Here is a 288,358-nt window from a genome sequence, read left to right on the forward strand (position 1 = left end):
ACAATAACATACGTGTGCATGTGTCTTTATAGCAGCATGACTTATAATCCTTTGGGTATATACCCAGTAATGGGATTGCTGGGTCAAATGGTATTTCTAGTTCTAGAGCTCTGAGGAATCGCTACACTGTTTTCCACAATGGTTGAACTAGTTTACAGTCCCACCAACAGTGTAAAAGTGTTCCTATTTCTCCACATCCTCTTCAGCACCTGTTGTTTCCTGACTTTTTAATGATCACCATTCTAACTGGTGTGAGATGGTATCTCATTGTGGTTTTGATTTGCATTTCTCTGATGGCCAGTGATGATGAGCATTTTTTCATGTGTCTGTTGGCTGCATAAATGTCTTCTTTTGAGAAGTGTCTGTTCATATCCTTTGCCCACTTGTTGATGGGGTTGTTTTTTTCTTGTAAATTTGTTTGTGTTCTTTGTAGATTCTGGATATTAGCCCTTTGTCAGATGAGTAGATTGCAAAAATTTTCTCCCATTCTGTAGGTTGCCTGGTGGCCTGCTTCCTAAGAGGCCATGGCTGTGGGGTTGGGGACCCCTGCTCTAAATGATGTCGTAGGTGCTTATAGTTCTGCTATTATTTCAGAAAAAAAAATTACTGAGAGTAAGTTTGAGCCTTGAAATTATCATTCATTTCCCTGTCTCAATTCATCTGAGATAGTAAATTTAGCAATCAGATTATGGAAGAATCAAATACAATATTTTATAAAATTAGATATTCTTCTTTTACTATCAGTATATACAGATTTTCCCTACCAAATGTTGGATAGAGTATAAAATGAGAGAGTATTTCAAGTAGCATCCAATATCATTTCTCACGTTCTCTCTTCATCCTTGGAGTGCAAAGTTAAACACTGACTGTGATGATTCATTTAGCAAATATTGAGATAAATATTTGCAGTGAGGGAATTCCTACTTTTAAGAGAAGCACTGTTAAGTATGGGCCATCATCATCCTAATTCTATTGTCAATGCTGGTGGCTGTTTTAGGTTCTACCAAAATTAATCATATCTCTGCTTTCTAGGCAAGATTATCTTTGATCCTTACTTTGATCATTTTGTGATGCATATTATAGAAGAGAAAAATAATCAAAAGTGTTTTTATTATAATTCCTACCAAAAAGATAGAAAAAGGAGCTATTTACACTCAAAAATTGTGGATGGAAGGAAATACTAAAGAGCAGAAATAATGTAAAGGAAAATAAACAGAAAAAACATAAGCAAAGACAAAAACTGTTTCTTTGAAAAGATTAATATAATTGATAAACATTAGCTAATAGTTCAAAATAAAAAAAGAAATGATACAAATTACTATCATGTAATAAAATGATATCATGTTTAATTTTCTGGACATTAGAAGAACTCAAAGTTAATGTTTAAATATTTAGTTAAAATACAACACATTTAAAAAAAAACACTTCTTTCCATATTTCCAAAATGGAATAGAGAGAAAAGAAAGAAACTATAAAGAAGTCTATATTTATTCAAGATCTGGAAGCTGTGATTTAGAACTTTCTCACAAAGTGGATATTTGAGCATGATCTTTTCATGGGATGCATTGGAGCACAAAGCCAAGCCAAATTCAGTGAACATTTCCTCAATTCCATCAGCTTATATCTTATTATATAAACAAGTAACAACGTCAAACTCAATGTCAATGAAGGTGGTGTATGTAATATACTCCATCCACTATAAATGGGAGATACTACAAAGTCACATGGCAAAGAACATGTATAAATAATCATATCTTAAGATATAAGTGAGAATTGAGGATCATAATTCAAACTATTACATCCAGATATTTAAGGAAGAAATACAGAAATACAGCAGTTCCCCCTTGTCTGTGTGTGTGGGAGACATTCCAAGACCCGTAATGGATGTCTAAAATCACAAATAGTATCAAATTCTACATTTACTTGTTTTTTCCTATACATATGTACCTATGATAAAGTTTAATTTGAAAATTAGACACATCAAGAGATTAAGAATAAATAATAATATAATTGAACAATTATAACAGTATAATGTAATAAAAGTTATGTGAATATGATCTCTCTGTCTCAAAATACTGGAGTTTTTTTTTTGGAGTGTGGTTGACTGAAGATAATTTAAACCATAAAAAACAAAACTGCAGATAAGAGGGGACTACTGTAATACCACTCTTACACATACTTATACAGAGAATACAAAAAAAGGAGCATTTCTCATCATGTTTTATGAGGTCAGCCTAGCCTTATGGCCCCAAAATTTAAGGGAACTATGAGAAAGGAAAATTATAGGTCTATTTCTAATTAGAGATGTAGAAATTCTAAATAAAATGTTTCTAAATAAATCCACTTAGTATTATAGAGAATAATATATTATGGCCATGGAGATAACCTAGGTATCTAGGAATGAAAAACTAGTTTAAAATATATTTCACCATATTAAGGAAAAAGGAGAAAAAATTATATGATAGTTTCTATAGATAAAGAAAAATACCCTTTAAAGAAAAAAAAAACACTTTTATGATAAAAATTCCTGGTTAACTAGTGAAAAAAACTTTTAAAAACTGATAAGGAACATCTTCAAAAAAGGATACAACTATTTTAATTAATAGTGAAATGGTGAATGTTTCCTTCCTGAGGTCAGGAGGATGTCCATTGTTGTTTTCAACATTGACGTTTTCAGCCGGGCGCGGTGGCTCACGCTTGTAATCCCAGCACTTTGGGAGGCCGAGGCGGGCGGATCACGAGGTCAGGAGATCGAGACCACGGTGAAACCCCGTCTCTACTAAAAATACAAAAAATTAGCCGGGCGCGGTGGCGGGCGCCTGTAGTCCCAGCTACTCGGAGAGGCTGAGGCGGGAGAATGGCGTGAACCCGGGAGGCGGAGCTTGCAGTGAGCCGAGATTGCGCCACTGCACTCCAGCCTGGGTGACAGAGCGAGACTTCGTCTCAAAAAAAAAAAAAAAAAAAGAATCAAAATAATTATGAGTAAGAGTATGTTAATGGACACATAATGTAAATTGTAATATAAAGTGTGACATCAGTAACAAAGTATTGGGAGGGCAATAAAAGTGTAGTGTTCAAATGTGATTAATATTGTTATTATCAGTTCAAAACAAACTGTTATAAGATTTTTAAATATAAGCTGCATAGTAATAAAAATACAGAAGTTACACAAAAGTGAAAGAGAAAGGAATTATACAATAAAAAAGTAAATGAAACGTGAAGGAATACAGCAAGAGAATAAAAGAGGGATAAAATAAGCATAAGATTAAACAGAAAAAGATAATTAACAAAAGGCATTAGTAAGGCATGATGGCTGAATAGAATCCTTCAGCAATTGTACCGACTACCAAGAACATCAAGTCAAACAATTATCAATTTAAGAAAGCATCTTCATAGGAGCCCAAAACCAGATAAGCAATCACATTACATGGTGTTAGCATAATAACATGGAAGGATGCATTGAAGGAGGTCAAAAGGGCAGAGTCCCATTGCCTGCATCACCCCTCCCCCAGTGCCAGGTAGTATACCACAGAAGAGAGGCTGTGTTCTTGGGGGGAGGGAAAGCAAAGTTGGTATGGAACTTTGCACTGAAACTCAGTGCTGTCTTGTCACAGCGGAACACAGCACTAGGCAGAATTCCACCAGTGCTGACAGCGAGCATTTAGATCAATCGTCGGCCAAGGGGAATCTACTGCTTCAGCACGAGGAACCCGAGTCTCAGCCTACTTCACTGCAGGCTGATGAACATGGCCTGGGGCCCCAAATAACCTTGAGTGGCAGCTAGGCCATAGTGGCTACAGTCCTTGGGCAATGCCTGGTGCTGTGCTGGTCTCAGATGCTGTAGGCTTGATGTACAGCCTAGTAAAACACCAGCTGTGGCAGCCATGAGAGTGCCTACATCACCCCTTTCCCAATTCCATACCATGTAGTATGGAGAGAGACTTTTTCTGCTTGGGAGAAGGAGAGGAAAGAGTACAATAGACTTTATTTTGCAACCAGGTACCAGCCCAGGCACAGGAAAATAAAGCATACGGTAGAATCCCAAAGTCCTAATTTCAGGTCATTGCTCCTAAATGGTGTTTCTAGGTTTCTAACCCTTGGTTAGAAGAGATCTGGCTGCCCCTGTGGGATGGACCTTTGTCCAACCTGTGTGATGAACCACCAGTTAACTAAAGTAGCCTTGAATAAACATCAATGGCAGTCATGCAATGGTAGCTTCAGGCCTCAGATGAGCACCAGTACTATGCTGATCTGGGAGGCTGTAGGCTTCAGGTGTGACACAGCAGGGTACCAGCTGTGATGGCCACGGGAGTGCTCGTGTCTCCCCTTTCCCAATTCCAGGCAGCCCACTGCACAGACAGATTCCTTCTTCCTGGGGAAAAGAGAGAGAAGAGAGCAAGGGACTTTGCCTGTGAACATAGGAATTTCTCCCTATTTCCCTCCAAGTCCATCAGAGTTGTGTATTTAGGAGTCTGCAAGAGATACCACATATCTGGGCTTAGAGATCCCTCTAGCACTGAAACGCCTATAGAGGCAACAGACTTAAGTAACTTAATACTCAATCTTCTTTAAATTATTGGAAAGTCCTTTGAAGAAGGGCAAGTAAAAACAAGGCCAGACTCTGAAGACTAGAATAAATACCTAGAGACATCAATAGACTGCAATACAGTAGTAGTAGGGGCCTTTTAACACCACACTTTCAGCAATGGTCAGATCACCCAGACAGAAAATCATCAATGAAATATTGAAATTAAACAACACTAGATCAAATGGCCCTAACTGACATTTACGGAATATTTTATGTAACTGGTGCAGAATATATGCTAATTTCATTGGCACATAGAACATCCTCCAGGACAGATCATGTGTAAAGCCACAAAAGAAGTCTTAACACATTCAAAGATGGAATAATATCAAGTATTGTTTTGAAAAACAATGGAATGAAACTAGAAACCAATGAAAAGAGGAACTTTGGAAACTATACAAATACATGAAAATTAAACAATGTGCTCCTGAAAGACCAGTGTGTCGATAGAGAAATTAAGAAAGAAACATTTTTAAAAATTGAAGGAAACAAAAATGGAAACAGAACATACCAAAGGCAATGGAATGCAGCAATACCAGTACTAAAAAGAAAGTTTATACCTATACATACTGACATCAAAAAAGTAGAAAGACTTCAGTTATGCAACCTCATGGTGCACTGCAAGAAAAAAAGCAAGGACAAACCAAACCACACATTAGTAGAAGAAAATAAATAATAAAAACTAGAGCAGAAATAAATGAAATTGAGAATTAGAAAGGTCCATGAAACAAGAAGTTTGTTTTTGAAAAGATAAACACATCTTTTGCTACATTGACTAAGAAAAAGAAAAAAATGGATTGAATACTTAAATGTAAGATATGATTTATATGAACCCAAATCAGAGAAAAATCATTACAATTGACACTTCAGTAATTTAAAGACAGCATTCAAGTAGAGATATTATGAGCAAAAGTGTGTCAATAATTTGGAAAACCTAGAAGAAATGGACAAATTTCTAGACACATTCAGCCTATCAAGATTGAACCATGAATAACAGAAAATCTGAACAGATCAATAATGAATAATGACATAGTAGCTGCAATAAAAAGTTTTCCATCCAAGAAAAGTTCAGGACTAGATAGCTTTAATATTGTATTCTACCAAATATTTAACGAAGAACTAGTACCAATTTTACTCAAACTATTCCAAAACATTGAGAAGGAGGGAATATTCCCAATATCATTCTACAAGGCCAACATTTCCTTCAAAAACCTTACAAAGACACAGCAATAACAACAAAAAACTACAGGCCAACAGCCTGATGAACATGCAAAAATCCTCAAGAAAATACTAGCAAACTGACTTCAACAACACATTAAAAAGATTATTTATCATGATCAAGTAGGATTCATCATAGGGATGCAAGGATGGTTCAGCAATACAAATCAATAAATGTGATATATCACATAAATAGAATCAAGGACAAAATCCATGTGGTCATTTCAATAGAGGCTGAAAAAGCATTTGATAAAATTCAACATAACTTCATAATAAAAACTCTTAAAGTAGTTTAGCAGGAACATATCTCAAAACAATAAAGGCCATGTATATCAAACTCATAGACAGCAATGTTCTCAATGGAGAAAAATTGAAAGCCTTTCCTTTATGATGTAGAACAACACAAGAATGCCCTATTTCACTTCTTTTATTTATCATAGTACTGGAAGTCCTAGTCAGAGTGATTAGACAAGAGAAAGAAATCAAGGGTGTGCAAATTGGAAAGGCAGAAATCAAATTCTTATGTGCAGATGATATGATCTCATATTTAGAAAAATCTGAAGACTCCACCAAGGGGAAAAAAACTGTTAGAGGTGATAAATGTATTTGGTGACACTGGGGGATACAAAATCAAACAAAAATTAGTAGCATTTCTATATGCCAACAGTGTACAACCTACAAATAAAGAAAGCAATCCTATTTACAACAGCTATAAAAATACCTAGGAATAAATTTAATCATAAAAGTGAAAGATTGCTACAATGAAAGTTGTAAACACTTAACTAGCTGGGTGTGGTGGCTCATGCCTGTAATCCCAGCACTTTGGGAGGCCAAGGCGGGTGGATTGCCTGAGCTCAGAAGTTCAAAACCACTCTGGGCAACACGGCGAAACCTCGTCTCTACTAAAATACCAGAAAAAAAAAAAAAAATTAGCCGGGCATGATGATGCAAGCCTATAATCCCAGCTACTTGGGAGGCCAAGGCAGGAGAATAACTTGAGCATGGGAGGCAGAGGTTGCAGTGGGCCAAGATCATGCCACCAAACTCCAGCTTGGGTGACAGAGTGAGACTCCATCTCAAAAATAAATAAAAATAAAAATAAAAATAAAACACTTATAAAAGAAATTAAAGAGGACACAAAAAAGTGGAAATATATCCCACGCTCATGGATTGGAAGAATTAATACTGTATAAATGTCCGTATAACCCGAAGCAATCTACAGATTCAATGCAATCCCTATCAAAATACCAATGACATTCTTCACAGAACAATAATCCAAAAATTCGTATGGAACCACAAAAGATAGTCTCTTTAACAAATAGTGTTGGGAATACTTTATATCCTCATGCTAAAGAATGAAATTGGGCCATTATCTTATACACAAAGGCCAACACAAAATGGATTGAAGACTTAAATGTAAGATATGAATTATAAAACTCTTAGAAGAAAACATAGAGAAAAATCTTCTTGACATTGGTTTTGGCAATGATTTCATGGATATGACATGAAAAGCACAGACAACAAATAAAAAAAGACATGGGGCAACATTAAACTCAAAAGCTTCCTCATAGCAAAGGAAATGCTGAAAATCCAATGGAATGGTAGAAAATATTTGCAAACCATTTATCAGTTAAGGGGTTAATTCCCAAAATATATTAAGAACTCTTTCAACTCAATAGCAAAAAACTAATAACCTGATTAAAAGTTAGCTTAAGACTTGAATAAACATTTTGCTAAAGAAAATATATAAGACTCTTACAACTCTATAGCAAAATACCTAATAATTTAAAACGTGGGCTAAAGACTTCAATAGACATTTCTCCAAAGAAGACATACAAGTGGCCAATAGGCATATGAAAAGATGCTCAATTTCATTAACTATTAAATGTATGCTAATCAAAACCACAATGAGATTCACCTCACACCTGTTAGGATGGATCTTAAAAAAACAACAGAGAAATGTTGAGGAGGATGTGGAGAAATTAGAATCTTTGTGTATACTGTTGGTGGGAATGCAAAATGTTGAAACCATTATGGAAAATGATATGGAGGGTTATAAAAAATTAAAAATACAATTACCATATAATCCAGCAATTCTACTTCTTGAAATTTATGGAAAAAGAATTGAAATCAGGAAACCAAAGAGATATTAGCATTCTAATGTTCACTGAAGCACTATTCACAACTGCCAAGTATGGCTACAACCTAAATGTCCATCGATAAATAAGTGGATAAAAATAAATGTGGCATCTCTCTCCTCCTTTCTCTCTCTCTCACTCTCTCTCTCTCTTTCTCTCTCTCTCTCTGTGTATGTGTGTGTGTATGTGTATGTATCTAATGGAATATTATTCAGCCTTAAAAAGAATATCCTGTAATATGTAAAACACGGATGAACTTTGAGGACAAATACTGAATAATTCCACTTATCTAAAAAGTCAAACTCACAAAATTAGAGCAGAATGGTGGTTTCCAGGGACCAGGGGGTGGAGCAAATGGGTAGTTGCATGTCAGTGGGCATAAAGTCTCAAATATGCATGATGAAAATGTTCTAGAGATCTGGTGAAAAACATTGTCCCTAAAATTAACAAAACCGTATTGTACACTTAAAAATGTGGTAAGATGGTCAATCTCATGCTGTGTTCTTACCATATATAGTACAATTTTTTAAAAATAAAAACTTTTGCCATTCATAAGATACCCTTAAGAAGGGAAAAAGGAACCGCAGGGATGTGGTTACACTGGCGAGAAAACAGTTTTGGCGGTGGGGAGAGTTGGGGAGGGTGGAGGGGGTGTTGTGATGGCAGGGGTGATTTACAGAGTGAGTAGCAGATGTGGAAGGTGGGCTCTATAGAAAGACTTCGAGGAAGGTTGTTTCCCAGGAGAAGGAACACAGAGAGTAAAGGAGTCTTGTCTTGAAAGCAGGAAACACAGGACTAGGAAACTTAAACAAGTTAACCCTTTGAAGAAGAATGTCTTACTGTATTTAACATTTTGAAAGTCTATTATTGTGAATATTTATGCTACTTCCAGTTTTTAGTTATTACAAATACCCTGTAATAAGCATTCTGCTATGGATATATATCTGTGAGCAATTGTCCAGTTATCACCTGAGATAAATCCCTAGAATATATCAAGAATAAATATAGTGCAATATGAAGACTTTTGTTGTTTTAAAGTATCTATTACTAAATTATCAGTCCGTTTGTATCAAGTTGTAACTTTCATAATTTATTTATTTAGTAGCTAGTTTGGATATGTGAGTGGTATACTTTCTGAGCCCTAGCATTTCTTAAATTCTACTTCTTTTATTTTACTGCCTTATTGAATTTTCTTTGTAATTTTCCACTATGTCACTTTGTAATGAGCTATTTCTATAAAGAATATAGAAATAGAAGTAGAAAATACGAAATATGAACATCTGGAATTAGAGGCATTTTGAGACTCCCTTTAGTATGAAAGAAGCTTAGCATATTTTACCTTTAAAAAATCTCTCCCTTCACTAATCTTTCTGTTATGTAAATGAGATTTTAGACCTAGCCTACTGTTAATAAATTTCTGCTTTTAAATATTATTTATTTTGATTCTAAAATATTTTGTCTTTTTCAGTTTTATAAAGTTTACAGCAAACATTTTGAATTCATTTATATTTAACTGGTTTTATTTTTTAAAGTTCTAAAGAATGATTTTAACTTTTAATGGTGTTAAGATCCTTTTCTAGCCAGAGAACTTGGAATGCTTGAATCTTGACTTTACCATCACTTTCTTCTCTTATTCAATAAATAATGTGTGTATGTGAGTGTGTGAATCATTCTTCTTCTTATAGTAGTAACACATAATAAACATTGATTAAAATATATATGTGAGTAAAAGAATGAAATGGTAATCATCATTAGTCCCAGCACCAAGGGTGATCATTCTTTAAAAATTTAATTATCTAGATATACACACCAATGTGCATGCATGCATGTGTGTGTATATGTACATGTTGGTGTTATCTAATAAAAAGATACTTAGAATTACCACCTTTTAATTTTAAAATAAAATCATTGCATATGTTTAGAATGGAGTTTTCAAGGCACTTTATTTATTGACCTAAATAGTTACCAAACATGGATAAAAAAACCAGTGTACTTTAACCAGTCACTTCTATTTTCATACTAAGAGTATCTTCAGTCGTGGTAACAGGTAATATTTTTCTGGAATTTTTATTTTCTTAATTTTTTGCTTTTAATCACCCATAGTTTTAAAATTACTTGAGTTAGAAATGTGTTAGCAACAAGAAAGAAAAATGAGCAACACTGGCATTTGTTTTTTTTTCTCCTACAGCACCAGTCTCTAACAACCTTGAATGCTAATGCTTGGAGAGAGGAGAGTAACGAATACATTATCAGAAACCGGCCCAAACCAAGGAGGAACAAAGCACAATTTCTCTCTCACTGCTCTTGTCACTGCTGAGGGTTTTAAACTATGAAATAAATCATCTGGCCTGAATCTCATGACTTACGTCCATTGAATTCTCTGTATTTGCAGTCCAAATTCTACCCTATCAAATTTGTATCCTTAAGATGCTCTGAATCAGGTGAAAGGAGCCTAAGACCCTCATCTCATAAAGCCAAGAGGGACTGCCAGTCAGCCTCACAGCAGAGAGTATCTGTTTTCCCTTCTGCTTCTTAGGTTGACCAGAATCTCTCTCAAGTCTGACCTATCCCTTTTCCTTCAGAGTTCCTAGCGTCTAGCTATTCTGTGACTGGTTACAGTGACATTTATACAGATGATATCTGAGTCCAATCCCTGTCTTCTTACTCCTGCTCATTTATGAAAGCTGTAAAACCACTTTAGTGTGTTAAAATACCTGTTTGCCAAAAGTAGATTTGCCATAAAGCTAAGGAAGCAAAAACTTAAGAGCAACTTAGTTGCACAGATTCTATTCAAAGTCATGAACCTAACTTTGTATTCTTATAGTTTATCAAATTTTATATGGTTCAGGCCCCATTGAGCCTGAATCATCTCGCTGTTCACAAGTTCCCTTGGCAGTGGCGTGCTAGAGCCATTTCATACTATCTCACCAGAGCTCACCAGTTAAAATTTCAGAATATTTGCAAGTCAGTTGTTAAACAGCCATTATTAAAAACATTACTTAAATCTAAATAAATTAAAAATCAATACTCGAAAGACACCATTTATTCATTATTTTGTTGTATTTTTATCTTTGCTTTTTAGATTATAATTATTGCATCTTTATGGTGGAATTACTATATTATGGTAATGTATGACTTACATGTATTACCAACTCTTCTAGAAATATCAAATGGTAGCTTGAAATTAGCCTTTGCTGAGACTGATAAACCTATCAGTGTGGACTTCCTCTCCCTCACTTCACAGAAATAGCTGTATAATAATTGCTAGCAAACCACCGTTCTTGGGGGTAGTTCACCTTTTTTCTGTTTTTGTTTTCAATAGCTTGTTGAAGGTACTTTTCTATCATGGCTCAAATCTATCTCCAACTCTTCCTGAATATGAATACCCAATTGGTATCAAAAAATTGGGTATAGAAAGAATATAACTAAACACAATAAAGGCCATGTGTTAAAAATTAAACCCCACAGCTAACATCATACTGAATGAGGAAAAGCTGAAAGCTTTTCTTGTAAGATCTGGAACAAGGCAAGCTTCCCACTTCTACCACTTTTATTCAACATACTATTGGAAGTATAGCCAGAGCAATTAGGCAAGAGAAAGAAAATAGAAGGCATATAAATAGGAAAGGAAGAAGTCAAAGTATCCCTGTTTGCCGATGACATATTCATATATATAGAAAATCCTGAAGACTTCACCAAAAATTTGTTAGAAAAAATAAATCAAGATAGTAAAGTTGCAGAATGCAAAATTAACATACAAAAATCAGTAGCATTTCTATATACCAATAGTGAACTAGATGAAAAAGAAATCAAGAAGCAAGTTAATTTACAATAGCTATAAAATTTTAAATATCTAGGAATAAACCAAGAAGGTGAAAGAGCTCTACAATGAAAAATATAAAAGATTGTAAAAGAAGTTGAAGAGGACACAAGTAAAAAATTCCATGTTTATGGATCAGAAGAATTAATATTGTCAAAATGTCCATATTTATCCAAAGCAATCTTCAGATTCAATGAAATCTCTATCAAAATACCAGTGAAATTCTTCCCAGAAATAGAAAAAACAATCTAAAATCCATATGGAAATGGAAAAGACTCTAGTAGCCAAAGCAATCTTGAGCAAAAAGAATGAAGCTGGAGGCATCACAGTACCCACTTCAAAATATGCTACAAAAGTATAGTAATGAAAACAGCATGGCACTGGCATAAAAACAGTCACACAGAACAATGGAATCAAATAGAGAAATAAATCCATGTATTTAGGGCCAGCTAAACTTCATCAAAGGTAGCAAAACACACATTGGGAGAAGAACTGTCTTTGTCTCCTCAGTAAGTGGTGCTGGCAAAACTGTCTATCCACATGCAGAACAGTAAAACCAGGCCACTATCTCTCACCATATACCCAATTAATATACCATTTAACTCAAAATAAATTAAAGACTTAAATTTAAGACCCCAAACTATGAAACTACTAGAAGACTATAGGGGAAATACTTTATAAAATTGGACTAGGCAAGGATTTTTTTCAATAAGACCTCAGAAGAACAGGCAATAAAAGCAAAAATAGAGAAATGGGATTACATCAAACTAAAATGCTTCTGCACAACAAAGGAAATCAGTAGTGTGAAAAGACAATCTATAGGTTAAGAAAAAGTATTTGCAAAATATACTTCTGACAAGGGATTAATACCCAGAATATATAAGGAACTCAAACAACTCAGTAGCAAAACAAACCAAATAATCCAATTTAAAAATGGGCAAACGACCTGAATAGATGTTTCTCAAAAGAAGAAGTAATGGCCAAGAGACATACAGGCACATGAAAATGTGCTCAACATAATTGATTGTCAGAAAAATGCAAATAGAAACTACTATGAGATATCATCTCACCCCAGTTAAAATAGCTTATATAAAAAAGATAAGGAATAACACATGCTGGTGAGAAACTGGAGAAAAAGGAACCCTTGTACACTATTAGTGGGAACATAAATTAGTACAACCAGTATGGATAACAGTTTGGAGGTTCCTCAAAATCTAAAACTTGGGGTACCATATGATCCAGCAGTCCCACTGCTGGGCATATACCCAAAAGAAACAAAATCAGGCCAGGTGCAGTGGCTCATGCCTCTAATCCCAGCAGTTTGGGAGGCTGAGGCAGTTGGATCACCTGAGGTCAGGAGTTCGAGACCAGCTGGCCAACATGGTGAAACCCCGTCTCTACTAAAAATACAAATATTAGCCTGGCATGGTAGCGGGCACCTGTAATCCCAGCTATTTGGGAAGCTGGGGCAGGAGAATCGCTTGAACCTGGGAGGCAGAGGTTGCACTAAGCCAAGATTGCACCATTGCACTTCAGCCTGGGCAACAAGAGTGAAACTCTGTCTCAAAAAAAAAGAAAAGAAAAGAAAAAGAAAAAGATCAGTATATTGAAGAGATATATGCACTCCCAGGTTTGTTGCAGCACTGTTCACAAAAGCCAAAAATTAGAAACAACCTAAGCGTCCATCAACAAAAGAATGGGTACAGAAAATGTGGTACACTGCCAATCATTCTGTTAAGTGAAATAAACTAGGCACAGAAAGACAGACATCAAATATTGTCACTTGTTTGTGGTATCTAAAAATCAAAACAATTGAACTCATGGAGAGAGAGAGTAGAAGGATGGTTACCTGAGGCTCGGAATGGTAGTGGCAATGAGGGTGAGGGTTCTGGAGGGGAGATATTCTTGTTCATTCATAGAATTTTACTCATTCATTGGAAGAATGAGTAAGACCTACTATTTGCTAGCACAACAAGGTGACTATAATAATATACTTGTACCTTTTAAAATAACTAAAAATACAATTGGATTCTTTGTGACATGAAGGAAAAATTGAGGGAATAGATACCATTCTGCATGATGTGATTATTACTCATTGCATACCTGTATCAAAATATCTCATGTACTCATAAATATCTACACCTAATATGTATCCAAAAAAAATTAAAAATAAAATGGCCAAGATATACATGAAAAAATGGTCAACATCACTAATCATCAGTAAAATTCAAAGTAATAATGAGATACTATTTCACCTCAGTTAGAATGGCTCTTATCAAAACACTGGGGTTTGGTCTTGGTTCTGCTGCTCACTGCACAGAAAGCCAGTGTGTTGCCAGGGAAGATGGCTTTAATTGGGTGCTGCAGCCAAGTCCAAATTCATCTCCCTGACTAAATTAGAGATTTATATAGCAGGAAAGAAATATGTAACTATATGTGGGAAAACAGGAACTCAGGAGGGGTAAAGAAGCAATCATGGGCTGGGTGTTGTGGCTCACGCTTGTAATCCCAGCACTTTGGGAGGCCGAGGTGGGTGAATCACCTGAAGGTCAGGAGTTGAAGACCAGCCTGGCCATCATGGATAAACCCTGTCTCTATTAAAAATACAAAAATTAGCCAGGCTTGGTGGTGGGTGCCTGTAGCCCCAGCTACTCAAGAGATTGGGGCAGGAGAATCACTTGAACCCAGGAAGGGGAGGTTGCAGTGAGCTGAGATCGCACCACTGCACTCCAGCATGGGTGATAGAGATTCTGTCTGAAAAACAAAACAAAACAAAGCAAACAAACAAAGAAAAAACAAAGAAGCAATCGTGATGAATGAGAGAATGACTTATTGTCTGGATGTGATGATCTAGTGAGTTTCAGTTTTTTGATACCTACTGAGAGGCCTGGGAATCCTTTCCTGAGGAAGGAACTCAGGTAAAATGAATCTAAGTGTCAAGCTTTAACACCAGGAGGGTCAATTTCTATGTTTATCAAAAACAAACAAATGAAAACAAAACTGTCCATGGGCCTCCTGGATTGGCTTCATGGCTGTGATAAAAAAATACAAAAAAATAATGAATGCTGATGAGAATGTAGAGAAAGGGGAACTCTTTTGCACTGTCAATGGGAATGTAAATTAGTACAGCTATTATGGAAAACAGTAAGGGGATGTCTCAAAAAACTAAAAATAGAACTACCACATGAGCCTGCAATCCCATTACTGGGTATATATCCAAAGGAAATGAAACCATATGTTGAAGAGATATATACCATCGCTTGTTTATTGTAGCATTATTAACAATAGCCAAGATATGAAATCAACATTAAAGCGTATCTACTGATTAATGGATTTAAAAATGTGATATATATATATATATATATACAAAACAAAATATTCTTCAACCATATAAAACCGTGAAATTCTGTCATTTGCAGCGACGTGGATGAAGCTGGAGGGCATTGTTAAGTGAAATAAGCTAGGTAGTGAGACACAAATCATCTCAACTCACATGGGATCAACCAAGTTGATTTCGTAGAAGTAGAATAGTGATTACTAGAGTTTTGAGGTGAGGGTACTGTATTAGTCCATTTTCATGTTGCTGTTGAAGACATACCCAAGACTGGGAAGAAAAAGAGTTTTAATTGGACTTACAGTTCCACATGGCTGGGGAGGCCTCAGAATCATGGCAGGAGGCAAAAGGCACTTCTTACATGGCAGCAGCGAGAGAAAATGAGGAAGAAACAAAAGTGGGAACCGCTGGTAAACCCATCAGATCTCGGGAGACTTACTCACTATCACGAGAATAGCATGGGAAAGACCAGCCTCCATGATTCAATTACCTTTCCCTGGGTCCCTCCCACAATATGTGGGAATTCTGGGAGATACAATTCAAGTTGAGATTTGAGTGGGGACAAAGCCAAACCATATCATTCCACCCCAGTCCCTCCCAAATCTCATGTCCTCACATTTAAAAACCAATCATGCCTTCCCAACAATCCCCCAAAGTCTTAACTCGTTTCAGCATTAACTCAGAAGTCCACAGTCCAAAGTCTCATTTGGGACAAGGCAGGTCGCTTCTGCCTATGAGCCTGTAAAATCAAATGCAAGCTAGTTACTTCCCAGATACAATGGGCGTACAGGCATTGGGTAAATACAGCCATTCCAAATGGGAGAAATTGGCTAAAACAAAGGGGTTACAGGGCCCATGTAAGTTTGAAATCCAGCAGGGCAGTCACATTTTAAAGCTCCAAAATGATCTCTTTGACCCCAGGTCTTACATCCAGGTCACACTGTTGCAAGAGGTGGGCTCCCATGGTCTTGGGCAGCTCCACCCTTATGGCTTTGCAGGGTATAGCCTCCCTCCTGGCTACTTTCATGGGCTGGCATTGAGTGCCTGTGGCTTTTCCAGGTGCACAGTACAAGCTGTTGGTGGATCTACCATTCTGGGGTCTGAAGGACGGTGGACCTCTTCTCATAGCTCCACTAGGCAGTGCCTCAGTAGGGACTCTGTGTACGGGCTCTGACCCCACATTTCCCTTCCACACTGTCCTAGCAGAGGTTCTCTAACCCTGCAGCAAATCTTTTCCTGGGCATCCAGTGTTTCCATACATCTTCTGAAATCTAAGTGGAGGTTCCCTAACGTCAGTTATTGACTTCTGTGCACTTGCATGCTCAGCACCACATGGAAGCTGCCAAGACTTGGTGCTTCCACCCTCTGAAGCCACAGCCTGAGCTCTATGTTGGCCCCTTTCAGCCATGGCTAGAGCAGCTGGGGCACAGGGCACCATGTCCCTAGGCTGCACACAGCACAGTGACCCTGGGCACAGCCCATGAAACCACTTTTTCTTCCTGGGGCTCCAGGCCTGTGATGGGAGGGGCTGCCATGAAGGTCTCTGACATGGCCTGGAGACATTCTGTCACGGCTTGGGGATTAACATTAGCTAAAAGGCCCCAGGACTGAACTCAGTAGGCCAAGACCCCAGACTTCCTTTGGTGTCTTTTCTCCTCTCAGTTTAAAATGGCTCTTATCTCTTCCTTTATAATGTCAAAGGCTTTGCTACAGGCTGCGGCAATAATATTAAATAGAATGAGCATTTGGCTCAGCCATCAAAGATGCAAATCAGAACAAATACTTTCCATTTGTTCTTAAATGTGCCATCCCCAGCCTGACAGCCACAGGCACGTGTGGCCCACAGCACATCCTCTCCTTACCCGCTCCTGTCCTGGCTCAGGCACCTAGAGGTGTTCACAGCATGCAACAGGGACAGGAAAAGACTGTGGCTGCCACAGGGACCCAGCACAGCCAGCTACCTGCTCATTGTGCCAACAGAACCTTTCCTCCAGCCAAGGAATTTAGCCAGGTCTGAACCAGAGGAAGAATACAAGGATTAAAGGGACCCATTTGCACTGAGCAAGGGGTTTTTCCCCCAGGACCTTCCCCTTTTGCCTCGTAAGCTGTTTTTTCTTTTTTACATTTTCTAAGAGAGGGTTCCTACCCCCAGCACTCTGCTTATAATAGAGAAAATAATGGAAGAGTGACCCCTACTGGCTGATAACTGAAAATTCAGCAGGGCTCATTTGAGACGATCTAAACAGATACAGCCCCTGAAATACTTCGTCTCAAACTCGATTCCAAGCATCAGGCTGAAGTACTAGCAAGGAAAATCAGATTTGAGGGATCCAAAGCCAGGCAACAAGCACAATGTAAATGGGCAGGACCAATTCCTGCCAACTAAACACCCCCACCTCATGAAAGGAGGCCATGTTCCATGGCATAATGAGGCCCGGGGAACTCAAAGTTTGCCAACAGTTCGGAAGATGGAGGTATAGGTGAGAGTGGATAATTCCTATTCTCTAGGCCTTCCCTGCTTCATGGGTGCATGCTGCATTAGCCCCCATGGTGGCACCTGCTAAGGTTGCCAGAACTTGAGGACAAAAAGATGGAAGAGAAAGGGAGGATGTTGGCTTTCCCTCTCACACCCGGAGTTTTCACTGAAAGAAAGAAGAGAGTTGAGAGATGCCTCTGTTCCCGGTCTTTCAGAATGGGCAACCAGTGCTCTTTACCACCCCCAGCTTATACTCCTCTGGAGTGTATTCTGAACCACTGGAACTGCTTTGACACTCAGGATGTGGAGGAAAAATGCCTCATAGCCGCCTGCATAAATTTTTGGTCAAATTATGGACTGGAAGACCATTCATTTCAATACCATCAGGCAGTTGGACCTTTTCTGTAGACATGAGGACAGATGGTGTGAGGCCCCATATGGGCAGGCTTTCTATACCTTGAAAGGCAATCCAGACCTTTGCTAACAGTGTAGGATTGATCCAGCCCTCCTGTTTGTTGTCTCAGGAAAGGCTGCACGGGGCGAGCCAAGGGAACTAAAGATACAAATCCTAGAGGCACCGCCAGCAGAACAGCCAGCTCCCTCCAGCCCTGCTCCTCCAGGTCCACCTCAACCTCCCTATCCAACTTCATCCTCTCACTTACCCTCTCCTAGAAATCCTCACCTGAGACAAGCCCCAGTCTCACCCTTGCCCTTCCAACAGATGCCTCAGATGCCTGGTGAATTTGACCCCAGTAAAGTCCAGATCCCTTTCTCTCTACAGGAGTTAAAGCAAATTAAAGAGGATCTTGGCAAGTTTTCAGATGACCCTGTCCAATATATAGAGGCTTTCCAGAATTTCATCCAAGTATTTGAACTCTCCTGGAGAGACATTGTTACTTTTGAATCAGACCCTGACAGACACTGAGAAGCAGGCTGCTCTGCAAGCAGCAGAGATTTGGGGATGAGCTTTGTATCACATATAGCATCAGGGAAGAGGGCGAAAATTATCCAACTGGAAGAGAGACAGTACTAATGAATGACCCTGGATGGGATCCCAGTGGTTAGATGAGAGACTGGAAGAGGAGACAGTTTCAGGTGTGCGTAATGGAGGGCGTGTTTAGGACCAGGACCAAGCCTCTCAATTTTACTAAGTTATCCATGATTGACCAGGGAGTTGATGAAAATCCCACTGCCTTCTTGGAAAGGCTTAGAGAGGCCTTGGTAAAGCACCTCTTTACCTCCTGATTCAGTTGAGGAACAACTAACCCTGAAGGATAAGTTTATTATTCAGGCAGCCCCTGATATCAGGAGGAAGCTGCAAAAAACAGGCCCGGGGACCAGATAGTACTTTACGTAACCTCCAGAAAGTAGCCACCTCGGTCTTTTATAATAGAGACAGGGAGGCCCAGGAAAGAGAGAGGAAATACAGGAAAGAGACAAGGACTTTAATGTCCACCAGGCAAGCCCACAAACCCCAGAATTCCCAGGGTGTACCTGTTAACTGCTACAGATGTGGCCAGACAAGCAGACCAGCAGATGAGGGGTGTGAGCGGTGGGCGACCGAACAGGTGAGCCACTCCCGTGCCGCATGTCCTGTGAGGGAGATCAGTGAACCCTCTTGTTTCAGAAGGCTATAAAGCTTATGATGTAACAACTTCCAAAGTTACAAAGAGACAAAGCCGCTCATCTCCTACTAAAGGATCATGGAGGGTAGAAGAATCAATAGACACAAGCTCGTATGCTTTTAGTCATATGATTTATTTTGTTTTGTGAAGTTGAAAGTTTTAAGTTAATGGTGAGATTCTTGGTAATATCCTTTCTTCATCCGATAGCTTTGATTTTATCACTTGGTTACTGTTGCAGAGGAAATACAGAAAAATAGAAATGTTAAATCTTCATTGTTAATAAAAGCTGTTATTTACTATTCAACTATTGGTAGAACGCTTAATTAGTATAATGAGACACTGGTTATACTGGTGCAGTCTGTGTCTGTGATTCAGGAAATTTATAAATCTAAATTTATTTTTCATAAATGGATTGTAATTGCTACATTAAAAGGGAATATTACAAATTGATATTTATATTTTTAATTTACACAGTCTCTAAACTTTACATGGATAAATGAAAATCATCAACAAAGAAACAGAAGAAAAATATAAAGTAAAACCACAAAAAGGAAACAGAAAAAAACAGCAATATAAATATGTGAATAAATAAGAAAGAATTACTATAAATTTTTCTCTATGTATCTGAGGAGGAAAAGAACTTCCAAAAACCCTCTGTGCATTTCCAGTGGGTTCTTAAATACACTTGTTCAAAGACAAACTAACTCTTCACTCCCCTCCACTTCCTCACCCCAAACTAAACCAGTTATTTCTCTACTATACGATGTGTCACTGGTAAAAGGTGTCACTATCCATTCTGTGAGAAGAGTGGAGGTTTTTTCAGTTCTCTCTTTTATTCTAACCCATAAACATCCATCCAGTCACCACTCTAACAGATTGGGCCTCTGTCATACCTCTGAACATGTTTTTATGCTTTTCCTCCTCTCCAATCCTGTCCTCATCATACCTTTCTTGTGCATTCAGCAGTCTCTTAACTGCTTCACTACTTTCCATTTGTGACTGAATCTACTTTCCCTATTTTATCCCAGTGAAATTTGTAAACCGCAAGACATATAGTACCAAATCCATTTCTTACCATCTTAAAAAGTACTTTACCTATGTTCTAAGTCATATAGAAGAATATTTAAACTCCTCATTGTGGCATACAAGATACTTGTTTTGGCTCATGGTTACTTACATGGATTTTACATCTCAGCATTCATAAACTTGCAAATTCCCACACTTTGGGAGGCCGAGGTGGGCGGATCATGAGGTCAGGATATCGAGACCATCCTGGCCAACATGGTGAAACCCTGTCTCTACTAAAAATGCAAAAATTAGCTGAGCGTGGTGGCGTGTGCCTGTAGTCTCAGCTACTTGGGAGGCTGAGGCAGGAGAACCGCTTGAACCCAGGTGGCAGAAGTTGCAGTGAGCCGAGATCGCACCATTGCACTCCAGCCTGGGCAACAGAGTAAGACTCCAACTCAAGGAAAAAAAAAAGAGCCAAAATTTTGTAAATAAGGGGGGTGGTTTTACTTTCTAGCCTTGCTATTTTCCTGCTGTATATCAGTAGCCATATTATTTAAGCATTTTTTCTTATATTCTGCATCTAAACTGTCAGTACATTCTGTTGTGTTACCTTCAAAATGTATCCATAAGACCATCCTTACCACCCCTGGTCTGAATTGCCATCTTTTCTCTCCTGGATTACTGCAGTAATTTCTCCACATCTACTCTTGCCATCATATAGACTGTTTTCAACAAAGCAGCTTTTTAAAGGGTAAGTCACATGCTTGGAATCTGCACCATCCAGTGATTCCTCCCTTTCACTCAGAGTAAAAGACAGATGGCCTCCAAGAGCACCAAGACCCTCCATGGGTGTTACTTCTCCGGCCTCATCACAGCTACAACCCTCTTGGTAACTCTGCTCCAGATAGAATGACATCCCTGATATTTCTCCAACATTCCTGACATTTTAGCATCATATCATGTATATATTTTGAAAGCTGCTGTGAAGATATTTGCATGGATAATGCCAGTATATGCCTGCGTGGGATAGATTTGATGTGCAGCTGGAATGGAAAAGCTCTATCTTTATCCCTGGGAAAGCCTGGATGTCTGGTTTTGACTTTTTCCTAGGATAAAGGGAGTAGTATTTATGATGAGCCATTTACAATTTAAAACAAGAAAGCTTGGGCCATAGCATCTCTCTAATTCCCAATGCTTAGTGGCAGATAAGGAAACAGAGACCCATTGACTTAACTATCAACAAAATCAGATATGAGGGAATGGCAGCTAAGTAATTAGATGAACTCTTGATCTCACTCTTGGTTGAAGTTTTGAATTTTCCATTTACTCCCAGTGATAGGCCTAACACATCAAATATAATTATTTCTTTACACATATGAATTAGAACTTTGAACAATATATATGAATGCCTATTTTATCCCATCTTAAAGATTAAAAAAAAAGTATCGTTCTGCCTTTGAAGAAAGGTGCATTTAACATTTTGCCTGGCATCTCATGTGTCTCAATCAATGTAAATCCCATTCCCAATCCCCAGTCACATATCAGGCTATATTGGTTCAAGATTGTGGCAATCTTAAGGGTTTAAATTCTGAAGTCGATTTTCTTAAGTTAAACTCCACTACAATACTCACTAAAATTCTATTTTCCTGGGGAATCAATTTATTTCCTTTTATCCATTTCCTCATCTCTAAAATATGGGTAACAATACCTATGGCATTTTAGTAAGGATCCATCATCGTAAATATGGAGAGACAATCTGTGTAAATCGCCCAATGAGAAGCTTAAATAAGGCCAGAGGAGGTATGATTGTTTATGAATATTTTACAAAACTATTTATAATCTCTTTAACATCATTCCTTATTACAAAAATGTTGTTCAATAAATCTCTGGCTAATATTAGTTAACATTAAATATTTCTAAATAAGTATAAAACATAATTAACATCAAATATATTTCTTATTTTTGTTTTACTATATAGTATTAATAAATAGGAGTCAAGATGATGAAATATGGGAATAATAGTTTTCTCATACTGAGGTATTGTTAAAAGTAAAAAAAATACTCCATGAGTATTATTTCTTAACAATTTGATTATTTCATGTCACCTTTAACTCTGTGACTGGCTGTTGTTACTACTGCTGTCTTCTGAGATAGAGCTGTATAAAAGAGATAACATTAGGAAACACTGTAATCTTGAGCAAAATCAAGAAAAGTTTAAAAAGCTACATTTGCACTAATTAATCAATTAATATGTATCCAGTGGCCAAGTGCAAGCAGAGCAGTCAATTTGGAAGCAACGGACATAGACAAGAAGGGGTGATGTCAATTATAAAGCCTTCCGGTGATAAAGCCTAGTTCCTGATCATCTGGTTCATTGCTATCTTTTTTTGCTTCAGCCCTACTTCATTTCTTACCCTGGCAGCCCTGAAACCACTTATTGTTGTAAAACTTAGGCTGTCGTGACCAGATTTTGTCAGTTTTAATCAATGATCCTACTTATTCTTCCTTTTGAATTCTCAAATCCCTACATATTCATAAAGCAAATTATGGTTTGATGTGGTGTTAGAGTAAAAAAAAAAAGCTGTGCAAGTACCTTACTTATAATTTCAGAAAAACATGAGCCATATTAATTATGCACAAAATACAAAGTATCCTATCAGTATCCTATCTGAGTTCTCTCTCTCATTCTGTACCATCTCCTATTTTTCTTACCTTCTACATATTCTATTCACAAAATTTTCTTCCCTGGCTATTTCTGTGGACCTTTTTGGCACAACTGGTTGTCAGTGCAAGAGAAATGGGGTTCCTCGGGAAGTCAACAGAACTTCCTTAACAATTGTAAAGAACTTGGCTTTCTATGTGAAAGGCAATGAGGCTTTACTGAATAGCTTTAATTGTTCTTGGCCCTGTAAGAACAGGCAGGATACTTAGATGATTGAAATAAAATAAAAAAATAAAAAATAAAAAAATAAAAACTTTGGTATATGCTGAGAACTTACTCAATATTTCTTGTCTCACTGGGTTGCCCAGGCTGGAGTGCAGTGGCATGATCTCGGCTCACTGCAACCTCTGGCTTCTGGGTTCAAGCAATTCTCCTGCCTCAGCCTCCTGAGTAGCTGGGACAGCTGGGACTACAGGCGCACGCCACCACGCCCCCCGGCTAATTTTTTGTATTTTACTAGAGATGGGGTTTCACCATGTTGCCCAGGCTGGTCTCAAACTCCTGAGCTCAGGCAATCTGCCCGCCTCGGCCTCCCAAAGTGCCAGGATTACAGGCGTGAGCTTACTCAATATTTCTAAACATTAATCCAAACCATCCTAGGGTCTCTTCTTGGATTCCGAATGGCACTGAATTCTTCCCACAATGAATTTTAATATTAAATTAAAAATAATACATTTACTTACCTGCTGCTTACTGTTCCCACTTTGCTCCGAAATCTCTTCATTTTTTTCCATGTAAGACTAACAATAGCAATTAAAATGAGCAAAGGTGAAAAAATGTAGAAACTGATCAAAAGACCATTGTTTTTAGGTGCAGCACGTCGTTTTGGAAACAAGGGTACACTTTTTTCTGAAAACATGAGAGTACCTTTTTAACTATTTGAAAAATGATGAAATCATACCAGAATTTGAATTATAGAAATTTAGAACTCAACACAGTTAAAGAATGAATATATTTGAATTTAAAAGTGTTTTTAGCTTTCTCTGACTGGGCCCCAAAGTGCATTATACACTGTGTAGGTCAACCCGATACACTTACACATATAATTGACAATACACAGTCTTTAACAATATGTAATATTGTCATAAATGTACTTATTTTATTGACAGTAAAATTTTTATTGACATAAAATACATATTTATTGACATAAATTTACTTATAATCCCTTCATGTATACTTATATTTACTTATATGATATAATCTATTTTAGTGTATCATATTTCTTTTTGTGAACTGCATTAAGTACATTCACACTGATGTGCAACCATCACCACCACCCTGCTTCAGAACTTTCTCCTTCTGCAAAACTGAAATTTTTTACCCATTCAATATTAACCCACCATTTTTCCCTCTCCGCAGAGGAGCCACTATTATTCTACTTTGACTCCATGAATCTGACTAACCTAGGTACTAATGGAAGCAGAACTCAGCCTCGGCAACCACCATTCTACTTTGACTCTGAGTTTGACTCATAGAAGCAGAATCATATAATATTTGTCATGTTCTGACTGGCTTATTTCACTTATCATAAGGTCTTCAGTTTATATCTACATTGTAGGGTGTGACAGGATTGTTCATTTCAAGGGTGAACAGTCTTCTATTGTATCTCTACACCTTATTATGGTTACCCATTTATTTGTCAATAAACATTTGGGTTTTCCGTGTTTTGGCTATTGTGAACAATGCTGCTATAAGCATGGGTATACAAATATCTGCTCGAGTCTCTACTTTTAATTTTTTTGGGCATATACGTAGATGTGGAATTCCTGGATAATATGCTAATTCTGTGTTTAATATTTTTAGCAACCAGCATGATGTTTTCCACAGACTGCATTATTTTACATTTTCACCAGCAATGCAAAGAGTTCCAATTTTTTCATATCCTGGTCAACACTCGATATGCTTTGAATTTTCCTTTGTAATAGCCATCCTAATAGGTACAAATTGGTATTTCATTATGGTTTTTACTTGTATTTCCCCAAGGATTAGTAATGTTAATATGTGAAAAACACAACTTTTTCTGTGCTTACTAGCCCACTCCACAGCTTTACATTTCCTCAAAGATGTATTAAAAGTATTCAACTACTTTGCCCATTTTTAATGAAATTATTTGTTTTGTTGTTGTTATTGACTTGTAAGAGTTCTTTATATATTCCTAATATTAATCCCTCATTAGATAGATTATTTTAAATATTTTTGCCTATTCTATGGATTATCTTTTCACTCGATAGTATCCTTCGATGCACAACAGTTTGTAATCATGATGGATCCTAATTTATCTGTTTTTTTCATTTACTGATGGTGCTTTTGGAGTCATATCAAAGAAATCATTGCCAAATTCCATGTTATTACAATTTCCTATCATGTCTTCTGTTTTAAGGGTTTATAATATTAGTTCTTACATTTAGATTGTTGATCCATTTTGAGTTAATTTTGGTATATGGTATCAACAAGGGCCCTACCTCATTCTCTTGCATGCAAATACCCAGATATCTCAACATGATACATTGAAAAGACTGAACTTCCTCCAGTAAATGGTCTAGGCATTCTTGAAAATCATTAGACCATACACGTGAAGATTTATTTCTGGGATCCATTTTCTATTCCTCTGGAAAACTTCAGCTTTCTTATATTTTTGTCCAATGTGATATATCAACTATCAAGAAAGTACAACAAAGTTCTGGAGACTTCTGTCTTTCTGTCATAGCTTTTGTTGAACACATTTGAGAATTCAGCCTTTTTTTTAACTGCTTGAAATAATATGAGGAAGACTATTGATTAAGGAAAATATTATACAATTATTAATCTGACAAATGCAAAGAAACATAAAGCAACAGTTTAGCCTGTAATGATTATCTTGGTCTGTTCAGGCTGTTGTAACAAAAATATCATAAACTGGGTGGCTTACAAACAACAGAAATGTATGTTTCATCGTTCTGGAAGCAGGGAATTCCAAAGTAGAGGCACTGGCAGATTTATTCTCCGGACCTATTTCCTGGTTCATAACCATCTTCTCGTTCTAACCTTACATAGTGGAAGGGATGAAGGATCTCTCTTGGTTTTCTTTTATTAGAACACTAATCCCATTCAAGAGGGCTCTGCCTTCATAACCTAATTAGATGCCAAAAACTCCACCTCCAAGTGCCATCACATTATGAATTAGGTTACATGATAAAAATGTTGAGGAATGCAAACATTTAGTCTACAAAAATGTTGCAATTGACCATATAAATGAAATGTCAGACTACAAATCTTTAGATGATGATATCCTAATTTTTTTCAAGTGAAGAATCAGTGAGTCAATGAAGCATTTCAAAAGACAAAATGGACACATAGAATTCTTATCCAGTAATCATATAATAGGAAGGACTTCAGCAAGCAATATTTTTCATAAATACCTGGGATTTCTTGCACTGTAAATAAGATCTAGAATCAATAGTATTCCAGCTTCTATGGAAGATGTTCATGAACATTTATTGGATATTGTCCACAAGTGGACACAGTGAAGTTAAATATTTATGCAGAGTTGATTGAATGGAGTCAGTGTAGGAGTTTAAAAACTGAGTAATTATTTTGGATGTTTATTAAAATGAACTGAAAATATTTTAATTATAGTACAAAGAGGATAACATCAGGAAAACTGTGACCATCAAAGTTGTCTTTTGAAGATGTAAATGCACACACAAAAAAAGAATCACAAAGTATAGTCACCTCTAACCCACTAGAGATGTACTTCAAATGTTCCTTGCAGTCATAGAAAGGATATGTTCTAGATCCATGATTGACAGCAGGAACTGTATTCAAAACACATAGAGCACTTTAGTTATATACCCTTCAAAGACTAGAGTAAAATATTGAGCTTTCTATATTTAAAATTTTTATTGAAATTTTTCATAAAGCTGATTTCACTACTTTTATTTCTACTTTTATATATTTCCTGTAATATATTTTTTAAATAAAAAAATAGTTTTGGGCCTACAAGTTATAGGTAACTAATAAGGGTTAATTTCAGGTGAAATAGAATTCAAGAGAAAGATAAACATTACAGAAATAATAAAAGCAACAATGCACCAGAAAGAAATCTAAACTACACATACAATAATGAAGAAAAAATCAAAATAAAATTAAATACAAACTAACTGATAAAATAAAAAAAATACATAATTATGATTAGAATTTTTAAAAACTCCTCTCTTAGTAACTGATAGAAGTAAAAAGAAATCAGTTGGTCAGTTCCATGAAAAAGTATAAGCTGCTTTAACTCATCTAATATGAAATAGATAATATTATTGTTTACATATTTATTAAGAAAATAATTATTTAAGAAAAATCTTTATTTTAAAAGCTCCCCACAGAATAAATCTCCAGACCCATATGAATTCACTGGACATTATTACTAAATTTTTTTTAATGCTAATTTTAAGCAATCCCTTCAAGAATACAGAAGAGGAGTAAACACTTCCCAATTAATTTTATGATGTCAGTTTTAGTTGGCAACAAAACAAGATAAAAACAAGTACAAAGAAGAGAGAGAGAAAGAAAGAGAGAGAGAGACAGAGAGAGAGAGAGAGAGGCAGGCAATATCTCTCACCAACCTAGACACAAAAATCCTTGACAGAATATTAACAAATCAAATTTAGTAAAGTACAAAAATTAATAAATAATGATGAAGAATTTATTCTATATTTTCAAAATTGGTTCAAAATTAAAAATCAATGTAATTGATCGTATCAGTGTACTACAAGGTTCATACATTCCTATCAACCGATACTAAAAAGCATTTGAAAAATTAATACTGTTAATAACAAAACATCTCAATGAATACATATTAAAGGAAGTTCCTCAAACTAATAAATAGTATCTACAAAAGTCCTACAGCTACCATCATACTTAATGGTGAAATACTAAATTCTTTTCTGCTAAAATAATTATTAAGGTGAGTTGTTTACAACTCTTATTCAGCATAGGCCTGGAAAGTCTAGGAAGTGCAATAAAATAATAAAAGTTATACATATTGGAAAGGAAGAAAGAAAGCTGTTATCGTCAAAGCTATTTGAAGATGGCATAATCACTTATGTAGAAATCCCAAAGAACTTGCAAAAACAAAACAAAAAAATCTCAGAAAACCGAATTCAATTATATAGGGAAATACAGGGTTGATGTGCAAAAATCAATGGTATATTTGCATATTAACAAGGAACAAGGGGAAATAAAAACATAAAAAACACCCAACATCACCTAAAATTGCTCTCAAGATAATGAAATAAAAATGAAATAATAAATGCATAGGATATGGTAAAAATTACAATAGCCTGATGAAAGAAATCAAAGCAGATTTCTTTGATTTCTTTCATCAGACTATTGAAGAATCAAAGCAGATTTCTTTGATTTCTTTCAAATAGAGAGATATACTGTGTTCATAGACTGAAAGACCCAATAATAATGAAGATGTAAATTCTTCCTAAATTGATTTGTAAAAATCACAGCAAGATTTTTAAATAAAGATATATGAACTCATGCTAATATGTATGCATATAGAGAAAGAAGAGCTCTGAGAATAGTTGTAGCAATTTTGAAAAAAAAAAGAATAAAGTGACAGGAATTCCTTTTTTTCCCCCAATGTTAAAGAATGTGGTACTGGTGTATGGAATAAGACAAATCAATGCAACTGAACAGAGACCTAGTAAAATATCAACAAAAATATGTTTAATTAATTTTTGACAAAGGTGCAAAAACAATTCAATAGATGAGAGATAGCTTTTCTAAAAAATTATGCTAGAATTTTTGTAGTTTCAGGTCTTGGATTTAAGGCCTTTATCCATCTTGAGTTGATTTTTGTATAAGGTGAGAGATGAGGACTCAGTTTTATTCTCCTCCATGTGGCTTGCCAATTATCCCAGCACCATTTGTTGAGCAGGGTGTCCTTTCCCCGCTTTATGTTTTTGTTTGCTTTGTCGAAGACCAGTTGGCTGTAGGTATTTGGGTTTATTTCTGGGTTTTCTATTCTGTTTCACTGGTCTATGTGTCTATTTTTATACCAGTACCATGCTGTTTCAGTGACTATGGCCTTATAGTATAGTTTAAATCAGGTAATGTGATGCCTCCAGATTTGTTCTTTTTGCTTAGTCTTGCTTTGGCTATGTGGGCTCTCTTTTGGTTCCACATGAACTTTAGGATTATTTTCGGTGAAGAATGATGGTGGTATTTTGAGGAAAATTGCATTGAATTTGTAGATTGCTTTTGGCAGTATGGTCATTTTGACAATATTGATTCTACCCATCCATGAGCATGGGATGTGTTTCCATTCATTTGTGTCCTCTGTGATTTCTTTCAGCAGTGTTTTGTAGTTTTCCTTGTACAAGTCTTTCAACTCTTTGGTTAGGTATATTCCTAAGTATTTTATTTTATTTTTTGCAGCTATTGTAAAGGAGTTGAGTTCTTGATTTTATTCTCATCTTGGTCGCTGTTGGTGTAAAGGAGAGCTACTGATTTGTGTACATTAAAAAGAACTCAGTATATGAAAAACATACTTGCACACACGTTTATAACAGCATAATTTGGAATTGCAAAAATGTGGAACCAATCCAAATGCCCATCATCAAAGAGTGGATAAAGAAACTGTGAGCTAAAGAAACTGTGTGATGATATATATATATTTATGATGAAACACTGCTCAGCCATTAAAAGGAATGAATTAATGGCATTTGCAGCAACCTGGATGGGATTGGAGACTATTATTCTAAGTGAAGTAACTCAAGGATGGAAAACCAAACATCATATGTTCTCACTCATAAATGGGAACTAAACTACGAGGATGCAAAGGCATAAGAAAAATGCAATGGACTTTGGAGACTCAGGGGAAAAGGATGGGAAGGGGGTGAGGAATAAAAGACTACAACTTGGGTTCAGTGTATACTGCTCAGGTGATGGGTGCACCAAAATCTCACAAATCACCACTAAAGAACTTATTCATGTAACCAAATACCACCTGTTCCCCCCAAAAGCTATGGAAATAAAATATTAAAAAAATATATGCTAGAGTAATTGAACACCCATTTATCAAAATTTAACCTTGACATATTATCTCTCATCCTATATAAAATTACTTTAAAGTGTATTATGGGCTTAAATGGAAACCATAAGGCTATACTTTTTAAATCTTCAGGTCCTAATACTCATAAAGAGGTCATATGCTTGACACCAGAAGCACAATCCAGTAACTAAAACAGTGGACCTTATCAAGTAAAAGTCATATAAAGAGAAATTTTGTTCTGAGAAAAAACAAATTATAGACTTGGAGAAAATATGTACAAATCACACATCCAACAAAATACATGTATCTGTAAAACATAAAATCTTTCATAAACATGGCATTTTTTTCTATTTTCCTCTTCAATTTTCTTTCATCAATGTTTAATAATTTTTATTGTAGAGATCTTTCACTTCTTTTAGTTTATTCCTAGGTAGTTCATCTTATTTGTAGCTATTGTAAATGGAATTGCTTTCTTCATTTGTTTTTCAGATTGTTCGCTGTTGGCATTTTGTATTCTGCGCCTTTACTGAATTTATCAGTTCTGTAATGTTAAAATGCCTGTACCACACAAAGCAATCTACAGATTCAATGCAATTGTTCACAGAAATAGAAAAAATAATCCTAAAATGCATATGGAATGACGAAAGACCCAGAATAGTCAAAGTAATCCTGAACAAAAAGAACAAAACTGGAGGAATCATGTTACCTGAACTTATACTACACAAAGCTATAGTAATCAAAATAGCATGATGCTGGAATAAAACTGATACACAGAAAAATAGAACAGAATAAAGAACCCACAAATTAATCCACATAATTAAGGTCAATTTATTTTCAATAAAGGTGTCAAGAACATACATTGGGGAAAGAACAGTCTCTTCAATAAATAGTTCTGGGAAAACTAGATAGCCATATGCAGAAGAATGACGCTAGATCCCTATCTCTTGCCATATACAAAAATCAAATAAAAATGGATTAGAGACTTAAATCTAAGACCCTAAACTATAAAACAACTAGAACAAACCACTGGGTAACCTCTCCAGGACATTGATTTGGGCACAGATTTCTTGAGTAAGACCTCAGAAGCTCAGGCAATCACAGTAAAAATTGACAAATAGGATCATATCAAGCTAAGAAGCTTCTACATAGAAAAGGAAACAACCAACCAAGTGAAGGGATAACCTACAGAACAGAAGAAAATATTTGCAAACTACCCATATGACAAGGGATTAATAGCCAGAATATGTAAGGAGCTCGAACAACTCAACAAAAAAATTAATTTTAAAATGGGCAAAAGATCTGAATAGACATTTCTCAAAAGAAGGCCTGCGAATGGCAAACAGCTATATGAAAAGGGGCTCAACATCACTGATCATCAGAGAAATGCACCTAAAAACTACAATGAAATGTTATCTTATCCCTGTTAAAATGGCTTTTATCCAAAAGATACGCAATAATGTGAGAATGTGGAGAAAGGGGAGCACTTGGTACACACTGTTGGTGGAATGTAAATTAGTACAGCCACTATAGAGAACAGTATGGAGATTCCTCAAAAAAACTAAAATAGAATTACCACAAGATCCAGGAATCCCACTGCTAAGTATACATCTTAAAAAAGGAAATCAGTGTATTGAAGAGATATCTGCTCTCCTATGTTTATTTAAAGCAGCACTATTCACAGTAGCCAAGATTTGTAATCAACCTAAGTGTCCATCAGTGGATGAATGGATAAAAAAATGTGGTACATATACACAACTGAGTGCTATTCAGCCATAAAAAGGATAAAATCCTGTCATTTGCAACAACATGAATGGAATGGAGGCTGTTATGTGAAGTGAAATAAGCCAGGCACAGAAAGACAGAGGGTGCCTGTCTGTTTTCATTCATATGTGGGAGCAAAAAACAACAAAAAAATTGAACTCTTAGAGAGTGGAATCATGGTTGCCAGAGCCTGGGAAGGGTAGTGGGGATGGGGGGATAAAAAGGGAATGGTTAACGGTTACAAAAATACAGTCAGAAGTCATAAGGTCTGGTGTTCAGTAGCACAATAGAGAGACTATAGTTAACATTGATTTATTGTATATTTTAAAATAACTGAAAGAGTGTGATTAGAATGTTCATAAAACAAATAAATAATAAAGGCTTGAGATGATGGATACCCCAATTACCATGATTTGATCATTACACATTGTATGTCTAACAAAACAGCACATGTACCCCATGAACATATACAACTATTATGTACCCATAATAATGAAAAATAAAAATTAAAAAACATAATATTTCTCAAAACTGAACATTTAAAAAACACAAACAATCCAATGAGTAAATGGTAAAATGTATGAACAGACTTTTCACTAAATAGAATATACAACCAAATAAGCATATTAAAGGTGTTCAAAATCATTATCCATGGGGAGGTGCAAATGAGATATTAATAAACAGCTAATAGAATGATTAAAATGCAAGAAAAAACAGTGGTACAATCAAATGTTGGTGAGGGTGCAAAAACGTGGGTAATTCATATATTGTTGGTGGGATTGTCAAACAGTACAGCCATCCTGAAAAAATATTTAGCAGTTACTTTTAAAACTATAAGTAGTTTACAATATGTCTCAGCTATTTCAGTCTTGTGCATGTATCCCAGAGAATTAAAATATTATTTTCACATAGAATCTTCCACATGAATGTTCATCTCAGTTATTCATAATAACTAAAACTGGGAAACACCCAAATGTCCTTCAGTGGATCAAAGGCTAAAAAATTATGGCACATCCCTACAAATGAAAACTAGTCACCATTAAAAAGGAATTAAGTATTGGTACATGCAAGAACTTGGATCCAGTTTGGGGAAATTATGCTAAAGAAAAAAATCCAGTTGCACAAATATAAAAACCGTATGATTTTGTTTATATAACATTCATAAAACCACATAATTAGAGAGACGGAGAACCATTTAATGGTTGGAAGGAGAGGTAGAGATGAGGGAAAAGAAAAAAATCTATCTACAAAGGGGTAATGTTAGACAACCATGTAGTGATGATACAGCTATGCATTGTCATTGTGATAGTAGTACATAAATCTAAACTGTGATAAAATTGCATAGAACAAACACACACACACACACACAAACACACAGAAACACAAATGAGTGTAAATATACTGGAGAAATCTGATTAAGGTCTCTGTATTTTACCGATGTCCATTTCCCAGTTTTGACATTGTAGGACAGATTTGCAACATTTTAACATTGGTGAAGGATGAGTGTAGGTTAATTTATTCTTCTTTTAATTTACTTATGTATATATTTAATTCAACTACTTTTTTCCTCCTAAATTAACTGAAACTACTTTCTTCAGTATCATCTACTAATAAAGGACCCCAAATTCTAAGTTGTGGGAACAAGGAAACTCATTCTAACAACCTCTTGGCATATATTTTTTCTTGATCTTCAGTGTCTTTAACTCCTTTGCTCTAAGTTGCCATATTAAGATATTCATACATCTAGTTATATGCCACTTCAGCATATTTGACATATGAATCCATTCCTCAAGCATTTATTCAGGTATACAATTCTAATAGTAAAAGAAAGGTTTAGTAAAAACAAATATATTTATTCAGGACTTTTCATCAAATCAATTTAAAAATGTTCAGTGCCACAGACTATTCATATGCTGTAGGCATGAAAAATTTAGTGATTTTTCTTTTTCAATATTACAGTTACCTTTAAAGATTGAATTTGATTGTGAATTGGGATATCACAATAGGTGACATCCTTGGAATACACAGACTATATAATAAAACTACAACGTTTTCTATAATTTAAGTATACTTACATAGAAAACTCTGCTGTATAAATAGAAATGTTCTGGGAATCCTGCTTAAAGTGAAGGGGAGGCCTTTTAAAATGTTCGTTTCTAGGTGAGAATTAAAACCATACAAAAATTTTGGTTGGCAGAAAGATTTAGAGCTGTCTGGCTCTAGATCCAATTTAGTAGCCACTAGTCACAGTGGTCATTTAAATTTAAATTAAATAAGGTAAAATACAGTTGAAATTTCAGTTCCTTAGTTTCACTATCCACATGTTGGGTGTTTGGTAGTTATACAGGACGGCAAAGACGTAGACCATTTCTATGAGAACAGAAAGCTGCATTGAAACACAGATTTAGAGACTAACCTACTGTAAGCCAAAATCCATCATCGATACTTCCTCCTGGTGATGACATTGCTGGCTCACAATCTGGAGGAGCATAGCCAGGATCACATTGACAATGGAAATGTTCATTGCAAATCTAAAACCAAAACAAACAAAAAAAGCATTTATGTACAACCAAAAATTAACTGCCTTATGTGTGATTGTTAGTCAATGTAAATTTTAAAAATATTACCATTTAATATAAATTTTAAATTTAATACGAAAAATAATTTTAAAAATAAAAGGCAGTATAATAAATGTCCATGCAATATATTTTCAAACATCATAGAGGTATCTTCTTGTTTGTCTCTTACATTGCTAAATAAAGTGAATACCATTCTTGATACAATTTAAATGCTTTTTATTAGAAGGGCGTACAGATTATGATGCTGGAAACTATAGAATGGTGGGAGTAAAAATTTATTATGAATTGTGTTGGATTTAAAAAAATAGTTGTGATGAGAGCCAAATTTTATTTAAAAAAATAGGGGGGGAAAGCCAAAATTTTAAGATGCTTGCTCAATCAGATACAGACACAAAACATTTATATAGAAAGCTAGAAAAAATGTATAAATGTGATCTGGCAGATGAATGGAAAAAGGGCCAGTAGAGAATTCAGAAATAAATGCATACAAAATTGATTACAAAAGTAGATTAAAATTAAGAAAGAAAAGAAACTGTAAATAATAGATGCGTAAGTAATTTTGAGGAAAAATTGATGTAAGCCACACAGGCAGGCCACTTTTTTCCTGAATTACTATAAAAAAATATGAATCATCAATATGGCAGAAGACACTGACAACAAGGAGACAAATGCGTGCTTAGAATGACTTATAAAGTTTACAACATTTCTATAACCCAGCAGATAAGTTTACAATAGATGAGCAAACAGAAATGCAAGTGGCAGATATGACCATATATACTTAGAAGCTGTATTATTAATTATCAAATAAATGCAAATTAACAATGGACTTAGCATGTTAAAAGAGACTAAAAAGATTAATACAACTAATCTGGCCAGAATATGAGGAAATGCACATTTTCATACATGATAGGTGGGAAAAAAAACTGGTATAATATTTCTTGACGACAGTATATTACTTAGGAAAATTCAAATTATGCATGTATTCAGCCCAAATTTTATTTGCTAATAATTTAAGAAAGCATATCAATGTGCAAAGGTACATTTCCAATCATATCTGTTGTACCACTATTTGTAATAATTAAGCTAAAATTTAACATTAATTGAAAGGCCATCAGTGAATGGCATTTTGAATATAGTATGGATGATCCATACAGTGAAATAAGTTGAAGCTGTTGAGGAACGAAACAGATCTTAATGGATTGAAAACTCTGATCTCATAAATCAATGTGCATAACAGTGTGTGAATGTTCATATTGTATAAGTACGCATACGCTCAATTATAAACAATATGTATGTATATGCATACAAGTATAAGTATAGCCCTTAATAAATCCGTTTCTAAAATTTAATAATCTTAATCTAATGTCATAATAATGGATTCTGTTTCATGGTGCATTCTTTGCAAAGTGTAAACTTATTTGCTCATGAGGCCTATAACAATCTGATTATATGCATAAATAATATGTATGTATAAATAGTGGATCTACTTTCCTTATTTAATGACAATTTTCAAAAAGAAATTTTCACATCTAATACTTGTGAACTTTATTATTTTCATAGAACATATTATTGACATAGACTAAAATAATTATACTGAGAAAAATAGTAACTGTTACATACCCCATTCTGTCCACAATTTGTAGTACATTTTGTTATATTTAGTTCACTCAAATATCTGCATCCTTGGGAGTGACATACCTAAAATGTTACGAAGCCAACAGCAACAAAAGTACTAAATGTAAAGTCAAGAGACAAGGAATCATATTCGTACAAATATTATATGCACAGGAGATATACAGAACAGATGACTCTGCATTTCATAACATTTTAATAAAAACCCATAGGAACGATTCTAAATGGTATGTTATTAATAAGAAATATTGCAAATGAGATATTTTCAGAAAGCAGAAATATACATTTTTATTACAAACTGGTACAAGAAAAAGGAGCCAGCTTGTACTGGCAATTTTTAATTTACAGGACCTCTTTTAACACTTTTTATGCACCTTTCTTTTATTTACTCATATAGACCCTTAGAAGGAGATATTTTTATGCTCATTTTGTATTTGAGTAGTAGGGTGGCTGTATCAAATGGTGGGTCTATATTTAGTACTTTCAGAAATCTCCATACTGTTTCTCAAAGAGGTTGTACTTATTTACATTCCCAACATCAGTGTATAAACTTTCCTTTTTCTCCACATTCTTGACATCTATTGTTTTTTGACTTTTTAATAATAGACATTCTGACTTGTGTAAGATGGTATCTCATTAAGGTTTTACTCTGATAGTTGGTGATGTTGGGCATTTTTCCTATGTTTTTTGGCCGCTTGTATGTCTTATTCTGAGAAGTGTCTGTTCATGTCCTTTGCTCACTTGTTAATGGGGTTACTTGGTTATTTTGTCGCCGTTGTGTTGTTTGAGTTCCTTGCAGATTCTGGATATTAGTCCTTTGTTGGATTTATAATTTGCAAATATTTTTCCCATTCTGTAGATTATCTGTTTACTCTGTTGTTTCCTTTGCTGTGCAGAAGCTTTTTAGTTTAATTAAGTCCCATTTATCTACTTTTGCTTTCATTGTGTTTGCTTTTGAGGACTTGGTCATGTATTCTTTGCCTGGGCCAATGTCCAAAAGAGTTTTTTGTAGGTTTTCTTCTAGGGTGTTTATAGTTTCAGATCTTACATTTAGGTCTTTAATCCACCTTGAGTTAGTTTTTGTATATGCTGAGAGGTATGGGTCCAGTGTCATTCTTCTGCATATGCTATCCAGTTTTCCCAGCACTTTTTGAAGATGGTCCTTTCCCCAATGTACGTTCTTGCTGGCTTTATTGAAGATCAGTTTGATGTAAATATGTGGATTTCTGGGATCTCTTTTCTGTTCCATTGATCTATGTGTCTATTTTTATAATTATATCTTGCTGTTTTGGTTACCATTGGATTGTAGTGTAACTTAAAGCTAAGTAATGTGATGCTTCCAGCATTGCTCCTTTTGGTTAGGATTACTTTGACTAATCAAGCTGTTTTCCTGTCATATAAATTTCACATTTTTTTATTTCTGTGAAAAATGACATTGGTATTTTGATAAGGATTGCATTGAATCTGTAGATTGTTTTGAGAAGTATGGTCATTTTGATGATATTGATTCTCCCAATCCATGAGCACAGGATGTTTTCCCGTTTGTTTGCATCATCTATAATTTATTTTATTTATTTAATTCAGTGTTTTGTAGTTCTTGTAGAGATCCTTCTCCTGCTTGGTTAAATATATTCCTAGGTATTTAATTTTATTTTTTGGTAGCTATTGTAAATGAGACTGTCTTCTTGATTTTGCCCTTGATTAGATCACTATTGGTATATAGAAGCACTACTAGTATCTGTCTATTAATTTTGTATCATGAAACTTTATTAAAATTATTTATCAAATCTAAGAGTTTTTTTTGGTGGAGTAATTAGGGTTTTCTAGACAAAAACTCAATCATCAGGAATAATTTGACTTCCTCTTTTCCAGTCTGGATGACTTTATTATTTTCTCTTGCCTTATTGTTTTGATGAGGACTTCCAGTACTATGCTAAGTAAGAGTGGTAAAAGTGGGCATCCTCGCCTTGCTTTAGTTCTTACAGGAAATGCTTTCAATTTTTCCTCGTTAAGTATAATGTTGGCTGTATGTTGGCTGTATGGTTGTTGTAGATTGCCTTTATGATGTCGAAGAATGTTCCTTGTATGCTGAGTTTATTGCGAATTTTTATCCGAAGAGATGCTGAAATGTATCCAATGATTTCTCTGCATCAATTGAGATTATCGTATGGTTTTTATCTTTCATTCTGTTGATGTGATGGATCAAATTTTTGATTTGCATGTGTTGAACCATCTTTGGATCCCTGGGATGAATCCCACATAATCACGATGTATTATGTTTTTGATGTGCTGTTGGATTTGATTTGCTAGGATTTTTTTAAGGACTTTTGTGTCTATGTCTTCCAGAGATATTGGTCATTACTTTTTTTTATGCCATTGTTTGGCTTTGGTATCAGATGATACTGGCCTCGTAGTATAAGTTAGAGAGGATTTCCTCCTCCTTGATTTTTAAAAATTGTTTCAAAAAGATTGGTATTATTCTAATTATTAGTTATTCTATTTATTAGTTAGTCTAATTATTAGTTATTCTATTCCGGAGGTCGAATTGGGCAGTGAATCCGTAGGGTCCTAGCCTTTTTTGTTGTTGTTGGGATAATTTTTATTACTGATTCAATTTCACTAGTCATTACTGGTCTCCTTGGGAGTTGTATTTCTTCCTGGTTCAATCTTGGTAGGTTTTATGTTTTCAGGAATGTATCTATTTCCTCTAGGTTTTCTAGCTTGTGAGCATAAAGTTGTTCATAATAGTTTCTAATAATCTTTTGTATTTCTGTGGTGAGTTATAATGCCTGCTTTTTAATTTCTCATTTTGTTTGTTTAGATCTTCTATCTTTTCTTCTTGTTTAGTCTAGCTGGTAGTGATAGGGACGGGGGGCAGAGAAATCCTAGGCAGAAGAGGGTGGGTCCCTGGCAAAGCCCCACCCTCAAGCCGAAAAGCCTGAGACCGCAGCCCAAAGTGAGAACTCATAACCCTGTTTTCCCGCTCGAATGCTGCCTTTTCCTAAATATTCATGGCCCACCCCACCCCCTCACCCTGTGCCTATAAAGACCCCCAGACTCAGCTGGCAGAGAGGAGAAGCAGCTGGACACTGGGGACTACAGCCGGACATGGGAGAGAAGTGGCTTGACTTCAGAGGGACAGCTTGACGGTGTAACTTTGGAGAAGAGTCCAGCTGGAGATGGCCGGACTCGAGGGGAAGATTACCTGCTCGTCCCCTTTCCAGCTCCCCTTTCCACTGGGAGCCATTTTCACTGGCGATAAAATCTCTCGCATTTACCATCCTTCAATTCGTTTGAGTGACCTCATTTTTTTTCTGGATGCCAGACAAGAGCTCAGGAGCCACGAGTGTGGATACAAAAGGCTGCCACACTGGCCCCTTGCCCTCGCTGGCAGAGGACAGCTGCGGGCCCACTGAGCTGTTAACACTTAAGCCATCTGCAGATTGCAGAGCTAAAAGGGCACTAAAACATGTCCTCTGGAGTTTCAGGGGTCGCAGGCACCCCCCTTAGATGTTGCTGTGGGGCCCGCAGGGAGTTTGTTTCTGCCTGCACCCAAAGCACTTGCTCCTGCTTCTTTACCCTCTCACCTGCACGCTCCCTCCTGCGAGGGTGGAATGCAGCAGGTCCCAGCGAGCGGAGTTCACCCCTGCCAGCACCGCAGTGGCTGGCTGGTTTCTGTGCTCTTATACTCCAGTTCCCACCTCGTTTGCTCCTGAGCTCCCTCCAGCGAGGAGTTGAGAGCAACAGGCTAAGTAAACAGGGCACCCGTGTCGTGAGTCCCACGAAAGGGTTGGGGAAATACCCTGCTTCAGTAGTGTATCAATTTTATCTTTTTGACGAACAAACTTTTTGTCCTGTTGATCCATTGGGTTTGTTTTGTTTGTTTAATCTCTGTTTAGTAATGACGGACCTCTCTTCTGTTAGTTCTCATGAGAGCTGGTTTTTTTGTTTGTTTGTTTTTTTAAAGGAGTCTAGAATTTCCCTCCTCTCTCTCTTGCTTCTTCTCTCACCGTGTGATCTCTGCACATACCAGTTCCCCTTCTCTTTCCACCAAGAGGAAGCAGCATGAAGCCCTCACCAGAAGCAGATGCTGCCACTATGCTTCTTGTTCAGTCTGCAGAACTGTGAGCCAAATAAACCTATTTCCTTTATAAGTCACCTAGCGTTAGTATTCCTTCATAGCAACACAACAACTGACTAAGACACATTAAATCTCACCAGCTAAGGGGCTTCGTCCCGCAAGACTGGCCCCATATCAGGTGCAAGTATCAGGTAAACCATACTTCTGACAGACCAGATGTAAATTAGGGGTTCTCATGACACCCGCCACAGGGTAACAATGTTAGAATGGCTCACAGAACTCAGGAAAATACTTTACTTGTATTTAATGGTTTATTATACAAGATACAACTCAAGAACAGCTACATGGATGATACATTTAGGGCAAGGTATTGGAGGAGAGGAGAAGAATTTCCATGCTTTCTTCAGCTGCACCACCCTCCCAGCAAATTGATATGTTTATTAGCCCAGAAGATCACTGAATCTCTTTGTCTGAGGGTTTTAGTGGAGATCAATTTCCAGCCCTGCCTCTCTTCTTCCAAAAGTCCAGTGAGTCAGGCTGAAAGTTCCAACCCTCTAATCACTTGGTCATCCTGATAACCAGCCCTGTTCTAAGGCCAGCAAGGGGTCCCACCCTAAATCACCTGATGGAAATAAGCACAATTTCAGGTGTGACTGAAAGGTGTTTATTCATTCTCAAGAACAAAAAACACTCCCATCACTTAGGAAATTCCAAGGGTTTCATTAGAAGCTGCGTGCCAAGAATCCGAGACAAAGACCAAATATGTTCTGTGTTATGCTATATCTATTATATATATAAAAAAGATAAAATTAGTATATCTTTTATATATAAAAGATAAAATTAGTTAATATATTTAAGTACTTATACTTCTGTATTTATAGTAAATATTTTTTCAGTTTGTTGTAAAGGGTCTTTGGAGGAATGACATATTACCTTACAATGTAATCAGCATCTGTTTGTTCCTTTGATTAATTCCTTACTTTTATGTGTGAATATCTTTTCCCATTCTGAGATAAGTATAGTTTTCACTTAAATTTATCTCTTTTTATTTTAAAAATGTATTTCTATATGTAAATTATTTTTATAAAAATGTGTGGTAATTGTATACTTTTTAATTAGTCAACTTATTTTTCAGTGTTACTAGTTTGAAAAGCCGTTATTAGGTATCTCAAAATTCTTAAGAAGAATAAAAATTAAAAAAACTTAAATGCTATGTTTTATTGTCATGTTTTATTTGAAGGCCACATTTTAGACAAAATATGCTTATGGAAGAAGTAGTAGGAGGGCAGGTTAATGAGAAAATAATTGCTTTACTTCAATTGTAACCAAACTAATATTTTGTCAATCACTACAAGACTAAATACTTGTCTTTTTTGGGTTTTGTTTTCTTTAAAGTTCTTGTTATTCAGGTTGTTCTGACATTTTTTTTTTTTGCATTATTTTATTCTGTTTTGTTCTTGGTTTACACAAGTCATCACAGATCAGATCCTGGCCTAACAGGGAGTCTTAGATTCTCAAGCAAGAGGAAACAAGTTTAAATATCGGTAGTAAAAATTTAATAAAAATAACAGATAGTAAAGCAAGAATTTCTTTAACCAACCAAAATTCTGATCAGTGTATCTTAAGATCATGATATTGTAACTGAAATTTGTAGCATTAATTATAAATGAAAATTTAAGCATCTTCTCAATCTCTTTCTCTGTCCCTCTCATACACACACTTCAGACACTCACAGACAAATCCATCATATATAGTATCAATAAAAATTTTATTTACCTTGTGTTGACCACACGCAGTTATATCTTCTGTATAGGTCCCCGATTGTTTTGAACCATTTCTTGCATGTGCGGACAAACATACATGACCTCCAAGGTAAGTATATTGTATATCTAAGTCTGTCATTGGTACTAGTTCTGAATGTATCCAGTGACAGACAATCTTTCCACAAAGGATATCACTGTCAACATAAGACAGAAAAAAGTTACCCATTTGTCACTTAGGTACACAATTATTAGGTTAATAACAATTCAAAAGTGAGGATAATTCAAAATATTACTCAGATCATAACAGCAAAGCTTTTCACAGCACACAATGCCATATTAAATGCAACAAATAAGTCTATCTGTATATACTAGATACTGTCTGTCATTTATTTTAAGTCACTCTTTGCAGTACATACACAAAACACAATGCATGAAGATGTATACTTTTCTAAATACGTACAAAAAATTACAACGGGAACCGCAGTTTCCAAATTTGTCATTTTGAAAATTCACTTCTTCTGTACACAGAAGATTAGCAGACTTAGAAACTGAAAACATAAGAAGTTATAGTTACTTATATTAAAGTACTAAATGGTAAAGTGTGGTAAGTCAATAGAGAGATATCTAGACAACAACAAGGGCCAGTCAGTGTAATCTGCTATAAATTTTTGATGTCATCTACTGGCTTTACAAGGGGAAGCACTTACTGAAAACTACACACATGAGAAGAGAAAAATTCATGTTATAGTGTAGAAATAATTAAGAAATCAGTCACCTGCTCTCTTATCTACTATTCTAATAGTCTACTCCCTTTGCAACAACCACCTTAAGTTGGACGAATGTCCTACTATTGCGTCCTGTAGTTATGAGGTCTATTATAACTCTTGACATCATTCAAAGTTGCTTTGATTTGCAATTTTATTTCCAAATTTGAATGTAAAACAACACTTTCAGGGATGGCTCTTGGGTGGGTTACTGACTTTAGAATAGCTACAGTTTAAATATAAACCTCAAAAAAAAGGTAAAACAATTACATTTTCCAAATAACTGTGAACACTGCCTATCCCTTTCTCTGCATACTCCTTTAAAGCAATAGCTAGTCTTATTACTGCAGTATTCTAAATCAGCAGCTTTCACATCAGGTACACAAAACTCAGACGTTCCATTGCAATATTCTGGAAAATCACACATATCTACACTTTTTCTGCAGACATGGCCTCTTGCGTGGATCTGTGAGAGAAAGAAAAAAAATACATTTATTTTTCAGGCTCAATCCAGTTTGCCTCCACTACCAAGAATTGAAATGGACTAAATTAAACAAGGAGCTCCAATGACCTATCTATACTACATAAGAGAATGCTTGTTTGAGAATTGTCAGCTTGAAAGCAAGAATATCCAAGAGATGCATAGAATAAAAATCCTGTTTGAAACAAACACTCAGTAGAGCATGAAGCCAGACCTATCTTCTATTTTAACCTAAGTTTGTGTTTATTTTTCTTTGCTTGGACATTCATCATCCAGTTACAACTGACCAATACATAATCAGTATTAATGTTTTTATTTAAAAATTACCTGTAGGAATATCTAAGCACTCATTAGAAATAGGTAATAAAGGCCAGGTATGGTGGCTCACGCCTGTAATGCCAGCACTTTGGGAGGCTGAGGCAGGCAGATCACCTGAGGTCAGGAGTTCAAGATCAGCCTGGCCAACATGGTGAAACCCCATCTATACTAAAAATACAAAAATTTGCTGGGTGTGGTGGCATGCTCCTGTAATCCCAGCTACTTGGGAGGCTGAGGCAAGAGAATCATTTAACCTGGGAGGTGGAGGTTGCAGTGAGCTGAGACTGCACCACTGCACTCCAGCCTGGGCAACAAGAGCAAAACTCCTTCTCAGGAAGAAAAAAAAAAAAGAAAGAAAGAAAGAGAGAAAAAGAAATAGGTAATAAAACTTACCTTACAAGTTTTATTGTTACAGCATGGTCCAGTGCCACATTCTGCAAATCCAACTAGAGTACAATCTGCAGGATTACAGCATTTTTTATGAGTGCATGCCTAAAAGCAAATACAATAGATTTAAATGTTTTACATCAAATTTTAGTCAAATAAATAGTTTTACTTATTTTCAAAATAAAGTATCTCTCCAGCTTGATTCTAATCACACCATGACTTTTGGATTCTGTATTTTTATACCACTTCATTTAAACTTAATGTACTTTCCCTAAAAGAAAAAAAAAAGATGACGATGAAAATACTCACAGTTTCATTCTAAAGAAATTGATCTATTAAAAATTTAGCACAATTTAAAAAAAAATTATTTTTGTTTATAAAAACATGCACGCAGGTTTTTATATTTTTTTACTTACTATTACCATAAGTACTTTTCCGTATCATCAAGTCCTCTCAAGGGGAGTGGCTGGAAGAGTTTGGAGGAGCAAGATAGAAAAAGCCTACATTTGGCCAGGTGCAGTGGCTCACCTGTGATCCCAGCGCTTTGAGAAGCCAAGGTGGGCGGATTGCTTAAGCTCAGGAGTTTGAAACCAGCCTGGGCAACATGACGAGACCCCTTCTATACCCAAAATACCAAAAATTAGCCGAGCATGGTGGTGTGTGCCTTTGGTCCCAGCTATTTGGGAGGCTGAGATGGGAGGATCGCTTGAGTCAGTTGGGGTGGAGGTTGCAATGAACTGAGATCAGGCCGCTACACTCCAGCTTGGGTGACAGGGCAAGATTGTATATCAATAAATAAATATGAATAAAAAGCACAGATTCTTATTAGGGATTAAAAGACAAGAAGATGAGGGAAAGTTTTAAACTTCTTAGAGATTAGATAAATGCTTATGACCAGAATGTTGATAGAAATATAGATAGAAAAGGTCATTCTCATGAGGTTAAGATGAAACTGAAGAACAAGGTTTTGGAAGCAAGGGCCATCCTTGCTATAAACTGGCCAAGAACTTGGCTGAACTATGACCATGCCTCAGGGGTTTGTAGAAGGCCAAACTTAAGAGTGATGAACTAGGATATCTGGCAGAAGAAATTTTACGTAGCAAAGTTCTCAGAATGTTGTGTGGTTGCTTCTAATTTCTTATTGTAAACTGCTACAGAAAAGGGGAATAGAGCAGAAAAACTTGAAAAACTCATAGTTTGGCAATATAGTAAGGAAGGAAAGCGCATTTACAGGAGAGAAAACCAAGGATGTAGCACAGGGACACCTTTGCTTAAGAGATTAACAAAGATACAAGAAAGCTGATACCGTTAGGATCGGTGTTCCTGCCCAATTCTCCCTACAATGTCAGTTGTAATCCCCAGTGTTGGAGGTGGGGTCTAGTGGGAGGTGGCTGAATCACAGGGGTAGCTTCTCATGGTTTAACACCATCCCACTGTGGAGCTGTTTTCATGATAGAGTTCTCACAAGATTTGGTTGTTTAAAAGTGTGTAGCACCTTTTCCTTCTCTCTCTCTTCCTCCTGCTCCGGCCATGTGAAATACGCCTACTTCCCCTTCACCTTCTGACATGATTGTAAGTTTTCTGAGGCCTCCCCCAGCCATGCTTCCTGTAGAGCCAGCAGAACGATAAACCAGTTAAACCTTTTTTCTTTTTTTATAAGTTACCCAGTACCAAGTATTTCTTTATAGCATTGAGAGAATGGACTAATACAAAAGCCAAGTGCTATTCCTCAAGCAATGAAAGAAAGGCCCCAAAGGCATTTCAGATACCTTCGAGGCCCAGATGCCTAGGAGGGCTGAATGGCTTCGGAGGACAAGCCCAGGGCACTCTCCATGAGCTCACTGACCGATTCCACCTCAGGATGCTGCTCCTGGCCCTGCTGCACAATGCCCTGCAGCTACCATGGCCTCAGCTGCAATGGCCATAGGTACAGCTTCTATCGCAGCTCCAGATGGTATAAGTCATTAACCTTGGTGGAATCCACATGGTGCTAATTTTGCAGGCTTGCAGAAAGTAAGAACTGTGGAAGCATGGCAGCTCCCACTCAGATTTCAAAGGATGTCCTTGAAAGCCTGGAGGCCTGGCAGAGACTTGTTGCAAGGGCAAAGCCACCACAGAGTCCCCCCAGAGCAGTGCCTAGTGGAATTGTGACAGTGGAACTATCACAGAGACCCCAGAACTATACAGCAACCAGCATGCAATGCCAGCCTGGTGGTGTTGGGTTGATTGAGCCCAGCCAAACCATAGGGATGGGGCGACCCAATGTCCTGCAGCCCACTGTACCTGTTTATAGAAGATGCAGGACATGTCATCAAAGGAAATTATTCAGGAATCTGAATGCCCATCATTGGCTCTCTTGGGTTTCAGACTTGCTTGAGGCCTGTTACCCATTTCTTCTTTTCTATTTCTCCTTTTCAAAATGGGGTTGTGTATGCTGTGCTTGTAGGTAAATAACTTGTGTTGATTTTATAGGTTCTTAAAGTATCCCCTAACAGACATATTGGCAGTCCTCCCCAATCGACTCCTTGTGGCTAAAATGAGACACAACAGAAACCAGAATATCATGGCTAGCAAAATGAAAGGGTAGTCATGTATTCTGGTATAGTTAATTCTATGCCAGCTGATAAACCTCTCTCGCACCTTGTGGTCCTGCCACAACTCCAACTGGACAGAAGATTGGTCTTATAAACATTCTTTATTGATAAACACTCACGAACTTCAAGCCAGTTTCAGGCAACTTATAGAGATTGCGCACAAACTGTCTTTGTGCCCTACGGTCCCCTTTTGACATAAAGAGCCAAATTCCACCTCATTTTGGTGCTAATTAAAAGTGAAGTGAATGTAGAACATATGTTACATGAATGTTTACTCACTCTACACGCACCTGACTTCCCTCATGAATATTCATAGATTTCTTGCTCAGTATGTGCGTAAAGCTGACCCTGTAAGACATATATACCACCTCCCTCTTCCTTTCTGCAGAGAATGAACTTTTGGCTTTCACTGGAAGCTATGTTCCCCAATCTGCAGATTGCTTCTCCCTCTGAAAATAATCTTTTCCTTTTCTTCCTTCATGGATATCAAAGTCTTTTGTTAACAATTCTGGCAACATGGGATGGGATCCAAAGTGGCCCCTGATTTCTTTCTTGGCACTTCCTTGAAAAATTCCTAAGTTCAGTTGCATCCTGGTCACACTGGGCAAGAACTGGGTAAGCGCTATTGAATCTAAGAGTTCAGGCTTTTAGATTGAAACCTAGGGAAATGTTTTCTTTAAGAAAGGTCTGCCCATTCAGCTGTGGCCTAGAACTACCTGCAGTCCAGCAGGGATGCCTGCACTGACATTGCACTGGGAAGGCCACCTTCTTTAGATGAGTACTGTGTATAACTTACCCAGTATGGAAATGGTTTTGGACCAACTGCTGTCAGAGACTCTGGAGGTTTACATGTTTAAAAACTATAGGAAAAATTCTTGTTAATATTTGGTGTCCTGGATAAAAATAAGTCGGTATGACTTAAAAAGCTTTCTTGGTCACAATGGGGAACTTTTAACATGTCTCAATCAGTTTATCTACGTGTGCAATAAAGAACAGAAGATTCCAAACCTCTCAAAAGCAGTGGGAGGTCTTTTTCAGTTGCTAAAATGAAAGCTCAAAGTGAAATCAAGGATCCCTAGTTGCCCCTTTAAAAGAGACTAAATCAAAACTTAATCAAGATCTTAAAAAATTTGAAAATTCTTCTAAATCGGACCCTAAATCCAAAACTAAAAAGGACACTGTGCCTTCTTGCCTTTCTCCTTGAACTCTACCAATGCTACCCCCATATGCATTAGCCCCTTGTTGCCAATCACTTCTCTCTGAGCTGCCTTTCTTTCCTTCACCTTCTATTCATGAGCAACCCCCTCCAGATGCTAATTCTGCAACCCCTCTGATCACACCTTTTAAAGGGATTGCTAACTAGGCTTGCAAATTACATCTTACTGTCCTGGGACAAAGTCTCAGCTTTCTAGCGTTAGTCAAAGATTTTTCTAATCCTAAAATAGACTCGCTTGAGTTTGAATGTTGCTTTACTTTGATTATAAATGTTTACCAGCCAGGACCTCCTGATGTTCACTAGTTGATTCAAATCTTAGTGGAAAATGTCTTAACCCAAGGATGGATGTGTTCAGCTGACTGGACTAAGCCCCAAGATGATTTTCAGCACACTAAGAAAATAGCCTTTGAAGCGGTGAGAAAAACAATTGTTGAATTGATTAAAGCCATCTCAGTGCTCTTTCCTTGACAAACTAATTGGAATGCCATTGACTCAGAAAAAAGACAAATATGTCATTGATTCCTTTGACTGATTCAAAAGGCTTTCTTTTTTCTTTTTCTTCTTTTTTTTTTTTTTTTTTGAGACAGAGTCTTGCTCTGTTGCCCAGGCTGGAGTGGAGTGGTACAATCTTGGCTCACTGCAACCTCTGCTTCCTGGGTTCAAGTGGTTCTCCAGCCTCAGTCTCCTGGGTAGCTGGGATTACAGGTTCATACCACCACAGCCAGCTAATTTTTTTTTTGTATTTTTTAGTAGAGAAGAGGTTTCACCATGTTGGCCAGGCTGCTCTCAAACTCCTGACCTCAGGTGATCCACCCACCTTGGCCTCCCAAAGTGCTGGGATTATAGGCGTGAGCTACCGCTCCCGGCCGATTCAAAAGGCTTTCTACAAAATTCTGGTATCAGTGATCTAACTGATGATATTATAAATCTTTTTTAACTCACTTTCCCTCAAGTAAGTTAAAGCCCTTAGCACCCTGGTTAAGCAATATGATCCCAATTGGCCTTCTAAGAGACCCTATGATATAGCTTCTTTGGCCAATCGCCTCTCTAAAATCCTAGAAAAGAAAAAAAAAGGCTAAAGCCACCAAGGCACTAGAATGGCAAGAAAGACAGATAAACTCATGGCCTTGCATATTCAACAACTCATAAAGTCTCTCCCAGATCAGCAAATTCCATTTAATAGTTAGAAATTAGTTTCATCTGTTGCAAGAGGTATAATTTGCTTTTTCTGGCATTTGAAATGAGACTGTAAAAAATATAAATGAGGGCTCCAGAAGGACACCAATAAGGTAAAGAAACCCCCTTCTGCAGAAACAATAAGAGAAATAATTATTGATCAGAACTAGGGGTACTTCAGGGAAACCTGGGGGATTTTTCCTCTCCTTTCAGTCAATTGGTTGGGAGAGGTTTATCTTAAAAATTAGCAACAGAATAGTCTAAGCCCTAATAGACACTGCATCTATGCTTAACCCTTGACTCCTTTTAAAATACAACCACCCAGAGTGACCAAGCTATTCAAATGGCTGAGTCACTAACCAATCTAAGACTATCTTCAAGTCTGAACTAGTTTCTTATCAACTAGGGCCTCTTACTGGCATTGCAGCTTTTCACTTCTTCGTTTTGCCCCAATACACCTAATAGGAAGGGACTTTCTTGAAAAACACCAAGCTTGTTTTTCTTTTACCTATAAGAGAGACATTGTTTTAAAGGTCTTCTTGCCTGAGGCTTCAGCCTCTGACCTCAGCCATATATTCCCCTTATTAGTCTCCAGTCATCCATTTGATTCTGGGCATCCAGCTCTAAAGTAACTGTTTGAAACCCTTTGGGAATAAATCAATACCAATGTCAGCCCGATCCAGTCAGCACCACCCATTTCTACACAAATAGATCCTAACAAACCTCTACTGAACATAAAATAATATCCCCTCCACCATGAGGCTTTAGCTGGTATAGAACCTATTGTCAGTAATTTCATTTTCAAGGGACTTAATAGTCCCTTTGTACCAGTCCCTGTAACATACCCCTTCTACCTGTTTCTAAGCTAATAGAAAGGGATGGAGACTTGCCCAGGATCTTAGAGCTATTCATAACATTTTATTCCCTTGCATCCTGTTGTGCCTGTTCCACATACCCTCTTATCCAATATACATTCTAACACTCAATATTTTTCCACCATTGATCTCTGTAGTACTTTTTTTCACCATCCCAGTCGACCCCAAGAATCCATTTCTTTTTGCCTTCACATGGAAGGGCCATCAGTTCACCTGAACAGTGCACCCTCAAGGATGCACTGAAAGCCCAGCTACTTTTCCCAGATCTTATAGCAGCCTGTAAGACATAACCTTCTTAAAAGACACAACCTTCTCGATATGAACAGACACTTCTCAAAAGAAGACATTTATGCGGCCACCAAACATATGAAAAAAAGCTTATCATCACTGGTCATTAGAGAAATGCAAATCAAAACCACATTAAGATACCATCTCACACCAGTTAGAATGGTGATCATTAGAAAGTCAGGAAACAACAGATGCTGGAGAGGATGTGGAGAAATAGGAATGCTTTTACACTGTGGGTGGGAGTGTAAATTAGTTCAACCATTGTGGAAGACAGTGAGGCGATTCCTCAAGGATCTAGAACTAGAAAAATACCATTTGACCCAGAGATCCCATTACTAGGTATATACCCAAAGGATTATAAATTATTCTACTATAAAGCCACATGCATATGTATGTTTATTGCAGCATTGTTCACAATAGCAAAGACTTGGAACCAAGCCAAATAATGCCCACCAGTAGATAGATTGGATAGACTAGATAAAGAAAATGTGGCACATATACCCCATGGAATACTAAACAGCCATAAAAAAGGGAGGAGTTCATGTCCTTTGCAGGGAAATGGATGAAGCTGGAAACCATCATTGTCAGCAAACTAACACAGGAACAGAAAACCAAACACTGCATATTCTCACTCATAAGCGGGAGGTGAACAATGAGAACACATGGACACAGGGAGGGGAATATTACACACTAGGTTCTGTTGGGGAGATGGGGGACTAGGGGAGGTTTAGCATTAGGAGAAATACCTAATGTAGATGACGGGTTGATGGGTGCAGCAAACCACCATGGCATATGTATACCTATGTAACAAATCTGCATGTTCTGCAAATGTATCTCAGAACTTAAAGTATAATTAAAAAAAAAAGACATAACCTTCTCACATAGCTCAACTCTATTGCAATACATTGGTGATTTGCTTTTACATTCTCCCTTATGAAATACCTGTCTCACGGACACTCTGCATTTACTTCACCAGCTATGTCTTAAGGGCCATAAAGATTCTAAAGATAAACTACAGTGTTGCTGACAATTAAATCTCTTGGACATTTGCTGACCCCTTGGGACTCAACATTAACCCTTTCTGCCTTCAAGGCATATTTTTCTTCACCATTCCCACTATGAGAAGACAAAACTTAGGGGCTTTCTGGGACCCAGGGACTATTGCAGAGCTTAGAACACTAATTTTTCTTTACTGGCACAACATTTATATACCCTGATTAAGGCCTCTTCTCCTGACCTCCTTACCTGGGCTACCAATGGTGAACAAGTCTCTGAAAGATAAGCTGTCCTCTGCCCAACACACCCCCCCAATTTGGGACACTATTTATGACCTCCCTTTTTCCCCTTTTTGTTCATGAGCAAGAGGGAGTTTGAACTCAACCACATGGGGGTAATAATTTACCCAACTGGTTACTAGAATGCCAAACTGGATTGTCTCTATCTGGGGCTACCACCATGTTTAAAGGCAGTTGCCACAACCACCGTCCTTATAAAAGCCACCGAGAAAATAGTAATGGGATTTCCTCTCACTGTTTATGCTCCTCACTCAGTTAAAGCCCTTCTTACTTCTCGCCAAATCCAGTATCTTTCAGCCAGTCGATTGACTGCCTATGAAATACTTCTCTTTCCCAACCTATTTTCCATTGTAATCACCTTAACTCTGCCCCTCTTTTATCTTCACCAGAAGATTCTCTATGTCTGCATTACCTTTACACTCTTCTTTCACCTCATATGAATTTAAAGGAAACGCCCTTACCCAATCCTGATTTTGTCTGGTAGATTGATGGGCCTTCTTTCAGAGACCCTACTGGCTTCTATTAAGCTAGGTTTGCAGTTGTTTCCCTGACAGAAACTATTGAATCAGGCCTTCTGCCCAACAGGCAGAATTCCATGCTCTTAGCCGAGTTTGCCTGTTGGGCAAAGATAAAACTGCAAACATTTACACAGATAGCAGATATGCTTTTTGGGTTGCTCATGACTTTGGAATTCTCTGGAAACAGAGGATTTCTAACCTCTTCTGGACTGCTCCTCAGAAAGAGACCACATTTTGTCATTTCTTGACGCCATTCAAGTTCCTAGGACTCTGACCATGATTAAAATTTAAGGCAATTCCTTTAGACATACCGAAAACAGCAAAGACAAACATCTAGCTGAGAGTGCAGCTAAGTCTGCAGCCTTAAACAATACCCCCTCTTCTGTTATGCCTGTCTTAATCCAGGCTCCATCCTTACATCCTGTTTCTTCTAAAAATCTCTTGAAACAACATCTCAAAAAAGGTGCTCAGAACTTGGAAAGGAAAATTAGACAAAACAAGGCTGTACCTATAATCCCAGATCCCAACTATGGGCTAAACCTAACAGACATTCAGTCCTTCTAGAAAATTTACCAAGGGTCACTTTTACTTTTATATATAACCCCACCATTAGAGTTCTGACCAAAGGATCCAACGGTGTCAACAGTGCTGTTGGGGATTGCTTCTCAAGTTAACATATTAGGCAAAATTCACCCTTATACAATGCAGGGAAGTCCTTAAGGGCTACCCTAGGCAAATTCCCAATGCGAAAAGGGCCTTTCTAAAACTGACTATTGACTTTATCCAATTTTCCCTTTCTCAGTGATACAAATACGTTCTTGTCATGATAGATATGTAGTTTTACTGGGGGAAAGCTTTCCCCTGCAGACAAGCCACAGTGATGCCAGTAGCCAAAGAAGTACTTCATGAGAAAATTATCTCTACCTATGGAGTCTCCACCAAGTTCCATAGTGATCAGGGAACTCATTTTACTGGCCAAGTATTAAAATGAGTTGCTAATGTTTGGCCTATTCTACGACATTTCGGTGGCGCTTACCACACCCAATCTTTTGGGCTTGTGGAATGAGCCAAGAGAATATTTAACTCAATTGGCTAAAATTACAAGCAGCTTCAATCTGCCCTGGCCCACAGCTCTTCCTCTGGTTTTGGTAATTGTGAAGTCCATCCCCACCAGAGTTGCTTTTCCCCTTTTGAGGCGGTCACAGGTCAATCCATATATTTAACCAAAGAAATGTTTACCCCTACTCAGATACAAGGAGATCTCCTGACCTACTGCCAAGTCCTAGAGGACTTGTTAAGGCTGTAAAGACTAACAGCTGGTTGTGAATCCCTTTACAGTCATCAACCAGGAGATGAACCCCAATATCATAATGTCCAGCCTAAGGACTTTATATATTAGAAGAGATATTGCTGAATGATTCCCTCCAATCCCACTAGAAAGGTCCATTTCAAGTACACTTAATTAACCCATTATGCTGCTAAGGTACAGGTCATTAACTCCTGAGTATACACATCTCATCTAAAAACAACACCAGACTCTGCTGAGAACTGGACTTCAGCAGCAATATCTGACACCAAGCTCAGGTTGACTAAAGCCTCAATGCCAAGACAAGAAAAGGATGACAACGGAGGTAGACTGCCCCTTACAAAACTCCAAGCCTATGTGGTCTGGATGAATCAATGTTTATATTTACCTTACAATAGTCATTCTTCTTATCACTTTAGGAGTTTTCACGATTGTTACTATCCAATGTAAAATAGAACACTTATCTTTGCCTCACTTATTCTAAGCTAACATGCCCAGCCTTTATGATTACTTTATAACTGTTTCCATTATTATAACATTAGCAATCTTGTCTATCCTGGATATCTTATGCCATGCTGGGATAGTTCCGTGTATTCCAATACTTAGACACCCATAAGCCTTTGCAAAACTATAAGACGTTTTGTCTGGCTAAACTCTTTGTTCCAGAGCTTTGTGAATGGTTGTGTTGATTAGTCCAGTTCAAAATAAATTTTACTCTCTTCTTTATAACTGTCCCTTTGTCTCACTGTATAGACTGACATGATAACACTTTGGCTAAGCTGTCCTAAAGTGTTGTTACAAAAAGAAACATATCAGATGGTTAGATTCACGAATAACTTCCCACAATCAATCATGGTAAACATGTGCCATTGACAATACTTGTCACTGACTTCTCATGTATCCTTAACATCACCACTTATCTGGATCAACTGCTTTCCCTGTTGACTCTGAGTCCAATTGCCTCAAGACTCAAATATTACCACCTCTTGGTTTAATTTGTCCCATGTTATTGATGTTAGAAACCCATTCTATACCAGTAGGCCTCCTCAATCTTTAAACTACTGGATAGATAAATATAGTCTAAATTGAATAAAGAAAGGTATGTCCTTACTATTCAAATGATTCATGATTCAATTCAACACTGTCAACATTTATCATGAATAAATGCATTAGTGAACACACCCTTGAGGGCATCTCTTGTGCCTTCACCAGGCTTTGTGTTTATATGCGACATAGGGCCTGATCTGCCTGGATAGGGATGGTCACACCATTGCCTTAGCAGCTTACATATAAAAGGTTCAGGCTTGCTTATGAAAAGACCCCCATTCTCTCTTTATTGTAAAACTAAAAGGTCTATGCTAACAGGATGTAAAGATAATATAGGTAAAAACATCCTAGAACTATTACTTCTAAGTGCTTGGGTTTATGTTACTAGAGATATAATTCAAAAACCTATCCACTACCATTGGTTAGATAGCGAATGACACTGCAGAAAGCCTTAGAGTGCAACAAAAAGTTTCTGGACTCCCTTGCTCAAGTAATACTAAATAATAGAATTGCCTTAAATTTTCTTCTAGCCAAACAGAGACGAGTCTGAGCAGTGGCCCATGTAACTGGTTACACTTACATATAGAGGTTCCTATAAAAAGAATTTCCAAGCAAGCTAAATCGTTATGAGATATGCAAACTACTGATCCTCTCCATCTATTTAGTAGGCTTCCTGTCAGCCTGGAAAATTCTTTTTGAGCTGACATTCAAGTGCTTGTTATAATCACAGTCTTCATCATACTTTTCTTCCTAATAGTTAAATTACTTGATATATATATATATATATGTGTGTGTGTGTGTGTGTATATATATATGCAACTGCTGTAAGTCTACTGTTAAAACCAGAATTATGGCAGCATAAGGTGTTCAACTGATGGATAAAATAAACCTATAAACCTAGCTACAGTCTCATCCCTACAGTGCCATTCTGGTGCAGGAATGTGTATATGTACGAAGACAGCTGTGCTAGTTAAAAACAAGTGTTACAATCTCCCATAAATAGAGAGTTTTAACTGTAACCCTAATGCCTATGACTTCCCTGTGTAACTGGAGTCTGTTAAGTATTTCACTGAAAGGTACCAGCCACAAGCTTGTTTACTTAGTCTCTGTAAAATATTTTAATAATCTTCCTGCCAGACTGCAGTTTTCTCCCACCTCCAACAAGATATTTTTGACCTGTCTACCCTTTTCCCCTGCCTGGCCTAAGTTATACAATTAGCTGTAAGTCTCTCTGCCACATGGGTCCCTTCAAGGGACTTGATACACTCAGGACAGGTAGCCATGCCACCCTGGCACCAATATGGGACATGGTGTAAATTGGTCATCAAGGCTGCCTACAGCAGGTTTCAACTAACAGGGAAAACAATGAATATATATTCCAACAGACAGACAAAATGGACTCCCTGTGGCTAAAATGAGATTTAGCAAAAAACAGAATCTCATCGCTAGCAGGATGGAGTATCAGTCACATACCCCAGTGTTATTAATTGCTATTAATTGCCGTAAGATTTCTCTCTGGTAATTAAGCAGAAATAAACCCCTGAAAAGCATTTCTGAAACAACCACAGCTGCAAAATTTCCCAACTGACCCTGACAGGCTGCTAATGCTAGTCAACACCCCCAACACCCCCGACGCCTGCACCTTGCAGTCCTGCCATAACTCCAACTGGACAGAGGACTGGTCCTTTATTGATAAACAGCCACAAATCTCAAGCCAGTTTTAAGCAGTTTACAGAGACTATGCACAGACTATCTTTGTGTCCGATTGGTTCTTTTTGATATAAAAAGCCAAATTCTGCCTCATTTTAATGCTAAAACCCTACCCTAAAGTGAACATTGAATGCATGTTACATATATTTTCACCCACTGTGCAGGCACTTGACTTCCCTCACGAATATTTATAGCTTTCCCCCAACCCTGCTTAATATGCAGGTAAGGCTGACTCTGTAAGATATGTATCAGTTCCCCCTTCCTTCTGCAGAACATGCACTTTTGATTTTCCCTGAAAGGGCATTTCCCAAGCTGTGGATTGCTTCTCCCTCTAAAGTAAAGTATCCTTTCTTTCCTCTGTGGACCTCACAGTCTTTTGTTCATAGATCATAGATGAGACTTTGGCCCACACATCAGTGGATAGGAGATGTTTTAAGATGGCATAAGGTATACAAGAAACAAACTGCCAAACTACCTAGGGATGGACCCAGCTATTTGTTTTGGTTTTGTGTGATGAGCAAGGAGAAAGGGTAAAGTGGTTGCTACAGACACTGGTTATCTGATCATGTGGCTATGAAACAAGAGCAGCTATGGCAGGTGGATAATGAACACCTTAGACCCTGGGGAGTTAAGAGTAGAAGGAGAAAAAATTAAACTCTCAGCTCTCATTCGTGGGACATTTGGGCTGGCCCTGTCAACTCACAATGCTTTGGTGATCATCTTGTTCCAGGCTATCACCACTGCTCTTAACCTAAGTACTGGGTACCCCTCTTAAGGAAACTTTTCCTAAGAAAACCTTAACCTGAGACCTTTCTCTCTTTTCTTTTATAAAGGATCTTACTTTTTATTTCTATAGATTTAGGGGGTACAAGTGCAGTTTTGGTCACATCTGGGCTTTTGGTGTACCCATCACCCAAATAGAGTACCTTGTACCCAAAAGGTGTTTTCTTGTCCCTTATGCTCCTCCCACCCTCCCACCTTACCAAGTCTCCGGTGCCTACTCTTCCACTCTCCATGTCCCTCTGTACATGATTTGTTGATGTTATAGGTAGGCAGCCACTACCCAAGATAAAGTTCTGCACACTAATATAGTTTCCTTTAGCCACATCTTGTTATATATGGATGTCTCCATTACTGTCAAGGAAAAGAAAGACTCTCTTATGTATTTTGCTCAAGCCCATAGCCACCCCTCTGAATTATATGGCTTGCTGGACCTGTCAACTCAGTAATCCTCCTGGCAAAAACCGTTAGCTATTACTATGAACACTTCAGAAATAGATTTCCTCCCACAGGAAATAATAACTTCCTCCCACTACAAAATGATGCGAGGAAAAAAAATCAGACATAAATAAATGGAGGTGTACACCTCAAATATATCTAAAGATTTGATGCAATATCTTTCAGGAGGTGAGTCTACTTTATTTTTGGTACCAATTGAGAAAAAGTCAGAAATTTACAATAAAATTCAAAGGGCCCAAAATACCCAAGACAACTATGAACCAGAAAAACAGTGTGAGGAATATACAATACAATATCTCATAAGTTAATAAGAAATGTGTATTTATCCTATGTCCAAGTGTTCTCACTGTTCATTTCCCACCTATGAGTGAGAACATGCGGTGTTTGGTTGTCTGTCCTTGAGATAGTTTGCTCAGAATAATGGTGAACATCACACACCAGGGCCTGTTGTGGGGTTGGGGGAGAGGGGAGGGATAGCATTAGGAGATATACTTAATGTAAATGACGAGTTAATGGATGCAGCACACTAACGTGGCACATGTATACATATGTAACAAACCTGCACGTTGTGCACATGTACCCTAGAACTTAAAGTATAATAAAAAAAAGAAATGTGTATTTATTAAGATAGTGTACTATTGGTACAAGAGGAGCAAAAGCAGAAACATGCACAAATGTTCACTTGATTGATGATCAAGGTTATGATTCAGTGTAATAAAGAAAGGACAGTCTTCAAATAAATTGTGAATGTTTAATTTTATATCTTTATGTGTATATGTGTGTGTATACACACACACACACACAAACTACAAACTGATTGCAGATCTAAATGAAAATGATAAAAAGTATGCCAAATATCTTGAGAAAAACAGAACAAGACACATTAAGTCCTATGTGTTATCTGTAAGTATTTGCTGCGTGGCAAATACTTAGAGGCTTAAAACAATGGGTCATTTATTATTTTATGTTTTCTTTGGGTCAGGAATGCAGGTGTGGCTTAGATGGCCAATTATGGCTTAAGATCTCCCACACAGTATTGTTAAGATGAAGCTCTCCTGGTTCTGAGTGCTGTTTAATTCATGAATCATGCTGCGCTTCAATAAACTGCTATATTTCTCTAAAGTTTTTCTTTTTACGAGTGGAAGATATCTTTAAAAAAAGAACCAAATGGAAATTTTAAAGATGTCAAATATTGCAATGAAAAATTCACTGGATCTCTTAATAAAAGGAAATATTAGTGGTCTTGAAATATAATAGTCAAATATATCCATATCAAAGCATGGAGTGAAAACTGAAGAAAAAAAGAGCTTCCGTGAAAGAAAGAGCAAAACTTTTACTAGTCAAACAAAAACATATTATGAAGCTGAAATAATGCAGTTTTCAATGGAAACACATTAATGTTTTAAGTAGTTAAATTGTTTACATAAAAATTATATTGAAGAAAATGTAAGAATATGAAAGACATTTAACATATATTAATCAGCATAAGAATATATAAATAAATAGAAAGGAAAAGGGTGAGGCATGGTGGCTCACATTTGTAATCCCAGCACTTTGAGGGGCCGAGGCAGGTGGATAACCTGAGGTCAGAAGTTTGAGACTAGCCTGGCCAACATGGTGAAATCCTGTCTCTACTAAAAATACAAAAATTAGCTGGGTGTTGTGGCAGGTACCTGTAATCTCAGCTACTCCAGAGGCTGAGGCAGGAGAATCGCTTGAACCCGGGAGACAGAGGTTGTAGTGAGCTGAGATCACACCACTGCACTCAAGCCTGGGTGACAAGAGCGAAACTCCAACTCCAAAAAAAAAAAAAAAAAAAGGAAAAAATACTTAATAGATGAAAATACAAATCAAATAAACCTTTCACAGGAAAGAACAGCCATTTCACAGCAAAGAAAACTTATAGGGTTAGTCAAACTATGAAGATATAATCAATTTTACTAGCAATTAAGGAAAGTCTAATTGAAAACACAAAGAGATAATATTATGTACAAATACACTGGCAAAAATGACAAAGTCTGGCAATACTATGTGCTAAATCAGGTATAAAATAAACAACCTGTTATACAGTAAACAGCCATGGGATGTGTTAATTAGCACATTTATTTTTGAAATAAATTTCCCATTGCTAAGGCATGATCTACCCACTTGATAACCCAGAAATTCTACACCTAGGTATGTAGCCAGAAGACTCTTATGTACATCAAGAGTTAAGTACAAGACATAATAAAACTCTTCAGAATGGGAGGGGGAAAAAAACCTATGAACACTCCAACTGCTCATAAATAGAAAAAATCAGTAATTGTATATGTCCATACATAATGGATTATTACACAAAAAGTGAATAAATGGGCTACGTCACACAAAATTACATGGATATTGTTAGTAATATAGGGGATGAAGAAAACAGTCCCAGAAGATTATGCTACATTTTTTAAACGGTCTAAAATTCAAAGCTGATAAAAACTACGGTCAAATTATAAAATGATATTGTTAAATTAAAAATATGGATAGAATTTACTTTCTGGATAGAGAAAAGGGTGAAAAATTAGGAATAGTTGGGCCATGGATGTATCATTATTGCATCATGTATATTATCATAAATGACAATGAACCAAAGACTATAATTAGTCTAATTCTTTGGAAGCAAGTTAACATAAATGAAGTTGCTACAGATGCAAGGACTAAAATTAGGAGGTAAGAAAATAAATGAAAACACACATTTAATAACTTAGCCAACCAATGTAGTCACTTTGGTGGAATTTAAGGGATGATTAGATGATAATGATATTATTGATGCTACTGATGTGTATGGTACTGAAACGCGATATTGCTACTAATGTTTCTAAAATGATAGATTTTTTTTAAATTGATGTCACACTTACCCAGGGTTTTTTAAATTGATGTCACACTTACCCAGGGTTTAGACTCGAAACATTTCAAATTTAGGATGAGTCAGTTATTGCATGCCCCATATCTCCTTATCTTATATTTTACAAAATAGTAAATATTTTTTTGAATTTCCTCCTTATGTATATCATATCTATATCTATAGACGCCATAAAAAATAAACACAAAACATAATGAAAGAACAAATCTTTGGATAACCTGTAAGCTTTGCCACTAACCTCTTTATAGCCACAATCACACTGCTCTGTAGGTTCCAAAATTCCATTGCCACAAGTTGAAGATTTTCGGTAAGTCATTTTTGAAACGGTTTTATCCTGAAAACATTTAAGTTCAGGCTGCAGAACTATCTGTTTAAATCCATCCATGCTGCAACTACTAAAAAACTTCATACCATGGGATCGTCTAAAATTAAATTGTAATTCTTAGATAAATGGACTAAAAGAATCAAAGTAATACTCCTCAACAAAGTGCTACGAATTCTGAACTACTTCGCTTAGAGAAGAGCCAAAAGGAGAAGAGAATGCTTTTATTTTTAATACAGGTGATAAGCAAAAAATAAATTATTTTCTATTGTAATTTGATATGATAGACATTGAGAGAGTAAAGTTAAAATGATAACGCACTCAATAATATTTGGTACACAATAAGCTCCATTTGAGTATATCCTATTATTGTCAACATTAAGAAATAAAATTTGGTTGATTGTGTGAATGAAAAATCATAATTACTTGTTCTTTGTTAAAATTAATCAAAAAAGTTATCCCGATACTAAGATATATAAAGTGTACAAATTCTAGATTCCTTTTATTTTGTTTTACTTTTTGTATTTCTATATATTTAAGTATACTGCTTAATGTGTAATTTTGTAATAATCTCAAACTTAAAGAAATAATGCAAATACAGCCCAAAAATAAATTTTGTTTTCTGAAACAGTTAAGAAGCCAATAATGTGTTCTGTGAACACTACATACATCTACATAGTTCTTACATAGAAAGGGGTTATTCTACATCAGCACTCTAGACCCTTCAAAATCATAAAATAATGATGTGTTATTAATATCTAATCCTCGGACTCCATTCAGATTTTCCCAAACATCACAATCCTAGCATTTTATAGGAAAATAATCCAGTTCAGAATCAAGCATTGCAAAATTCTCATGTCTCCTTAGTTCTCACGTCTCCTTAGTTCTCACGTCTCCTTAGTTTAGTTGCTTTTCAGACTTCTTACTACCTAAGTACTATTTCACTTGATGACACTGAACAGTTTTTCAACCAATGCAACTAGACTGCTGTAAGGTAATCATTAGCATCCACTTTTCCTCTAAATAACATCATTGAATGTAGAACTATTAAGCACATTTTCTACAACATTCTGTACTTTCTTTAATGTCTTAAATAAGCACATTCGTATCTAAAAAAATTCCTTAAGTTATATTGCAAGAGGTTCTACATCAAGGAATACTAGAAATATTTCTTAAGAGAAAACATAGAGTTGAGAAAAACAACTCCTTACATCGCATCAGGATTCATTATGCATGTAGTTCCCGGACAGTAACAATTGTAGATGTCATCATATGTCAATCCCAGATTAATTCCAAGCAACTGTGCCATAACAACTGAAAAGGCTTCTACAGTGATTTTCTTTGGATACTAAATAGAAACAAACAAACAAAAACCCAGATTTATTGCCTAAGATTTTTTTTCACTCCTTTGATCTTGTCAAACGTTTCTAGCCACACTATGTAAATGCAAATGCAAATTTTAAAAAATGCTATTTATTTACTTAGAAATAAAAATAGGTACAATTTTTTATTCCTTTTGAGTGATAATATTTTTAATCAAAATGGCATTGACCTAAAATAAGAATAATTCAATCATTTATTTTTATGACATACTATTGAACTCAATTCCAGCAAATTTCAGAAAACATTCTGAGAAGTAGGAGGATTATTTTAGTAACTACAATATCTCTCAAGGGAACACTTGGAAAAGATATACAGATTTTGGAGAGTTGAACTGGCAATCAGTTTTGACCTCAGAAATATCTGAGAAGAGTCAATTAATTTTTTAAAGTAGAATAATATAATATCTTACAAGTAGCGTTTCTACAAACTTCCAGAAACTTTGTCATTATCTCTATAGTTTTTCCTATTTCTGAACATCATATAGTGAAAATAATACCACATGTAGTCTTCTAATAAGGGTTTCTCTCACCATAAATTTAAGAGTTTTCCACATCTTATTGTGGCTTAATAGCTTGTTATTTAAATCACTGGGTAGTATTCCATTGTATGGATGTTCTAAAGTTTGCTTGTCCATTCACCTGTTAAAGGATATCTAAGTTACTTCCAATCTGTGGCAATTATGAATAAAGCTAAAAACGCTTATGTGAAATTTTTTGGTGGATAAAAATTTTTAACTCATTTAGGTAAATACCAAGGAGGATGATTGCTGGATCGTATGGCAAGGGTAAGTTGAGTATTGTTAAGAAACTGTAAAGCTGTTATCCACAGTGGCTATATCATCGGCATTTCTGTCAACAATAAATGAGAGTTCCTGTTGGTCTCACAGAATTTGGTGCTTTCCATGTATAATGTTGACCGTGACTGGTAAGCTACTTTCTTGTCTTTTTCCTGATCTAAGTAGCAATGTGTTATTTACTCAAAATATGTTGTTCCCTGTTTTTTTTTTTTTTTTTTTTTTTTTGTAGATGCTGTCTTTAAGTTAAATAAGTTCCCCTGTATTTTTAGTTTGCTGAGAGTGTTTATTATAAATAGTCTCGGATTTGGTTTTTCTGAATCTACTACTAGAATCATAAAATTTTTCTTTTTTAGCCTATTGATATAATGGAGGACATTATTTTATATTCATATGATAAACCAGACATGCATATCTGGGATAAATTACATATATATGTACATTATTATATATATATGTATGTTACATATATATACACAGACACAAGGAGATAGAAACTAAAAATAAAATAATTTTAAAAAAAATCTGTAACTGGGGTGGGGGATGGAGCAAGATGGGCAGAAGAGAAAGCGCCACTGATCATCTCTCCTCCTGCCCCCGACCCCCACCAACGACACCAATTTGAGAACTATTGATACAAAAAAGTGCCTTTATAAGAACAAAAAAATCAGGTGAGCACATTACAGTACCTGGTTTGTTTATTTATTTATGTTTTTGAGACAGAGTCTCACTTTTGTTGCCCAGGGCTGGAGTGCAATGGTGCTATCTCGGCTCACCGCAACCTCTGCCTTCTGGATTTAAGTGATTCTCCTGTCTCAGCCTCCTGAGTAGCTGGGATTACAGGCATGCACCACTACGCCCGGCTAACTTTTTTGTAATTTTAGTAGAGATGAGGTTTCACCATGTTGGCCAGGCTGGTCTTGAACTCCTGACCTCAGGTGATCCACTCACCTTGGCCTCCCAAAGTGCTGGGATTACAGACGTGAGCCACTGCGCCCGGCTCTGGTTTTAATTTCACATAGCAGAAAGAGGTATTGAAGTAGAAAAACCACTGACACCGCCCCTCCTCAATCCTGTGGCAGCAGTGGCATGGTGCAGAGAGCATTTCTTTGTGCTGGGGAGAGGAGAGCGCAGCAATTGTGAGGCATTGAACTCAGTGCTGCACTGTTATGGCAGAAAACAAAACTGGGCCAAACTCAGCTGATGCCCACCTATGGAGGGAGTATTCAAACCAGCCCTAGCCAGAGAGGAATCGCTGATCTCAGTGGTTGGAACTTGAGTTCCTACAAGCCTCACCACCATGGGCTAAAGTGCTCTAGGGCCCTAAATAAACTTGAAAGGCAGTCTAGGCCACAAGAACTGCAATTCTAGGTGAATCCTGGTGCTGAACTGGGCCCAGAGCCAGTAGACCGGGGGCACATGGCCTATTGAGATACCAGCTGGTGTGACTAAGGGAGTGTTGGCATCACCTCATCCCTAACCCCAGGCTGCAGAGCTCACAGCTCCGAAACAGACCCCTTTCCTCTGCTTGAGGAGGGGAAAGGAAAGACTGGGGAAGGCTTTGTTTTGCATCTTAGATGCCAGCTCAGCCACAGCAGGATAGGGCACCAGTCAGAGTCCTGAGGCCCCCTTTTTAGGCCTTAGCTCCTGGATATCATTTCCAGAAGGAACCCACTGCCTTGAAGGGATGGAGCCAGTCCTGAAAAACGTCATCACCTGCTAACTGAAGAGGCCTTGAGACCTGAATAACCAGCAGTGATACCCAGGGAGTGTGCCATGGGCCTTGAGTGAGCCTGTGAGACTTGCTGGCTTTGGGTGAGACTCCGTACGTTCTCAGCTGTGGTTGCAACAGGGCAAGACTCCTTCGCTTGAGAAAAGTGGAGGGAAAATAAAGGGTACTTTGTCTTGCACGTTAGGTAGCACCTCAGCCACAGGGCAGCAGAGCACCAAGCAGGCTCTCTGGGTCCCTGATTCCAGGACTTGGCCCTTGGGAAGCATTTCTGGACCTGCCCTAGGCCAGAGGAGAGCCCAATGCCCTGAAGGGTGAGTCCCAGGTCAGGCAGCATTCACCACCAGCTGACCGAAGAGCCCTTGGGCATTAAGGGAACATTAGCAGTAGTCTGGCAGTGCTCTCCATGGGCCTGTGTTGGTGACGGCAATGGGGTGCAGCTCCTCACCCAGTTTGTCCATACATGACAAACAATATTCTCCTGAATAACCAGTGGGTCAATGAAGAAATTAAAGTGGATATTGAAAAATTTCTTTAAACAAATAATAATGGAAAAATGACCTACCAAAACCTGTGGGATACAGCAAAAGCGGTATGAAGAGGGAAATTTATAACTATAAGTATGCACACCAAAAAAGAAGTAAAACGTCAAGTAAACAACCTAATATGTGTCTTAACGAACCAGGAAAGCAAGAGCAAACTAAACCCATAATTAGTAGAAGAAAAGAAATACTAAAGATTAGAGCAGAAACAAATGAAATTGAAATGAAGAAAATAATACAAAAGATCAAAGAAACAAAAAGTTGGTCTTTTGAAAAGTTAAACTAAATTGACAGACCTTTAGCCAGACTAAGAAAAAATAAAAGAGAGAAGATCCAAATAAATAAAATCAGAGATGAAAAAGGAGACATTACCACTGATACCACAGAAATTCAAATGATCATTGGTGGCTACTATGAGCAACTATATGCCAATAAAATGAAAATCTAGAAGAAAGGGACAAATTCTTAGGAACATACAACCTACTAAGATTGAACCATGAAGAAATCCAAATCCTGAACAGACCAATAACAAGTAACAGATCGAAGCTATAATAAAATGTCTTCCTGGAGAGAAAAGGCCAGGACTTGATCACTGCACTGCTGAATTCTCCCAAACATCTTTTTTTTTTTTTTTTTTTGAGACGGAGTCTCGCTCTTTCACCCAGGCTGGAGTGCAGTGGCACGATCTCGGCTCACTGCAGGCTCTGCCCCCCGGGATTCACGCCATTCTCCTGCCTCAGCCTCCCTTGTAGCTGGGACTACAGGCGCCTGCCACCTCGCCCGGCTAATTTTTTGTATTTTTAGTAGAGACAGAGTTTCACCGTGTTAGCCAGGATGGTCTCGATCTCCTGACCTCGTGATCCGCCCACCTCGGCCGCCCAAAGTGCTGGGATTACAGGCGTGAGCCACTGTGCCCGGCCTCTACCAAACATTTAAGAAGAACTAATACCAATCTTACTCAAACAATTCTGAAAAACAGAGCAGAAAGGAATATTACCAGACTCATTCTATGAGGCTAGTACTACCTTGATACCAAAACCAAAGACACATCGAAAAAAGAAAACTAGAGGCCAATATCTCTGATGAATATTGACACAAAATTTCTCAACAAAATACTAGCAAACCAGATTCAACAGTACATTAAAAAGATCGTTCTTCATGGCCAAGTGTGGTTTATTCCTGGGATGCAAGGATGGTTCAACACATGCAAATCAATCAATGTGATACATCCTATCAATGGAAATCTAGGACAAAAACCATGTGATTATTTCAATTGATGTTGAACAAGCCTTGGATCAACTTCAACATCTCTTTGTGATAAAAATACTCAAAAGTTGTTATAGAAGAAGCAGGCCTCAAAATGATAAAAGCCATACATGACAGACCCACAGTTAGTATCATACTCACTGAGGAAAAACTGAAAGCCTTTCCTCTATGATCTAGAATATGAAGAGGACACCCACTTTCTCCACAGTTATTCAACATAGTACTGGAAGTCCTAGCTAGAGCAATCAGACAAGAAATAAAGGGCATCCAAATTGAAAAATGAAAAGTCAAATTATCCATGTTTGAAGATGATATAGTCTTATATTTGAGAAAACCTAAAGATTCCATGAAAAAACTATTAGAATTGATAAACAAATTCAGTAAATTTGTAGGATACAAAATCTACAAACAAAAATCAGTAGCATTTCTATGTACCAACAGAAAATAATCTGGAAAAGAAAATTTTAAATGTAATAGCATTTCCAATAGCCACCAATAAAATTAAATACCTAGAAATTAACCAAAGAAGTGAAAGATCTCAGTAATGGAAACTATAAAGTATAAAACATTGATATAAGAAATTGAAGAGAAACAAAAAAATGAAAAGGTATTCCATGTTTATGGATTGGAAGAATCAATATTGCTAAAATGCCCATACTACCAAAAACAATCTACAAATTCAATGCAAACCCTATCAAAATCCAATGACATGGTTCATAGAAATAGAAAAAAATCTGACAATACATATGGAAGCACAAAAGTCCCAGAAGAGCCAAAGCCAAAATAACAAAATTGAGGGAATTACATTACCTGACTACAAATTATGCTACATAGCTACAGTAACCAAAATAGCATGGTACCAGCATAAAAGCAGATATTTAGACCAATGGAACAGAATAGGGAACCCAGAAACAAATCCACACAGCTACAGTGAACTCATTTTTGACAAAGGTGCCAAGAACAAACACTGGAGAGAAGACAGCCTCTTCAATAAATGGTGCTGGGAAAACTGGATATCCATAGGCAGAAAAATCAAACTGGACTCCTATCTCTCACCATATACAAAATTCAAATAAAAATGAATTAAAGTCTTAAATCTAAAACCTCAAACTATTTAACTACTAAAAAAGTTAGAGAAATTAGAGAAATTCATAAAAGGATGAATCCGTCCATGGATAAAAGTATTAATGGGCTATCATAAGAATGAGACTGGTGGCTTTATAAGACGAGGAAGAGAGACCTGAGCTGGCATGCTCAGCTCCCTTGCCATGTGATGCCCTGTGTCACCTTGCAGCGTCCTTATCAGCCACAAGCACTCACCAGATGTGGCCCCTTTACCTTAGACTTTGCAACCTCCACAACTATAAGGAATAAATTTCTCTAAAATTACACAGTTTAAGATATTCTGTAATAAGCAACAGAAAATCGATTAAGACAGTATTTATCCAAAAGTAATAAAATCAGAATATCAAGGAGATATATGCACTTCCATGTTTATTGCAGCATTATATACAGTAGCCAAGATATGGAAATAACCTAGACATCCTTTGTCAGATGACAGGATAAAGAAAATGTGGTATATACTTACAATTAAATACATTTCAGCCATCAAAACAATGGAAATTCTGTCACCTGCTACAACATAGATTAACACTGAAGAGATTATGTTAAGTGAAATTAACCAGTCACAGAAAGAAAATACTACATGATTGCACTTATATGAGGAATCTGAAGTTGTTGAATTGATGGAAACAGAAAGTTAAATGGTGGTTTCCAGGTGGTTAGTGGGTATAGAGTTTCAGTTTTTTAAGAAAAACTGTTCCAGAGATTTGTTTCACAACAATGGGAATATACTTAACACTACTAAACTGTACACTTGAAAATGGCTAGAGTTATACATTTTATGTTACCTGTTTTCACTCCCAGTAAGAAACCTCTTGAAAAATTACATTTGATTTCCCAAATCTAAAAATACAATTTTCAAAGATTTATCAAAACAGTGTGAGAGATTACCAGAGCGATTCCTGTTGCAAACTTTGGATCACATGCCATTCCATGATATGTGGCTCCCACATAAGTAGAATCCATCCTGTAACTGAATAATGAAATTTTTCTTGTGGATACGTGTATTTCAAAATAGCAATAACTTACTCATATTTTATGAGTTGGATTTCTATATAAAGGTATGCTTTCTCCAAAATACAGAAATTACATATAATGTCTTATGCTTTCAGTCATTAAGATTTGGGTATCCCCTATAGTTCATATAAAATTAAGTCCTAAAAGTTGTTTAACATTATCTAATACACAGCCCAAAACCTAGCAGCGCATGATTCTTTCAAAAAATTAATCATCACTAGAAGGATATAATTAATTCCATGATATAAAAGTCAAAAGTGTTTATTGCTGTAATTTCTATGTAGTAAGCCAACCCCAAAAGTGTGAAGAAAGGTAGGACTGAAAGAGATAGAGAAAGAGATAAAATATGCATCAGATTTATGAAGAGAAAGAGAGGTAGGGTATAGAAACTATCCTTACATATTTATATCTTAATATTGCTCTGTAATCCTAGAGACTCTTTATTCCAGTACATTGATAAATATATTCCACATATCGCTTAAGGTCTTTAAAATTGTGTTTTTGATTTTTGCACATGAAATAATCAAGTTAGTAAAATAAAAATATATAAAGACTTTTGAAAGATACAAACCAAGTAGGTAAATAGCTACATCTTAGGTCAGTATAGAAATACCAGAAGGAAACCACAGGGAAAATAAAGTGGTCTATTTTAGTTATTTATTAGTATTTCATATTGTAACAAGCATTTTATGCAATTATTGCATTCAATGAATTAACTTATATTTATGTAATGTTAAAGTGATGGTTTCAATTATGTACCAGTGAGAAGGTCTTTACAAACAGAGAGGTATCATGTTTCTATCACAGGACTTTCCATTTTTCAGCTCATTACATTTCTATAAGTAAACAGTCTACTATGGGCTACTATGAGTTAATTAGTGTCTTACATGGTTATTAGAATCTTAATATTTTGCAGTTTGCCAACACAGTCTTCAGATAGCTTTTTAATAATTATTGTTATATAAAATTTATATATAATTATGATAGCTAAGATAATTTGATAAAACCTTTCTAAATATGAATAAAGTACTTACATTAATAAGTATGTCATATCATGAGACCTTTGAAGCAAAAATTTTTGTTTCCAAGGCAAAAATCGCTGCAGTATTTCATCAGCATGACCACTTGTTGAAATCTTATTTTGATCTGACCAGATCTCCAAGGAAGACAGCATAACTGTTATATTAAGCTGGGAAAACATCTGAGAACAGAAATTACGTGTTTTACAATTTTGAGTAACCATAAATATGACATTACTTCCCAATATCTAATTCTAATATATTTAATTTACTATTTTTTGAAGATAAAATCATTGGTGGATAAAACTAGTGGTTGGGCTATATTTACATTTTTACTTTTTGTTAAAATGTAAATGCTATTTATATGTACACAAACACAAATAATTTTACTTCATTAATTGCTATATTGCTTACTAAAATATAAAATATAAACACTTACCGCGTTGATAAGACCAAAGATTTGGAAAACTTTCTCAACTGCAACTGCCACCGCGGAGCCCATATAATCATACTGAAAGACAAATTTTGTTTCTTAATCACTAGTAAAAACAACTAACTACCACATTTTAAGTGGATTTAAACATAAATGTAAAAACAATTCAGTGGTCAATTGAAGAGTCACTAAATAGAATTAAGATATATCACAGCTTACCAAGTTTTACACATTGGCCTAGTATTTTATAAATTAATCAATATATTAAAATGAGGTAATTGTGATTATCTTCCTCTTTACAGATAAAGAAATTCAAAGTCGAAGTATTAAGGTATGAAGAGTGAATAACCTACTGGTTAGCCTGGTGTGGTGGCAGGTGCCTGTAATCCAAGTAGCTAGCTTTAAAAAAATTTGATTAATTAATTAATTAATTTAAAATCTTAACTTGCATATAGTTGTTTTTTATTGTCTTTGTCATTTAGTTACTGTTTGGTCTGTTGATATTTTGTGATTATATATCAATAGTTTATCAAAATATCAATTTTGTGACTATATATCAATTACATATCAGTACATCAGTTTTGTGTTTATATATCAATAATCACAAGATGTCAACAGACCAAACACTAGATTACAAAGGCAATGAAAAAAACAACTATATGCAAATTAAAAATGTAAAGGACCCATAAAATATAAGTACATAGAAATATTAATAATCAAAGGATGAAAACACATCATCTAGCATCAGGAAAATACTAGAAAAGAAAAAATATGTTATGTGACAATTATATTAACATAATACATTGATAAGAATAAAACTTAAAGGCAAAAAATGGACATGTTTATCACAACATATTAATAAAATAATTCATCAGAGAGATGGAGACTTTTAAATTCGCTTATAACTAAAAACATGGCTGCAAAATACATAAAACAAGATTTAACACAATTAAAAATAGAAATTGACTATCATACTGAGATATTTTACGTAGGTCTCTTAATAACAAATTAAGAAGACAAATTAATAGGAAAGATACTCAAGACTTTAAAAACCCAAAGCAATGTTGGATAAAATATACACACATAGAAGCTTATATACAACAATGAGAATATGTATTTTTTTCAAATACAAATGAAAGTTTTATGCACATTGATTCATATTAACCAATATTAGGTCAGCCATAGAACACATCTTTGAATAAGAAACAGAGTGTCATTTAAATCACATTATCTGAACACAATGCAACTAAGTTATAGTGGACTTGATAAAAATATTTTAACAATGCTATTTTTAGTGAAATGGATACCTCTGTTGTGGTTATATGAGATAATAGTCTTATTCTAGGTAAATACACACTAAAGAATGTAAGAGTAAAGCTTTGTGATGAGCTTTACAACTTACTTTCAAATTTAAATGAAGAGCGCACAAGTGATAATGGGATACAATATTAATAAATGGGAGAAAAGAGCCCTCTTTGTATTATTTTATTCTTGTAACTTTTCTGAAAGTTTCAAATTATTTCCAAAAGAAATGTTTAAAAAGTGAAGATGAAATAAAGACAATTTCAGATGAAAAGAAACTGAGGAGAATCCAGCAGGCTAAAGAGAAATATTATACATTAAGACCTACTACAAGGCATGAAAAGCTCTGCAAGTGAAAAATGTATGTGTGTGTGTGTGTGTATATATATATATTCATATATATGAAATATATGAATACACATATATGAATATTTATGTATATTCGTATATAAGAATACTTACATATGAATATATATTCATATATATGAATATGTTATGTGATAATTATATTAACATAATACATTGATAAGAATAAAACTTAAAGGCAAAAAATGGACACGCTTATCACAACATATCAATAAACTAATTCATCAGAGAGATGGAGACTTTTAAATTTGCTTATAACTAAAAACATGGCTGCATATATATGAATATGTATTCATATATATGAAATACTTTTCATTTCCTTAATTTCTTTTTAAAATAATTGAATATTGAATTTTTAAAAATCTATTTTTCAGTTTATAACACATGGAGAGGTAAAATGTTTAAAAACAGAATCATAATGACTTAGCAGGGTTAAATGAAATTTTACTGCTCTGAGGCTATTACATTATTAATGAAATGGTATAACATTAATTCTAGATCATGATAAGTAAAGAATACTAATCAGAATCCCTAGGGAAACCACTAAGGTTGGAGACTGGAAAGAGAGGCACAGCAAAAAATAAAAATAAAAAAAAATAAAGGTAAAAATAAAGGTTAAATATAACCCATTGATCCAAGGGTAAGAAAGAAGAAACAAATAAGCAAATAATTGATGGGATGTAAGAACACTAATAGTAAAGTATTATTTAACCTACGTCCATAGTTATCAATTCTTTTGAGAAAAAATCAACTAAACATTCTATGATTCTTCCCATTTCTAAGATACAGAACTTCTACCAGAGATGGTAAGCAACTATAAAACATAAAGTAATCTTCTGAGGGATAATATTTAATAACAAAGATTTCCAACTGAGTAATAAAATAACTCACTTAGAAATGGATTGAAGAGTTTCAATCAACAATTGGAGTAGATCTAAAAGTATCTGCAGCTAGATATGCTACAATAGATTAGAGTGTAGTGGAACCCTTCCATATGAAGTTACACATTATTGAGAAAATTGATATCGATTTAGAAATCAATATATAAATATTGATCCCCCATGTCACTGTAAAGGCAAGTGAAAACATTTATTTATCTCCTGCTAGACTGAGACACACAAACAGATTAAAATATATCTGCACTGAAAACGTTGAGAGTTTTTTATTCATATTCTCTCTGAATTTCAACAAAAGCAAAGATATAATAAACATACTGATATTGCATACCATGGCTTTATCCATAATGATTTGTATTTTCAGAGTTCTTTTCGATAGCATGGCATCTGAATTTATCTGTGAAATAGAGGACATGAGTTAAATAACACATTTTCAAAATTTTTACATTGCAGTTGTCATGTGCAATACATATGCATACACACTCACAGGTGAGATATGGAATATCCATCCATTTAGCTACCTATCTATCTATATGCAGATGGGTGATAGATATTCAGACACAGATACACGAATATAGATATAAGTAATAACATAAGAGGATGATGGGTACACACTTAGTAGGTGGGATTCCAAATACAAATTTTACAGGAAAATCAGAAGCATTTTATATTATGTTACTGATCATTAGAGTTGGCAAAAAGTCACTGAAATGAGGAAAAATCCCATATTTCCTTCCCCTTTTAACATTCCTATGTACTCTGTAGCACACCACTCCCTCACCAATTTTTTGTTTTGTTTTGTTTTGTTTTTGAGAGAGAGTCTCATTTTCTCGCCTAGTCTGGAGTGCAGTGGCGCGATCTCGGCTCACTGCAAGCTCTGCCTCCCAGGCTCACGCCATCCTCCTGCCTCAGCCTCCTGAGTAGCTGGGACTACAGGTGCCCGCCACCACACCCGGTTAATTTTTTTTGTATTTTTAGTAGAGTCGGGATTTCACCGTGTTAGCCAGGATGGTCTGGATCCCTCACCAGTCTTCAAGGTAAACTAACATCCGTAAACATTTCCCCAAATGTTGCCTTCATTTTCTTATTATTTTTGTACTTTTACTTCTTTATGTTAACTTTATTGGGGTTTACATTCAATAAAATGTGTCCATTTTAAGTATAAACTTATATTATTAGTGAGTAATGTATACACCATCACAATTTATAAATTGGTATTTAGAACAATTGGAAGAATTACATCAAAATATTAAGAGCACTATCTTTAAACAATGAGGTTTCACACAATTTGTACAATTTCTAGTGTATTATCTTGCCCCCTTTTCACTTTTACATTTTCTATCAAAATAACACTTTTAAATAAAAAAATGCATGTGCAAAAAAACTTATAAAGCAATTTGATCAAATTGGTAATAATTTTATTAGTAAGATGCAAAATCAATATAAAAATAATTATGTCTATAAAAATCCCCGCAATTAAGGAAATATGTTATGATGCTTTAGAATTATGTGTGTTTATAACGATTACATTTTCTAAATATCTGAATAAACAAATACATGTTTTAAACATATCCTACAACTGAGCTTTTTAATATAATAAATATCAGTTTAAATTTGTTCTCCAAACGTGTCAAATTTCAGAATTTCACTGTGAATAACTTTATCAACAGTAAGACCAATGAAGAACTCATAAATGAGAATACTCACGTCTGATTTGACAAGAATCCTGTAGGACTGATCTATATATTGAGCCACAGGATAATTTTCTTGAAAGGAGGAATGACCAATAGCATCGTTTTTAATTTGATAAACTACATGCTCATATGTAGGTGAAGATTCCAATGGTTCAATACCATAACTGATATTATCTAACTGCAGTAATCCTCTGGATATTCAAATACAAAAAAGGAATAAAAATGTTACTGATAAATTTGAATACACTTTATGCTAGTGAGAGTTTTTTTCTGAATACATTTTATGCTTGCCCGCCTAGGATAGAGAAAAAGAGAATAGAAAAAAAGATCAAAAGAACAGGTAAAAAAGAAAAGTATTTAAGAAAATAAAGTTTATATTTCTCTATATTTATTCTACCCTTCAAGAAGTTTCTGGAAATTAAAGGCTCACATAAAATCTCAATGTACGTATCTGGAATACACCATTACCTGAGTCCAGAACAGGTGCGTAGTGTCACAACTGATTTTGGAATGTCTGCAGCATATCCTTGGTAAAAGCAATGACCCTAAAAAGGAATATAGAAAGATATATTCATAAATGATTTGGAGACAAAGTCCTGGATTTTATCTTTACTTCCTATATATTGTCAAGCATTCATATTTAACCATTATCATAATATTATTTATCATGTATTGAATCTCCATATCAATCTACAATCTCTTTCTCTAGGTTCTTTTCTGCTGTTATTAGCTCCTAAACATTTTCATCAGTAACATACACTTTTTCTCAAAACGAGGCATAATCTCTATTCCCACTTGCTGACACTGGCAGGCCAAATCTACCCCTAGTAGCAGTTATCAGAGCCCAGGTGGACCAATCAATCCTACCCAAACACACATTTACAGCAATGTGCCTGTTACACTCACACCATGAAGACTAACAAACTCAGGCAGGGAAATCCATAACCTGCTCCACGTCAAGCAACAGCAGCAGTCACCTGCACTTGCAGTGGTGCCAGCAGGACCCGAATCTATAAGCCCCTCACAAAGAGGTAGAAGGCAAACCAGGTCCCAACCTCTCTCCAGCAGTAGAGAGTAATCCAGATTCAATAGCTTCTGGCTGTGCACCCAGCAGGAGAAAATGATCCTCACCAGTTACTTCCCATTTCTCCCTACTATAAGTAGAAAAAGATCATTCAGATAGGAGCTATCTTCAACCAGGGTCACTGGCAGAGATAGAATTAAGCACACTGAAATCTAGTAGCAGAGAAAAGGCAGGAGAAATATTCTCCATCCTATGGATCTTTCCTTACCCACCTCAACTAGAAACACTACCTGGCCCAGGCAAGTACGATTTACACCTCTAGCTTAAACGCTTAAGAGGCAGCAGAAGGTCCAATGCAGCCAGAACAATGAAACACAACACAATAATACTGTAAAGAAAAAAAAGTTATTGGAACAGTGGACTCCAATAAAACAAAGCTCAAACTGAATGACTGTCTTCTAAAATAGAATATTAAAATAAGGTCAAGAGTCTTGACTAAATGTCAATGATACAATCTAAATAATTCATTATAACAAGGACCAAGAATACCCCAACAAGAATGAGAAAAGAAAATCAACTGATGACATCATTGAGATGAGTCATAGGACATCAAAAAATATTTGAAAGAAGTAATAAAAACTGCATTAATGAATAATGACAAATTCTCTTGAAATAAATGAAATAACAAAAAATCTCAGGAAATAAATAGAAGCCAAAAAGGGAACAAATGAAAATATTAGAACTGAAATATATAATAAACAAGCGAAACACTGAATAAGCTCTATAGTCTGGAGTACAGATGACAGTGGATAGGATTACCAGGTTTAAGGAGAATGCAATCGCATATACCCAACCTGCAAAATAGAGGACAAGTGGCTGAAAAATGTATGATGTCTCGACAACTTGTAAAACAATAGCAGAAGATCTATAATTTATACTTTATTTATTTATTTATTATTTATTTTTATTTTTATTTTTTTTGAGACAGAGTCTCGCTCTGTCACCCAGGCTGGAGTGCAGTGGCGCAATCTCGGCTCACTGCAAGCTCCGCCTCCCGGGTTCATGCCATTCTCCTGCCTCAGCCTCTCTGAGTAGCTGGGACTACAGGTGCCCGCCACCACGCCTGGCTAATTTTTTTTTTTTTGTATTTTTAGTAGAGACGGGGTTTCACCGTGGTCTCGATCTCCTGACCTCGTGATCTGCCCGCCTCGGCCTCCCAAAGTGCTGGGATTACAAGCATGAGCCACCGCGCCCGGCCTATAATTTATACTTTAAAAAGAAAAAAAATGGGGTTTAAATAATATTTAAAATATTAGTACTGAAATTTTGGTCAGCCAGATTGTGAAATAGGAATCCCAGGACACTTCTCCTCCCCATAAGCATACCAATTCAGCAACATTATATGGAAAAATTACCTTTGTGAGTAATCAGAAACTAATATAGGGACATATACGCTGGGAGGATGCAAAACTAGACTCACTAAAGCTGGTAGAGAGACTTGGGTCACTCTCTTGCCAGGAAACCCAAAGATATCCACACCTAGACCTATTTTAATCAAACATTAAAAGATCAAAAACAAAGAGAATTTTGTAAACTACAAAAGAATAGCAACTTGTCACACACAAAGGAAACTCCATAGGACTATGAGCAGACTTTTTTTTTTTAAAGGAGAAACCTTGCTGACCACAAGAGAGTGGGATGAAATATTTTTTTAAAGTGCTGAAAGAAAAAAAAAAGCCAAAAAGAATGCTATACAAATCATTATAGATTTTTTATAAAATCTATAAGAAACTCACTTGAGACTTAAGTACACATTTAGGATGAAGGTAAAGAGATGGAAAAATAAATTCCATTCAAATGGTAAGCAAAAGGTGGCAGAGATTTGTATACTTATGTCAAAGAAAATAGATTTTAACACATAAATCATCATAAGAGAAAAAAATGACATTTTATAATAATAAAAGGGTCAATATCTGAAGAAGATAGATTACTTATAAATATGTACACACTCAATATTAGAACATATAAATAAATAAATTTGAAGGAAGTAATAGACACCAATACTATAAAGAGACTTTAATACCTTATTTTAAATAATGAATAGAACATCCAAAGAGAAGATTAGCAAGAAAACAGAAGATTTGAATATTACTATAAACCAAACAGTTCTAACAAACATATAAAGGATTTCATTGAACAGCGGAAGAATATACTTTCTTCTAAAGTACACTTGGATATTTTTTTTTTAGACAGATCACATATTAGGTTATAAAACAAATCTAAAAATTTTACAAAGATTGAAATCATAACAAGTGTTTATATATATATAAGAATGTTATATATAACATTCTTTTCTGAATGCGATAGAATGAAGCTAAAAATAAATAGTATAAGGCAAACTAAAATATTAACATATATATTGAAATTAACACGCTATTGAATAACTATTGGCTGAAAGAAAAACATCAAAACAGAAATTAGAAAATACCTTGAAATAAGTGAAAGCGTAAAAATAAAAGTAAACAAAAAATATTAAAACAAATGGATGCAGGAAAAGCAATACTATGAGAAAAGTTCTTAGCACTATATGCCTACATTAAAAAAAGACGTATCTCAAATATGTTTACCTGAAGAAGCTAGAAAAACACGATAAAATTAAGTCCCAAATTAGCAGAGAAAATTTAAAAAACAAAGATTAGAACAGAAATAAACAAAATAAAAATAGAAAAACCAATATAGAAACAAAGAAGTTCATTTTTTGAAAAGTAACAAAATTGACAAACTTAGCTATGCTAAGAAAATAGAAAGGATGCAAATAAATAAAATCAGAAATAAAAGAGACATTACAACTAATGCCAGAGAAACAGAAAAAGACCATGTAAGAGACTAGTATGAACAATTTTCTGTCAGCAAACTGGATAATCCAGAAGAAATTGATAAATTTCTAGAAACATACAAACTGCCAAGATTGAATCATAACGAAGTACAAAATTTAAAAGGACTCACAACTAGAATGAAGATTAGATCAGTAATCAAAACCTACCAACAAAGAAAAGAGCAGGATCAGAGAACTTTACTGTTGAACTCTATCAAACATTTAAAGAGTAATTAATGTCACAACAACCATTCTTAAACTCTTGCAAAAAACTGAAAGAGGAAACACTTCCAAACTTACTCTATGAGGCCAGACACCAAAGCCACATAAATCATTATAGGAAAAGAAAACTGCAAGCCAATATCCCTGATGCACATAGATGGAAAAAAAATCTCAAAAACATCTGAATTCAACAGCATATTAAAAGTGACCTACACTATGACAAGGTGGGATTTATCTCTGGAATGTAACTGGTTCAACATAAGAAAATCAAGTAATGTGATACACTATATTATATAATAAATAATACAATTTACAGGATGAAATTAATAGATGCAGAAAAAGCAAATCTCAGCTTCCTTTATAGGACCTTATACATACATTACTATAACCCTAATACAAAAATCAAACAAAGCCAGTACAAAACAAAACTTGCAGATCAGTATCTCTCATGAATACTGAGGAGAGAAACCTCAAGATAATAAGTCATGTGTAAAAATAATTATACATGTCAGGACTTGGTTGTAATTTTTTAGGTATGCAAAACTATTTCAAGATTTAAAAATAGATCAATTCGATCCAACATGCCAAAAGGCCAAAACAGAAAAGAAAAACTTGTAATCCTATCAACTGATGTAGGAAAAGTATTTTCTGTAACTAAATAGCCATTAATGAACAAAAAGAACAAAATAAACTTTTAGCAGGCTAGAAATAGAGGATAATTTTCTCAACTTGATACAGAGACTATAAAAAAACCTAAAGCCAAAATTATTTTTTCACAATGAAAGACTGAATATGTTTTCCATGAAATTGGGAATAATCGAAGAATGCCCTCACTACAGTTATTCAACATGATCCTGGACATTTTAGCAAATTACAGTGAGGCAAAGCAAAGAAATGAAAAGCAGACTGACATATTGGTTGAAAATGAAGAAAGAAAATTGTCTATATTTGTTAAAGACGTGTATGTCAGAAATCTCAAGGCATCTATTAAAAAGCCCTTCTATAACTAATATGTGAATTTAGCAAGATTGTGGAATAGTAGATGAAACCCAAAAAATGAATTGCATCACTAGAAAAGAACAATATACATGTGGAAACTAATATTAAAACACTATCATTTACAATTATTCCAATAAAATGAAATACTTAGGTATAAACCTAAAAAATGTATAGGATCTGAAAGCTGAAATGAAAAAACACTAGTTAAAGACATAAGTAAAAGACCAAATAAATAGAGAGACTTACTGTGTTTTTGGATTGGAAAACTTAACATAGTAAAGATGTCAGTTCTCCCCAAATTGATCTACAGATTTAACACAATTTCTATCACAATCCTAGCAAGTTTTTTTTTTATTTGCACATGGAGTAGCTTTATCTAAATCTTACATGAAAAAGCAAAATATCTAGCATAGAATAGCTTAAAAAGTTTAAAAAAGAATAATAAAGTGGGAAAAACCACTGTAGTTAACAACTCAGAAATACATCCACAGTAGATCTATGGATTTTTTTTGACAAAGTAGTTAAAAGAGCAATTCAAAGCAGAAATATAGCCTTTTAAAAATATAGTGTTGTAACTAATATACATTTAGTCAAAAGACTGAACTTTGATCCAAATTCCACATCTTATACAGAATTACCTCAAAATAGATAAAGAATTAAATGTTAAGTATAAACTTAAAAAAAACCCAGAAAGTCTTCAGAAACTACTGCTACGTAGAGTCCATAGGTTTGAGATGAAAATAACCAGTCATAACAAGAAATCATTGATAAATTAGCCCTCATCAAAAATAAAACTTTTTGATCAGTGGCAGACCATTTGAAAAGTAAGACAAATCGGTCGGGCACAGTGGCTCACGCCTGTAATCTCAGCACTTTGGGAGGCCGAGGTGGGTGGAACACGAGGTCAGGAGATCGAGACCATCCTGGCTAACACAGTGAAACCCCGTCTCTACTAAAAATACAAAAAATTAGCTGGGTGTGGTGGCGGGCGCCTGTAGTCCCAGCTACTCAGGAGGCTGAGGCAGGAGAATGGCGTGAAGCTGGGAGTCGGAGCTTGCAGTGAGCAGAGATCGTGCCACTGCCCTCCAGCCTGGGTGACAGAGCAAGACTCCGTATTAGAAAAAAAAAAGAAAGAAAAGTAAGACAAATCACAGACAGGGCCAAAATATTTGCAATGCCCATGTTTGACAAAGGACATATTCAAAATATAGAAAACTTAAAAATCAACAGTAATCAGCAACCTTAAACTCCAAACTCTCAGATTTCTGCTTGGTTCCACGTCTGGATGCTATCGTCCAGACTATCTACAGTAGGGGGCAAACTTAAACATGAAATTCACCTCCTGTGCTTACATTCTCTCAGGTACAAAATTCCTAATGGGCTTATTGTCACATATCTCAAAACAGGTGCCTCATGTATTTTTTTTTCTGACTTCTAATTGTCATTTGGTACAGAGGGAAAATCCTTTACCAGTTACTAAACTGTAGATTTCATCGTCTCTCAGTTCCAATATAGCAATAGAGTGTGACCAGTCATTGCCTTTCATTTCCTCCCAGTCATGTGAATAAATGTCTTACAGAGTAATAAATACCTTACAGGGTGTAATAAATATCTTACAGGGTAAAGTGAACTTTCTCACATAATTTCAAAACTTTCTTGACTCTTTAATGTTTTTCAGCCTGTAATCCCAGCACTTTAGGAGGCCAAGGCAGGCAGATTACTTGAACCCAGGAGCTCGAGACCAGCCTGGGGAGCATGGTGAAACCCCAACTCTACTAAAAATACAAAAATTTTCTGGGTATGGTGTTGGCACCTATAGTCCCAGCTACTTGGGAGGCTGAGGTGGGAGGATCACCTGAGTCTGGGAGGCAGAGGCTGCAGTGAGCCAAGATTGCACTGTGGTGACAGAATGAGCCCTCATCTCAAAAAAAAAAAAAAAAAAAAAAAAAAAGGAAAAGAAAAGAAAAAGAAAAAAAAAAGAAACAAGCTTTTCTGATATAACTGAAATTACTCAAATTCCGTGGTTTCACATGTGGACCTATTAAGGTTCAGTACACTGTCTACTTTTTCCCATTCTCACTCTCACCGGTTCCCTGGGGTCTTTCTGTAAGATAATGTCTATGATTTTCTCCACTGCCCAGGCCCTCTCATAGATCAATTGAAACTTCTCGGTGTGTCTTAGCTCCTTCAGACACTTTTTTTTCCCCCTAAAACTCCTACTAATTCTTTCAGACACACATACTTTAAGTGTCCTTTCTGGAGAAATGATTCCTAAGTTCCAGATTTTTAAAAAAGTAGTTGTTCTATTTAATATGCTTTCATAGTAATTGCCACATTATATTTAATTTTGTAATCTGTTTTCTCAACAATTATGTGGGCCATAAAGCATTCATTTCCTCCCCAACAATGGCACTTTAACCACATAAAAAATGTAAATTTACTTGGCAGAAACCAAAACTTACCTTAGAAAATGAAGAATCTGCATACAATGTTCCTGATTCATTGTATAAATACACCAGGAAATGTGGGTGTAAAAATGACCTAATTCAACCAAAATAATGACACTTCATTGTAATTATATCATTAATTAAAAAATAACTTCCAGAATAATAAAATTAAACAAAATTTACTTTCAATACAAACATCTAAAAATGAAATGGACTTGTCTCTATACTAACTTGCTGCTTTTTGATAGCATATTGTGAACATAAGAAAGAATAGTAACCAGTATAATCAGAAAAATGTGTGGATGCTTTAATGAATTTAAAATAATCATCTAGGTCCAGGTGCAGTGGCTCACACCTGTTATCCCAGCACTTTGGAAGGCCAAACCTGGAGGATTGCTTGAGCTCAGTAGTTCAAGACCAGCCGGGGCAACATATGGAGACCCCTCATCTCTACTAAAAATAAAAATAAATTGGTGAGTCATGGTGGCATGTGCCTGTAGTCTTAGCTACTTGGGAGGCCAAGGTGAGAGGATGGCTTGAGCTCAAGAAATCTATGCTGCAGTGAGTTATGATTGCACCACTGCATTCCAGCCTGGGTGAATGAATGAGACCCTGTCTCAAAAATAAAATAAAATAGGCTGGGTGCAGTGGCTCATGCCTGTAATCCTAGCACTTTGGGAGACTGAGGTGGGCAGATCACAAGGTCTAGAGATTGAGGCCATCCTGGCCAACATGGTGAAACCCCAACTCTACTAAAAATACAAAAATTATTTGGGTGTGGTGGCGCATGCCTGTAATCCCAGCTACTTGGGAGGCTGAGGCAAGAGAATTGCTTAAACCCAGGAGGTGGAGGTTGCAGTGAGCTGAGATCATGCCACTGCACTCCAGCCTGGTGACAGAGAGAGACTCTGTCTCAAAATAAATAAATAAATAAACAAACAAACTAAACTGACAAACACAGATGTATGTATAAGTAGGTCTGCCAGATTTCAAAAGGGGTTTTCTTTTAGATTCAACTGTAATTTTATGGCTCATATACCTTTGTTAGTATTTGTTAACAAGTAACAATAGATTTTATATATTTACATTAGTTTTCATGGTGTTATACTTTGGTAAAAACAACCCCAAAATTCTTAGTGTCATAAAACAGCAATGAGTGTCCTTCGCAAGTTTACTAAAGATTCGGCTCCATCCTGCCTTCCTTCTGGAACCTAGGAAAAGGCATAGCCCCTCCCTGAAACAGTCTCAAAATGACAACCTGAAGTTGATGACTAAAATGAATCACAGAGAAGATATACAATATTAAATAAACCTAATATTCAGTCTCTTATTTAAGCTCAATTTAGGGTAGTGATTGTAAAAATTTAAGACACTAAAAATAATGAATGAAAAAATGGTAACTTACTGTTTTTCAAGCAGGAAAGTGTATGGTTTCCCCTCAATTTTGATGGAATAAGTGGCCTGTAGCAAAATATTCAGACAGAAAGTAATTGGTAGAGATTCTAACTTCTTAAAAGTTAAACGTTGCAGTTCCTTGAAACATATATTCATTCATATGAATGTAGGTTATATCCTGCATATATCAAAATTGGAATGTATACAGAATTAATTGTAATTTAAATAAACACAAGGAGTCTAAATTTCAAAACTCAGATCATTATTAGCATGTATTATTATGAGATTTGACTTTAAAATGGGGATTATGTTTAGAAATGCTGAGAAACAGTTGAAGAAACTTGAATTTTGTTATCTTTGTTCTATTTTGCAGCTCTCAGCACAAATAAATTGAAAATAAAATAATGCAGCACAGGTTCCCAGTTAAGAATAAAATAATTATTGCCCAGCTGCCAGAGGTACTACCCACAGGCAATCCTCATCTCCCTACCCACTTTGGCTATTGCCTTAACTCAAAAGAGTCATCTTATACAAAGTCACAACTTCCTGGGACAGCCCACATTTAATTAGAAGCCCCTCCATTTAATGGAGGTTTCTTGTTTCAGACAGATTTAGTAAGGTGTTCCAAAAAGATTAAATGTGGTGATATCTTCATGATAAATTGATATTTGTGTCCATAATAAAAGTCCCTTTCATTTCCAGAACGGTTTAAGGCAATTTTATTTTTTTCAACTTTATTGAGCTACAACTGAAAAACAAGTTTTATATTTATTTAAAGTGTATATAAGATGTATATGATGTTTTAACATATATATACATTGTGAAATGATTAAAACAATCAAATTACTATATCCATCAGCTCACATAGTTACCATTTTATCATTTGTGGTGAGATATTTGAGGTCTATTCTTAGCAAATTTTAAGTAAACAAAACATTATTATTAACTATAGTGACCATGATATGCATTAGATCTTCTGAATTTATTAATCTTATAACCCAAAGTTATAAGATTATATAAGAAATTAATAAATTTTTAACATATTTGACCAATATCTTCTCTTTTCATCCACACTTCCAACCCCTGGTGACTACCATCTAATTTCTGTTACTATCTGTTTGACTTTATTTTTAAGATACTACATGTAAGTGAGATAATGCAGTATTTATCTTTGTGTGTCTGGCTTATTTCACTTAGCATAATGTCCTCCAGGTACAACCAGGTTGTTACAAATGATGGATGGCAGGATTTCCTTCTTTTTAAAAACTGAATACTTCCCATTGTTTGTCTGTTTATCCATCAATTGATCAATCATCTATCAATCTACATTTTCTTTATCCATATACCCAGAGATTAATGCCATACTATTGTGATTACGATAGATATAGAATATAATTTACTTTCAGTATATTATATATATTTAAAGTATACAACATAAGTTTTTGATAGTCTTATCTTGATATAGAAATAGAAAAGTGATTTTTGCAGTCAAGCAAATTAAAATATACATCATTCTAATATAGTTAATTTCTTTTATATTTTCCTTGTTGTTGTTTTGGTGGTAAGAGTACCTAAAATCTACTTTATTGGCAAATTACCAGTATAAAACATCATATTGTTAACTACAGTTCTTTTGTACATTAGATTTCTTAGATGTTTTCATCCTATATAACTACAACTCTGTACCTTTTTACCTATATTTTCACATTTGCCCCTGCACTCTCCTCCTCACACTGAGTCCCTGGTAACCATTGTTTACTCCAAGCTTCTATGTATGAAAAGTTTTGAAATTCCACATATAGGTAAGATCAGGCAGAATTTTTCATTCTGTGTCTAGCTTATGTCACATAGCATAATGTCCTTTACCTTATTTCATGTCATCACAATGGTAGAATCTACTTTTTTAAGACAGAATAATATTCTATTTCATATATAAACATATACATACCACAATTTATCCATTCATCTGTATAGGGACATTTTGGTTGTTTTCATATCTTGACTCTTGGGAATAATGCTGCAATGAACATGAGAGTGCAAATACCTTTATGAGGTAGTGATTTCATTGTAATATAATTGGAAATGAAGTATGATGGTGCATCAGGGTTTTTTGCTCAGAATTGCTTTAACTATTTTGAGTCTTTTGTGGTTCCATGAGAATTTTAGATTTGTTTTTTTCTGTTTCTGTGAAAAATGCCATCGGAATGTCAATGGGCGTTGCATCATTGCATTGAATCTGGAGGCTGCTTTGGGTAATATGCACATTTTAACAATATTAATTCTTCCAATCCATGAGAAAGGGATGTCTTTCCATTTGTTTCTCTCTTCTTCAATTTTTCTTATCAATTTATAGTTTGTAGTTTTCAGTGTACAGATCTCTCACCACCATAGTTAAATTTGTTGCTAAATATTTTATTCTTTTTGATGGTATTATAAATTTTTTTAAAAATTTATTCCTCAGCTAGTTTACTCTTAGTATGTGGAAATACAGCTGATCTGTTTTATGTTGGTTTTTGCATCTGCAACTTTACTGAATTCATGTCTTCGTTCTAACCTTTTCTTCATATAGAATGTTTAGGATTTTCTATGTATAAGATCATGTCATCTGATAATAGACAATTTCACTTGGAGGCATTTTATTTTATCTTCTTGAATAATCCTTCTCGTGCAACTTCCACCTATGGTGAAGTCCAAAGATAATGTTAGTCTTATCTTGCAAAGAGGCAAGTTTCTCTCATCTAATTGTAGAGGAAGGGCTATCCAAGAAAAGAAGGTCAGAAGGACTTCCTAACCGAGGGGCTTTACGTCAGGGCCTGCACGGGCACTTCCTCTATCTTGGCAAAGACTGTGGTCTCTCACAGGACACCTGAGGTGACTTAGGTCTTCCCTGCTTAAGACCAGTGGCTGCCATCCAAGTCCCATCGGTGTTTGGAGAAGGCAATACTCCATCTGGCTGTAGTTGGCAGCTCAGGCCTGGCTTGGGATTTTCCAAGTGTCCCCATCTCTTGGCCTCTTCACTGGAAGTACCACATCTCCTGTCACTTGCACACTCCGCCATTGATGGCATGCAACGATTTAGTTTTCCTGTGCTTTTTTCCTGAGAGCAAGGCATCGGCAGTTCTCAGATTTCTTTGAATAAATATGGGGTGTTATGTAAGAAATGTAGCCACATATACACTGACTTTATTTTATTTATTTATTTTTTTGAGACAAAGCCTCACTCTGTTGCCCAGGCTGGAGTGCAAAGGTGCTACCTCGCCTCACTGCAACTTCCGCCTCCAGGGTTCAAGCGATTTTCCTGCCTCAGTCTCCCGAGTAGCTGAGACTACAGGTGCATGCCACCACGCCCAGCCAATTTTTTTTTTTTTTTTTTTAAGTAGAGACGGGGTTTCATCATGCTGGCCAGGCTGTTCTCAAACTCCTGAACTCAAGTGATCCGCCCACCTTGGTCTCCCAAATTGCTGGGATTACAGGCATGGCCACTGTGCCTGGCCTGATCTGTTTATCATTTTCTGGCTGTTCTCCCTCCACCTTCCCTTTCTTCCTTCAGAACATGCTCACAAAGGCCCCCTAAGCAGTGAGTACTGGAGATAGCAGAGTGAACAAGGCACAGCCCTGCTGGGTGCAGTGTGGGTGGCAGACAAGGATATTGGAGATTACAATAACCCAGTCTCCTGGTGGAAATGCACAGGGGATGGACCGTGGGAATGCACAAAATGGTGGCCTAGCCCAGCCTTGAGAGGGTTTTGCAAGGCAGGCTTCGTGGGCCCCTGGGTGAGGATGTGAATTCCGGCTTCCACCGGGCCTACACTGAGTGCCCCTGGCCAGGAGGGGTCAAAAGACCTACAGGAAGAAGCTGAGGCACAAAATACAATTTTAAAGACTTAACTTGAGTTGAAGTGAGGACTGCTGTCGGGGACGCACTTTCAAGTTGCCTTTGGGAGTGGTCTATTTGGCGTTTGTTACAAGCAGGTAATTTTTTTTTTTTTAAATGGAGTTCAATGTTTAACAGTAGTGGTGAGACTGGACACCAGTGTAGTTTTCATGATATTAGAGGAAAAGCTGAAAGATTTCAGCTTTTCCATATTGCGTATGATGTTAGATGTAGGCCTGTCATTTATGGCCTTTATTATTTTGAAGTAAATTCCTTTTATACCCAATTAGTTGATAATTTTTATCATAAAAGAATGCTGGATTTTGTCCAAAGCCTTTGCTTTATCTATTGAGATGATTATATGATTTTTATCCTTTATTCTCTTAATGTGGCATACACATGTACTCATTTGCATATGTTTAACAATCCCTGAATCCCAGGAATAAATCCCAGTTGATCATGACATACAGTCCTTTTATTGTGCTGTTGAATTTGATAGTATTTTATTGAGGATATTTGCATCTTTGTCCAGGGATATCAGCTCATGTTTTTATCTTGGAGTATCTCAGTCCAACTTTGGTATTAGAGTAATATTGTAATACTGGCTTCATGAAACGAGTTTGGAAGTGCTCCTTCCTCTTCCATTTTTTGGAAAACTCTGAGAGTAATTGTTATTTACTCTTTTTTTAAAAAAATATCTTTGGTAGAAATCACCAGTTAAGCCATCTGGTCCTGGACTTTTCTTTGTAGGAGATTTTTGATTATTGATTCGGTCTTACTTGTTATTGATCTCCTCAGATTTTTTGTTTTTCATTATTCAGTCTTCGTAGATTGTTTCTAGGATGCTGTCCATTTCTTCCAGGTTATGCAGTTTGTGGGCACAAAATTGTTCATAGCATGATGCTTTTACTTGGTGATGTCAATTGTAATGTCTCCTCCTTTATTTCTGGTATTGCATATTTGAGCCCTCTGCTTTTCCTAATATTGTTAAAGGTTTATTAATTTTATTTATATTTTTAAAAATATGACTCTTAGTTTTGTTGCTCTATTCTGTGGTTATTCTACTCTCCTTTTTTACCCTTTGTTTTCTTCTTTGACCAATTGGTTGTTTAAGAAGGTGTTTAATTTCCACTTATTTAGGAGTTTTCTATTTTTCCCTGTTTCTATTTGATGGAATGTTTTATAGAGGTCTTTTAGGTCCATTTAGTCTAAAGTGCAGTTTAAGTCTAAATGTTCTTTATTCATTTTCTGCTGTATACATCTATCCATGGTTGAAACTGGGGTATTGAAGTCCTCTGTTAATATTATTTCTCATTTCAATTCTGTTTAAATTTGCTTTACACATTTAGGGGGCTCTGTGCTGGGTGCATGTATACTTTAAATTGTTGTATCTTCTTGATTAACTGGCCCCTTTATGATTACATTATGACTTTTTTGCCTTTTGCTATGGTTTTTGACTTAAAGTCTATTTTTGTCTCATAAAAGCATAGAAACTCCCTTCCTCTTTGGATTTTGATTTCCATGCAATATCCTTTTCTATCCCTTCACTTTCAGCCCCTGCGTGTTCTTAAAGCTGAAGTGTGTCTCTCTCAGGCAGCGTATCTTTGGATACTTTTAACCCATTCAGCTACTCTATGTCTTTTGAATGGAGAGTTTATAGTCCATTTACATTTAGAGTAATTATTGACATGAAGACTTACTATTGCCATTTTGATCATTGTTTTCTGGCTGTTTTATATGTTGTTTTGTGCATTTTTCCTCTCTTGCTGTGTTCCTCTGTGATTTGATGTTATCTTGCAGTGGTATCTCTTGATTATTTTCTCCTTAATTTTTGTTTATTTACTATAGATTTTTGCTTCATGGTTTACCATGAGACTTACATAAACATATAGTTATATCAGGTTATTTTAAGATACTAGAAATTTAACTTCAATCACATACAAAAACTATGCGATATTACTTCTACACATATACATAATTTTATGTTATCCATGTCAAATTTTTCATCTTTTTATATTTTGTATTCATTAACAAACTATGTTAGTGATAGTTATTTTAACACTTTTTACTTTTAACCTTTATGTTAGAGTTATAAGTGATTCATACACCACTATTACAGTATCATAGTATTTTGAAATTGACTTATATTTACCTTTGCCAGTGGGTATTACACTTTCATATGTGCTACTTTTATAATTTATCCTCCTTTCATTTTAGCTTAAATAACTCCTTTTAGCATTTCTTATTAGGCAAGCCTAGTGGTAATAAACTTCCTCAGCCTTTGTTTGTACAGGATGTTTTTTATCTCTCATTTCTGAATGACAGGTTTGTCAAGTAAAATATTGGTTATTTATATATTTTTAGTTATATTCCTATGCACTTTTCAAGTGCATGTCAAATTTCTGTATGTAATTTATTTATTCTTGTCCATCATGTATTGTGCAATATCCATTATCACTTATTTCTTCTTCACCCTGTGAAATATATAGAAGTACATCTACAAATTTCTAAATGCATTTTTGAGTTCCTTGTTAAGTTTTATCCTAATTGATTGTTACCATATAACTAGTTTTATACTACCAGTATTTGATTTTTAATTTTCTTTCTTTACTATCATCAACTTTGTTGACTGTTCTATATATTCTTCAGAAGAATATACATTACTTACAGTGGCATAGAGCTAAATTACACTGGATTGGAAAAGCTCTATCTTTAGATCTGGGGATCCCTACACATCTGGATATTTCAGATTCTTGTCCAAAACAAAGGCAGTGATATTTATAATGGGCTTTCAGAGCTCAAAATGTCCCTGGCCAAGGAAGCCTCCTCAGTGTTTGCCTAATTATTTTGACAAACCCTTCTTGACTATTTAAAGAGTCACTGAAAGATTTCAGCTGAGTTCTCCAAAAGCCAAAATTTCTCCTGTAGTTCTTGTTGGTAGACTCAGTATGCTTTAGGACACAGAGAATGCATTTCTAAACAGGGAGCTCATAGTGAATGCTTCTTGGATTCATGTGTGATAAACTGTAGAGTCTAGTGAGTCCTAAAACATATCAGAACTGGAGAAAACAATACATTCACTTCACTGGGTTCATGTTCTATATATGTCCACTGGATAAAAATATTTTTGGTGTTCAAATTTTCTTTATCTTTATGAATTTTTTATGATTTGTCAACCAACATTTGAGGAAAACATTTTAAGATCTCACTATGGAAATGGATTTGACAATTTCTTCCTCTAGAGCTATGAATTTTCACTTTCTAGGTGCTGAATGCATTTTATTAAATTTATACAACTTCAGAATTGTTAAATGTTCCTAGTGAGCTGAATATTTCATCATTAAAAAAATAATGCTTATCTCTCATAGTGGTGTGTGCGTGTGTGTGTTTGTGTGTGTTAGTGGAAATGAGAAAATTGAACAAAGCCTGGTGAGAGTTCGAAAAGATATATATCATTATTGTTTGTTAATGAAAGTCAAATGTAATGCAACTTTTCTGGAAGATATTCTGCAATGTTTACAAAAAATTGTAATGGCTTGCCCATTGATCTACATCAACAATTATCAAAGAAATTTTATGAAACTATCTATGAGTTGAAAATCTGATAATATAGATGTTACATCCATATGACATACCATGAAGTCATAAAAATGACAGAGCAATGTTAATTACCATAAAAGTAAATCCAATATTTATAAATAAATGAAAAACTCAATTGTAGTCAAATATAATCATTAAAAATATATGTATGCATGTGCATGTGTGTTTAAATATTCATTTAGTACAAATTTATTATTTTTAGAGACTGGTGTGGACATTCACTTTATTCAGCATTGTCTGTATTACCTCAATTTAATTTTACAACATACCTACTTTCCTACTCTAATCAGATGAAAGATGACATTACTTTCATTTTACAAAGGATTTATGTATACATGTATAGGCATGAAGATAGTCTTTATATATTATCATGTTAAAAACATGTTGCTTGGTAAATATTAGTATGACCTCAACTATATAATAACACAGATTTAAATGTACATATTGTCTAAAAGAACCCAGTGGACTGATTATTGTTCCTTTGTGTTATAGGAATTTGGGGATTCTTTTCCTGAATCTCTGTTTTAAAACAGTTATCTAACATTCATATATTGAGAAATGAAAAAATATCAAACTCTTGCTGTCATTCAGACCAAATGACTCCTTAGCACGGTAAATTAGAACACAAACCAAATTTCACAAAGGGATATGTATGAATTGATTGGGGCCATGTAGTCCAGAAAAAACAAAACACCATAATTTTAAAAGGTGATCTCTTAATTACATGCGTTTCTGAAACATCGCCATCATTGGTGTTTGTCTGGATCTTCTGTGGTACTGTAATTTGCAGAACTGGTGTTTCAGAATCTGCATGAGGAAAAGCATATGTGAGCATTCCCAGTGTATTCATGTCACAGCGTCCTTTCTTATCACTCTTTAAACTTCCATCACACACACACACACACACACACACACACACACACACACACACACACAGAGTCCAGTTCCAGGAAGAGGCTCCTCCAGGCGTGGGAGGTTTACCCTAGCTCTGCCCAAGGACACTTGAGGGCTTAGTGACTTCAGCCCTGCGTGGGAGAAGTGTGGGCTGCAGGTCCCAGACCCCATCCGGCATCCCCACTTCCCACTGCAGCCTGGGGTCCGACACTTGTAAGCGGTTCTGGGACCCCCTTCCCAGCCTGGCCTGCGCTTCTAGGCCCTGCGAAAGGCAAAAGGGGAAAGGCGGCCTCCTCTGTTGCGGGGCTCTTTACTTACGTGGGCCCGCGGAGGTCAGCCGGCCCAGGCCTGAGAGGATCAGCAGGAGAGACAGCATTGCTTAGCCGGCGGCCCAGCCACAGGGATGGCCGTTGCCCTTGGAACGGCTGCAGCTCGAGGCCAGGGTGGTGGAGGCCGAGCGGAGCGGAAGGGCCGTGGGGTCTGCGGGGCGCGGCCGGGACCCAGCTCCGTGGATCCCGAGGCGGGTGGATCCTACAGCCCCGCGCGCCCACCCACAGTGGGCTGCACCGGAGGACGCACGTGGGAGCCTGCATTTCTGGGCACGTGGGCTCTTTTTTTCTAAAGAGTTGACATTTACAACGCATTCAGGAGTAACACAGGGTTATAAAGCACATTTCTACTCTAGAGCTTTTGCTGATGAAGTCTTGGCAATATGACTGTTCCACATCATAGCCTTCTGGGAAGACGGTTGAATTACTGTAGTGAAGGAAAACAGGAAAAAAAAAAAGGAATCACAGTATGTTTAGCAGCAGCCAATTGCCAATTTTGGTAATATCTGCTTCTAGTTTTCAGATACTAAAAACTAAAAAATCAATTTCTTAGAAAACTGTCTAAGGAGTTTAAATATAAAATGCGAAATAGGAATATATGGGTGTATTTTATTATTTTAGTACGATTTATAAGTATCAGGCAAAAAAATCACACCTATAAAATTACTTCATAAAAACAATCAAAATCCATTTATTTATTGACTTTTCCATGCTTTTGTTTCTTAGAAAAGCTTTATGGCTTAGGGAGACTTAATGAAAAGCCAGACATATTTTCCCCCATCAATATGGAGTTCACACAAGGAATGATAATATAGTTAGGTGGAAATAATTTTATTTTATCTCTTACTGTATAGGTAGGTGGTTTGCCTAATTTCAGTTTTTTTTTACAATTTATTATTTATTGTAACATTTGTATTGTAGTAAAATATACAATACAAAAATTATGATCTTAATGCTTTTCAAGCCTACTTTTCAGTGGAATTAAATACATCCATATGGCTGGGCAACCATTACTATCATTCATCTCCAAAACTTTGGATTTCACCAATTTTTACATAAACTGACTTGTGTTTGTGATTGCATGTATTGATTTGTGTACCCAGTACAAAAATTGACATACATATTTACATACAGAACCATTTCATGACCATAAGGAACCATATACTATGGCTATAGAGTATACTGACCTACCTTACTCCTAACTCCTAATCCCTGGCAAACACTAATCCAGTCTCCACAATCCATCTCCCTAATATTATTTTTGATACTATATATAAGAAGCATTATATAGTATCTCTTGAAATTTGTTTTTTCACTCATATCATTCCCTTGAGATACATCAATTTTTTTCTTGTATTAATAATTCATTCTTTGTTGTTTCTGAGTAGTATACATAATACAAATGTTCCACAGGTTATTTAACCATTCATCCATCAAACAATATTTGGGTAGTTTCCAGTTTTTAAATTTGCAAAAAACATTGCTATGAATGTTCATGTACATGTTTTTATATATAAATCAAATTACCCATTAGTTAGACTAAGTAAGAAAACAGTAGACTGAAATAAATGAAAATTCGAAATAAATGAAGAGACATCCCAACTGATACCACAAAAATAGAAATGATCATGAGGGAATACTGTGAACACTTATATGCCAAGAGGTTGGATAAACAAGGAGAAATAGATACTTTTTTACATGCATACAATCTATTAAGATTGAATGATGAAAAATAGAAAATCTGAGCAGGCCAATAATGAATAAGAAGATTGAATTAATAATAAAAAGGTTCCCATCAAATAAAAGTGCAAGTCTTTATAGCTGAATCTACCAAACATCTGGAGAATTGATACCAATCCTTCAAAACTCTTCTGAGAAATTGAAGAAGAGGCAATTCTTCCAAACTCATTTTAATAGACAAACATTATCCTGAAACCAAACCCAGACAAGGGCATCACAAAGAATGAAATCTACAGGTAGACCGTGGTGGCACACACCTGGAATCCAAGCAATTAGGGAGGCTGAGAGGGGTGGATCACCTCAGGTCAGGAGTTCGAGACCAGCCTGGCCAACATGTTGAAACACTGTCTCTATGAAAAATACAAAAATTAGCATGGTGGTGGGCACCTGTAGTCCCAGCTACTTGGGAGGCTGAGGCAGGAGAACCACTCGAACCCAGGAGGTGGAGGTTGCAGTGAGCCGAGGTTGTGCCACTGAACTCCAGCCTAGATGACAGACCAAGACTCTGTCTTAAAACAGAAAAAAAAAAAAAAAAAAAAAAACAACTACAGTCCACTAGTCCTATAAACATGGATGCAGAAATCCTCAACAAAATACTAGCAAATCAAATTTAACAGTACATTAAAGGGTTCGTCCACTGTGATCAAGTGGGATTTATTCCTAGGATACAAGGATGGTTCACAATACACAAATGACTTTATATAATATACCACACTAACAGAATGAAGTACAGAAACCCTATGATTATCTCAAAAGTTGCATACAAAGCATTTGAGGAAATTTCTTCATCCTTTTGTAAAATACTCTGATCAAATTAAGTATAGAAGGAATGTTTCTTTATTCAATAAAGGCTATGTATGACAAACACAGGGCTAACATCATAATCAATAGTGAAAGGTTGAAAGATTTTTTTTCTCTGAGATTAGAAACAAGACAAGGATATCCACACTCTTCACTTTGTTCCAACATAATATCATTTCTGGTCACAACTAGGCAAGAAAAATTTAAAAATGCATTCTAATAGGAAAGGAAGAAGTGAAATGGACTCTAAATGACATAATATCATATCTAAAATTATATATGTTTTATGGATATAATATAATTTTTATATATTAAAACATATAAGTATGTATATATTTTAATATATAAGTATATATAAAATTATATATAATTTATAATTTTAAATTAATTTAAAATTAAGGACTCCACCAAAAAACTGATAGAACTAATAAACCAACTCAGTAAAGATGCAGAATATAAAATTGGAGTATAAATATCAGTAGTGTTTGTATGCACTAACAAAAAACTGTGCAAAAAACAGATTTAAAAATTAGCCTCTTTATTAAAATATTTGGGAATAAATTTAACCAAGGATGTGAGAGATCTGTGTGCTGGAAATAATAAAACATTAATGAAAGAAATTGAAGAAGATACAAATAATTGGAAAGCTATTCCTTGTTTATGGATTGGAAGAATTAATATGTTAAAATCTCAGTGATACTCTAAGCAGTCTACAGATCAGTGCAACCCCTATCAAATTTACAAGGACATTTTCCACAGAATGGAAAAAACAATGCTAAAATTTTCATATACAACAAAAGACCTCAAATCATCAAAGAAATCTTGAGCCAAAAGGACAAAGCTGAAGACATCACGTTTTCCACCTGCTATAAACTGCATGTTTATGTACCCCACAAATCCACATGTGGAAACTCCCCCAAAAAGATGGGATTAGGAGTTCAGACTTTGGAAGGTAATTAGATTAGTTGATAAGAACCCAGCCCTCCTGATGGAACTAATTTTCTTACAAAAAGAGAGCAGCATTCAGAGGTTCTTTATTTCTGCTCTCTGCCATGTGAAGACACAAAGGGAAGACAGCAGTCTGCAAGCCAGGAAGAGAATTCTTACCAGATATCAGATCTATGAGTGCCTTCATCTTGAACATTTTTGTCTCAAGAAATGTGAAAAAGCATGTTTGCTGTTTAAGCCACCCAGTCCATGTATATTTGTTGCAGCAATTTAAACTAAGATGGGATTGGGATTACTACTTCCATTCAATATTTTACTAAAGTTTCCAGTGTAACAGGAAAAGTAACAATAATAAAGGGCATAGAGTTTAAAAAGGAAATGGTAATCCTACTTATCTGGATCCTTACTCTCCACATAAAAAATCCTAAAAAGTCACCACTAAAAGTACCAGGACTAAGAAGTCACATGAAATAGAGGAATTAGCATTGTTAAATTGTTCATTGTTCCCAAATTGATCTGTAGATTCAGTGCAATACTAATGGGAATTCTAGGAAGCATTTTTGTTGTAAAAATTGGTTATCAAATTCATAAAGAAATTCAGATATCCTAGAGTAGTCAAACAGTTTTATAAGGTAGAATAAGAAGGACAACTTGTATTTTTCTTAAAAGGAAAGGAGAACTTACTTCTTAAAAAGGCCAGATTGTAAATACCTTAAGCTTGTGAGAAATGTGATCTGTTGAATCCACTTCATTCTGCCTTTGTAACATGAAAGCTGCGTAGATGATATGTAAATAAGTGATTATGGATGTGTTCCAATGAAATATTATTTTGAAAACAGGGCCATAGTTTGCTGACCCCTGCATATTGTGTTATTGGCATAAGAATAGACATATAGAACAGTAAAACAGAATGGAGAAATCAGAAGTAGACCTATATATTATTGGTTGACTTTTCACAAAGGTGCAAGGACTTTCAAAGGGTAAAAAATTATCTTTTCAACAAAGGATGCTAGAAGAATTGTACACCATATAGACTAAAATATACTTTGACTCATGTAGAAAATGAATTAGGCATAGACTTATATGTCAAGGCTAAACAAAATTTCTAGTGGAAACTTTAGGAAAAAACAAATTAGTGGGCCACAAACATGTGAAAGATATTCAACATCACTACTCATCAAGAATGGCAAAGAAAACCTCAGTGAGCTATCAATACAGACCAACAAGAATAAATATAACAAAAAAGACCAGCAATACAAAGTATAGGTAAGGATGTGGAGCAATGGGAATTGATTTATTCTTGTTGAGAATGGAAATGATCAAACACTTAGGAAAGCAATTTGGCTTATTTGTACTATTTACACACTCACAATTACCATATGACTCAGGTATTCTATTTATAAATATTTACCAAGAAAAATAAGAACACATAACTGCACAAAGACCTGGATATTCAGAGAGGCTTTAGTTATAGTTGCTAAAATGTGTTAGTAATCCAAGTGACCATCACCAGGTGAATGTATAAACAAATTGTGTTGTATCTATAAGTGGTACACTACTTAGCAATAAAAACTAATGGACAACTAGTAATTGCAACATTGATGAATACCGATGAAGGAAGCCAGGTATTTTAAAGGTGCATGCCATATGATTCCAGTTACATGAAATTTCAGAACAGATCATTGATAGTAAGAGGAAGCAGATCATCTGTTGTCTTGAATCATGAGGTCTATTGACACAGTAGAGGATGTTGGAAACACTCTTTAACTTAATTGTGAAAAATGGGTATGTAGGAGTGTACTGCAACTCTTATAACTTCATACTTAGACCTGATGTGTTTTATTGGAACATATAGCTCAACAAAGTTAGTATAAAAGTTATAAGTACAAAAATGATGAGAAAAGAGAGACATAATTTGGGGTAAAGTTGTTTAGCTTGAAGGTAAGGGTGATACCCTACAGAGCACCCACGAATTTTTGAGAGGGTGGAAACATTAAATTCTCTTATTTTTTGAAGATATTAATTAGCAAGAATATAAAATTAAAGCTTCCTATTGTTTACTAAAATTTTTATTTGGACTCTGACCTGCTTCTTTACTAAGCAGATATGCATCCTCTTATTTTCCCATGATCTACATCTGTATCTATCGTCAGAGCTATAGCTATATCTATGTGTCTGTATCTGTGTTTGTATAGAACTATATCTACTTTACCTCTGTGCAGGTGTGTATACATATATAGTATATATAAATATATAGCATATAATAATTTCAATGTAAAATTTTTGAAATTGGTTTAATTCGTGTACTCTGTTTCACAGAAAGAGTCACATGTTGCACTATTGAAAAGAACACTGAAAATACAAATCATTATGGATAAAGCTTTGGTATGCATTACTGATATATTTCATCATATCTTTGTTTTTTGTTTAAAATCAGGAGGAATAGGCAAAAGAAATTTCTATTGTTTGCCATGCAGGCATATTTTACTCTGTTCAAAATATGTGTCTTGGTAAAACAGGACATTAAGAAATGTCATCAATGGTCTTTACATTGACATAGGGAGATCAATATTTAGGTATTGATTACCAATTTCATATGAAAGTCTAGCAATAATGTACACATTTTTACCGAAGAGCTCTACCACATTATAATCTACTGGATTATAACTAGTAGCAGATATTCTGGATCCACTTCAGCTCTTAGATGAAGCCTTTTACCTAAATTGATTATCATTTTAAAATAAGCTATTTCACTTATTATTCAATTGGAGATCTTTCTCATTAAATATTAGATGTATCAAAATTATGATATGCTTTATAATTGCTCGAGTTCTCTTGTAGAGGCTCTGTATTTTAAAAATGAGAAGAATTATTTATAAGAACATTCAGGTTGCTACAGAAATTATTGTTTACATCAATCAGTTTCAGCAAGAACTTATTGTCAGTAAGTTAAAATAACTGATTTGTTCATTATCATTGATATTTTTGCATAAAGTCTCTTAATAGAGTGTCAGAATGTTCTAAATTTTGTTCCTAAAACAAAATATTTGCATAACTTAGTAAGTTTTTATAAAAATAATAATAGAAAAATGTAGATGAATAAAATAATAATTTATGACAAGGTGATAAATTATATGCATATATTTATGCTTTTCATATAATGTATATATACATAAACCTTTATTTTATATATGCTATTTTATGAACTGTTTTGTGATGTTTTCCCTCATATTCATTAAATACATCATGTCAATTTAATTTCAATATTTATATATTGTCTATTTAATATGTTTGATGGAATTTAATCTATTTTACTAGCAAATGCCTTTCAGGACATTTAGATTTTACTATTATTGTTATTACATGAGGAATAATACTCTTTGGCAGAAAAACAAGATCACGAGCATTGGAACTGTGCTTTGCCACAGCTAAAATTAAATCCATCAGCCTACTTTCCTGTCCCCACTTAGCCATATACCTTCTTACCATCCCAGTAACAATGGAAACCATTTTTAACGAAAAAGCCATCTTCAAAAACAACTAGAGAGTTTTTTTGAAATAATATCCTATGATTAGTATTTCCCCTCTTTTTATTTTAAACTTATCTATCTTTAGTTTTAAAGTATAACACTGGGAAACAGCATATTGATTGACAGTTTTTGTTTCTCCCTGTCTAGTGAGATAACCCCTGCCTTTTCATTAGAACCTTTAGTTGGTTTATGTTTATCAAAAGTACTGATAACCATACATGTAAGTTAAGTACTGCTTTGCTATTAGTGTGCTTTTTTTCACATCACTTATTTGCTACTTTGTTCCTTGTTTCCTACCCATGCGTTATTGGGTTATTTTTAGTACTTATTTTTATCTTTTATATTGATTTTTTTTTTGCTATCTTCTGTTTCCAGACCTTCATCCCAGCGGTTTTTCTAGTTGTTACAATTAGCACTCTTATCATTATCTAGAATTACCACCTCATATATGATGTAAGAGCCATAAAACAGTAAAGCTTCATTTAACCCAAATCGGTCATTGTTATTATTGTTGTTTTGTTGCTATATATATATATATATATATATATATACATAATTCTTTTTTTTTTTTTTGAGATGGAGTTTGGCTCTTGTTGCCCAGGCTGGAGTACAATGGCACAATCTCGGCACACTGCAACCTCCAACTCCGGGGTTCAAGCAATTCTCCTGCCTCAGCCTCTTGAGTAGCTAGGACTACAGGCATGCACCACCATGTCCGATTAATTTTGTATTTTTAGTAGAGATGGGGTTTCTCCAAGTTGGTCAGGCTGGTCTCATACTCCTGACCTCAGGTTATCCACCTGCCTCTGCCTCCCAAAGTGCTGGGTTACAGGCGTGAGTCACTGTGCCCGGCCCATTGTAACATATTTTCATTCTTATGTGTCATAAATTGCACAAGACCCTGATTCCCTAGCTGTGCAGCTGCAAGGTCACTAGACAGATAAACTCAAGTAGCAAAACATGTTTTTCCTTGAAAAGTAAGAAATGGGGCTGGGCGCGGTGGCTCACGCTTGTAATCCCAGCACTTTGGGAGGCCGAGGCGGGCGGATCACAAGGTCAGGAGATCGAGACCACAGTGAAACCCCGTCTCTACTAAAAATACAAAAAATTAGCCAGGCGTGGTGGCGGGCGCCTGTAGTCCCAGCTACTCGGAGAGGCTGAGGCAGGAGAATGGCATGAACCCGGGAGGCGGAGCTTGTAGTGAGCCGAGATCGCGCCACTGCACTCTAGCCTGGGTGACAGAGCGAGACTCCGTCTCAAAAAAAAAAAAAAAAAAAAGAAAAGTAAGAAATGATGTAATGCATGTCACAATTAATCAAATAACTGTATTTGCTTCTCGCTTCTGTAATATGCTTCCCCCTGCAAAGATCTCACCACACCCCCACGAAATGCTTAAAAGGTAACTTAACTCTATTCAGGGCTCAGTCATTTGGATGTTAATCTGACTGGGCCGATGCACCTAAATAATTAATAAATATCCTCCTGAACCCCATCAGTCTCTCTGATTCCTTAAAAATATCCTGCAACATTGGAAACCTCACTTTTTGACCTTTCATATATACATATATGTAAGGAAGATAATCACAACTGTCTCATTTTAATATCATTAATTAATGTACAAAAAGTCTCTAGGGTTATGCCTCAAACTTAGCATTTAATTTTGTTTTTGTCTCTTTAGCAGTGCATTATTCTAACATTTTATATTTAAATACATTTACAATGTGATAGTTCAGTCATTTTCACTAGGAATTAAGAAAGAAAATTTGTCTTTCAGTATGCTTATATGGGCTCTGATGTGACAGCTGAAGCTGAGAAAGTTGTCCATATCTTTGGTCTTATCAACACTGTAAGTATTTAGTATTTCATAAGAAACATTTATTTTAATGCAGTAAACTTTATATAAAGAGCATTTTCATTTTTATAAAAACTACAATTGTGCTAACTAGTTTCATCCACCAATGGATTCTTCTCCAAAAAATAGTAAATTGAATATATTAGCATTATGTATAGAGATGTAATGTTATATTTATGGTCACCCAAAACTGTATATCATATATCTTCTGTTTTCAGATGTTTTCTCATCTTAAAACAACTATTATGCTATCTTCTTTGGAGCTCTGGTCAGATGAAAATAAGATTTCAACTAATGGGGATGCTGATGATGTACTACAAAGGTTTTTGTCATGGAAACAAAAATTTGTGTCTCAAAAGTCCAGTATCATGGCATATTTATTAATGTAAGCAATTTATTCACACTGATAGGGGAGTTTTCAAATATTTAATATGTTCATGATCAAAATTATACACAAAACTTATTATATGTATAATGCTAAGACACCTTAAAAAGATTTATTAATACTGTGTTGTCAAAATGCAGAATATAAAAATCTGATGACCATATAAGGCACTAATTAAATCATAGTAGGACATTGTTCTTAAAGTGGACCATTTACTTATGGAAATGTAATGAGCTGAAAAATGTAAAGCTTTTGGATAAACATGGCGCCTTAATAATTGTAAAGCTCTTCTCAGTGATAAATAGTTAAAATCATCATTTTATCATTATTTAAAATGTAAACCAATGGGATGCAAAATATGCAAAAATAATGGAATGCAAAAATTTCATATGATGCTGGCTATAACACAAAACATTAAACATTAAAATAGTAAATAACTGAAATGGATTACTCTATGATCCCTGTGGTTCTTCTGGCATTTCCATGATAATCTAATGTATAGCTATTAAAATACTTACTGTGTATCTTTGAAGAGTCTTTACATGGATTTTTTTTTTTATTTTAGTAATTTGATTATTTAGGGCCAAAAATACAGTACAAACTTATCACACATTTTACATAATTTTTATATAGATCCAATATTTTAAGAAAAGAAAAACAAGAGGAAAATGGAAATTAATAGTAAACTTATCTCAGAATGGGAAAAGTTGTTACCACATAAAAATAATGAAGTAATGACAAAGAAACATTCTTGTGCTGGCTACATTATAAAGCAATATGTCATCCTTTCAAAGGATGACAAAATTGATAAAACAAACTGACAAAAATGTTTACTATAAGTATGACAGGGTAAATATATAATTTACAGCTAATTTGATCATCAATTAATTAAAGAAAAAGCACAAAAATGATGTGTATATGTGCTATACTTCAGAAGACATTTGGTCTTTGTCCCTGGTTCCTGGTGAAGAGCACCTAAAACTATTAGAATTTCCTGAGTGACAGGACTGTCCTTTGTTATTCATAATGAGCCCTTTTCAATCAACATCTGAGTTTATGTTAATACAGTAACTTAGGGTAGGGCCCCTAGATAGCCTCAGGATGGGGCTGGTCACCAGAAAGACCAAGTGATTAGAAGACTGACACTCTCAGTCCTACCCAATGACCTTTGGAAAGGGACAAGGTGAAGCTGGTGATTGAGCTCCATAAAGACTCTGTATGTGGCTCATGCCTGTAGTCCTGGCTACTTGAGAGGCTGAGGCAGGAGGACTGCTTGAGCCCTGAGGTTCGACGGAAGCTCCAGTGCGCTTGAATTGTGCCTGTGAATACTCAGCTGCACTCCAGCCTGGGCAGCATAGGAAGGCCCTATGTCTAAAAACAAGCAAACAAATAAACTTCTGAGCAAAGAGATTCAGAGACAGCTTCTGGGTTGGTGAACACAACGACTTGCTGGGAGGGTGACGTGCCGGGATAGGGCATGGAAGCTCAGCCTGTACCACCTCATCCCCATCAAATACCTTGCCCAATGCATCTCTTCCAGTGGGCTGCTCCTGAGTTATACCTTTATACTCCTATACTTTTTTATACAGTTCTATTTTATTTTTAATTGACAAATGACAATTGTGTATTTGCGTGGTATACAATATGATATTTTGAAACATGTATATACTATGAAATGAATAAATCAGTCGAATAATTATCATATTCATTACTTCAAATACTTATAATTTCCTTGCAGTGAGAACATTTATAATCCCCTTTCAGGTATTTTGAAATATAAAATATATTATAATTAAATATACTCACCTTGTTGTGCAACAGAAGATCCAAACTCATAATTAGCTTTGCACTCACTGACATGTTTTTCTCTTCTTTGTTCACTCCTCTCCTAACTCCTTGTAACCACCATTCTAGTCTCTACTTCCATGAGTTCAACATGTTTAGATTGCACATGTGAGTGAGATTGTATTTGTCTCTCTGTGCCTGGCTTATTTTACTGAACGTCATATAGGCTCACCAGTGTTGTTGAAAATGAATTTCCTGTTATTTTTAAGTCTGAATAGTATTTCATTGTGTGTGTGTGTGTGTGTGTATATATATATACACACACACATATACACATCACATTAAAAAATATATATGCGTCTGTTGATGGACACTTAGGTTGTTTGCATACCTTGTCTATTGTGAATAATACTACAATAAACATGGGAGTCAGATATCTCTTTGGCATACTAATTTTATTTCCATTAGATAAATACACAGCAGTGGGATTGCTGGATCATATGATAGTTCTCTTTTTAGTTTTTTGAGGAATCGCTATACTGGTTTTCCAAAATCGCTGTATCAATTTACAGTGCCACCAACAATGTATAAGCATTCCCTTTTCTCCATATCCTAACCAACACTTGTTATTTTTAATACTTTTGATAATAGCTAATCCAACAGGTTTGATGTGATGTCTCATGTGGTTGTAACTTGCATTTCTCTGATGATTAGAGATATTGAAAATCTAATTGGGTGCTTTCTCTATGTGACTAGGGTTTATCAAATGACAGCCTTCGTCTTGGAAGCTGACTTCGGGCCATGATCACTAAACATGATACTATACTAACCACTGGTTTAATTGGGTAGTGCTTATTCTAGAGGACAGAACACGCTAGAAGCCTGAATTCCGTAATCTTATAAATCTAGTTGCTTTAGGAAACAAAATACCCATCTAAATCTTTGGGATAAAAGTGCTGTGTGAACTGCATTCAGTCATTGAGAGGGAGAGGGAGAAGTGTGAATTGGATGTTGAGAGCGAAGGAAGTTTTGTGGACAGACTTCCATGAATAAGTCCACATCTTAGCCATCCCTCCCCTTCCTGTCCTTTCAGCTCTTCTCCCTCAGTTTCTCCTTATAATTTTGAGGCTTCAGCTCTTCAAAGCATTGCCAGGCTAATCAACCAGGCTCCTCTTTGCCACTGTCTTTGATATGGTTGCTTTCCCACTTCATTTTATCTATTGTTGATCTTCCTTTTTATTCCGGTATTCCAGGAAGTTCTTACATCTCTCTTCTTCCAATTGCCTCTTTTTGATTCTCCTTTATTCTCTTTTATTGGAAAAAGAGGGCTTTCGTGTTCACCAGCTCTGTCAATTCAAATTGGAATTATTCTCTGGCTATTTCAAAAATTCATCAAATGTGTGCTTTGCTTTCATTTGTTGTTCAACATTGTTCAACTGATTTCAGAGAGATAAGAAAGTAGAGACTTCTTTACCTCACCTTCATGAAATGTGGGTCCTTTGTAATAATTAAATTTAACATATTTATATTTACCTCTATCCATACATACCTATATAAAAAGATAGATGCACTTTGTTTAACATATATCCACATCTACATCTATCTATACCTATATGACTTTAGACAGATGTACTTTATTTCTTGTCAGTATCTATATATATATATTTCTTATTAATTTGAATAAAGATTATAAATAAAACACTCATAGATTTAACATAGTAATATACTAAGTCAACAGTATACTACATGGAAATAGGCATTTCCAGCAAGGCAAATTTGCTTGATATTGGTTGTGATACAAAGTGCCTTTGAATTTGTTACTTATAAAACTTAAACAGGAGAAGAGTTTATCAAACTGATCCTAGTCCATGTATATGAGCTAGGAGAGATAAGAACATCTAAGTATAATCATTTGATAACTGAAAAGGAATATGCTTGGGGCATATTGATGAGATAATCAACAGAGAGTTTTTCAAACTAATAAGCTAGTCAATGAATTTAAAAAATGACATTAACTGCCTTTCTTTTACCCATTCTTACACACAGGACTATAAGTAAATATGATATTCAATATTTTTAAAGTATAAGTAAATATGATATTCAATATTTTATAAATATATTTAATATTTTATAAAGAAATTTAATTTTAATTTACTTCATTACTTAATTTTTCTATAAAGTTATAAAGTAATAACATATCATTTTGATGCTGACTTCAGGTTCTATTACTACAATGAAAAAAAGTCATCAAATCCAAATTTATGTGTTGTGTTTATATCTTATGAATGTAATTCTTGTACAAAATACAGTTGCTCAACTCTTCACTTTGCATTTAAAATTTTTTGTTGTGGTTGGTTACTTTAACGTTTTAGTTATGTGATAATGGAGTTTGCCAACTTGTGAGCACATATGCAGATGGAAGACAATGTAACTCAGAGGAAAAATGCGGCGGACATGGGGTATGTAACAGTTATCCTATTTTTAAATATAGTTATTTTAATCCTTATCAATAACATTTTCAAGGAAAATAATAAGGTAGAGAATTTCTGATGTAAAAATTTCTTTTAGAAAATTGCAGTTAAATAAAGATAACATATTCTACTATTTTAATGTATATATGTGATTTATATTTACAATCAAACTGTTACAGGCCTGAGAAGCAAAAAAGGTTTGAACCTTGTACAAAAATACAAAATGAAACATAATTCTTTATTATAATGTTAGAGTCAGATTATTATAATGTTAGGTTTAGAATTTTGAAAATTGATTTAATAAGGATTACACACATATATTTATATATACACATACACATTACTTATAATTGAGTGTATGTGTATACAAATATATTTATAAACACTAATACACTTAATGTATTTATCTTATACACATTGCTTATAATCTAACTTTTTTGTGTGGGAGTAGAGTTTCCTGTTCATCTGTTAAACCCTTCAAAGACTTTATTTCCCTGTATGGATCTTGAAAAGTCAATGAATTTGAAAAATCATTTACTGTTGGTCTTTTGGATAATGTTAAATTTTAATGTAACTATTGCAAATAGTAGTACAAGACACATTGTTGTACAATGACCTTTGCACATTTATCTGATAGTTTAAGTTATTAGCAATGAAATGTAATGATCCAATATATGCACCACTTAAATATTCGTAAGTATTATTATCTTCAAGAAATATCATGACTGTTTTTTTTTTTTTGCCACCTATCATATACAGAAATATACACTTCAATATATTCTGGCCAGACTAATTTATCAGTCTGTTAAATATGCTCTAAACCTGCTAAATCAATTGTTAATTTGAATGTATTTGATAACTAATAATTGAGTTCTTCAGAATGCATTTGGCTTGCACTTTGGGGCCAATGTCTTCTGCCATACTTGTATTTCATATTTATATAGCAATTCAGAAAAAAGTGACATATCTGCATGTCTTAGATCAGAATTTTCTCCTAAAATTACTTGTATATCCTATTAGAATTTCTTTTCTTATTCTTTATTATTTAATTTTAATTTACTTTGTTACTTAATTTTTTCATAAGCCTATTTCTGGAGTCCCAATTCTGCCACTGATTGTTTTCTTTTTCTGTTTTTTTTTTTCACCTTTTAAGTTCAGGGTTGCATGGGCAGGTTTGTTAACATAGGTAAACTTGTGTCTTCGGGGTTTGTTACATAGATTATTTCATCCCCTGGGTATTAAGCCTAGTACACATTAGTTATTTTTCCTGATCCTCTCCCTCCTCCAACCCTCCATCCTCCGATAGGCCCCACTATGTATTTTTCCCCTTTATGTGTCCATGTATTCTCATCATTTGCTCCCACTTGTGAGAACATGTGGTATTTGTCCCCACAAAGGAGATGGCATAGCTCTTTTTTATGGCTTCATAGTATTCCATGGTGTATAGTTGTAGGTGCACAGTCTTATTCCTGAGTTCTCCATGCCATCCCTTGGTCTATGTGTCCATTTTTATACCAGTACCATGCTGTTTTGGTTACTTTAGCTCTGTAGTGTAGTTTGAATTCAGGTAGTGTGATGCTTCCAGCTTTGTTCTTTTTGCTTAGGATTGCCTTGGATATTTAGGCTCTTTCTTGGTTTCATATGAATTTTAAAATAGTTTATTTCTAGTTTTGTGAAGAATCTCAATGGTAGTTTAATAGGAATAACATTTAATTTGGAAATTGCTTTGGGCAGTATGGCCATTTTCGCAATATTGATTCTTCCTATTCATGAGCATGGAATATTTTTCCATTTGTGTCACATCTGATTTATTTGAGCAGTGGTTTGTAATTCTCCTTGTAGAGATCTTTCATCTCCCTAGTTAGCTATATTCCTAGGTATTTTATTCCTTGACAGTTGTGATTCCTTGATGTTCGTCAATGAAAAAATCCTCAAGAAAATACTGGCAAACTGAATCCAGCAGCACATCAAAAATCTTATCCACCATGATCATCTAGGCTTTATGTCTGGATGCAAGGTTGGTTCAACATACACAAATAAATAAATGTGATTCATCATATAAACAGAGCTAAAGACAAAAAACACATGATTATCTTGATAGATGCAGAAAAGGCTTCTGATAAAATTCAACATCCATTCATGTTAAAAATGCTCAATAAACTAGGTATTGAAGGAACATACCTCATAATAATAAGAGCCATCTATAACAAACACACAGCCAGCATCATACTAAATGGGCAAAAGCTGGAAGCATTCCCCTTGAAAACTGTCACAAGACAAGGATGCCGTCTCTCACCACTCACATTCAATGTAATATTCAAAAGTTCTGGCCAGTGCATTCATGCAAGAGAATGAAGTAAAGAGCATTCAGATAGGAAGACATGGAGTCAAATTGTCCCTTTTTGCAGAGGACATGATCCTATATCTAGAAAACCCAATAGTCTCAGCCCAAAAGCTTCTTAAAATAATAAACAACTTCAGCAAAGTCTCAGGATACAAAATCAGTAGGAAAAAATTACTAACATTCCTATACAACAACAACAGTCAAGCTGAGGGTCAAATCAGAAGTGAACTCCCATTCACAGTTGCCACAACAGGAATAAAATACCTAGGGATACAGCTAACTAGGGAGGTGGTCATTTTCTTATTCATCCACTATATCACGTTTAAAATATTTTCTAGTCTTACATATAAATGTTGGTATCTGTATCTGAAAGCACATTTGCCCTTTGTTTTTGTTTGCTTGTTTGTTTTCATAAAAGTTGGCTCTGATTGCAGCTATTTTACTTAAATCTATCACAATTCAGTATACATTTTTACTTCAATCACAGCATAGTTTCTAGCTTCATAATTTCTATGCCTTTCATTTCAATTCTATCAAGAATGTTATCTAGTTTTATTTAAAAATGCAAGAGACAAGCCCTTGCATTTTGTGGTGGCTCACTTCTCTAATCCCGGCACTTTGGGAGGCCAAGGCAGGTGAATCACCTGAGGTCAAGTGTTCGAGACCAGCCCGGCCAACATGATGAAACCCTGTCTCTACTAAAAATACAAAAATTAACCAGGCATGGTGGTGCCACCTGTAATCCCAGCTACTTGGGAGGCTGAGGCATGAGAATCGCTTGAACCCAGGAGATGGAGGTTGTAGTGAGCCGAGATTGTGCCACTGCACTCCAGCCTGGGCAAGAGAGCAAGGGGAAAAAAATACAAGAGACAAGAGGAAACCTTTATGATACGTAGAAAGGTATTGCATGAATATTTATCATATTAATATTTTTTCACATGAAAATAAAAACTACTTAAAATAAATTATACTATATTATTATAATAAATTAAATTAAATTATATTATAAATATAAATTATAAAATACTTATAAATGATAATTTATATTGTATACAATTAATTATATATGATATTTTATATATTATAAAATTATATTATAATTTACATTAACTGTCACAAATAATTCATTTAATTTTTATGTTGTATATACATAATGCTCTTATTTTATTTGCTTTTGGTTTTAGGTTTGCAATACTTTGAATAATTGTCAAAGTGGTGTTGCATATTCTCCTCAAACTTGTAGGCAAGATAGTTCATCACCAGGAGGAAGTATTGATGATGGGTTTTGGATTTTAGGTTAGTCTCTAGATCTACGTTCCAATACAGCTTTCCGCTCTCAAAGAAATGGTCTACATCTCTGCTGTCCTATGTGGCTACTGAGCACCTGACGTGCATGGATACAACCAAGGAACTGAAATTTCAGCTGTATTTTACTTTAATTTAAATTTATATAACCTTTTGTGGCTAGTGGCTGGTATATTGGATAGTACAGCTCTAGATCATAGTGTCAACCAAACTTTTCTGTACTCTTAATTTTCATCCAGAAGTCAACATTTGAAGAATCCTTTCCTCACCTTAATTATTAACTGAGGTCCCAAGAGCATTTCTATTTATTTAAACTTCAAAGGACCTGCCAAACCATTTTCCAGAATGGCTGTGTAATTTGACATTCCCACCAATAATATATGAATGACCCAATTTTTTTGGCATTCTCACTAACATTAGATAGTATCATTATTTTTTAAGCCATTCTAATAGGAGTATATTAATATCTGTTGTGGTTTTAATTGTGCTTCCTTCAATATGTAATGATGTTAAACATGTTTACTGTGTTTATTTGGTATCTGTATATTCTCTTCAGTGAAAAATCTATTCATATATTTTGCCCATTTGTAAAATTGGATTGTTTGTGTTTTTTTAATGTTGCATTTTGAGAAATTTTACATTTTCTAGATACAAGTATTTTTTTGAGAATATGTTGCTTCACACGTATTTTCTTCGTCTGTAATTTATTTTTTCAGATTAATTATTATTATTATTTTTTTTGAGACGGAGTCTCGCTCTGTCGCCCAGGCTGGAGTGCAGTGGCACGATCTCGGCTCACTGCAAGCTCCGCCTCCCAGGTTCACGCCATTCTCCTGCCTCAGCCTCCCCAAGTAGCTGGGACTACAGGTGCCCGCCACCACTCCCGGCTAATTTTTTTGTATTTTTAGTAGACACGGGGTTTCACCGTGGTCTCGATCTCCTGACCTCGTGATCCGCCCGCCTCGGCCTCCCAAAGTGCTGGGATTCCAAGCGTGAGCCAGCGCGCCCGGCCCGGATTAATGATTTTTTAAGTTTTATTTTGATAGGGCATTTTTTTTCCGGTTTAGGATCATGCTATATTGAACTCTCTGCCTGTCCTAAGTCCTAAAGATTTTTTGCAATGGTATTTCTAAAAGATATAGTTCTTTATTTTTCATTTAGGTTCATTACATATTTTGAGTTATTTTTATAAAAGATGGGAGATACTGAGACAACACTAATTTTTTTATTTATGGATGTCCAAGTTTTCCAGCAGCATTTTTTGAAAAAGCTATTATCCATCCATTGAATTTCTTCCCTCACCTGTGTCCCAAACATTGCACAGATTTCTGTTGGTGTATTTCTTAATCCTCTCTTCTTATCTTTTGATCTTTGCATCATTTTCTCCACCAGTACCACACTGCTTATTATAGCTATGTCATAATTTTTAACATTGTAAAATAATTCTTTTTCTTCAAAGTCATTGTGCCTATTTTAGAGTTTCTCCTTTTCATATGTATTTTGGAATTAGCACAATAAGCTTATCTGTGTTTATAAAATATCTTGCTGTGATTTCAATACAAATTGTATTAAACCTATAGACCATTTTTGGAAGAATTTGACTCTCTTCTATTATTGAATCTTCCAGTCTATGGACACATGTATCTCCCTGCATTAGTCTGTTATCACACTGCTACAAAGATACTACCGGAGACTGGGTAATTTACCAACAAAAGAGAATTAGTCGACTCACTCACAAAACTTACAATCATGGTGGATATGATGGGGGAAGCAGGCACTTTCTTCTCAAGATGGCAGGAGAGAGAGAAAGAGAGAGAGAGAGAGAGACAGAGATTGAGATGAGGGGAAACAGCCACACACTCATCAAGGAACCGGATCTCATGAGAACTCCACCATGAGAACAGCATGAGGGAAACCACCCCCATGATCCAATCACCTCCTACGAAGTCCCTCCCTCCACACGTGGGAATTACAATTAGAGATAAGACTGGGTTGGGGACACAGAGCCAAACCATATCACTCCATTTATATAGGTCTTCTTAGATTTCTTTTATCAGAATATTGTAATTTTCACTAGATACTATACATGTTTTGTTGTTTCATTATTGAGTACTTCATTTTCTTTAGAGCAATTATAAATTTTTTTTGTTTTTAAATTTTCACTTGTTCACTGTAAGTATACAGATATGCAATTCATTTTTGGGTGTTGATCTTGGATTCTGCAACATAATAGAATTCATTTTTAGTTCCGAGGTTTTTTTCTAAGTACCTTCAGATTTCTATGTAGACTATCATGTTATTTTTAAAAACAGTTTTTTCAATATAAATCCCTTTTATTTCTTATTATATTGGCTAGAATTGAAGTGAGAGTAAAGATTCTAGCTTTAATACTGATTTTAGGAGGAGAATAATTCAGTCTTTCACTATCAAGTCTGATGTTAGCTGTAGGGATTTTGCTTTGTTTTGTTTGGAGATAATCCTTATGAGTTTGAGGAAATTTCTCTCAATACCTAGTTTCTGAGATAGTTTTTTTATATATAGCATTGAGTTTTATGAATGTATTCAGTTTCAATGGCTAGGATCATATGATTTTTGCCTTTTTGTCTGTTGACATAGTGGATTACATGAATTTTGGATAGTGAACTAATCTTGAGTATCTAAAATAAATTCTTCTTGTCTATAATCTACTATTTTATTGTCAGCAATATTTTTATAAAGATAATATTCTTATTATTGCTTTTATTATTATTTATTTGGATTATCTATTATTTATTGCACATTACTAAATTTGACTCGTTAATACTTTGTTGAGGATATTTGTATATATTTTTTAAGATAATGGTTTATATCTGTCATTCTTTCTTCATTGTACTGTCTTTATTTTGTTTAGGTTATCAGTAATACTAGCCTAACAAAATGAGTAGTTACTTCTATATTCAATATTACTTAAAATTGACATTATTGCTTCTTAAAGCACATTTTCCAGTTAATTCTTATGGGCCAGTAGATTTCTTTTCAGGGAGTTTTTGAATTTTTAAAAAATTATTTTTAAATTTAAAAACAAAATTGCATATATTTATCATGTACAACATCTCACATATTTATCATTTTGGTCATGAGAACATTTTAAATCCACTCTCTTTGCATTTTTAAGAACACATCTTTATTTTCTTAATACGTATATAGCCATTCATAGCATCCATTTCATATTAGCTGAGTTGAGTACTTTGTACTTTCTGAATAATTGATCTAACTAATTCTTTTCTACTTCTATCAAATACTGAGAAGGAAGTTTTTAAAAGCTCCAATCATGATTATGGATTTATTTCCGTATTTTTTATTTCACTGTATTTTTCATTTCATCTTGAATCTTCATTAATTGCTGCATTCATTGGATTTTAATGTCTTTGTGTGGAATAGCTTCTTTTATTACCTCTGTAATTTATTTCTTCACATTTGTCTTGAAGTCTACTTTATCTGAAAATAACCCTCAGAAGTTATCTTTAACCTGGGACCCATTAAATCTTTATTTTGTGTACTTTAAAAGTCATATCACAGATTATTTAGAGAAGTAGGAATAGAAGAGCAAAAACCAGCTTTATAAAATCTTAAATTGAAATTTAAACATAGAAAGTCAACTTTTTAGTCTACATTTTTATTGTGTTTCAATATGAATGAGATGAGACTAGTGCACTTGTAAGAGATCCCAGTGAAATTCTTCACCCTTTCCACAAGTGAGGTTATAGCAAGAAGATGGCTATCTATGAGTGAGGAAGCAGACCCTGACCACACAATGTCCCTAGCACCTTGATCTTGGACTTCCTAGCTCCAGAACTGTGAGAAGCACAATTCTGTTGCTTATAAGCCACCAAGTCCATGATATTTTTGTAATAGCAGCCTAAACAGACTAAGATAATTATCATTACAGATTACAGTCCTGCTTTATGTTTCTTTGGATTTGTCTGATTCATATTGCGTAATGTCTTCTTGTACTGATTTTTAAAAATCATTATGGGCAGTACAAAAAAATCTGAATTCTCGCTTGCGCTCAATAATAGCTAAAATAAAAAGAAAATTTGTCTTCAAGACTCTTCTGTACCTTCTTGAAAACTGACACATTACTTTGGAAAACAAATTAAGGAAATGAAAGATTTACAAAGAAATAAAAAAGGATCCCAGGAATAAATCCTTTCATATATGGTATAATAATTTTCAACAACACTGACAAGACCATTCAATAGAGAAAGGACAATCTTTTTAAAAAATTGTGTTGAGAAAACTGAATAATCACATGCAAAAGGATGACGTTGTACCCGTGCTTGTACTATACACAAAAAATAACTCACAATGGATTCAAGATCTAAATGTGAGTTTTAAAACTATAAAAATATCAGAAGAAAATACAGGGGGAAATATTCATGACATTGGATTTGAAAATAATTTCTTGTATATGACATCAAAACCATAGAAAACAAAATAAAAAATAGATAAATTGGAGTTTAATAGTTAAGAATTGTGCATTAAAGAACACATTCAACAGAGTAAAAAAGAAATATATGAAATGGGAGAAAATATTTGAAAATTATATCTCTGATAAATATCCAGAATATATGTAAAAAATTCCTACAGCTCAAAACAATAAAACCCTGTTAAAAATGGGCCAAGGACTTGAATACAGACATTTCTTCAAAGAGGATATATGGATGACTAATGAGTACATGAAAGAAGATATATAGATGACTAATGAGTACATGAAAGAAGATATATAGATGGCTAATGAGTACATGAAAGAAGATATATAGATGGCTAATGAGTACATGAAAATATATTTACCATCACTAACCTTTAGAAAAACGCAGGTCAAAACTATAATGAGATAACAATTTTAACCTACTAAAATGGCTAGTAGAAAAAAAATTTAAAAAATTGTGTTGACAGGAGTGTGGAAAAATGGAAAGCCTTGCACATAACTGATGGTATGTAAAGTGATCCAGGCTTTGTGGAAAATATTCTAGTGGTTCCTCAAAAAAAGAAACACAGAATTACCATATTAGCCAGCAATTCGCATATACATATAAACCCAAAAGTATTGAAAGCAGAGACACAGACAGATATTTTTGCATCCATTTTCATAGCAGCATTATTTCCAATAGCCAAAATAGCATGGAAATAACCTTTTCTCATACATGAGGCAGTGAAGAATCTTAAAAGCATTGAGCTCTACCATAGTTTAAGGTTGCTGCATATTTGCTTAATTTCAACAGTTTTGCATTGCAATTCATTTCTTATATAAAACATTCCGAATCACTTTTCTTTAGACAAATCACTTTGAATCAAGATATCATTGGATTGTCTGCCTGTGTGTGTATGTGCATTCATGCAAATGTGTTTTAAAGTTACTGTTTCCTTGTCTTTTTTGATGGTTTCTAAATTTATTTACATTTAATGTCATAATATTTTGGTGGCAATACTGATTGCTTAATTCATTACATTGATATTTTAGTTGTCTGGTTTATTTTTTTCATTTAATTATTTAGGTATTTTTGCATAGATTTTATTTTCCTCTCTAATTCTCTTGATACTTATTCGTTTTTATGTTAATTAGAGGAATATCTATTTTTCTAATTAATACAGTCAAAAGTAGAATAATGTCACATTATACAAATAATGTGGAAATTTTCCGTAGAAATTTTGCCATTAACTCACTTTAAAATTAGTTCCCAAGTGTATCAATAATTTTTCATAAAATTATTTTTGAAACAGCTTATATAGTTCTACTTTAAAATTTACTTTTAAATATTTGCAATTTTAACTGACAACCTATAATTGTACATACTTATGAGGTAAGAAGTGATGTTATGACATGTCATGACATGTTATGATACGTTATATGTATATATACAATGTGGAATGATTGAATCAAGTTAATTAGCATATCAGTCCTATCAAATACTTATCATTTAATCCTCCTATCTAACTAAAACTTTGCATCCTTTGACCAACATCTCATTTTTTCTACGCCCCTAGACTCTGGTAACCACCATTATACTTTTTCTATATATGTTTATATTGTGGTTCCATATGAATTTTATAAATTTTTATTTAAATGAAATATAGCATTGATATTTTTATAAAAATTTCATTGAATCTGTAGATCACATTGGGTAGTATGGACATTTAAGCAATATTAATTCTAATTCATGAAGACATGAACACATGTATTTCTATTTATTCATTATTTCAATTTAAGTACTGTCATTTATTAATTTTTAGGATTCACCCTCAGATATGTCAATAATTTTTTATAAAATCATTTTGAAACAGTTTTTTTGCTCCATTTTTAATCTGAAGAACACCTTATTAGATAATATTAAGTTAATGTGTTACATGTAGCCATTCACAGAAGGGAATATGTTAGAATATGATAGATTAGAATATATCATGTAAATAAAGATTAAATATAGCTAAAAGTTTAAAACTAAATTTGTCAATAATATTGTATATTGCCAATGGCTGTATATTGTCAAAGATATGTGTAAGTGTACTGAGTTGAGATAAATATATAATGCACTTTGGGACACAGTTATAGAAGATTAGAAAACACTTTTAAATTCAAATTTATGTATTTATTCTATAACTGTATTTGAATTTCAAATTTAAAAATTCAAATCAGCAGTATGCTTTAAATATCATATGCGTAAAAGTCACTCTCATGTTTTCAGGAAAAAGTACACCCTTGTTTGTGAAATGACATGCTGTTCCTCAGAAAAATGGCCTTTTAATCAGTTGCTACATTTTTCTACCATTCCTCATTTTAACTGCCATCATTGGTCTTAAATGGAACAAAATGAAGGGATTTTGGCACTGAGCAAAAGGTGTAAGTGGAAGGTAAGTAAACTTGTTATTTTTTATATTTAATTTTACAAAAGGACTATGGGAAGAATTTGAGTATAAATTTAAATATTACAAATAGGAATTTTGAGAAGGATTGGGTTAATGTTTAGAAAAACTGAATGAGATATTGAATAGAAGGTCTTACTATATACCAAAGTTTCTTTTCAGATTTTGGGCAGTTAGGTATTCTACATATTCTTACAGGGCAAGGAACAACTGAAGCTGCTCAGTAAATCCTCATTGCCTTTCAAATAGAAAGCCCATATTGGGGCTGGGCTCACGCCTGTAATCCCGGCACTTTGGGAGGCCGAGGCGGGTGGATCACGAGGTCAGGAGTTCGAGACCAGCCTGGCCAGCATGATGAAACCCTGTCTCTTAAAAATACAAAAAATGAGAAGGGCATGGTGGCACATGCCTGTAGTCCTGGCTGCTTGGGAGGCTGAGGCAGGAGAATTGCTTGAACCACAGGCAGAGGTTGCAGTGAGCCAAGATCATGCCATTGCACTCCAGAGTGAGACTCTGTCTCCAAAAAAAAAAAAAAAAAAAAGCCATATTGGCTGAAATTGTTTGAGAATGTTCTTTGGATTTCCCAGACAACCCCACTTTTCATGCATTGACAGTCATTTGTATCAAGGATATCAATAGAGACAGTTGGGGAAGCAACTTTTGTGAATAGAATATGTAGAAGGTAAGAAAATAAAACAGGAAATGAGGGAGAGAAAGCAGATAGGAAACTGCACTTTGTGCACAATTAATATTCTTTAATGGTTTCTAAAATTATAATAAAGGTTTTTGCACAGTTATTTTCTTTGTTGTAACATCATTGCATACTCAGTAGATATTTAGGGACACAAGTGGATTTCTGTTTCTCACAGGTGAGGATGAAGATTAAATAATGATATAAAATTTCTACTAACACGTCTGTTTGCAAGCCAAATAATTTTATGTATCAACAAGTTAGCAGTAGCTAGCAGTTTAAAGCAATTGCAAAAACCGTAATTACTTTTGCACCAACCTAATAAATTCAGAGTAATATTCTGGATTTTTTGGAAGACACATAATTATCAAATTGTTATAAATTAACTTAATTGAATGATAGCTAGCATAAGTCTTCTTGTGCTCTTAAGACATCTTGGAAATATGCGAATAGTTACTATAAGTAAATATGAGTAATGGAAAAAATATTATAATAAGAGATTAATGGTTACAAATGACAAAATCTGTTCAAGCAGCCTCTTTTACAACCATAAGTGGTTTCAAGGCTACAAGGGTAAGAAACTAACTAGAGTTGAAGCACAAAAGACAGTAATGAACTGGATGGTCAGGAACTAGGTCATTTCATCCATTACTGATTGACATTACCCCTTCTTGTCCCTCCCTGTCTATTCTCTTTATATTGACTGCTCTGGCTTTGACTTGGCCAAATACCTCTATCTCAACCCTTTCTATATTCACTTCCAAACAAAATAACAATAATCTTAGTCAATGTCTTTTAGTTAATATTCTCTGGAGACAGAAGAAAATAGCAGTGCAAGGGCACCAAAATTCATCCTGTATTGTATCTGGATTTATAATCCTGAATTAGTTGTTCAAAACTTATCTTAAGAAAAAAACAGAGGCTTTATAAATACCATAAAATGAAACTAAGTGTATCTGAAAGACACGGAGGCCTCATGAAGGGCCTCACTAATGAAAGAGAAATTATAGTCCAAATAGTTATTTACATAGTTATTAGTAGAAATACTATAATTGTGTAAATCGTAATTTAAGAATTTGAAGATGTGCACTTATATATCTTTTTAACTGTGTAGAAGCATTATCATAGATATATTAGTATCTCATTCCATCTTCCAGGTAGATAGGATAGAAAAAAACAATAGATTTTTAGTTTGAAATTTTTTTAAAAAGTCTTAAAACCTTTAAAAGTTAGACCACCATTAGATAAAGGCCAAACACAAAAATATATGCTCTCTGAGAGGTATACAGAAAGCAAAGTGGATATTGGTACCTATTAATTAACTATCACAAATGTAGCTTTTTTACTCTTCTTGATTTTGCTGAAGGTTACAATGACTATTAACCCTAAAACCAATGTTAATCTCTTTTACACAGTTCTACATCAGAAGACAGCAGTAGTAGCAGCAACAGTAACAGCAGTAGTGAAAGCAACCAGTCATAGAGGTAAGTGATATAATTCATAATATATACATATTTAAAAATTTTTAACAATACCTTAGTATGAGAAAGCTATTATTCCCATATTTTATCATCCCAACTTCTACATTTTAATATCATATGCTAAGCAAAGACTAAAGCATTTTATGTTATTATTGTTTTATGCTAATTTGGAAATATTTTAATGTAACTGATATTAGCCAGATATTTATTAAAAATATTTTTGTAATAAGAAGTGACTTCCAAATTATTTTACATACATTCTTAGAGTATTTATGAATAATCATATTTCCTGCTCTTTCATTTAAGATTCTAATTTGTTTAGAAATTGATAAATCTAATTGATTTACACAGACTGTTTCCCTATATTTACATTTGTTCCTTAATAACACTTCATTGGTATTATTATCCTTATTTTAGAAATAAGAATATGGATGTAAAGAATTTAAATAATTCTTCATATGTATAGAGTTTTAGTGAGTTTTGCGTTAGGGTTTAACTTAAAACAATCAAACTCTAGAGTAGAAGCTTACAATCTTAAAACATATAGCCTGATATGTGGCTAGGGATAAAGAATAGAATACACATGGATTGAGGACCTAGTTGATGCTAAGCAAAATGCTAAATACACTCTCCCTCTGAGGAAGAAAGACAATTAATTATTTACCATGAAATGGCTTGAAATAGGCATACGTATATACTGTTCAAATTCATATGTGTAGAAAAATAATAAAGTTTGATGTTAGGCCTATTACTGGCAGTAAATTGAAAAGTTCAAAAATTCAATCTAGAGCAAGATCAAGATTTCATTCAATTGTTTATCTCCCATTCCTTCATATCAGACTTTGAGTAATAATTATGTCCATGGGTCTCTATTTCCTTATTTGCCACCAAATAAAATCTTATAACCTCAATGTAAAAATTTTATTCATGCATAGACCAATCTCTACATCCTTCTTAAAAACTTTATTAGAAGCCTGTGCCTTACCTGAGGATTCCGGCACTTAGCTACTGCCTTCTCATGTCCTTCAATCAGAATCTCACCATCCTTCTGCGTGCCTTCACCTGAACTCCCCATCACCACCATCGGCCAACCACAGTCATTTTCTCCTAGAGCTTACCATTTCCCTGATTTCTTCCAACTCATAAGTCATAAATGCAATATCTTGCTTTCCTTTTCCCCTGTTTTCACAGCTTCCTTCTGCCAACAGTACCTTCTGGTTGCATTGAAGTCTTGCCTCAATAATTTGAGATAGAGGGTTAGGCTATCAGTCCATAAATAATAGACATATAAGTTGATGATATAGTAAATTGAAACATGATTAATCATATACAAAAGATTATAGCAGTAAGGATGAGTGGGGGAGTTGCTGTTGAGGAAGGTATTGGATAACAATTTTATGTATGTTTTTTTTCTGAATGAGTCCTATAACACAAGTGATTTGTAAGCAAATAATCTGAAGGAGGTGAAATAGTTACTCAGTTTTGATCATTGAAAGGAGTTACCCAAGTTCAAAGGATGCACTCACAAAAAGCTTTTATTTAAATGCAAAGTGTACAGTGTAGCAAGAGAGAGTGTGGGCAAGCATTGGGGGTCAGAAAGACAAGGGGCTCCAAGGTTCCTTATTGTAGATTTTAAATAGCCCATTAACAATCCCAATGCCTTTTTCTCAACAAAAAGTCAAAACCAGATACCCAGGCTTTCCTAGAGATAAAGATTGAGCTTTTCCATTCTAGCTGTAAATCAACTCTATCCTACAGAGGCATGGAACTGGCAGAATTACTCATGCATATATCTAGGCAGTATATTTCCAAGCACATGAATGATATGATACAAAATAAGCTGGGAATGTTTGAAGAATACCAAAGATGTCAGTCCACCTGGAGCAGAGTTAGTAAGAGGACTATAGCTGTGGTTAGATCAGAGAAGTAACACCATGGAGGGTCTTGGAGCTTTTGGAGTCCATCTCTGTTTTACTTTGAGTGAAAAGAAGGAATTACTGAACATTTCAGATTCCAGGCACATGGCCTTACTCTTTAAAAGGCTGACTTGTTGAAAACTGTCTGTATGATCGCAAGAGTAGAAGTAGAGAAAATACTGCAATGATACATGAGAGAAAAGATAGTACTTCAAACCAGGAGTGGTAAGGATAATCTTATGGATAAAGTTTGAAGGTGACTCAGTAGAATGCATTGACAGTTTGGATGCAGAATGTAAGAAAAAGTGCTTAAATAATATGGCTATTGATGCAAAGCAGGAAAACAGCAAGGCTAAAATGCAAAACTAGGCCTGTTTCTAGAATGTGGGCTCTTTGTACTTTTTAAAAGTCATGTGCAAGTCTATGAATACTGAGATATAAAAAAAAATAGGTAACCGTGAGCCAAGACAAGTGACTGGTATGCCACAACAAGGATTTTCAATATTTTTCTATATGAGCAAGAACATAAAATATTTTTGAGGTTGTAAGAGAGAGATGTGGCATGACATGTTTTGCATTTTACCTATTTCATTGGGATACAGTAGGGAGAATGGATTCTGTCAGAACTGTGGACTGGTGAAGCAGCTAAGAGACTACTGAATGCACAGGAAAGGTGTGATGAGGGCAGGATTAGAGAGGAGGAAAAGCACAAAAATATTTTCAGTAATATGACAGAGGCAGAATCTGTTGGATTGGTTACTGAATGGATGTATTAGGATTAGAATAAAAGAGAGAACTACAAAGACCTCTACTTTTCTGGCAGAATGGATAGTGATACCTTTTACCAATTGTTGCAGGAAGTCAGGGACCCTGAACAGAGGGACTGGCTGGAGCCATGGCAGAGGAACACAAATTGTGAAGATTTCATGGACATTTATCAGTTTCCAAATAATACTTTCATAATTTCTTATGCTTGTCTTTACTTTAATCTCTTAATCCTGTTATCTTTGTAAACTAAGAATGTATGTCACCTCAGGACCACTGTGATAATTGTGTTAACTGTAAAAATTGATTGTAAAACGTGTGTTTGAACAGTATGAAATCAGTGCACCTTGAAAAAGAACAGAATAACAGCAATTTTTAGGGAACAAGGGAAGACAACTGTAAGGTCTCACTGCCTGCAGGGTCTGGCAAAAAGAGCCATATTTTTTATCTTGCAGAGAGCCTATAAATGGACATGCAAGTAGGAGAGATATCACTAAATTCTTTTCCTAGCAAGGAATATTAATATTAATACCCTGGGAAAGAAATGCATTCCTTGGGGGGGGTCTATAAACGGCCGCTCTGGGAGTGTCTGTCTTATGTGGTTGAGATAATGACTGAGATACACCCTGTTCTCCTGCAGTACCCTCAGGCTTATTAGGGTGGGGAAAAACTCCGCCCTGGTAAATTTGTGGTCAGACCAGTTCTCTGCTCTCCAACCCTGTTTTCTGTTGTTTAAGATGTTTATCAAGACAATACGTGCACAGCTGAACATAGACCCCTATCAGTAGTTCTGTTTTGCCTTTTGTCCTGTTCCCTCAGAAGTATGTGATCTTTGTTCTGCTTTTTGCCCTTTGAAGCATGTGATCTTTGTACCTACTCCCTGTTTTACACCCCCTCCTCTTTTGAAACCCTTAATAAAAACTTGCTGGTCTGAAACTCAGGCAGGCATCATGGTCCTACCGATATGTGAGGTCACCCCCCGGAAGGTCCCAGCTGTAAAATTCCCCTCTTTGTACTCTTTCTCTTTATTTCTCAGCTGGCCGATACTTATGGGAAATAGAAAGAACCTATGTTGAAATATTTGGGGTGGGTTCCCCTAATAACCAATGACATATTGCATAGTAGGGAAAGAACTGTCTTACTTAGGTTGGGGTGAGGAAGTGGAGGGGAGTGAATGATGAATATGGTTTTGAACGTGTATATGTGGAAACCTGTTGGAAATGCACTGAGGGTTTTTGAAAATTCTCTCCCTCTGCAGATACATATATAATAGAGAAATTAATAGGAACTCTTTTCTATTTCTTCACAGGTTTACATTGTTTACATTTCCCCCTCTGTTTTCTTGTTGGTGATTTCCATTTATTGATGTAAATTTAGAGACTGTGTTAATGAAACCTGTGTGACTACCAATTTATAACATTTACTTTTAATGTGGCTATCACAAATTATTCATGAATAAGGAACTTTGCTTTATGAATGTCCTGAATATCATGCACAAATTATTAATACAACAGTATAGCAAGCAGTGTCTTATTTGACTAATTAATTGCTATACCTGTAGTTGCATTATAAAAGTAGACAACTTTTATTAACAATGAAAATTTAACATTTCTATTTTTCTGTATTTCTTTTACAACAGTAACTACATGATAACATCAAAAGCCATAAGATAGAGAAAGGATATTACCAAGAAATTTGCCATTAACTGGCTTGATTCAACAATGAAAACAAAAATCACCTTTATTCTCCTTTCATTATGGCTTAAAGCTTTCAATTGCACAAACAAAATAAATTCTATGACAGGAAGTATGCAAGCGTGTGTCTATTTATTATTCTACCTGCCATGAATCTTTAAGTAGGAAAAAACCACTTTTGCCCTTTTTCATCCAGAAACCTGTTGTCACGAGCATCCGTGTGAAGAGACCACCAAATGGGCTTTGTGTGAGCAATAAAGCTTTTTAATCACCTGGGTGCAGGCAGGCTGAGTCCGAAAAAGGAGTCAGCAAAGGGAGATAGGAGTGGGGCAGTTTTACAGGATTTGGATACGTAGTGGAAAATTACAGTCAAAGGGGGTTTTTCTCTTGCAGGCAGGGGCAGAGGTTACAAGGTGCCTGGTGGGGAGCTTCTGATATTCATTGTCCAAGAAAGAATTTTACAAGGTCAATTGATCAGTTAGGGTGGGGCAGGAACAAATCACAATGGTGGAATGTCATCAGTTAAGGCAGGAACCGGCCATTTTCACTTATTTTGTGGTTCTTCAGTTGCCTCAGGCCATCTGGATGTATACGTCCCAGGCTTGGGCTCAGAGGTCTGACACCTGTTACATACTAAACTGAAAACTTTCAGATTCTGCAGATGCCCACAGTCATGCTTACTGCTCTCATCTCAAGAGAGGACACCAATAGCCACACCTCTCCAATAGTTCATGATTCCCCTGCCCTGTCTGTTCCAGGCATTAGGATACTGAGTGGAAGAATTGCTAGATATTCACTCTCATAGCCCCCAGATAGTCACTAGTATCGCTTCTACTTTAAAGAAATTGCTCAAGCCGAGTTTGAGGTCATAGTACCATCAGGTACATATGCTTCCTTGGCCCTGTATAAACTGATCTAGAAGATTTCTCGGTCCTTTGAGAAAACCCAAACTTGCTGCTCTATCTTCCCTGAAGTTGGGGCATTTCTGGGTAAGATTTTCTTGCCTCGGTCTCCTCTCCCCTCTGCCTCTTGCTAAGATGGGGGCACTTCTACACATTGCGGAACATTACACATGGGTTAGGGATTCATCAGCCCACCTGGAGTCCAGTTAGGACCTACAGAGTCTTCATCACAAACCAAGATGCTCCTCAGAGAGGGGTGGAGGAACCTCACCACAGAGGTCCAGAGTTTCCTATTCCAAATATCCATCAACTGAAAAATGGGTAAACAAAATGTGGCATATCCAGACAATGGAATATTATTCAGCTCTAAAAAGGAATGAAGAACTGACACTGGTACAGCATGATTGGTCCTTGAAACCATTATGCTAAGTGAATAAAGCCAGTCACAAACATCAGATATTTACATGTGTATTTGAAGCAGCCTCATTGTCTGGAGTAAGTACCGAGGTTCTTGGTCTCATGGCCAAGGAGATGGAGGTCGTGGACACACACACACACACACACACACACGGAGTTTGGAGCAGGAGTTTAATAGACAAAAGGAAAGAACTGCTCTCTGTCACAGAGAGGGGTCCCAAGCGGGTTGCCAAGTTGTCAGCGTTTTTATAAATGGGCTAGTGAGGAGGGGGTTCGTGAGGAGGGGATGTCTTATCCTCCTAGGGCCAGATAGTTTGATTGAGACCAGGTGTCCTATCTGTATGGAGCAGAGTTTTTTGTCAGTTCTCATCCCATTCCCTGCCCACACAGGCAGAATCTCAGTCTGTGTAACTTTGTTCTGCTTATCTGGGAGGGAGAGTTTCTGTGTCTGTTCCCAGACATCTTCTTGCATCTGCAGGCATCCCCCTGCCCCTACAAGTCTGCTTTTGGCTTCCCTATCTCAGTATGCCTAAAGAGAAAGGAATGTGCTTATTAAAGCCCTCTGTTTTACTGGTGCCCATTGTGTAAGTGTGAAGTTTGGTGATTACCCAGGAGACTTTCTCCTTCTTTCTGTGCCCAAGCTGTTGATCTGTGATTTACAGCCTGAACTTTCAGCCCGCTTGTTGTTAGAAGAGAAGTGATTCTTTGAACTGCCTGAGGTTAGAAAGGGAGTTATTTTTGAGCTGCTTTTTGTTAAAAGGAAAGATTTCTGCCAGGGACTCACTTTACCCTTTCTGCCTCCTGTAACATATTCATTTGTATGAAATGTCCAGAATAGAGACATCTCTTAAGATAGAAATTAGTTTAGTGGTTGTTTAGGGAGTAGAGGGGTGGGATAAAGAACTTGTTTTGGAGGTGGGAGGGTACTTTATGGCTAATGGGCACAGAGTTTCTTCATGATGCGATGAAACTAATTTCAAATTGACTATAGTGATGGTCACACATATCTGGGAACATATTAAAAATCACTTAATTGTATGCTTTAAATGGGTAAATTGCATGGCATATGAATTATATCTCAATAAAGCTGTTTAAAAATACAACCTGGGATAATTTTACTAGAAAATATAACCTGGGATAATTCTACCAGATTTCTCTCATCTTCATTGCCACTAACTTATTTTGGGTCATTGTGTTCACTGGCCTGCTTCTTGTCAATAATAATTTTTGAACTGTCTGTTCAGGTGTACCAGTACTTAGCAGATCCAAGTTTTGGTCCCGATCAGTTTTATTTATTTTATTTGTTTTTTATTTTTTGAGATGGAGTTTTGCTCTTGTTGCCCACGCTGGAGTGCAATGGCACAATCTTGGCTCACTGCAACCTCTGCCTCTGGGGTTCAAGCAATTCTCCCACCTCAGCCTTCCAAGTAGCTGGGATTACAGGCGTCCACCACCACGCCAGGGTAATTTTGTGTTTTTAGTAGAAATGGAGTTTCACCATGTTGGTCAGGCCGGTCTCGAACTCCTGACCTCAGGTGATCCACCCATCTTGGTCTCCCAAAGTGCTGGGATTACAGGCATGAGCCACCATGCCCGGCCCTGATCAGTTTTATTTTTGCACACAATTTTGCACACAATTTTTGCACACATATTTTGACACAATTCATCCCTGAAATAGGGGGTACTGGAGTAAAAGGCTTGAGTGTGATAGATGGGTTGGGTTTTGGACATGTACCATTTAAGATATTTGTCAAAAAGTTAAGGGAGGCAGTTGCGTAATCTTCTACAGGTCTCAGTTTTTCTCTCTCCCCTTGCCTTGCTGCCCTTCCTGTCTCCAGAGTTTCTTACTTAGAGCTTAGAGTCACTGTTAACAAAACAGATTGCATTGTAAAGGTTTTCTTTTCCCTTAGAATACTATATTATAATCTTGTGTAGAAAGCAAGGTACACAGTTGAAGAAAAGTGCTTTCTGATTGTCTTTTCAAGATAAAGTTCCATTTTCTTGAATTCTCTTTATTTGCAAAAATAACACTAAATATTAAAGCTTTCCCTTCTCTTTCCTCCACTGATTATAATATAGTTTTATGAGAAAAATACACAGTTTGATAGTTCATTTCTATCACTGAATAATAATCTTTTGTCTGGCTGTACCACAGTTTATTTATCCATTTACCTACTGAAGGATGTGTTGGCTGCTTCTAAGAAGAAATTAATACCTGCTATTTCTATGCAAAGGTATAGTATGCATCAATTAGAATAAACATTTTACAACTATAAGCAACAACATCTGTGAATTTCAAAAGTCAGTAATAATGAACAAAGTCAGAAAACAATGTGTATGCAGTATAATTCCATTTATATAACATTTAAAATCTGTCAAAAATGATCCACACTCACCCTACTCAATAAATGGTGCTGAGAAAGTTGGAAGCCACATGCAGAAGAAAAAATCTATGTATTTCAACATATACAAAAATTAACTCAAGACGGATTAACAACTTGAATGTAAGACTGGAAAGCATAAAAGTTTTTACAGAAAACCTCTAAAAACCTTTTCTGGAAATTGGTATAGGCAAAGAATTTATGACTCAAAGACCTCAAAAACAAATGCAACAAAAGTAAAAATTGACAAATGGGACTTTTAAATTAAGCTAAAAAGCGTCTGCAAAGAAAAACTAATAATCAACAAAGTAAGCGGACAACCTACGGAATGAGGGAAAATATTTGCAAACTATATGTCAACAAAGTACTGTTATCCAGAATTTATAAGGAACTAAAAAAACTCAAAAAGAAAAAATATAAACAACCCCATCAAACAAATGGCAAAAGACATGAGCAGACACTTTACAAAAGAAAACATCCAAGAAGCCAAAAAAATATGAAGAAATGATCAGCATCACTAAACATCAGAGAAATGCAAATTAAAACTACAAAGAGTTATCATGTTATCAGAATGGTTAGTATTCAAAAGTCGTAAAACAACAGATGTAGGTGAGGATGTGGAGAAAAGGGAACACTTTTATACTGTTGGTGGAAAGGTACATTAGCACTATCACTATGGAAAACAGTATGAAGATTTCTTAAAGAACTAAAAATGGAACTACCACTCAATCCAGGAGCCCTACTACTTGCTAGCTACCCAAAAGAAGAGAAATCATTATACATTAGATGTTCATTGCAGAGCTAGTCACAATAACAAAGTTATGGAATCAACCTAAGTGTCTGTCAATGGAGGACTGGATAAAGAACAATATATATATTGTATATATATATATACACACACACACACATATGTTTATCATGTGATATATATTGATATCTCATATATATCAATGGAGGACTGGATAAAGAACACATGGTGCATATATATTTATATATATAAAATATTTTCTCTCATTCTATAAGGTTGTCTGCCTACTTTGTTGGTTATACCGTGTGTATGTGTATATATATATACCATGGGTTTTTTATCCAGTCCTCCATTGATGAATACATATTTACATTTATATTTCTTTATATATACATCATGGAATACTACTGAGCCATAAAAAATAAAACCATGTTTTTTGCAGCAACATGGATGGAACTGGAGGCATTAACCTAAGTGAAATAACTCAGAATCAGAAAGCCAAATACTGCATTGGCTCACTTATAAGTGGGAGCTAAACAGTGGGTACACATGGACATTCTCAATGGAATAATAGACACTGGGGACTCCAAAACATTGGAAGGTGAAAGAGATATGAAGGGTGAAAAATTACCTGTTGAATACAATGTACACTATTCTGATGATAGGTACACTAAAAGCCTAGACTTCACCACTACACAATATATCCATGCAGCAAAACTGCACTTGCACCTCCTTAATCTATTTTTCGAAGTGTATACAATATCAAAAGATACAAGTATAGTTAATGTGTCTAAATTAATAGCAAGCCAAAAAAATAGTGTCTGGTCAACTAAGTTGGGGAGTTAGGAGTTATGTTTCCTAGATTTGTTGCTGGTTACATGGTCTTGTTCAATGTAAATGTCTTTTGAGTGGTACAACTTTATGGCACACATTTTTGTTACTATGTTATATACATCAATAAATTTCACTAAATAAATAACAATTAAACAAACCATGATCTTTGTAAACTTTGGAGAGGAGAAAGGATTAGGAAATGTCCTGCAGTGCTTTGGAATTATAACAAGATCCTTTTTGAGACCTGGAGAGTGGGTATGTGCATATTCACTTAGTTAACTCATTGCTCATTTTGCTAATATATTTACATATTGTATACTTCTCAGAATTGTGTGATATCTCAACTTTTTAAGTATAAAAAAGGGAATAATATGCTTATAGAATGTCAATGAGTGGAAAGATATATACATACACACATGCACACAGATGCACATGTTGTGTATAGATATATAGATATAGATGCAGATACAAGTATAGGTATAAGTATGAATTTTGTTTACATACATAGAATACAAACACTAGATGGAGAGAAATGAGTCATTTATAAATGGTTTTCTCTAAGGAAAAAAAACTGATTGAGCAAGGGAGTGGGATGGTGGTTTCTCAAAGTACACATTTTTTAAAATTGTAACTTAATCCCTATTACTGTATTAACTTTTAAAGTATTGATGTTACAAATAAGCTGAATGCAGCAAACAGCACTCTAAACATGTATACAGCAGATTAATAATAAATAAATATGTGTAAATAAATAGAAAATCTATGAAAAATATAGCACTGTAGTTTGCATTTATGTTCTATTTTTCCTAGTAGTTTGCAATGCATTAAAACTTCATTATATATACACGTATATGATTAAGGTGAAAAAATATAAATTTATTTAAATATCCACTGAGTCCCCGCTAATTTATGATATGATTCATTTCTAGGTGACTTTTATACTGAAAAAGGCTACAATACACACTGGAAAAACTGGTTTATTCTGAGTTTCTACATTTTTCTGCCGTTTTTCATAATTTTCACCATTGTGATCTTTAAGAGAAATGAAATAAGGAAATCATGCAACAGAGATAATGCAGAGTATAATAGGTAAATATGATATAGAATTAATGTATTAGGTTAAATTATCCTAGTCATTAACCAGTGTCATGCATTTTATATAACGTTTGTTATATTAATTCTTAAATATACTATTTTAAATCTAATGTAAGTGGTATCTTTATAATTTTGTGTTTCAATAGTTTGTTATTATATTGGGGCAAGCCGAAATTCTCAATGTTCTAGAACTTTTCCTGATGAGTATGCTATGCTGTACCAAAGACTTACTAGGTCAGAAAAGAATATAATTGGTACATTATTTTAAGTGCTCTTCTAGTTACATCTCATTACACATTGGTGTTGGTTTTACTTACCATTTTAATATCTTTATTCTTGTAATCTGTTCAGATTTTCTATTCTTTATTGAGTCATGTTTGGAAGCTTGTGACTTCAAAAATATGACCCTTTCTTCAAAATTGTATAATTTGTTGCACAAAGTTATTTGTAGTATTTTCTTGTAATCATTTTAATGTCTGTAGGGTCGGTATTGAATTATTGTACTTTATTCCTAATTTTGTTTATTTGCATTTTCTTTTTTTCTTCTTCAGACCCGTTAAAGTTTGTTAATTTTGCTGATATTTTAAAAGATCCAACTTTTTGTTATAATTATTTTTTGCTAGTGTTATTCAGTTTTGTATTTCATTAATTACAGGTTAATATTTCTTATCTACTTCTTTTTTCCTTGCTTGGGGATTGGCTAATTCTTTTTCTGGTAATTGTAAGGCCAATGCTTACGTGATTGTTTTGAGATCTTTGATCTTCGGATATAGGCATTTAAATCCACAAATTTTCCCTTAGGCTTAGCTGCATTCTATACATTTTGATAGCAATGTATTTGATAGCAATATATTTTCATTTCCATTCAGTTCAAAATATTCTGTTTTTTCTTGTGAATTCTTCCCTTGGACTCATACATTAGTTAGAAGTATATTGTTTAATTCCCAAATATTTATAGTTTTCCCATATTTTTTATCTTGTTAATTTTCAACTTAGTTGAGCTCTGGTCACAAAATATACTTCATTTGATTTCAATCCTTGTAAATTTAAAATCTTTTTAAATTTTTTGAGACTTTCTAAGGGTATTCACTGCGTGGGTGGGGAGTTCTATAGAATACAGGTAGGTCAAGGTGGTTGACGGTGTCGTTTAAGTCTTCTATATCCTTGCTGATTTTTTGTCTAGTTATTCTATCAGTTTTATACCACTTCACGGAAGTATAATTGATATACAAATATGCATACATACTTAATATATACATCTTGATGAGTTTGGAAATAAGTATACCCCTTTAAACCATCATCACCATCAAGGCCAGAAATATATCACCTCCCAAAGTTTCCTCCGAAATTCTTTATTATTGTTGTTGTTTTACCAAGGTAAGAACACTTGACATAGATCTACCCTCTTAGCAAATATCAAGTATACAATACAGTATTGTTAGCTATAGGTACTGTGGTGTATAGTAGAGCTCCGGAATTTATCTTGCATAACTGAATCTTTGTACCCTTTAACCATCACCTTCCCATTCTCTGCTCCCATATCCCTTGGCAACCACTATTCTACTCTCTGCTTCTATGAATTTGATTATTTTTGAGCTCACATATAGTTAAGATGATGCAACTTTTGTCTGACATATTTCACACAAATTTTGTCTGGCATATTTCATTTGGCATAATGTCCTCTACATCTATTCATGAGATAACAAATAAGAGAATTTTCTTCATTGTTAAGGATGAGTAATATTCCATTACATGCATTTGGCACATTTTCTTTTTCTGTTTACCCATGATAGACATTCAGGTTGTTTCCATATCATAGCTATTGTGAACAATGCTACAATGAACATGGGAGTGCAGGTATCTCTTCAGGGTCCTGGTGTCAAGTCCTTTGAATTCATACCCAGAAGTGAGGTTGTTGCATCATATGGTAGTTCTATTTTTCATTTATGAAGAACCTTCATACTGTTTTCCATAATGGCTATACCAATTTACATTTCCACCAACAGTGTACAAGAGTTCCTTTTTCTTCATGTCTTTACCAACCTTGCTCTCTTTTCCCTTTTTTCAATAACAACCATGTTAACCTAAGATGTAAAGTAATCCATTCTAAGTGGAAAGTAGTGGTCTTCATTTATGTTTTCCTGATTATTGGTGATGTTAAGTACCTTTTGATATACCTGTTATTCAATTGTATGTATTCTTGAAGAAATGTCTATTAAGCTTCTTTGACAATTTTTAAATCAGGTTATTTGCTTTCTTGCTATTCACTTGTATGAGATCTACACACACACAAAAATATGTGTGTGTGTGTGTGTGTGTATACATAATTTGTAGAAACAGTGTCTCCGTATGTTGCCTAGGCTCGTCTAAACTCTTGAGCTCAAGTGGTCCTCCCGCCTCAGCCTCTCAAAGTGCTGGAATTACCAGGACGAGCCATGGTGCCTGGCCACCCATATATATTTTTGATATTATGAAACCCTTTATCAGATATATAGTTTGCAAATACTTTGTCTCATTCTATAGGCTGCCTTTTTATTTCATTGATTGTTTCTTTTGCTATGCAAAAGCTTTTTAGTTTAATGCAGTCACTTTATTTCTGCTTCTATCACATGTGCTTTTGGTGACATACCCAATAAAATCATTGCCCAGACCAATGGCAAGGAGCTTTCTCTCTATTTTCTGCTAGAAGTTTTATAGTTTCAGGTCTTACGTTTAAGTATTTTGTCCATATTTATTTGATTTATGTGTGTGATGTATGATAAAGGTTCAATTTCATGTTTTTACATGTGAATATTCAGTTTAATCAACACCATTTATTAAAGAGACTGTCCTTTCTCCATTGTATACTCTTGTTCTCCTTGTCAAAAATTAGTGGACCATATATGCAAGATATGGTTCAGTGCTCTACTTTGTCCCATTGATAGACATATCTTTTTTATGCCAGTGCTTTACTATTTTGATTGCTATAGCTTTGTAATATAATTTGAAATCAGGAAGTGTAATACCTCCAGCTTTGTTCTTTTTGCTTAAGATTGCTTTGGCTATTTGAAATATTTTATGGTTTCTTCTTAATGTCATGGGTTTCCTATGCCCGTGAAAAATGCCATAGAAATTTTGATAGATATTGCAATAAAACTGTACATCCCTTTGGGTAATATGGATATCTTAACAATCTTAATTTTTTCAATCCTTGAACAGTGTATATGCCTTTTATTTATTCACGTGTATCTTAATGTCTTCATTAATTTTTATGGACTTTATGTGCCAATTTTTTTACTAGATTGGTTAAATTTACACCAAAGTATTTTACTCTTTCTGATGCTATTGTAAATGGGATTGGTTAATTTCTTTTTCAAATAGTTCGTTGTTAGTATATAGAAACACAACTCATTTTTGAATGCTGATTTAGTATCTCGCAACTCTACTAAATTGATTTATCATTTCTAACAGTTTTTTAGTCTAGCCTTTAGGGGTTTCTATACAAAAGATAATGTCATCTGCAACAGTCAATTTTAATTCTTCCTTTCTAATTTTGATTTTCCTCCCTCCCTCCCTCCCTTCCCCTTTTCCTTTCTTTCCTTTCTTCCTTCCCTTCCTTCCCTCCCTTCCCTTCCTTTCCCTTTCCTTCCCCTCTCCCTCCCTCCCTCCCTCCTTTCCTTCCTTCCTTCCTTCCTCCCTTCCTTCCTCCCTTCCTTCCTCCCTTCCTTCCTCCCTTCCTTCCTCCCTTCCTTCCTTCCTTCCTTCCTTCTTCCCCTCCTTCTTCCTTTTCTTCCTTCCTTCCTTCCTTCCTTCCTTCCTTCCTTCCTTCCTTCCTTCTTCCCCTCCTTCCTTCCTTTTCTTTCTTTCTTTCCTTCCTTCTTTCTTTTTTCTTTCCTTCTTTTTGCCTAATTGTTTTGGCCACTATTTCCCATACTATGTTTAACAGAAGTGGCCAAAGTCAGCATCCTTGTCTTGATCCTGACCTTAGTTTTCCACCATTGAGCATGATGTCAGCAGTGTGCTTTCTGTATATGGCCCTTATTATGTACAGTCATATGCATTCTCTACCTAACTTTTTCAGTGTTTTTATTATGAAAGAACATTGAATTTGGCCAAATGCTTTTTCCGCCTCTAGATAGATGATCATAAAGTGTTTGTGATTCATTTTGTTAATGTGGTTGATTACATTTACTGATTTGTGTACATATAATCATCCTTGCATCCAGGAAATAAATCCCACTTGATCATGCAGTATGATCCTGTTAATGTGTTGCTGAATTTGCTTCCCTGATATTTTGTTGAGTGTTTTTGCATCTATATTTATAAGAGTTATTGGCCTATAATTTTATTTTCATGTAGTTTATTTACCTGACTTTGGTATCAGGGTAATCCTCACCTTGTAAAATGAATTTATAGATATTCCCTTCCCTTCAATTATTAGAAAAGAAATGATATTAGTTTTTCTTTAGATGTTTGGTAGAATTCAGCTGTGAAGCAATCAAGTCCTAGGATTTCCTTTTATGGGAGACTGTTACTCCTGATTCAATCTTTTTACTTGTTATTGGTCTGTTGAGATTTTCTATTTCCTCATGATTTAGCTTGGTAAGTTGTATGTGTCCAGGAATTTATTCATTTCTTTTAGTGTATCCACTTTGTTGGCATCTAACTGTTCATAGTAGTCTCTTATGATCCTGTCTGTGGTATCAGTTGTAATGTTTCCTCTTTCATTTATAATTTTATTTATTTGAGTCTTCTCTCTTTTTATTCAGTCTAGCTTAAGGTTTGACAATTTTGCTTACTTTTTTTTTCAAAAAATTAAATTGGTTTGGCTACTCTAGGTCACTTAAATTTCCATGTAAATTTTAGGATTCACTTGCACATTTCTATTTAAAAACCACTTGGAATTTTGACAGTGACTGCATTCAATCTGTAGATTTGGTAAAAATTGTCATATTAACAACATTAAGTCATCTGATCCATAAGCATGGTGTGCCTTCTTATATATATTTAAATCTTCTTTAGTTTATTTAAAGTAATTTTTTTTAGTTTTATGAGTAAAAATCTTAAATTTTGATTACATTTAATCTTCACTATTTTATTATTTTGATGTAATTGTAATTGAATTTTTTATTTTATGTTCCAAAAGCTCACCACTAGTGTATAGCAATAAAAGTGATTTTGTGTATATTGATCTTCCTACAAAACTGATGAAGTGACATATTAGCTCTCATGGGTTTTTAGAGAATTTTGAAATGATTTTTCTATATACAAGACCATGGCATTTACAAAAAGAGTGTTTTAACTCTTCTCATTCCAATCTGGATGACTTCTTTGGATCCACTTCTTTCTATTGTTTAATTGCTCTGGCCACAATTTCCATACAATGTGGAATAGGAGTGGTGATAGCAAATGTCTTTGTCTTTCTTATTTTAGAAGATTATTCTGTCTGTTACCCTTAAGTATGTTGTTAGCTATGGGTTTTTTGTAGATGTGCTAGTCATGATAAGGATATATTCTTCTAGTCTTATTTTGTTGAATGTTTTAATCATGAAACTGTGTATCATGAAACCACTTGGTCACTTTGTACAATCTATTTTATATGTTGCTATAGTTTGATAATAATTATCTTTGTCTTACTCTGTATAGGGTAATAGTGGCTTCAAAGAATGTATTGTGTAGTATTTTGTCTTCTATTATTTGGAAGAGTTTGTGAAGAATTGTTATTAGTTTAATTTTGAGTGCTTCATAGACATCATTCCTGAAGTCAAAGCAGACCTAAGTTTTCCTTTGTGAAAAGATTCTTCTTTGTACAGTTGTTGTTAATTACATGGTCTCATATTTTTATAGATTTATTTGTGTTTCTATTTATGGGCATATCTGAAAGTTAGACATGAAGGGAGAGGCCTTAGTTTACAGAGGAGAAGAAATCCAGGGACCCACACTTTAAGTTGGTCATGTTTTTGTTGTCCTCCCACTCCAACTGGTACCATTTTATAGCTTCTTGCAACATATTTAGTTTATATTATAGTACGTAGTACATGTAAACTTTCACTGGGATTATCCTTCTGAGTTCAGAATTTATGATCATGAAAATGACATCTAAGTGAAGACTACGCATGCTAGCATTACAATAGGAAACAAACCTATGTTGTGTTTTTGGTCAAATTTGACTACTATATTTGAACATTTTTCTTAACCCAGCAGTATTTGATACTGTTGACCACCACTCATTTCCTGAAACTATTTTATTCCTTGAGAGGGAGACCTACTGGCAAAAAAATTCCTCAATTTTTGTTTGTATGATAAAGTGTTTATTTCTCTTTAATTTTCAAAGGACAATTTCACAGGGTAGAGAATTCTGGAGGGGTGTGTGTATGTGTGTTCTTGGAACACCAAATGTTTTGCCCTACTGTTTTCTTGTTTCCTTGTTGACTGAAGAGAAGTTGGAAGTAATTCTTATAGTTGAGCCTCTATAGGTAAAATGATTTTTCCTTTAGATTCTTTCAAGATGTCTTAGTTGCCTCTGATTTTCTGCAGTTTGAATACGACATATCTAGTTGTTATTTTTTGACATCTAATCTACTTAGTTCTGAGTTTGCTGAATCTGTGGGTTGGTGTCTGATCAACTTTGTGACATTATCAGGCATTATTGCTTCAAATAATTCTGCTTTGTTTTGTTTTTCTTCTCCTCTGGTATTACCATCATGCATATGTTACTCCTTTTGTAGTTGTTCCACAGTTCCACAGTTTAATATATATACATAAAATAATTAATATATATATAAAATAATAAATATATATATATTCCACAGTTCCTCAGTTTAATATGTATATATTAAAATATATATTTATATATGTTTTTCAATTTTGAGATGGAGTCTAACTCTGTTGCCAGGCTGGAGTGCAGTGGTGCCATCTCAGCTCACTGCAACTCTGCCTCCCGGGTGCAAGCGACTACCTTGCCTCAGCCTCTGGAGTATCTAGGACTACAGGCACGTGCCACCCCACCCAGCTAATTTTTTTTTTCTCGTATTGTAGTAGAGAGGGGATTTTGCCATGTTGGCCAGGATGGTCTCAATCTCCTGACCTCGTGGATCCACCCACCTCAGCCTCCCAAAGTGCTGGGATTACAGGTGTGAGCCACCACACCCGGCCAGTTCTTAGATGTTTTGTTTCATTTTTTCCAGTATTCTCTTCTTTGATTTTCAGTTTGGGAAGTTTCTATTGACATATCCTCAAACTCACTGTTTCCTTCCTCAGCTCTGTCCAGCCTACTACTGGCCCCAAGAGAGGCTTCTTTTCTGTAACAATGTTTTTGAATCCTAACATTTATTTTTTAATTATTTCTTAAATTTTCCATCTTTCTGATGACATTGTCCATTTCTTCTTGCATGCTATCTACTTTTTTCTATTAAAACCCTTTACATATTAATCAAGTTGTTATGAACTTTGAATCTCATAATTCCAACATCTCTACCATGTTTGTATCTGGTTCTGATGCTTACTTTGCCTCTTCAAACTGTGTTTTTGTCTTTTAGTATTGCTTGTAATTTTTTGTTGAAAGCTGGACATGATATTCTATGTTAAACAACCTGTGCTAAATAGATAATGTTGGAAAGGTGTTGGAGGGGGAAGCATTCTGTAGTCCTATGATTAGGTTTTAGTCTTTTAGTGAACCTGTGTCCTTCACACCTACTTCTGAGTTTTTCCTACTCCTTTAAATAAGACACAATGACTAGAGTGGGGCTGGAGTTAGAGCTTTCCCTTCTCCTGCATGAAAAGCAAGAGAGGGCTGCAGTTGAGTATTTCCCTTCCCCTGGGTAAATTGGGCTCTGCTAAACCCCAGCAGTTCAGGTCGTGATGGAAGAGTTTCTCTTGAGGGCAGCCCTTGTTAAGAAGAACACAATGCTCTGGATGTATTTCAGACTGGCTCCTTTTCCCTTCCAATTCTAGAAGCATAAGAAAAGTTTTCTCCGATTTTCACTATGAGAACCTGATAGCCTCCTGGGGGTAGACACATAATAGGGGTAGACACATAATAGTATGGAGACATCTAAAACTAGGGCCCCTGGAGTTGTTTACTCTCAGACTTGTCCACACTGAGCTTCTATCTATTCTTCAGTTATAGTTTAAATTTTTCTACCCTGGTACTGGTTCTCATGGAAGTTTCTGCTCATGAATTTCTGCTCTGGTAAGTTATAATTAGTTATACCCACTTGTCTGTCTCTAGTTTGGGAAATAGCTGTTTGTCTTGTGATCTCAATTCTCTAACAGGTCTAAGAAGAGTTGTTAATTTTCAGCTTTTTCGGATTTTTACTTGTTGTTAGAATAGAATGATGGAATGACAACTTCCAAGCTCTGTACATGCTGGACACAGAAACCAAAGTCTGTCTATACTGTCCTTTTTAAAAATATAATTATGCACATAGTTGCCTTTACCAAGGTTCTTTGCTTCTTCATGTTGGATTAGAATTACTGTCTTGGGACATTTGTTTCAGTCTGAAGAATATTTTTTTGTTGTTTCTTGTAAGGTGCATCTACTAGTAATTTTCCCAAATTCTTAAAAATGTTTCTCTTACACAGTCGTCGTTGAAATATAGTATTGCTAGCTATAAGATTTTTAGTTGGCAGTAGCCGTTTTATTTTAACATTTTGGATATGTCACCCCATTGTCTTCTAGCCTCCATGTTCCTGATGGGAGATAAGCTGGGAAAATCTTACTGAAGTTTTTTTGTATGTAATGAATTGTTTTTGTCTTACTATCTTTATTTTTCAATATTTTGACCAGATATACATATAGATTTTTTGCTCCTTTACCTCTCTATTATTTCTGGTACTCCATTAGATATATACTGGTACACTTAATGGTATTCTACCTTTATGTAAAGCTCTACTCATATTTTTAAGTAATTTTTCTTTTTGTTTTTCCACTTACATAATATCTATTAATCTATTAATTTAACTGAACTTCTTCCAGCTCAAATATGTTGCTGAGTCATTCTATTACCTTTTTAATAATTTCAGTTTACTGTTGTTCTATATTTGATGAAGCATTGTCATCATTTTTCCCTTTTTTAATCCATGGTTTCCTTCAGTTCTTTGTATTTATAATAGCTGCTTTGAAATCTTTGTCTGCCAAGTCTAACTTAGTCCAGATATTTCTGCAGTTTTTGTTGCCTAATATTTTTGGTGGGTATATGGATTGTACTTTTTGTTGTTTTCCTCTGGATTCTAATCCTCCCCAGTGGATTTGTTTGGTAATTTGGCTGGACTATTTTATTGCAGTCTGTTTTCCTTGTAATGTGAAACTTTTGATGTTGCTCCTAAAAGGGTACAGGCTTAGGATGTACATTGTAACCTTGTGATGACAATGACTGTAGTCAATGCCCTTTTTAACACCCTTTTTGTTGTTTCTCTCTGTTAAACCATCTGTTTCTGCTGTTGTAACACCCAGCTATTAGCCTACACCAATTGCAGGCTGATTGCTAAATTGTTTTCAACATGCCTTGGAGCATAAATTGCTCCATATTCTGATCAATTAAATCCAGTGCTTTTGCAAAAACAGTCTTTGAACCTAGCCCTTGAAGCTTATTTCTTCCCTCTAACCCCCAAAGAAACATCCTTAATGACCTCTTTCTTTGTCTTTGTTAAACATCTAGCTGGTGTATAATTTATTTATTTTTTTAATATCTACCATCTTTTCTTAATTGTTTACCATCACAATCTCCATCGATTTTGACAGATCCTTAGGCTTAAACTTTCCTACCCTCTGTTGTAATTAAGTTATTTTAAAAGAGGTACAGACCAGAATTTTACTCTTGGACATTGATCTCCAAGAAATGAAAACTGTGTTCTCTCAGAATCTTGAATTCAAATGTTCATAATACTTTAATTAATAATGAAAAACTAGAAATTTATTTAATGCATTTCAATGGGTGAATTGTTACCAAAAGCAGAGTAAATCCATACTATGACATATACTAGCTAAAACAAAGCAAGCTTCCAAAGCTGACATACTGTGTGATAGGACTTATACAAAGTTATTGAAATATAAAAAAAGTCAGTATGGGAAAAAGATTAATGATTGTCACGGACTAGGAATTATGGGAGGGTTTGATGTGTATGTCTATAAAGGGGGAAGGCATCAAAAAGTCTTGTGTTTATAATATAGTTCTGTATCTTAATGTGGTTATAGTTATGTGTTACTACACATGTGATCATGTTGCACAGAACTACACACATGCCAGCATAAGATCATGTATACCTGGTGAAATATGACAAACCGCTGTGAATAGCATCAGTATTAATTTTCCAATTTTCATATTATATTATAGTTAGGCAAATGTTAACATAAAGGAGGTTCGCTAAAGGGTACACAGGACCTTCCTGTGCATTTCTTTGAAATGGCCCATGAATATGAAACTATTTCAAAACAGAAAGTCAAAAAGTTATTTCATGAATATAAATGTAAAGGTGAAGTTATGGAACTTTTTGAAGAAAACAAAACTTTGGAGACCCAGAACTACACCAAGAGTTATTTTACACGAGAACAAATCATGACCCATGAGGAAAATTTGAACTTCATAAAAATTTAAAAAGCAGTTTTTATAAGGTAACTTCAGCAGAAACAAGGAAATAGTATGACATGAAAAAATGGATTGGTTAACATTAGGTTACTTCAGGTTATTTTTCCCTGCAAATGTTAAAGCAGAGGGGACTTTCTGATCACATAAGCTAAAATTGACCTGTGTCAGGATTAGGCTTTAATCTCTCTCCTGATTTCTTGGAAAGTCAGATAAACAACTTAGTTTCAGTTTGGTTACATGGCACCTTAGGATGAATGGCTCCATTTTAGTTTCTTCTGTTGGAGACTGGTGCAAGAACTCAGCTCAACAATAACCTCCCATAAATTTTATTTAACAACCATCTTACAAAATCTTTCTAAGATGCAAAATTAACAAACACTTAAAACTTTTGAATAATTTAATATTACTTTCATAAAAATTTTATTTACTTACCCAATTAGCTTAAATCTCAAATGTGACATTCTTTCATCAAAAGTAGTTACTTTTGATAGAGCAAGCTAAATTATTTTAACTGCATTCCCAGAGAAAGTTGTATACATCCTAAAAATGAATTTATAATTTATTTCTAGCTATGACATTTCTTCAATATGTCTAGTTTCCTATTAGCCTCTGACCTACTTGAACACAAGGATGGCATCCCTGTATTTTGGAAAGAGCTGCTACAAAGATCCCTGAAATGTATTCAAGGCCTTTTCCCTATTGTCTTGGCTCCTTTTTAGTTATGTTAATATCTCTAGCAAGTGGTTGCTCCACAGCCTACTTGAATTCCTCTTCTTTCAAAGCTTTTTCTTGCTACAAAGCTAGGCTGAAAATTTTTCTAACTGTTATGCTCTGCTTCCTGATTAAATATAAATTTCAACTCTAAATCGTTACTTTGCTCCCCCATCTGATTATGAATTGTTAGAAGCAGCCAGGCAATATCTTGAAAACATTACTGCTTAGAAATTTTCTCTGCCAGATATCCTATATGGTCATCTTTAGTTCAAGCTTCCACACATCCCTAGGGAATGAACACAAGGCAGCCAAGCTCTCTGCCAGGGCATAACACACATGACCTTTGTTCCAGTTCCCAGAAGTTCCTAATTTCCATCTGAGACCTTGGCAGCCTGGACTTAACTATCCATATCACTGTCAGCCTTTTGGTCACAGTCATTTTAACTAGTCTCTAGGAACTTCCAAATGTTCCCTCATCTTCCTGTCTTTATCTGAGCCCTCCGAACTCTTCCAACCCACTACCCAGTTCCAAAGCTGCTTCCAGATTTTCAGGTATCTTTATAGCAATGCACCACTGCTAGTACGAAGTTTCTATGTTAGGCCATTCTTGCATTGCTATAAAGAAATATGAGAAATTGAGGTCATTTATAAAGAAAAGGGACTTAATCAGCTCACGGTTCTGCAGGCTTTACAGGAAGCACGGTGCTGGCATCTGCTCAGCTTTTAGGGAGGCCTCAGGAAGCTTACAATCATGGCAGAAGGTGAAGGGGCAAAAGGTATGTCACAAGGGAAAAGCAGGAGCAAGCGAGAGAGGGTCAGGTGAGGGTGGTACCACACACTTTGAAATGGCCAGATCTTGCAGGAACTCACCATTACCAGGACAGCACCAAACCATGGGAGATTCACCTCCATGATACAAACACCTCCCACCAGGCACCACCTCTAGCACTGGGGATTATAATCCAGCATGAGATTTGGGCAAGGACAAATATCCAAACAATATATACACATTTTTTTTTTAAAAAACAGCCATCCTAACCAGTCAAAGAAAATTAAGAAATTTAAATAATGAACATGTATTTCCTGTTTTGATTACTTGACTGATGAACAGAGATTTTAATAAAATCATGAGTAACTGTATTATTTATCATGCCTTCAGTGATGTATAGTAGACTTCAAAAATGTGTTCAACTCATAGAGAGTCAGAAAGTCATTATTCTTTAATAGCAACACAGTAAATCCTGATATATTAGTTATTATCAACTATCATGTGAATTAACAAAATATATAAAAAATAAAGTCTTTAAGGTGTATAGGACTATTTAAATAAATATGACATACAATATATATCACAACAAAAAGCACATGGTTAAAAAGTAAATACTTCAGTGAAATAAAAATCTTGGCTATTTGGAGGTTAATTTTTTATGTTATTATTGTTTGTAAGTCAAACAAATATTTTCTGTTTAGAAGGAAGTGTGGAAAAATGAATTGTAAAAAAGCCAACCTTATTTTGTTTCCTTCTACAAACTGGAGAAGACAATCAATATTTGATTTTGTTTTTAAATATTGCATGAAAGGTATACAAACAAGAGTATTCCATAGAAGGACAACTTAAGAATGTCTGGCAAAAAAATTGAAATTAGGTAATTCTATTTTTATATTTTTGAGAACTGCCATACTGTGTTCCACAGTAGTTTTACAATTTTTCATTCCCACCAACAGCCCAAAAGGGTTCCAGTTTGCCCATATTCTTGCTAGGATTGTTATTTTCTGCTTTTGTAAAACATAGTAGCCATCCTAATGGGTGTGAGGAGATACCTCACTGTGGTTTTGATTTGTACTTCCCTAATGATTAGTGATATTGAGCATATTTTCTTGTGTTTGTGGGCCACAGAGGATAGGAAGTTGTTGTTGAATACATATTGTTCAATGGGGAGTTATTCTTTACTGAGCAAAGAATTTCACTTTTGCAAGATGAAAATGTTTCTGGAGACAGATGCTGATAGTTTCACAGCAATATGAGTGTACTTAGTACCACTGAACTGTACACTAATAATGGTTAGAATGTGTATTTTACTACGTAAAGTATTTTTATAAAGTGAATAAAGAAATTGTAAAAAAAATTAAAGTCAGTAACCTGAATATTAACTATAAAATGAAAATTATTTCCATGTTAACTCTATTGTTTTCATGTGTGAACTTCATATTAATGGGGAAAAAATAAAGACTAACCTTTTATTTTGTTTCCCTAAGCCGCAGGTTTTTCTAAGAAATAAAATGTATAAAACTGAATAAATGGATTTTGATTGTTTTTACATAGTCATTTCATAGTTTGCCTGGTAAATTATAAGTCAATGCTAAGGTACAAAAACATATACATTTATTTTATGTTTAGCTTTTTAGTTGGACTCCTTATAATATAGATAAGTTACCTATAATATAGATAAGAACCAAATTTATGTAGATAATATAACATCTATAATATAGATAACCAAATTCATCTATAATAATCTTTGATGTTTAGCAGTTATAAAGTAGAAATTCAGTAGTAAATATGGTTTAAAATAGGCAATTGGCTACTACCAAACATATTGTGAATTTCTATTTTTTCTGTTTTTCTTCACTATAGTAATTCATCCGTTGTATCAGAAAGCTTTGACGTGGGACATTAATATTGCACAGAACTTCCATAGCAAATAACCTAAAGGAACAAATGTGCTTTATTTATAACCTTATGTTATCCCCGAATGCATTGTAAATGTGAAACTTTTGGAAAATAAAGCCTGCGTGCCCTCCCACGTGCCTCCTCCAGTGCATCCGGCTGTGGGTGGGAGCCCCTGACTCCAAGTTCCACAAGTCTCTGGGAACCACAGACCTGGGTCTGGGCCGTGCCCTCCAGACCCCACCGTTCTTGGGCTCCGCTCGGCCTCCCCAGCCCTGGCCGGAAGCAGCCCCTGTTCCATGCTCAGCAGCCATCACTGTGGCGAGGCCGCTGGCCACGCAATGCTCTCTTGCTGATCCTCTCAGGGCTGGGCCGGCTGACCTCCGCGGGTCATTGCAAGTGAAGAATTTTTGCTGCGTACGAGAACTGCATTTCAGTGTCCAGAGAGGAGGCATGTGTCACCCTCCCTGTTCCAGTAGCTCAGGCCAAGCTGTGCAGAAGAAACCGAGCTTGTTGCTCCAGAGCCCCAGAGCTTCAAGGTCAGGCGGGCATCATCCTCCTTGGTCTTGAAGCTCAGGCCAGGCTGGGGAGGGTACAGTCAGAGCCTGCCCAGTTTCAGGGCCACTGTACTACTAGCATCTGGTTGAAACTGCTAGCTGGAGGGCTCAGCCCAGAAATCAGACAGCTGTTCCTCACTTACCTGACTCTGCTCAAGACGGTGCATTTCCTGGAGAGGTGAGGGAAGGAGGGAGGCTGGATGGAGTCTGACACCTACAGCCTATACTTCCTTTCCCATTCTGGGTTGAGGTCACCAAAACCCAGAGTGTGGGGGATGACTCTGGGTAATACTCCCTCTTCTCTTCTAGGGGAGCCTCTTCCTGGAATTGGACAAAGTCTGGTTTTGTGGGGTGTGTGTATGTGTGTGTATGTGTGTGTGTGTGTATGTGTGTATGTGTGTGTGTGTGTGTGTGTGTGTCTTGGGGCTTGGAAATATAGTGATGTAAGATGAGCAGACGAGTGAAGAAAGGATGCTGCGATACACTGGGAATGCTCACATGTTTTTCCTTACTGCAGATTCTGAAACACCATTTCTGCAAATTGTATGGCCACAGAATATTAAGAAAGACACCAATAATCGCAACGTATCTATACACATTCATCTGTGAAATTATGTTTGTGCTCGTATTTACTTTGTTCTTACATTTTGTCTGAGTGAAAATAAATGGTTTACTTAACTTTTTCTTTCATTATTCTTCAAGTAATATATGTATACTAGGGAAATAATTCTTAAATATTTAAAAATGCAGTCTCAAAAAGAAAAACCAAAGAAAGCATACCAAATTCCTAGCACATAAAAAAGCTAAACAGCCAACTTGAACTTGATTTTAACTAGCTTTATTGAGATGTAACTAACATATCATACAATTCACCCATTGAAAGTACGCAATGCGCCAGGCGTGGTGGCTCATGCCTGTAATCCTAGCACTTTGGGAGGCCGAGGTGGGTGGATCACGAGGTCAGGAGATCAAGACCATCCTGGCTAACATGGTGAAACCCCGTCTCTACTAAACATACAAAAAATTAGCCGGGCATGGTGGTGGGTGCCTGTAGTCCCAGCTACTTGGGAGGCTGAGGCAGGAGAATGGTGTGAACCTGGGAGGCGGAGCTTGCAGTGAGCAGAGATCATGCCTCTGCACTCCAGCCTGGACAACAGAGTGAGATTCCGGCTAAAAAAAAAAAAAGAAAAAAAGTATGCAATGCAGTAGTTTTAGTAAGATCACAGAATTATGCAACCATCACCATAATCAATTTTTGAACATTCAGCACTCCAAAAAGAAGCTCCAGAAACATTAGTAATCACTCCCCATTGTTTTCTCCTACTTTCCATCTAACTTCTCCTTTACTTCACTAGCCCCAGGCAATCACTTATCTACCTTTTAGCTCTATATATTTGTTTATTCTGAACCTCAAAGGACAAGAAAAGCAAGAATAGAAAATAAGGGATTACTTTAAACTAAAAAGCTTTGATATAGCAAAAGAAACAATCAATACAGTGAAGAGACAACCTATATAATAACAGGAAATATTTGCAAATTATACATCTGGTAAGAGGTTAATATCCAAAATTTATAGATGACTAAACTCAACAACAAGAAAACAAATAATATTATTTTGAAATGGGCAAAGGACCTGAATTGACATTTCTCAAAAGAAGACATCCAAATGGCCAAGAATTATATGAAAAAATGGTCAACATCACTATCTTCAGGGAAATGCCCATGAAAATCACATGCAATGTGATGTCACCGCACACCTGTAGAATGGATCCTTTATTGACAAAAAAGTGCACAATTAAACATTTATGCTGAGAGACTTTTTCATACAAATTCTTAGAAAGTTTAGCAAATGATACTTGAGCTCTGAAAAATTAATTAATACCATATGTACGATAATGGTTAGAAAGCTGAAAAGTGTTAAAGGAAGTGACAGATCCAAGTCTCAATCACTTACTAGCTGTATTTTCAAACAATTCTAACTGCATCTTTAATTTTCTTAACAGTAGAATAGATAAAGTTATACCTAACTTGTGAGTATGTTATGAGACTTTATGAGATATTTTATAAGGCATTTAACCATGATACATAAAACTTGTTTTTTACATTTTTTGTTATTATGAGTAAGGTACAGGTAAGTTATGTTGTTGAAATATAGATTTGTGCCTTAAGCGACTGTGTATATTGTGATGCCATTACCTGATATCCAGAATGTAGAAGGCAAAATATATGTCTTTATTCTCAAACCATAGTATAAAAAAGGAAAGCAAAATATTTCATTGGCTTGTTTCCTGTACAGTTTGTATCAAATACAATTATAAGATACATCATGAAGTTCTACATATGAAAACCAATCCATGTAATAGAATGAAAGAAAAAAACCACATGGTCATCCTAAGTGAAGCAGAATAAGCATTTGATAAAATTCAGTATACTTAATGATAAAAGGCCTCAAGAAGCTAGGAATAGAGGGAAACTATCACAAAATAGTTAAAAGTATATATGATGAACCCACAATGAATATCGTATGTAATGGTGTGAGTGAAAACATTTACTCTAAGATCAAGAACAAGGTAATGATGTCCACTTTCACTGCTTCTATTCAACACAGTACTGGAAGATCTACTTAGAGCAATTAAGCAAGAACAAAAGCATCCAAACTAGAAAGAAAAAGTAAAATCTCTGTTCCCAGTGGTAGAATCTTATCTATAGAGAACACTACACACAAATGCACACACACCCACACACACACACATACCATGCTATAACTAATAAATTCAGCACAGTAGCAGGATACCAAGTCAACACCCAAAAATTAGTTGCTTTTGCCCAGGCATGTGGTTCACATTTGTGATCCCAGCTACCTGGGAGGCTGAGGCAGGAGGATTGCTTGAGGGAAGAAGTTCAAGACCAACCTGGGTAAAATAGCAAGAAGTCATCTCTAAAATAAATTTTTTAAAAAATTAGCTGGCCCTGATGGCACACTTGTAGCTGAAAGGATCGCTTAACCCCAGGATTTCAGGCTGCAGTGTGTTATGATCATACCACTGCACTCCAGCCCAGGTGACAAAGCAAGACCTCATCTTGGAAAACAAAAAGAAAAAAACTGTTGCATTTATTTACACTAACAATAAACAATCTAAAAGGGAAAGTAAAAATTAAATATACAATAGCATTAAATAGAATGAAATAATTACAAATAAATTTAACCAGAGAGCTGCTGAAAGACATGTACAATGAAATCTACAAAATATTGTTTAAAGAAAGTAAAGACTTAAGTAAACGGAAAGTTATCCCATGTTCATGGATTAGAAGACTTTATATTTAAGATGCCAATATTATGTAAGTTGATCAGATTCAATGCAATCCCAATCAGAATCCTAGTGGCTTTCATGCAGGAATAGAAAAACCTATTCTAAAATTTATATGGAATCTCAAAGGATTCTGACTAGCCAAAATAGTTCTGAAAAAGAACAAAGTTGGAGAACTCACACTTTCTGATTTTAAAATTACCTAAAAATCTACAGAAATTAATACAACTGGATGTAAAGACAGATATATAGACCAAAGTAACAGACTAGAAAGACCAGAAACAAACGCTCATGAGTATAATTAAATGATCTTTAATAAAGTACCCAAGACAAATAGGGAAAGGGCAGTCTTTTAAACAAATCTTGTTGGGAAAACTAGATTTCCACAAGCAAAAGGATAAAGTTGGACCCCTACGTAAGGCCACATACAAAAATTAACTCAAACTATATCAAAGACTTACATGTAAAAGTTAAAACTATAGAAGCCTTAGAAAAAAATATAGGCTAAAAGCTTCATGATGTTTAATTTGGCAGTGATTTATTGGACATGATATCAAAGGTACAAATAACAAAAGAAAAAATAGACAAATCAGACTTTAAAAAATTAAAAACTTTTAAGCAAAAAAAAAAAACAGTAAAAAGGCAACCAACAGAATGAGAGAAAATATTCATAAATCACAACTTATAATGGATTAATATCCAGAATAGATATACAACTTCTAAAATTCAGCAACTTCTAAAACTCAAAAAAACAGTTCAAAAGGACTTGAATAGATGTTTATCCAAAGAAGACAAATGGCCAAATAAGCACATGAAAAGATGTTTAACTCCAGAAACATTAAACAAAAAATAGAGAATCCTGAAAATAGCAAAAGACAAATAAATTTGTCACATACAAACAATGCTGAATAAGAATAATAGCTGATTTATCATTAGAAACCATGGAGGCCACAAAAGAGTAGGATGAAATATTCAAAGTTCTGAAGGAAAGAAATGATCAATCAATAATTCTATATTGAGCAAAACCATCCTTCAAAAATGAAGAAGAAATTAAGACATTCTCAGATAGACAAAAACTGAGAGAATTTGGTACTAGCAGACCTACCCTATAAAAGAACTGAATCCATATGAACAAAAATTAGGCACCATTAAGGGTAACTATGAAGGTAAATATAAAAGACAATATAAGTTTATTTTGGTTGTAACTTTCCTATCCTATCTTATTCAAAAGACAGCTACATAAAGCAATAATTATGAATCTAAATTGTTGGGTACACAATACTAAGTATGTAATTTGTGACAATAACAAAGTATACTGGAGCACAGGACAGACCTACATATAAGCTAAGCCTGTATACTATTGAAATTAAATTGGCATTACTCCAAACTAGATTGTCATAAATTAAGATATTAATGTAAACCTCAGGCCAGTCACTAAGCAGACAATTCAAGAATATATGTTAAAGAAAATAAAATTAAAATAGTAACTCAAAAATATCCATTTAACTCAAAGAAAGCAGTAATGGAGGGAAAAAAGGAAGACAAAAGGCAGAAGACACAGAGAAAACCCAGGGTCCGTTCCAAGATGGCTGAATAGGAACAACTCTGGTCTGCAGCTCCCAGTGTGATTGACGCAGAAGACAGGTGATTTCTGCATTTCCAACTGAGGTACCTGGTTCATCTCATTTGGATTGGTTGGACAGTGGGTGCAGCCCATGGAGGGTGAGCTGAAGCAGGGCAGGGCATTGCCTCACCCGGGAAGCACAAGGGTTCAGGGGATTTTTCCTAGCCAAGGGAAGCCATGACATACTGTACCTGGAAAAACAGGACACTCTTACCCAAATACTGCGCTTTCCCATGGTCTTAGCAACTGGCAGACCAGGAGATTCTTTCCCATGCCTGGCTCTGCAGGTCCCACGCCTATGGAGCCTTGCTCACTGCTAGCGCAGCAGTCTGAGATCGACCTGCAAGGCTGCAGCCTATACCTACAAAGAAACATAGACTGCTAGACAATAATAGTGGAAAAATTCAACACTCCACTAACAGCATTAGGCTGATCATCAAAGCAGAAAATTAATAGATATTCAGGACCTGAACTCAACATTGGACCAAATGTATCTGTTAGGCATCTACAGAACTCTCCACCAGTAAACAACAGAATATACATTCTTCTCATTGCCACATGGCACATACTCTAAAATCAACCACATAATTGGACATAAAGCAATCCTTAGCAAATGCAAAAAAAAAAAAAAATTATACGGAACACACTCTCAGACCACAGTGCAATAAAAATATAAGTCATGACTAAGAAAATCACTCAAACCCATGCAATTACATGAAAATTAAACATGCTCATGAATGACATTTGGGTAAATAATGAAATTAAGGCAGAAATCAAGAAGTTCTTTGAAAGGAATGAGAACAAAGATACAGTGATACGGTTTGGCTGTGCCCCACCCAAATCTTGAATTGTAGCTCCCGTAATTCCCATGCGTCATGAGAGGGACCTAGTAAGAGGTAATTGAATCATGGGGGTGGGTCTTTCTTGTGCTGTTCTCATGATAGTGAATAAGTCTCACAAGATCTGATGGTTTTATAAAGAGCAGTTCCCCTCCACATGCTCTCTCTTGTCTGCTGCCACGTAAGATATGGCTTTGCTCCTCTTTTGCCTTCTGTCATGATTTTGAGGCTTCCCTAGCCACGTGGAACTGTGAGTACATTGAACCTCTTTTTCTTTATAAATTACTCAGTCTTCGGTATGTCTTTATTAGCAGCATGAGAACAGACTAATACAATAAGTTGGTACCAGTAGAGAGGGGTGCTGCTGTAAAGATACCCAAAAATGTGGAAGCGTCTTTGGAACTGGGTAACAGGCAGAGGTTGGAACAGTTCGGAGGGCTCAGAAGAAAAGAGGAAAATGTGGGAAGGTTTGGAACTTTCTAGAGACTTGTTGAATGACTTTGATGAAAATGCTGATAGTGATATGAACAATGAAGTTTAGGTTGATGTGGTCCCAGATGGAGATGAGGAACTTGTTGGGAACTGGAGAAAAGGTGACTCTGTGCTTTAGTAATGAGACTGGTGGCTTTTTGTCCCTGCCCTAGAGATATGTGAAATTTTGAACTTGAGAGAAATGATTTGGAGTATCTGGTGGAAGAAATTTCTAACCAGCAATGGACTCGAGAGAAAGCAGAGCATAGAAGTTTGAAAAATTTGCAACTTAATGATGTAATAGAAAAAAAAAACATTTTCTGGGGAAAAAAAATCAAGCCTGCTGCAGAAATTTGCATAAGTAATGAGAAGCTGAATGTTAATCATCAAGACAATGGGGAAAATGTCTCCAGGGTATGTCAGAGAACTTCTTGGCAGAGTTAGTCAAAGGGTTGTTGTCGTGTAGGTCAGAAAAGTAAATCTCATGTAAGGTGTCTTTGTTTTGTGTTGCTATAAAGGACTATGTGAGACTGGGTACTTTTTTATTATAAAAAGGTTTATTCTGCTCACAATTCTGTTGGATGCAAGATTGAGCTCTGGTGAAGTCCTCAGGCTGCTTCTACTCATGGTGGAAGGTAAATGGGAGCAGGGATGTGCAGAGCTCACATGGTGAGAGAGGAAGCAAGACGTAGGGGGAGGTGCCAGGCTCTTATTAACAACCAGCTCTTACAGGAACTAATAGAGAGAGAACACACCCATTACCATGAGGATGGCACCCAGTAATTCATGAGGGATCTGCCCCCATGACCCAAACACCTCCCATTAGGACCCACATCTAATACTGGAAATCAAATTTCAACATGACATTTGGGGTGGACAAACATCCAAACTATAGTATTAGGTCTTAATGTCAATCAATATAACTTACACTTTAAAAGACTAATTTTTTGCAAATAGATTATAGATAGGCAAGGGGAAAAGTGGATGAAACAAGTATGGGGGCTGTAACAATAGTCAAGGAGAGTAACGACGGTGGGTCAAACTAGGAATGGTAAGTTTAGTCAAAGTTTGAATATTTTTTAAAAGTAAACCAATGGAGATAATTGACAAATTGAATGACTACTGTGACAGCATTACTTTATAATCCAGCAATTTCACTTCTAGGTAAATATCCAGGAGAAATAGAAACATAGGTCCACAAAAAACTGGTACATTAGAGTTCATAGCAGCATTATTCATAATAGTGAAAAGGTGGAAAGAGTCCAAATGTCTGTCAACTGATATATAACAAATAAAAATATAATAATGAATGAATGAAATGTACTTTATTTACAAAATGTGGTGTAACAATGAAATGTTGCATTTTTGGCCAGGTGTGGTGGCTCACACTTGTAATCCCAGCACTTTGGGAGGCCGAGGTGGGTGGATCACCTGAGGTCAGGAGTTTGAAACCAGCCTGGTCAGCATGGTAAACCCCCTCTCTACTAAAAATACAAAAATTAGCCAGGTGTGGTGAGGGGTGCCTGTAATCCCTGCTACTTGGGAGGCTGAGGCAGGAGAATTACTTGAACCTGGGAAACAGGTTGCAGTGAGCTGAGATCATGCCATTGCACTCTAGCCTGGGCAAAAGAACAAGACTCTGTATCAAAAAAAAAAAAAAAAAAGAAAAGAAAAGAAAAGAAATGTCGCTTTGTCATTTTGACACTGTAACAGCAGATTTGAGGATTTGCAACAGAAGCCATGTGACTCATAATGCCAAAAACGTTTATTATCTGGCTCTTTACAGAAAAAAATGTATGCTAACTACTGGACTAAATACAAGTTATGAGATAACTGATTGAATTAGAAAGCAAGGCCCGTATGTATGCCTCTATAATAAACCTCTTTTAAATATAAAAATTTAGATAGGTCAAAAGTAAAAAGACAAATGTATCAGGCAAACACTAATTAAAGTAGGTCCTGGTACTTGTCCTAATTTCAGATAAAATAGATATTCCAACAGTTTTCAGAGAAAAAGGGGACATTACAAATTATAAGGGGAAAATTCTCCAAGAAGACATAACGATACTAAATGTGTATGCTTGACAGAAAACTGACAGATCTGAAAAGAGAAACAGACACATCCTCAATTACAGTTGTAGATTTCATTATTCCTCTTTCAATATCTGTTAGAAGTGCTAAGAAGAAAATCAGTAAAGATATAGATGATGTGAAGAAAGCCATCAAGCAACTTGATCTAATTGGCATTCAGACACCCAACATCCGGATACACAATCATCTCAAGAATGCATATGGACCATTCACCAAGATAGATCATATTTTGGACCACAAAATAAATAATTACTACTTTGGAAATTTTCTTGTTGCTTTAACTGCACTGTAAGAAAGTTGCAGAAGAACAATGATCACAAGTAATTTATAATTAAAAGTTCCTAACCAGTGATAAGAAGTCAGTGGCGGATTATACAGGGAGGGTAGATTTATTTTACAAATAAACTGGGAGAACTCTATTCTTATATCTGTGGATGCCTGAATGTTTGACTTTGACTCTTGACTTAAGTGAGAGAAGGAATATGTATAATTTGCTGTTTAAGGTATAATTCCCTGATAACCTCCAGGACCAATTGACTTACCTGGAAAACCTGGTTATACAACCTGGATTTTCATTCTATATATAAGTGTATAAAGACTCCACTGGGAACTTCTTTCATGAGCTTTCCTAGAGACAGAATTTATTCCACAAACCTTTGTCATTTCATGAGGAGATTAAGCCATGAGTCTCTATGTACAAATATTAATAAGAACCCTGGGGACTCTACTGGATCTCTGAGGCTCACCAGCACTCTCTCTTGCCACACCAAATCCTTTGTCTTTGAATAGAACATTTAATGTGAGTATGCTCCACTGAGGCTTTGAGTCCCATCAAATATCCAATCTTAAATATCTGTATATGGTCAGAATCTGTAAACTATGTTCTCATCTTGAAACATATGAGCCTGAGAGAGATTGTGATAAAGATTTTAATTTCAAATGTATTGTAAATTTATAGTGTTCCTTGCTGAGGCAGTTACTAATCATATTAAAATATTCCACGCTCTAGTGTTGTTTAGCATAAAGGCCTATATTATCTCTAAGTTCTTAAGACTGTGAAAGATTGCTTACTACCAAATAAATAGGTAGGGAGGTGGAGATATAGATAGATGATATATAGATAGATAGATAGATAGATAGATAGAGATAGATGATAGATAAATACATTATAACTGACACAAAAGTTTCTGAGAAAGGAAGTTTACTTCATACGCAGCTTTGCATTTAACCAAGCAGTGCATTTAAAAAGAAAATTAGAATTAAAACTCTGACCACAACCATTTCCTTAATTAAAGTAATGTTCTCTTATTGCCCCAGTAGAATTCTTTATTGCCTAATGTTTGATATTGAGGAGGGCGTGGACCATTCTAAAGGTTCTCACTTAGTATAACTGCGAAAATTAGTTAAACTTTAATCAGTGTCCTTTCCCATCCTCCCATGAAAAGGACAACACACCTCATTCACATGTAACGCCCATACCAATTATATGTTCGGGTAAAAAGAAATAACCATGGTGCAATCTTTAGAATCAAACTTTACTATCTGTAATTTCACATTTCCACTATGGTATTTCCATTTCACTCACATACATATTAGGTCCTTCTTGTCTCTCAGAGGGATTACAGTACATTGAGTTCTTGTAGCTAACAGTTCTAAGATAATTTGCATACCAACTCAGGCCACTTTACTCAAACTATTGATTCTGCCCCAAAAAAGGCTGGACCAACATATTTTGGCCTCCCTGTCCATCTTTTTCAGATTTATGGCTTTAAATTGGTTATTAAATTCAGCTCATTCTTCAACTATTTTCCGTTCTAAATTACAATCCTCATGATTAGATTTAAACTCCACTGGACTAGAATAGATAAATTTCATATACCATTGGTCTATGAGTTGGGGTTGGGGTTGGGGTTGGAGCAGGTCACTTACCTCTCAAATATTGATAAAGTGCTATCAACTTCTTAGTAGAAACTTCATTTATTTCTTTTTTGTAACCACATATTTAAAAGTAATGAAACAATTTCAATCAGTGGGCCTGTTATTATGTCTACTTTATCTTTTCCTTTTTGTATTAAGTCCACTTTTTTTCAATTGACAGATAAAATTGCACATAGTTATCATGTATAGCATAATGTTTGGAAACATATATACATTGTGGAGTGATTAAATGTAACTAACTGATAAATTCATTATCTCAAATAGTTAACATTATTGTGGTGCAAACACAATCTGCTCTCTGTGTTTTTCAATAATAACATACACTGTCATTGACTATAGTCAGCATGATAGATCTCTTGGGAATATTCCCCCTATTTAACTGTAAATATGTACCCTTGGACCAACATTTCCCCAAACCCCTTTTGTCTTCTAATCACTTCAGCTTCTGGTAACCATCATTCTACTCTCTACTTCTCAACATTTATAGATCCCACATGAGTGAGATGTGATATTTGTCTTTCTGTGGCTTCTTTTACTTAACATCATGGCCTCTAGTTCATAAATGTTGTAGCAAATGAGATAATTTCCTTTTTTATGGCTGAATTATTGTATATATGTACTATATTTTCTTTATCCATTCATTGGTTGATGAACATTTAGCTTGATTCCATATCTTGACCCTATTGTGTGTGCTGCAGTAAACCAGGCAGTGCAGACATCTATTCAACATACTAATTTTATTTACTTTGAATACATAACCAGTGGTGGGACTGCTGAGTCATACAGTACTTCTATGTTTAATTTTTTGAGGAACCTCCATACTGTTTTCTATAATGATTGTATTAATTTATATTCCCAGCAACAGTGTATAAGTGTTCTGTTTTTTCTGCATCCTCATCTGTACTTGCTATCTTTTATCTTTTCATAACAGCCAGTATAACATTATATCTTATTGTGATTTTGATTTACATTTTCTGGTGATTAGTGATATTGAGCATTTTTTAATTTACCTGTTGGCCATTTGTATGTATTCTTTTGAGAAAGTCTATTCCTTTATTGTGTCCATTGTTTAATCAGGCTATTTGTCTTCTTGCTGTTTGAGTTTGTTAATATTTTGAATATTAACTTGTTATCAGATGTATAGTTTGCCAATCTTTTCTCTTTTTCTGTAAGCTGTCACCTCACTCTGTTGAGTCTCATTTGCTGTACAGAAGCTTTTTAGTATGGTGCAATTCTATTTGTCTATTTTTGCATTTGTTGTCTGTACTTTGAGGTCATATTCCAAAAAGTCTTTACCCAGACTAAATGTCATGGAGCTTTTCCCCTATGTTTTTCTTCCCCTATACTTTTACAATTTCAGGTGTTATATTTAAGACTTTGATTCATTTTGAGATAATTTATGTATATATTAGATCCTACATATCGAAGATATGTAGGATCTAATTTCATTCTTCTGCATATAGGTAACCAGTTTTGTCAACATCATTTGTTGAAGAAACTTTTCCTCATATGTATTCTTGGTGCCTTTGTTGAAAATCAGTTGGCTGTGAATGCACAGATTTATTTCTTGGCTCTCCATTCTGTTCCATTGGTCCATATGTCTGCTTTTATGACAGTACCATGGTGTTTGCACATTTTGAAGTTAGGTAGTGTGATTTACTTACAAATTACCCAGCCTCGGCTGGGCACGGTGGCTCACGCCTGTAATCCTAGCACTTTGGGAGGCCAAAGCGGGAGGATCACCTGAGGTCAGGAGTTCAAGACCAGCCTGGCCAACACGGCGAAACCCCATCTCTATTAAACATACACAAATTGTTCGGGCGTAGTGGTGTGTGCCTGTAATCCCAGCTACTCAGGGGGCTGAGGCAGGAGAATCGCTTGAACCTGGGAAGCAGAGGCTGCAGTGAGCCAAGATCATGCCATTGCACTCCAGCCTAGGCAACAAGGGCGAAATTCTGTCTCAAAAAAAAAAAAAAATTTCAGTCTCAGGTTTTTCTTTATAGCAATGCAAGAATGGCCTAACACTATCTTTAATTTCTTTTAATAGTAATTTGTCATTTTGTATATATAGGTGTCATACTTTTCCTAGAATGGTTATTTCCAAGGATGTAATATGTTTGGTGCTAATGTAAATAATATTCTTTTAAATATTCTAGTTTTTACATTTTTTATTTTATATGTAAATGGGATACTTGTGTATTAAATTTACACCCAATGGATTTTTCAGATTCACTTGGTAATGAAAATATTTTATCTATAGATTATCTTGGATTGTCTGTGTTTCTATTATAAGAAGATTTTCTTTGGATAAAGATTTCTTTTTAAAGTTTATTTTTTATTTTTTGTAGCCATATTTACTGACTACTATTTTCACAAAGATATATAAAAATGTTAATAGTGAATTTTCTTAACTTCTTCACAATATTAGGAGGAAAGACTAGAAAATTCAATATTAATTATTTTCAGTATATATATGTGTTGTTGATCCCTTTCATCAGATTAAAAAACTTCAAATCTATTTCTAGTACCTTAAAATCTGTGTGTCTTGTGTATATGCTTATAAATCAGATAATTGAGTCAGATAGTTTGACTATTTTAGATACCTCATATAAATGGAATCATGCAATATTTGCCTTTTTGTCATTGGCTTATTACATTTAGCATAATGTCTTTAAATTTCACCCATGTTACTGCATATAACAAGATTTCCTTCTCTTTTCAGACTGAATAATCCTTGCCACGTTTTGTTACTAATTTTTGCTGACCTCATGAAAGGAATCGGCATGTGTAGGACTGAAATAGTATCATCCTTTACTTTGAATGTTTATATACTTGAAAATGTATCTTTTTTCAGCAGCATATGGTGAAAAATTTTTCCAAATTTTAGGATCATTGTCTTTGATTCCAGACCATCACACTATAACATAACAACATACCATTGCAAGTTGAAATCTAACAGTGGCTTTTAATCATAGTACCACTTCATTACATTACGATATTTCCTTATACCATGCCCCTACTGACAGAATTAGTGTCTACTAACCAACAGAAATAGTGTGAGATAACTTTAAAAAAACAGAAATTTATAATGTAAAACTCATTATCATGCATTTTTAAATAAGTAAATTATCTGTGAAATTATACATATATATCATATTTTCTGGTCAAATTAAAATCACAATATGCAGGTTTGAATCCCAGGAAATCAGGTAATGTACATCCTTTTCTTTCCATTTTTTTGTGTCCATCCATCACAGATAATTACTCTAGAAGACTGAATAAATGAAAAAAAATCACCATTATCAACAAGTAAGTTAAAATGATAGCTAGTTCAACAAATAGCATGCAAGTAATCTTATTGCAAAGTAGACCTATATCATGCAATTTATTTTTAGCCAACATTTTAAATACACAAATGCTAAAGAAGTAAAATTAACTAGAGAAAATAATTAAAAAATAACACTGTAAGAAATTACTAAGTGGAAAATTTCAATATCATTTATAACTTGATCATGTCTATTATAAATTCTGAAAAATATTACAATTCTGAAAAATAGTCTCCAATTTATTTTTATTATATATAGCTATATGACTGTCACTGCTTAATATATATTTATTTAATATATTACGTTCTCTCTCTCTCCTCCCCCCACACCCCCAATCCTTAAAATATTTGGAACTCACTCATGTCCTTTGCAGGGACATGGATGAAGCTGGAAGCCATCATTCTCAACAAACACACACAGGAACATAAAACCAAACACTGCACGTTCTCATTCATAAGTGGGAGTTGAATAATGAAAACACATGGACACAGAGAGGAGAGCATCACACACCAGAACCTGTCAGGGGTTGGGGGCAAGGGGAGGAAGAGCATTGGGACCAACACCTAATGCATGTGGGGCTTAAAACCTAGATGATGGGTTGATAGGTGCAGCAAACCACCATGGCACATGTATACCTATGTAACAAACCTGCACATTCTGCACCTGTGTCCTAGTACTTAAAGTAAAATAAATTTTAAAAAAGATGAAAGAAACTCACAGTGATATCATGCCATCTCTATTGTCCAGACTATCCTTTAGGTTCACTCTCACTTTCAGGTTGCCTGCATATTAAAAATAAAAATAATATTATACTTTCTTCAAGATGATTTTACAAACATCCCTATTATCTGTCAGTCTTGAAACAGTTCGGAATTTTTACCTAAGAACTGGGTTTACCCATTATTTGAGAATACCCTATCACTGAGAACATCTCTGCCCTGATAATCAAGACTAATAATGCACATCTTTGCATCAGTGAATATGAAAAAAAGCACAGTGATATGTTTACCTGAAAATAAACTTAGATCATTATTATATTCATAATATTATTGGTTAAGTATCTTTAGACTTTTTGCCATTCATTTTCAACCCTATTAATTTCTATTAATTTTACTAGCTATGTTTTTTTCCCTGAAGATATTTGATATCAGTTATTCCACAATAGTTATCCAATATAAGAAAACCACTTTAGTATATTTAAATACTAAGTTCTTACTAGTTTAGGTGCTGTATATTATTTCAGCAATTTCAAATCAACTTTTAAAATATATTCCATTTTCATTTACATTGTCATTTTAAGTATTTTAATAGAATTCAATTCATTTCAAGTTAAATGAAGGACATAGTTATATAACTCCTAGGCAGAAATCATTTTGTAGCATTTTCCTTGAAAATAAATAAACCAGTTTTAATATTTACTTGTATTCTTATAGCATGTATTCAGATATTTTTATTTTTAATAAAAGTTATTTGTTTTATATTTTCTGTAGACTAGATGTGGCTATCATCTAGATTTTTAAGTCTTTTATTATATATTAACTTTTAATCTTTTTCTACTTCTAACTGCTTGTGTTTCAATTTACGTTACTACCAAAAAAAAAGCTAAATTACTTTCCTGGGTTTTCCTATTACCTTTCATTAAAATAGCATAAAAATTCACTAAGATATAGACATATTACAAAGTTATTTAAGTATTATTAAGTTAAAATACATATTTAACAAGATCAAATAATAAAAGAAGATAAACCTTAAAGATAAACTTTAAACTTGAATGGATAGCTAAACTTTAACTAATCTTGCCCCTAAAAAGTCCAGATTCTTATAAGATTAAAATTGCAATTACTATATGTGTATATATGTATGTGTATGTGTGTGTGTGTGTGTGTGTGTGTGTGTATATATATATATATATATAAGTTTTTCTTTTTTGCGTCTCAGTCTCACCCATTGCCTAGGCTGGAGTGCAGTGGCATAATCTCGGCTCACTGCAGCCTCTGCCTCCCAGGATCAAGTGATCCTCCCACCTCAGCCTCCTGAGTAGCTGGCACTATAGGTGCATGCCACCATGCCTGGCTAATTTTTGTATATTTTTGTAGAGATGGGGCTTCACCATATTGCCCAGGCTGGTCTTGAACTCCTGGCTTTAAGTGATCCACTCACCTTGGCCTCAGAAAGTGGTGGGATAACAAGTGTGAGCCACCACCCCTGGCCATTAGTTATTAATATATGAGTTATTAAATTCCCATAAAAAGACAATAATTGAATTTGAATTATTACTCATTACATCTACCACATTGCTATTTATTATGTTCATAAATTATACAAATAACAAATCTTAAATATGAAATCAATATACTCATCGCTTGAATAGTCCTCAGTTCTCCGTTTTTTCCTTTGGAAATGAACTTTCACCATTATAGCAATCAGTACACAGAAAATAATAAAGAAAGGAATGAATAAGAAAAATGACCATGTCATTGATTTGGAATGGTAAACGTTCTCAATGTAGCGCCTTTCTAGGAGAAAAAAAAAATCAAAGATTTGAAAGCAAGCATCAGAAATATGGTAAAGATATTTCTGTATTTGACTAAGTCTACCAGAATAAAACCTTTGAACAATTTAATAATTTTTAAATTAACATATTTGATATGAAATAGATAACTTGAAGATATAAGTGCCCAAAGTGACTCTTGTAACTCTTTTTAAAATGGATAGCTATATATCATGGGCTAATATTTTGTTGAAGATTTTTATATCTCTATTCATGAAGAATATTGTTTGGTGATTTTCTTCTTTGTTGAGTTCCTTGTTTGAATTTGGCATCAGGATTATGTTTTCCTCATATAATGAGTTGACAGTAACTTCCCCACCACCATTTTCTGAAAATAATATTGCTTTCTTCCAAGAATTTGGTTCAGTTCACCTGTGAAACCATCTATGCCTATAGTTTTTTTTGTTGTTGTTTATTTTTGTTGGTGGTGACCTAAAAAATCACAAACCCACAGATTAAGAAGAAGTGTGGTTTCTGACTTTTTGTTTATGCCCTTTGGTTTATAATCCAAATAGTCCTTTTCACATCTGACTACCTTTATCAGCCTGTTTCTTGCCTATAGTTGACTGGGGACCAATGAACATACATGCTACCTTAATCATTTTCAGTCTGAGCTAATATAATTCCTATGAATTTCTCATGTATCAAATAAAAACACAATCCATTAAACAAAGGCCACACTCACAAGTCTCTTTGATATAAGCCTTTCTCTGTATTGGATCCTGTGCGGCTGTTATGAAATGACCAGTTTAAAATTCTTAGTAGCCTTATTTTTTGAAAGTTTTTATGATGCATTTATATAAAATAATTAGAAGGCCTTTTGTATAGATGAAAGAGTCTCTAAGAGATATCAACTTCAGTTTTTCTGAGATTTTAACAGAGGTGTTTACTGTCAAAGGCCTTGCTTAATTTTGATCTGAGATAAAATTTTATTGCTCTAACCTCAAATTTGGCCTTTCATTGTTTCTTACTTTAAGAAACTTGGCCGGGCGCGGTGGCTCACGCTTGTAATCCCAGCACTTTGGGAGGCCGAAGCGGGCAGATCACGAGGTCAGGAGATCGAGACCACGGTGAAACCCCGTCTCTACTAAAAATACAAAAAATGAGCCAGGCGTGGTGGCGGGTGCCTGTAGTCCCAGCTACTCGGAGAGGCTGAGGCAGGAGAATGGCGTGAACCCGGGAGGCGGAGCTTGCAGTGAGCCGAGATCGCGCCACTGCACTCCAGCCTGGGCAACAGAGCGAGACTCTGTCTCAAAAAAAAAAAGAAACTTGCAGAGAATGAAAATTAGTTTTACTTTCAAGCCAATAAAATCCTTGCTTGGACCAATGTCCTAGAGTGTCTTATTAACATTTTCTTCTAGTAGTTTCATAGTAGGCATGAGTTCAATTTTCCACATTTCCAAAGGCAGCAGCGATGCCAAACAATTTACCACTTCATAATAATGGTTTCACTTTCTGCAACATGGAAAACTGTGCTTGAATTGCTCACCAACTTCAACATGTACTAAGACTTCAATAGTTTCCTGCCTTTCTGTCTTCCATGCACTATCCAATTTCAAAGCCAAGGCCACATTTTAGATTTCTATTACACAACATATTGGGAGCTAAATGTTTTTTATTATTTATTGCTGTATAAGAAATTACCTCAAGGCTTAGTAACTTAAAACATTCAATTTTGCTCACAATTTTGTTGGTCATGAATTTGAGGAGGGCTTATTAGATGGTTGTATTTTTGTTTCTGAGTGCAATCAAATTTCAGATATTGCTAATAATTTTCAAGAAGTGAACGAGAGAATGAGATTTCCGGGAATGAGAGAAGTAAGGACTCCAAAATACCTAGTTAGAGTCTGTAGGAAGACCACGAGAGTCCTAGAATGTTAGTTCTTCACAGTTTATTGATCAATCATACCATTAAAACCAACCTGGAAAGGAGTGTTCTCCACTGCTCATTGGGAAATGGCATGTGTGTGCATGAATAGAAACAATTGCAGCCAACGGGGAGATAAGCTAATCGTTGCTAGTAAAATGGAAATAGCTTGAAAATACATTAATTACAAAGTTTTAAACTTACTAATCTATTACTATATAACATTAAATATAATATTTCCAGATACTGGAATTAATAACCACCTATGACTCAAAACCAGAAAAATGGCTCTAATTGTATGTACATTTAGATTTTTATACCAAAGAAAATCTCCTGGTCCTAAGTATTGTTGGATATGCCAGTTAACTTCTGGCTTTCTCTAAAATTCATCTAGGCTTTTCCTCTGCTTTGATCAATATCACAGGGAAGCACACTGCCCAATTCCTTAATCTGCTGTCTTCCAGTCAGTTTTGATCACTGGGAATCACTGAGTAAAATTTGGAGAATTCGAAGAGTAAAAATAGCTCTAATATTACTCCCCCTTCCTCTCCAGCATCTCCAACAGTGACTGTATATTCTCTATACCTCCAGCTCATGCTGGACAGTAACTCTCCCTGTGGTTCCAATCCTGCTATACATCCCTGACCATAGTTATATATCATACTAAATGTCCCGGATTCTGATTCGAGTAATACCACCTCTTTTTATTGTCCCTACAACCCTAAAAAATGGTAGTCATTTTCTGGATTGCCTCACCTTTCTCTGATTATCTTCTCATCTAGGCAATTACCAGATGCCTTACACGGAGTTCTTTCTGTTTGAAAGACTAAAGTGAGTTCTGTCTTTATGCCTGGGCTCTGACTGATATATCATGTTTACAACATATGCTACATATGTTGTATATATTATTCTCTGGAAGTGGAAATAAAACATATACATTCATATGCAGTTTAATGTCTAAACAGTCTAGATATAAAGACAAAATATTGTTATTAAATTTAATAAATTCAAATTATGTTTTAATTATTTTCCGATTTATTGTTAATACTTACCAGGGAGTGTGACTGGTACAGCTACAGGTGGAAAATTGCCACTGTCAATACTCCCACCAGGCCATAGATCTGATTGAACTGAGCAATCTGGAGGTAAATATGAAGCACTACAGTGACAGTGCTTTTTGTTATTGCATACCTAAAAGAAGGAGAAATATCACCTTATAAGATAAGCAACTAGATTTATATGTGTTCAAGTAGAATTATAAAATAATATGTAGGTCAGATAAGGCCAATTTTCCTATATGTTTTGGTGCGTGTGTGTAGCAACGCATTTAGTTTCCTAAAATTAGGCTCAATGATTTCTATTTTCACTTCATAGTACTGCTACTTACACCTCTATTACTGCATTTGTCTGTAGTACAATCATAACCCAAGTATGAAGAACTCACACATCTTTGATTCCTGCAAACCTAAAAAGGATGAGCAAAAATAAGATAATTGACATGCCATCTAGAGTTGCCATTTAATTAAAAGCATTCCATACCATACCATATTACCATGGACTAATAAAAAGGTATTGATTTAGCAACAAGAATTAGTATACTAACTATGAATAGTTAATGTATTGAGCTACTGTGTTTCCAGCACTAGATGAGACTCTGATTATCTAGGAGTAAACAAAACAATAATGGCTTCTTCCCTGCTTAGACTGGGATAGCACGTACAAATATGAAATGAGTAAAACACAAATAAGTATGTAATAAATGCTGTAATGAAAAAATTGATTTATGAAAGTGTAAAATACAGGAAATGTATCAAATATTTGAGAACCGTAAAACCTTCTCATTGAGCCCTGATGATAGATAGGACTTAATTGGTATAGAATTCTACCATGGAAGACCGTATTGAAACTTTGAGAAATCTAAAGGGCAGTGTGGCCATTCAGTCATTCATTAAATAGATGTTTGAGTCCTACAAATGTACCCGGCCCCAAGAAGGCATCAGTGAACAACACAAATCTCGTCTTGTTCATACCATACATAACAAAAGAGAGAGAAACAGACAAAAAACTCGATATTATATGAAAGAAGATATTATTGGCATGATTGTGTAGAATCTTATATTCTTCATGAGCAAGTTAGCCAAATATAGCAATTTGCTGCATTTACATATTGGAAGAAGGAAAGCTGATAAAAGTAGGTTTTGGAAAAGAGAATGGAAAGGGCAATAGCCTATAGATACAAAGGTAGAATGTCATTGCTGTGGTCCACAAAAATGATAAGCATACAGTGAAACTGAGTGGTAGTGAGGATAGAAACCAGTAGATGTATTTGAGATAGAAAGTTTAAACCAGCTGAGTTGGAGTAATATGCATAGTAAAAAGAGATGAGTGAATGACACCAAGGATTCTGACTTGTTTAATTCTCTTGCTGGTAGTTAAATCAACTGAGATAAAGAAAGTTAAGCATAAAGACAAAGGTTTAGTAATTGTTTTCAGAGATCTCTTTCAAGCTATATCAAATAATACTATGTTTCAAAAGAACAAAAAATGATTAATGCATTCATACAAATACTCAAAGTGACTAAAGATAAGCCCAAGAACATGTAATTGGAAATATTTTTTATTTTAAAAGTTTGCTAAAGAATATCGGCAATATTTTGGGAGATTTTTCCTCTTATAATATAGGATCATAACACACTAACTTTTAAAGTCAGAGAGTTAACCTGTTCACATAGTTTTTGCCCAACATTATTGCCTATGAAAAAATATATTATTAATTGTGTTGGATAATCATGGCAACGCATACCTCTGTTTAAGATTTACGGGGGAATGGACTAATGATGAATAGATGGCCAGGTTATTTTGGATGGCTGTGGTAGTAGTATAAAAAGTATTGGCTCTGGATACTGGATACAGATTAGTGCTGCTGTAGTTATAAATCTATCTATTCTGTTAGCATGCTTCCTTCACACCTAACTACAATTTAAATAGAGAAGTTAGATATATAATTTGCAGAGCTATTGTCCAGGAAAAAGTAAACCTGATTCTCAGAACAATTAAATACATTAATTGTCTAGAGAAACAAAAGTTGAGGAAGGGTTGTTGGTATTACTGGTACCCTTTTTCTGCAATGAAGTGTTTTTGTGGTTTTTTTTGTTTGTTTTCATTTTTGTCTGTTTGGTTTTTGTTTGTTTGTTTTTGTTTTAACATGCCTGTGGCAGAGTGCTTAACTTCAGTTGCATCATGCAGGAAGCTTCGCTAGGGAAAAACAGCATCCAAATTAAGAAGCTAGCTAAAAAAATTAAAAATTATTTATAACCATATAGCAATAGTAATATTACATAAAAAATACAATTCTTTTTTATTCTTCACCAAACTCTTTAAAACAGATTTATTTTTGTTTTGAGATAGGAATCATAATACAGCCTCCTTTATTGTCAGTAGGCAGAATAGGTTCCTACAGAAACCTTCTTGTTATGGAGGAACTAAAATGCTAAATGAAATAAAATCTGTACATACTCTTTTTTTTTTTTTAGGTAGGGTCTCACGCTGTTGCCCAGGCTGGAGTGCCGTGGCTTGGTCTCAGCTCACTGTAGCCTATGCTTCCTGGGTTCAAGCAATTCTTGTGCCTCAGCCTCTCAAGTAACTGGGATTACAGGCTTGTGCCACCACGCCCAGTTAATTTTTGTATTTTCAGTAGAGACGGGGCTGCATCACGTTGGCCAGACTCATATTCTTTTTTTAAAGGCATAGTTGTACCAGAGATAAAAATCATTTTTAGGTTCAGAAAGTGTGAAACAATATGATTCCACAAAAGAAACCAAAACTGAAGGCAGCACTCCTCCAGTGGCCACCAATGACCAAGCATTTTGGATTTAAATGATCATTTGCACCCTACAACAGTGGTAGAATTACAAGCAGGTTATATCAAACTTTCAATAAATAGTCTGGGGAGGTACATCAGAAAAATGGTGATATAGAAAACAAAACAAAATCTGACTGAAATAACATTATAGAAGCTCTGGAAACAGTCAAAGATCTACAGCAACCAGTAAAATACTGAAGAACACATTGTCACAGTCAAAATGGTAGAAAATTTTATGGCATTTTTGTCTGAATGAGGCAGCAGCTAAATTCTCAATCCCTTCCCTCAAACTGAAGGATGCAGCACAGATCTTATTGGCAATATTCTAACTTGTCTGGTAGCTGCCTTAAGGACTGGTTTCTGATTTGCCTAACTCAAATCTCAGATGGAAAGAAGCAGTATAGACTGCTAGGGAAAGGTGCAAGGAGAGTAACATTTGCAGACACCTGGGGCAAAAGATTATGGTGGAGACATAATTGTAGCTCCCACAGTACCCACAGTGTCATGGGAGGGACCTGGGGGGAGGTAATTGAATTATGGTGGCAGGTTTTTCCCACGCTGGTCTCCTGATACTGAATAAGTCTCATGAGATCTGATGGTTTTATACAGGGCAGTTCCCCTGCACACACTCTCTTGCCTGCCTCCACGTAAGACATGCCTTTGTTCCTCCTTTGCCTTCTGCCATGATTGTGAGGCCTCCCCAGCCACGCGTTACTGTGAGTCCATTAAATCTTGTTTTCTATATAAATTACCCAGTTTCAGGCATGTCTTGATTAACAGCATGAAAACAGACTAATACAGTAAAATTGGTACCAGGAATGGAGTGCTGCTGTGAAAATACTAAAAAATATGGAAGCGATTTTGGAACTGGGTAACAGCCAGAGATTGGAATCATTTGGAGGTCTAAGAAGAAGACGGGAAAATGTGGGAAAGTTTGGAAGTTTCTAGAGACTTGTTGAATGGCTTTGATCAAAATGCGCTTAGTGATATGAACAATGAAGTCCAGGCTTAGGTGGTCTCAGATGGAAATGAGGAACTTCTTGGGAACTGGAGAAAAGGTGACTCTTGTTATGTTTTAGCAAGGAGAGTGGCAGCATTTTGCCCCCGCCCTAGAAATCTGTGGAACTTTGAACTCTAGAGAGATGATTTAGGCTACCTGGCAGAAGAAATTTCTAAGCAGCAAAGCATTCAAGAGGAAGCAAAGCATAAAAGTTGGAAAAATTTGCAGCCTGATGATGCAATAGAAAAAAAAACCCGTGTTCTGGGGAAAAATTCAAGTCTGCTGCAGAAATTTGCATAAGTAATGAGGAGTCAAGTGTTAGTCATCAAGACAGTGGGGAAGATGTCTCCAAGGCATATCAGAGACTTTCATGGTAGCCCTTCCCATCACAGACACAGAGGCCTAGGAGGGAAAAATGGTTTCCTGGGCAGGGCCCAGGGTCCCCCTGCTCTATACCTCCTTGGGACTTGGCACCCTGCATCCCCAGCCACTCTAGCTATGGCTAAAAGGGTCCAAGGTACAGCTCAGGCCACAGCTTTAGAGGGTGCAAGTAATAGTAAATCCAACGGAATAGTAAATCCACCACCTCCTTAAAGCATAAATTTCACAGGACCTATAAAACAACAAAACACACACACACACACACACACACACACACACGAACAAGGTATTCAGGCAAGAAATAGCATGAAAATGGGGCAATTTAAAAACCTGCCATCTTACCCGGTGTTTATAGAATGGCTCTATTCTGTGAAAATTCTTTACTAATTAATTTAGTATTATCTGAATATTGGGGTCAACCTGAATATAAAGCTTATGGTCATCCCAGGTCCTTTCTGAGCATGCATCTTTCCTAGGCCTGTGTGTGGTTTTTTAGTTTCTCAAATACATGGTTGATTTAAAATGTATTATTTTTCCAACTCATCCCATCCTTGTCCTAGTGTTCTTAGATGGCTAATTGATGGGACATCACTTTTGTCATGAACACTGTGGCAGGGTACTGCCTGTCATATATCCTTCATCCCTTTCACTAACTGTGGATATAACCGGAGTTCCAATCAACCATTTTGAAGGCCATATAAAAGAGGATCACAAACAAGATCTATACCTAAAAACTGGACTGAATCTGGATCATTGATGACATATAACTGCTCTGGATGGACAACCTCCAAAATTATTTTGTATTATTGGAAAAAAAAATAACTACCAACTATTTAAGCTACTCTTGGTAGTTTCCATTTCCTGTGCAATTCCTACCTCACATGACATATTTTAGCCTGTTTAGAAACAATGGAGAATTTAAAATGTAAGATAGTCTTGGGCATTAATTTGGTAAGACATTTTCAAACTAAATTTAATGAAAGCAAATGTGTTGCACAATTTTTTAAATGACTTACATTTTGTGTGAGAATTTGAAATGACAATTTTTTTTATTTGTATACACTCTTACTTTCTAATTTTCTAAATGAATATTAGTAAAGTTAGTATAGTTTTCCTTTCCCTCTTTTCTTCAATAAGGGGCTTACTGTATTCTGTTACTTATTAAGCCAGAGAGGCTTTATAATTTAAACATGAGACTAATTTGAGCTTGCACCTCCTTGTGTATATACATGTTTGTATGTATTTCATATTTCATATAATAAAAAAATCTAGGAAGGCAAAAACTGTTGATATGTATGCATAGATACCATATTGAATGCAAAGTAAGAAAGACAGATATGTAGATAGATAAATATTCTACAACTCCGTGTGTGTGCATGTCTATGAAAAATTGATGGAAGGTTCATAAAAATAAAAAGAGTTATTACATCTTAGATATGCAACTGGATTGATATTTTCTTTATTCTGTGACTTTGTTTATTATTTTCATCAGTAAAATGGGCATATATTATTTTAATGGCTATTTTAAAATGATTACATCAAAAGATAATTTATGACAGATGTATTCTCTGTGTAATATGAGATAATTTAATAAAATACAGTAAATGAACAACACGGTTCTCAATTCCATGAATACACACAATTTCAATGAAAAAAGTACTAAATAACCAACGAAACAGTCATAGCAATATCATATATGCATGATTGCAAATATTTTATTCTTTTAAAGTTTGTTTTTTTCCTGATTTTCTGTATTGAATATGCACTTAAATTCTGAGAGAAAATACTAATTATGTATCATTTAAGAACAGAGTTTAGGCCAGGTACAGTGGCTCACGCCTGTAATTCCAGCACTTTAGGGAGGCTGAGGTGGGTGGATCACCTGAGGTCAGGAGTTTGAGATCAGCCTGGCCAACACAGCGAAACCCCATCACTACTAAAAAAATACAAAAATTAGCCAGGCGTGGTGGTACCGCCTGTAATCCCAGCTACTCAAGAGGCTGAGGCAGGAGAATCACTTGAACCTGGGAGGCGGAGGTTGTAGTGAGCAGAGATCACACCACTGCACTCTAGCCAGGGCAAGAGTGACACTTGTCTCAAAAAAGGATAAAGTCTAAAATATTAGGAAATTATTTGGGAATAAAAGACCACCTACCTTATTTGAACCACAAGAAGTTCCATCTTTTATCCACATTTTTTGGCTGTCTGTATGATCACTGGCAAATTCCACGGCAACGCAGAGATGTCCACTTATGTTGGCATAAATAATAGTGGCTCTTGGAATTTGTAATAAAAATTCACCTACATATTTACATATTAATTTTCCACACTGCAGATTGCTATAATTTATCCATAAATAAAAATTATTAATTTTAAACTAGAGAAGTACAAGATTATAATTTCTAAAATAGATAGATTTAAATAAAGTATTCAAGGTTTGCAAGAGAATATATGCAATTCATTTTAAAACACCAAAAAAAAGGGCCTTGCCTAAATTGCCAATAATAACTGAACATTTTAGTAATTATGAACTAAGGTTGGTGCAAAACTAACGGTGGTTTTTGCCACTTTTTTAATGGCAAAAGCCGCAATCACTTTTGCACCAACCTAATATTCCCTAGTTAGCCTGACAACTTTTTTTGTGATTCCTTCATTTTCCTTTGAAAATGAAACCCAAGCTCAAATGAATTTAACATCTGTTCACCTTTTGAGTGATTTTAAAAATGAAGATTTCAAGGTCACTCGTATTAATTAACAAAAATAACCATTAATTAATACTACAGGGTTATCACTATATATATCACATAAGGTAGTATGTCCTACAGATTAATATGAGCATTTGCCTACAGTACATGCTACAAACCATAAGATTTTTATTTGGCACTTGCATCCTGTTTGGAATCTTAAACGCTACCACATGACCATTGCTGCATCAGAAGATTCAGGAAGCCATGGAGGCAGAGAGACTAACCCTGGATCAACTACGTATGTTGAGATAGACAACATATGTTATCTAAATAGCCTCCTAATCAGCAAAATCTCAGCACTGATGAAAATCTAAATGTCTTCAAGCAATTTTCTTTGGCCTGAACTTTTCTCCCTTTGGCCAAAAGAAGACAACGAAAATGGGCAACCCAGCCCCTGCAGTGGCCAGGAGTCATCGAGCAAGGACTTGGAGTTGATAAAAGCTGCTCTGCACTCACAGTGCACACACCGGTTAAACATTAAGTAATTTCATAGAACTCAACCTTAGGCAAAGCCATTCCGTGATCATGAAAGATTAAGAAAATGAGCAAATTTACTTCATAGATCATGTCTGAACACAGAGGAGAAGCAAACTTTGTCCAAGCCACAGATTTACTGGACATTCCCATGATTCAACTAATATGTGTGACTATTGCTTCTTTAGCAATTACAGCTTTAGCTTCACTTTAGTCTTCTCTCTTCATATATAAGATTAATATACACAATCATACAATTATTAGTATCTTTAAAACATCTAATTTACAGCAAAAGTCTATTTCCTGAAACCTTCCTAAAAATCACCTAACCCAAGTCCAGATCTCTAGAACTGGCATGCTCCACTATTTCTCATGACGTGCGTTCTCACCAGTCAACATGTAAAAAAACCCAACTTGCTCAACTACAGCTGCCTTCTTGGTGGTCTTTGGCCGGAACGCATTGTAGTAAGGTAGAACTGTAATCTGAAACACACGTGCTTACACTTTGAAGACACCGGAATGTAAACAGAAAGGAAAGGACTACACAGCCGAGCTTTAAGAATGGGAACTGCAGCACCAGATATTCTGTAGATGTGGCTTTGTTTAATAATTTATGAAAGCACATCCAAGGTTGAAGATTCTTAGCTTGAATAATCCAAGGACATTATTAAAATACGGGCCTAATAACAGTTAGTTGACTGGAAACTTAGACTGATAACTAAAATCTGAATATAAATTTCAGGTTTATATTCAGCCTGAAACCCGGATGACTACTGAACTAATTAAGCATGTGTGGTGAAGAATCAGGGAGCACATAAAAAGCATCTCCCAGAGGCATAAAGAAATGAACAATGTTTTCAGCTCCTGCTCAGAGTCAGGTTTGGTTTATAGTTTGAGTCCAGCTATGTTAAATCCCTTCCATTACAAAATTCTAGCCTTCAGAAAAGCAAAAGTGAATGCAATTTCCATTATGTATTAGTCATATTATATGATACAAAGTTAAGAAATATGCTAAACTTAAAAAGAAAAAGTAAAATATAACATAGAGGGCAAATAAATTACTAGATACCAACATCAATACTACACAGACATTGCATTCATCAGAGAAGCGCTTTAATGCAGCTGATGTAAAAAGGATCAATGATGAAAAGGAAAATATAGTCATAATAGCTAGAATTTTCCTTTAGTAAGTATATGCTTTAGCAATTATAAAGCAAATTTCTGTGCATTGGAACTTGAGTATATGAGGAAGCAACTTGTATACTAAAATGTACTTTATGGCACTTAATTGGAATTAGAATTATCACTAAGTTCATGTCTTAAATTCAGAGATTTAAATAAATGAATATGTGATACACGTATGTGCACATATGAAATGCATGTTCTAGTTCCGTTGACTGACAGGCTTGAGAGGTAATGAGAAACAGTTGACATGTACACAGCTAGTGCTTAGGTATTTATTTTCAAATTTTCAAATTTATTTCAAATTTTCTTCTAAGAAAAGGAACCGAGCCTCATTAAATAAATAGCTGAATCCAGAGCAGAAGTAGAAGAAGTGCAATGCAACCTACAACATCTTTTCTTGTGCTAGAAAAATTTGGAAGTTATTAAAAAGTCATACAGACTTTTAAAAAGGACACATTAACCAACTCAAAGGGATTCCCAATAGTCAAAATTAAGAGAATTTGAGAAGGTATCAAAATAAATAATGATAGTAATGTATTCTATCCTATTAAATAACATAACAATTATTGTGTCTAAACTGATATATATAGATAAGCAAATAAATAAAAATATAGAAGTGACTACTTCTTCCTACAGTACATTTCTAGCTAATAAAGGCAAAGTCAATAACACAGTTAGAAAATCACTAATGGATTTTAAAACTAGTTAGTTAAAGTTTGAGGAGAAACAGAATATGCCCAAGGTCTCAATATAACTCCTCCAAAATTACATATTAAACCCAAAAGGAAAATAGTAATTTCACAGTTGAAAGATTTAGAGAATAATGACTTTATCAAAACATTTAACCTAAAATGTCCAATACTGAAAGAAAATGGCATGTACCTTTAAAAAAATCCAGGGTACAACATCACTTCAGTGATAAGCATGCCAAAATGTATAACTTACATATAACTATGAAAAATTACAAAGAAACCTAAATTGTGGGAAAATTCTACAAATTACTTAACCGATAATATTAAAAAAAAACTAATAAAAAGAAACACAAATAAAAACAAAAAAGTTCCAAATTAAAGAACTCTAAAAATATATCAGGAGTAATTGTAAGTATCTGACACTGGGTTTGTTCCTGAACAAGGAAAATAGGCTAAAATTACTCAAAACAATGAATGAAATTTCAATATGAACCATATTTGACAGCTATAAGTTATGTAAGAAAATATCTTTATTTTCAAGATAAACACACGGATATATTGAGGAATAAGCAAGCACAGTTTTCAACTTACACTCAAACAGTTCAGAAAGATAATTATGAAGAGAGGAGAGAAGAGTTAGAACAGAAGGGTAAAGCAATAGGAAAAATGTAAACAACTTGTAAACCTAGGCAAAGAGTATATGGGAATTCCTTGCACTATTCATGAAAACTAGAAAGTTTGTTACAGACGTTTTACTTTACTTTTGAAAGAATATCAGCATAAAATTTTACAACAAAGGAATGGGTATCAGGAACATTCTAGTTCTAATTTAATTATTTTTTTTTTATTTTCGAGGTGGAATCTCGCTCTGTCGCCCAGGCTGGAGTGCAGTGGCGTGATGTCGGCTCGCTGCAACCTCTGCCTCCCAGGTTCAAGTGATTCTCCTGCCTCAGCCTCCCGAGTAGCTGGGACTACAGGCACCCGCCATCATGCCCGGCTAATTTTTGTATTTTTAGTACAGATGGGGTTTCACCAGGTTGGCTAGGCTGGTCTCTAACTGCTAACCTCAGGTCATCTGCCCACCTCAGCCTCCCAAAGTGCTGGGATTACAGGTGTGAGCCACCCCGCCCGGTCTTCTAGTTCTAATTTACAAAATAATAGTAACGGATAATAGTTAGCACTCATATAGTACATACTATGTATCAGTCACCATTCCAAGTGTTTCCCATACAGCATCTATGTTTCCCACTGGCACCAAACTGGTGATGTGCTATTAATATTCATACTTTACATATAAAAAATAACTGAAATACATGCCTGAGGTCACACGAATAGGTAAAGAGTGGGGTTAGGATTTAAAACCAAAATGTCTGGCTGTAGAGCACATGTTTTTAAATACCAGGCTTTGGCTGGGCGCGGTGGCTCACGCCTGTAATCCCAGCACTTTGGGAGGCCGAGGCAGGTGGATCACGAGGTCAGTAGATCAAGACCATCCTGGCTAACACGGTGAAACCGCGGCTGTACTGAAAATACAAAAAATTAGCCAGGCATGGTGGCGGGCGCCTGTAGTCCCAGCTACTCAGGAGGCTGAAGCAGGAGAATGGCGTGAACCCCGGAGGCAGAGCTTGTAGTGATCCGAGATCACGCCACTGCACTCCAGCCTGGGAGAGAGAGTCAGACTCCTTCTAAAAAAATAAATAAAAATAAATAAATAAAAAAAACACGCTTTGCTTCTTAAATAGTAAAACTTCATGTATTTTAACTTCTTTACTATGAGGATTGTCATGCTTTGTAAAAATAAAAGTAATAGCGCCACTGCACTCCAGCCTAAGCAACAGAGTGAGATTCTGTCTCAAAAAAAAAAAAAAAAAAAATTTAAAGCAATAGCATGCACAATAAAAATGATTACTGATGGGTAATTAATGTACCTGTATGAAAATTAAACACTTTGTGGAAAAGTACAAGGGATAATTTGGGTATAGGAGAGGAGAAATGTGTCTATGATATTTATAATTTGAATAAACATGGTCTTACTTTATGTTCAGGGGATATTTTGCTTACATATAAACTTAATTGTTTGATGTTATTTTCAAATATAAGGTGATAAATAGAAGTTCTAAGATAGATTTCTGAAAACATACTCAGCTTCACACTGTGTGTATCCTGAATCACTTATACCACAGTTTCCAGATACATCAGTCTTTGAATTAAGGTGAGAATAACATTCTGTAGGACCAAATTCTACTTCTGAAAATAAAAAGGTGTGGTTAGTCATATTAAACTTATATTCATTAAAAATAAATAACAAATACACTTAAAATTCTGAAATGGTTTAAGATATTCATTGTACAAAATAAGATCATACTATAACATTCAAAATAAAAACTAGATTTAAGATCACACAAAACTACTTCAATGAAATGTTTACAAATTGAAAGGACTCTGGTCTACTATCCAAAGACATATCCTAGACATACTCCAGAGTTAACCACTATATTCAGTTTAACCTCTAATCATAGTAAGTCTATAAATGCATATCTGTTAGTACGTAGGAAACTTTTTTCACATAATTGACTTATTTGTCCATAAACAGTTATAGCATGAATGTCTTTTCAAGTCAAACCACTAACCAATTATCTTATGTTTTACATCATAATTTCCTCAGACCAGAAATATATTGGAGTCACAATTGATTCATTCGCCCTCCCATCATCCAATCCACATGCATAATCTGTATAATTTTAATTCTCATAAGATCCAACCTACATGGCCAGGCATGGTGGCTCACGCCTGTAACCCCAGCACTTTGGGAGGCCAAGGAGGGCGGATCACGAGTTAAGGAGATCGAGACCAGGCTGTCTAACACGGTGAAACCTCGTCTCTACTAAAACTACAAAAACAATTAGCCAGGCATGGTGGTGGGGACCCATAGTCCCAGCTACTTGGGAGGCTGAGGCAGGAGAATGGCGTGAACCCGGGAGGCAGAGCCTGCAGTGAGCCGAGATTGCGCCATTGCACTCCAGCCTGGGTGACAGAGCAAGACTCCGTTTCAAAAGAAAAAAAAAAAGCTTCAACCTACTTAAAAAGTAGTTTATTTCTCATAACCTCCATCTGCTCTACTTGATGGACTCAGTCAAAAATCTTTGACAGGGAGACTTAACCACTACATAATGATGCTGCAGCATGAAGGCTAACAGAGTGGGCAGACTCAGATCTCAGCTGCAACCCACAGATGCTGTAGTGAACTGAAAAGTAACAGTTCATTTTGTCCCAGAGGTCATTTGCAAAGCTGGTTATGGGAAAGAAGTCAAAATTTTAACCTTGGCTATGGTAGCAAGCCATTGCTGGTAGACAAAAAATAGGCCAAAACAAAGAAATACAGCCAAAATCTACAGATCAAAATGAATTTTAGGTATCCAAGAGAAACTACTGAAAGACGGTGTGATGATACATTTTATGTGTCAACTTGGCTAGACCATAGTCCCAAGTTATTCAATTAAACACTAATCTAGGCATTGCTCTGTAGGTATTTTGTAGGTGTAATGAAGTCTACAATAAGTTTATTTTATTTAAGAAATATTATCCTAGATAATCTGGATGGGCCTGATTCAATTATTAATAGTTGAAAGACCTTTAGAGCAGACTTCCCTGAAAAAGAAAAAAATTCTCCCTGTGGACTTCAATTTATGCTTAAAATTTCTATTCTGCCCTTTTAATTGTCTTGGCCTACAGATTTCATGCTTGCCTAGCCAGCCCCACAATCTGATCAGCCAATTATTTGCATAGCTATATATACAAAATTCTATATACAATAAAATATCTATATATCTATATCTATCTATCTACAGAGAGGTAGAGAGAGTGCAGAATTACATATCCAATGGATTCTGTTTCTCTGGTGTAGTTCTGGTTGATAGAATTAATAAACAAAGGGGTCGGTGATGTATTAACTTGGGCATATCCTTATTTGTTCTCAGTGTCTCATGATAGATGAAAGCCAGCAGGCCTACAGCTAATGAGGACGTCACATCTCCGTTGGAGCTCTGTTAAAGCACTATGCCCAGAGGCAGTCCATAATTTATCTAAATATTTTATCTAAACTTTCAATTCCCTGGAAAAATCTCTATTACCAGGTAGCTAGGGCTACTTGATTTGATTTAGAGCTCAGTGAAGTGAAAAAAAAAATGAATAAAATAAATCTTGGCTTTCAGAGTCAGGTAAATTAGATAGATTGGTCATAGCATCCCTTAAATGAGAACAAACTTGCAAAATAGATGGCGAGAATAAACCTCCCAACAGTGCAAAAACTGCATCCTGGGATACTGGTTAGAACATCCTGCAGCAAGGAGGGAAAGGAACATGAGGGAAAACACCCAAATTGGTTCAAGCGCAGAAACCCATGATTTGTGTCCTTGGAGTGACCTATGCTCATTATAATAGTAAAAAAGGCACCCTTGGGTGGAGAATTAAAATGCTAATGAGAAGTGTGATGCATGTACTAACATGTACGGCAATAGCACATCTGCATTCAGGAGACCACCCACAACATGCTAAACAACAATGCCCACTCCCACCCTTTTATGAGTAATCATGTTAGATTCCAATAAAGGGAAGTTCCTCAATGGCAACAGACGCTCTTATTCTTCTGTAGCCTGCTCTGACGCAGCTATCAGAGTGTACTTTGCTTTGTAATGAACTTCTTTACTTATTTCCCTTTGGACTTGCCCTCAAATTCTTTTGTGCAGTGAAGTAAAGAATCTTAACCGGTTCACTGACAACAAAGGCATTACTGAAATAATATAAATCTGCTACCAACATCACCAGTGCCTAAGGCTGTGATTTCAGTTGAGGCAAACGAGCTCACTGGAAATTTTAAAGGAATTCCTGGAGAGTTAGATGACTATATGAAACGGAATAACTCAAACCTATTGTTCACTCTGGTTCAAATTTGTCAGCCACAAAATGATTAGCTGTTTTTCAGTTGCCATCGACCCCCAGGTTGCCAGTCAAATAACCTGAACCTGAGCAGGCTGGAACTGAAGTCAACCACATGCAGAGTATTATCTGAAATACTCAAATCTAGGAGCATGGACCAAACTAAGAATCAAGGGGTCGGATGCAGTGGCTCACTTCTATAATTCCAGCACTTTGGGGTGCCAAGGCAGGAGGATTACTTGAGACCAGAAGTTTGAGACCAACCTGGGCAACACAGCAAGACCTCACCTCTACAAAAAAAAAAAAAAAATAGTGGGCATGGTGACATGCATCTGTAGTCCCTGCTACTTGGGAGGCTGAGGCAAAAGGATCACTTGAGCTCGGGTGTTGGAGGCTGCAGTGAGCTATGATTGCATCACTGTACTACAGCTTGGGCAAGACCCTCACTCCCCTCTTCCCCCCAAAAAAGAAGGGAGGGGAGTCCTGTTTTGTTGCAGTAAAAACTTAAAAGCTGAGGACCTGGCACAGCCTCTTTGCATGACCCAATCAGAGCCTTTCTCATTTCTCTCATAGTTACCATCTGCCTATATAACCTGCCCCCAGACGCCAGCTTTAGGAAACAGATTTGAGCATTGCCTTTTGTCTCCTTGCTGGTGGACCACACAATAAAAGCTTTCTCTTCTCTTGGAAGCTGGTGCTATTAGTATTGGCCTCTATGCACATCTGGAAGTGAACTCATTGCTTGGTAACAATGTAACTAGATCTAAAAAGCTGCACACATGCCAGGTGCGGTGGCTCAAGCATGTAATCCCAGCACTTCTGGAGGCCGAGGCAGGCGGATCACCAGAGGTCAGGAGTTCGACACCAGCCTGGCCAACATGGCGAAACCCTATCTCTACTAAAAAATACAAAAATTAGCCAGGTGTGGTGGCGTGTGCCTCTAATCCCAGCTACTCAGGAGGCTGAGGCAGGAGAATCACTGGAACCTGGGAGGTGAAGGTTGCAGTGAGCCAAGATTGCACCACTGCACTCCAGCCTGAGCGACAGAGCAAGACTCCGGCTCCAAAAAATAAATAAATAGCTACACACATACCTAGATAGTTCTGAGAAAAGAGAGTTTTCTAGTTAGTCCTTACTCTATGATGTTTAGGTCCTGAACAAGCAGGAAGTGAAAACATAGGTTGTCTTATAAACTGCTTGAAGTTTCAATCTGTCTTCTCACAGAGATACTTTTGGCATAGGGTAGAAAACATATAGCCAAGGCATTAAAGGAAATCGGAAAGACCATTGGCAGCCACTAAATAATACTGATGTAGAGTGCTCCTTAGGAAGCACTCTGGGTCCATATAATTGAGAGAGAAGACTCAAATAAATAAAATCTGAAATGAAACAGAAAACATAACCACTGATACTACAATGATACCTTATGATATAAAGAATTATAAGAGACATATATAAATAGAACAACTATATGCCAACAAATTTGATAACAGAAAAAATAGATAAATTCCTGGACACATCCAACTTACAAATATTAAATTATGAAAAAAATAGAAAATTGGAATACACCAACAATGACTGAGGAAATTAAATCAGTAATTAAAAAGTTTGTCTTTTGCTCTCTCTCCTTTCCTTCTGCCTTTCTGTCTCTATTTTCCTTCTTTAATCTGAAAATCATCCACATTGTAGTACCAAATTACCCATTTTCCCAGGACAACACTTTTTCATTTTGTAAGTTTCTTTCTTTGCATCTTTGTTTTGTTTTTCTTCAAACCAACAGTCATTCCTAATTGTATGTTCATTTTGATTACTGATAAGCGCCTTGCAATCCCTTTTTACACAGAAATTAGAGTTAGACTTGCGACTTGTTCCATTTGAGAATAAAGGTGACCACCTATCTGTTTCTATGAACATCCTAAATATTTCCTGTCAATTGCTCCTGATTTTTTCTGATATGGGGGTGAAATACTGTTGGCATTGTTGCTGTTTCCGTATTATTTAGCAAACAATTTTGTATATAGTTTGCACCACGGTTTTCTTTTTTGTTTTTAATGTCAGTGCACACCATCCCTCAATAACTTCAGAGTCTCTGGATTTTCATGAAACTTCCTTATTGTTTCCACAGCTGGTTTTGTGCACCTGAATGTGTGTGCCTGCCTTCGTGGTTTAAACTGTATTTATATGACGACTTATAATTCCTTTAATGTCTATAGTCGTATTACTTATTCTATATTTACCAAAAAAATGGTGGATATGAAGTAAAAGTATAGTTTGTGTTCAGTCTACTTTCTTCCTTCTTGAACTCAGAAGTCCCAAAGACTTTGAATCTTTCCCTCTATTATTTTGATGAAAGTAATTAACAACGTAATGATTTCACTTTTAATTAAATTAATTTTTAATTTCTAGCTACTGATATTTTTTCTGAGAGTATTCGCTCTCTTTTTTTTTTTTTTTTTTTTTTTTTTATGTGGAGTCTCACTCTTTCTCCCAGGCTGGAGTGCAGTGGCGTGATCTCAGCTCACTGCAACCTCAGCCTCCTGAGTAGCTGGGATTACAGGCGTGTGCCACCACTTGCGGCTAATTTTTGTATTTTTAGTAGAGACAGAGTTTTGTCATGTTGGCCAGGCTGGTCTCAAACACCTGATCTTGGGTGATCTGCACGCCTTGGCCTCCCAAAGTGCTGGGATTACATGTGTGAACCACCGCACCTGGCCACATTTCTCTCTTTCTATAATTCTTTAGAATATTTAAACTAAATGTGACATTTAAAAAATCACCATCATGTATCAGCATCTATTTCTGTTCAGTTTCCAGAAAAAACACATACATGAGAAATCAAATGATGATAAATACCTCCGCCAAATGTGTCCCTACATTGTTTATCCCCACTCATACAAACTCCATCTATACAGATCCATTGATTCAGTCCACACGGATGCCCAGTCTGAACATAGTGGTTTTCTGGACATGACGCAGATGATCCATTGCAATATTCAGGGAGGTCGCATTCTCCAAAGGAAGGCCTACACATTCTTTCTTTTGACATAAACTGATGGGATGAGGCAAATGATATTGAATTAAGCAGAATGAGAATACATGAGCATAATCATGATAGCTACTTGTGTAGGTAATATTGAAACTTTTCAAAAAGCTCTTACTAGGCAATTTTCGCAGCATGGTCCTTCGGCACAGTTTGAACCAGCTTTAAATCTACATGTGGCAATATCACAGCATGTTGCTCCGATAAGGGCACAGTTCTGTAAGGCAAATCAAATGCTCTGAAGTATTTTCCAACTTGTATTCATGTTGGACAGACATGTTCATAATAATAACATATTATATAACATACACATAGGTGCTTAACTTACATGTTGGCAAACAGAAAAATAAATAAAACCACTTATTCATTTACTTAACAGACATTTATTAATTACCTACTAATTGCCAGACCATGTGTTGCTCATATTGCTAGAATAGGTTTGGTTACACTGATAAAAGGATTTTCTGAAGCCCTGGGGTCCACCACAGTGAAGTCATTGAGAAGAGCTCTGGCTCTTGTAGACAGAGATAGTTAAATACAAGATGTAAAATAACAGAAGTTATAATTTAAAAATTCTATTGTAGTGACTACTTCTTATTAGAGCCTTCTGAATCTAATATTTTAACAAGTTTCTGCATTTTGTGGTATATTGTTGATTTATTTCATTTTTAACTCTCTAATTAAGGTCTGGAAAATGATATTATTTCTGAGAATGCTGAAGTTGTCACCTTTATATCATTCACTCATATCTTATTATGCCTTGTTTTATGCTTTAGTTCATCTATGCCCAGTGAATATGCTTTTAAAACTTCTATTATTAAAGTTAGTAAAAGCAATAGATAAGAAGACTAAAAGACAATGCATTCACACACACACACACACACACTCACATTTTTTAAATACACATAAATTTAAAGTAGGGTAAATTGGAAAAAGAAATTTGATAAATCACACAAAAATAAGTCATGGATTTAGTAGTCTTCATATGAGTTATAGCAAGATACTCAGAAGCACAGAGTAGTCAGTATTTTTCACAGCTATTCTGTCTAAGAATTGTCACTGTCATTGCTATCTACTGTAATTCTAGAGGGGAAAGTTATATCTCAGTGGCTTAAGCCTCAATTATATAACATTTAGAGAGCTTAGATACATGATTGTCAAATTGAAGAAGAAATTTTCAAGATGTTTCCATTCAAACCCAACCAAGCAAAAACAAGTGGGTGACGAGGAACAATTTTTTAAAAACACATCACACTTCTCAGGATCTATAAACATACTTTTCTGGTTGGAAGGCTGCATGAGTGACCACTGCAGGGCACAACGAAGTCTACTTAGTGTTTGTGATCCTTTTGGGCCTGTACCGTTCACTGTGAGTTTCAATATCTCCTCTCCCTCATTTCATTCCCTTTATCTCTGCTCTCCTCACCTCCCTTCAACCCAGGTGCTTTATCTAAGATTTCTGTGGTTTGGGAAAACTAGCTCTTCTTAATTATGTATGTTACAAATCTTTTTGACTTAAATATCGACCTGGATTAAAATATTCAAAAAACACAAATGTGCTCCCTAGGTTTTCTTGCTCCATGGTGAAAGCTTTAAAATATCTCTTTCTGAACAACAAAGGAATTTAGGTTAAATAATAGGTTTAAATTTTAGACTTAAAAACTAGGGAAGTATATACTCCAGAGGAAGAGATTGAACCTACATCAACTCAGTTATGAAATTAGTGGCCTTGAAAATTGCTTATATGAGAGATTAGAATGGTGCTTACCAGGGACTTCAGGGAGGGGAAAACAGGGAGATGATGGTCAAGGGGTATAAAGTTTCAGTTCTGCAAGATGAATACGTTCTGGAGATCAAACATGACTACAGTTAACAATATTGTATCATATACTTGAACTTTGCTAAGAAGGTAGATTCTGAGTGTTCTTGCCAGAAAGGAAAATTTTTGAAAAGCAAAAGAAAAGGAAAAAATAAAATGCTATGGTGAGATTACAGGTATGTGAGTTAGCTGGATTTTAGTAAATATTTCAAAATGTACTCATATACTCAATCATCAAGTTGTATAACTTAAATATATACAATTTAAAATTGTCAGCTATACCTCAAGAAAGCTGGAATAAATAAAGGAAAATTACCTGTATATTCATACAAATCCATGTAGATCTACAAAGCACTGAAGCACTACACCAATATATGTAAGTGCACTCATTAGTTGTTATAATACCTACACGCCCTCCTGAATCATTTGCAGAAAATTTAGCTTGATGAATTAAGGAAAATGGCAGTTTCTCACTTGAATTAATAAGTAATTTTTGCTGCGATTTCAGTGCGTAGTCTTCCAAATTAGTACCAACCTGTTCGGTCCCACAGTCACACTCCTCTCCTGCTTCCAGCTTTGCATTACCACACACAGTTTGCTGTTTGAAAAAAGGGTCTAAGCGAGGCTGATTGTGAAGGCACTGGGACTTCTGCTTTGAAATAAAATGTGCAAAGTCTTCGATGCTGCAGTTACTAAAGATCTTCACACCACTGAAATGACTAAAGACACATCAAACTTCAAATTTTAATGTAAGGGTTTCCATAAACTACCTACTCTTAGAATAAACCTATACAACAGCATTCCACAACAGACCAAATTCCCAAGTCTGTGAGTGTCAAAGCTTTCAATCTCTGTGCATGGGAAGTCAACTGTGCAAGAATGTAAATATTTTAGTGGAAGTAAATTACTAATCCATAAAGTTTTATTGGCTCTCCTATGACACTTATTCATGACACTGCTCTCTCTTGTTTAAGCTCCTATTTTCCGAAGTGCCCCATTGCTGTTTCATTTGCGCTCTTTCTTTTTATAACTTCTAAGTGCTGAGACACCCCTGTATTAATAAAGAAAACAGGCTTTTCTTTTTTTTTTTTTTTTGAGACGGAGTCTCACTCTGTCACCCAGGCTGGAGTGCAATAGCATGATCTCCGCTCACTGCAACCTCCATCTCCCCAGTTCAAGCAATTCTCCTGCCTCAGCCTCCCAAGTAACTGGGATTAGAGGTGCACGCCACCACGCCCTACTAATTTTTGTATCTTTTTTAGTAGAGATGGGGTTTCACCATGTTGGCCAGGCTGGTCTAGAACTCCTGACCTCGTGATTCGCCCACCTAGTCCTCCCAAAGTGTTGGGATTACAGGGGTGAGCCAATGCGCCCAGCCCAGGCTTTTCTTTTTTTAAGAAATCTACATTTATTCATAGGTTATTGCATCCGTGTCTATAGTTGCAAATAGCGTCTGTGCCCAACAGCTCCGATATTTGTTTCTCTGGCGTTATCACCTGAACTCGAGTCCAGAGTCTGATGCTTTATTCAGTGTTTCTTCTTAAGTGTATTTTATGGGCACCTTAAATATAAATTCCCAATACTCTTGATTCTTCTCCCCAAAAACACCCCTCACAAAGTATATCACAGTATTTCACAATGTGGACTCTGTGGCCAATCAAAACAAATGAGTTAAAATCTTGGTTTTGCCATTTACAGATTGTTTGCCCTTGTAAAAGATTTTAAAATTATATGCATTTTAGTTTCCTCCTTGCAATATGGAGATAAATGTTTTATTTATCTCATGAAGTTGTGAGAGTATTATACATGTAAAGTACTAAAAACTGTGCCTATCCATAGTTTGTACTCCTAATATTTTCAAATTCACTACAGGGAAACTCCAACTGCCTAATTGCTCAGGACAGACACCTTGAGGTTATCTTATATTTCTCACAAACCCCTTATCTGCCATGAAATTTTGTCAAATCTGTCTACTTTCTATATATTCAGTATGTGTTCTCCGTAACTACCACTTACAGACTTTATGGTCTCTCATTACAGATTAATGCTATAGCCTACTAGCTCATCATATGCTTTGATTCTTGCCCTTTGCATTTTTTTCCTCAAAACTCAATCAATTATGTTTCCTAAAAAAGTGGCAATTTTATATGACTTCCATGTTTAAATTCACCGATAGTTATTCAATCATTCAGAGCAAAATCAGTGCGATGTATTCACCAACTCCTCTGAGGTCATTCTCCTCATCAACCTCAACTCACTCTGCTCAAATAGGTGAACCTCTTACTGTCCCCTCCATCAAATATTCTACTGTTTCCTCTGCCTGGAAAACTATTCCTTAGTATGCATGCATGGTTTCCTTTCATTCATTTCACATGTCTATACAAAATTTATGCAAATGGATATTTCCAAGCACACTTTAAAAATACCACTTCCTTATTACCCTTTATTCCCCTTACTGACATTTGTTTTACTTCAGAATATTTACCAACAACTGGAATGTTACTAATTTAATCATTCATTAACTATCTTCTGCTAGTTCTTTTAAAGGAGTGCACTATTGAAACCACTTGCTATAAATAATAGATTAAGTTTAATTTTGTTATAATTTTGATTATTCTAAGTAGTATTAACAATATTTAAAAAGATTATAATCACAATGGCCTATATTTTGATGGAAGACATTGTTAATAGGAATGTGATGAGTTTTAAAGTAATAAACTTGATGGTATCAAACTCTAGTCATTTGGATTATCACAAGAAAATGTTATTCACTTGAAGACCTCGAATAAATTTAGAATTTTTGAACAAACTAACAGTGTTAGTATGACTTTTTTTGTGGTCACATCCTGGTTGAACATCCCCTTCAGTTCCATCAACCTTAAATAATGAATTTATTATAAATTGCCAAGAATTCAAATGATCGCTATATAAATACAAGAAACCATATAAAAAAAAACTGATAGAAATTTAATATTACTGAGAACCAGGCAATGCAAGATACATTTACCATGTGTGAACTGGTTTATAGAGTATACACTTTCTGGTAATGAAATTAACATTGTCATTAGAAAGTAAAATATCGGGAGGGATAGCATTAGGAGATATACCTAATGTAAATGACGAGTTAATGGGAGCAGCACACCAAAATGGCGCATGTATGCATATGTAACAAACTGCACATTGTGCACATGTACCCTAGAACTTAAAGTATAATAACAAAAAAAGAAAGAGGAGAGAGAGAACGGTAAAAAAAAAAAAAAAAAAAAAAAAAGGAAAGAAAGTAAAATATCAAGCATAATTGCATCCGATTAGAGTACTTTTTTGCAGCTTGAATCTTCATGGAGATTTGTTGTGTGTTTTCATTCTCTATTCTCTCATTTTTTTTGGATAATGGAGCCTCTGGTTGTTAGTTGAATGCATGACCTCATTGTACAATGTCTAAATTTCTCAGTTTTTAATAAATGAGTGAACATATATAGAAGTCAAATAATTGACCTAAGATGAGCCATAAGTTCAAGTTCTAGGAGGTAATGAGATAGACATGTTTTTGTAAGCTCCTTTATCCTATTGGTCACTTTAAATTTGGTTAATTGTTGTAATTAAAACGTCCATTAGGGATATGAGATTATTTTGGGAATGGAAGCCACTGTGTAGAAATACAGTGTGAAATTATACTGTGAAACATCACACAATTAATAGAATGGTAATTTCTCAAAATAAACTTTTCTTTGATTGTAGCCATTATTCCTTTGTGCTTTCTGTAACTTGCAGCAAAATCTAAATACAGATTTAATCCCAATATAGATCTCAATCAAAATATTTCTTTATCAACCACATTTCAACCATTCATTTTCTCACCACAAAATTACAAAGTATTTGCAAAAGAATGAAATGTTCTAGTAACAATACAATACAAAATAAAAGAATGAAGCATCTTTTTCCTTAATCCATAATCAAAACATCAAAACGTGTCTAATATTTTGTATTTTAAAAAAGGTACGATTCGCTAGGAAGAATATTAATATAACCTATATTTAAATATAATTTTGAAGGAATTACTACAGGCATCTTAATTACTAACTAAAAACAGAAAAATAACACCTTAACACATTCTCTCACATTCTGTTGTACATGATGGAAGGAATCAATTTGAAAAAATGAAAAACAAAGAAAGACAAAAATAAACACAATTATTAAATAAGTCTCATGAAATTCAAAAGATAGACATCTAGAAAGTATATTTTTGGACTACAGCAGATACTAAATCAGATAACAAAAAGATATTTAGGAAATCCACAAATATTTGAAAATCAACTAACCTACATCTAAAATAGCTAGACAAAGAAGAAATCGCAAAAAATTGAAAATATTTCAACTAACTGGAAATGAAACACAAAGTATCAAAAATGTGTGGTGTGTAATTGAAGGTCAAGTTCTAGGAACTTGTGATTAGAGAGAAATGCACAGCTTTAAAGGGTTTACACAAAAAGAAGGAAGGTTTAAAATCAGTTATTTGAGTTTGTACATTAAAAGTCTAGAAAAAAAGATGAATAAACTTACCACGAACTAAGTAGAAATAAAGGAAAATAAAGTAGATAGGCCATGGGAAAGAGTCAATGTAATTAAAATATGATCCTTAAAAAAATTAATTAATTTGATAAAATCTAAGTTACAGTGATCAGAAAAAGAAAGAAACTCAAATGATCAGTATCAGAGATAAAAGAGGGCATATCACAAATTATCCCATTGACTTTTACAGGAAAATAAATGAAAGCTATAAAAAATTTTATGAAAAATTAATCAATTTTGAGGAAACAAAACATTTATTAGAAAAAGAAAAATAACCAAAATCCAAATATCTCAAAAATGACCAATTAAACACCTTTCCAAAAAGAGTTATCCAGGTCTGGACAGCTTCACTGGTAGATGCTATCAAACAATTTAGAAATAAATAGTATCAATAGTACAAAATCTCTTTTAGAAAGTTATATGAAGCCAGTGTAACTGTGATACTAAAACCAGTCAAAGGAATTGCAAGAGAATTACTACTAAGGATCTGTATCACTCATTAATATACAGGCAAATATACTTTGCCAACATTAGGGGAAAAAATCCAGCTACAAAAAGGATTAATACATTAAAAGGATAATTCATCGTTCCTTGATGCAGTTTATCCCAGAAAAGCAAGATTATTTAAACAATTAAAAATGAGTAAAACGTATTTCAATGTATCAACAAAATAAAGTAGAAGAAACACTTGAGCATCTCAATATTTGATAAAATATATTCACAATGAAAACTCTGATAAATGAGGGTTACGAAGCTTTCTCAATCTGATTAAAAGTCTCTCTGTAAAACCTTCAGTTAATGTATTTATTGGTGAAAAGTTACAAGTCTTGCTCATAAATCAGAGTGAAGCAAAGACGGCCACTCATCAAACTTTTAAATAGTACTTGAGGCCCTAAGCACTGCGATAAGGCAAGATATAGATGTTTTAAAAATATAAAGATGAAAAAGGAAGATGTATTTATAATATGTAATTACATATGAATACAATTCTCATGAGACTAAATTAGAAGTTCCAGAATGAATATGTTAGTGTCGCAAAGCTGCAGGATACAAACTCAATAAAAATTAATCAGTACCTTTTCTATATACTTGTCACAAACAATTGCAAATTTCATAGTCTCATAAACATGGTGCAATTAGAAAAACAATAAGAAACCTATCTCCAAAGGAAAAATAAAAAACAAAACTAAGGAACGGGTTCCAACCATGATGGGAATAACTGATCAGGCATCCTAACAAAATTACCTGTTTCAAAATTGAACAGAGAATACTTCGACATTATCCAAGAGGATGTGGAGGGTCCAAAGAACTTTTTGTATTTGTGATTTTCTTATCCTTCCTATCATTTCTTTACCATTACAACTATTGTAATCATTATAATCAACATTGTAAACAACTACGTTGTGGGCGAGATAAATAAAAGTTTAATGAATAATGCTCAACATTATTAATACAAACTATATAAATGTCATCTGTCTTTGTTTAGATTGGCCAGGAGAAAACACTCTAAAGCATGAACTTGATTGTAGGAATTTTATGAGGGAGGTGATTCTAGGAAGCAGGAATAAGGGTGTAAGGATGAAGAAAGAGGGGGAGGAAAGGTCAATATCAGCATGTATTATTGAGATGGCAATAATGACTTCTTTCTGCTGGGCCCACAGAAAAATGTACAGAATATCTTACAGAATTTTCCCTAGTTGGTCAGGAATCTGGTGTTTCACTAAAGTGGCTGAAGTTTGCTCCTAGAGAAGGAGTGCGTACCTTTCATTTTAAGACTTTTTTTTAGAGTGTCCTAGCAAAAAGGCTGGTTGACATTCATAGATGTCAAAGACCCGGTCCTTGAGTGCTTCTTTTGAAGTAAACGGTTTTGTGGTGGAACTTGAAAATAAACATCTGAATGTATTGTGCCCATTCTAAATAAATCCACATACTTCTTCCCCACACTTTCCTGTCTTTAAATGTCCAGTGTTGTAGCATCAGATCGTTGACCAAGTATCCAAGTTATTTGCCACAGCATAGGAATCTGTGTAGATTCCAATCTCTGGCACTTCTCTCATACAAGGTGGAAAACCCGACATATTGTTTACAAATATGTGTATGGGGCATGGGGACATTTACCATCCCCACAGTCTTTAGGTCTAAATCTAATAGGACTCTATACGAAACTGACTTTTAAAAAATACTTCAACAAACGTATTAAAACTAGACTGAGGTTTGTTTGTTTTTTCTCCATCAACCAGTTTTAGAAAATCCCTACGAGGATATTAGTGTATAGTGACTGAGAAATACTGGTGCAATAGATGTAGGTGACATGAGGATCTGGGATCCCTGTTCCCTTATTTACTTGTACTATCTAGACCTTCTCTAGCTTGCTCCCAGATTTACCATTTTGGTCATCGGATAGATTGATACGCTCACTTGATCTTATACATATATTTTTGTGGCTCTAAAACATCTCATTTATGATGAAAACAGTAAACTTCAATAACGTAGCAACTTACTATTTCCTGGATGCATGCTCAAGGCTACAAGAGCCCAGTAGCCCATCGGAAGCTATAGCAGAACTATAGGTCTGCACTGCAAATCTCCTACTGATACTTCCCAGAGATTCCACATGTACGTAATCTACCAGGAATATCCTTAGTATCATTGTATTTAAATAATCACAAGAGCCAAAGACAAGGCATCTTGCACCACAGCCTGGACCTGCCGCAGTGCACTTTTCACATTATCTTTTGCCAAAGGTGCCCTTGTTGTTATCAGATCATGTATTGATGCAGGCCCACAATCCTTTTATAAAGGTTTGTTTTCTAAAGCCACTCTGGGGTAACTATTTTAGGACAGGTCCCCCACCCCTGCCACCCCAAAAGTCAGAGCCTGAGACAAGAACTTAAGCACAAATATTTTAGGGAGCAGGAGTGCAGGAATGAAGACAGTGAGATGTTTCCTGCTGCAGGCAATGAGGCTTGATTCTCTAACACATCTGAGAAACAAAGAATGCCTCCAAGAATATCCATCAGAAATATAAGAGGCTGGCTCCAGTTACTGCCTGGTTTCCTTCAATCCCCTGGCTATTTGATCCTATTTCTACAAAAATTCGTAATGTACTATAAGAATAATGTTGATACCAGCAAAAAAATTCACTAGATCGTTAAGGCCTGATTAGAATACTGCAAAAGACTTTCTCTCATGACAAAAAAGCTAAATGGCAGCATCTCTGAAATCAACAGATGCTGAGACTTCAGGCTGAACCAAGGCAGGTTGAAGGAGAGTCATGCAGACAAGTTCATACTAATAAATACTTTTTGTGTAGTGATCTCAAGCTTGCATTTGGCTTATCAAATTATGCATCAAATTGTAAAATTATACAAGTAAACATATTGATAAATGTAGTGTTAGATCACATGTGAGAAAGCCAGTGTGACATTTGATTACAAGTGATATTGATATAAATATGCATCATGGGCATTGGAATACACATTTTGGTCCTGGAGTTCTCGGCCACAGCTGATAGCCATTATCATTTATTTTTAACAACTTAAACTTTCTTCAACTAAATACATTAAAATTACGTTAAACTATATATGTAAAGTATAAAAGTCAGAAATCTTACATTGCTTCTGGATTCATAATGCAGACAGCTCCTGAGCACTGGCATTTGTTAATGTCATCGTACGTGATCCCCATACTAAGGCTCAATAATTGAGCTAAAATAACTGCAAGTGATTCCAGACTTATGGTTCTGGGGTGCTGAGAAAACAAAATAGATGTACACGTTTTGGGAGATTATTTTGTTTACTGAGAGAACAATGCAATTATAAAAGAGTCACATGATAAAATGGAATAGGGACATCTGTTATCCCCAAAAGTCCCATCCATGTTGGCCTAACTCATTATAAATGTAAGAAAATTATGAAAAATAAAATCTGAAGTTTTACCAATATGTAAATGGATGACTCATTTGGTGCCCTCAGACAAAGAAAAAAATTGCTCCAGGAATTTGTTAGCTACGTGTAACAACAATTACAGTCATATTTATATTCACAAAAGATAATATTTAAAGATAAACGCATAGAAAAACAGTGCCAAATTATGAAATTTGGTCATTACTAGAGGCTGGGAAGGGTAGTACAAAGTGGGGGATAAAGGGGAGATGGTTTAATGAGTAGAAAAACACAATTAAATAGAATAAGGTCTAGTATTTCTGGGACAATAGTGTTACTTCAATTAACAACACTGACTGTATATGTTGAAATATCTGAGTGGAATTGGAATGTTCCTAACACAAAGAAGTGATAAAGCCTTGAGGTGATGGATATTCCAATGATCCTAATTTAATCATTACACATTGTATGCCTGTACGAAAACATCACAGCTCTCCAATAAATATATATAACTATTGTGTACCCATAATAAAAATTAAAAATTAAAAAATTGATTCCTCAAAGATATTTTGTATAGCCATTTCATAAATGTTTTTATAAACTCATAAGTTAACTCATTGAATTAATTAATATTATGGTAATAATGACTGATATAAGAATTCTGACTTTTCAGTTGTTTCAATTTCATTGGGAAAACTAAAATACCTTTATAATTTCTCTTTTTGTGAGAGTAAGATGCATATTATAGTGCATTTTGATCACACTATAACATGAATTTTGGGAAAAATCCACATATCCTGGTGCCCCTTCAAATATATCTAATAACATTTTGATGAATATACTTCATGATAGGTTTCTAGGTATACATTTTGATTTCTTCTGTTGCCTCTCTAAGTCAATTTTCCATCATTTTCTACCTTACCCTCTACCCCAAAAAGATGACACAAATGGATTATGTCAGAGGGATGCTTTGCCCTTGAGTTTTACCTTGATTTTTTCTAATGGAGAGAAGAGAATGAGATGTGAATGAAAGTGAAGTATTTATTACATCATTGCAAGGATGCTTATGTCTCTTTGAACCCTTGTTGGGACGTCTACCTTCTGTCTGTGACTCTGATAAAATGACTCTCTTCCCTCCATCAACACTTGGTACCAATTAAAGTTCTTTATTACTTGTGTGGAGGTACTGCAAAGGCTCTACATTTTGCATGCACATGGATAAATACTCCATTTATCAAATTTCCACATTTTAATGTATCATCTGCTTTCAGAGAGACAGTGTTAGGAAGAAGAAGAAGGAGGACAAGGAGGAGGAGAAAGAAGAAAGGAATGAAAAGGAGAAGGAAAAGAAGAAGGAGAAGAAGGGGAAGGAGAAGGAGAGAGAATGATTCTACAGGGAATAAATTGAAGGATTCAGCTAAATTTCAAGAGGCTAAATACTGTAGTAGTATATTAATACTGGTACTGTTATTTTAAACCACCCTGTTTTTGAGATATTGTAGAAAAGGCTTATTGACTAATAAATGCATCTTTATACTTTTCTCTTTTTCTCCTGTTTCCTCTTATGTCTTATAATTCACTAAGATGGAAACAACAACATCCAATGATTTCATTTTAGGCATTTGTATAAAAGCAGGGTTTTTTTTTCCTTCATGTTCAGTTGCTCTTGCCTTCCCTGTATTCTTAGTAGTACATATATTTTTGATCTTTCCCTTTATTGTATTTCCTTTCAAAGACACTTTCAAATGTCTTTGATCATTATAGGGTCAAAATACCAAAGACTTGATGGTTTAATCAAGAGAAATTTATTTCCTTGCAGTTCTGTAGAATTTCGCAGTCCTAGAAGTCCAAGATCAGGGTGCTGGCAGGGTTGGCTGGCATCTGCTGAGACCTTTTTGGCTTGTAATAGGGTGCCTCCTTGCTGGCCCTTCCTCTATGTGTGCATGGAGAGGCTTATCTCTGGTGTCTCTTCCTCCTCCTCTATGGACAGCAGTCCTAGTGAATTAGAGCCCCCGCCATGACCTATTTAACCTTGATTACCTCTTTTCAGGTCCTATCTCTGCATATAGTCACATTGGAGGTTAAGGCTTCAACATATGAATTCAGGGGGACACAGTTCAGTCCAGACTAGTATAAAAAAATTTTAAAGATATGGAAAGCAGTAAGACAATTTCCTACAGGTTCTTGTTATTATTATCTCTGATTTGAAAGGCAAGTGACAATAAAGCAAAACTAAATTTAACACTGAATTTAAAAAATATATATTTAGGGACAAAAAATTTCAACAAAGCAGACAATTTTCTTTTGGTGAATATACCTGTTTAGAGCCATAGTTTTCAAATAATAACAGCAACAAGCATTTATTAGGCTTCTTATATGCCAATCATCAGACTGAGAAATTTGTAAACAAGTGGGGATTTATTGAGACTTGTTTTTTTGCATAACATGTGAGCATTCTCTATAAATGTGCCTGCCATGTAAGTTTTTTTAAAAAACCACTCGTCTCTAATTTTATGTATCAACGTTCTATCTATGCCTTTTTTTTCTTTAATGAATACATGTTATGTTTTGTTCAACTCATTATTTAGTCAAGGAACTGGTAAGATGTTCATGCTAATTCAAAGAATATATTAGTCTGCTCTCATGCTGCTGGTAAAGAATACCCAAGACTGGGTAATTTATAAAGAAAAAGAGGTTTAATGGACTCACAGTTTCACATGGCTGGGGAAGCATCACAGCCATGGTGGAAGAGGAAGGAAGAGCAAAGGCACATCTTACATGGTGGCAGGCCAGAGAACGTGTGCAGGGGATCTCCCCTTTATAAAAGCATCAGGTCTCATAAGACTTATTCGCTATCACAAGAACAGCATGGGAAAGACTCACCCCCATGATTCAATACCTCCCACCGGGTCTCTCCCATGACACATGGGAATTATGGGAGCTACAGTTCAAGATGAGATTTGGGTGGGGACACAGCCAAACCATATCAAAGAGCATTTGAGAAACTAGGAGTATATTAATAAACATGTTAGGATAGAATTGTAGGTTTTAGATACAAAACTGATTAGTGTTTTAGAGAATAATAAATAATAATATGTGGGTTATCTCGTCCACCAGAGAGAAATTATTTGCATTTCTACCAGACAAAAATCTGCACATTAACCTCTGCCACCCAATAATTGCAAACAGCCCAGTCAATAGAAAGTCAAGTCCAGAATAGCATTGAAAGAACACTTAATAATCTATTTTGCCTATATTCAAAGCTGTTTCACTGTTTGCATTCTATTTCAGTAGATTTTTAGAATATATCTACATATATGTTCAGGATCATTATATAATGCTACTAAGATTTTGTTTCATCTTAAGTAATAGAAACAAAATACATATAGATTTTTATTTAAAGCATATTTTGCTGCTTTGTATTAGTATTGATATGTAAATTATCCTATGGTTGTTATTTTTTGGTCTTTCTCTTACCCTTTATGGGTTAAAATTCCTGTGATATTACAAATGGGTTTGAAACTTACAGAGAAAATGCGATCAAATAATCTTTGTCTTTCACAGTTGAAATTAAAATATTTTTATCTCTTTTAATTATTGCCCCTTGGAATTATTATAAAGCTTGTTTTGTGTGGTGCTCTCATACCTTTTTTTTTTTTTTGGAGATGGAGTCTCACACTCTCGCCCAGGCTGGAGTGCAGTGGTGCCATCTTGGCTCACTGCAAGTTCCTTTCATACCTTTTAAATAGTTTCGGATTTGATACAGTTTCATATACATATCAATGTGTGTGTATATATATTTATGTGTATTTATGTACACATATATACACATTCATGTATGTATAATTTACGTATGCTTATGTGAAAACACATATATACACATGTATTGAGGAAGTGCATACGTGTGTACTTGTGTGTGTGTGTGCATGTGTGTGTCACATGAACCTGTATAACTACTACTTTGTACTAGATAAAAAATATTTTCATCACTCAGGAAGTTCTTTTCAGCAAGTTTCCAGGCACTACCTCCACATAAAATAGAATATTTATTTCGATCTCAGTACAATGGCTAATCTTTACTTCCACTTTAGCTTCATAAAAATGGCACCATTAAGTATTTATTATTTTATTTCTGGCTAGTTTTTCTAAAAGTATAGTTTTGGAAATTCATTAATTTTGAGTGTAACTGTACTTCTTTTAATTTCTGTGTAGTGCACTACAGGATATGGATATTCCACAATATGTTTATGCATTTGATGTATAAAATGCCTCAATATTGTTGATACTAATCTCCCTTGATCTAAAGTTTCCATAAAAAGCAATAAAAATCAAACAGTTTTGTTGAAATTGCAAGCTGATTTTAAAATGGAAATGCAGAGGACTTGGAATACCTAAAACGGTCTTGAAGAATAACATACTGGTAGGGTTTACACTACCATTTTTGATGTTTCACTATCAAGGTAGAGTCATCATGACAACGTGGTGTTGGTGGAAGGACATACAAAAACACCAATGGTCATAAAATATTCCAGAAAGAGGCCAGCGAGGGGAGGTGCCAAGATGGCCGAATAGGAACAGCTCTGGTCAATAGCTCTCAGCATGAGCGACACAGAAGACAAGTGATTTCTGCATTTCCGGGTTCATCTCATTTGAGGTACCGGGTTCATCTCACTGGGGAGTGCCAGACAGCAGGTGCAGGACAGTGGGTGCAGCACACCGTGCATGAGCGAAGCAGGGCGAGGCATCGCCTCACCCAGGAAGCACAAGAGGTCAGGGAATTCCCTTTCCTAGGCAAAGAAAGGGGTGACAGATGGCACCTGGAAAATCAGGTCACTCTCACCCTAATACTGTGCTTTTCCAACTGGCTTAAAAAATGGCACACCAGGAGATTATATCCCGCACCTGGCTCGGGGGGTCCTGTGCCCACAGAGTCTCTCTCATTGCTAGCACAGCAGTCTGAGATCAAACTGCAAGGTGGCAGCAAGGCTGGAGGAGGGGCACCCACCATTGCTGAGTTAGTTGTTTGATTAGGTAAACAGGAAGAGGCCAGCAATATGGCGACTTGATCTCTATTACAAAGGCACAACTGTATTTATTTTGAGGAAAACTAACCTCTTAAATAAGTTATTATGAAGCAATTACCTTTCCAATGTGAGCTAACTGATTTTGTCCCCTATTTTACACCAAATACATTTCTTTAATGTGGATTATACATCTACATTGAAAGGCAAATCAATCAGGCTTGTGTTAGAGGATAGAATAGCTTCAGGATCTTAGAATGGGCAAACATTTCTTGAAGGTGTCTCTTTTTACATTAAGTTTGCTGAGAGTATTCAATCTTTCTTTTTTTGTCATAAGTAGGTTCTAAATTTAACAAACGTATCTTCTGTATCTATTTTTTAATAAAGTAGATTATAATGATTGATTTTCAAATATAAAATTCATCTTGTGTTCCTAGAATAATTTCTATGTGTTCACCATGTCTTACTCTTTTGATATATTGCAGAATTATTTTTGTTAACACATAGTTAACATAAATCTCAAATCATAAAACAAGGTGAGAATTAGCCCCTCCTTTTGTATTATCTAAAGTAACTTATTACAAGCATTAAATATTTTGGAGCCATTTTTATGGAAATCATGTGGGCCTAGATTTTTTGTTTGCTTTGGAGGAAAGTGTTTTAATTATAGACTCAACTATGCCAATGGTTCAATGGTGATTCAGATTTACTTTTCTATTTACTTGAGAAAATTTATTATTCTTAAAAATATTATCCATATTTGTTGCCATTAATTGGTTGAGGATATGCCATCTTATATGTATAATACATGTACGATCTGTGGTGATCATGTCCTTTTATTCAACTAATATTTGGATAATTTGTTTTTTCAGGTTTTTTTGAAATAAGATACCCATTTTGGTAGGTTGTTATAAATTGTATATATCAAAAAAATTAGTTTGAGCTTTGATGATTTTCTTCATTATATTTTGTATTTCATTGATAGCCAATATTATCCTTAAAACTTATTTCCTACTTTCTAGCATCTCTTAGTTTCACTCACCATCTATATGCTTTTTGGAGATGGAGTTAGATAATCTACATTCAAACTAACTTTATTTTTATTTATACATTAAAGCTATAAATGCACTACCTCTCAGCTCTGCCTTTTTGGGATCCCATAAGTTTAGATATGCTGTATTTTTAATGTCACTTAGCTCAAAATGAGTTATGTCTTTTTTTTATTTGCAAATCTTTAGAGATTTTTAAGTGATATTTCTATTATTTGGTTCTCATTTAAATCCACAATGGTCAGACATTTTTCTCTGTAGATTTCAATCATTTAATATTTATTGATACTGCTTTATTTCTCACCATATTATGTGTTTTGGTAAATACGCTACATTAGTATTATGTTGCTCTTTGGTATAAGATTTCAGAAATAAATATTTTGATAAAATGAAAAATTACATTGCTGAGGTAGGTTGTTTTTCTCCATTCTTAAATATGATTATGGATCTCTTTTTCCTTTATTCTCTCACATTTGCTGTATATATTTTGAAGCAATGTAATTGCTTCCATACAACATTATGATTGCTATCTTCCCCTTCAAAAGTTCATCATAATTACATATTCCTCTTTATCTTTTCTAGAACATTCTGCCTTAAGACTACTGCTGTGGACCAAATTGTGTCCCTCTCACTCCAAATTCATATGCTGAAACCGTGACCCCTAACATGACTATATCTAAAGATGTATAATTGTCACATTGTACCCCTTGAATATATATGATGTTTGTCAATTAAATATTTTAAGGCCAGGAACAGTGGCTCATGCCTGTAATCCCAGCACTTTGGGAGGCTGAGGCAGGCAGATCAGAAGGTCAGGAAATCGAGACTATCCTGGCTAACATGGTGAAACCTCGTCTCTAGTAAAAATACAAAAAATTAGCCAGGCATGGTGCTGGGCACCTGCAGTCCCAGCTACTCAGGAGGCTGAGGCAGGAGAATCACTTGAATCCAGGAAGCAGAGGTTGCAATGAGCCAAGATCTCGCCACTGCACTCCAGCCTGGGTGACAGAGTGAGACTCTGTCTCGAAAAAAGAAATTTTTTTTAGGTGAAAAATCATATGCTGGTTATACTTTCTTGTTTGTACTCAACCAAAAACTACTTGTGTTGTGGTTTCACATATAAACTTTTAGGAAGGAGCAGCATTGGAAGGATACAGACTCTAAATAGGAATCTACAGCCCTTCAGGATTAGGTAGAAAAAGTGGAAAAGGTGGTGAGAATTTAAACATCAAAAGGCAGAACTTCAACTATTTTCTTCAACATCTCACTTCTGTGAACATTGGCTATAGCTGATTTTTCCAGTGAAAGGGCAGGCAAAATAACTGTGGAGAATAAGAAAGAATACTAGAAAAGCTTTCTTCCAATTGTCGTCACTAAAGAGACCATTTTTCTCTGCCCTTGAGGCATAAACTGTCCAGTAAACTATGGCATTTTCTTCTTCCTGGTAGCAAGCCTGCCTTTAATTTAAAAATTTTGTTGTTATTGTTGAGGCAGGGCCTTGCTCTGTTGCCCAGGCTGGAGTGCAGTGGTGAAATCCTGGCTCCCTGTAGCCTTGAACTCCTAGGCTCAAGTGATCCTCCTACCTCAGTTAGGACTATAGGGGCCTTCCACCATGCCTGGCGAATATTTATGTGTTTTAAAATTATTGTAGAAATGAGTTCTTACTATGTTGCCCATGCTGGAAGCCCGCCCTGTAGAGAAAATCAGTTCTGCTCTCCTCTTTGTTAATCAGTGAAGGCCTTGCACTCTCCATGGGAGAGTCATGATTTCTTAGTGTGGCACGTGATGAAATAAAGAAGCCAAATTCCAGCATTTGAGACCAGATAAATCACTTGACCATAAGTATAAGGCACATTCTCCAAACTTGTTTATAAATATTGAAGATTAATTTTTGTTGAGCATTTTCTTCATACGTTGTTGGCCATTTGTATGTCTTCTTTTGAGAAGTGTTTGTTCATGTCTTTTGCCCATTTTTTAATGGGGTTATTTGTTTTTTGCTTGTTCAATTGTTTCACTACCTTATAGATTCTGGATATTAGGCCTTTGTCAGACGTACAGTTTGTGCATATTTTCTCCCTTTCTGTAGGTTGTCTGTTTACTCTGTTGATATTTCTTGTACAGAAGCTCATTTGTTTAATTAAATCTCACTTGTAAATTTTTGCTTTTGTTGCAATTGTTTTTGAGGACTTAGTCATATATTATTTGGCAATGCCAAAGTCCAGATTGGTGTTTCCTAGGTCTTTTTCTAGAACGCTTATAGTTTGAGAAGTTACATTTAAATATTTAATCCATCTTGAGTTAATTTTTGTATATGGTGAAAGGAGGGCATCTAGTTTTATTCTTCTGTGTATGGCTAATCAGCTAATCATTAGAGAAATGCAAATCAAAACCACAATGAAACACCATCTCACACCAGTCAGAATGGCTCTTATTACAAAACAAAAAACAACAGATGCTGATGAGGCTATGAGGAAAACGGACTGCTTATACACTGTTAGGGGGACTGGAATTAGTTCAGAAACTGTGGAAAGCAGTTTGGAGAGTTCTCAAATAACTTAAAACAGAACTACCATTCAATCCAGCAATCCTATTACTGAGTGTATACTCAAAAGAGAATAAGTCAATCCCAGCACTTTGGAAGGCCAAGGCGGGTGGATCACCTGAGGTCAGGAGTTCGAGACCAGCCTGGCCAATGTGGCAAAACTCTGTCTCTACTAAAAATACAAAAATTAGCTGGGCTTGGTGGTGAGTGCCTGTAATCCCAGCTACTTGGGAGACTGAGGCTGTAGAATTGCTTGAACCCAGGGAGGTGGAGGTTGCAGTGAACCAAGATTGTGCTATTGCACTCCAGCCTGGGTGACAGAGAAACTCTGTCTCAAAAAAAAAAAAAAAAAAAAAAAAAGACAGAAAGAAAGAAAATAAATCATTCTACCAAAAAGACACTGGCACTTACATGTTTATCACAGCATTATTTACAATAACAAAGACATGGAATCAGCCTGTGTCCATAAATGGTGGATTGGATAAAGAAAATGTGGTACACATAAACCATGGAGTACTATGCAGCAATGAAAAGAATCATATCCTTTGCAGCAACATGGATGCAGCTAGAGCCTATTATTCTAAGTGAATTAACTCAGGAACAGAAAACCAAATACTGCGTGTTCTCACTTATAAGTGGGAGCCAAACATTGGGTCCAGTTAGACATGAAGATGTCAACACTAGAAACCAGGAACTACCAGGGGTGGAGGAAGGGTTGAAAAACTAACTAGTGGATACTATGCTCAGTACCTGGGTGATAGAATCAATCATATCTGAAACCTTAGCATCTCACACTATACCCAGGTAACAAACTTGTACAGGTATGCCCTAAATCTAAAATAAAAGTTGAAATTATTTTTGTCTCCATTTAATTGATTCATCTCCTTATTGCTTCACTTAGCTTCACTTCATTTGTTCATTGCCTCTGTGAAACTCCAGCAGATATTGTACAAACGCTCACACGACAAAAAGGCAAGTTCTATTTGTCAGAATAGTGGTAGTATTATGAAATAACAGCAAAAAAAATCAGTTTTGAATACACTAACATTCTCTACTAAGATAATTAATGTCAATTTGGACATTTGGTTCCATTATTATTTACTTATGCCCTATGAAGCATTTTAAGGCCACTGATACTTTCAAATGTTTTATTTTAATCTGGTTCATAATTATGTTCGCTACATAATTAGGAAAACATATAAAATCTAAGTTTTAGCCAAAATTAATTACTAAATATTAAGATTATGAAAAGTTGAAGAGCACTTTACAGTAAGACTAAACTAGTTCACTACCTTAACTTTCTAGAAAGGATATCTTGAACTCGTGATAGGAAATTGAAAAATTTTTATACATAGTGAATTGAACAAGCACTTCTTTTGTTTTTTTTTTTTTTTTTTTGAGACGGAGTCTTGCTCTGTTGCCCAGGCTGGAGTGCAGTGGTGCAATCTCGGCTCACTGCAAGCTCCGCCTCCCGGGTTCACGCCATTCTCCTGCCTCAGCCTCTCTGAGTAGCTGGGACTACAGGCGCCTGCCACAATGCCCGGCTAATTTTTTTTTTGTATTTTTAGTAGAGACGGGGTTTCACTGTGGTCTCGATCTCCTGACCTCGTGATCCACCTGCCTCGGCCTCCCAAAGTGCTGGGATTACAAGCATGAGCCACCACGCCCGGCGAACAAGCACTTCTTATAGTTTAAACATTTCTATCAGCAACAGTGACAAAGATGCTTAGAACAATGCAAATTTTAATATACATAAAAATTAAATATGAAAATGTGTAACTGTATACTAATTTATGTAGCATACTTTCTATACATAACCATACCATACCAGGACAACACCTCCTGCGTAGTTTGCATCACACATCTTCCCTTGAAAGGTTGCACCAACATAATTTGACTTTTCTCTGTAACTTAAGTTTAAAAAGGGATCATAATCACATAATTTTGTAAAAATTAATATGAATTTTTGTAAGACAAATTTTACATTTATGATAATCGTTAATATTTCCATCTAACATTAATGTAACGTAGCATAAGATGTGACTAAATCCTTCTGCTTCTTTTAAAAACAATAAAATAAATTTTAAAAACAAATAATGAAAAGTGTATTTTATATGGATTTCTGTAACATAACAAAGATTCATTTTATTTAGATTTTAAAAAAACTAAAACAGAAAAACTGAAGAAAAAAACAAAAAATAATAAAAATAAATAAAATTCCTTAAAAGTAAAAAGCTAAGGCAATGCAACTGGTTAATGAGCAGAATCACTCTATGGACTAAAGTCTCTCGTTATTCAGACAAAGTTAGCCTTCCAGAGACATGAAAAAGGCATGTCATATTTATGGGACAGAAGATAAAAAGTAAAATGTTTAAAACTCCATGTATAATCTTAAAAAACTCCCCCCCTCTCTCTCTCTATATATACACATATATATCTACATATATATACATATATATTCACACATATAATTATATATATATATCTTCTGAATATTGATAGAAGAAAAACAGAGTCTATTAAATAGAAAGGAAGGCTAATGTACTAAAACCTTAAGCACAATGCAGATATATTAGAGATATTAAAACATAGTGTTTCAATTTCTTTGCTTACTTTTTAATTTACAACAACAAATCATAACAAGAAGACTGAATTACTGTATTTATAGAATTCAGATGTTTGTCCAAATAGATATTGTGAAAATTTTATGCATTGTGTGAGATATTTAATAATGTGGTATATACTCTAAAGAAAGAAGTAATATGGGAACAAGATTGAGGAGTGAGTTTTAACTTCAAACCAATAATACATTGATACCAGTAATTCCAATATAAATACCACGTTGTGAAAAACATTTACATGGTGTATGTAAGAAAAAAATAGATTTTTTTAATATTCATTTATCAACAGTCAGATATTCGGTCAAATTGCATAAATTTTCTTCAGATAAACTTTATATAATGTCAAGATATCCTTACACAAGTAAAAATGCCACATCATGAGGACGTAAAACAAGATAAGATCTTTTCCATCTTAAAAATGTGTGTAATAACTCATTAGCAGCTCCAGTGGTTGCAATTTTATTTTCATCTATCCAAAGCTCCAATGAAGACAGAATAATTGTAATATTAAATGAAACAAAAATCTAAAACAGAAAACATACAAAAATATGTTCAAAATTCACAGTTTTTAAAAATTAGATATATATGTTTGGAAACAAATTTATGACAAATATTAAACAACTAAACTAAAAGTCTGCATTTCATCTTTTAAAGTAGATTAGTAAGTTTAAAATGTTACTAATAATAAAAGTAATACTTGAGATTTTATAACGCTTGCATTTAAGGAAGTGCCATACCCCATGCTTTATATAATTTAAGTCTTACAGTAACCAAATTAGGTGCATACAATTATTATTATTCCCACTTCAGATAAGTAAAATTTAAAATAAAATTTCCCCTACATCACACATGTGGATTCATGTAGTGTCATAATGAGTTGTAGAAATTGTTTTAGTAACACAAGAAGTGTGAAAGTACTAAGAAGCAAACACTTACAGCATTTGTCAATCCAATCAACTGGAAAATTTTTTGAGCGACAACAGTTGTATCAGACCCCATATGATTATACTGTAAAATATAATTTATCTTTTAGATATAAATATATATTGCTTAACATTTAATGATTGTTATGGTTTCATTTAAAATTCAATTTGGTGAAGTAAGAAATTATTTAAATTACAAACATATTAGCTTTTAGACATTATTTTCTTATACAAATTATACACGTTCAGTATAAAAACTGAAAAATATGAATTGGAATTTATATTTTTTCCATAGAAATTTAAAAATTTTAAACATTATAAAAAGGTATAATTGTACTATCAATAAAATAATTATAATAATTATTAAAAGAAAAGTTTAGCTCTAAACCAGAATGTTTAGATGTGTGTATAGGAGACATAGTACATATTTGAAGATACAATTCACCTAAAAGTAAAGGAACTTAAAAGATATACCATACAAACAGCACTAATAAGAGAGCTAGGATGTCTATCAGGAAGATATAAAAATTATAAACATGTATGCATCCAAAAACACAGCCAGAGAATTACACAAACCAAAAAATAACAATTGAAGGGAGAAATAGAAAATTTAACAATCGTATTTAAAGACTTAAGTAAACAGCTTTCAATAATAGAATACCTGGGCAAAAAATCAATGGAGATATTGAAGACTATAACAAAATTATAAGGCAATAGATATCTATAGCACATTTCACTATAAAACAGCAAATATGCATTCTTTTTAAGTGCCCATGGATCATGATCCAGAAATAAAGCACAAAAAAATGAAAATTATTCAGAATGTCCATAACAATTTTAAATAAGAACAAAGTTGAAGGACCCACATATCTCAGTTTCAAAACTAATTATAAACTACAGTAACCAAGACAATTTGTTACTGGCCTTTTATTAGATTTAGATTAGTGAAACTGAGTGCCCAGAAAGAGATTCTTCTTTTTTTTTTTTTTGAGACCTGTCTTGCTCTGTCACCCAGGCTGGAGTGCAGTGGTGCAATCTCGGCTCAGTGCCAGCTCCACCTCCCGGGTTCACGCCATTCTCCTGCCTCAGCCTCCCGAGTAGCTGGGACTACAGGAGCCTGCCACCATGCCTGGCTAATTTGTTTTTTGTATTTTTAGTAGAGACGGGGTTTCACCATGTTAGCCAGGATGATCTCGATCTCCTGACCTCATGATCCACCCACCTTGGCCTCCCAAAGTGCTGGGATTACAGGCATGAGCCACTGCGCCTGGCCCAGAAATAGATTCTAATATTTATAGTCAATTAATATTTGAAGAAGAATCAAAGAAAATCAAATGGAGAAAGATTAAGTTTTCAAAATTAAAAACTTTATGCTTCAAATAACACCGTCAAGAAAACAAAAAGACAAGCTTCAGAAGTGGCAAAAATATTTGCAAAATATATATCCCATAAAGATCCAGTATATAGAATATATAAAGAACACTTACAATTAAACAACAAAAAAGCAACCTAATTAAAACGTGCAAATAATGTGAATAGATATTTCTACAAATAAGACATGCAAATGACTAGTACACAAATGCAAATATTCTCAACTTCATTGCATATTAGGGAAATCTAAATCAAAACCACAATGAGAAACAAATTCATATCCATTAGAATCACTGTAATTCAAAAGACACACATTAACAAGTGTTGGTGAGGATGTGAAGAAATTGGAACTCTTATGCATGCTGATGGAAATATAAAATGGAGCAACCATTTCTGAAGACAGTTTGTCAAACGTGAAATGGAGTTATCTTATAATCCAACAATTCGTAGTTCTCATTCTTCACACCAACCCAATACAAGTTAAAATGCATGGCCACACAAAAACTTGTACACAAATGTTTCTAGCAACGTTATTCATAATAGCTTAAAAGTGGAAAAAGTGAAATGGCCATCAACTAATGAATAGATCATCAAATTGTGATACAATAGGATAGTATTTTACAGTAAGGAGAAATGCAGTACTAATCCATGCCATAACATGTATAAACCTGAAAATCACCATGGTAAAAGAAAAAATAAAGTCATAAATCATTACATATTGTATGATACCATTTAAATGAAATGTGCAAAACAGAAAAATCTGTATAGTCAGAAAGTAAATTAGTGATTGCTTGGTCTGTGGTACAGGAAAGTAGGGGCAGAGGGATTGGGAGTAATTGCTAATGGATGCAAAGTCTTTTTATAAGGTGATGAATATTCTAAAATTAGATTATTGTTATTATTGTTTGCACAAATCTGTAAATATACTAAAAACCATGGAATTTTACATTTCAAATAGTTTAACATCATAAAATATAAATTACATTTCAATAAAGCTTTTTAAAAACAACATCAAAAAAGAAGCAGTTAGAACTTCCAAATCTTCTCCTCTTTTCAAGGAGATCAGTGGTACATCTCTCCACTATAAGCAGGTTATAATAAAGGGCCTTTGGAAAGGGAACAACTCCTGAAAAGAGAGAGATTAAATGTAATATTTTAATGTCCCCAATTAACACTCCAACCACATATTTAATTAATAGTGCTTTTCCCCCACAACAAAAATATGAAGATACAGAGCTTACCCAAAGAAAGAGCGGAGTGCTCCCCACTTGAAAATCCCATGCTTCTAAACAGTTTTCAACTTTGATTTTAACAACTAAATATTGAAATATAATTATAACAGTTACAATTAAAAAAAAAAAAGATGTAAGGCCTCAAATGGGGTGACTTATGCTAAAGTTTCATGTCAATAAACTAAAACCTAAGTTGTTTACTTGAAAGATCTGACCTTTCAAGAATCAGGGGAGAGATAATAGCCAAGCAGGCCAGTTTTCAAAAAAACAGAACATTCTCAGTAACCAATCAAAACAGGCCCTGTTAATCTAAGTTAGCATGATAATGGGAGGTGACAGTGTGCTGAGAGTCCTCACAGCCCTCGCTTGCTCTTGGCGCCTCCTCTGCCTGGGCTCCCACTTTGGCAGCACTTGAGGAGCCCTTCAGCCCACCACTGCACTGTGGGAGCCCCTTTCTGGGCTGGCCAAGGCGGGAGCCAGCTCCCTCAGCTTGCAGGGAGGTGTGGAAGGAGAGGTGTGAGCGGGAACCAGGGCTGCGCAAGGTGCTTGCAGGCCAGCTGGAGTTCCGGGTGGGCATGGGCTTGGCGGGCCCCCCACTCGGAGCAGGCAGCCGGCCCTGCCGGCCCTGGGCAATGAGGGGCTCAGCACCCAGGCCAGCAGTTGCAGAGGGTGTACTGGGTCCCCCAGCAGTGTCGACCCACCGGCACTGTGCTTGATTTCTCAATGGACCTTAGCTGCCTTCCTTCCCACGGGGCAGGGCTCGGGACCTGCAGCCCGCCATGCCTGAGCCTCCCACCCCCTCCATGGGCTCCTGTGCCGCCTGAGCCTCCCCGACGAGCGCCACCCCCTGCTCCATGGCACCCAGTCCCATTGACCACTCAAGGGCTGAGGAGTGTGAGCGCATGGCGTGGGACTGGCAGACAGCTCCACCTGCAGCCCTGGTGCAGGATACACTGGGTAAAGCCAGCTGGGCTCCTGAGTCTGGTGGAGATGTGGAGAACCTTTATGTCTAGCTCAGGGATTGTAAATACACCAATCAGCACCCTGTGTCTAGCTCAGGATCTGTGAATGCACCAATCAACACTCTGTATCTAGCTGCTCTGGTGGGGCCTTGGAGAACCTTTATGTCTAGCTCAGGGATTGTAAATACACCAATCATCACCCTGTGTCTAGCTCGAGGTTCGTGAGTGCATCAATTGACACTCTGTGTCTAGCTGCTCTGGTGAGGCCTTGGAGAACCTTTATGTCTAGCTCAGGGATTGTAAATACACCAATCAGCACCCTGTGTCTAGCTCAGGGTCTGTGAATGCACCAGTCGACACTCTGTATCTAGCTGCTCTGGTGGGGCCTTGGAGAACCTTTATGTCTAGCTCAAGGATTGTAAATACACCAATCAGCACTCTGTATCTAGCTCAAGGTTTGCAAACACACCAATCAGCACCCTGTGTCTAGCTCAGGGTTGTGAGTGCACCAATCAACACTCTGTATCTAGCTGCTCTGGTGGGGCCTTGGAGAACCTTTGTGTCGATACTCTGTATCTAACTGATCTGATGGGGACGTGGAGAACTTTTATGTCTCGCTCAGGGATGGTAAACGCACCAATCAGCACCCTGTCAGAACAGACCACTCGGCTCTACCAATCAGCAGGACGTGGGTGGGGCCAGATAAGAGAATAAAAGCAGGCTGCCCGAGCCAGCAGCAGCAACCCACTCGGGTCACTTTCCACACCGTGGAAGCTTTGTTCTTTCGCTCTTTGCAATAAATCTTGCTACTGCTCACTCTTTGGGTCCACACTGCTCTTATGAGCTGCATCACTCACCGCGAAGGTCTGCAGCTTCACTCCTGAAGCCAGTGAGACCACGAGCCCACCGGGAGAAAAGAACAACTCCAGACACACTGCCTTGAGAGCTGTAACACTCACTGCGAAGGTCTGCAGCTTCACTCCTGAGCTAGCGAGACCACGAACCCACCAGAAGGGAGGAACTCTGAACACATCCGAACATCAGAAGGAACAAACTCTGGACATGCCGCCTTTAGAACTGTAACACTCACCACGAGTGTCCACGGCTTCATTCTTGAAGTCAGTGAGACCAAGAACCCACCAATTCTGGATACAATAAGAATGTCCTCTCCGCTTTAACCCATATAAAGAATGTAGCCTGATGCTAACAAGTCTATTTTTGCACTATTGCTGTTTCCTCATTTCTGATAAATCTGCCTGACACAGCTTATGTCTACTGGGTGCTGCCTGGTTCATGAATTGTATTGAAAATCAGTTAGATCTTTGAAACTCAGCTTGTTGGGATTCTGCTCTTTGACAGTCTTTGAAGATGGTATCTGAAGGAGGCTTGTGGCTATCCCTATAACCCATTAGGTATGCAGATGAGGAGACTGCTGGCTCCTTTAGACTTCTCTGCCTTCCTCAGTAAACCCAGAATTTGTCAGTAAGTTCCTCTTGAATTTCAGCTCTACTGTCTTCGTTGAGCTCCCTGATACTTTTGGCTTTCCAGTTCAAGGTCCTTTTATGCTGTAGCAAAGCATATGACCTTTGGGTGTTTTGTGGTGCTCCATTAGACAGACAAGGGCTGAAGCTTTAGAGGTAAAGGATAGCTATTGTCACATTCACAGGGATTTTGTTTCTCTCCTCCTTATTTCTTGTCTTATATGCAAAGGTAAGGAAAATCATTGACTAGATTCGTCAAAGGAATCTCAGAGCCGAGCCACAACTTGACTGTTGGGCACAGATCAAACACTTAAAAGCTGTTAAAGTGTCTGCCACCTAAAACTAAGATTCGTGTGTTAGGATAAGTTGGTGACAGAATGGGTTAGCTTGACACTAGTGCACTTGCCACTTGCCAGCTTCAAGAAAAATTTCCATTCAGTGAAGAATACTATAAAATATCACACAATACAACAGTGTAGCACTACCATCTTGGGCTTTTTTTTCTCAGCTCCAAGAAACCCAAGACACAATAGAAGAATGGGATCTTTACATTCTAAAGTATCCAGTACTCTATCTTCTGGTATACCTGCTTCTCTTATGCTCAAAATGTATGTTCCTGGAAGCTGTAAATATCTACAAAGAAAATGACAAAACCTTACTAAACATTATTTAGAATTGCAATGGCTTTTAGGAGGAATGTTACAATTGCACAAAATCATCCATCTAAGAGGTGCACATGAAAATAAGCACTCCCAAATTAGGCACAGAGAGTGGTACATCTATTTTCATTGATATGAAGTAGTTTCTATAAGACCTCAGGATTCTAAAATAGCTTCACTAAAATATTCTTTACAAAAGACTGTAAGACTGATGAAACACCTATTGTCCCTCTCTTTCCTCCTCTGCTTACTAACATTTTCACTTAGTTGCCTTCCCTCCTCAAAGAACAAAACAAAGGTTGATAAATGCCTTGTGAAGTTAGGCCCTCAAATCAATCAGATGTGCTTCTTTAACCACCTTTATATCTTGGTCAAGATCTTGAGCTCAGAGCAGTGGCTAAAGGCATCGCTATTCTACTAGAAAATCGCAAGAAACCATCCCCAAAGTATTTTCTCAAAAAAAAAAAATCGTGAAAGGACTGCAAATCAATTTTATAAACAGAAAAAGAATGAACCAGCCTCTGACTATAAGGTAAGATTAAAAGCACTATTTTTAAAACATTCTGGTCTATGCATGTTGAGCCCAGACATAGAAAATTCTTTTTCTGCCCTCTGTGTTAATAGGTTTAACTCTGAATTCAGTAATCTAGTTAAAAAACACAAACTGTGTTGGGAAGACAGTGATATTGCCAAAATATGCCTTTATGGCACAATGACTATAACTCTAGTCAGTTATTTTGAGACCTCTTTATCAGAAAAAGTTGCATAAAATCTCCATGTATAGGGGATCCTCCCTCCCTGCGCCAGGACTAAAATCATAGAAACTCTTACATTGGAGAAAAGGCATTGGCTTAAATCTACATAGCGAGCCTTGCATTTATGTTTAAGATGCTTTTCATGATCATGTTGTCTTAATCGACTTTTATCCCCACCCTTATTTATTTCAGCAAATGATAGTATTTAGGTCTGAAGTCTACGTTCTGTGCCTTTTAAATGTTAATTCTCTACCTTATCATACTTAAATGCCATCCCTTTAGAAATGCAAAATTAGAGTAGCCATCTGTAGATGGTTATTAACAAATGGAATGAATAAAATGGACCTTAATTGGGTTAAAACAAAAGTTTTAATGTAACATTACCAAGGGATGGATAGACCAAAGGGACACCTTAGCTACTTCCCTAACATTAAAGGGTGTTAAGCAAGTCTGCCCTATTTATCCATTGGGATAATTTTTTAAGCTAGAAGGCAGAGATTACAATGAGAAACCTGACTTGTAACCACTTGAGGCAATGGTCAGGTAGGTTAATCGAGATCAAGACTGAAAAAAGGACAAGGGTCCTTTGCCTCAACTCACTGATAGAGACTCAAAGTCTTTTGCATAAGGGTAGGTAAAATGGTCAGGGCAAAAGAAGTTTCCAGACTCCTTGATATGGGAGCCTCATGTGCTGTGGTGCCAAAATCTATTGGTAAAGCCCTCACTTGGGCTACAATTTGATTGAGAGAACATAAAAATATAAGGATTGATAGGTTTTGAACTAGAGAATTTCTATTTGAGGGACATTAACTAAAGCTGCCATGTCACATTTCCTCAGACTAAGGAAAGTCTTTACAGCCCATAATGTCCAACAATGGGCAGAAATAGCCTCGTCAGAGAAATGGTTTGACAGAGAAGTGAAATGGAAATTTGGAAGGTTTGTTGTCTAAAAAGGAAGAGGGTGAGGACAATTGGAAAAGTGACAAATAAAAAATCTTAAAAGTCTGTTTTAGCCATCTGGGTGAATAATCTTGTTCCATTAGCTAGAAATATAATTCTGTCCAGATTTGCATGTGTTTTTATGAACTGGTGAGTTTTGTGTGTTACTGTATCAGGCATATGGCTAAAATTTTAGACTAAAAACTGCAAGATCTGCTTCTGCGTATGTTGATTTATACCTTGTAGTATTCATGTATGTTTGTATGTCATATACACAGGGTATTTTTCTATCTTCAAATGGTATTGCCAACATTAATATATGTTAAGGATCTCTATTTAATTGACTTGAAGAAAATAAGTGTTTATATAAATGAAATATTCCTAAAACTGCTAGAAATATGGGAATGAATTCAAATGCTTTTCATGTACACTTGTTTGTGGATAACTTCAGTGAATGAAAAGTTAGCTGAAGGGTGCTGGTTTATTTAAAATAAGGGAGAAGACCACCCCTCATATCGTCTTATGCCCAATTTCTGCCTCCAAGGAAAGAGGAAGTAAAAACTAAAAGGCAGAAATGAAATCCATAGGCAGACAGCCCGGTGCCACGCCCTAGACCTGGTAGTTAAAGATCGACCACTGACCTAACAGTCATGTTGTCTGTAGATTCCAGACATTGTATGGAAAAGCACTGTGAAAATCCCTATCCTGTTTTGTTCCAATCTAATTACTGGTGCATGCAGCCCCCAGTCACGTACCCCCCGCCCCGCTTGCTCAATCAATAACGACCCTCTCATGCACACCCCCTTAGAGTTGTGAGCCCTTAAAAGGCACAGGAATTGCTCACTCGGGGAGCTCAGCTCTTGAAACAGGAGTCTTGCGGACGCTCCCAGCTGAATAAACTGCTTCTTTCTTTAACTCGGTGTCTGAGAGGTTTTGTCTGCAGCTTGTTGTGCTACAAAAATTGACAAGGCTTTGGAGCTGTCAGCATTTTCTACCTAGGTTTTGTAATATAATAAGTTCATGTTATCTCTATATAATGCAATTCATAAACAAGAAAAATAATTCAATGATGAATAGCTTTGTTTTGTGTTATACTTTATCTACTAAAAAAATAGCTCCTTAAATATCACTAGTAATTTACGCTTTTAAAGTTTTGCTAAGTTAAGTTGAAGAATAGATAATTATGGACTATCTAGATCATTTTCAAATAAGGCAAATGGTGAAACATTAATTTCTGAATATATGTGTAAGCTGTAAACACAAAATAAAATTCTAAGGCCACCAATCATCTGAATGGACCCCTCCTCTTGGTTATAGCATTCCAAAGTTAAACTGAAAAACAAGTTCAGGCTATGATGGCAAGGGGGGGTGGTCAGACTTGCCTCAGTACACCTCCTGCTTTTTAGAATTCAGGAAAAGACAACAACACAGACCTTAAGTCTGATAAGAAACATTTACAATCTATTCTCTCTGAAGCCTGCTACCTGGAGGCTTCATCTGCATGATAAAACCTTGGTTTCCACAACCCTTATTTGGAAACCAGACATTTCTTTCTGTTGATAATAACTCCTTCAACCATTTAACAATCAGAAAATTTTTAACTCTACCTATGACCTGGAAGACCCTGCTTGAATTTTTACTGCCCTTCCAGATTGAACCAATGTAAATCTTACATGTATGATTTGATGTATTATGTCTCCCTAAAATCTATAAAAGCAAGCTGTACCCCAACCACCATGGGCACAAGTCATCAGGACCTCCTAAGGCTGTGTTAAGGGCATGTTCTTAACCTTGGCGAAATAAACTTTCTAAATTGATTGGTACCTATCTCAGATACTTTGTGGTTCCCCCTAGGGGAAGGGGCAGCCCCAGTCTCTGTGGACCAGCAGAATTAGCCTCTCCTCCTGGTAGTTCTGAGTTATCCGAACAGCCCAGATGAATGGGTTTCCCCCCAGTAAAACACACGTTCTCCACCAAGGAACAAAGTGCTTCATTAAACAAGTCCTACTCCCCATGCCACCCAACTGGGTGAGACCTTCCAAGAGGGGTTGTCAGCCCCCCTATAGAGGAGTATTCGTACTGGCATCAGGTTGGTGACCCTCAAGGTCAGAGGTCCCAGAAGAAGGAGCAGGCACCCATCTTGGCTGCTCTCCAGCCTTCTTGAGTGACATCTCCATGCACAGGAGGAAATCAGATAAATAGGGTCTGAAGTGAACCCCCAGCAAACTGCAGCAGCCCTACAGAAGAGGGACCTCACTATTGAAAGAAAAACAAGCCGAAAGCGGCAACAACAGCATCAATAACAACAACAAAAGGCCCCCACAAAAACCTGGAACCTGGGGAGTTAGATAGGCTTAAGCATATTCCAGCTGAGAGGCTATAAGAATCTGTGTGTGCCATGGTTGAGACACTAGGCCCCAGTGGCATGGGTTCACAAGTGGGATCCATGGGTTGCACAGTTCCATGGGAAAAGCACAGCTTCCCCAGCTGGGTTGCGTGCTCACTCACTGCCTCCCTTGGCTGGGGGGAGGGGATTTCCCTTCCCTGTGTGGCTCTCAGGTGGGCTGCCAGACCACACTGCTCTTCCTTCTCTCCATGGGTCATGCCAGCCTTCTAGTCAATTTTGATGAAAGAACCTGGATACCCTGGTTGTCGCTGAAGGATTCACAAACTTCTTAAGGCTTTTTTTCAATGGGAGACTCCAAACGCTGCTGCTTCAAGTCAGCCATCTTGCCCCCCCCACCTCATTATTAGATTCTAGCTCTGTTCATTGTTTTTGAGGTTTTGTTACCCACCTATAAACTGACTGAATCCTGAATTCTTCTCATTTCCTCCAATATCTGTGTGCAACCCTTTACACTCACATCTGAAGTTTTCTGCACTTTTTTGACTTGGAATCACCAAAAACGAAAACTACCTTTATTACTGGAGCCCCTACAAACTGGAGCTGGACAACTTGATGTAAATCTTGAGAAAACCTTTGTGCCCAATGTGCGAGACACTCAGAGAGTTCACCAAATCACCTGGTGCTATAACCAGGGACAACTTAACTGCAAACCAAAAAAAAATAGGCTTTAAGCTCAGATCTGGAAATCTTTTCAACTAACTGCACTCTGAACTCAGAGAAAAAAAATCGTTTGTTCTAGCCATCAACTTTTGTTTTTCTTTTGTTATTTTAGTTGATTTGGCTCATGGTGACTTTGAGTAAAAAATTGAACCTCTATAACCGAGAATTGTGACCAATTATTGGATACAATTTTGCTAGTAGTTATTCTAGTAGTCTCCGAAGTGCACTGCCTCCTCTCATGAATCTTAATGCTTGCTTGCAGCTATCCCCCACACAACAGTTGATCTCTCTAATTCTATAATTAGAACAAGATTGAGAGCAACAGAAAAGATCAACCATGGATCCTGAAATTGTGATTTAAAAATTTCACTCTGAGACTAAATAAAAAACTGCAGCATCATGATGACTGAGAGTGGCACTAATGCCTTAAATTTTGATCAAACCCGTTGGTATCACTGAGAGTCTGACAAAAGGTGGAAACTGTTAAAGAAAACATGGCAGGCCCAAAATGAGTCACTCATACTGAAAATCCACATGACCATCTAAACTTAATTTGTTTATTTGTAAGATCTGGCCTTCTGAGAATTCAAGGAAAACATGATAGCCAAATCCCTAAATGGTCCAGTTTTCAAAACAAATAGCGGATTCTCGCAACCAATCCCAAGGTGCCCAGTCAACCTGAGCCAATATAATGACATTCCCTCTGTTTTATCCCGTACAAGCAGAGTGATCTCATGTTAAACAATCCACTTTTTTTGCGCTATGCTTCTTCCTTGTTTTTTGTAAAGCTGCCTTACAAAAGATGACTTTTCTGCCATGCCTGGAGCTCCTGTTTTGAAGACTGGATGATGCCTTGTTCATTAATTGCTGATAAAAGCCAATTCAAACTCTAAAACTCAGTTAGTTGAAATGTCCTTTAGCATAATTAATTTTGGGGATAGAAATCAGAATCAAAATGAAAATAAGACTAGACTGAAAAGATATTTGGAGTGGTACTGGGATTAGTAAATGCAGATGACCCTTTTAAGGAGCGTTATAAGTGAAAGCAAAACATTGACATGTTAGCTTGAGAGAAGGACGATTATCTTTGCTTATTTGTTTTGTTTTGTTTTTAATATGGGAGAATATTTATTTGCTGATGGCCAAGAATTGATGTGGACAAGAATTGTTAGAGCCACATCCTTAAGGAGCTGAGTGTGAATGTGCACATTTGGAATTCTAGTGTTAGACTGGAGCACCATCTCATTCGTGGTAATGGCAAGGAAAACAGAGTACATGATTAAATACCCACGCTAAGTCTTTGAGAAAGTGATGTTTGTGGATGTTCTCTTCTGATTTCTTTTATCAGCGAAATATGAGTCAGCAAGGCAAGAGAGTGGGGAGCATAATGACATTTCAGGATTTATGGAACTAAAGTGAGAACATGCCCTATCATTGTGTGCTTTATTGCAGTTGTGAACAAATTATTTGTTGACTTAGATTTAACCAGGTTAGAGATTTTTCCAGAGAGGCAACTAAAGGGAAAATGGCAAGGGAGTTGCAGGTGTTTGTAGGGAATGACAGTAATCATGAAACCATAGGATATGTGGTTTTCAATGGAAGAACTGAGTACATGGAAAGGGACAATGCAAAAATGGAAGAATTAATGGATAAATGTCTTGGTGGCATAAAATATTAAAGTCTGGAAATGGGAAAGAGAAATATAAGAGGGAGTATTCAAAGATTGAGAGGCTTGAATATAAGAGTAGGGAAGAGTAATGTGATAGTAATGTGATAGTAATCCTCAAGTATAATATATGATGATGAAAGTCAGTGGCTGAGGCAGGTTGATGAACAATACTATTGAAGTAGAGAAATCAGGGAATTAAAAAGTAAAGACACTGGAAGAAATACGTTGACATTAAAATTATAAAAAATTATGATATGAGTATTATTAAAATATGGGACAGTCGTCAAAATGCTAAACACTTCAGTAAAAAATAAGTATGGTAAAATTTAAAAAGAGCTTCACTTTTTTTGGCTTCTGAATGCATGGTATTTTGCATTCTGGTAAAGTGCATATCTTTACATGTCTTGCTTAAAATACTTGCAGTATCTTAGAGTATACTTCTTCTCTACTCCTTGAATTTGAGATGTGTGGAGCAATCATGATTGTCTTAGTCCATTCAGGCTGCTATAACAAAAATATCACAAGCTGAGTAGCTTATTAAAAAAGCATTTATTTATCACAACTCTGGAGGTTGGAACATTCAAGATCAAGACACTGGTAGATTTGATGTCTGATGAGGGTTCACTTCCTTATAGATGGTACCTTCTAGCTGTGTCCTCATAGAGTGAAAGGGGCAAACAAACCTTTTTAGACCTGTTTTACAAGGACATCAATCCCATTCATGAGGGCTTTGACCTCATGACCTAATCACCTCTCAAAGATCCCACCTCTTAATATCATCACATTGGGGTTTAGGTTTTGATAGGGACAAATGCCCAGGCAGATAGGCATTTGATAGGCCAAATGCCTAGGCAGATAGGCATGGGTCAAGAAAAGTGACTAGGGGATCTAAAGGTGACTATGACAAGGAGTAGAATGTTTTATTAAAAATAGCTAGTGTACAAAGCCAATGAAAAGCAAATTCATAGAAATAAACTTAGAAAATGTAGTGAGACTCCCAAAATGGTAAAAACGATAAGCTCTGCAAATCCTTTGCACAATATGCAAAGATAAAACAAGACAAAATTGTCAAAAATCATTTCAAGACTCTGGAAAATGACCAAAGGAATACAAAACTTTAAGAATAATTTATTAAAGAAAAACTATTAATGCTATCGTAAAAAAATAATAATAATAATGGGAATTTGTGGCATTTTAGCTGAGCTGTTCCCATCCTCATAGCTAGCTCTAGCCTGTGGCAATTCTACCATAACAGCTCAAGCCATGAATCTAATAGCTTCCCTATTAAAGTAGAACAACATGATTTGAAGCTGACAGCGGGGAGACCACATGCTCAGGTACATTGTCAAAAACAATAGTTAGCTGTGGCAAATGAACAGGGAAGGCCAACATCACATCTAAACATAGATTGTGAAACTGGTGATTTTAAGCAACAGACCAGAAGATTAGCCAGAAACCTAGCATGAAATTGTGGACAATACAGCAGCCAAAATGGTCTCGAAAGCACCCATTTAGTCATGGTAGTCAGGAATATTCCATACATATACGAGGTAGCATCCACACTCAGGGGAAATTGGAAAGGGCCAAGCTATACACAAGTTCATGGCTGACTCACTAGTAGAGGAGATGGGAGTAAGTCCTGCAGAAAGTAAAACTTGCCTGAGTGAAAACTGCCTGGATATTGAATACTTTTTCCAACACAAAGGCAAATCCATTGGCAAAGAGTGGAAGCCTTATTTTTGCAAGTTGTTGGAACATAGACTCTGACCAGTCAATAAGATATGCCAACCCAAGGACAACCACTAGGAATCCAGGCTTAAAAAATGAAAACGGGAATTGAAAAAAAAAATGCAAAGACATCAGTGATGACACACTGCTAGAGAGGCAGAGTCTTCAGAATTGCTCCAGCAAAGCACTAAACAAACAAACAACAGAAGAATAGAAACAATGATTTCAAGATAGGCTTTCAGGATTCAGAATTGCCCAACTATATTATATTAAAAATGTCCCATTTTCAACAAAGTATGACACATAATAAAAAAACACAATGTTATATATATTATAAATATATTATTTGTAATATTATTATAAATATATATTATATATAAATATCTATATATAAAATGCAGGTAATGTAAACTGTGTTCTAGTGTTTTATTGGAGGTAAAACTTGTGAGTGATAAAATAGAATATTTAATTGAGAAGATTTCCAAGCAAAATGTTAGAGCATTGAGTGGCATTGTGCCTCCTGACTGCTTAACCTGAAATGCAAAATGATAGAGATAAATTCGAGAGAAACTGTAAAGCAAAGTGGAACCAAAAGTGGAAGATTTGGAGATTTCCTGCCTATCTTTGTTGCAAAGATTGTTCTAAGGAGAACACTAAGGAAATGGCTGCACAATGATTTGACAAAAACTTTATAGGATTATATGAGTGAAAACACTGCCTGTTTTAACTGAAAGAGATAGAGACAGGACACAATGAAGGAGGGCTGTCAGACTTCTTAGATTTGACAGGATGGAACGATACAGCTGAAATGAGCTGAAAATGAGCCTATTATTCAAGAAGAGAAAAAGATACCCTGAAGTTGATTCAGAGATTATCAGAGCCACTGCCTTAATTTCCACAGTTCGGATGGCCTTTGCCTGTAGCCTTGCTGGCAGGACCACCCAGTGACCCCAGCCATGGAAGTGACACTGCCCTCCCAATAGACCTGGAAAAGGGGCATCAAGCCAAACAGCATTATTCTTGAGGCTTACAATCTAAATAAATTTGTCTTGCTAGACTTTTGGACTTGCTTGGAAACCATGGCCCTTTGCTTCCTTCCTATTTCTGCCTGTGGAACACAAAGTTCTACTTATCAGGTTTCATAGCTGGAGGGGAATTTTGCCTCAGTATGAATTGTACATCCTGTCTCACCCATGACAGATTGAGATGATATTTAGATGAGACTTTGGACTTTAAATGTTAGAGTTGGAGCTGTTAGGATGGAATGAACACATTTTGTTTGGGAGAAGGACACGAATATGGGGAAGTGAGGGCTGGAGTTCTATGGAGTGAATTATCTCTCTCTAAAATTTCATATTTTGAAGTGCTGAACCCCATTGTAACAGTATTTGGAAATGGTATCTTTGGGATATCATAAGGTTTCAATGAGGTCATGGGGTGGGCCCCTCATGATGAGATTAGTGCCCTTATGGGAAGAGATACTAGAGAGCTTGCTTTTTGGTGGCTATCTGTAGGCTAGGAAGAGAGCCCTCACCAGAATGTAACCATGCTGCTACCCTGGTCTCAGATTTCCAACATCCAGAATAAATATACTACACTATATATACAAAGGAAACCTAAGAAAACTGTTAGCAAGCTGAAGCCAGAAATATATAAAAATGATTATGCATCATGATCAAGTGGAACTTTAAATTAATGTAAGACACTTAACTAACATAATGACCAAAAATTCCCATAGTCATCTGAACAGAAACGGAATATACATTTCACAAAACTCAACACCTACTCCTGATAAAAACAATAACAATGACAACAACACTGCAGCTAATATTTAATTTATTATCATGTTAAATGGTGAATCTATGGCTTTCCCACAAACATTGAAACTACAACACAAGTCTTCCCTCAACTTACATTTAATCATTGTCCTGGAGGTTCTAGCAAAGACAATATTGCAAGAAAATAAATAAAAAGGCTTCACATCGGAAAGGCTAAAACAAAGTTATGTTTTATCACAAAATGATCCTGTATGCAGAAAGTCCTAAGGAATACACACACACACACACAATTACAAGTAATAAACATTATTTGCAAAAATCACAAGATACAAGATCAATTAACTTTTTTACACCACCAAATGAACAATCAAAATGAGAATATGAAAAGTAATCATATTAGAAACAAGATTAGGAAATAGGAATAGATTTAACAAAAAGCAAAAGACTAATGTACTGAAAAACTACCAAATATTGCTGAAAGAAACCAAAGAAGATCTAAATAATGGGGTGGATATATGATGACCATGGATTAGAGTATTCCACATTGTGAAAAAAATATCCTTCCCAAATTGATCTATAGAATTAACACAGTCTCTATCAAAATGTAATCATCCTTTTTGCAGAAATGGATAAGGTGGTCTTAAATGGAAATTCAAAGGACACAGAAAAATATTTTTTAAAAAATAAAGAAAAAATTGGCCAGGCGTGGTGGCTCACTCCTGTGGTCCCAGCACGTCGGGAGGCCAAGGCAGGTGGATCACGAGGTAAAGAGATTGAGACGATCCTGGCCAACGTGGTGAAACCCCGTCTCTACTAAAAATACAAAAATTAGCTGGGCATGGTGGTATGTGCCTGTAGTCCCAGTTACTTGGGAGGCTAAGGCAGGAGAATCACTTGAACCCGTGAAGTGGAGGTTTCAGTGAGACAAGATCATGCCATTGCACTCCAGCCTTTGTGACAAAGTGAGACTCCATCTCAAAAAATAAATAAACACATAAGTAAAAATAAACATATTGATCACTTATTTTACCCAAGTTTACAATATTTATCATTAAAATACTTAATCACCACCTTTAATCCCCAGTATAAGCCATTATTTTCCTGTCAACAAAAAAAATGTAGAGATGGAAAACTTTCATTTCTTTTCAAATAATATCCAAAAAGTCAAGCATTATTTTTAAAATTCAATATAGTTCTAGAATACATACAAGTTTCTATAATAATTCTAAAACTATTTGTAAACTATTATAGAGGTAGCAGTTATTTTCTTTACATTGCTATTTATAAAATTAAACACTATATAAAATTTGATTCTCAATTTACTACTGATACTAATAATTTAAAGTGCATTAGCACAGAGCTAAGGCAAAATTATCAATTCTTTTCTGTTAAAAATTTATTCCAAATTATTATTACAATCCCTCATTGCAAATATTAAGGGACATAAATGAATCAGAATATACTTACCAATTGTTTTTCAACTATAACATGCATTTCTATATACTTTGCAAAATCTTGCTGTGGCTGAAAAAATCCACAAATTTTACATCAAAATTACAGAATTACTTAAGTATTTTTAGTGCATATCACTACTATTAATGAACTAAATATTGAAAAACACAATTTTGCATATAGAAATAAAACCAGATAGTATAAGCAGCACTAGATATCATAAAATCTTTTTCATCTATTTGTCACTTTCTGTACCTAATCAATTATTTAATTTACTTGGGAAACAACTTTCCTCTATCTTCCATTCTCCATATTTTCATTGGTTCCAAGCTATCCATATTATTCTCTCTTTTACCAGGCCTGCCTTACAAGAGCTCCTGAAGGAAGCACTAAACATGGAAGGGAAAAACCAGTACCAGCCACTGCAAAAACATGCCAAATTGTGAAGACCATCAATGCTAGGAAGAAACTGCATCAATTAACCAGCAAAATAACCAGCTAACAACATAATGACAGGATCAAATTCACACATAACAATATTAAACTTAAATGTAAATGGGCTAAATGCTCCAATTAAAAGACACAGAGTGGCAAATTGGATAGTCAAGAGCCATCAGTGTGCTGTATTCAAGAGACCCATCTCATGTGCAGAGACAAACATAAGCTCAAAATAAAGGGATGTAGGAAGATCTATCAAGCAAATGGAAAACAAAAAAAGCAGAGGTTTCAATCCTAGTCTCTGATAAAACAGACTTTAAATCAACAAAGATCAAAAGAGACAAAGAAGGGCATTACATAATGGTAAAGTGATCAATTCAACAAGAAGAGCTAACTATCCTAAATATATATGCACCCAATACAGGAGCACGCAGATTCATAAAGCAAGTCCTTAGAGACCTACAAAGAGACTTAGACTCCCACACAATAATAATGGGAGACTTTAACACCCCACTGTCAATATTAGACAGAACAACGAGACAGAAAGTTAACAAAGATATCCAGGACTTGAACTCAGCTCTGAACCAAGCAGGCCTAACAGATATCTACAGAACTCTCCACCCCAAATCAACAGAATATACATTCTTCTCAGCACCACATTGCACTTATTCCAAAATTGACCACATAGCTGGAAGTAAAGCACTCCTCAGCAAATGTAAAAGAACAGAAATTATAACAAACTGTCTCTCAGACCACAGTGCAATCAAACTAGAACTCAGGATTAAGAAACTCACTCAAAACCACTCAACTACATGGAAACTGAACAACTTGCTCCTGAATGACTACTGGGTACATAACGAAATGAAGGCAGAAACAAAGATGTTCTTTGAAAGCAATGAGAACAAAGACACAACATACCAGAATCTCTGGCACACATTCAAAGCAGTGTGTAGAAGGAAATTTATAGCACTAAATGCCCACAAGAGAAAGCAGGAAAGATCTAAAATTGACACCCTAACATCACCATTAAAAGAACTAGAGAAGCAAGAGCAAACACATTCAAAAGCTAGCAGACGGCAAGAAATAACTAAGATCAGAGTGGAACTGAAGGAGATAGAGACCAAAAAAACCCTTCAAAAAATCAATGAATCCGGGAGCTGGTTTTACGAAAAGATCAACAAAATCGATAGACTGCTAGCAAGACTAATAAAGAAGAAAAGAGAGAAGAATAAAAAAGATGCAATAAAAAAGTGATAAAGGGGATATCACCACCAATCCCACAGAAATACAAACTACCATCAGAGAATACTATAAACACCTCTATGCAAATAAACTAGAAAATCTAGAAGAAATGGATAAATTCCTGGACACATACATCCTCCCAAGACTAAAACAGGAAGAAGCTGAATCCCTGAATAGACTAATAACAGGCTCTGAAATTGAGGCAATAATTAACCAAAATAAGTCCAGGACCAGATGGATTCACAGCCGAATTCTACCAGAGGCACAAAGAGGAGCTGGTACCATTCCTTCTGAAACTATTCCCATCAATAGAAAAAGAGGGAATCCTCCCTAACTCATTTTATGAGGCCAGCATCATGCTGATACCAAAGCCTGGGAGAGATACAACAAAAAAAGTGAATTTTAGACCAATATTCCTGAGGAACATCAATGCAAAAATCCTCAATAAAATACTGGCAAACTAAATCCCGCAGCACATCAAAAACTTATCCACCATGATCAAGTTGGCCTCATCCCTGGGATGCAAGGCTGGTTCAACATATGCAAATCAATAAACGTTATCCAGCATATAAACAGAACCAAAGACAAAAAACACATGATTATCTCAACAGATGCAGAAAAGGCCTTTGACAAAATTCAACAGCTCTTCAGGCTAAAAACTCTCAATAAACTAGGTATCGATGGGATGTATCTCAAAATAATAAGAGCTATTTATGACAAAGCCACAGCCAATGTCATACTGAATGGGCAAAAACTGAAAGCATTTCCTTTGAAAACTGACACAAGACAGGGATGCCCTCTCTCACCACTCCTATTCAACGTAGTGTTGGAAGTTCTGGCCAGGGCAATCAGGCAAGAGAAAGAAATAAAGCATATTCAATTAGGAAGAGGGGAAGTCAAATTGTCCCTGTTTGCAGATGACATGATTGTATATTTAGAAAACCCCATTATCTCAGCCCAAAATCTCCTTAAGCTGATAGGCAACTTCAGCAAAGTCTCAGGATACAAAATCAATGTGCAAAAATCACAAGCATTCCTATACAATAACAGACAAACAGAGAGCCAAATCATGAGTGAACTCCCATGCACAATTGCTTCAAAGAGAATAAAATACCTAGGAATCCAACTTACAAGAGATGTGAAGGACCTCTTCAAGGAGAACTACAAACCACTGCTCAACGAAATAAAAGAGGACACAAACAAATGGAAGAACATTCCATGCTCATGGATAGGAAGAATCAATGTCTTGAAAATGACCATACTGCCGAAGGTAATTTATGGATTCAATGCCATCCCCATCAAGCTACCAATGACTTTCTTCACAGAATTGGAAAAAACTACTTTAAAGTTCATATGGAACTAAAAAAAGATCCTGCATAGCCAAGACAATCCTAAGCCAAAAGAACAAAGCTGGAGGCATCAAGCTACCTGACTTCAAACTATACTACAAGGTTACAGTACCCAAAACAGCATGGTACTGGTACCAAAACAGAGATATAGACCAATGAAACAGAACAGAGCCCTCAGAAATAATACCACCATCTGATCTTTGACACACCTGACAAAAACAAGAAATGGGGAAAGGATTCCCTATTTAATAAATGGTGCTGGGAAAACTGGCTAGCCATATGTAGAAAGCTGAAACTGGATCCCTTCCTTATACCTTATAGAAAAATTACTTCAAGATGGATTAAAGACTTAAATGTTAGACCTAAAACCATAAAAACCCTAGAAGAAAACCTAGGCAATACCATTCAGGACATAAGCATGGGCAAGGATTTCATGACTAAAACACCAAAAGCAATGGCAACAAAAGCCAAAATTGTCAAATGGGACCTAATTAAACTAAAGAGCTTCTGCACAGCAAAAGAGACTACCATCAGAGTGAACAGACAACCTACAGAATGGGAGAAAAGTTTTACAATCTGACCATCTGACAAAGGGCTAATATCCAGAATCTGCAAAGAACTTAAACAAATTTACAAGAAAAAATCAAACAACCCCATCAAAAAGTGGGTGAAGGATATGAACAGACACTTCTCAAAAGAAGAAATTCATGCAGCCAACAGGCACATGAAAAAATGCTCATCATCACTGGCCATCAGAGAAATGAGAGTCAAAACCACAATGAGATACCATCTCATACCAGTTAGAATGGTGATCATTAAAAAGTCAGGAAACAACAGGTGCTGGAGAGGATGTGGAGAAATAGGAACATTTTTATGCTGTTGGTGGGACTATAAACTAGTTCAACACTTGTGGAAGACAATGTGGCGATTCCTTAAGGATCTAGAACTAGAACTACCACTTGACCCAGCCATCCCATTACTGCGTATATACCGAAAGGACTGTAAATCATGCTGCTATAAGGACACATGCACACGTATGTTTATTGCAGCACTACTCACAATAGCAAAGACTTGGAACAAACCCAAATGTCCATCAATGATAGACTGGATAAAGAAAATGTGGCACATATACACCACGGAATACTATGCAGCCATAAAAAATGGTAAGTTCATGTCCTTTGTAGGGACGTGGATGAAGCTGGAAACCATCATTCTGAGCAAACTATCACAAGGACAGAAAGCCAAACACCACATATTCTCACTCATAAGTGGGAATTGAACAATTAGAACACTTGGACACAGGCTGGGGACCTTCACACACCAGGGCCTGTTGTGGGGTGGGGGGTGGGGAGGGATAACATTAGGAGATACACCTAATGTAAATGATGAGTTAATGGGTGCAGCACACCAACATGGCACGTGTATATATATGTAACAAACCTGCACGTTGTACACATGTACCCTAGAACTTAAAGTATAATAAAAAATAAATAAAATAAATCTATTTAAATAAATGTGTGTGTTGAAAATGTGGGCAGAAAAAAAAGAAAATAAAAGAAAACTACACAGATGCATGAGAGAATGCCAGGAGCTGTGTGTGTTGAAAAGGTGGGCAGATGCCAATTTTAAAAATCCACAGGCCAGGCATGGTGGCTCACACCTGTAATCCCAGCACTTTGGGAGGCCGAGGTGGGTGGATCACTTGAGGCCAAGAGTTCGAGACCAGCCTGGCCAACATGGCGAAACCCTGTCTGTACTAAAAATACAAAAAATTAGCTGGGCATTGTGGCTCACACCTGTAATCACAGCTACTCAGGAGGCTGAGGCAGGAGAATCTCTTGAACCTGGGAGGCAGAGGTTGCAGTGAGCCAAGATCACACCACTGCACTCCAATCTGGGTGGCAGAGTGAGACTCTGTCTCAGAAAAAAAAAAAAAAAAAAAATCCACAAAAGCCAAGCCATTTTATTAAGACAAAGTAGCCCTAAAAGGAGACAAAAGTGCTTACATATGTGATGTTGAAAGAGGACTCCAAGTTTAGGACAAAGGTTGCCTTGGCCAAATAAAGACTAAGGAATTGGATCTAGCCAGAAATATCAGAGAACTCACAGTATTACACTGATCCACTTGCAATATGTATGAATTTAATATTCAGATTTAAAAATGTCAAAGGTCCTTGGTAAGAATATTCAAGAAGTTGGAAGGAAAATGTAGATGATTGATTTATCAATCAATAAATAGACAGGTAGATAGATATGGGGTGTGTGGGTGTGGGTGTCCATGTGTGTGTGTTTCAATCGAACAACCAACATGTCCTGTACTGAATTATCAACTCAGGAGAAAATTTGGACTGGGAGTGAATATCTGTAGGTCACAGTAGGTAAAGCCATATAAATATATATATATATGATATATATGTAATATATATGTTATATGTGCTGATAACAAGCTCAGACATGAGATATAACAGAGCAAATATCAATATTTAAAATGTGAATGTATAAGGAAAAGTCAGAAAAAGTAAGAAAGAATGAGAAGCAAGAGACAGCATTATTGCAGAAAATAAGATGACTAGAAAGTTCTGGGGAATTTTTACTTTCACTCTTTAAAAATGTATCTTAATATTTCCAAAAGCCAATTTAACAATGGATCACCACTGATTATTTGTGGAGACAGAAACTGCATTTTTGTGAAATGAATAGTAAATGAGATGTCAGGATGGATAGTTCCACTTATTCTAATATAAAGCTGGTATGTGAAGAAATGGAAAGTGCTAGGTATATAATAGATTCTATTTTATTTCGTTTAGTTTTAAATCTATTTTTAGTATTAAGGAGATATGATTATGTTCATATAATGAAGGAACCGTAGATGATAATTCAAAATATTACACATAATAAAATGATTAATGGAATAAGGTTATAGGATCTTTCTGTTTAGAATTATAAGGATGGAACTCAAGTGAGAGAAAATAGTAGATATTCAAATTTAGGAATTAAATTTTCATGTTGGAAGTAGGAGGAGGACAAAATGAGGCTAGCAAATAAAGTGAAATAGAAGGTCTAGGAGAGATAGGAATACAGATGGTTGAGAACTGTGATTTCCCCATTGCTCTACATTTTCAGGTGTTTCTTTGAATATGCTTATTTGTTCACATTTTGTAAGTGAACTTAATAATCAACTTGGTAAGCACTTCCTGGTAGAAGCTTCTTGGTATTTTGGGAAATGGGGCAGGGAATTACATGAAATTTTTAATCAAAACAAATAACTTTATGACCTTTTAAATACAGCAGAAAGGATATTTAAATGATAATAATTTTTATTTCCAAAAGTGAGGACAGCATAAAACAGCATGAGGGAATAAACTGAATGAGAAAAGATATGAATTATTTAAAACAATAATGTGAGTAATAATAGTAGTAGTCCTATGAGGTGTATAATATGTATAAAAATAAAAACATATAATGATAGCACAAAGTAGAACTTTTAAAGTTTTAAATAGTTCCACCGAAATTAGATATCACTTCACACATAACAGGATGGCTATAATCAAAATGATTGAAAAAATAAATGTTGAAAAAAAAATGTGGAGGAGGCAAGGCGCGGTGGCTCACATCTGTAATCCCAGCATTTTGGGAGGCTGAGGTGGGTGGATCACCTGAGGTCAGGAGTTCAAGACCAGCCTGGCCAACATGATGAAACCCCGTCTCAACTAAAAATGCAAAAAATTAGCTGAGTGTGGTGGTGTGCGCCTCTAATACCAGCTACTCGGGAGGCTGAGGCAGGAGAATCACTTGAACCCGGGAGGCGGAGGTTGCAGTGAGCAGAGATCACGCCATTGCACTCCAGCCTGGGTAACAAGAGTGAAACTGTGTCTCAAAAAATAAAAAACAATAAATAAATAAATGTAGAGGAATTGGAACCCACAGATGTTGCTTCAGGAGATATAAAATTGTCAGCCACATTGGACAAATAATCTGGCAGCCACTCAAAAGGTGAAACACAGAGTCTGCCTATGACCTAACAATTCAAATCTTAGTAATTACCTAGAGAAATAAAAACATATATCCACATAAAACATACATTAATGTTCCTAGCAATATTATAATATTTAAAAAGTAGAAACAACCAATTTGTTCATCAGCTTATGAGTATATGACTTATGAGTGGTATATTTATACCCAGGCATATGTTATTCAGCCATAAATATAAAAGAGGTACTGATGAATTTTGACCACCTTAAAAGTGAAAGAAGTCACAAAAGATGTTGTAAGATTCCAGTTACATAAAATATCTTGAATAGGTAAGTCTATATCTATGACAATAGATTTGTAGTTTCCTGGGAAGGGAGGAGAATGAAGAATGACTGCCATGGTTATAAAGTTTCTTTGTAGGGCATAGAGTCTCTGTCACAACTATTCAACTTTGACACCATAATATGAAAGTATACATAAACAATATATAGAATAGCGGTAATAGATGTTATTTATAGAAACAGCCTGTGGGCCAGATTTGGCCTAAGGGCCATAGTTTGTCAACCCTAATTAGACTAGCCACTAAAATTATTATGTTGTAAAAATTGTTTTGTATTCATAGACTATATAAGAACAAAATATATGAAACAATATATAATGTAAAAGCTCATTAGAGGAGAAAAATAAAAATACTTGATTAATAAAAAAGATGTAACAGCATGATTAAATCCTTGAGAAAAATAAATAGATTAGATATAAAAGAAGAAAGAATAAAGGAATAAGGAACATATAAGACAAATAAGAAATGACAAAGTGGTAGATTAAATCCAAATTATGTAAGTGTGTGCATTAAAAGTAGATGCAATAAATAACCTTGGCAACTAGAAAAGTTGAGCTCATAGAATTAGAGAGTGACATTGTTGTCATGAGAGGATAGGAAGAGTCAGGGGAGGAGCAGATGGGGAAAGGTTGGCTATTGGTTACAAAAGTACAGCTAGATAGAAGGAGTAAGTTCTAGTGTTCTATAGCACCATAGGGTGACTATAGTTAACAATAATTTATTGTATGTTTTCAAGTAGCTTAAAGAGGGAATTTTGAATGTTCCTAACATAAATAAATGAGAAATGTTTAAGGTAATAAATAAGCTAATTACCCTGATTTGATCATTACACCTTTTATTCAAATATCAAAATATCATTTGTATCCCATAAGTGTAATTATTATCTGTCAGTTAAAAATAAAATTGTTGGATGTGATTTAAAATGTTTAAAAACTTAGTAATATGTGCTTTAAAAGAGATACACTTTAATTAAAATATTATTTGCTATTCTGACCACACAAAAAAGAAAATATTTAAATTAATAAAATCAGAAATGAAAAAGAAGATTACTAAAAATCTTACCAATTTTTAAAGACCTATAAGGGAGTCCTACAAACAACAGTATGCCAAGAAATAAATAGATGAAATAGAAAAACCTCTATAGACATGCAAACTACCTAAATTGACTCCAAAAAAATTAGAAAATTATAATAGACTTATGAGAAAAAATGTAATTACTAATAAAAATTCTTTCCTAAAAATGTCCAATCCCAGATGGATTTTATAGATGTTGAAATAATTAAACCAATCCTACACAAAGTCTTCCAGAATGGAGGAGACAACACTTCCCAACTCATTTTGTGAAGTTTGTATCACCCTGATACCAAAGACAGAGAAAAATATCATATGAAAACAAATCTGCACAGCAATATTCTTTATAAATATAAATGAAAAAAATCTTCAAAATTATGCCAGCAAACTGAATCCAGCAATACATAAAAAGAATTATGCACTATAACAAAGAGAGACTGGATACAAGTTTAGTTTAATAATCAAAAGTCAATTAATGCAATACACCACATTAACAAAATAATGATAAAAATGAAATTATTATCTCAGCAGACGTTGTAGAACAAAAATATCTGACAAAATCCAACAACCCTTAATGACAAAACAAAAATCATAAACAAATGAACATTGGATGAAACCTTCTTTGACCTGATAAAGGGCACCTGTGAAAAAATTGCAAATAACATTATGCTTAAGGGTGACAGACTGAATCTTTTCTCCCTAAGATTGGGAAAAGATGAAAACATCTCTTCTCACCTATTCTATTCAACATTATAATGGAAGTAGCAATCAGGACAATTAAGTAAGAAAAAGGAAATTTGAGATATCCTAGTTGGAAAGAAACAAGATAAACTACCTTTATTCAAGATAGCATGACCATGTACATAAAAAGTCATGGAGTTCAATAGAAAACTAATAAACAAGTTTGTCAAGTTCACAGAATACAAAACCAATATGGAAAATTCACTAATTACCAAATACTAATAATGAGAAATCCAAACTGATATGAAATTTAAATAACATCTAAAATAATAACTTCTATAAATAACAAAAGAAGCTTTACTGAAGACTTAGACTTAAATATATAAAACATTGCAGAAATAAATTAAAGAATATCTAAAAAATAAAAGCTACTTACTGCTCATGGATAGAGTTAATATTGTTAATATAGCAACATTCCTCAGGTTTATCTACAGATTCAACACAATCCTGGGTGCCATTTTATGGAAATTAAAAATAAATAAATTTTAAAACATGTTTGGAAATGCATAGTAGCCAGAATAACCAAAAGAATCTTGGAAAATAAGAATATTGAAGGATGTACACTTACGAATTCCAAATCTTACTACAAAAATACAGTAGTAAAGAAAACATGGTAGTGGCATTAGAGTAGACATAAAGATTAATGGACTATAATTTTAAGTCTGGTAATAATCCCTAACATTTATTGTCAACTGATCTTTGAAAAAAAATCAAGAACGTTCAATGGGGAGAAAATAATCTCTTCAACAAATGGTGTGAGGACAGCTGGATATTGATATGAAAAAAACAATTTGAATTTCTACCTCATCCAATACAAAATATTAAAGTGTATCATATATCAAAATGAGATTAAAGAATAAAACATTTAGAAGAAACATAAGAATAAATGATGTGATATTGGTGTGATGATTAATTTTACCTGTAAAGTTGGCTGGGCCACTGTGCCCAGATATTAGGTCAAACATTACCCTGGATTCCTCTGTGAAGGTGCCTTTTAGATGAAATTAACATTTAAGTTGGTAAAGCTCTAGTAAAGCACATTACTCTTCATTATGTGGGTGAACCTCATCCAATCAGTTAAAGCCTTTTTTAGAAAACAAAGTATTTCCTAAACAAAATGGAATTCTGCCAGCAGACTATGTTGGTCTTAAACTGCAAATCTTCCTTGGATAACCGGCCTGCCCACTTACCCTGTAGATTTTGGATTTACCAAGCCTTCACAACCATCTGAGTCAATTCCATAAAATCTCTCTCTCCCTCTCTCTGAATGTACACAAACACACACATATATATCTCCTGTTGGTTTTCTATTTCTCTGGAGAACCCTGATACAGATGTTGGTACCAGGAATGAGGTACCAAGAAAACAGAATCTTAAGGGGACATCTTCTGAATTGTTGCTGGGGTTTTGGGCATTTGCCTTCTACTTAGATAAGATTTAAAGACAATTCTATAGAGAGCAGATAGTTCATGGCATGATGTAGCAATAGAGACGGCAAAATATTACCACTGAATACTTCTGATCAAACACTTATGAAGGCAAGGGTCTTGGTGACCACGTATATGATACTTTTGAACATTTTTGTCAAACTAGCAAATATAATGAGATTGGTTGCTCCTAATGTTGCTAGACAAAGTGGAGAAAGGAGAGAATAAGCTTATTTGAATTACCATCTCAAGTGATGCATAAATTACCCAAAAGCTTCTTTGTGTGTCTGGAAATAAATTTTTATATCCTATAGCCACAGAGCTGAGATTACTGAAAACCAAACCCAGAATCTTATCCTGCAGTGGATGAATTACAGTGCAAACTGAATTCCCAACCTCCCATGGTACTGCCGTCAAAGGGAGAGCATTGAGTGAGAAGCAGTGGGATCCTGAAAATTGGAATGGGAACCTAGAGAAGGACCCTAATGAAGCTGGGGCTACAAAACTCCTAAATGCTGGTGAATCTTGTTTGCTAGTAGAAGCATCCTCTGTCTCACTTTCTGAGGAAATTAAATAACCCTGAATCCTCTGAGGAAAATATAATGACCTCCTCTGAGGCAGTTCCCTTACAAGATAGGGGTGATTCTCCTCAGGACCCTAGATATGTATCTTGTTTATGTGGATGGCATTTGTGTTTGTTACACCAGAATTTTAACATAATGGCTGTGGGGAAAGGAGTGCATCTGCTGACAATAAAGGTCTAGATTACAGAAAAAGATGCCACTAACAGTTGAAAATGTCATGACTGGAGTTCTGGAAAATTACAAAACTAGTTTTCAGGCTTAATGATATAAGTTATGAAGTTTCTGGTACATGTATCCATACATGTGGCTATATGTTTTGGTGTTTATGGGTGTGTAAATATGTAATTTATCAACTATAAATTTCAGTGCTTACATCACTGTATAGTAATAACCATAGAGTTTGTTCAATTAATCACCTACCTCTACACTTTGTAATTTAAAGGACAGATCTCTTGATTCAATATCCTTCTCATTATATAAGGAAACATCTGCTTTCTTATGTTTTACTTGGTAAATTACATGTTCAAAGCCAACTGAAGACTCCAGGGGTTCTATTCCATAACTAACATTTTCAAACTGTAGTAAGCCCCTAAAAATTTCAAAAAAAAATTAATAAGTAAAATAATGCCTTGTGGAAAAGCCAAGAAAATGCCACTTAGCATTATTTTTTCATGGTATGCCGACTATTTTTAGCCTGAGTCTAAGGTGATAAAATAGGAGAAAGTTACTGGGTATCCACATACTTACTGAGTGACACCGCATAGTAATGCTATTAGTTTGCCTAGCTATTAATATTTCATGGCTTCCAAATATATTTTAAAAATCATAATCCTGCATAAGATCAGGAGCCATTATAAGTATTTCCATACCACGCTTTGTGAGTGGCAGTTTTCCCACAATAGTCATGCCTCACTTTAGAACCACTGAATATTATGTTAAAATGTTTAAAATAATTTTCAAGTAAATATTTTATTTTGTAATTCATAAAACAGTAAATTACAACCTGAGTCCAGTACATGTGCTAACCATCACCACAGATTTTGGATAACCTTCAATATACCCTTGGTAGTGGCAGAAATTCTGAAAGATAAAATACACATATCTCCATTAGAATGATTTGTGTTGTAGATACAATTTTCAAATATGTAAAACATATATGTTTTGTTTTTATGCATCAAACACTCATGTTTCAAAAGTGGATTTATAATGTTATTAGATGAGCATATGGCTTGGTTTTCCAAAGTACTCCCCACAGATTCATGAAAAATGAGTATATTTTCATATTTCTATATGTTTTAAATTAAGCATGACACTCTCAGTTGTTAGAGTGAGGTAAACATCATCAAAACTTATATTTTTCATACTTTTCTGACAATGTTGCATGGTAGATAAGCAAAGTTAATTTTTAATTTCATCAAAATGTTTTTCAATTCCATCAAAATGTTTTCATTTGCAAATTTCACCTGGAATTTGTATTGACCTTTGCTTTATAGTTCATTTTTCTACTGTGATACCTAAAATCTTAGTTTGTACCACTTTCTAAATACCATACTTCATCGACTCAATACACTGTATTTCTATTTCCATCTTATTTAAAAATGTATGTGAAAATATTTATGCTTTTATTTTTATCACCAATTGGGGTATACTTCATACTTTATATAATGAGGGTAAAAATATCTTGAACATTCCACAGCTTTTATCTCCTTCCTTCCAAATGTAGTTTATAATATCCAGATTGATAACATTTCTACTTCTGTGGAATATCAGGAAGTTACATCAACCTTAAACATAGGATGACATTAAGAAACTTAGAAATGAATGAATAAGTCATTTTTAAGTCACATAGGATAAAGTTTTCATGGAAGAATCAAAAAGCTTCACTTATTACCCAATATCCTTTCCCAGTTTATTTTTATCATTGTCAGTTTTGCATTGTTTGCCTTCAATATAATATCTTCTTGTTCAATATTACATTTGCACTTGAAAAGTATGTGTATACACTTGATATATTTGCCGAATTTCTTTCTACTTCATTTAGAAGTTTACAAAGTTTCTTTCTACTTTATTATTGGAAGAGAAATGTTTAAATCTTCAAATATAATTATTATTTGTCTATTTCTTTCATTTCCGTCAATTATGCCTTCCATAATCTGAGGATTTTAGGTCTGTTTTGTTTTTTGTTTTGCTTTGTTTTTTTGTGATGGAGTCTTGCTCTGTCGCCAGGCTGGAGTACAGTGGCGTGATCTCGGCTCACCGCAATCTCCTCCACCCGGGTTCAAGTGATTCTCCTGCCTCAGCCTCCTGAGTAGTTGGGACTACAGGCACAAGGTGCCACGCCCAGCTAATTTTTGTATTTTTAGTAGAGATGGGGTTTCACCATTATGGTCAGGATCGTCGCCATCTCTTGACCTCATGATCTGCCCACCTTGGCCTCCCAAAGTGCTGGGATTACTGGCGTGAGCCACCACACCCGGCCTGAGGTCTGTTTTTATGTGCACACACATTTTAGATTGTTTAAGCATCCTGGTAATTTTACCTTTTAATTATGATGACCATCTGTTTGTCCTGGAGAGATCACAAAATCTGGGACAATGATGAATGGCTTTCACTTGTCCTACTCTGGATGCAGGGAACAAACTCTTTCCTGGTCTAGCTGGCTGATTTTTTTTCTTTTGTAGATAAGTCTTTATTTATCAAGATAATATGACTTTAGGAATGGGAATCATGTGTGGACTTAAGAAAAATAAATAATCCAATAAATACACCTGTTTCCAACCTAATTTAATGAGCTTTTTCCTAGGATAGAGGTAGGCCTGCAACCTTGAAAAACACAATTTATTTTCAAGGCAGCATATTTTTACTACATTTGAGATCAACATGCAACTACTTACCACATTCAGATTGTTGATGCTTTGAATGCTTTGTAGCATTCTTGCTTGTTTTTTTTTTAACTGTACATTTATCTTTCATGGTTACCTCTTGGGTGGTAGGAAGCAGAGTTATGTATGGAAGAATGATACAAAATACAGGTGTGGGATATTGTGATCTCCTGTGCCTCTGTCTTGGATTCTCACTCTGTCTTCTCTCCTCTCTCTCATGCATGCAAATACAAACACACATATGCACACACACATACGTATGTGTGTGTATAACACTGTGTAACACTATATCAGTTATATATTTGTATAGACTACTCTATAACTGACTCATAGAGTTGTGTACTCTCTTGGGCAAAACTTAAAGCAACTGACCATATCTATTATTTCTTCTGTTGAAATCCTAGCCTCTCTAAAAATGTTTTACTTTCAAAACACTTGAGTCGCTATATAGAAATCAAGAACACAAATGGAAAACACAACAGCAATTAGTACAGCAGGGCTGAGGTTAAAAAACAAAAGAACAGAGGCTGGGCACAGTGGCACACACCTGTAATCCTAGCACTTTGGGAGGCCAAGGTGGGTGGATCACCCGAGGTTGGGAGTTCGAGACCAGCCTGACCAACATGGAGAAACCCTGTCTCTACTGAAAATACAAAATTAGCTGGGCATGGTGACACATGCCCGTAATCCCAGCTATTCAGGAGGCTGAGGCAGGAGAATCGCTTGAACCCGGGAGGCGGAGGTTGCGGTGAGCTGAGATCGTGCCATTGCACTCCAGCCTGGGCAACAAGAGTGAAACTCCATCTCAAAAAAAAAAAAAAGGAAAAGAACATTTCAGTCATGACCAATCTCGGCAATTTTATTCACTCTTCTTTATTATTTTTATAACAAATTATAGACAACATTAAATTAAGCTCTACATGTTCCAAATAGATGAAAATTTAATATACTCCTAAACGTGTGTGAAATTTTATATGTACTTATTTGGTCCTTGAACGTACTTCAGAGAAGATTAGATTCTTATTTTCTCCTCAGATTTAGCTTTCCTGATACAAGTCATGGTTTTTCATTTTACGTATTTTACAACATATTTAGTCCCTATCACCTCAGGTACATAAGCCCTTAGCCTGTTTCTAAATAGCTTAGAAACACTACAATCATGTCTTTTTGGTTAATCATCTGTTTAATAGGGCTAACGCAGTACATTAGTATACATCATCAACAGGAAAACATTAAACTTATGCCAAAAAGCCATGACCCAACACTTTAGACTCTAATAACATGTGGACACTAAATAAGGTGATCATAGAAACTCACATGACAAAAATAAAAGAGATCATAAAAAACATACCTGAAAATCTTGGTCAAGTGGTTTCATAATTCCTGTGCCACTATAACTGTAAACTCTAAAATTATGGGGTAAAAAGTTTCTGTAACATAAAGATAAAATGGAAAAAATTGATTCTTAACCTTCTGTTTTGAAACATTTATTTTATTAATTATAGATAGGTAGGTTGACACAGAAAGAGCAAGAGAAACAGAGGGATATTTTCTAAATGTATGGATTTTGTTCTAAATTTTACTCAAACATCTTAGACTTCACTCACTCTATTGTTACTCTGTCCTTCTAGCTGTTTTCCAAACACAACAGGCAAGCTTGGACCTCAGGATATTTGTACCATTTTGTTGGCCATTCCTGGAAAGTTCTTCAACATAGTTCATTGTTCTCCATCTACTTCAAGTCTTTGCTTATACATCAACTTCCCACTGAGGTTTATCTTGAAAATTTTATTTAAAATGTCAACTTGTTCAATCACCAAAGCATAGGATTTTTAAACTATACTCTAAATTTGTTCTATAGTTTTTTGCCCAAGCGTATATTACCTTCTCACATTCTATTTATTTATTATATGATTATCCATCTCGTTTGATGATAATATAAACTCAGAGATTTGCATCTATGTTGTTACTAGTACTAATGCACCCCAAGCATTAGTATTGTTTGCCAAAGTTACATAAAAAGTTAAGCTAATCTCTGAAGATCAGAGCATTTTTGTTTCAAAATTGATGACACAGTATCAAAAAGCTGTATGTAAATCAAGTAGGATAAAGGGAAATAAAAGTCAGATATAAATATATCATCAGAAAAAAAGACTAACAAAACCCAGATAAACTTTAAAGATCTTTAAAGTTTCAAGAAAAAAGGATGTTACTTTTGAAGAAACAAATAATTCTTAATAAACAAATTAACAAATAATACAGCTACTTCATCAATAGAAAAGGAAAAAAAAAGCCAGAAAACAATGGAATGATGATTTAAAAGGCAAACGACATCTTTTTCAAAGACATCTTAGAATTTATTCCAGCAAAAATTTATAAGAATATAGTTAAGTTGTTTCATATGCATTTTAGCATTGTTTTTTATTTCCATTTCTGTGAAAAATGTCATTAGAATTTTGAGAGGGTTTACACTGAATCTGTAGATTGCTTTGGGTATTATGGACATTTTAGCAATATTTATTTTTCCAGTTCATGAACATGGTTTATCATTCTATTTATTTGTTGTTTTCCTTCATTTCTTTTAACAATGTTTTATAGTTTTCAATGTACAGATCTTTTACCTCCTTAGTTAAATTTGTCTAAATAGCCAAAACGATCTTGACCAAAATGAACACAGCTAGAGGCATCATACTACTTGACTTCAAACTATACTGTATACCCATAGTAACGGAAAGAGTATAGTACTGGTATAAAAATAGATACATAGACCAATGGGACAATATAGATATAAGAGAAATAAAACAACACATTTACAGCCAGTTGGTGTTTGACAAAATTGTCAAGAAGACATAATGGGGAAAGGACAGTCTCTTCAACGAAATCACATACAGAAAACTGGACACCTACATGCAGAAAAACAAAATTGCATCCTATCACACACCATATTAAAAAAAAACTCAAGGCCAGGAGCGGTGGCTCACGCCTGTAATCGCAGCACTTTGGGACGCCGAGGCGGGTAGATCACGAGGTCGGGAAATTGAGACCATCCTGGCTAAAATGGTGAAACCCAGTCTCTACTAAAAATACAAAAAATTAGCCAGGCATGGTGGCAGGCGCCTGTAGTACCAGCTACTTGGGAGGCTGAGGCAGGAGAATGGCGTGAACCCAAGAAGCGGAGCTTGCAGTGAGCCGAGACTGCGCGCCCGAGACCGCGCCACTGCACTCCAGCCTGGCCTACAGAGCGAGACTATGTCTCAAAAAAAACCCAACAACAGCAACAACAAAAAACTCAAAGTGGATTAAAACTTAACCATAATAGTTGTGATGCTAAAACTACTAGAAGAAAACAGAGGAAATGCTTGACATTGCTCTGGGCAATGATTTTTTGGGTATGACTACAAAAGCACAGGTAACAAAAACAAAACTAGACAAAAACTAGACATGGGAGTACATAAAATTTAGAAGCTTCTGTACAGCAAAGGAAACAACACTACAAAGAGACAACCTAAAGAATGAGAGAAAAGATTTGCCAACTATACACCTAATAAGGGGTCAAAGTCCAAAATGTATAGGAACACAAACAACTAAAAAAAAAAAACATTGAAAATGAGCAAACTACCTAAATAGACTTTCTCAAAAGAAGACATACATATGGCCAAGAGGCATATGAAAAACTTCTCATTATCACTAATCATCAGAAAGCTGTATATCAAAACCACAATGGGGTAACACCTTACTCCTATTTAATTGGCTATTATCAAAAAGACAGGAGAGAGCAAGTGTTGGCAAGGACGTGGAGAAAGGGGAACACTTCCCCAATGTTGGTGGAAATGTAAATTAGTACAACCATTACGGAAAATAATAAAGAGGTTTCTCAAAATGTTAAAAATAGAACTACTGTATGATTCAGCAATCCCTTTAGTGGGCATATATCCAAAGCAAATAAAATTAGTATGTTGAAGAGATAACTGTAATAAATATCTCCCGGGTTTATTGCAGTAGAACTCACAACAGTCAAGATATGGAATCAAGCTTAAGTGTCCATCAATGGACAAATGGATAAATAAAATGTGGTATATACTCACAATGGAATACTAGGCAGTCATAAAAACAAAATAAATTCATTTGTTTGCTACAGGCTGGATGAATCTGTAGGGCATTACGTGAAGCAAAATAAGCCAAGTTTAGAAAGAAAAATATTACCTGATCTCATTTATATGGAGAGTCTAAAAAATTCAAACTCATAGAAGCAGAGAGTAGAATGATGGTTTTTAGGGTCTGAGAGTGGGAAAATGGGAGATGATGGTTAAAGAAAAGAAAGTTTCAGTTAGAAGGAATAAGGTCTGGAAAGCTTTTGTACAATAAGTTGACTGTAGTTAGTAATGTTTTATACTTGAAAATTGCTAAGGGATTAGATCTCAAGTATTCTCAACCTCAGAAAAGGTAAGTATTTGAAGTGATGAATATGTTAATTAGTTTAATCATTTCACAGTGTATACCTATTTAAAAATATGTTGCAAACTGTTAATATATATAATTTTTTCTGTCAATTAGGCCTTTATATAGCTGGAAGGGGAAGAATATGATTAAATAAGATTTAATGACAAATAAAAACACATATAATTTAAAACAAACAGTCTTATAATAAAAATGTATTAAGAGTTCCTGAGATATATCAAAATTAGCTCCAGATAGAAGCACAGAAATGTAGGGAGAACTAAAGAGCACCAGAATTGGTAAATTTTGGTTAAATTAAAATGAACACCGACTTTATAAAAAACAGTAATACTTCATGGGGATTTAAAAATATACAGGTTTGTGATGTGTGAAAAAAATAATGAAGGGGAAGCAGAGGGTAAAGGGAGTTAGAGATTTAAGGATCTAAAAGCATATGGTAATTGGTAGGAGGAATAATTTGTAATAGATTCAATTACTCAAGAGTTGATATGTTAACACAGAGAAACTACTAAAAGAAGAGTAAAAGAATGTATAACAAAGAATTTAATTGAGGAATAATGTATAATATAAATCAGTAGATTCAATCAGATAGAGGCAATGAAGAAAAAAGAGGAATATAAAACAAAAGATAAAACAGAAAAAATAATGTTTCCAAAATCACGTGAAAATTTAAACAATCAAGAAGAGTAAGCACACCATAAAACTGAAGGACAAGTCTGGTTATAAACACCTATTATAAAGTCACTGTAATTAAAACTACGACATTTGGACAGATAAATAGACAGGGTTTTAGAATGAGCATTTAAACCAAGAGAAGAGAAGAAAGAATCCAGAGACTTGTTTATGTACAGTCATTTAATTTATAAAAAAGATTACATTACAGTGCAGTGAAGAAATATCATTTTTTTATTGTCCTGGGTCCACTGGATGCTAATTTGAAAGAAAAATAATTGCCAAAACATGCATGATGAGGAAAAAGGTGGAAAAGCTTTATCTTTATACTATCAAGATTTATCATAAATAGACAAATAGACCAAAAAGTTTAATCAAGAGCTTGGAAACAGATAAAACCATATATAAATGTATAATATATAACCATCATCACACGGAAGACGTGTACAGGAAGATAGAAGATTCAATAAAGATCTTGAAAAATTTGAAAAATCATACAGAAAAACTAAATTGGTTGTCTACCTTATAGCATATTCAAAAGCCAATTTCTGTTTCAACAAAGACCTGAATGTGAAAGGCAAAACTAAAAATATTTTAGAGGATTATATAAGATTTAGTCATGGCCTTTGAGTAAGAAAGGATTTCTTATACAAGATACAAATATAACTTACCATAATGGAAGAATTATCTTTACCAAATACCATAAGTGTGAAAACACAAGGAGAGAAAAGGTCAGATTAGAAATATCTTTTGACAAAGAACAAATGTCTTAAACACTTCACAGGGGAGAAATTCCATATGGCTAATTGTTGTATTTTAAAAGTTAGAGAAATTATTTACAGTTAGAGAAATACATATTAAATCACAGTAGGACATAAGTATATAATTATAAGCATTTAAAACTTAAAACATCTACCACTATTAGTAGAATATATAATTCAGAGGGGTGTGTAAATTAGTATAATGCTTTGGAGGAAATGTATGGTAATTATGAAAATGCATGTAACTTAACCCATCAGTATGCTGTTAGTCATATGTCCTATAAAATCTTGTGCATATGCCCAAAAGAATATACATTTTAACATAACCAAACTAGACAGAAACAAAATGTTCAAAATAAGATGAAATAAATTGTTGTGTAATCATGAAATTGGATGCTATACAGTAATAAAAATGAATAGATTGGAATTACTTGCAACAAAGTTGATAAAACCTCACAAACATTAATTTGAGTGACTAAAACCAGAAAAATCATCATAATTCATTTATTTAGAGTTAGAAAACAGACAAAAAGAAACCACATTAGCTAGGATAATAAATTCTAAATAAAATCAGAAAAATGGATATCACAACAATCCAGAAAAGTAGTAAGAAGGACTGAGGGGCTATTATAGGAAATGATAAACAGCACAACTTCTTGAGTGCAGTCAATATATGTGTAAAGTCAGAGGGTTACGTAAATATTCACTTCACGACACTTATTTAACTGCACAAACATATTTTATATTTTAATTTATGCCAATTTTATTATGCAATGAACACTAAAAAATTTTAAAGATAATTGACAGTGATTTTTGTGACAGAAAGGAGACCTATTTCCCAGTTTCCATCACCACCCTTGATATTGAAATGACTATAATTTTCAAATACAGGACTACACTGTAAATAATTGGGTAATAAACTGGCCCATAGGTCAAATCCAACTGATAGATTGTTTTTGAAAATGAAGTGGTATTGCAAAATAACCACACCCATCATTTGCATACTGTTTATGGCTGCTTTTACAACAGCAAGTAGTTGCAAGAGAGTGTATAGAGCTCAGAGTCGAAAATATTTACTCTCTCCCCTTTGCCAAAACTGATTCGGTTGTATTATAGGGTTAATGGAAATGATCAAAGCAATAGGAACAAAGGCTGGCACCCCAGCTGAAAGAGTGAGCAGGTGAAGCTGTGCAAAGTAAGATAGATTCTGGATCAGAATCATACCTTAAGAATAGGTGGTTTAATGTCCTCTGGTCATTAGCATGAGAACACATTATTTACGACAATAGTCACAAGCATCAGAACACATTGATGTGAGCCTTTAAATGAAAGGAATAGAGCTAGACATTTCCTCTGCAAGTTGCTAATAGGAATGAAAAAAAAAATCTATACCTGCTTCTATCATCTCAGTGTTTGTTTCATCCCAGATTTATATTTTGAAACCTAATCACCAATGTGATGGTTCTAGGAGGTGGTACTTTAGGGAGATGATGGCCACAAGGCTGGAACCCTTATGAATGGGATTAGTGTCCTTATGAAAGAGAACTCAGAGAGTTGACCTGCTCCTTCCACTGTATGAGGGCTCAGCATGAAGGAGCCATTTAAGAACCGGGAAATGAGCCTTCACCAGACACTGAATCTGCCAGTGCCTTGATCTTGGACTTCCCAGCCTCTAGAACTATAAGAAATACATCTCTGTTATTTATAAGCTACCCAGTCTATGGTATTAATATTTTGTTATAGCAGCCCAAACAGACTAAGACACCTGCTGTACACAGACCCTGGACAAAAGGATGCTACCCAATACTGACTGAGGCAGAAATAGCATCACATGCAGAAATGAAAACCCTAAACTATATCTCAGGCAGATGTGAAATGGATTCCAAGCAGCCCTATTATTACGGAACCCTGAGCTGATAAAGTGTAAACTTTTGACCCAGCTAATTGTCGTGGCAGGAACGAAGCAAAAGCATCCATAAAACCACCCCCAAAGAGAGGCCTCCACAACACAAAAAAGATTAGAGGATGGTGGAAGATAAGGTTCACTCAAATGAGCTCATCAATGATAGTTCCAAACATATGGAAAAGTCCAAAGCTTGAAAATTGGGAAAAATATGTAGAAAAATAGCAATAATCAAGTAAACTATGAAACTCAAGAATAAAGAGGTTTTAATGTTGAAACGGATAAAAGACAGAGATAAAAATCCATAAAAGATTTACAAAGCACAAATGTGTCACTTTGTACAGAAATCCTAACCATGAAAAATATAGTCATTGAAAAATATTCTTGAAGAGTAGATTAGACATACATAAAGAGTAAAATGGAAATCATCCAGAATAAAGCACAAAATCGGGAATAACAGGAAATGTGAATGAGTACATAGCAATATGTGATAGATAAGTGAGTCAAAAATTGCTAACTTGATTCACTAAAATTTATATTAAGAGGCCCCAATTTTAAATATACATTTAAAAGCATCCCAGGAAAGGTTAGTAGAGTGAGAAAAAGCAACAATTAAACTTAAAAATTGATAAGAATCTCCATGATTGATGCAAGGATGTTAATTCTCAAATTGAAAATTCAGAGTCCTTAGAGATATAAACAAAAAGAAATCAATGACTACCGTGTCATAGACAAACTCCAGCATCTTAAAAGATATCGGAAGTATTCACTGGCTTGGTTTTCCTCTAAATATCCTACCAATCTGGATCTCTTCTCAGGTTTCTCAAGAACACCTTGTGCAATGTCATAAAATTGGTTCCTGGTGTCCTTATTTTGTATATTTGAAAGCCCTCGGAGATGGTCATATTGTCAGGAAAAGGCACAGTTTGGTGCTAGCTCTGCACACAGTCCAGGCCTCATTGTCTTTTGAAAGTAAATATCGTTATCACCCTGAGTGTCTATAAACTGTTGGTCATGCCTGAAACTACCTAGTTACCAAGATACCCTGGGTAGGGACTGACGGGGCTCGACATAGACCAATAACAATAGCCACTAAAGGCTTCAGTACTCCACCAGCGTGGGCTACCCAGCAACACTTTATGTTGTCCCATCCCATAATATTATACACTTTATTCTCATCTGATGCAGGTAAAATGTAAAAACAATGAAAGCTTTGAATTTTACTTTTATTATACATTTGGTTATTCATTTCTAAAATGTTTGATTTGTAATATTCTATTTCTTGCTACTTTATTGATACTTTACAATAATGTTTCAAATGTTTTTGAGCCAAGAGTTTTTTGGCAACTGCTCTTGAATTTACAAATATCTGGTGATTCTCTGATGAAGGCTTTGTAATTACATTCTAATTTTATTGTGCTAGTCACTGAGGATATGGTTACTATTCAAAAGATTTTTTTATTTTAGTATGTGATTTTTTTTCTTAAGTACTTTTCACCGCTTGTGTGCAAGAAAATAACCACATTATTTGCAAGGTATGTAGTATGTGATTCATCCATTACATCACCATAAATTGTACTGTATATTCTATACATTTTTTCTAACAGAAAAAAGAGCTTAAGAAATCTACTGTTATGGTTACATTTTAATTCAGATATTCTTATATGTCTAGTTACACTTTACATATTTTGATCTATATTAAACATTTATAAATACTGTATCTGTGATGCAGAAAGTAACTTCAGAGGATGCTTTACCACTGGTCACTGACTTGCTCTCAGTCTCATCATTTGGCATTCTAAAGTAACAACTGTTGATGAGATTCTATCTCAGTTTGCTCTATGTATTTCTTGCAGAAGGCAGCACTTTTTTTCTTCAGAAGAAAGTAATTTTGAGTCTTTTCTTAATGTTATTTCTTCAAATTAGTACCGTCCATCTTATAAATAGAAAACGTTTTCCAAAATTTATGACGTATAAAAAGATTGCAGCTATGAATTCTAGAAATGATATGGATGCATTTTTAATTTTTGTATTGATTTGGTAACTTCACTTGCAGGCTTCTGCTTTTGATAATTTGTAGAAATCTGTTCTTATCACTAGAAGAATTATTTCAATTTTCACTTTTCTTTATTTCTTAATATATTGTGCTTTTTTTCCCCAAATTCATCAACTGGCCTGAGATTGAATTTGGCTAATTACAAATTTTATTTAATTTTAACTTAAGTCCTTAATAAGTTGTGATAAAGTACGTAAACTAGTTTAAAATGTGTCATGATTCACGACATCAAGCAATCTGCTATGTTCTTTGAAATATACCTTGAATATAAAAGAACTTAAAAACAAGCCATATATATTTTTAAGAGAGATAGAAAATTATCAAAATTCATCCTTTATGAAACCTCTTGGGTCACCAAATAAAAATTTGGTGCTACTGGGAACAAGGAGGGGCACATACACTCTGAATTCAAGTTCTAGGTATGTATCATATAGGCTTAAATCATATGATAAGGGACGAATGAATGGCAAGAAGCTAGAAATATTTTCAAATACAAAATAATTACATTCTGGACAATTTCAAGCAAAAATTATAAGTAGAACAAAGAGAATTGATAAAATAATGATGATTACCTACTTTTGCATTAAATTCACAGTATATGGTTTCCCTTCAATTACAATTTTGTAGGATGCCTGGCAGGAGAGCACAGTAAAAATACAAAGAAAATGAGAAAAATGTTAGAAGGGATAACCATCGTTTTACATTAATGATGATTACATTCTAAAACACATTCATTTAATAAAAGGAGAAAAATTAGAATTTAATGCTGATTTATTTTAATGGCATATGACATTATAACTCTAGATTTCATAATCAAAATAATGAATAAAATAATATATATACTTTATTTGTTCATTTAAAATGTGTATGTTGATTTTATGCCCTGCAACTTTATTGAATTCGTCTGTTTGATCTAAGAGATTTATGGTGGAGTCTGGGGTTTTCTATATATGGGATCATGTCATGTGCTAATAAAGATATTTGACTTCCTTCTGATTTTGGATACTGTCTATATCTTTATCTCTGCCCTTGATAGTTAGTACTATCAGTACTATTTTGAGAGTGGGAATCCTTGTTTTGCACCACATCTTAAAGAAAAAACTCACGCCTATAATCCCAGCACTTTGGGAAGCCAAGGCAGGCAGATCACGAGGTCAAGAGTTTGAGACCAGCCTGACCAACATGGTGAAACCCCATCTCCACTAAAAGATACAAAAAATTAGCTGGGCATGGGGGTGGTTGCCTGTAATCCCAGATACTGGGGAGGCTGAGACAGGAGAATCGCTTGAACCTGGGAGGCGGAGGTTGCAGTGAGCCAAGATCATGCCATTGCACTCCAGCCTGGGCGACAGGGCGAGACTCCTTCAAAAACAAACAAAAAAAAAGATTTTAGTTCCTTTCCACTAATTATGATGTTAACTAAGAGTTTTTCATAACTGGCCTTAATTATATTCAGGTACCTTCCTTCTATACCTAAACTGTTAAGAGTTTTTAACCAAGAAAGGATGTTAGACTTTGTGGAATGCCTTTTCTGGGTCTCCTGGTGTCTTCATATCCACATGTGTCTATGCTCAGATTCCTTGTTCTTACAAGGACACCAGTCATATGGTATTAGAGCTGTTACTTACTATTAATTTCTATTCTAGTAAACTCATTTTAATTTAATTACCTGCCTCCAAATATGCTTACATTCTGAGGCACTGGGGATTAGGACTTCAACAAATAAACTCTGCTTTGGATTTGGGACACCTGTTCTGAAGATTTGACTTTCTAAAGCCATTTCTCATTAAAATATGTTTACTATTACCTCTTCTTCTTTTCTCCCCTATTTCAGGAATGCCAATCACTCTATGCTTAAGCTTCTGATTCTGTCCTTTTCTCTTAGCCTTTCACATGTTGCATTTCCTCTTTTCAGCTGTCTCTGTTCTACTCTAAATTCCTGACTTTTATATTTTCATACTGCATTTTGCACTTTTAGAAGTTACATTCAATTATTTTTAAAAATCTAGTAATTTTAGGCCAGGCGCGGTGGCTCACGCCTTTAATCCCAGCACTTTGGGAGGCCGAGGCTGGTGGATCACGAGGTCAGGAGATCGAGACCATCCTGACTAACACGGTGAAACCCTGTCTCTACTAAAAATACAAAAAAATTAGCCGGGCCTGGTGGCGGGCGCCTGTAGTCCCAGCTACTCGGGAGGCTGAGGCAGGAGAATGGCATGAACCCAGGAGGCGGAGCTTGCAGTGAGCAGAAGTTGTGCCACTGCACTCCAGCCTGGGCAACAGAACAAGACTCCATCTCAAAAAAAAAAGAAAAAATCTAGTAATTTTAGGTTGAATAATTTTATGGTTTCTAGCCTTTATTAACTGTAATAATTCAAAATATATATTGTTTCATATTATGTTTATAGTATTTGTTGAATTAATTAACATAATAGCCTAGTTGATTTTAAAAATACTGTTAATTCTTTACTTTGTATCTGGCAGTGACTGTTCTAGGCAAGAAGAATACAGACATTAACAAAATAGACAATTTTTTTCCTCATGAATTTGACAGTTGAAAATGGGCATTTTTTTTTTACTTAATGCAAATCACTGTCTTATAACAATCAAGTTATTCTTGTTTGAAATACTTCTCTCCAAATAGATTCTCTGCTTATTTTCTAATATTATTAACATCTCCATAATACTTTTACATTAAAAATCTTTCATAAAACATTGTTAAAAGCCTCACTGCTTTTTTTCTATTTAAATGATTTGTTTTAGTAATAGATATATAGATATGCATTCCTTTAAAAATGATTTAAATAACATCTTAAGCTATAATGTCTGTACTAGGATGACAAATGGATATGTGCTAAGGATATGTTTGCATTTAAATTACCAGAACATCTGCTACCAAACCAAAAAAAAAATTGATGTCTCAAGAAACCACATTCCACTTCAGAAATGGATTCTAGAACTTAGTGAAAATGACAAGAAGCTTTTAAATTCAAATTTTAAAAAGGGGATAATAATTCTGAACTAAAATAATCTAAAATAGCATGAAAGAAAGAGTCCTAATCATTAACATATTTGCAATCAAGGCTAAAAAAATCATTAATACAACACATCATTAATTCAAGTGATCATCATCCCATATAAGCAAGCCAAGGCTTACTTAGCAACAATGACAAAAAAATTCCTCCAAATACAGCCTGAACGGTGAGTGAGAACGGAATCTCTAGAACAATCAAGCCAATGATTATTCAAAGACATCCAAGAGGAAGACAGATTCAGAAAATGGGCTTGGGGCTTTGATATCCAGCATCACTGCACCATTATTTCTGTGAAACATTGTTGATCCTGGTTCATTTTCAAAAGGGCCTTTCCATTCAGAGAAAATTTGGTATAAATATAAAATTCAACAGGTGTGCATGAATGAAAAATGGAAGATTAACTTCTTAGAAACAAAATATTTACATCATTTTAAATTTGTAAACAATGTTAGTGATTCATTACCTGCGATTCAATTCCTTCCTTTATTATTGACCGTATTTTCTCCGGAACTGTAATTTGCACAGGTAAACTATCAAAATCTGCAAAATGTGCAAAATGTTTTATTAGAACAATGCCCATCATTTCAGAGCTTGTTTTATGAGGTTTTCATCTAAATCTCTAATCTCTATTCTATACGCTGCTTCTCATTTTTATTGTCTTCCCATTTCTTTCTAAAATTACAAGAAGGTTTTTTTTTCTGTTTTTCTGTTTTTTTGTTTTTGAGACAAAGTCTCACTCTGTCGCCCAGGCCCAGGCTGGAGTGCAGTGGCGCGATCTCCGCTCACTGCAACCTCCGCCTCCCGGATTCAAGCGATTCCCCTGCCTCAGCCTCCCCAGCAGCTGGGACTACAGGCATGCACCACCACCCCCGGCTAATTTTTTATATTTTTAGTAGAGAGGGAGTTTCACCATGTTGGCCGGGATGGTCTCGATTTCCTGACCTCGTGATACGCCTTCCTCAGCCTCCCAAAGTGCTGGGATTACAGGCATGAGCCACTGCGCCCGGCCATATTTTTTTAAAAAAGAAGTAGGTATATTGCTTTAGGAGTATTGCCCTGTAGGTAGGATCTGGTAACCTTGGGTCAATAGGTTCAAGCCCCCCAGGACAAATTAACTCACTCTGGACTCTTCAACTAGAGAGTACAGAAGTTGGGTCTCAACTTTCACTGTCGTGAAAAATGCAAAGCAGGATCTGAAACGACAATTTTGAAGCATCCTCTTAAGGCCTAGGACCTCCTATCTCTCCTAGGTTTCCAGGACGTGTGGGAAAGCCCTTATTCTACGTGGATTTTGGGTGGGGAATGTGGCAATGTCGGGGATGAGCTTGGAGTTGCCGAGTTGGAAATCCCTCAGGAAAGCATCCTCCCAGGGATGTCAGTGCAACTTGGAGGCAAAGGGAGAGTAGCGCTGAGGGTCCCAGAAGGCCAGAGGAGGGGTTTTTCTACTTACTACTGTCCATCCGCAGCCCTCCGAGCCCGCTGAGCAGAAACAAGAGGCACCACATGGCTTGAAGTCCTGGGTCCCAGCCGGAATAATGGCAGTTGGTGGTTACAGGGCAGTTGGGAGCACGAGATGACGCCCCAGCCACGCAGCCTGGAAGAGGCAGGCGGCTGGGAGAGCCCAGGTGGGCTGAGGTTGGGTGCGGTGCGCTGTGGAACGTGCGAGCTCCCGGGCCCTGTCTCTTGCAGGACAAGCACTCCACTGGACGTGATGCCTAATTAAGGCAACAACAACAACAAAATCACTTCTAACAGCTGAGGAACAGGAAGATTCATAAACACTTCTTAAGTAAAATTTTAATTGAATATATGTAAACGTATCAGGAGTTCAAGACCAGTTTCCTCAACATGGCGAAATCCCGTCTCTACTAAAAATAAAAGAAAATTAGCCAGGCGTGGTGGTGGGATCCTGAAATCCCAGCTACTCAGGAAGCTGAGGCAGGAGAATCGCTTGAACCTGGGAGGCGGAGGTTGCAGTGAGCAGAGATCTTACCACTGCACTCCAGCCTGGGTGACAGAGCGAAATTCCGTCAAAGAAAAAAAAAGAAAAAAGTATATAATAAATCATAAGTTCACAAGTCAACGAATATTCAACTGAGGGGAAAAAAAAAAAACAGTGTAACTAGTACCACGATGAAGAAATGAAAAAGAACCACCCAAATCCCCAGATTCCAACCTCACAACGATGACTTCTAAACAACCAAAGATTAGTTTTGTCTGTTTTTGAACTTTTTGGAAGTAGAAGCAATCACCATGTACTCTTTCATGTTTGGGTTCTTTTAATAGGATGATTCTAAGGTTCATACAAAGCAATAGTTCTGCTTTATCCTCATTGGTGTATATTACAAATTCAATAAATATAACACCACTTGTTTTTCCATTTTACTATTAATGAATATTCGGTTTGTTTATTGTTCCAGCTATTAAAAATAATATTTAGCTATAAACATTCTTCTACATGCCTTTTGGTGTAATAAGTAAGGAATTCTTCTGGATATATTTCTATAGCGAAGATGTCGGATCACAGGGTATGTGTTGGTAGATACTTCCGACAAGTTTTCCAAGACTGTACTAATTTATACTCCCACCAGAAGTGTATGAAAATTCCACTTCCTACACATCAATGCCTACACTTGTTTTCCTCCTCTCTCTGTCCTTCATTTTAGTTATTTCTGTTTCAATTTTCATTTTCATGGTGGTTAATGAACTTTAGCACAATTTTATCTGTTTATGCCAATTTATGTAGCTTCTTTGGTAAATGCCTTTTTGAGACTTCAGTCCGTTTTCTCATTAGGTAGCCTTGTCTCTTTTTTATTGAATGTACAACCTGTTGATGCATTCAAGATGTGATTCCCTTGTTGGGTATAATGATTGCAAATATCTTGTATACCGAGGCTTGCTTTTTCACTTTTAATAGAGTTTTGTAGATATAAATTAGTCTTATTCAGAAATTTTATTTGATTTCAAATGCGATGAGATTTTCAATGGTATGTATTTTATCACAGATGTTGAATTTTATCAAATGCTTTTTCTGCATAAATGATGTGATCATATAGTTTTCTCCGTTTTTTGTTAATATGATGAAATTATTGATTTTCCAGTGTTAAACTTGCCCTCCTGGAATATACCACATTTGGCCATGATGTATCACCCTTTTATATTTTGTGGGTTTGATTTTCTACTATTTTGTTTTGCATTTTCACATTCATATTAGTAGATATTTCTCTGTAATGTTCCTGCATTGTAATGAACTAACCAACTTTTGTATCAGAGACATGCTGTCCTCATAAAAGAAATTAAGAAATGTTATCTCTTCATTTAATCTTTGAAATAGTGTAATTCTGTGAATATTTATTCTTTTAATGTTTCTTAGCATTTAGAAATGGAGTGATTATGACCTGGAGTTTTCTTTGTGAGAAGATTTATTTACTTTTTTATCTAATTTCTTTAAAATATTCAGATTTTTTTTCTTTTTGTGTTGGTTTGAGAAAGTTATGTTTCTGAAGGAATTTGTCCATTTCTTTGGGGTTGTTAAATTATTGACAAAAGTTGTTCATAACACCTTCCTCTCCTCTAGCAACTTTTTAAGGTCTATAGTACCTGCATACATATCTCTTCTTTCATTCTCAATATTGATAATTTGTGATGTTTCTCTTTATGCGGGGTAAATAGGTCTTGGAATGTATAATTTTAATTAAGTTTTACAGGAACTCAGTTTTGGATTTCTTTATTTTTTCTATTGTATGTTTTCTGCTTTGTTGACTTTTGTTCTTGGGTTCTTTTCCTTTTTTCCACTTTGGGCATAATGTTCCTTTTCTAGCTTCTAAGACTGGAACTTTATATTATTTATTTTAAACATTTCTTCTTTTAACCTATGCCTTTAAACTACAAAGTTCCACCTATTTCCAAATTTCTATCTATTCATTGCTTTAACTTCACCATTGTATTCTTATACTTTATTTTGATATACTTTACTTTCATTAATATTCAATTCTAAATGTTTTCTGATTTTCATCATGATTTGTTTTTGCCCCATATGTTTAGTGGTGTTATTTAAATGCCACATATTTGAGCATGTATTAATTACTTTTTTATTGATGTCTAACTCAATTCCATTGTGATCATATATTGTATTCTGAATAATTTCAAGTCATTGCAATTCACTAAGAGAAAATTCATTGCCCATTATATGGTTCATTACATTGAATGTTTCATACTTTAAAAGAATGCAAACTTTAAAAGAATGCAGACTAGTTGTGGATTATGTTATTCTTTAAATGTCAACTAGATCAAGTTGGATAATACATTTTCAAATATTTTATATCCTTATTAATTCTTTTGTATGCTTGTTCTTTTATTATGTCCAACTAAGAATACTTTCCTGTTTTTCCTTAGTGTTTTATCAATTTTTAATTATCATATTTTGAAGATAAGGTTTTTTTTTAAACTCATTTATGGATGTTTTGTCTTCCTGATGAAGTAAACTTGTGTCATTATAATTCCACTCTTTGCCCATACTGGCTCTTTGCCATTAAGTTTATTTTATCTAACACTTCCATAGCCAGATTTTTAAAAAAATGATTAGAATCTGCTTGGGATATTTTACAAAAATATTTCACTTTAAAGGCATGTCCTTAAAGTTTGTGTGTGTGTTTGTGTATAAATAACATACAGATTTTAAATTCAGTCTGATGATCTTGACTGTAATTGAAGTTTTAGGTCCATTTCCTTACAGTAATTACAGACATGTTAAGTTTATGTCTCTCACCTGATAGTAGTTTTCTATTGTTTTCCTACTAGTTGTCTGGTCTTTTATTTTTACTTTCTTACCTCTTTGGGATAATGGAAGCTGCTTTAAATTTAATTTCACCTGGTCTCTAATTTTTGAATATACTATTTGTTCTTTTGGGGGTTTTTAGTGTTTAGAGATTATATTATATATCTTTAACATATTGCATTCCACATATCCATAATAAACAAAGTAAGAATATTGCAATAATTCAATTTAATTTAATTTGTATAGCCACATATTTTACATATATACATATATGTATAATTAATAGGCTTTTTTAGGGCTGTTCTAGGTTCATAAAAATACCCAGTGGAAAACACAGAGTTGTCACATATCCTTAACCCCACATGCACAGCATCTCCCACTGTCAACATCCTATATCAGTATGGTACATTTGTTAAAATCCGTGAACATCGTACACATGGATACATCCTTAACAAGCAAATCCATAGCTTACATTAGAGGTGACTGTGTTGCACATTCTATGAGTTTTGACAAAAGTGTTATGATGTGCATCTATCATTATAGTGCCAATCAAAATTGTTTTCTTGCTCTGTGCTCCAATTATGCATCCCTCTCTTCTCTCTGACCACTGATTTTTTTTACTGTTTCCATAATTTTGCCTCTTCCAGAATGTAATAATGGAATCACCAGTAGTATAGCCTTTCCATTTTGGCTCCTTTCACTTCGAAATTTAAGGTTCCTGGCCAGGTGCAGTGGCTCATACCTGTAATCCCAGCACTTTGGGAGGCTGAGGTGGGAGGATCACCTGAGGTCAGGAGTTTGAGACTAGCCTGGCCAAAATGGTGAAACTCCATCTCTACCAAAAATACAAAAATTAGCCAGGAGTGGTGGTGGGCACCTGTAATCCCAGCTACTTGGGAGGCTGATGCAGGACAATCACTTGAACCTGGGAGACAGAGGTTGCAGTGAGGTGAGATCATGCCAACACTCCAGCCTGGGCAACAGAATGAGACTCTGTCTCAAAAAAACAAAAAAGAAAAGAAATTTAAGCTTCCTTCACTTTTTTTCATGACTTGATAGCTCATTTCCTTTTAGTGTTGAATATTTCATTTTATGGGATTTATTACTGTATCTACATCTCTATCACAAAATGTTATGTTACTATTTTATTTACTTAAATAATTTCAGCATCAATTTTTACAGGTCTTATATTTACACAGAGAAATTCTCTCTGCTCTTAGCTTGTAAAAATTGTTTTTAATTTTGTCTTCATTTCTGAAGTGCATTCCTGATGGGTATAACATTCTCCATTGACAGGTATTTTTTTCCCAGTATCTTAAGCATTTCATCCCAGTGATTTTTGCCTTCGGTTGCTTCTAATGAGAACTATATTTTTCCTTCTGTTACTTCTAACATCACTGTTCATGTTACTCCCCCCAAAATTTTTTCTGGGCGTGTTTTAAACAATTTCTCTTTATCTTTGGTTATCAGCAGTTTGATTGTGATATACCTAGATGTGCAATTCCTTTATGTTGGTTATCTCAGAATGTGAAGTGTTTTCTGGGTTTGTGAATTTATATCTTTTATCCATTTTTAAAACTCTCAAATATTTTCTCTTTACATAGTTCCCTATCTTATTTTCTCTGATTCTCATATTGTGAGTCTGATTATATTAGATTAGATCATTTTATAGTTTCCTAGGATCTGAAATTCTGGTCTGCTTTTTAAATTATTTTCTTTCCATGTTTTCGTTTGAAAAATTATAGTGATAGTCTCTGCATTAGAAAAATATAATCTTCCAATTGGTCCTCAGCTTATGATTGTGAATGTGTTATCAAATCTAACATAATGATGGTTCAAGAAGGTATTATGGGTATGCTCATAAAGCACAGAAATAGAGAGGAGAAAGAGCTTATTTAGATAAATAATGACAAATACTTCCCAAATTTGGAGAAAGATGTAAATCAAAGTAGATGAAACTCGAGATTATCCAATCAAATCCAATCCAAACAATACTAAATCAAGACTTATTGTAATCGAAGTGTCAAAAATTAAAGATGAGAAGATCCAAAAAGTAGCAAGAGAAAGGAAGCACATCACACACAAAAGAAATCCACATTGCCTATCAGATTTCTCAGCAGCAGGCCAGGAAAATAATGAGATGATATGTTCAGAGCACTGCCGGAAAGAAAAAAAAAAACAAAAAACAAAACCTGTCAACCAGGAATACTTCACTAGGCAAAGCTATACTTCAGAAATAAAGAAGAGATAAAGACTTTACCATACAAACAAACCTGAATGAGTTTATCACCACTAGCCCAACCTTATAAGAAATACTAAAGGAAATTCCTCAGGATGAAAAAATAAAGAGGCTAATTAGTAACATAAAAATACAGAGAAGTATAAAACTCACTGATAAGAGTAAGTACGCAGTCAAATTAGGAATACTGGAATACAGCGATGGTGGTGTGTAAATTATATATCTCTTTATTAAGAAGGTTAAAAGAGAAAACCTACAAAAAATAATAGCTATAATAATTTGTTAAGAGAAACGCAATATAAAAGAATGTAAACTGAGGCATCAAAAACTTACTTAGGGGGAATAAAAAGGTAGGGTTTTTAATGCAATCAAAGTTAAGTTGTTACCAGCTTAAAATAGGCTGTTATAACTAGATGATGTTTTATGTAAGCCTCACGGTAACCACAAATCAAAAACCAAGAGTGGATACACAAAATGTTATAAAGTAAGACATTAAAGCATACCTGTTTTAATCTGTTTTCTGTTGCTGTAACAGAATACCAAAGACTGGGTAATGAATAAGAGAGGTTTATTGAACTCACAGTGCTGGAGGCTTGAGAAGTCCCAGAATATGATGCTGGCATCTGGTGAGGTCCTTTCTGTGCATCATGACATAGCAGGAGGCATCACATTGAGAGACAGAGCAAGCACACTAGTTCAGGTCTCTGCTTCTTCTTATAAAGCCACTAATACCATCATGGAGAATCCATCCTGATGACCTCACCTAATCCTAATTACCATCCAAAGGCATGACCTCCAAAAACCATCAACATATAAATTTTGGAATTTTGTTTCCAAAACAGGAAATTTGGGGAACACATTCAAACCACAGCAATATTATGACAGAAAGCATAATCACAAAGGGAGACAGTGAGAGAGGAAGAAAGAATCTACATTTAAAAAATACAGAAAACAATTAGCAAAGCAGAAATATATAAAGAATTGTTACAAGTCAACAAAAAAGAAAAATAACCCAATAAAAATGGGTAAAGTACTTCAACACATATTTCTCCAAAGGAGATATATTGTCAATGACTAATGACCCCATGGAAAGATGCTCAAGATCATTACTAATTAGATCATTAGTCATTAGGCATTACAGAAACAAAATCCAAAACCATAATGAGATATTGCTTCACAAGCACTATAAATAATCAATAAAATGGAAAATAAGTATTGGCAAGAATTAGAAGAATCCAAACTCTTCAAACACTGATGATGGGAATGTTAAATGGCACAATTCCTTTGGAAATTAGTCTGGAAGTTCCTCAAAAAGATGAAAAATAGTTTGTCATATTGCCCAAAAATTCCACTCATAGATATATACCCAAGAGAAATAACAACATATGTTCATTTAAGAACTTGAACACAAATGTTCACAACATGATTATTCATAATATCCAAAAGGTGGAAACAGCTCAAATGTCCATCAGCTGCTGAACAGATTAATATAATGTTGCTTGTTCATTCAGTAGGATTTCAGTCAATAAAGTGGAATGAATTACTAATAATGCTAAACCTGGATAGATCTTATAAACATGTTGTTACATAATTTCATTCATAAGGGAAAGTCCTTCCTAAAAGGCCCTGCCTCTTAATGCTATCACACTGGGGATTAAGTTTCAACATATTAATTGTGAAGAGACACAAACATTCAGCTAATTGCATTGGTGTTTGGTGTAGCTCTTTCTTCTTTTTTTCTTTGCTTTTTCTCTTTCTCTTCTTTTTTTTTTGACAATTTGCATGAAACAATCTTTTTCCATTCTTTTACTTTCAACCTATTCGTGTCTGAATTTAAATTCTATTTCTTATAGAGAGCATGTAGTTAGATTTCATTTATTTATTTTTCTAATCTCTTCCTCTTGATTGGTGAGTTCGAATTATTGATTGACATATAATACAATTGCTGATGAGGTAAGATTTAACTCTATCATTTTGCTTTTTTTGGGTATGTTTTTAAGATATTTTCCCTCTATTCATTTATAACTTGTTTTTTTTGGTCAAATAGATATTTTCTAGTATACCATAATAATTCCCTCATTACTTCTTTTAACATATATTTTTGAATATTTTTGTAATAGGTCCCCTGAGAATTAAAATTAACACATTAATTTATAACAATATAGTTCAGATTAATACCAACTTAATTTCAGTTGTATACAACAATTTTGCTCTGATATAGCCCCATTTCTCTCTCCTCCTCTCCTTTGGATTTTATTGCCAAATAAAATACATATTTATACACCACCCAAAATATATTTATAATCAATGCTTTTGAAATTGTCTTTTAAATCAGATAAAATAAAAAGCATTACAAACAAAAATGCATTTATACTATAAATTGTGTTACCTACATATTTACCGTTATCTCCTGTCTTTATTTCTTCATGTGGATTTTAGTTACTCTCTAGTATCCTTTCATTTCAACTTGAAGGATTTTCTTTAGTATATCTTGTAGGGTAAGTCTGCAAGAAACAAATTTCTTTTTTGTTGTTTATATGAAGATATCATTATTATCATTTTTGAAGGAAAGTTTTGCAAGATGTTGAATTTTTGGTTGACATAGTTTATTTTTCAGCACTTTGAGTATGTCACCCAATTATCTCTAGATTCCATGGTATACGATGAAATCATCTTTGAATTTTACTGACAATCTTCTACAAGTAATGAGTTGCTTCCTTCTTGCTACTTTCAAGATTATGTATCTCTGGCTTTTGACAGTTTCATTACTATGCGTTAGGTATGGATGACTTGAGTTTATCCTTCTTGGAGTTTGTTGAGCCTCTTAGGTGTGTAGATTATTGTTTCTCATCAAATGTGAAAGTTTTCAGACTTTATTTCTTCAAATATTCTTTATGCTTTTTTTATCTCCTCCCTCTCTTTTGGGACTCCCATTTTATGTTTGTAGTCTGATTGTGTGTCACAGGTCTGTGAAATTGTCATTTTTTCCATTCCTCACCTAAATTTCTTCAATTGATGTCTCTTTAAATTCTTTCTTTGCTTTGAAACAAAAGCAACAAATACTGCATGTTCTTTTACAGTTGGGAGCTAAATATTGGGTACACAGGGATATAAAGATAGGAACAACAGGCCCCAGGGAATACAAGAATGGGAAGGGAGGAAGGGAGGGAGACCAGGGTTGAAAAACTACATATTGGATAATATGCCCACTTCATGATTAACAGGTTCAATCATACTCCAAACCCCAACACTGTGCAATATACCTTTGGAACTAACTTACACATCTGCCCCCAAGATCTACAAAAAAAGTTCATTTAAAAAAAGAAATGGGGAAGCATATTTTTATTTAAATAAATAAATACATTCACTGCTTCTCTTCTGCCTGCTCAAAGCTGTTGTGAAGCCTTTTTAGTTAATTTTTTCTTTGAGTTATTATACTTTTTAGCCCCAGAATTTCTTTTTTGATTATTTTTTATAATGTCTATTCTTTTCTTGATATTCTCTATTTGGTAAGTCATCCTTTTTATACTTTCCTTTAATTATTTAGACATGGTTTCTTTTAGGTCTTTGAATATATTTAAAATCAATTTCATGTCTTTGTCTAGCAAGATCAACATTTAGGATTCCTAGGGGGAAGTTTCTATTGCTTGTTTCTTTCTTGTGTAAGGGCCATAATTTTTCTGTATGTCTCATAAATTTTGCTGAAAATAGAACATTCCAGATGATATCATACAGCAACTCCGGAAGTCAGATTCTTCCTTCCTCCTAAGGATTACTATGACTTCTGCTTGTTATAACAGTTGTTTGTTTAGAAGCTTTCCTCAAACCATTCTGCAAAGTCTGTATCCATTGTTGTGTGCAGTCACTGAAGTCTGTACTCAGATTCGTGGTCAGCTAATAATTAGACAGAGCTTATTTTAAATGTCTGGTGCCAACAAGCCTCCCAATGCACTCTGTGTGCCTACTCTGTCATGTCTTCAACACTGAACCAAACAGTTGAAAATCTTCTTAGCCTTCACTGCTTGCTTGCTCAGAGCTTCGAGGTCAGCCAGAGATAAGAGTTTAGGGCCTTCTCTTGGTCTAGGTATCTTCTGTGCATGTGGACAGCTCTACATATCCTTGTTGCCTTTCAGAGTTTAGGTTTTTAAAGCTTCTATGAATATCTCACTCCCCAGTGCCTTCTGTTAAATATTTTGGTCTGGCTGTTGTTTGTTCAAACTGTTATCCATTGCCTCAGGCAGCTGAAAATTTAAAACACCTGCCTGTAAATTGTTTTTTACAAAGGATCCTGGGAAGAAAACCTTTTTGTATACACATTCTAGTTCTGAGTCAATCTAATACAAGTATTCTTGCAAGTGGAGTCTTCTGGAGAATGACCAAACAGGTCAAATAATGTCAGTTCTTTTAGGGTGAGGCTTTCAAAGAGCTCCATGTTTGTTGTGCTTCCTCCAATGCTTACCAGGCTGCGCTAGAAATGCAGGCTGTTATTTTTCAAGGACATTGTAGATCTGGAGAGTGATAGATAGGCTAGGACAAATTAAAATACCACAAAGTTTACTGTTCTTACTGAGATTTAGCTGTTGGTCTTGAATAAATGTTATCTGGGTGGCTGCAAGCCTTTGGATTTCCAGAGTTATGAAAAAGTTGATTCTGAGAAATTTTGACATTTGCTTATTGCTTATGGAGAAGAGAATTTTCAAAGATTAATATACTGCCACTTCTGACGATGCCCTATAGTCATGTAGAACTATTTTTTAAACTCTACATAGATCAGGGCACATAACAAAGCTGTTCTGTTATTTTCACCGTTATTGAAAGTTATGTTTCATGCACAATTCAATGTGAATAAATATGAATCTGTATTTTTTGCCTTTCCTTTCTTAGACATATAGTCTTCTTTTTCTGGAGTATGAAATTTAAATGTACTTTTGTATTTACCTCAAAAACTCAAGCTCTAATTGAAAGGGGCCGGGCAGAGACCAAACTACACCGGTCGCGGTCAAGAGATCTTTATTGGAGGTATTGAGCAGTGGAGGTATCGAGCGGCACCATGCAAGGAGAAGGAAGAGAAGAGAGACAGGGCTGCTGGTGTGCTGGGTTTCATATCCCTTGGGCCTACGTGGATTGGGCTAGGGGCGGGCCCAAGGGAAGGCAGGAGATGCTTCTTTCTGATTGGCCTTCCTTTGGTGGGTTCAGACAGTGCCCCAGTCAAGGAGAGGAGAAGAACCAGGAACTGGCCCCATCTTAAGGTACAGCTCCATTTTAAGGTACCCCCTGTTACCTAACACTAATGAATCATATATCGCTATCATGAATAGTAATAGGTCTCTAACCAAATAGTTTAAGGGAAACATAGATTTATTAACATTTATTGAGAAGTGCAAACAACTCAAAAGTTTGGGCGGACCAATTATTACGCGATTTACCTGACTCTACTTCTTTAAGAGTTTCCCCATCAATTACTGAATACCTGTTGTCTCTTTTTCCTTCAATTACCCTGGAGGAACCATGTATGAATAAGTGTCATCCTGTTTTGAAGGGGGTCTCCCCTAGGTCTGGTCTGACCTTTGGTAGCCAATTAAATTTAGACATAAGTGCTCCTTCTTTAGATTTGGATCTCCTGTTAAGAAACCTGCTGGGTTGAGCGAATTATTAGTAGTTAAAGTTAAATCATCTTTTTCTAGCAAAATAGCTTTGTATTTCAAGATTCTGGAGTCAGCAAGCCACCTCCCAGCTTTTTGATTTAGTATTGCTCTAACTTGGTGGGGTGTGCTTACAGTTAACTTTCCCTTAAAAGTTAACTTTCTGCTTTTTTCAACTAATATTGCCGTAGCAGCAAGAGATTGAATGCATTGAGGCCACTCACAGGTAACAGGGTCTAAAACATTTGATAAGAAGGCCACAGGCTGCTGGCGGCCACCGAGTTCTTGGGTAAGCATTCCTACAACCACTCCATTATTTACATCGACAAAAAGATGAAAGGGCTTTTCTAGAGAAGGCAAAGCTAAAATTGGGGCAGTCATAAGTTGTCCTTTCAATTCCTCAATTTGGTCGACTTCCTCAGAAGTCCACAGGAGATGGTCAGATTTTTCTTGAGTAAGCTTCTGGTATAGCAGCTTACTGTGTAAGGTATATGAGTCAATCCATAAGCAGCAGTATCCAACTAATCCTAGAAACTTTCTGAGCTCATGCTTAGTTTGAGGCAAGGGTAAAGACACAGTACCTTCAACTCACTCCAGCCCTATTCTCCGCTTGCCTGCACTTATTAAATGGCCTAAATATTTGACCTCAGGTTCTACATACTGAAGCTATTTCTTTGAGACTCATAACCCCTCAGAATGTAGATGATCAAGGGCACATATGGAAAAACTGGTTACTTTTTCTACTTCTCCTGATATGAGTATATCATCAACATACTGGAGCATGCATATGTGCTTTGGAACAGAAACCTTTTCTAGCATTTATTCTAGACTCTGACTAAACAGGTTGGGTGTGTCTGTAAACCCTTGGGGCAAAACTGTTCACTGATACTGTTGTTTTCACCCTTATTGGAGGTCTTCCCACTCAAAGGCGAATATGTGTTGGCTATTTTCAGCTAGGGGGCATGCCCAAAAGCATCTTTTAAGTCTATTACAGTAAACTATTGATGATTATATGGAATTTTACTGAGAATAAGTGTAAGGGTTAGGGGTAATGGGGTGAGTGGTTTGGACTATTTGGTTGGCAGCTCTAAGATTCTGTACTAACTGGTATGATATGTCTGATTTCTTGATGGGCAGTATTGGGGTGTTATAAGGAGACATACAAGGCTCAAGAAGCCCATTTTTTATAGACTTTCAATTATGGGCTTTAACCAGATCCATCCTTCAAAGGGACAGGGTATTGCTTCCTCCTCACCACTTCCTCTGGGGTTTTTAGCTTGATGTGGATTGGGGGAATGTGAAGTTTTCCTCAGTTTCCTTCTCTGGACCAGACATTGGGGTGAATACATTTCTCATTTGCGGTGGTGAGTAAATTTAATGAGGTAAGGAATCCTTTTGGACTAACTTGTAAGCCTATACCTAACTTCAACATTAAGCCTCTTCCTAATAAGTTAGTTCCTGCCTCTGGGGTCAATAAAAATTGGGTATGAGTCAATCTTTCTTGGTATTTAACTTCTGTACTTTCTAAGACTTTTGCTTTAAATCCTTCCCTTTTACCCCAGAGACTAAAAGGTCTTCTGAAGAGCAGGCAATGTTAGATGAAGGGAAACAAAGGGAGGAGCAAGTGGCCCCTGAATTAACTAGAAAGGTGATAAGCTCATGATTGGGTCCACCTCTAAATTTATCAAGGGCTCCTGGTGGGACTTGAAGTAAAAGAGACAGAGTCCCTGACCCCCCTCAAAGGTCATGAGGGGCAGGGCTTCTCTCTCTTTCTAATTCAGGACATTCTGTTTTGAAGTGGCTTGCCCTTCCACATCTGTAACACCTATCTTGTCCTTATTCTCTCTCAGCTCTAGGATTTTGTGTCTTTGTTCCCCCATACTCTTTAGAGACTCTGGTAGATGAGGGCCTGGGGCCTCTAGATGGAGGCTTGGGTCTTTTAAACAGCAGTCTGGACCCTTTGTAGTTTTTGGCACCCTGGAAGCTTTGTTTAGAAGTATGTGGATTTGGGGCCACCTGCTAGAAAGTGGATAGCATAAGTTTTGCCTTTTTTTTCTGTTTCTTTTTATGTCTTCTAACATATACTTTTTGAGCTTCTCTGAGAAGTTCACTCAGAGGTTGGCCTTCCTAATTTTTTAATTTTTGTAATGTTTTTGAGATATTTAACCAACTCTTAATGATGAAGTAGAGTTTTAACAGTCCTTCATCATTTAACAGACCCAAGGGGGTCTTCTAAGTTTAGAGTTTTAACAGTCCTTCATCATTTAACAGACCCAAGGGGGTCTTCTAAGTTTAGGGCTGAATATTGTTTCATTTGGTCCTTCATTCTGTCTAGAAATTTCATAAACCCCTCATCGCTTTCCTGTTGTATATCAAGTGCTTTAGAAAGGTTGTGGGTTCAGGGTACTGATTCCCTAATTCCCTTTATTATCATTTCCCTTAGGTCTTGCATATTTTCCTGGTGAGCTGGGTTATTATTATCCCACTGGGGGTCTCAGCCAGGAAACTTTTGATCCGCGGTAGGAATGTCTTGACCGGGAGCGTGTTGGCGCTCCCAAATTGCCATAGCAGCCCTACGGATCACCCCTCTCTCTTCCCCAGAGAAGAGGATGCCTAGAATGGACACTAACTCAACCCAGGTGTAAAACTGTGGTCCCAGGAATTGATTAACTTGATCTGCTACCCCATAAGGATCATATAGGAATGGCTTGAGTTCCTTCCTTAAATTCCTGGACTTCTGAACTAGTTAAGAGAGCACTTACAAAGCCAATAGCCCCCACTCCTTGTGGTACTTCTTTCAAGTGGAAGAGAGTCAGAGCTGACTCCTTAGATGTGGAGGGAAATGGGAAATTTTGGATATCTCTTTTACATTGTTCTACTTCATGTTGGAGTCCCTTCAGGGAGGGGCACTTAGGCTGAGAGAGAACAGATCCATGGGTGATGATTCCCAGGAATCAGGATTGTGAGGAGGAGAAATAACATGGGCAGGGGAAGAATCTGGGGCAGGATCTGGGGTGGCAGTTGCATGAGGGGAAGTATTGGGGGCACTGAGTGGGGGAAGGTGGTATAGGGGATCCCATGCACTGGAGTCCTTTGGCATGGGAACCAGCTTTTCTGAGTCTTCATTGTGGGGTGCTAGATTGGGTGTTTCCCTAGCTTTTTAAGGGATAGAGGAGGACAGGTCTCTGCCTCCAACAAAGAGCATAGTCTAGTTCCTCTTGAGACACTGGACTTTTTTCATTTACATGTCAAATTAGGAGTTGACACATTACATCCTCATTCGACCCAGTTTTTGGCCAGAAGATTGAGGGTTTAAGGAGGGGACTCTGGGTCCAAACAAAACAGCAATATTTTGTCATTTGTTGCTTGTTCTTATGTTTAGTTCTTTCATTATTTTTCCAATATTTTAACCTGAGACCTAGGGGACAATTTGGGGGAATATCTTTATTGCTATTTTTATCCTTTTTACTTTCCATTGTGCTTGGGATATTTCCCATGTTGGGTCCTAGTTAGTCTCAATTTTCGTATTAGAAATCTCTTGCCTATCTATCCTTCCCTGGAGGCTTCTTAAGGCTCATTTCTCTTGTATGAGGAATGTCTTGCCTATCCTTCCATGGAGGCTTATTAAGGCTCAATTTCCTTATATGAGGAATCTCTTGCCTATCCTTTAGCCCCACCTGCTGGAGATTCCTGTCACCTTTCTCTTGCTTCGTCTGCTCTGGCCGCTTCCCTTGCAGGAATATTTCAGGTCCCTCTTAGCATTGATGGCAGGTCAGTATAAACCCCTGATGGGACCCCCAAAGGGCCGCCCTAAGCCGTATGAGGTGACCACAGAACTGCAGATTGGACTCACTCACTCCGCACAACAGTAGTGCTTGTTACCATTCACACACCATTTTAACCTCCAGAATCCCGACCACCAAGGAAATATTTTGTCGCCCCTGCGACTTTTCTTACCTTGGTCGGTGTACCGAGTTTACCTGGCCGCTGTGGTATGTGAGCCCCCTTTTCCCAAGCTGCCGGTTTGTTCCTTTCCTGCATTGCTGAGAGTCTGAATTTATTCATCAAACTGGGTGGATCTCGATTCCTCACCTTGAGGCTACCACAACAAGGTGAGGGGGCGTGCCTCCACACGGGAAAGTAGTGGAGATCCCTCCCCAGAGGAGAATGGGCTCCCTGTACGGGTCACCAAAATTGTTATAAATGAATTTCCGATGCCACAAAAGAAACAGCACTCAAACATAAATTTAGTTTCCTCAGCAAGGCAATTACTTTTGCAAAAGGGTGCCAATCATGTCAATTAAGATCGCAAGTGCACACCAAACAAAGGAGACCAGGGAGTTTTTATATCGTCAACGCCATCCCTATGTCTGTGTCCTTCCCCATGGGCTGGGGTCAGACCACACGATCTGGGATGACCCGATTGGCTTCTTATAAGTATTTTTTTAAATATGGAAGGGAGGGGGATGTGAGGTACAGTGGTGGAGTGTGTGAGACGTGCAGTTTCAGGGGAACAATGGGTACAGGTAAACAAGGGAACAGATGTGAGTTACTGATTAGAACTCAAGGGAAGTTGCAGGCCACATCATGCACACAGTTACTATTTACAGTAACTAGGGGCAAGGAGAAACAAGAAAGTTGAGTTTGAGAACAAAGGGTAAGGAAGTTAACAGGCTAAACCTTTTGAAGAGAAACTCAGAAAGATTCATTGTATTTTACATGTATTTGAGTACCTGCTTTCAATTCTTATGAGAATATACTTGGAGTGGAATTGCTGGGTTATATGGTATTTTTATGTCTAACTTTTTGAGGAATAGCCACACTTTCCACAGTGGCTAAACCATTTTTCACTCCTAACAGCAATATATGAGGATTCCAATCTTGGCAGTATTTATTTCTTCTTTTCTTTCTTTAATATAGCCATTCAAGTAGATGTGAAGTGATATCTAACTGTAGTTTTGATTTGCATTTCCCCAATGACTATGATATTGAGTGTCTTCTCATGTTCTTATTTGGTAGTTTGTATTATCTTTGGAAAATTGCCTGTTAAAGTCTTTTGGACACTTTTTAATTGGGTTCCCTTTTTGTTGTTCAGTGATAAGACTTATTTATATATTCTGGATTCTAGATCCCTTATGTATATATAAATAATATACATTTTATATCTAAATATGATATATTTCCCATTCAATAGGTATTATTTCACTTTCCTGATAATGTCCTTCAATATGCAAAAGTTTTCAGTTTTGATGATGTCTTATTTATGTGTCATTTTCTTTTTTTCCCTCATGCTTTTGGTGTCACATCTGAGCACTCATACTAAATACAAGGTCATGAAGTTCTGTCCATAAGTTTTCTAAGAGTGTTATAATTTTAGCTCTTATATTAAATCGCTGATCCATTTTGAGTTAATTTTGGTGTATGGTGTGAGGTATAAGCCCAACTTCATTATTTTGCACATAGATATCTGGTTATCCCAGCACCATTTTTCAAACAGACTATTCTTTATTCAATGTATGGTCTTAGCATTCTTATTGAAAATATATCGGTCATATGTGTATAGAGTTTCTTCCTGGACTCTCAGTTTGGCTCCATTGTCTGTATGTCATTCTTTATGCCAGTACCACACTGTTTTGACTACTATTGTTTTGTAGTAAATTTTGAATCCCCAACATGTGAGTTTTCCAGCTTTGTTCTTCTCTTTCTACATTGTTTTTGTTATTCTTGGCCTCTTTGAATTCCATATGAAGTTGTGGCATGACTTTGACATTTCTGCAAAATAAAAATCTGTGAAATTTTCATAGGGATTGTGTTGATTCTATAGATAGCTTTGGGTAGTATTGTCATCTTAACAATGTTAAGGTGATGATAAATAAATATCCATGAACTAAATAAATATCCGTGAACACAGGATATTTATTTAGTTTTTCTTAAATTCATTGAGCAATGTTTTATAGTTTTCAGTGTACATAAAAATCACTTACTCCTTGGTAAATTTTATTCTTATATATGTTATTTCTATAAATGCTATTGTAAATTGAATTGTGTTTCTAATTTTCTTTTCAGGTTGTGTGTTGCTGGTGTAAGAATCACAACTGAATTTCATGTGCTGATTTTTTGTGTGTTGATTTTATATGCTAAAACTTTGCTTAATTCATTTCTTAGCTTATCTCTGTGTGTGTGTGTGTGTGTTTGTGTGTGTGTGTGTTCATTCCCTGGGATTTTCTATATATTGGATCAGATAATCTGTGAATAGAGATAACTTTACTTTCTTTCTTCCAATCCTGATGCCATTTTGTTTTCATTTTGTTCTGGCTGGAACTTCCAGTACAATGTTAAATAGCAGTAGTAAAAGTGAGCATTTGTTCCTTGATCAAAGTTGTGAACATCAAGTATCTGAGACAGGTCTCAATCAATTTAGTAAGTTTATATTGTCAAGGTTGTGGACGTACCTGCGAGACAGTCTCAGGAGGTCTTGACAACATGTGACCAAGGTGGTTGGGGTGCAGCTTGCTTTTATACATTTTAAGGAGACATGAGACATCAATCAATATGTGTAAAATGTATATTGGTTCTGTCTAATAAGGCAGGACAACTTGAGGCTGGGCTTCCAGGTCATAGGTAGATAAGAGAAAAAAGGTTACATTCTTTTGAGTCTTTCATCAACCTTTCACTGAACACACAATTTACATGTGAGAGGGGGACAGAGGAAGAGTCACTTATGCTTTAGTCTGGCTCAGTGAATCTACATTTTTAATAAACAATAGGGCAGAGAAAGCAATCGGATATGCATTTTTCTCAGGTGAGCAGAGAGATGACTGAGTTTTGTCTGTCCTTTGCTCTGCACCTGTGAAGATAAGCTATCAATTTACATTACCGAGGTGAAGTTCAACAGAACTGTCTTAGGGTAAAGATCTTGAGGCCCACAAGGACTTTCCTTGTGGGTAAATTGTGAAGGAAGAATGTAGCTGTTTTTAATCTTTGTAGCTATCTTATTTAGAAATACAATGAGAGGTAGGTTTGCCTGAGGCAGGTCCCAGCCTGACTTTTCCCTTTGGCTTAGTGATTTGGGGGTCCTTTACTTCATTTTCTTTTAGCAGTCCTAACATGTTCTGTGTGCACTTGAGAAGAGTGTACGTTCTGTTGTTGATGCGGAGAGCATTCTACATATGTCTGTTAGGACTAGTTGATCTAACATGTTGTTCAAGTCCTCTGTTTCTTTATGATCTTTTTTCTGGTTATTCTGTTCATTATTGAAAGTAGACTATGAAAGTCCCTATTTTTGTAAAATTGTCTATCTCCTCTTTCAATTATGTTAGTGTTTGCTGCTTATCTTAGGGCCTGTCACTCAAGAGAGGTTGCAGCCCACGTCATGCATACAGTCTTCCAGGCTGCCAAGAATACATGTGATTTCATTTTTAGGCCTGGCTTCTGAGATATTGTTCCAAGGTCGAAGCAGCTTATTATTTTAACAGTGTTTGGTCAGAAGTTGTGTTTAAATCTCCAGTGCCAGTCTAGTGCCAGTGAGGTTTCTGCCCTCTGTTGTGGGATCTGTGTGCAGCATGAGGAATATTTCCAAAAATTTTTTATATCCTTTTGTCATTATCCTGAGTGTGCGGAGCTTAGCACTTGCATACACCTTCCCAACCTCAAAGGAACAATAATGAAGGATAAATTAAGAGATTTCTAGATAAACAAAAACTGGGAAAGTGTGTTATTACCACTGCCCTGCCAAAGATACTCAAGGAAATCTTTCCAAATAAAGGAAAGGACACTAGACAGTAATTCAAAGCTGTATGTAGAAATAAAGAACACTGGTAAAAGTAACTACATAAACAAATATAGAGGATGACATGATTTTTAATTTTTGGTTTATAACTTCTCTTTTTCTTTACTACTTGATTTAAAAGACAAATGCATAAAATAATTATAAATCTATGTTGTTAAGCACATAATGTTTAAAATGTAATTTGCAACAATAACCAAAACACAAGGATGGGAGATATGTAGAGCTATATAGGAACAAAGTTTTTAAATACTGTAGGGGCTAAGTTGGTACTAATTCGAAATAAATTATTGTATATTTTAGATTGTTAATTATAGTCCTCAGGGTAATTATTAAGAAAATAACAAACTGTGCCATATAACAGAAACATACACAAAAAGAAAAAAGAAGGCAAATACCCCAGAAAGTTAAACACAAAAGAACACAGCAATAAAGAAATACTAAAAAAACTAAATAGTGAATAATAATAAATACTAAAAAAATTATTGTAGATACATATAGAAAGGCAGGAGTCCTTTTTAAACAGTAACTATTTTAAATGAAAATGAGTTCAACTCTTCAATTTAAAGGAAGAGATTAGCAGAAGGATAAAATAACAAACAAACAAAATGACCAAATTATTTATTGTCTAAAAGAAACTCACTTTAGATCTAAAGTCACAAACAGGTAAAAAGTGAAAAGATGTAAAGATATTTCATGAAAATAGGAATCAAAAGAGAGCTCTGGTGGCTGCCAGACAAAATAGACTATAAGTAAAAATCGTTACCAGTGACAAAGAAGTGCATTATACATGGATGAAATTTTTTCATCTAGAAGGTATAATAATTCTAAACAAATACTACCTAACAACAGAACCTAAAAATATATAAAATAAAATCTAAAGGGAAAAATATACAGTTCTACAATAATAGTGGACAATTTCAATACCTGACCTTCAATAATGAATAGAACAATGAGACAAATTATCAATAAGAAAATAGAGGACTTAACAACACTATACACTAACGGAATCTAGTAACATATACAGAACACTGCACTCAACAAGAGCAGAGTGCCAATTCTTCTAAAGTACACTTGGGGCATTCTCCAGCATAGACCATATATTTGGTTGCAAAACAAGTCTCAATAAATTTAAAAATATGGAAATTACACAAAATATTTTCTTTGACCACAACAGAATAAAACTAAAAATCAAGAAGAGAAGGAAAACAACAACTCGCAATATGTGGAAAGTAAACATCACTCCCACCTAATGTGCCAAAGAAGAAATCCCTAGGGAAACTGGAAAATACTTCGAGATAAATACAAATGAAATACAGTTACCAAAACTTAGGGGATGCAGTGAAAGCAGTGCTCAGAGAGAAATTCATAGCTGTGAATGCCTAGATTAAAAAGGGTAAAGATCTCCGATAAATCACCTAAATTTACACCTTAAGGAGCTAAAAAAAAGAAGAACAAAATAAATTCAAGGCTAGCAAGAGAAAGGCACTAGAGGTTAGTATAAAGGTTAGAGCAGAGATTGTAGAGCAGAGATAAATGAGATAGAGAACAGAAAAACAGTAGAGAGTATCAAAGTTTGGTTATTGGAAAATATATTTGAAAAACATAGATTGACCAAGGGAAAAGAAAAAGAAGTCTTGAATTACTTATACCAGTGATAAGCACAAGACAGAACCTTTTTGCACTTAAGGCCTGACTGGTTGTATTTAAATGTCACCTCTACATTAGAGGACCAAAAGAACACCTTATTTAGCAATTAGAAAACAGAATAAAAATGCATACAATGGTCTGGAAACAGTGAAGAATGCCCATTTTAATAATAATAAATTTTATTAATTTTACATTTGCAAAATATATTTATGTCACTTTTCTTCCTCTTTGGTTCGTTTTATACAACTCAGACGGCTCTTTGTTCATCAGTTGTCACACTAAAGTAAATAAATATGTTAAATTATGTAGGTTTGCTGTAATAAACCCAAACCAGTAGAGCTAGATCTAGTTGCTCCAGCAATCTTATTTGCAACTCATTCCGATGGTTGAAACAATTATTTACATTTATAATTTTTAAAAACTTTAGCCAGATGAGATATTGTGTGTGTGTGTGCGTGCATGCACTTGTGTGTATACACACAGAATTTTGCTAGAGAGCAGTGTGAGAGACTGAGCACCACCGCCCAGAGAGAGGTGAGACAAACAAGCTTACATAACGGTCCAACTAACCCTTAAAAGACTTGAGCGGTCAAAGACTCAATTACCCCCAAAATAAACCAGAGGCTGAGCAATGCGGGAATTAGGGGATCTATCACCACAATGAAGGGTCAGTGACTGACACTTGTAGAAAGTAAAGACTAAAGCAGGATGTCTGGACACAGCATTCCTGTTACACTGGAGGACACAGAGCAACAGTAGCCACTTTTCAGGCAGAGATAGGGAATGTGATCCGTCTTGGGTCTGCAGCTGAGGGTCCCTGGCACTTCCCCAGAGGGCACTGGCAGCATGTCAGTGGTCCTCCACTTCACCCAGTGACAATGTCTTAAGGGTCCCAGAGTGTAAATCTGGGCATCCCTCTTATTGGTCCCAAGGGTTCTCCCAAAACAGATACTATTCCTTCCGGAGGCTTGGTCAAATCCACTACTACCCTTCCACGTGCAACTCAGCCCCAGAAAGGGAGTCTCTTTTTGTCCTGTGGGGTCTCTGAGTTTGAGGTAATGCCAACATACTGGAGGTTGCAGAAAATAACCTATGTAGTTGGGCAGTCACTTTAAAACTTAAGCAATCTACATGCAATATTAGCTAGTTTTTTAACCTCAGTAACACTTTCTACCAAAATAGTTTCTTCACACAACTTATAATGTATAGGGCAAATTTAAAAATATTGCTGGAAATGGCTGGGCATGGTGGTTCACGCTTGTAATCCTAGCACTTTGGGAAGCCGAGGCGGGTGGATCACTTGAGGTCAGGAGTTCCAAACCAGCCTGGCCACCATGGTGAAACCCCATCTCTACTAAAAATACAAAAAAATTAGCTGGGTGTGGTGGCGGATGCCTGTAATCTCAGCTACTTGGGAGGCTGAGGCAGGAGAATTGCTTGAACCAGGAAGGTGAAGGTTGCAGTAAGCTGAGATCACCTACTGTACTCCAGCCTGGGAGACAGAGCAAAACCCTGTCTCAAAAAATAAAAATAAAAACAAATAAATAAATAAATTGCTGGAATATAATATAAAGATGTTTTAAAATTCAGTGTTGAAATTCCTATGGGAACAAAAAGGAGACACACTACTTTTCCACTTTCTATTTCGTGTCTGTGGCTTCAAGTGCAAAAAAGTTCTGTCTTGGTGCTTATCACTGTTATAATGATTATTTTCGTTTTCCTGACTTTGCTCTTAGGAACGTGAACCTCTTTGTGGCTTTATGATAACAGAATATTTCTAGTTGTTTAATCTCAAGAAAATATTTTTTACAATGTGTAAGTGATTACTGTTTTCAGGTTAAACGATTAGTATTAGTGTATATAAACTAAAATTATCTCAAAATTTATTATTTTTCTTAACGTTATTTTTAAACACTGAAAAATAAATGAAAATTGATAAACCTTTAGTCATATTGAGCCAGTGAAGAGTTTTTCTTTCAGATTTTATAATCAAGAGTTGCTTATATTTATGACATCAAACTCTTCCAAGGTTAGTCATCTTTAAAAAATGGGACATGAGTCACAAACTGGTTTGGTTTTTTGAGAATTCTTGATGTGAATTCCACCTTCACTTGACCATGTGTATTCATGTGAACATACTCTCTCTCGTTCCTTGTTACCAAACTAATCTGAGAGAACGTAGACTCATCACATCATCATTCTCATGCTCAAATACTTAAAATGATTCCTTTAACCCAACAGACTCTTCATTTTGGTACAGTGGAGTCATAACTGGTGAGATGGGTAGGTTTTACAGACTGTGCCTAAGGACAAAATTAGGCATGCTCAAAATGATCCTTGAATATCTCCTAAATTACCAATAAAGTTCCCTTTACTGCGGTAAAAAAATAAAGATCAAGCTGATGGTCTTCCTGCCTGCCCTGCGTCTGTAAAATGGTGTCCCTTACTGCATTATCAAAGAGAAGGCAAGACTGGGTTGTCTAGTCCACAGGAAGACCTGCACCACTGTAGCCTTCACATGGATTAACTCAGAAGACAAAGGAGCTTTGGCTAAGCTGGTGGAAGCTGTCAGGACCAATTACAACAACAGATATGATGAGCTCTCCCGTCAGTGAGGAGGCAATATCCTGGGCCCCAAGTCTGTGGCTTGCATTGCCAAACTCAAAAAGGCAAAGGCTAAAAAACTTGCCACTAAACTGGGTTAAATGTACACTGTTGAGTTTTCTGTACATAAAAATAATTAAAATAATACAAATTTTCCTTCAAAAAAAAAAAGGAATCTAGAAAGAGAACCACAAAATAACCTCAAAAAGTACAGGAAAGTAAATAACAAACTGAAAACAGAAATGAATGAATAAAAAAATAAAATATACAAGAAAACATTTTTAAAAGCTGGGATTACAGGCATGCACCCCCATGCCCAGCTAAATTTTGTATTTTTAGTAGAGATGGGATTTCACCATGTTGGCCATGCTGGTCTTGAACTCCTGGCCTCAAGTGATCTGCCCGCCTTTGCCTCCCAAAGTGCTGGGATTACAGGCGTTGCCACAATTAAGTACTTCTAATTCTGCTGAAGCGTCAGACAAATCAGCTTTCACTGTTGTGGCTGGGGTAGTAGTCCTTCTTATAGGGGAAAATAAGGCTGTCCTGACATGCTGAAACAAGAGATAATAACACCGAAAACTAAGCAGTTATACCAACTAGACTACACTAACTACACCTGAATTAAGACTATTTGAGAAAACATGACCTGGGTTATTCCACCAGAAAACAAAAACGATCCTTCACTAGCTAAGGTTCTGGATGACATGAAAGAAACAAAACAAAATGTATAGTAGAAAGAGTATCTCTGTCAGCTCAGATTGCTCTTTAAAAAAATACCATAGACTGGGTGACTTAAAAAAGAGAATTATTTTTTCTTGCAATTCTAGAGGCTATGAAGTCCAAGATCAAGGTGGTGATTTGGTTCTTGGTGAAAGTTCTCTTCCTGGCTTGCAAGTGACCTCTTTCTTGGTGCATCTTGGCATGGTAGAAAGAGGAAGCCCTGGTGTCTCTTACTTTCCTTAAAAGGGCACTGATCCCATCACCACAGCATGACCTAGTTACTGCCTGAAGGCCCTGCTTCCAGATAACTTGCACTTTGGGAGTTAGGGTTTTCACACATGAGCTTTAGAAAGACACAAACATTCAGCCCATAACAAAAGTGGAAACTAAAAACATCAACAGTTGCCTTGTTACCCATTTCAGAAAAGACTTTTAATAGCTATGAGTAAGTCTCTTATTTCCTTTCTCATTCTACATGAAGATTGACATTTGTCAAACTTACGGTTCATTCTTTTTTTTTTTTTTTTTTTTTTTTTTGAGATGGAGTCTTGCTCTGTCGCCCAGGCTGGAGTGCAGTGGTGCAATCTTGGCTCACTGCAAGCTCCACCTCCTGGGTTCATGCCCTTCTCCTGCCTCAGCCTCCCGAGTAGCTGGGACTACAGGCGCCCACCACCACACTTGGCTAATTTTTTGTATTTTTAGTAGAGATGGGGTTTCACCATGTTAGCCAAGATGGTCTCGATCTCCTGACCTCATGATCTGCCCGCCTTGGCCTCCCAAAGTGCTGGGATTACAGGCGTGAGCCACCGCACCCAGCCAGTTCATTCTTTAATTAGAGAACATGCAGGCCAGTTAATTCCCAGAGATGAGGGCAGTGACTGAGGAAGCTTTGTGTCTCCCTTTCTGAGAAGATGAATGTGTCTTCATTTGCATGAGTAATGATGCCTTTTAGGAAGCCAGTTACGTGTAAACAGTATGTTGCATGAAAGTTTAAACACAGCATTTTGGGAGGCTGAGGTGGGCGGATCACCTGAGGTCAGAAGTTTGAGACCAACCTGGCCAACATGGCAAAACCCCGTCTCTACTAAAAATACAAAAATTAGGGCCAGGCACGGTGGGCTCACGCCTGTAATCCCAGTACTTTGGGAGGCTGAGGCAGGAGATCACCTGAGGTTGGGAGTTCACGAACAGCCTGACCAACATGGAGAAACCCCATCTCTACTAAAAGTACAAAATTAGCTGGGCATGGTGGTGCATGCTTGTAATCCCAGCTACTTGGGAGGCTGAGGCAGGAGAATCACTTGAACCCAGGAGGCGGAGGTTGCAGTGAGCCGAGATTGCACCACTGCACTCTAGCCTGGGCAATAAGAGTGAGACTCCATCTCAAAAAAACAAAATAAAATTAGCTGGATGTGGTGGCACACTCCTGTAATCCCAGCTACTTGGGAGGCTAGATAGGAGAATCACTTGAACCCGGGAGGCGGAGGTTGCAGTTAGCTGAGATCACACCACTGCACTCCAGCCTGGGTGACGGAGCAAGACTCTGTCTCAATAAGAAGAACAACAACAAAAATTTAAACACAAATAAAAGGATATGTTTATGATTGTTTGCCAAAAAAGAGAACATACCAAGTAGTGTCTGTCATATCTCAGCTTCAATTTCCTATCTAAACCCTGCTTATCCTCACAGCTATATTCCCCAAAATTCTTGGCCAGTTCACTTTATTTTTTGTGGGGGGTTATTCTGCCAATGGGAAACAATGGCAGGAAATATAATGGAAAGAGGAAAAAAATTTTTTTTCTAATATTTGACAGTGGCAGATACAGTGGTAAAAGGAGAGGCAATCAAATGGAAGGAATGGTGAGAGTGAGCAGAGAGTGTAGACTCAGGATACACAGTGTGGTTCTGACTGCAATGGCATCTTTTATGAAGCAGTTCCAAGCTCTGAATAATATTCTTACTTTTGTTCTATTTCTGGGGATGGTAGTAGCTTCCTGCAGTTGTCAGTGATTATGTAATTTTTTTCCTCCAGAACCTTTAAAATTCTATATAACCAATTGTTTATAAAATTCTGGAAGATCTATTAAGAAAATTTAAAGTGTAACCTGAAGTTTACACAACTCACTGCCTCACCCCACCCTCCGACCCCTCCCCTTCACAGTTTTTAGGCATAGATCACTTCAACTATGTATATATTAAAGCTCAAAGGAAAAATTATTTGAACCTTAAACAAATCCTTCGAGGCATTAGAAAAGCTGGAGGTACTCCATAAATACCTTTTATAAGTCAGCATAACCTTTATATTAAACCTGACAAGACACTTAGGAAAAGGAAAAAGTACAGGTTAACATTATTCACAGAGTAGGCCAGGGGCAGTGGTTCACGCCTGTAATCCCAGCACTTTGGGAGGCTGAGGTGGGTGGATCACCCATGGTCAGGAGTTCAAGACCAGCCTGGCCAACACGGCGAAACCCCGTCTCTACTAAAAACACAAAAATTAGCTGGGCTTGATGGTGGACACCTGTAATCCCAACTACTTGTGAGGCTGAGGCAGGAGAATCGTTTGAACCTGGGAGGTGGAGATCACAGTGATCTGAGATTGCGCCACTGCACTCCAGCCTGGGTGACAGAGAGAGATTCCTTCTCAAAAACAAACAAACAAACAAACAAACAAAAAACATTATTCACAGAGAAACTACAATCTTAAGAAAATCTTAGCACACAAAATTTATTGTTATTTAAATAATGTAATGTATCTTTAATAAGTTGGACTTTCTCAGTAATTCAAAATTGGCTTAACATTTAAAAATAAATAAATATGATTTCCAGCTTCTACCTTGGGATGCTGAGAAATAAAAGAAGTGTCATTCTCAGTCTTACAATACAAAAAGGACCAGATCAATTTCAAATTTATGACTTTTTGGAACTCATCAGAGGGCTGGTATCATGAAGAAATTAAAACCGTTCCAAAATCTAAGGAGAGGCAGTGTCTGCTTTAAGACACAAATAAGCTATCACCTTAGGCAGGCAGAACTAAACACTTTTAAAATTTTTTAAACTAAACACTTTTAAATATTTTTAAGCTAAAATAGCTGAACAATTGATGATGACTGAGGGCTAGAAAATAGTCTGAAACACCTGGGACATGTAGAAAGTGAAGGAATCTGTACTCCCTTTTGGTCTCTGTCTTTATGAACTTTATGTGGGCTCTAACAGCAAAATGTGCAAAGAGCTCTAAGAAGTGTTTATTGTGACACAGACCAGGAGGAGGAGCCCAGCAGCCATGAAGAAGGAGCAAGAGATCCTTCTCTTTTACATTCACTATAAAACAAGTCGGCTTGCTGGACTTAGTGCATTAATGAACACTAGTTGTAGCTGGGGGAAAAAATGGCGGCAAAAAGAAAAAAAAATCCTACTCTCGAAAAAGGATCAAGATTAAGCACTGAGCACAAGAAACACATTCAGAGAGATGCAAGAGAATGCAGAAGGCCACATCCCCAAGACTCAGGAACAAAATACATGCTCCAGACCGACAATGAAAATAAGAGAAGGTGCATCCCCATCCTACCACCACTCCAACCACCAAACTAAGTTAGCTTTAAATAATGAGTGACATCCATCTCTAAAATAGACATATTAGAAAAAAAAATTAAAATAACATGTGACAATAGAATACTTCTAGGAGAGAGGCAGGAAAGTGTTAACCTAAAGAAATAAACTGAGGCAAAAAATAATAGACAATTAATTTAGGCCATGGTTGAGGGCAGCTACCCAGAACATACTTCCTAGTTGCCTTGAGGAGTGCTCTGCTCAGCCTTTGTTACAGCAGGGTCTTAAGGCAAAAGGGAACAAGGAGTGGACTGACACAAAGCTGCTTGATAGGAATTCCCATTGGTTTACAGAAATAATACTGATTAGTAGCTGGCTATATATTGTTGATCTATAGGGTATCAGTTATGGTGTCCAGCATATGTAATTTTATGGCTACTTGACATCTGTATGTCTAGAGCCCACATAGGAAGTGGCTTCAAGAGGTAATTATTTAGTTCGAGGTGGTAGCGGAATGTAACTGCTGTCACACACTGTCACATTTCAGTGCCTCTGTGGGCCTGATAATTAAAGGAGCTCATGTTCATCAGATAATTTTTTTTCTTTCTTAAAAGGAATAGAGGATATAAAGAGACCCTCTCTTATACACAGCACAAAAAGAATAACTAAAACTCAGAATCAGACATGGATCTGCTTAACTAATGCTCTACCCAAAGTATAAGCAACCTCTATAGGAATTTGAAGCCCATGGTGCACTGAAAGTAACCATGTGACGACAACCAAGTGACTCCTAAAAAGATTAGCAGGATGGGTGCAGTGGCTCACGCCTGTAATCCTGAGGTGAGGAGTTCAAGACCAGCCTTGCCAACATGCTGAGACCCCATCTCTACTAAAAATACAAAAAAAAATTTAGCTGGGTGCGGTGGCATTCACCTATAATCCCAGCTACTCAGGAGGCTGAGGCAGGAGAATGACATGAGCCCAGGAGGCAGAGGTTTCAGTGAGCCAGGATGGTGCCACTGCACTCCATCCTGGACAATAGAACAAGACTCTGCCTCAAAAAAAAAGGAAAACACACACACAAAAAACAAAGAAACAAAAAGATTAGCACATAGCTGTGCACTAGAGGCTTAACAGATGACAAGGCATACCAATTTCCAGACAAAAAGTATTGACCTCAATCATTACTGTTCTATACAACATGCCTTTCTGCTGTTGTTGTTGTTGTTGTTTTTGAGATGGAGTCTTGCTCTGTCACCCAGGCTGAAGTGCAATGGTGCTATCTCAGCTCACTGTAACCCCCGCCTCCCAGGTTCAAGCAATTCTCCTGCCTCAGCCTCCCAAGTAGCTGGGACTTCAGGCGCATGCTGCCATACCTGGCTAATTTTTGTATTTTTGTAGAGATGGGGGCTTCACCATGTTGCCCAGGCTGGTCTCAGACTCCTGAGCTCAGGCAATCCACCCACCTCAGCCTCCCAAATTGCTATGATTACAGGCGTGAGCCACCGTGCCAGGCCTATACAAAACGTCTTTCTTGCTGAAATATGATGCAAGGCATACAAAAAAGCACAAACACACACACACACTCTCTCTCTCATTCTTTCTCACTCCCTCCCAAAAGTCCAATCATCAAATCTAGAATCAAATGTATTGGGGGAACACACCCCCAATATTTCAACATAGATTCTTTCTATTTTCCATAAGTGTCGGCCAGCTGAGAAATAAAGAGAGACAGTATAAAGAGAGGAATTTTACAGCTGGGCTGCCAGGGGTGACATCACATATCTGTAGGACCGTGATGCCTGCCTGAGTCTCAGACTAGCAAGTTGTTATTAAGGATTTCAAAAGGGTGTAAGAACAGAGAGTAGGTATAAAGATCACATGCTTCAAAGAGCAAAAAGCAGAACCACTAATAAGGGTCTAACAAAGATCACATGCTTCTGAGGGAACAGGACAAAGGGCAAAAGCAGAACCACTGATAAGGGTCCAACAAAGATCACAGGGCAAAGGGCAGAAGCAGAGCCACTGATAACGGTCTATGTTCAGCGGTGCATGTATTGTCTTGATAAACATCTTAAACAACAGAAAACAGGGTTCAAGAACAGAGAACTGGTCTGACCACAAATTTACCAGGGCAGAGTTTTCCCAACGCTAGTAAGCCTGAGGATTCTGCAGGAGACCATGGCTTATCTCAGTTGTTATCTCAACTGTGCAAGACAGACATTCCCAGAGCAGCCATTTATAGATCTCCCCCTAGGAAAGCATTCCTTTCCCTGGGTATTAATATTAATATTCCTTGCTAGGAAAAGAATTTAGTGATCTCTTTCCTACTTGCACGTGCATTTATAGGCTCTCTGACAGAAGAAAAATATGGCTGTTTCTGCGTGACACCACAGGCAGTCAGACCTTATGGTTGTCTTCCCTTGTTCCATAAAAATTACTGTTATTCTGTTCTTTTTTAAGGTGCACTAATTTCGTATTGTTCAAACACACGTTTTACAATCAATTTGTACAGTTAACACAATTATCACAGTGGTCCTGAGGTGACATACATCCTCAGCTTATGAAGATAACAGGATTAAGAGATTAAAGTACAAGACAGGCATAAGAAATGATAAAAGTATTATTTGGGAACTGATAAATGTCCATATTTGATGTACATTTAATAAACTGACATATATAAGCACATATAAATCATTTTACATAATATGCTGTGAAATACATTGAAGCCTTTTCCACCTTACCTCTGAAGTGTTTCCTTTTCCTTCCTCCCCATCACTTTCATCATCTTCTGTCTCTGCTGCTGCATTATTTTTAGGGCTACCTCCTTCAAGCAGCAAGTTAATTGTTTTGTTCCAAGCATTTGTGCTAGTCGACATTCCTCCTCCTCCTCCTCCTCTTCATCCTCCTCCTTCCTCCTCTTCTTCTTGTTCTTCTTCTTCTTCTTTTTCTTCCTCCCCCTTCCTCCTCCTCCCCCTCCTTCACCTCCCCTTCCCCCTCCTTGTTCTTCTCCTTCTCCTTTTCCTTCTCCTTCTCCTTCTCCTTCTTCTTCCTCTTCTTCTTCTTTCTTCTTCTGGGTCCAGATGTTCCATGAGAAGTTTGAATTCTAGATGCTCTTTTACTATACTCCCATGCTGGATAGTTTGTAAAGAAAGGGGTTTGTTTATCTCAGGATTCTGCAGGCCATAAAAGAAGCATGGCTCTGGCATCTGCGTATGGTGAGGGCCTCAAGCTGCTTCCACTGATGGTAGAAGGTGAAGGGGAAGTGATGGGGAGCCAGTGTGCTGGGCTTTTTAAACAATCAATTCCCATGGGAACTAATAAAGGGAGGACTCACTCATTACTATGAGGACAGCACCAAACCATTCATGAAGGATCTGCTCTTATGACTCAAACACCTCCCATTAGGATCAAAATTCAACATGAAATTTCGAGGAGACAGATATCTAAACTATGTCATTTGTGTAAAAATACAAAATAAAATAAAAAACCTGGCAAATCAAACCAGGAAAAGCCATGAAGGGAGGGTTCTCATGCATGAATCCCTGATAACACAAATGGCCAGGTGCAGTGGTTCATGCCTGTAATCCAAGCACTTTGGGAGAACGAGGCAGGCAGATCACTTGAGGTCAGGAGTTCAAGACCAGCCTGGCCAACATGGTGAAACCCCTGTCTTTACTGAAAATACAAAAAATATTAGTCAGGCATGATGGCACACACCTGTAGTCCCAGCTAATGGGGAGGCTGAGGCATAAGGATTGCTGGAGCCTGAGAGGCAGAGGTTGCAATGAGCCAAGATCATACCACTGCACTCCAGCCTGAGTGACAGAGCAACACTCCATCTCAAAAAAAAAAAAAAAAAAAAAAATCACAAAACACTCTATGTAAACCAAAACCTTGCATAAAAAAGTCATCTTATACAAAACAATACTTCTGTGAGGACATCTGCTCAGCAACTGCCTCTCCAACCTTAAACTGGTGCCACCCTTTTCTATCCTTGACCCAAGGATTATTACCTCAAAACAAAATATTCATAAGATTAATCAATAAAATAATGGAAAGGCACAAATAAGCTATGTCATAAATGAAAAGGTCATATTAGCTACAAAAGTTAAAAAGATGAAAACAGATGACAATAAACAATGTGACAATAAATTGGCAAATTCAGATGAAACAAAAAAGTTCCTAGAAAAATATAACTCATTCCATTGATTTAAACATAAAGAGATAAATGAGTATTTCCGTACTAATTAAACCATTTGAATCATTATGTCAAAATCTTCCCAAATGTAGCTTCAGTCCCATGGCTTTCCTGGTAACTCCTACCAAAAAAAAAAAAAAAAAAAAAAAAGTGAAACAAATAATTTCAATCTCCTAAAAACACTTCCAGGGAAGAGAAAATGAAAGGTGGAAAAAAATCAAAGCACCATTAAGAAAGACAAATTGGAGGGAAATTTCACTGATTAATATGGATACAATCACCCTAAACAAAGTATTAGAAAGCTCAATTAAGATTCCTAATATAAATGTACAAACAAATTTGATTCAATCCCAGAATGCAAGATCAGTTTAATATTAGAAAATGAATGAAGGTATTCTATCCTTTAATAGATTTAAGGTGGTTTAAAAAATAAACAGCAGCACCTTAAAAGTATTGAAATAGCATTTTATAAAATCAAACTTCATGGCTGGGCATGGTGGCTCATGCCTGTAATCCCAGCACTTTGGAGGCTGAAACAGACAGATCACGAGGTCAGGAGTTTGAGACCAGCCTGGCCAACAAGGTGAAACCCTATGTCTACTAAAAATTCAAAAATTAGCTGGATGTGGTGGTGCACACCTGTAATCCCAGCTACTGGGGAGGCTGAGGCAGAAGAATGGCTTGAACCCAATAGGCGGAGTTTGAAGTAAGCTGAGATTGTGCCACTGCACTCCAGCCTGGGTGAAAGAAAGACTCCATCTCAAACAAAATCAAACTTCAGATTTTTTTCAATGACCTATGAAGCATTACCCATTATGGAGATTTCTCTGTCCATAAACAAATCAGACAGATACATGGAACAAGGATGTTCAGACACTGGACAACAGGTAGCACAAGACAAGGATCTCTGAGATAGGGAAAAGAAATAAGGAGAGCTCTATGATGGTCCCAGCTTAATAATAGGAGGTAGCTCTCTCTTAATAATAGAAGGTAGCTCTCAATATATTAAGGGTAAATCAAAATAATCTGGCATTCTAACTGAGTTGAGGAGACAAGATGAAAATGCAGAAAGGGTGAGTTGGCAGCTATTTGTAAGCAAAAGTACCAAAGAGAGGCAAACTGCACAGAGGTGGAGCTTGAGAAATATGCAAAGGAGATCTCTTGAGTGTTTGCCTGAATTCTACCCAAGCATGGAGTGAAGTTCCACAGAGTTAAGGAATTAGCAGAAGACCAAGCAATTTCTATAACTCACACAAGACTGGAAATGGTCTTTGTTCCCATCTACTAAAGTAGAGAGGTATCATTGGGTCCAGAATTGGTTCCTTCTGGTGGGTTCTGGGTCTTGCTGACTTCAAGAATGAAGCTGCGGACCCTCGTGTGAGTGTTACAGTTCTTAAAGATGGTGTGTCTGAAGTTTGTTCCTTCAGATGTTCAGATGTGTCCAGAGTTTCTTCCTTTAAGTGGGTTCGTGGTCTTGCTGACTTCAGGAGTGAAGCCGCAGACCTTTGCAATGAGTGTTACTATTGGGAACAGGCCCCCAAAATCTGGCCATTAATTGGCCCCAAAACTGGTGACAAACAAAATCTCTGCAGCACTGTAACATGTTCCTGATGGCCATAACGCCCATGCTGGAAGGTTGTGGGTTTACTGGAATGAGGGCAAGGAACACCTGGCCCACCCAGGTGGAAAACTGCTTAAAGACATTGTTAAACCACAAACAATAGCATGAGTGATCTGTGCCTTAAGGACATGCTCCTTCTGCAGCTGACTAGCCAAAACCATCCCTTTAGTTTGGCCATCCTTTTGTTTCCCATAAGGAATACTTTTCATTAATCTATAATCTATAGAAACAATGCTTATCACTGGCTTGCTGTCAATAAATACGTAGGTAAATCTCTGTTCAAGGCTCTCAGCTCTGAAGGCTGTGAGACCCCTGATTTCCCTCTCCACACCTCTATATTTCTGTGTGTGTGTCTTTAATTCCTCTAGCGCCCCTGGGTTAGGGTCTCCTTGACCAAGCTGGTCTTGGCAAGTGGCGTCCATCATGGGGGCTCGAATCCAGGTTGAAGTGTCACCAGAGCAACAGTTGTGGAATGTGGATCTAAGCTGGAGGACACCCGAGTACCCTTAAAGCAATCCCCATGGTGAGTAAGAAGGGGAGCTCAGAAGCATCAGGGTAACCATGGGACAAGCATGGGCTCTGGTTCGTTCCACTTTAGAACCTTTTCACACTAATGATGAGGAGGAAGGATAGTATAATGAAGTAACAGAAGAGGTTAGAGAGCAGGTTTGTTTGCCAGCTAAAACTAAAGCAGCAAAGGAGGGAGAGGTTCATCCCTACCCTTCTGCATCCACTCATTATTATTTTGAAGAAAAAGAGTGGCCTGACCCTCCAGATCTTTCTTTTCTGGAGGACACTGGGCAAAAAGTAGTTGCCCCAGTGACTGTTTGAGCAGCGCCTCGAGCGACCGCTCTCAGTTCTATTCAGGCAGGAATTCAGCAAGCTAGATGAGAGGGTGATATAGAGGCTTGGCAGTTCCCTGTTAGAGTACATCCCCTAGATCAACAGGGAAATATTATAGCTACATTTGAGCCTTTTTCTTTTAAATTACTCACAGAATTTAAACAAGCTATTCAGCACGATGGACCAGTTTCTCCTTTTGTAATGGGACTGTTAAAGAATGTTGCTTTTTCCAGTTGGATGATTCCTATTGACTGGGATCCTCTTACTTGAGCTTGTCTAACTCCTGCTCAGTTTTTACAATTTAAAACTTGGTGGGCAGATGAAGCTTCCATTCAGGCTGCTCACAACACCCAGGCCCAACTTCAAATTAATACAACTGCAGACCAGCTTTTGGGGGTTGACAGCTGGGCAGTTTTAGATGTACAAGTGGTCATGCAGGATGATGCCGTAGAACAGCTTAGAGGAGTGTGCATTAGAGCTTGGGAAAAAAAGTCACTTCAGGTGCAGAACAATACCCTTCCTTTAGTGCTATAAAACAGGGACCAAAAGAACCATATGTGGATTTTATAGCTCGGTTACAGGAGTCTCTTAAAAACGTAACTACAGATTCGGCTGCACAGGATATAGTGTTTCAGTTATTAGCTTTCGACAATGCTAATCCTGATTGCCAGGCTGCTCTGTGACCTATTAGAGGGAAAGCACATTTAGTTCATTATATCAAGGCCTGTGATGGTATCAGAGGTAATCTGCATAAAGCTACTTTGTTGGCACAGGCAATGGCAGGACTGAGAGTGGATAAAGGAAATACTCTGTTTCCTGGAGCTTGTTTTAACTGTGGGAAGCATGGTCATACTAAAAAAGAATGTAGAAAAAATCAGTGAGTCAGGCTGCCAGATAGGGAAAAAAAGAAAACTGCTGAGTCTGAAATATGTCCAAAATGTAAAAAAGGAAAACATTGGGCTAACCAGTGTCACTCTAAGTTTGATAAAGATGGGAACCTGATTTCAGGAAATCCCATGAGGGGCCCATCCCAGGCCCCTTTCCAAACCAGGGCATTTCCAGCTCAGGCCACTCCCTCAACCCTGTACAATACCTGTCCCTCACCACAGGTGGTAATGCCACAGTAAATTTATGCTGCACAAAAGCTGTGAGCCTTCTGCCTGGGAACCCCCGCAGAAGGTCCCAACAGGAGTCTGTGGACCCTTGCCACCAGGGACGTTAGGATTACTTCTAGGCAGGTCTAGTTTAAATTTAAAAGGGGTACAAATACATACGGGAGTCATTGATTCAGATTACAATGGGGAAATTGAAATTGTTATATCTACTTCTGTTCTCTGGAAAGCAAAGCCAGGAGAGCGTATAGCACAGCTCCTGATTGTGCCGTATGTGGAAATGGGGAAAAGTGAAATTAAATGAACAGGAGGGGCCAGGCTCTGTGGCCTGTAATCCCAGCACTTTGGGAGGCCGAGGTGGGCTGATCATGGGGTCAGGAGATCGAGACGATCCTGGCTAACATGGTGAAACCCCATCTCTACTAAAAAATACAGCCTCCTTCCTTCCTTCCTTCCTTCCTTCCTTCCTTCCTTCCTTCCTTCCTTCCTTCCAGATGGTCTCCCTCTGTTGCCCAGGCTGGAGTGCAGCGGCACTCCACACGCCACAGTGCCCGGCTGGTTTTTGTATTTTTGGTGGAGACAGGGTTTCGCCGTCTTGGCCAGGCTGGTCTCCAACTCCTGACCTCGAGTGATCTGCCCACCTCGGCCTCCCGAAGTGCTGGGATTACAGACGGAGTCTTGCTCACTCAATGCTCAATGTTGCCCAGGCTGGAGTGCAGTGGCGTGGTCTTGGCGTGCTACAACCTCCACCTCCCAGCCACCTGCCCTGGCCTCCCAAAGTGCTAAGATTACAGCCTCTGCCCAGCCGCCACCCTGTCTAGGAAGTGAGGAGCATCTCTGCCTGGCCACCCATCGTCTGGGAAGTGAGAAGCGCCTCTGCCTGGCATCCCCGTCTGGGAAGTGAGGAGTGCCTCTTCCTGGCTGCCCCATCTGGGAAGTGAGGAGCGCCTCTGCCCGGCCACCCATCATCTGGGATGTGAGGAGCACCTCTGCCTGGCCACCCCATCTGGGATGTGAGGAGCGCCTCTGCCTGGCCACCCCATCTGGGAAGTGAGGAGCGCCTCTGCCCGGCCGCCACCCTGTCTAGGAAGTGAGGAGCGTCTCTGCCCGGCCGCCCATCATCTGGGAGGTAAGAAGCGCCTCTGCCTGGCCACCCCATCTGGGAAGTGAGGAGCGCCTCTGCCTGGCCGCCCCGTCTGGGAAGTGAGGAACGCCTCTGCCTGGCTGCTGTGCAACCTTCCAAGTGTGAAGTGACAGCCTTCGTTGTAGAATGAATGAAGACACTGGCACTGATTATATAATACCTTGGCAGCTATCTCAAGTCGTTGATGGTGGAGGTATTGGAATTATAGAAGAAAGCAAACACATAAATTTGACTAAATGCAAATTTATGACTTCTTTCTATTGGCCCTGGCAAACCAAGGTTATTCTGGATGGTAATAGCCTTGAAAAGGTGATATATATATGAACGTATCTGATTTTTTTTCCCCGTATAATTCTTACTTTGTGCATTTGATATTCAGTTGTGTTTGTAATCACGGAAAAATAAAAGCATATATTTTCTTTAAAAAAAAAATTCCTGTTATGATCTTGAGGTCAAAGAGATACATGGCTGACTATTACAGTGTAATGTAAGTCAATTGCTTTTATTATACCACTCCTTAACATGAGGTAATCCAATTCTGGTCCGGTTTGCTTTTTTATTTCTGTCTAAGCCCTTATAAGGGTAAACTGTCTCCTTTCTGCTTCCTCTGGTATTTGAGAGAGCAGGGTATAGGGGTTGGGTACAACTGGATACAGAGGAATTACTGCCTCATTGATTAGTCTAAGATCCTGCACTAGTCTCCACTGACCATTCAGTTTTTGTACTCCTAGAATTGGGGTGTTGCAGGGACTGCTGCATTTCCTTACTAAGCCTTGAGCTTTTAAATGTTTAACAATATCCTGTAATCCTTTATAAGCTTCAGGCCTTAAGGGATATTGCCTTTGATAAGGAGAAGTGGTGGGGTCTTTTAGTCTGATTTGGACTGGGTGGGAATTTTTGCCCTTCCAAATTGTCTTTCCAATGCCCAGACTTCAGGTTTGATTCCCTCCTCAAGTAGGGGACAACAAATGGGTAACTTGTTCCCCATATTCATGTAGATAATAGCTCCAGCTTTGGCTAATATATCCCTCCCTAATAAGGATGTGGGGCTTTCAGGCATGACAAGAAAAGCATGTGAAAAGAGCAAAGTCTCCCAATTACAACTGAGGAGGTGGGAGAAATACCTGGTTACAGGCTGTCCCAGGATTCCTCAGATGGTAACGGACCTTGAGAACAGTCATCCAGGACAGGAGATTAACACTGAGAAGGCCGCTCCAGTATCCAGGAGGAAGTCAATTTCCTGGCTCTCAATGGTTAAATGTACCCGGGGCTCAGTGAGGGTGATGACATGAGCTGGCGCTTGCCCCTGACACTCTCATTCCTGTTGTTGGATCATCTGGTTGGGGGCTTCTGGCCCAGAGAACCTTTGTCCTCTGGGGCAGTGTGCCTTCCAGTGATTGCCTTGGCATAGTGGACATGGGTGAGGGGGCAGCTTGTTTCTCATTGGACAATCTTTTTTAAGGTGTCCTTGTAAACCACACTGATAACAAGCCTTACTGGGTGATTGGCCTGCTCCATTTTCTGTCTTCTCTGAACCACAAAGGTTTGTTTGTCTGAGGGCAATGGCTAAGTCTGTGGCCTTTCTCTGATCTTGCTTTTCCTTTTGGGCCTGTTCCTCTTGGTCCCTATTATAGAACACCAAGGTTTCCAGGTTTAATAATGCCTCCAGATTTTGTTCAGGGCCCAGGGCTTGCTTTTGGAGCTTTCTTCTGATATCTGCAGCTGATTGGGTAATAAACTTATCTTTTAGAGTCAACTGACCCTTGAGTGAGTTGGGTGACAGGGGAGTATATTTTCTTAAAGCCTCCAGTAGCTGCTCAAGGAAGGCAGAAGGATTTTCTTCCTTTCCCTGAGTTATGGTAGACATCATTGAATAATTCATGGGCTTTTTCCTAATTCTTCTTAGTCCTTCTAGAACACAGGTCAACAGATGTTTGCAACTCCAGTCCCCATGATCTGAGTCGAGGTCTCAGTGAGGATCCATACTGGGGATGGCTTGCTGACCAGTAGGGAATTTGTCCCTTTCTTGGGCTGTCATTCTACCATTTACTTGACTAAGATACCGGGTATCTCCAAACTCTTGGCTGCAGCTAAAGCCTCATTATTTTCATTAAAGTCCAGGGTTTGACCTAACGATAGCATGACATCTCTCCAAATGAGATTGAAGGTTTGCCCTAGACCCTGTAGGACATCTATATACCTATCAGGATTATCTGAAAACTTCCCCAGGTCTGCCTTGATCTGCTTGAAATCAGAGAGGGAGAAGGGGACATGTACCCGGGTTAGGCGAAATTCCCCTTCCCCTACAGCTTGAAGGGGACATAACCGATAGCCTGGGGGGTTTTGTGGTCCTTTGGAGATTTCTTTGCTTACTTCCTTCTGGGCAGGGGAGATTAGAAGAGGCTTATGATTAATAAGAAGGGGAGCTATAGGGAGGCTAGGATATGGGGGTAAGCTGAGCGGTCCTCCTGTGGGATGTAAACTGCAAGCTTGACGTAGTTTTGTATTCTTCATTGAAAAGAAAGCTTGGACATAAGGTATTTCACTCTATCACCTTCCCTCTTACAGAAAAGGTCAAGCTGCAGGATAGTATTGTAATGTATACTTCCCTCAGGTGGCCATTTTTCCCCATCAGAGAGAGAATATTGGGGCCAGGCCACAGTGAAGAAAAAAATGAGCCACCTCTTTTTCAGGATTTGTGGGTCAAATTGGTCCCAATGACTTAGGATGCATTTCAAGGGTGAGCCTATTGATGCCTGAGTGTTTCCCATCTGAAAGACAAAAACGCCCATGGTTTTGGTTTGTTTCTCCCCCTGCCCAAGAACCCACAATTGTCCTTGGACCCTGCTGATTGGAATAGTTGCACTCACTGACACAGCAGCAGAAACACTAGTTTTCCTCCCAGACCACAAGGAGGACCAAGGATGGTCGGATTTAGCGGCCCTTACTGATGCATCCTTGAAAGCCTGCACCCTTTCCAGTCCTCCTAGACCACAAAAAGGACAAAGAAAAATCAGATTTACTGGCCCTTACCGATGCACTTTCGAAAACCTATTAGAGTCCTAAGTGTTCTCCTCTTAGTGTTGGGACTTTACTTGTGTCCTATAAAGATGTTATGCCCCAAAAATGAAGTGGAGGGCCATATCCTGAGGGAGGGAAGGGATCTCCAGAGTTGGAAGAGTTATGCCTTTTGTCCCTACTTATATGAATAGGAAGCATATAATTTCTGAGGTTCCCCATATCCTAGCTTCAGGAATAGCTTTTGTTAGGCCTGCTTATCTGAGGAGGGATCCTAAAATTCCAGCTAGTCCCCCCTATGATGAGGCTTTGGGCAAAAATTATGTCTTTCTGATTGGTGAGTCTAGGTGCCTAAAGAAGGTAACAGAGTCCTGAAGTTTATACTAGAAATCATTCTTACAGGAGAAACTAGAAAAGCACCAGAGACAGGGAGTGGTTTTAAGAAGCAGGACTATCCTTGGAGAAGAGAGGCAAGAAGAAGTTTGTCTGACAGGCATTAGGACCCAGGAGGCAAGGGTCAGGATAGATAGGATAGATGGGCAAGTCTCGCTTGGGTGACATGACTTTCAGAGTTCTGCTCATGGCCACAAGGTCAACCAACTTCTTGTCGGGACCCTGGAGCTGAATGGCTTTCCTCTCTGTTGACCCTCAGCTCAGCCGAGAAGTACAGGAAAAGTGGAAGTTGGTTCCAGGCAAACCAATGCTCCCAACTCCGAAGAGTCAGGGGTTGTTAGCCCTTTCCCAGAAAGCCTGACACCCATGTCTTTAGTCCAGTGGCCGTGCTAGTTGCTTTTAACTGGCCAACAGGTGTCTGGTATTTAGCCCCCGAATTTCTAAGGAAAAATAGGGCAGAATAGCAAGCGAAAGGAGTCCAATGGTATTCACTGCTTGGCAATAGGAGATAGTCCCTTTGTGGTTGCCAAACTGTGTCTGGAATTGGTTCCTTCCAATGAGTTCTTGGTCTCGCTGACTTCAAGAATGAAGCTGTGGACCTTCACGGTGAGTGTTACAGTTCTTAAAGATGGTGTGTTCGGATTTTGTTCTTTCAGATGTTCAGATGTGTCCAGAGTTTCTTCCTTTCAGTGGGTTTGTGGTCTTACTGACTTCAGGAGTGAAGCCGCAGACCTTCGTAGTGAGTGTTACAGCTCATAAAGGTAGTGTAGACCCAAAGAGTGAGCAGCAGCAAGATTTATTGCAAAGAGCAAAAGAACAAAGCTTCCACAGCATGGAAGGGGACCCGAGCAGGTTGCCGCTGTTGGCTCGGGTGGCCAGCTTTTATTCCCTTATTTGGCCTGCCCACCCCCTGCTGATTGTCTATTTTACAGAGCACTGATTGGCCCATTTTACAGAGTGCTGATTGGTCCATTTTTACAGAGTGCTGATTGGTGCATTTACAAACCTTTAGCTAGACACAGAATGCTGATTGGTGCATTTTTACAGAGTACCAATTGGTGTGTTTACAAACCCTTAGCTAGACACAGAGCGCTGACTGGTGTGTTTACAATCCTTTAGCTAGACAGAAAAGTTCTCCAAGTCCCCACCCAACTCAGAAGCCCAGCCAGCTTCACCTCTCATCATTAAATATCATTAAATAGGAGGTATTATGTAGAGTCCTTCGAAAAATCTTACCAGACCAATAATAGAATCTGGAACCACCTTAATGAGCTTAAAAGTAAATCTTGAAAAAAATAAAAGTTAGCCATTAGGAGCTTAACTTCATGCAGGAAAAACAGTCTAACACCTTTCAAAGGAATACATTA

The 288,358-nt window shown here is 36.0% G+C and overlaps 2 protein-coding genes and 1 long non-coding RNA gene across 6 annotated transcripts; 1 reads left to right on the forward strand and 2 right to left on the reverse strand.

Moving 5' to 3' along the window:
* Nucleotides 1–19,308: 19,308 nt before the first annotated feature.
* On the reverse strand, nt 19,309–91,648 carry LOC100603789 (A disintegrin and metallopeptidase domain 3-like). 2 transcript variants are annotated; one of them, XR_004031322.1, is made up of 21 exons: nt 91,412–91,648; nt 82,736–82,791; nt 81,346–81,424; nt 74,232–74,308; nt 73,777–73,954; nt 72,401–72,466; nt 69,512–69,583; nt 69,088–69,254; nt 67,928–68,009; nt 61,413–61,549; nt 60,118–60,301; nt 58,526–58,620; nt 43,732–43,830; nt 42,810–43,005; nt 42,236–42,323; nt 41,789–41,969; nt 35,920–35,997; nt 34,137–34,251; nt 23,610–23,775; nt 22,310–22,360; nt 19,309–19,425 (listed from the first exon to the last, which is right to left on the reverse strand). XR_004031322.1 is itself a non-coding variant. In XM_030817168.1 (20 exons), exons 1-20 carry the CDS (start codon nt 91,467–91,469, stop codon nt 22,312–22,314), a joined length of 2,211 nt encoding a protein of 736 aa, XP_030673028.1. The 2 variants fall into 2 exon arrangements, 1 of the variants encoding a protein (XP_030673028.1); XM_030817168.1 differs by lacking the exons at nt 19,309–19,425; nt 58,526–58,620 and adding an exon at nt 90,924–91,006 and having other exon boundaries at nt 22,312–22,360; nt 91,412–91,469.
* Nucleotides 91,649–104,907: 13,259 nt separating this feature from the next.
* On the forward strand, nt 104,908–122,145 carry LOC100579517. The gene is made up of 5 exons (XR_178619.1): nt 104,908–104,922; nt 108,463–108,574; nt 115,306–115,471; nt 117,601–117,658; nt 121,976–122,145. It is a non-coding gene; the product is annotated as an uncharacterized LOC100579517 (long non-coding RNA).
* A 33,979-nt stretch (nt 122,146–156,124) lies between these two features.
* Nucleotides 156,125–247,261, reverse strand: LOC100579854 (disintegrin and metalloproteinase domain-containing protein 2). 3 transcript variants are annotated; one of them, XM_003269611.3, is made up of 21 exons: nt 247,142–247,261; nt 246,155–246,231; nt 243,233–243,288; nt 234,158–234,236; nt 230,928–231,004; nt 230,345–230,513; nt 218,776–218,832; nt 201,681–201,752; nt 201,102–201,268; nt 199,952–200,033; nt 189,241–189,377; nt 181,594–181,777; nt 179,358–179,456; nt 179,053–179,248; nt 173,406–173,511; nt 168,322–168,505; nt 162,311–162,388; nt 161,976–162,114; nt 158,862–159,021; nt 157,224–157,287; nt 156,125–156,453 (listed from the first exon to the last, which is right to left on the reverse strand). In XM_003269611.3, the coding sequence occupies exons 1-20, from the start codon at nt 247,194–247,196 to the stop codon at nt 157,254–157,256; spliced, it is 2,208 nt and encodes a 735-aa protein (XP_003269659.1). In that variant the 5' UTR covers nt 247,197–247,261; the 3' UTR covers nt 156,125–156,453; nt 157,224–157,253. The 3 variants fall into 3 exon arrangements, with proteins under 3 accessions (XP_003269659.1, XP_003269661.1, XP_003269660.1); XM_003269613.4 differs by lacking the exon at nt 218,776–218,832 and having other exon boundaries at nt 247,142–247,232; XM_003269612.3 differs by lacking the exon at nt 168,322–168,505 and having other exon boundaries at nt 173,411–173,511; nt 247,142–247,232.
* Between the last annotated feature and the right edge of the window lie 41,097 nt (nt 247,262–288,358).

The sequence above is a fragment of the Nomascus leucogenys genome, chromosome 8 (genome assembly GCF_006542625.1).
Source record: "Nomascus leucogenys isolate Asia chromosome 8, Asia_NLE_v1, whole genome shotgun sequence".
Taxonomy (NCBI): Eukaryota; Metazoa; Chordata; class Mammalia; order Primates; family Hylobatidae; genus Nomascus; species Nomascus leucogenys.

What these genes read in the sequence shown, in the direction of transcription:
- LOC100603789 (XM_030817168.1), bottom strand. Translation starts at nt 91,469, where the DNA reads ATGCTGTCTCTCCTGCTGATCCTCTCAGGCCTGGGCCGGCTGACCTCC. An exon ending in TTGCAACAGGAATCGCTCTG is followed by an intron (nt 61,550 to 67,927) that starts GTAATCTCTCAC and finishes GTTTCTATTTAG; the next exon opens with TATCCAAAGAAAATCACTGT. An exon ending in ATAATGAATCCTGATGCGAT is followed by an intron (nt 60,302 to 61,412) that starts GTAAGGAGTTGT and finishes ATTTAATTTTAG; the next exon opens with ACGATCCCATGGTATGAAGT.
- LOC100579854 (XM_003269611.3), bottom strand. Translation starts at nt 247,196, where the DNA reads ATGTGGTGCCTCTTGTTTCTGCTCAGCGGGCTCGGAGGGCTGCGGATG. An exon ending in TTAAATTACAAAGTGTAGAG is followed by an intron (nt 218,833 to 230,344) that starts GTAGGTGATTAA and finishes GGATTTTTTCAG; the next exon opens with CCACAGCAAGATTTTGCAAA. An exon ending in TGTACCAGTCACACTCCCTG is followed by an intron (nt 159,022 to 161,975) that starts GTAAGTATTAAC and finishes TTTTTCTCCTAG; the next exon opens with AAAGGCGCTACATTGAGAAC.